The sequence below is a fragment of the Bos grunniens genome, chromosome 24, assembly GCF_055505025.1.
Source record: "Bos grunniens cultivar Pamir isolate PY7600 chromosome 24, Bosgru_T2T1.0, whole genome shotgun sequence".
NCBI classification, from domain to species: domain Eukaryota; kingdom Metazoa; phylum Chordata; class Mammalia; order Artiodactyla; family Bovidae; genus Bos; species Bos grunniens.
In genome coordinates, this window is record NC_141188.1 from 4,066,206 (window position 1) to 4,353,449 (window position 287,244).

The window sequence follows — 287,244 nt, forward strand, 5'->3', positions numbered from 1 at the left end:
TTTTGCCATGGTTCCCTATCCCACTTAGAGCTTAGAGCAAAGTTTTTTGATTGAAGCATTTAGGTCATTATCTGTTTCTGCTCTAGGAAAGAGAATTTTTGTTTAATTCTGTTAGCTCCATGTGAATCTGTTAATAGCTGTCCTTAGGTATTTTGGTATTCTATTTATCTCAAACTTTGATAATATTTATGTTTGGTTCTCTTTTTTTTATTGTGTTGGTTTCTGTCGTACATCACAGTAAATCAGCCAAAGGTGTTAAGTGTAATCCCTCCCTCTTGAACCCCACTCCCAGCTCCCAGCCCATCCCCTCCCTTCAGGTTGTCCCAGAGCAGCGGTTGAGCTCCCTGCATCATACAGCAAATTCCCGCTGGCTGCCTAATTTTACACATGGTCATGTACACGTCAGTGTTGCCCTCTCAATTCATCCCACCGTCTCCTCCCCACACTGAGCCCACACGTCTGTTCTCTACGCCTGCGTCTCCACCACTGCCCTCAGATAGGTTCATCTAGACTGGAATGTGTATTTGCAGACGCTCTCTGCGTGTAGCAAAGGTGAAAGTCACTCATGAAGAGTGTCACAAAACCAAGGAAATAACACATCTTCTGGTTTTTTATGATGTTTTCAGTTTCTGTGCCATAGGGTAACTGAGAGAAGCAGAAAAAGGTAAAAGACGTCGCTCACAGGGTGACCCTGCATAGACATGGAGGGAAAACTCACAACTCACACTGCTTCCCCAAGAACAGAGTGAACAAGCCATCCTGTGCTACAGCACTGAAAATCTGTCTCTTGGTCTACAGACACTCTGGGTAATTCTTTGAGGATTACATTAGCAATGTCTGACATTTCCATATGGGGGAATAGTGAATAATTTTATGAAATGATACTCTCTTTGACAGAAAATGCATCTCGAACATTTTAATACAATATGAATGGAAATCACACAGCAACCCCACAGTCTGTTTCCATCAGTAAGAGCGAGGGCATTCATGTCGAAGACTGGAAATGTACTCCAATACAGATGCCTAGGGGCTCAGCACATTTTGTACATTTAAATTTTAAAAAGGCATAGGTGTAGGTTCAACATGAATCACCAGAACTACAGTGCAGCTTATGGATTCTGTGCATCTCAGAAGGGAGTCCTTGAAGCCGACGACTTTAACAGGAGTGTGTGTGGTCCAAGCTGCAGACTCTCCGTTCATCTGCAGAGCATTCAGGGGTGCACGGCGCATCTTCAGCGTCTCCTGTAAGACGAGCGTGGTGTCGGGCACGCGTCCATCACACCTCCCTCCGTCCCCACCATCTTCATTCCTCTCTTGTTCAGTCCACATAGTGGCCAGGTCCCACTCAGCTGCAATGGTGTGTCTGTCAGTGGTGACAATACGGAGGGTCAAACACGATTTCATTATGTTACGCTGCCTATCAAAAGGCACATGCACACTCAGAAAACGTGATGCTACTCCTTCAAGACTACTGTGACACCGACTTCACACTGAGACGTTTTCAAAGATTAAAAGATGGGTGCATGGGAAGTGGAAAATTTTCTTTGTGGTGTGCCAACCCAAATACCCAATGCACAGACAGGGAACGAAATTCCCTCTCCCAAAGGCTCAAGCTCTCCTCATATTTCAAGAATATAGAAATTCATTTGACACAAGTAACTCTCTGAGGGTTTTTCCCTGTTTGTAGATTTGCAGTACTCCCTATTTTCAAGGCTGATGGACATGTACCTGGAGTGTGGCTGCCGTGTCCAGGGCCATCGTCGTCTGTATTCATGTCATTCTGGTTTACTGCTACCTGTACAGGTTATTAAATATTTTGAATAACAACATGCCTATCTCAGACACTTGTTTAAATCAAATGAAATCATTGAAACTATTATTTATTGAATGAGACATGGTTCAATAATTTGGAGGACCTGCAGATTAAGTCCTTCATTTGTATCATCACGTGGTATTAACTCACCTAAAGATAAAGAAATGGGCCCAGGCCCCTGACCTCACAAGGGGCACGTGGGTCAGAGCCTGAGCTTCTTTCACTCCAGCTCTCACCCCTCGCTCACAGTCTCGGAGTCCTCACCCATTTCACAGGAGGGCTTGTGCATTACTTCCACTTTGAATGTCAGGTCTACCTCCTCCACAGCCAGACCTTGCTGACATCAAAACTGAGAAAAAGAAGCCTTTCTACACAAGCGTTCAGGCACGGGCTGTTGTGAAAACGGTTTATTTCCACATTTAGAATGAGTGAAGCTTATCATGAAGCCACTGACAGGCTACAGACAAAACTAGAAAGGGGTGTCCCCTGTGACTGCGTTCACAGACATGGGCGCGTCCAGAGGGCTCTCACCCTGGAACGAGACGTGGGCTCCGCAAGCTGGACCATTTCCCTAGGTCAGAGACGAGGATGGGAGGAAGTTTGGCAAAGGTGATGTACACCACAGGACCCAAAGGACTGAAGATGGTTAGCCGGGCAAGGGAAGGCCTGAGGAACATCATGATGGCAAGTTCAAGAAAGGAGATCTAACTTATTTTACAAGCTCTCGGGTGGGAGCTGGGGAGCAGGATGTGGACACCCATGGAAGTCACCTTGAGGTTGGTTTTAGATTAATGTACGTTCACAATTTGAAAAAGAAAGACTTTTAAGTTGAAGCTTGTTTTCTGTGGCCTGGAGAATTCTGTCGCTGCACTTGATTAAGTCCAGGCCGGGGAGTGCTTGGCGGGACTGCAGAGCACAGTGAAGCCTTTGATCTGTGTTTGTGTTACATGGGCTCCCGATCTTGAGATCCCAGGAATCTAAACCTGAGCAAAGAAGGATGCTAATCTTTTCAACCTGATTCCCTTGTGCTCAAGACCTGCCATCTGCTGAAGGGTCCACATCACTTCCTTGAGTTACGGGTGGCCGTTTGGAAAAACTGTTAGCCATCAGCTGCTTTACAATGGGAAGAAAAGAAGCTGTTCATTCATCCAACAGAGAATTAGCAAGCATCTACTCTGTGCCAGGCACTGTTCTAGCCTCCTGGATTACCTCTGTGAACAAAACAGAGAATCATCCCTCCTCTCATGGGTCTTAACGTCCTAACAGGATGGTGAAGACAATAGTCAGTAGACTAGAGAAAAAGTAAGCTGTATCATGTTCCAAGAGCTGGGAGAAAGGAATGGAGGAGGAACCAGTGTGTGGAGGAGGTGTGACAGGGAGGCTGACGGCTGGGGAGGAGGGGGAGGCCGTGGGTCCCCTTGCAGGTGAGTCTGTGGACAGCAGAGCTTGCCCGCTTCCCTTGTTCTGGTGCCAGTCGCTGTCACTAGCCTTACGAGCAGCGGCCCAAATACAGAGCAAAACTGAGCAGTTGGAGCTTCAGTTTTGTCACTCTTGGGTTTTCTTCCCAGGTATTTGCTGTAAGTCAGCATGAGCTCAAGTAGAGAGCAGGCAAAGAGAAGAAAGAATTGCAGGTAAATCACAGATGGAGAGACTCACTGTGTCCACTGAGCTGCTGCTCTGCAGTGTCCTGAGAAGTCCAGCCTGGAGACTAGCCCCACAAGAGGATGAAGAGATGTGTCAGAGCGGAACTCTGGCCCAGCAAACTAGCCCCACACGTTTGGAAGCAGTTTAGCAGCACGCACCGGTGCTATAAAAAACATTCATTTCTTTCGGTCTCTTCATCTTAACTTTTAAACGTTTGCACTGTGTCATAAGAGATAGGAATGCCAGACCACCTTACCTGCGTCCTGAGAAATCTGTATGCAGGTCCAGACGCAACAGTTAGAGCCAGACATGGAACAATAGACTGGTTCCAAATGGGAAAGGAGTACGTCAAGGCTCTATATTGCCACCCTGCTTATTTAACTTATATGCAGAGTACATCATGCGAAAGCTGAGCTGGATGAAGCGCAAGCTGGAATCGAGATTGCCTGGAGAAATATCAATAACCTCAGATATGCAGATGACACCACCCTTATGGCAGAAAGCGAAGAGGAATGAAAGAGCCTCTTGATGAAAGTGGAAGAGGAGAGTGAAAAAGCTGGCTTAAAACTCAACATTCAAAAAACTAAGATCATGGCATTCGGTCCCATCTGTTCATGGCAAATAGATGGGGAAACAATGGAAACAGTGAGAGACTATTTTTTTGGGCTCCAAAGCCACTGCAGACAGTGACTGCAGCCATGAAATTAAAAGAGACTGGCTCCTTGGAAGAAAAGCTATGACCAACCTAGACATGGTATTAAAAAGCAGAGACATTACTTTGCTGACAAAGGTCCATATAGTCAAAGCTATGGTTTTTCCAGTAGTCATGTATGGATATGAGACTTGGACTGTAAAGAAAGCTGAGCACCAAAGAACTGATGCTTTTGAACTGTGATGTTGGAGAAGACTCTTGAGAGTCCCTTGGACTTCAAGGAGATCCAACCAGTCCATCCTAAAGAAAATCAGTCCTGAATATTCATTGGAAGGACTGATGCTGAAGCTGAAACTCCAGTACTTTGGCCACCTGATATGAAAACCTGACTCGCTAAAAAAGACCCTGATGCTGGGAAAGACTAAAGGCAGGAGGAGAAGGGGACAACAGAGGATGAGATGGTTGGATGGCATCATCGACTCAATGGACATAAATTTGAACAAGCTCTGGGAGTTGGTGATGACAGGAAGGCCTGGTGTGCTGCAGTCCATGGGGTCGCAAATTGTCGGACCCGACTGTGAGTAAACTGATACCATTAAAAGGGCTTCCCATGTGGCTCAGCAGTAAAGAATCTGCCCGCCAAGCAGGAGACCTGGATTCAATCCCTGGGTCAAGAAGATCCCCTGGAGAAGGAAATGTAACCTACTCCAGTATTCTTGCCTGAAAGTGCTTGTGAAGTGAAAGTTGCTCAGTCGTGTCCGACTCTTAGCGACCCCACGAACTGTATAGTCCACAGAATTCTCCAGGCCAGAATACTGGAGTGGGTAGCTTTTCCCTTCTCCAGGGAATCCCTTCCCAACCCAAGGATTGAACCCAGGTCTCCTGCATTGCAGGCGGATTCTTTACCAGCTGAGCCACAAGGAAAGCCCAAGAATACTGGAGTTTTTCTGGCCTGGAGAATCCCGTGAACAGAGGAGCCTGGCAGGCTACAGTCCATGGGGTCACACAGAGATAGACCTGACTTGGAGACTAAACACCAACAACAATGATGTATCATTATAAGAGGTATGAAAGTGAAAGAGTGAAAGAGGGAGTCACTCAGCTGTCACGTTAGGATAGCTGTTGTTAGTTTTCCTCCCCAAAATGTGGTGTCATATAGCGGGATATGTCCACTTACTCACCTGTTCCTCAAAAAGTTGAATTAAACTTTTACCTTTGTCACTCTGATAGGTGAAAATTCACACCCAGCTCTCCTACTGTGTGTTTCTTTGATTGTCCTTAAACCTCACTGTCTGTCCGTTTCTAGGGACTAGTCATCGGTGTGTTTTGTATCTCTGTCTTGAGTTGCCTTGTTTTTCTTGACCTTTATATATTACAGAGATTAAAACTTTATCTGGATAAATTCCACATTTTTTTCCCATTTGTTTTTTATGATATCTTTGGCCAAATTAATTATTTTTTCCTTTATATTTTCATGATCTTCATCTTGGTTAATGAACAACAATAAAACCTTCTCTACCCCTCAAATTAAGGTAATCACTTCTAGTTTGAGCTTCCCTGGTGGCTCAGACAGTAAAGAATCTATCTGCAATGTGGGAGATCCAAGTTTGACCCCTGGATCAGGAAAATCTCCTGAAGAAGGAAACGGCAACTCACTCCAGTATTCTTGCCTGGGAAATGCTATGGACAGAGGAGCCTGGTGGGCTAGAGTCTATAGGGTCACAAAAGAGTCAGACATGACTTAGTGACTAAACAACAACAATCAAGGATTACCCCTCTGATTGGAAATATAATCTTTATTGTGCACTTTTAAGCCTAAAGCTCGGCATGGGTTTATTTCTGTACCGTCCATTTTCTTGCCCGCAGCACCCGTCTCTCTGCACGCTGGAACTGTCTCGGCTGACCTGCTGGAGACGGGCCGCCCATGGCCTGCGTCTCTTGTGCTTACTCTTGTCTAAGCTGCAGGACATTCTTGCTTTCCAATTGACTGGATTTTTCAACACAAAAATGAGACTGTGATTGAACTTGCAGTTAGAGGTTAATTTTGGGAACACGGACTGCTCTGTGTACTGAATTTTCTCATGTGAGCACAAGCTATAGCTCTTCATGTTTTTGAGGCGTGTATTTTCCAGCATAATAATTTGGTTTAATGCATATACACTTTTCATTCTGTTCAATATCAGCTTGATAGAGTCCTCAATGCTCTTGTGAATCGTTATACATAAAAATATGATAGAATTTTACGTTCGTATGTATGTAAAGAGATAAATTTATGGCCATTTCTCTAACCATTATTATACTTTGGCTAAAGTATACTTTCCTAAGTCCACAGCCATAGAATCTATTCAAAAGGACAATATTAACTTTTAATCTTCAGTATTTTCACATTATTTTTTTCTTGTAATGATAACTGAACCCCTCAGATCATGGTAATACGACTAGGGCTTGTTGTCTCTCTCTTGTATCTTCAATCACTTTCTAGAAATATTTCTAATTTTAATGAATAAAAGGTCTTCATAAGAAATGGCTGTGAAATTTTAATTGTCATTTTAATATCTATCTAAAGGATCATAACATTTATCTCCTTTAATATATAAATGTAGTGAAATAGTATTGCTTTCTGAGAATAAAACCTACTTGGTTATGGCGCATTACTTTTTAATACACTGCAGATTTCTTTGGCTCCTATTTTAAATTAAAATTTTTGCATTAATTTTCATAAGAGATATTGATCTACAGTGTTCCCTCTGTTTTTTGTTTGTTCACTTTGATCTCTTTATGAAATGTTTTCATATAGCATGTACTCCTAAAATGAATCGTCCTGCTCTGAGATTATTTAAAGAATTGAGAAACTACCTGTTTCTTGGGTTTATTGGAATTTTCCTTTAAAACTACTAGATTGATCTTTCTGATACATTTTTCATTTTGTTATGGCTTTTGGTAATTTTTTCTATTACCATTTCTATTATTTCTAGAAATAAAAAATACACATCACAAAGCTGTTTGTTGAAGCAGTATCTCTCTCAGATGAAAAATTGGAAGCAACCTGAATATCCAACAATGGGGAATTGCTAAATAAATTACCCGGGTTGTTCTTGAGATGACCAGGTAGCCCTCATTTAGCCCTCGTTTCCCTGTCAGTAAGCAAGCTACATACTGACACGGAGGACTCAGGACACAGAGGTGAACATGTGTCATGATTTTCACACTGTAAACAAGGCATGTGTGAAGAAGCGCGTCCATGACGTGATCTCATGGGATTATAGATTTGCCTACTTTATTCTCATTTTCCAAGCTTCCTATACAACTGTGTGGGGATGTGAGAGCTGGCGGCCTAGTTCTTACTCTGGCTGCAGGCTTGTTGTTCAGTCGCTCAGTCGTGTCCTGCTCCTTGCAACGCCGTGGACTGCGGTACACCGGGCTTCCTCGTCCTTCACCATCTCCTGGAGCTGCTCAGACTCACACCCACTGAATGGATGCTGCCACCCAGCTGTCTTGTCCTCCATCGTCCCCTTCTCCTCCCACCTTCAGCCTTTCCCAGCATCAGGGTCTTTTCCAATGAGTCGGCTCTTTGCATCAGGGGGCCAAAGTATTGGAGCTTCAGCATCAGTCCTTCCAGTGAGTATTTGGGGTTGATGTCCTTTGGATTGACTGGTTTGATCTCCTGGCCGTACAAAGGACTCTCAAGAGTCTTCTCCAGCACCACAGTTAAAAAGCATTACTTCCTCAGCACTTGTGAGCGTGGTCAAATCCCACACCTCTCTGCACCTTGGGTTCTCATGTGTCGCAAGGATCAGACATCCTACTCCATGCATGTAAGCACACAGAAGTTTCTGGCACATAGCAAGTACAGTGTTAGGTATTTGCTGGTTTTATTCAAAATATTGAAGGACAGAACAAAGTTATTGTCTTTCTCAAATGCATCCCCCTGCTCCAATAATTGCATCTTGAGATTCCTTAACAAAAAGAAGAAGAAAATTGCTAAAAGATAAGATCAAGGTAGGAGACATGAGCTGACAAGATTTCATTGAAGAAGTAGGATGACCTCTTTTTCAAAGAAATGTTCTTCTCTAACTAAACCAGAAAACATTTGCACCAGAGCCCTGACACCTGAAAGGTGTAGAAGGAGATGACAAGAGGGTGATCTCTGGTGGCAGACGAGAGGAAATGGGTCTCCGAATAGCCTGCATCTTTCCTTTCTGTAAATGTCACCATCTCGATGGGGAAAAAGTGCTCCATTCTGGAGTGTGTGTGTGCTCAGCCGGGTCCGACTTTGCAACCCCAGGAACTGCAGCCCACCACGTTCCTCTGTCCCTGGGATTCCCCAGGCGAGAATACTGGAGCAGGTTGCCATTCCCTTCTCCAGGCAATCTTCCTGACTCAGGGATCGAACCCACATCTCCTGCATTGACAGGTGGTTTCTTTACCACTGAGCCACCTGGGAAGTCCTCTGTTCCTGAAGCAGAGAGCAAATAGGTGGACAATGAGTTCAAAAAGTTTTATGGCAATTTCAATCATTAAATCAGAGGACAGAGCTCCAAAGCGTTTTCATTTGGCAACTGTCTGGAATATTTCAGGGCTACTGAGTCAGATGGGAGGCGAGTGCAGTCTCTGGCTGAGTTGGTGATGTCTGTCTGGACACAGCTCAGTGTTTCTGGCCCACGTGTCTCCAGCTGCCAGGATTTCTCAGGGACAACGGAGGTTCTGCTGTGACTGCCTCTGTGTCCCTTCCCCGGGGGTCGGGGGTGGGGGTGGGGGCAGAGAGCTCTTTTTATGAATGCACAAGTCTCCACCTCTGGGTCTGAAGGTAGTTTGTTCTTATCTGGGCTGGGAATTAACACCAGCCGGGGGCCCAGACGCCACCCTCTGAGCCCCCAGGGCTGCATCTGTGAGAGGCAGGAATGGCTTTATCTCGAAGGTTTCCTGTTTACCTAAATGTTTTCACGGAAAAGGCAAACCTCCGTGAGAACACCCTAATGATACCCGTTTTTCTACTTCGGTCTGTCCAACCGTCCTCGCAACTTGCATTAAGTTAATCCTCAAGACAGCTCAGAGAACAAAGGGCTGTTCCCGTTTACAGACGAAGAAAGGAGTGTCTGGAAAAGCTGGACGGATAAGGGACATGGAAGCAAGACTGAAAGCAGGATCTCTAACTTCTACCATCTCTGGACCCAAGACGCTTCGCTGAGCACAGATGGTGAATCAAGCTATAATAAAAGTAGGAGCATATTCAGGACCTCCCCTGGAATTTGGGAGACAGACAGGGTTCATTGCAGTGGCTACAGGCATCATCAGAGGGGCCACAGAGGAGGGCGTGGCCAGCAGGGACTTGGGAAAGGCTGAAGGTCCAAAAGGCGTGGTCCCTGCGTCCGTTGGCCTGGCAGAGAGTTTCCCTTCTCAAAATCAGATGCGCTGTGCTGGTCTCTCTGTCTGAAGCTCGGATTGTTTTAGGGAAGAGGTTGATGGATGAGAATCACAGCTCAGGAAGGAAACAGCCCTGGCAGCTGGGACCCCAGACATCATTTGTGGTGGAGTCCTGAAGTTGAAGGCCAACAAACCCAGAGTGGGAAGCTTAGGAAACTGGCCCAGCCGGCACCAAACGTGCCACTGCTAGGGCCCTGGGGAGCTCATGCCAACCCATGGGGCTGCCCCTACACCCCGCAAAGGAGCAGCAGTGGTCATATTCCTCTGGGACACAATTCCCGCCTTTGGGAAACGAGGCATCGGAACTCAATTCTCTATAAAGTTCCTCCAAGTTCTGAGTTCTGAGTCAGGGGTGGAAAGCAAGCCCCGAGAAAGCCCGGCCAGGTCCTCAGGGAGGTGGGTCTGGCCCGGGGGCCTCGGGGTCTTTGTAGAGCAATGGGGATCCACCGACAGTGGTGAGCAGGGCAAGGAAAGCAGGGTCACTATGTCCACAAGGCTGACCCCATGGCGGGCAACAGCGGGAGGGACCGAGGCAGGCACAGTGGCCCTTGGAATAGCCGGTGGGGGGAGAGCAGATGACAAGGTCCTGGAAGGGAGAGAGGGGGCAGCGCAAGGACCCCAGCGCCACTGGGCTTCCTCAGAGGGCAGGGAGCCCGCCTGCCCAGCTCCCAGTGCACAAGGAGGGTGCCCGCCGCAGCGGAGAGTTTCTTGGAGAAGTGGTTTAAAAATAGGTCTGCCGGTAGCTTCCCCTGTGACTCTGCTCTTGATCTTCGTGGGGGAAGGTGGAAAAGCAACGCTGGTTATGAGCAGAGGCCTGAGGAGCTGCAGACCTCAGAAATACCTTAAGCTTGAGTTTCCTGAGCACTTAACCCACACCACACAGCCTGCCCAATGTGGTTTTCTTCAATTTTTTACAGTGAGATAAACTGGCATGACACAAAATTAACCATTTCAAGGCGAACAATTCAGTGGGCTTCGGTCCATTCATGCTGCTGTGCAACGATCACACGATCTGTTTCTGGGACTTCCTGGTCACCATGCAGAGCACCCTCGACCCGCTAAGCAGTCCCTCCACCTGTCACCATCCCCCACCCCTCAGAGCCTTAAACTGGCCTTCCATCCTCTTTTGAGTATCAGAAACCTGCACTCATACGGTTTCTTGTCTTTTGCCACTGGCTTCTTTCATTTAGAGCACTTTCAAAAAAGCCCATTCATGGCATAACAGGCGTCAGAACTTTAGTCCTTTTTATGGCTGAGTAATATTCCATTGCGAAGCTGCAACACATTCTATGCATCCATCGTTTAATGATGGACTCTAGGGTCGTCTTCCCCTTTTGCCCGCTGAGAAGACTCTCACTGTGACTATTTGTACAATGTGTTGAGAATTTCACATGCATTACTGTTTTCAGAAGTTCCCCGGGCAGCCCCATCTTCCCAGGGAGGTCAAGTGCACAGGCCACAGGAATCTGACTGTGCAGCCTGCTCTGAGCCTCTATCCTGCCATCAAGCAGACTTGCCCACAACACCAACTGCAGGATGAGAAGGTTCCCGGCCTCAGGATGCGGAAGTCTTGATGTGTGGGGCTCCTTGCAGGTCAGGACCTAGGCACACCCTGACCACCAGAAGGCAAATGCCCCTTAGTCCAGCACCTGCTGACCTGGACAAGATCCTACCTTCTACAGGGAAGTGGGAGCCACTGGGCCTTGTGGAGGCAGGTAGGGCAGACAGGTCTCCCGGAAGATTCGATCAGGTCGTGGCTGCCGCCTGGGTGGAATTAAATTTAAAATAAAACTTAAAGACAAAGAACGAAGGGGAAATAAATCAAAGGTATGCTAATAGAGCAATTAGAGTTTTGGGGGGCAGCACAGGAGGGAAAGGGGAGTCTGGAAGCCAGGACTCCCTGGAGGCAGGAGCCAGGGTGTTAGGGTCTAAGGATTTCTCCCTGTGTTTACTGCTCATGATTTCAGCACTTTGCCTGGACTGAGAGAGTCGAGGCCGTGCCTCCTCTAGAAAGCTGCTGTGGAGCCTGCTGTGGGATCCTGACTGCTGGCGGCGGTGGAGAAGGAAGGGCTGGGTGAGCAGCTGAAGCTTGCCAGAAGCACGGCTATTTTTAAGTCTGGTGGTTGTGAGTCCTCCTAAGGAGCTCAACAGATCCTTTGTAACAGCTTTAGAAAGGAACGAATCGGCCTCCAGAAGCAGAGGGAAGAGATTCACAACAGGGCTTGCACACTGGCAGACACCTTGCAGGCTCCAGTCTTGGGGCACCGTGTCCTCGCTGCAGTGCGCTAGCTAACTCCACCTAAAGGAAGGCTCTTATTTTACCAGAGCTTGACCTTCCCTCGGCTCCAGTTAGGGGTGACCATTCATGTCACCGTTAGCATTCCCTCTCCGCCCCCAACACAGCCCCTTCAGAGGCCAAAATCTCAAGAGAGCACTTCTTATTCTATCAACATACATGTGTTTGTGTGTATAATCTTTAAGGCGTCCCAGGTGGCTTAGTGGTAAAGAATCCTTCTGCCAGTGCAGGAGACGTGGGTTTGATCCCTAGGCTGCGAAGATCCCCTGGAGGAGGAAATGGCAGCCAATGCGAATATTCTTGCCGGGAAATCCCACTGGACAAAGTAGCCTGGTGAGTTCCATGGGATCCATTGAGTCCATGGAATCTCAAGTGTCAGACATGACTTAGAGACTAAACAACATCATATCAGATCAGATCAGTCGCTCAGTCGTGTCCGACTCTTTGCGACCCCATGAATCGCAGCATGCCAGGCCTCCCTGTCTATCACCAACTCCCGGAGTTCACTCAGACTCACGTCCATCGAGTCAGTGATGCCATCCAGCCATCTCATCCTCTGTCGTCCCCTTCTCCTCCTGCCCCCAATCCCTCCCAGCATCAGAGTCTTTTCCAATGAGTCAACTCTTCGCATGAGGTGGCCAAAGTACTGGAGTTTCAGCTTTAGCATCATTCCTTCCAAAGAAATCCCAGGGCTGATCTCCTTCAGAATGGACTGGTTGGATCTCCTTGCAGTCCAAGGGATTCTCAAGAGTCTTCTCCAACACCACAGTTCAAAAGCATCAATTCTTCAGCGCTCAGCCTTCTTCACAGTCCAACTCTCACATCCATACATCAGCAATATATAATCTTTATTTTCGCCCCAGTGAAAAGTAAAATATATAATCTTTATTTTTGCCCCAGTAGTAAAGACTAAAATTTGTTCTCAACAATAATTATTAAATATCAGGTTGCATTTATGAAGATAGCTTTCATTCATCTAGTATATGCAATGTATGATAATTATAAAAATTACACTATTGAAGTAGTTTATATCCTAATATAACATATAAATTTTACACATATAGGTATGTATTTTAATATTTTCCAACCTATTATTTGGAAAAAAATTCTGTGAAAGACAGCACTTCTTACCGGTTTATTATTTGCATTTTAGAATTGCTCTGAGGCCCTGATGAAGTTATTTCAAATAGCCTTAGCCCACACTGAGTCCTTTTTTTCTCCAAATCCCTTAAAGGATGAATAATCTGTGCCACATAGTTTGGCACATAATTACTGTTCTCTTACTCTGGCCCCTGATTGTCTCGAGTGTGTTTTGTGTGTGTGTGTGTGTGTTTCCCCTCCCCCATCTCCCGATTGAAACTAGAATATTACATGCCCTTCGAGAGAGAGAAAAACTGTACCTTATAATTTCCCTGCACTTTCCGCTTCTCCACACACTACACCCTAACACAGTGCTGGCCGCAGGTTAAGACATAAATTTTGATTATTAGGTAGCGAGAAACCAATATGGTTTCAGGATTTGAAAAAAAAAAGCGTGGTGAGATTCAGGGATAGATCATAGAGGATTCTTTGTTTCCTGTATGCAGTGAAGGGCCGGAGGGAAGCTGAAGGAGGGAGAAAGCACACGTGTGACAAAACAGATGATTTTAGGAAGGACGCCCACCTCTCCGGTAATAGTGTCAAGCAATTGCTGTGACCTTCACAGAGTTCATGGGGGCAATCCGTCACATGCCTTGTGATCATTTTAAAAGATTTAACTGCATAAAAACTTGGAGATGGGGACCATTTTTAGAGAAGGGTAAGGAAATGGTTCCAAATTCTGTCGCTGGCTCTATGTATTTAATACGTTCATGATTTGTGGTCTCAGATTTTCTGCGTGTCCTGGGCGTGGGTGGTGGGAGCCTGGCTTGTTAATGTCCGTAAAATGGGATGAGGCCAGGAGGACCCAGAGACTCCCAGCCCCACAGTTCCTTTTCCCAGGCCAAAGCAGTTTCAAACCAGAGTGACAGCAAGCCTGGGGACGGTCACCGGTCCCTGATGCCTCTGCTGCTTCCGCAGGCTGTTTTCAAGCCCAAGACTCCTTCTTGGTCTTAAGCCTCCCAGATACCTCTGAGGGACCCACAGCTTCCCACAAGCCCCAGTTCCTAGGGGCAGCTCCTTATCTTGATGGGGAAGGATTTGTGTGTGAGAACGCTTCTGAGGACAAAGAGGAGCTCTTTGAGTAAATCCAAAGTGTTCCCAGATAGGGTTCTGTTTTGATCCTTATCTGTGTAACCCTATCTCATGGGGGAGGACTTACTCCTCCAGGTTCCATTAGCACTCAGCGACCATCCAGGCGTAAACCCCTTGGTGAGACAAGAACTACTCCAGAAACCATCAAAGTCTCCCAGACCTGGTTCCAAAGTTTGGTTGGATTTTAAAATTGGCCAGTTTAACATTTTGACACAATTTTTGCAGATAAAAACAATTCGGTTAGATTTGGGAGTTTTTTCAGTTTGGGGTTTCAGGGTATTTTGTTTCATTTTGATAGTTCCCTAAAAGCAGCCTGACATTTGGGGGAAATGAACTAGTTCTGGGTTTTTCAGAGACTTTTCTTGGGCAGGGAAATGTATTAGCGGTGGTGGTATTCTTTCAGTCTCTACATGCGCAAGATGCTTCTGTTGCACATAGTTAAGTAAAAGAAGACAATAAAAGTGTTTATTTTAGGCTCTAAAGTGACAGTCACCGTTTCATTGCATAATCCTATGCTTCCTTGAAAAGTCCCACAAAATGAGGTGATTATGAGAAAGTTCAAGTTGTTGTTGGCACATCCAACCACGGCGTGACTTTTGTTTTTCTTTTGGGACAAGGGAACAGGTAACGGCCTTGTAATGAAAATGCCCTTTTGACCTTGAATTGTGGAGAGTCCAGTTAACCGACCAAGTTTTTTGAGAGCTGTTTTAGAATTTGTGATGGTTAATTTTGTCCAGGCTATTGTGTTCAGGTATTTGGCCAGACACCAGACTAAATGTTCCTGTGAAGGTGTTTTTCTAGGTGTGCATGCGCACGTGTTAAGTCACTTCAGTTGTGTCCGACTCTGTGAGACCCCATGGACTGTAGCCCACCAGGCTCCTCTGTCCATGGGATTCTCCAGGCAAGAAGACTAGAGGGTATTGTCATGCCCTCCTCCAGGGGATCTTTTTCTAGGTGTGATTAACATTGAACCACTAGACTTTGAATAAAGCGGATCATCCTCTGTGCTGTGGGTGGACCTATCTAACCAGTTGGGCTTAAGTGCACAGTTCTCCCAAAGAAAGAATTCTCAACACAGAAACCCTTCCTGAGCCTGCAGCCTGCTGCCCTGAATTCAACCTGAGGACTGCAATATCCGCTGGTCTCCAGCCTGCCAGCCTGTACAGATTCCAAAGACCTCAGCCCCCACCATCTTATGAGCCAATTCCTTAATCTCTGTCCTTGTCTCTGTAATGTGTCTCTGGAGAACCCTGACCAATACAACTATCATATTGTCAGACGCTCTTAAACAAGAGCATTTTGGTTACATTAAGCAAAGAATCCTTCTCTTTCCCAAGTAGCTTGAGCGTGTGCTCAGTCTCTCAGTTGTGTCTGACTCTTTGAGACCCCAAGAGTGTATTGATTCTGTCCTATCTGTGGCTTCCCTGGTGGCTCAGTGGTAAAAGATCCGCCTGCCAATGCAGAAGACTCAGGTTCCATCCCTGGGTTGGAAATATCCCCTGGATGAGGAAATGGTAACCCACTCCAGTATTCTTGCCTGGAGAACCCCATGAACAGAGGAGCCTGGTGGGCTACGGTCCATGGGATCACAAAAGAGTTAGACACGACTTAGCAGTTAAAAAACAAAATACAAAACTTAAAGTTATAATTATGATCATGCAGTAATCCTTAGCCTCAGCAACACACGCTTCTAGTGCTGTTGCTCTGGCACCGTTTTTCCAGCAGGGCTGTATACTCACACATCAGCTGTCTTTCAACTCCCCCCCCATCTCACAAAAAGACATTTTGCACAGCGACGGCAGGGCGGCCCCACTTTCTCCAAAGGCCTCTTTCATCGCTGGGTGTGTAAACGCAGGTCCTTTCACGCTGCTGTGTCCTACACCTTCTCCGTGACTTTTCTGCGATAGATGGTTGTGACCAGAGGTGTGTCCACGGCAGTGGCAGCATCTGGAGCTGCTCCCTGACTCACCTCCATTGACTTACGAAATTGAAAATGGCCTGTTCTACGTCATCCACACACACCTGCCGCCCAACCCTCAGGCAGAAGAGGCACCTGTTCTCCTCAAGTTGGGTTCAGTCCTGCCCCTGCCATCAGGCCCTCTCTGAAGCCCCGCCCCCTGCCAGTAGCAGGTCCTCTTGAAGCCTCGCCCCCTGCCCCTTTAGGACCTCTTGAAGCCCTGCCCCTTGCCAGTATCAGGACCTCTTGAAGCCCTGCCCCTGCCTCCATCAGGACCGCATTCTGGTCCAGATCGCTCAGGGATTCAGCAGACGCCTCGGTTGCAACTACATTTCCGTTCAGGTCCTCCCCTCACGCAGGGCTCTCCTCCAAACACGCAAAGCTCTGCTCAGCAGCACTTCTTGGAGGAAGTGCATTTATCTCAGGTGATATAATACTCACTGTACCCTTTTCCCTCCCATTTGATCCCCCAGCCGTTCTGTGCCCCAGGTAAAGCCATCACTCCTGTCAGGAAGCTGTGCTGGCTTACAGGCGGGCTGAGCGTCCTGCAGTCGACTCTCACCCCAGCTCCTGACTTGTGCTATGGACTGGATTGTGTCCCCCAAGGTTATATACGGAAATCCTACCCCCGGTTTGATGGAGTTTGAATTCGGGGCCTTTGGGGAGCGATGAGATCATGGGGGTGGGACCTGAGGTGAGATTAGTGCCCTTATGAGAGGAGGAGGCCAGAGTTTGTTCTCTTTGCCACGTGCAGACACAGTGAGAAGGTAGCCTCTGTGAACCAGGAAAGGGGCTCTCGCGAGACACCCACACTGCCAGCATCTCATCTCGGACATCCAGCCCCTAGAACGGGAGAGGCAAACGTCTGTGGATAAGCCCCCAGGCTGTGGCACTCTACGATGCAGCCCGGGGTGACTCAGACAGCTTTCATTCTAATGCACAAAGCCAGAGGCAGGGCCTGGACCCAGATGGTGATGGGGAGGACCACGCACAGAATTGGGCCACTAAGCAGATACAGAAATTCTCCCCATGCCCACCTTGCAAAAGGATTTATTAGCGCCATCAAGACTCTCTTGCCTTGACACTTTTTCACCAATCAAGTCATCATGAAACATGATCTTTACTGACAAATTCGAAGTGACTTCCATATGAGTCCCTCAACGCTAATTTTGTTAGAAGTTGCCATCACCTGCCACCTGACCTGGCTTAGCCCTGCCAAGCCTGCGGAAGAGAGAGGAGCATACGTAACCCGCAGCTGGAGGCCGTCTGCTCAGACCCCCAGCATCCAATCTCACTGGGAGAACAGAGTGTATGAAAGTGAAACAGTCAGGAGGGAGCCCAGGAGGGCCTGTGTCACCTATAATCCCCCCTGCTCCCCCATGAGCCCCGTTAGTCCAAACTCCCTCCGTATTATAAAATGTCAGTCATCTATTCCCCAATAAGCTCTGAAACCAAAACAAACAGGAATCTCTCAGCGTGCAGATCTTAACACTCCCTTCAATTTCCTTATTAACTAACTTGCCACCAAAACTAAAATGCTGTGTCACTTGTGAAGACCAGTGCAGCCTGGTCCCTATAGGACCGGCTGGTGGGATCGAGGGTGCCGTCCTGAGTCCACGGGAGAAAGTGGTCAGGATGCAGACATCCACTCTCCACTGCGCAGCCACTGGCCTTTTGTGATGGCAGCAATAGGGAGCTCATACAGAAGTGGCTCCCTCCTACCCCGGGAGCCTGTGGATCAGCAGCCCTGGGTGGGGACCGGCTGTCCCCAGCCACCTCCAGTTCGTGGTACCCAAGACCCACGTGAACACAGGCCACAACAGAGATGTGCAGTAGCATCATGCAGGCAAGGAGACAGGTCAGGCCAGAGAGCAGGAAGAGAGAGGTCTCCTCCGGAGACAAAGGGGAGGAGAGTCACTCCTGAGTGGGCCCACGGACAGGGAAAGGACGCAGGTCCATGTCCAGGAGAGACAGCCGGCTAGAGACAGCCCGACTCTTCGATGGGCTTTGCTGGCCCCTCGTTGACTACAGTGAATTTAGCTTCAGACAGGGTCTCCCTCTTTCGTCCTGGCACAGTGGGACTTTGTGTCACACCAGCTCCAAGCTGTACCGAGAACCTCCCCTTCCCAGACTAATTTCTCAGACCAGTGGCCACCCCAGCTACTCCCGAAGTCCTCAAGGAGAACACACACCCTCCGCCCGCTGCTTCTCTGCTGGTATTTAGAAACCCTCTCTGTCACACACCATCCTCCCTGTCCTCCCTGAGGCACGTGAGTGCACACAGACCCCTCGCTTGGTTAGAGACTGTTCCCACCTAGAGGGTATTGATGGGTATTTCTCCCTGGTGCCTTCATACAGACACATGTTCTTCAAGGCACCCGGAGAGAGCAGTCCAGGCAGCCCTTAGTCTGGCCTGCTGCCCGCTTGGGTGGCTCTGACATAAATTAGAGCTACATTTGAGTGATTTCTTCTAGGTAAAGTGTCTACCTGCAATGCAGGAGACCTGGGTTCGAACCCTGGGTCGGGAAGATCCCCTGGAGAAGGAAATGGCAACCCACTCCAGTATTCTTGCCTGGAGAATCCAATGGACAGAGGAGCCTGGTGGGCTGCAGTCCATGGGGTTGCAAAGAGTCGGACATGACTGAACAACTTCACTTTCACTTTCCTTCCAAACGGCTTCATTTATACAAACATCAACATTTCACTATGCTTGCTCACTCCCAGGGAGCTTTGCCCTCTGAATTCTGCCCAAATCTGTGGAATGTTCCTGGGTAATATACATATGCCTTGCTTGGCCAGGCTTTGTTTGTTTTTCAGGACTTTGGAAGGAATCCTTATATGCTGTTGTTGTTATTTAGTCACTAAGTCCTGTCTGACTCTTTGTCATCCCATGAACTGTAGCCCACCAGGCTTCTCCGTTCATGGGACTTCCCAGGCAAGAATACTAGAGTGGGTTGCCATTTCCTTCTCTAAGGAATCTACCCGACACAGGAAATGAACCCAAGCCACCTGTGTTGCCTGCATTGGCAGGCGGGTTCTTTACAACTGTGTCACTTGGGGGCCCATATAGGACCCATTTTTAACCACACATACCTGAATGCACAGTGAAGGCCAGCATCTGGAATGGCCTCCAATGATCAGGTCGTATCATAAGATAGAAACTATGGAACATTAACTTTCTTCCTGTGTGAAAAATGTTTTAAAATAATGGAACCAATATGAGAGCACATTGAGAAAATCTTTACTACTCTGAGAAGCTAAGAAGAGCTCAGTCATTTTGGGTTTATTTCATTTTTTTTCCTGCTTGAGTTGCACTTTTTCCAATTTTAGAACGTCATTACCTTTGCAAAACCGGATTTTACTTTACAAGCATTCTCATACATTTCCCTTTTTCTAGATACTCATGTCATGTTGGGGCTTTCCTGGTGATTCAGTGGTAAAGAATCTGCCTGAAGGAAGGAACCACGGGAGATGTAGGTTCAGTCCCTGGGTCTGGAAGATCCCCTGGAGGAGGGCATGGCAACCCATTCCAGTATTGATGCCTGGGAAATCCCATGGACAGAGGAGCCTGGCGGGCTACAGTCCATGGGGTCGCAAAGAGTTGGATATGATTGAGCAACTGAGCATGCATTCAATGTCACATTGAGCCAAAGGAAAACAAGGAGCCATGAATCAGTGTGTTAATGAGCAAAGCCACTCCCCACTGCAGAGGAAGCACTGTCATTCCTCGTTGTCCTCAGGTGCCATCGCAAAATGGGTAAGACCCTACAGTCTTTTGACAGCTCCACCCACCTGAGTGCTGCATGCACAGATGAAAGTCATCATCAGATTGCTCCAGCAGCTAAGGAGTGAAAGGAAATCGTAGCCAGAGCTGTGACATCCCCAAGGAGATAGCTCACCAGCCTGGTGGCACTGCAGGAAAGTGGGCTGGGACTTGCAAATAACCTGGGCAGATCCACCTTCCGATTGGCCGAGCAGCCTCCCCGCCCACTACCTGAAACCTGAGTTCCTGGCACAAATATCTGCAAGTCAAACTCCCAGGAAAAGCCATCTCAGAAATGCTGCTTGCACACAAGCAATTTCCCTCAAGAAAGGGATCTCGCAGAAAGTACAGGGAGATAAATGGATCTTTTGGAACACACACACATTGACTATGAACACGATTTCTTTAATCAAATGATAAAATATTAAATAAATCCTCTTTGGCACAAAAACACTAGAAGTCTGTGTATTCTGCAAACACAATGAATCAGCAGGTTGTCTTCCCAAGCCCTCAAGGTTAGTGAAATTGACCTATCACTCGAGCTAAAGTGTATCTCTGGCTTCCTGATGCTGCCAAAGCTTTAGAGAGTGTAGAAGGCAACATGCCAGCTCTGGGAAGCCTGACGCCTTCCTGACATCTAGCATCTCAATTTGAGAGCAAGAGGAGAAGGCTGTGCACAGGTGCAGCCCTGAGAAGTAGGAGATAACAAGATTGCAGACTGGGCATCGGCTGGGCGCCGACGCCAGGCGGATCCTGTTGGGAGGTTGTTCTTGAATGATCTGATCCACTCCCCACAGGAACTCTTGACAAATACACAACACGCTCAGAAGGGCTCAGGAATGTGCCCAAGATGACAGAACTAGGAAGCAGCACAGGTGGGATTCTAACCAAGCTTCTTGCATGTCAACTATGAACAAAACAGTCTCCTTTACAGGCGCCATGACCCCGGTGCTGCACATGCTCACGGGAAGCTCAGCGGCGCTCACGGACTTGAATGAAGCCACCGGCGTCAGTAATGCGGTTGCACGGTCATTATCCAAACGCAACTGTCTGCAGTAAAAGGTTGTTTAGTCACTAAATCATATCCAGCTCATTTGTGACCCCACAGACTGTAGCCCATGTAGCTCTTTTGTGATCCCATGGGCTCCTCTGTCCTTGGGATTCTCCAGGCAAGAATACTGGAGTGGGCTGCCATTTCCTTTCTCCAGGGGATCTTCCTGACCCAGGGATTGGACTGGCGTCTCTTGTATTGGCAGGCAGATTCTTTACTTCTGAGCCACCTGAGAAGCCTTCTTTAAAACATTAAGTAACTACATATCCAGGACACATTTCTTTTTCATTATTCATGAAATAAACTCCCATTATTGTTTTCATCGCTGGGAAAGAATGAAGGACAACAGATAAAAATGCTTTCTCATATTATCCTTCCTGAATATTGCATAGCCAGTGACCACTTAAATGAGGGGCTGCCTGTCCAGAGTGGTCACTATTTTGTGACACTGTTTCCCCACAGGATGCAATTTACAGAGCGTCCTACAGTATGTTTCCACACTGATTGTGATAAGAATCCTTCCAAGTTGTACATAGCAGGTACGAGTCGGTTTTCTCATTTTGCAAACGAGGAGGCTTGGGTTTGGACGAGTTAAATGATTCACTGAGATCAGGCAGCAGGAATCTGAACCTAGAGGACTGTACCTGAAATTCCGCCACCACTAAAGAAAGTTAAACCTTGAGGAGGTGGCACCAACGTCTTCCCAGTTCTATAAATTCTAAAAATCCGTTCAGAAATTCACGTTTTCTAAGGATTTTTGGAAAATATTCTGAGGAAAGTTTTCATCTGGTGCTCTTGTTCCACAAACGAATTATCTTCACAAAGTCATTTTCACCTAAAAGGGAAACATACAATTGATGGATTTGGGGCATGAAACCCTGGCCACAAGGGCAGAGGTCACAGAAGGAACGTCCCTCCCAGTGGGCAGCACAGTCTTTGAGGTCTCCTGTCCTTCCTGTCGTCCCCGTGTGGGCTCCTCACTCAGCTGTAACTAACCTTTTACTGCAAATAGTTGCGATCGGATAATGACTGTGCCTCCGCATTACTGACGCCGGTGGCTTCATTCAAGTCCGTGAGCGCCGCTGGGCTTCCCGTGCGCATGTGCAGCACCGGGGTCATGGCGCCTGCTCGCCCATAGCCTGGTCTAGGCGCCTGGAGACGCTGGAGCACACCTGTGCTGTTGCTGGACGACACTGCCCACCTCTCCCCATGGAACATGGTCTGAACCACACTGCCGCACCCAGCCTGGTTCGGGGGGGAGGGGGAGACACTGTGTCCAGGTGGCAGGTGGGAGCTGGAGTCCAAACAGGACAAGAGGACCCGGGGTGTCCAGCAGGAGAATGGCCAGGCCACTGTGGGTCTGCTCAGGCAGCCAGGACCAACCCCAAGGACTGGGTGGCCGAGAGGCAGGCGTTCATCTCTCTCGATTCTGGAGACTGAAAGCCCGATATCAAGCTGCAGACTGAAGGGACCCCTGACTGGTCCCTCTGCTGCAACCACCACCTTCTGACTGTGTCCTTGGTGAGCGCATGTGCAGTATCGCCTCCTCCTCTTAGAAGGACACCAGTCTGACCAGATTAGGGTCCCACCCCATGACCTCATTTCACCTTAATTACCTCCCTAAAGGCCCCACCTCCAAGTATAGCCACACTAGGGTTTGCACTGAAGCTCAGATGAAAGTAAGGAGTATTTTCACTTTACTATCAAGTTTTCCTATCCATGGACATAAGGAGTCTTTCAATTTATTAGATATTCTTTAATTTTTTTGACAATGTTTTATAGTTTTCAGTGTATAAGTCTTACATTTTGGTTGTTAAATTTGTCCCTAAGTATTTCTTGTTGATACTACTACAAGTGAAATTGTTTATTTTTGTTGTTGCTGTTTTTAATAAAAGAAAGTCTGAACTATTTACTTAATATAATCATGTGAAAAATTTTAAGGAATTGTGGTCATTAATTAGTTAATCACTGAGGTGAAGAAGAGACCCTGCCCAGTAGGAGTTGTGCCAGTAACTGAAGAGGAAAATGCAGTTAACTCAACCCTCATGTCTGCGGTCAGATACTACGTATCTACACACATCTTCCACTTCAAGTGTGTCTGATAAAGCAAATGGTGAAGATATTTTTTGTGTGCATTTCATTCACTGTAGGAGAGTGGAATCAATGGTACATCTGCTGAAGCAGGTGGGGAAGGGAGATGCTGGTTGGGGAGGATCTGAGGGCCTGGCTGTAGAACAGAGGACATAGGCTTTGTGCCCTGAGATCACGCATCTTCCTGAGGATTGAACTTAAACACGTTAGAGGTGCTTCCTGGGTGGCTCAATGGTAGAGAATCCACCAGCCAGCCAGGAGACTAGGGTTTGATCCCCGGGTCAGGAGGAGCCCCTGGAGCAGGAAATAGCAACCCACCCAGTCTTCTTGCATGGAAAATCCCATGGACAGAGGAGCCTGGAGGGTTATGGTCCATGGGGTCACAAAAGAGTCAGATACAACTTAGTGACTAAACAACAAAAACACGTTATGGACAGGATTTGGTTTGCTCTCACACACAGTTCTCTCAAATGTAAGGATGAACCACGTGTTACAGTAAAAGTTTCTGAAAAGCTACTATTTAATGTCTCAGGAGCTCCCAGCCTGTGAGTCGGCCGCCTCTGACGAACCTCAGGGGACTGCTCTCGTGGCCACCGCATCACCATCCACTCCCAAGAGGCTTGGTGGCAGCGCCAGGCTCCCCAGCTGGTACCCACTATCACAAACTAGCCCGTTCGCCCTCTGTACACACACGCCTTCTCTGGATGTAGCTTTACATGAATTTACAATTTATACGCCGCTGTCTCCCTCTGCCTGTTTACAGCGTAGTAGTGAAATTTTTGTTCGCCAGCCATTGAAATCTCATGTGTATAATTAATAGGGGTGGTAAAGGTTTAAACCCATCTCTATCGGTATCTCTGAGAGGATGGGATGACTAGACAATGCATCGCCGATTCCAGTTTCCCAGGCAATTGAGGGACCCTCGCTCCTGAAGCAACGTCACTCCTTCTTAAGAGAGGTCGGCACTGAGCGGAGGAAATAGCTCCGGAGATGTTTGGAGAGGCACAGGAGGCATATTCTGTCACACAGAGAGGTCTGGTCTCGGTGAATTCCTGGAGGAGACGTAGGCTCCATTCTTGAAAGAGCCCAAACGACAAGATAACGCAGGAAGGAAAAACAAAAAAACAATGCAGACAGCCGGGTTAGGGCAACTAGGCTCCATAAACCCAATGCAGGATGCCGCAAGCACTAAAAATACACTGCAGCTACTCTTAATAATTTAAATCACCTTCCTTCTCACGCTTTTAATGAAAGCATGTTGAATTTTGCTGAGGTGTGTTTTCTAAGGTTTAGAACTCTGGCCAATCTGTACATGGCAAGATTAATTGCGTAGTTTTACGAGGCATACTTGAGACTCAAGTGCAGAGAGACAGAGAAAATAAAATTCCCTTCCACCGTATCTCCCGATTTCTGCGGCAGCCTCGTAATCACTTCCAGGAAACCTTTTTCCTCCCAGCCTTCCTTTCGCTCTGTTGTGAGAAGAGGGTGGTGCCCTGAAGATGACAGCCTCATAAAACAGGGGGAAAAAGGAAAAGCGGGGGGAAGGGAGGTATCAGATTCACGGCTGAGTCTGTACTGAGAAAAATGAACAACTCGGAGCAACTCAACTGGCGGCCGCACCAGCCCTGCCTCTCCTCCGAGGTCGACGCATCTCTGCACCTTCTTCCTGTTCTTTCACTGAGACAGGAGGAAGGCATGACGGATGGATGCAAGGTGCATGTTGACGAACCGCTTGCTCTTTCAGCAGCAAGAGCATAGCGTTGGAAGGGAAGCCGGTGAATACAATAAGGAGGGGCCCCGAGTGGTTTCCAGCGGAAGCAGGTCTCCAGTCCCTGGTTCTGGACGCAATCTAAGACAAAAGGAAACATGCCTGTTTCTGCCGCGACGCTGCCTGCTTCTTTGGCAATCTTTACGTTTGAGACGTGGTCGTCAAAAGCAGCAAAGAGAATCACTTGTGAAAATTACTTGTTCTGTTTCCCTGGGCTGTTTTTTGTTTCCCCCGAGGGAACCCCTGACCTCACCCTGCACCCCTTCTGGGGCGTTTGATTAGGATCATGGGAGATTTGGGAGGATCTTTCCTGCTGTGCTGTGATGTGGGCAGTGGGCAGCTCCCACACCCCTGCACATGGAGAGAGAGGTCATGAGGTTAGGACAAGCCCCAGGCCTCAGGAAGGATCTCAGGGCTGCAGGATGGGGACTGGAGCAGCGCTGGGCCCCCTCCCCCGAGGTGGGACAGATGACAAACACGGTGGGCTCGCACCCTCAAGGGGCCCTGAGACATCGCTCCAGACTGCAGTGCCTCCCAGTTCTCCTGCTAAATCCTGTTCGACAGAATAAAGTTATAAAACGCTTGGATACCAGGTCCTGAAATGGAAACAGAGCCTGAGATTCCAGACCTTCTGCCCAAACTCTGCAAGAAGGGATGGGTGTATCTTACCCGTGTCCAGAGAGGACCCCTATTACTCCGTGGGTCAGGGCCCAGACCCACTGGGAAGGCACGCTGACTCCTGGATGTCGTGGGGTTGGACCCTCAGAAGATGGGTTGAGCCAACAGACAGTAACTGTGTCCTGAGTGGCTCCCGTATTCAGATGGGGGCTGGGTCCACAAGCACACCTGAGGCCTGCCCTGGTGGGGGTTGGGGAGGTTTCCAGAGTGTGTTAGGACCACACCCCTGTGTCAAAGGTTCATACCGTGTCTCCAGAGGAAAACAAGCACGTGGTCCCTTCCCTTCCAGATCCAGGTCTCTCTTTAACTCAGGGGTCGTCACAACACCATTTGTTTTTCTCTTAAAATGGTTTTCTCGAGTCACATTCAACTATTCAAAAACATTGCCTCATACTGATCACGTCCCTGAATATGTAAGTAACTGATTCTCAGGGACTCCCCTCCACGCACACAGCCTCCGATGCCCAAAGCTGCTTCAGTTATTTAAACTTGCAGGAACTTCAGCTCGGATGTGGGTGGAAGCTGTGAGGTAGGTATATTGTCCCCCTTTGGCCCACAGGCAAGTGGGGAGCCAGGGGAGGAGGCTGGCGGCCCTACATGCTACCATTGGCGGAGGGGGGGTTGCAAAGCTGTGCTGGTCACATTCTGCTGCTTTACAACATTTACTGAGGGTCTGTTCACCAGGTGCTGCCAGGAAGTTTATGGATAACTATTTTTTTTTTAGTTAAAAAAAATTGTATTGAAGTATAATTGACATGGGCTTCCCTGGAGGCTCAGACAGTAAAGAATCTGCCTGTAATGCAGGAGACCTGGGTTTGATCCCTGGTTGGGAAGATCCCCTGGAGAAGGGAATGACAACCCACTCCAGTATTCTCGCCTGGAGAATCCCATGGACAGAGGAGCCTGGTGGGCTACAGTCCATGGAGTCACAAAGAGTCGGACATGAGTGAGCGACTAACACTTTCACTTTTTTTCATAATTGATGTGTGTTATGTTAGATTCAGGCATACAACACAATATCTGTGTATACTGTGAAATGATCATTATAGTAAGTCTAGTTAACATCTGTCACTGAACATAGTTAACAGAATTTTTTCTTGTGATGAGAACTTTTAAGATTTATTTTAACAGGTTTCGAATATACAACACAGTATTATTTATTAACTATGGCCACCGTGCTACATATTATATCCCCACAACTTATGTATTTTGTAACTAGAAATATCTACCTTTTGACCTATTTCACCCATGTCTTTGAAAGAGTAATTGGATAAACACATGCACACACATGATGAATTCCCTTGGCTTTGGTATGGGGAGAGTGTCTGGGTCTTTTATCCTTCTAAGGCCCAGGTCAGGCTTCCTGAAAGAGCTGGGAGTGGGAGGGTGGTGTTAGGGTCCTCCACCCTTCTGAGGGAAGTCTTCCTGAAAGAGCTAGGAGGAGTTAAGAGCGTGACGTGTGTACTTTGTACGCTGGTGGGTGAGGAGGATTAGACCCTGCGTTACTAAGACAGTCCTGGAACAGTGGTGCTGATGGTAATAAACACTGGAGGAGCAGAGAAGCAAAAGGCCAGCAAAACCAGAAAAAAAAAAAATGATTTGGGCTGTGTAAGAGAAAAAACCATCTATTAGTTGCTTCGTTTACCTTTATTGCCCGCTTATCAGACAAACTGTTAACAATTAAGAGTATCAATAAAAGGTGTACCTGATTGGCTTACTGTGTCTTTAAAAAAATTCTAATCAGTTTTTTTGAAAAAGTATTTTTGAATTTATTAAAGACTAAATGAAGTTCACGTAGGCACATCACTTACAGCTTCTGAAATATGTAGCAAGCTCATCTGCTCGGACCTGAGAGCTGGAAGTGGGGTTGGGGGGAACGTGACTCAAGCCCAGATGGTGTCATCAGTTTCCTTGATGGCGAGTATTACATGGGTTTGTGAAAAAAATTATAATGAAAAATGCCATTTCCCCAGCAATACATTCTCAGCCTGAAAAATTCAAATACTGAAGAAATGTTTTAAGTCATAAGTCTGTTGACTCATATGAGAAGTTCCGAGTTCAGAGGTCTATCACCTGGTCTTCACACCTGCACCTGCTCTGGCCTCAGAGACGCCTGCTGCTCTCTCTGCTCTTCTGTACCTGCAGCCTTTCCGCTGCACCCGGGGTTCTCCAGGGGGGATCCATGGATCTCCAAGCATGACTAAGAGCTCCGCCATCCCCAGGGAACTTGCTGGAAAACAAATCCTCAAGCAGCCCCAGATCTGCTGATCCCTGAGCGGGGCGGCGATCGTGTTTCCATGAGATTCACCATGGTTTACACGTGTGCTGAAGTGTGTAAACCAGCTAGGGACCCACACTGAGGTATGCATGCAAACACAGACAGCAAAACCGCAGGAATCTGCAGCCGTGGGGGGTGTCTTTCCTGACTCTCCATCTTGAGTTTTGAGGAGGAAAAGCGACAAACAGTGAGGTGAAGAAAAGGATACTAAACAAATCTCAATTCAGTTCAGTTCAGTCGCTCAGTCGTGTCCAACTCTGCGACCCCATGAATCACAGCACGCCAGGCCTCCCTGTCCATCACCAACTCCCGGAGTTCACCCAGACTCACGTCCATCGAGTCAGTGATGCCATCCAGCCATCTCATCCTCTGTCGTCCCTTTCTCCTCCTGCCCCCAATCCCTCCCAGCATCAGAGTCTTTTCCAATGAGTCAACTCTTCGCATGAGGTGGCCAAAGTACTGGAGTTTCAGCTTCAGCATCATTCCTTCCAAAGAAATCCCAAGGTTGATGTCCTTCAGAATGTACTGGTTGGATCTCCTTACAGTCCAAGGGACTCTCAAGAGTCTTCTCCAACACCACAGTTCAAAGGCATCAATTTTTCGGCACTCAGCCTTCTTCACAGTCCAACTCTCACATCCATACATGACCACAGGAAAAACCATAGCCTTGACTAGACGGACCTTTGTTGGCAAAGTAATGTCTCTGCTTTTCAATATGCTATCTAGGTTGGTCATAACTTTCCTTCCAAGGAGTAAGCGTCTTTTAATCTCATGGCTACAATCACCATCTGCAGTGATTTTGGAGCCCCAAAAATAAAGTCTGACACTGTTTCCACTGTTTCCCCATCTATTTCCCATGAAGTGATGGGACCAGATGCCATGATCTTAGTTTTCTGAATGTGGAGCTTTAAGCCAACTTTTTCACTCTCCTCTTTCACTTTAAGACTCCTTAAAATTTAAAATCACCCTGAGTTGTTTATTACATGCAAAAATATATACCTAATATATAAATATATATAAATTAAAATAAAATGCATTTATATTATAAAATATATTATCATATTTTATATTAATATAATATATATTATTGTTTTTGTTGTTTAGTCACTCAGTCATGTCTGATTCTTTGCGACCCCATGGACTGTCGCCTGCCAGGCTCCTCTGTCCATGGGATTCTCCAGGCAAGACTACTGGAATGTGTTGCCATTTCCTTCTCCAGGGGATCTTCCCAACCCAGGGATCAAACCCAGATCTCCTGAGTGTCTCCTGCATTGCAAGCAGATTCCTTTACCACTGAGCCACATACAGGTGTAAAAATATAAAAGAATGGCTTTATGCCCGTACTGCTTAGCTTAAGAGCGAGAACACACCTGTCCAGATGCCTTAGCTGTGTCCTCAGCTGCACCTTCCAGCCCCAAGCCCGAAAGGTAATATTCCCTCAAGGTGGCAGTGAGATCAGTCTAAAGGCAAATCAACCAAAGACAAGGAGACACACAACAGGAAGGAAGCTGTGAGAAGAGTCAGGGACACCTGGCCCTCCTGGAACACTGGGGGCTCTGGGACTTGGAAACAGGGGCAGAACGGGGACAGACGTACCTGGGGGGGCCTTGGTCCCCTTTCGCTGAGTGGAGGGGGTTCGGGGACAGCCAGGACCACAAATCCTGGGGCAGGAGGTACCGACAGGCTGGCATGGGGAGTCAGGGATTTGCTAGCAAGGTCTTCGGGAAGCTGGGGTGCGATTCTGACTCAGTTGACTTTGCAGCGCCGGCAGCCACGTGTGAAATAGAATAAAAGCAGCACCTCCGATGCTCCACCGTTGATAAACCTGAGCTCCGTCCCCACTCTCCGCAGTAGGCATTATTTCTCTCTGACTCTCTTGGGACTTGCTCCAAACTCAGAGAAAACAAAGACATCCAGGCTTCCCTGGTGGCTCAGTGGTAAAGAGTCCGCCGGCCAATGCAGCAGACACAGGTTCGATCCCTGGTCCAGGAAGATCCCATGTGCTCTGGAACAACGAAGCCACTGTGCCACGCTACTGAGACTATGCTCGAGAAGCCAGCGACCACAACTGTGAAGCCCCTGCGCCCTGGAGCCTGTGCTCTGCAATGAGAAGCCCGCGCACCAGATGTAGAGTAGTCCCCACTCCCCGCAATTAGAAAAAAGCCTGTGTGGCAGCAAAGACCCAGCACAACCAAAAATAAATAAATACATTAAATAAATGGAGAAAAACAAACCAAAGACGCTCGTACCAATGAAGGTTACTTAGACTACATTCTGGGAGAAATGTCAATTGTTTACTTCTAAGCCACTTACCATGAGATTCAGAAATGCCCATCTTCCAGGAGTTTCCCAGAATCCAGTAGGTCTGCATGTGTGGAAGACATCATCTTTTTACAGGGTTTTCAAGTAAAACTTTTCCCTCTGCCAACAGGGACTCTGACGTCACTCTCCCAGTGTTCAGAGTGCAAAGATACGGAAACGGTAAGAAGTCAAACTGTCTGTTCTTATCAGTGTGCTGAAAATGTCAGCTCTATTTATTTTGGGAACAGTTTTCTTCACTCCCTATCAACTCCTACCTTACTTGCTACATTATTTTCTAATTCCTAGAAAATGCATCAGATGAAAGGGAGAAATTGTGGCTAAATTTTGCCCCACAGAGGAGTAACCTATTTATTTGGTATACTCTTCATCTGCACACACACACACACACATTTTAAATGCATCTGCTTTAAATACTCCTTTGCACATTATTATAATCATCTTGATTTTTCAAATATTCGTGTGATATAAAGACAATGCTAAAAGATGGCTATTTGTTGATGTTGCATAAAAGTTCACACAGAGGCAGAACCAAAGTGAGTATTGTTTGTTGTTTAGTCACTCAGTCGTGTCCGACTCTCTGCAATCCCATGGACTGTAGCCTTCCCGGTTCCTCTGTCCATGAGATTTCCCAGGCAAGAATACTGGAGTGGGTTGCCATTTCCTTCCCCAGGGGATCTTCCCAATCCAGAAATTGAACTGGGGTCTCCTGAGCATCTCTTGCATTTCAGGCAAATTCTCTTACCACTGAGCCACTGGGGAAGCCCGTATAAACATGTTTCATTATTGGCAAGTTAGGGCTGGAGAAGGGAAAGTGAATAGACAATATTTCAGATTTTGGCTGGTTGACTGAAGGTTGAAAATAGCCCTACTTAGCACATTTCAGGATTCAGTGAAATGACACTACATATGTGTGTATATATCTAAACAGCACCATAGGTGGCTGGAGAAGGAAATGGCAACCTAGTCCAGTATTCTTGCTGGAGAATCCCATGGACAGAGGAACCTGGCAGGTCACAGTCCATGGGGTTGCAAAGAGTTGAAAGAACAACAGCCGTAGCTGGCACATAAGAAGCTCGGCTGGTTTTAAACTCTGGCATTATACTGATGAGGAAGAGAACTCACGGGACGGGGAGGACAGTGGTCTTGGGGCAGAAGAGGAGAGAGAGAGCGGGACAGAGAGAAACCCACTGATGGAGCTTTACCCCCTGCCGCCCTTTGGCTGTCAGCCCTGCCTCCCTCCCCTCAGCTGCCCAGCCAGGGAAACCAATCCTTTCTGGCTATCCTGTCCCACAGCAGCCTTCCTCTCACTGTGTGTTGGGAAACGGATCCACTTGCGTTAATACCTGTAGTCACCAGGATGGGAGGGACCTGCCTCAACGGCTCCGTGCCCACTCTCTGCTCTCCCACACAGCAGGGCTCTACCTCTGACCCACTCCTGCTCCCTCACCTCCCGACAGCATCACCTTCTGCGGGACCAGTGTCTCCCCTCCTGGGTGGCCGGCTCTGTGAGAGAGGGACACTCTTCTTATTTACTGTGTCCCTGCTCCTGAAAGTGCTGGTTCACCTGGTAAAGACACCAAGTCCTTGGTGAGTCCCCGGATTTTGTGTGTTGCTGTTGAAAGCGATAGAGTCACTATTCTGGACGGGTCCTTCTACAATGCCATTTAAGCCACATTGACTGTACCCTTGGACTGCAAAGAGATCCAACCAGTCAATCCTAAAGGAAATCAGTCCTGAATATTCATTGAAAGGACTGATGTTGAAGCTGAAACTCCAGTACTTCAGCTACCTGATGAGAAGAGCTGACTCATTTGAAAAGACCCTGATGCTGGGAAAGATTGAAGGCAGGAGGAGAAGGGGACAACAGAGGATGAGATGGTTGGATGGCATCACTGACTCAATGGACATGAGTTTGAGTAAACTCTGGGAGTTGGTGATGGACAGGGAGGCCTGGCGTGCTGCAGTCCATGGGGTCGCAAAGAGTCAGACACGACTGAGCAACTGAACTGAACTGACTGTACCTCAGCAGGGACCTTTCACGGGAAAGCCAGAGATCAAACCAAAATCCATGGCTGAGGTGACACCACAGATATCACTCGAGAAACCATCCTTTGGGGTACCTCGTATGAAATTTTAATTTGCTTTTGTGTGGCTTTACAAAGGCTTCCCAGGTGGCTCAGATGGTAAAGAATCTGCCCGCAGTGCAGGAGACCAGGGTCCAATCCCTGGTTGAGAAGATCCCCAGTAGAAGGGCATGGCAACCCACTCCAGTGTTCTTGCCTGGAGAATCCCATGGACAGAGGAGCCTGGCGGACTACAGTCCACGGAGTCACAAAGAGTAGGACACGACTGAGTGACTAATACTTTCACAAAGTCGAAAATGCTCATTTAGATATCTGTACTGTCCTGGGAGATAATCTGAGTCTTTAGTATACATATGAATTCAGTCAAATAGTATCCCACAAATTACCTAAGACTAGAGCATCATTCTTCATCCCAGCGGAAGATCTTAGTGCTGTAGCCACAATGGTTGACCATAGAGAGCATGTGGGTCTGGGATGGGATGGGAAGGAACAGATTCCGCAAGCTACCGTGTGCTGTACAAACAGCACATGGTCACAGGTGGGAGAGAAGGAGTGGACTCTGAAAAGGCTGATCCTGAGCCAGTGGACACAGGAAGGGGGATGAGGCACTGGGGAGGGAGTGTGAGGGGGTGGGCAGCCCCCTTCCCCAAGTCAGGTGTGGAGGGCTCTGAGACCACCTGACTTTTGTCTTTGCAGAGCTTTGTGTTTTGAAGACAACCAGCAGTTAAGGAGCTCACTGGTTCTATGGTAAGGAATTTTGACCAGCGCTAGTCATTGAAAATACCTAAGGGCATCATGGAGGCAGAGAAGATTGGCATCTGGAGCTCTGGAATGTCCCCTGGGGGCGGGCAGGCCCCCCTATCCTCACAAGGAAGCAGCTGCACTGGGGCCTGATGCCAAGGATTGGAGCTTCATGGGGAGGAGCTCGCGTGGGTTTTGTGAGCAGGGGACACTCCGGTGGTGACAGAATTATCCGCAGGGTGGACTTCAGTGTGACATGCGGTGGTTGCCATGGAAACCTCTTCTGACACCCGTGTTTCCAGAAAAGTGGGAAAGGACCAGGAGCATCTGGCAGACTTCTTGCTGGGTCTGTCCCCTTCTGCTCGAATTCTGGGCCACTACCTGAACCTGAGAGAGGTACCATTCTTCTGAACGCCCTGCCTGCCTCCCCAGCGCTTCCTCTGCCGTGGTGGTCGCTGTCTCGAGTTACCCCTCACTGCGGGCGGGCGGGCGCGTGCGTCTTGAGAAACGTCCTCTGCCTACGTCGCTCTGGTGGGAGGGGCCGGGCCTGCCCCAGATTCTTGGCCCGGGCAGATGGAGCCCAGGTCACGACGAAGGAGCCGCCCAAGCTCTGTCCCTGAGCACACGACTTCCCAAGCTTCTGTCCATCCTTCTCCACCCCACCTCCTAATTCATCAGGGACCAGAGAATCCAGGATGTGTTCTCAGGGTGATGCTGGCCTTCGTCACACAGACACAAGGTGGAAACAACCCGAGTCTCCATCAGCTGGTAAATGAACGCATAACATGTGGCCCATACATACCATGGCATGTTGTTTGGTAATAAACAGGAATGAAGTACTGATACATGATACAGCATGAATGGACTTACATATATTATGTTAGCGAAAGAGGCCAGACACAAAAGACCACATGTATGACTGCATTTATATGACATGTCTGCAACAGGAAATCCACGGAGACAGAAAGTAGATCGGTGGTTTCCAGGGACAGAGGGGCCGAGAGGGTGCAGACGAGTTGATAATGGGTTTAAAGGGGGGTTCTTTGCCGGGGGGGCAATGAAAATATTCAGAAAGCAGACAGAGGAGATGGCTGTACAACCCACGAGCACAGTAAAGGCCACTGAACTGTTCCCTTTAAAGTGCTTCATTTTATGTTATGTGAATTTTACTTCAATTTAAAAAAACCCTTAGATTTAAGGCTCAGAGAGATTTAGGGGTTGGAGGCTAAGGGTTTAGGATTCAAAAGGGATTGATTAAGGGACTTAGAATTCTAAATATATTTCCTGTGTCATTAGGTTACCAGTTGGCCTCTCTGGACTGCCTTGGAATCCAACCACAGTGAATAAATAACATTGTTCCATGAGAAACAGCATTCTGAGGTTCAAATAGCTGACTTGCAAACAAACTGTGGGGATAAAAATCCTTTCCTTTTTAATTGTCGAGGACTGTCTGTAATTTAGTCTGGAATATAGTCAATCTGTGGCTCTGATCCTGAATTCATCAATAAAAAGACATCATCGTGGGAATCTTTGGGGAGGTGAAATTCAATTTAATCCATTTTTCCTATTTGTTAGGTCCTCTGGTAATTGGTTTGATGGGAAAGAAGTTTGAAGTTATTGGTTAAATAGAGGTTTTTGGATTATCTGTGAATTTCAATTATCCATGCTTCACCTGGCCCCAATTAGCACTAATAATTGAGTTAACTGAATAGAAGTCATTCCCCATCATATCAGTTTTACTAGAGGCTTATTTCTTGTTTCATTAATGGAGACCCCCAGGCACAAAGTCCCTTTTTCCAATGGGCACCCACACCGCCAGCCCACAATTTGTCCAATTCACGTTGTTTAACTGGCACAAAGTTAACTGTATAGTTAATAGTATGAAGCAAATGTCCTTAAGAACAAAACACAGGTTGCTAGGAAGTGTAACCAGAAATTTCTCAAGTGCTCTGGGTCATCCTGGCATTTACAGCCAGAAGGTATTACAAAGCAGGTCTGAAGCAGAGTTAGAAATCTTAGCCAATGTTTTTGACAGAGCTGTATCTTCAGTTTTCATTGAGATGGTTACAGTCTTAATTTACCCTCCGTTTAAATTTTTTAAAATATGGCAGCCTTTCAGGCAGCCAGTTCTTTTGAGCCCATTTTCAGACGTGCTGTTTATGTTTACTCCCCACAATCCACATGACTTTCAAGGTTTCAGTTTCTCTCCTCGGACACATTTATATTATATTAAACACAATAAATATCTCCCATTCCAACAGCCCCCTCTTGACCTCCTTTGATCTCTGAATCCCAACGCCCCTAAACTCGACATATACATCAGCCCAGCCCCTCCCGCCAGGCGGGAGCTGAGGGCAGGGTTTCAGGGCTGTGGGCCCTCCCAGTCCTCTCCAGCATCGTGTTTTTCCATTGCCATGGAGATGCAGCTCAGTGGAGGAGCGAGCAGCAAGCGAAGGAAAAGTCCTAGCTGGGTAGAATTACTAACCAAACATACGGTCTCGGTGACAGGGTGCTGGGGAGGGGTGCTAGGGAGGGGCGCCGGGGTTTTCCTTTCCTCCCTGCAATCAGATTACAGGTAAAAGTGCAAACACTGGAGAGGGGAGGACGCAGCTGTGCTTTTAAAGGCACAGCGGACACTTACCCTGCAGAGACACTGCAGTGGGTGGTGACAACGTGGAGGGTGTAAATCTCCTTTAGTGAAGATATTGATGTCCTAGAGCCCACATCAGGATCTTCTTGGTGTATAAAGAGGTAGAGCCCAGCAGCGGGGACCCCGGGAGAAGCCTGTTCGCACAGACGATCCATCTTGTCCTGTGTGGATGAGTAACAACTGTGTTCTCAGCAACACTGCAAGGCAGCCACTCGCTCGGGGAATTTTGTTTCAGGAGTTTGCAAATTAATTAATAAATGGTTTTTTAGCATGGTTTCTAAAATAAGAAAATTGCCTATAAAGCCACCTGAGAATCAGATGAACAGGCTTCTGAATTTTGCTTTTCTTATTAGTATTCGTTCTTTGTATTTGCAATCCTTTTTAATGATATATTGTATTTTGGTGGAAGCATCACTGATCAGTCTTCAAGGGATATGAAAAAAAATGGAAAGATAAAAATCTCTGATAAAGAGGTAAACAGGCATTTTCATTTAAAGGCATCTGTGATTTTTTTTTTTTTAGGTTAGCCATCTGCAAAGATTTTCTAAATACAAAAAATACATAGTAACATCTAAAGGTTAATTAATCATTTATTTTGTTACTTTGGTAAATATAAACTGGTCACAGCCTGACATAGGAACTGTGATGTTAGTTGAGAAATCATCTTTCTCGCCCAACTTTGGTGACATGTCTGGGCACTTTTCTTGCAAAATGGACTTGAATTCTGCATGCCTCGTCACTTCTATATCATGTGTGTGCATATTGCTGTGTGCTTGTCAATTTTTCATTTCTTTCTGATTTAAGGTGAAAACCCTTAGCTGTCTCCAGCAACCTCAAGTCAACAGGACCCGGAGGCTGAGGTTCTAGTGCCCCATGACAGACCACCCAATGCTTTTTAAAAATGGTATTCATTGGCCTATTAGTCTTGACAGTCACTGAGTATCCTTTGGTATTTATTCAATATAATTCTGGATATTGGATTTTTTTAAAGACAGCAATTTTTCTCATGCCCAAAGATTGCTTTTAAACCCATTTTCCAGTTATATTTTGGAGAACTAAAGTGACTTTAACATCCCGTCCCTTAGAGCTTATTTTCCGGTAACAGTGATCAGCTGTGCTGTGCTAAGTCGCTTCAGTCGTATCTGACTCTCTTCGACCCCATGGAGCCCGCCAGGCTCCTCTGTCCATGAAATTCTCCAAGCAAGAATACTGGAGTGGGTTGCCATTTCCGACTCCAAAAAGACATGCTAAAATCCACTTAATATTCCTCTTCTAAATTTAACATAGTTCATTTTTTCAGGCAAGTCCACTTCAATGTGAAGACCAAGTTTGTCCTGGTAAGATGCTCATCCCACAGGTCAAAATTGGTTCTTTCAAGTCAGCCCTTTGAAAATATATGCTTCCTTGGAATCATTTCAGGAATTTTGATGGTGCAAAAAACTGACATGCCTGGAGATCTACCTATAAAAAAGAAAGCCTCATTAGAAAGTTCTTTGCCTGGTCTTGATGACATATCGTAATATTAGAGCAGGTGTCATCAGTTGGGGTAGGGGAGAAGAGAGATGCAGAAACGGTGGTCCAAATTACTAACATTTGCCAAATATTCATCTCCACAGTTTAAACATCTGTTTTCTAGCAACAAGGAAGGCCCCATCTCTACTGTTGGTGGTTTTTTTTTGTAAGATGTGCACTGCAGAAATTAGAATATAGATTCAGAAAGTGGGCATGCCAGCTTCCTTGCCAGCTTCTACCACGATGGCCCTTATGAAATCATTGCTTCACTGTCAATCATTGCAATTTCTCGGGGATCTCCAGTATGTTCAGAAGGATTTCTAGTAAGCATTTTATGAACGATGTGGCCTCCAGGATTCGGCCTATCACACCAGTGTTCCCAGGCATAAGATTCCAGGAATCTGCTTGCCTTCAAAACAAATGGGAAAAACCCTCCGGACTATTGGCCGGGAGCTCTCATCTGAGCCAAGATGAACCCAGTTTCCTCCTGGCTCAGGAGCAGCTCTGTGAAGGGAAAGGTCTCCAATTCACGCCACGGGCCGTGGGCCTGACGTGCTCCAAAGGCCGCTCCTCTGCACCTGGAGCCCCCCGAACCTCTGCTTCTCCCACTCCCCACAGGACTCCCCCAACCCACGAATCAGCGCTCAGAGGACTCTGGCTGAATGTTTCCTACAAGAAGAGGTGTCTGTGTTCAAACATGTTCACATGTTTGTCTCCGGGTTAATAACCTGGTGTCACCTGGTGACAGCTTCCATGAAAGCTGTGTCTCTTAGAGCCTGGAAAAGAGACTCTGAGAGGTCAGCTTATAAGTAGCTGCTGCTGCGTCTCTTCAGTCGTGTCCAACTCTGTGTGACCCCATAGACGGCAGCCCACCGGCTCCCCCGTCCCTGGGATTCTCCAGGCAAGAACATTGGAGTGGGTTGCCATTTCCTTCTCCAATGCATGAAAGTGAAAAGTGAAAGTGAAGTCGCTCAGTCGCGTTCAACTCTAGCAACCCCATGGACTGCAGCCTACCAGGCTCTTCAGTCCATGGGATTTTCCAGGCAAAAGTACTGGAGTGGGGTGCCATTGCCTTCTCCGTTATAAATAGCTAACATTTCTCAAAGGCTGTTAACAATATATGGCTTTGCTGCACGCTCTAGGGCCAGTGAGGCCACAACTGCTGAGCCCTGGAAGCCTGCGCGCCCTAGAACCGGCCAGTCACAGCTACTGAGCCCCCGAGCTGCAGCTACCAAAGCCCGTGTGCCTGGAGCCCGTGCTCTGAAAGGAGAGAAGCCCTACCACAGTTAGAAGCCCGCACACCACAACTGGAAGGGAGCCCCCCACCTCCGCAACTGAGAAAGCCCGCATGCAGCAACAAAGACCCAGCACAGCCATAAACGGAGAAATAGAGCAGTGTGCACATGTAAAAAATATTTTCAATAATAAAAAGAAAGCAATATATGAGTTCAGATTCTTAGAAATCATTGGCATTGTTATTGAAATAACAGAAGAAATGCCCTGGGAGCCATTAGAAGCAGTTTGTTATGACCACAGTTCCTGGTGGCTTAAGTGTACTTTTCCTGTGAGCCTGCACATGGTGGTGTAAAGAATGACCACAACGCCGTGCTGGCTGCGAGTGTGGGGCGTGTGCAGGATGCCGTGTGTGTTCCATGTGCTGCCGTCCTGGCAGGGCCAGAGGTGTGTGCACCCTGCCCCACGGCGTGCAGTTCCGGGGAGGTCCCCGCGAGAGCTCTTGTTCCCAGGACAGAGGTGCCAATAAAACCCGTGATACCCTCTGAGACAGTAAGCAAGGAAAAATTAAGCTTTTGGAACTAACTGTGTACATTATAGCAGAAAAATTAGTCAAAGACGTCTAAAACCTGTCAAAAGGGCAGGAAGGAGGTGTTTCGAACACAGCAAATCTTTTTTATTTTTTTTCAAGGAAGGAAGGGACATTACTGTGCAGGAGAAACATCAGCTGTGCCACTTATTGCATTGCAAGAACCTCTAGCAAAAGAAATGTCCCCTCTTGTGGCCAAGACAATAGGCACACAGCTCTTTTTAGCCTTAGAGTTTAAAATGCTATTTCCAGTTACAAAAGTATATGGCAGTTTTTAACCGTGTCATCTGGTGTGTGTAAGGAGCCTCTTAATAGGTTGCCATGAGTGAAAACTATTATAGAATTGTGAAAGATCTGCTGACAAAGAATGTTAGGGAGCATTTGATGAAAGCTGGCAACCACTCTGAAGTTTGCAGGAAAAATCATCTTTCCCAGTGTTACTCAGAACAGAGAGAAGATGATCTTTGCTTCCTGGGACGTGGCCGCCTTGGAGCCGAGCCCCCAGTGCTCCCATTTAGAGGCTGGGGCCTGACAGCAGAGAGGGGTCCAGACTGCGTGGTGAGTCTCAGCTTTTGTACTTCTTAGGCTGAGATGCGGGCCTTGCAGTTCTTAAAGTTAATCATTAACTTCTCTGAAGTCTTAATGGCGTTTCAGCGGAACTACAAGTCCGCCACTTTTCCAGGTAGCCACCCTTGTAATCTCTGATTTTACTCCAAAATCTGGTTGGCAACGTCCTCCTAATGTTACCCGCACCCCACCCACCACCCCGGCCCAAAGGGAAAGACTCAACCTGTCCTTCGGACTTTAGCAGAGAATTTGAGTTAAATAAGATGGGTAAAAGAATCACTGAATACTCTTACACTGAATACTCAATTTGGGAGTTAACAGCTGATCTTTAATCCTCTATTTTCACTCTGCAAATGTCAGGAGTTATTATTTTCTGAGGAGTCTGACAGTTTTAGGGATAAAGTCGACTGTTATGTTGCAAAGCCTGTGAATAGACACAAGAATCGTCTGTGTATCAAACCTAAAGGCCATTAAATAATACTTACAGGATACATTTGTTATCTCATTAAGACTAAGGATAGGAATCCTAGAACAAATTGTAATCAAAGTGGATTCATAACTAGAGGGGAGTGTTTATTAAAATCCAGTTGTAAATGTAATACCTCTACATCTGTATTCAGGTTCACATCGTTCAGGGTTAGCAGGGTTTGTCTGCAGCTTCATGTTATGTAAGTGAAATAAAGATAAGATTTCAAGTGGCCAAAGGACCATTGATTTGTTTTGTTTTTCTTTTCCCCCAATGTTTGAGAAAACCCAGAAACAGAGATTCAGCTAAGATGCCTAGGACACGGCTATCCAAACAGCGTTTTCAAGTGATTCTAGCATAAAATCAATACGACTAGCAACAGCTTACCTAATTCTGAGAAATCAGCAAATCAAATAAATAAAAAAGCAGTCTTTGTACCAAATTGTAGTTTCTAACAAGGCTACCTACTGCGGGTTACGTGCCCGCTCATTAAGCTTTTAAAGCTGGGCTTCGCTAATGCCACTTGAAGGGGGGTGGGCCGCTCTCAAGCCAAATACGGGACAATGCTCTCCTTAAGCTTATTAAGTTTACGTTCCATACAAATGGCTGCTTGCAAAGATTTGTTCATAGACGTGCACAGGGCTTTCAAAATAACAGTCTTCCTACCCGGTAACACAAAAAAGAAAGAAAGGGCAGGGGAGCCAGTGGCAAGAAATTAGATTGTTGCTTTTGTTTTGAAATAGGACATTTGGATCTCTTCCTCAAATCTTAAAATGACTTTTAAAAGGTAGTAGGTCTTAAATAAACTTGTTGACAAACTAATTCTTGGCTGACTGCAAACGGTCAGCCTGTACCCAGGACAGCAAAACGTAGCCAATTCTCTCCCACCCCTAGATGCTGGATTTTACGTTCTTTTCAATCTCATCAGAATTTTGTGATCTTTCTAAGATAAACTTGAAAGAAAACAGGTTGTTTGTTCAAGCTTAAGTTACATTCATAGTGTTAAAGTCGGGGACACACAGTTATTCATCACTTGAGTTGGCTGCAGAGATAAAGCATCCTGGGAGGAGGCTGCAGCATTTCAGCAGCAGAAAATGAACCTCATCTCATGACCCCGTGGAAGGAGGGGGTGGGGAGCAGAGCGCTAACTCAGAAACCGAGGGAAACTCGTAAAACCTCCCTTTCCAATTCCCTCCACTTCCTCTTCTGGGTCCAGGGTTTCACTTGGGACAATGAGAAGAACTGCTTTTATATCTTATACATTAAGAGCACCGTTTACATTTTGTGTGTTAACAAAATCAGTGCACCCCTCCCATGCCCTCTTACTACATTTCATCCGGTTTATCTTACAAAGACAAGAGTGGGGAAGCTAAATTCTGTTCTCCCAACCACAATTATTTCTTCCTCCTCCACGGAAGAAAACGTATAGATTTTGAAAATCAGAATGTAATTCAAGATGCTGCCAAGGCCATTTAAATGGAAAAATGAACTAGTAAACAGAAGAAGACTCAGATGGGGACTCTTCTGATTCTGGCCCTAAAAGAGGAAGAAGACTTTCTCAACACTCCTCTCTCGAGTTGAGGGTTCTGAGCACCAGAGGAAACGCTCCCACACGGCCGTTTTGGCCGGCAAGCCGCCAGTGGTGGGTGGATGTAAGGGGATCTCCTTGTGCACCCAGAGATCCTGATCAGCGTGGAAACCCAGCAGGGCCGGGGCAGAAACAATGCACAGTGTATTTCGTGTTGCCCATTTATTCCACCTCTCTCTCTCACTGTTGAAGACAAGATTTAAGTGTTTTCAAAGAAACACAAATAAAGCAGAAGCTAAATAATTAAAGTCTGCTGCTACAGGCCCAAGCGGCAATTATTACCCAGAGAATATTTATGCAGGACTGTCAAAACTTCTTTTGAAATACTGAAAATGTTGTTCCCAGGGATAAATGGAGTACATTTTAGCACTTTTCAAGAAACTAAATATATATCAGCTCCCCAAACCCTGGGCTCGATCTGCTTATCTGAAACTCAACACTGCTGTTGTTGTAAGGTTTTGTATAACTCACTTCCTGTCTTTATACTTACACAACAGGATATTTAAATAACAAAGACAATGAAGAAGCCAGGCAAAACTATAGCCCTCCTGACATCACGTGTGCATTTCTTCCTTCCCTAATCCCATCTCTATGTGTTCCGAGTTGCAGAAATAATTAGCACACACAAGGACGTCTTTAGACCAGTGATTGCCTGGAACTGCACACAGTGATAGGCCAGGAACCAGTGTTTATCTGGCCTCTTCAAGCTGCAAGGGGCTATTTTCCTCCTAGAGGAAAAGCCACTTGTGGATGCATTGCTTCTGAGGCCCACTGTGACCTCCAGATCAGTTTTCCCATCCGAATGAACAAACATATGGAGGCACATGTGGGTGATGTTTGATGTCCTCCCGTCCCAAATCCACCAAGACTCTTGCCATAGTTAACAGTTTTTAGATCTTCAACTATATTTTCATTCACTTCTTTAATACATGGCTTTCCACACCCCCCCCAAATTAGTTGGTCTTTAATTAGGGAAACTGGTTATTTGGACATGTCTTTTTCCTCTTTTGTATCTAAGGTTAAAATATATGACTTTTGTTTCAAGCTCAACAAGATGTAATGTCATTTCAAACGTACACACTAAAAATACTTCAATTAAAAAAAATCTTTTTCATTAAAGGGTTCTCTCTGCCTCATGGAGATCATAGTTTCCTGGTTTGGAAATTTAAACTAAAAGCAGTCATCACCATTTGACTACTTCCTTCACTGGAATATGACTGAATGTATATCATAAATTATTTTACCGCAGCTTTCGTCTTGTCATTAGCACAGACCTATTGCATATAATCAGGTTTTGCATATGAAAGTGCAGGATGAAGTATTTTTCTACTTATTCCCTTTTATTGGGAAAGATGTACTAAGAGCCCCTCTCTCTCTTTGTGTAAATTAAGTTAGCACATGCACAGACATTGTGAGAATCAAAGCTATGCGCCAAGGACTACAATCAATCTGAAAACGAAGAACACATTTAAACAAAGAAAGCTTAACTCTCTATAGAAAATTCCAACTTTAAAAAGACCCAGGGGTTGGAAAAATCACAAATGTCTTGCATCTGTATTTGTAGATTCCACAGACTTGTATTTCAATCAAGTTATCACATTTTAATACATGCAATTCAACACTTAAAATATTTTTTCAAGGGATTAAAAATTAAAATTAAATTATTAATAAAATAATAATGGATTAAATATTTAATAAAATTAAATATTCTTGTGTTCTGGAAGAACTGAGAAACGTACCAGGGTAAAACGCTAATATAACCCATTATACAAGACAAACACTGATTCACATGTTGTCACATATTAAAAAAAATAACAAATAGAATATGTTTTGCCTTCATAATTATGTTTATATTTACATATGCCCTTTTAAATCTGAATCACAGAATTATAATGTGGGTGAATTTATTTAGTTCTGGCTTCTCATTTTTCAGATGAGTTAAGGCCCAGAGAAGTTAAGTGACTTGCCAAAGGTCACACAGCTTCAGGGCAAGAGGGCATTCCTTCCATCTCTCTCCTTCAGGTGCCAGGCTGTCTCTCTTCAAAACTGTGACATGGATCCTTCTCTAAATGACCAGAAGATCAAGCAAGTAGGGCACACTTGAGAAAAAATTATTTGTAATATAATATAATACCTAGGAAGATACATTGTCTTTCAGGCCATTAAATCCCTTTTTGTGCATAACAGACCAAGACCATTGATAATGACCCTGACATTTTTTAAATAGCAACCTTATTGAGATATAATTCACATGTCGCGTAACTCACCTATCTAAGCTGTGCATTGCGTGTGCATGCAGCATTTAAATGTACATTCGGTACATTTTGTCATGTACACAGTGGAGTGCAACCGTCACATCTGTCTGAAACCCAAACCTGTTCACCACCCCACACCCGACAGCATCCCCTCCCCTTTTCTCCCAAGGCCCCCACCCCTGGAAATCCCTCTTCCACTTTCTATGGATTTGCCTATCTTAGACGTTTTGTGAGAGTGGAATCGTACACTGTGTGGCTTTTGGTGCCTGGCCTCCCCCAAGCATCATATGCTGCTCAGAGAAACAGCCAGGCTATGGTGTGAATGTCAGCTTCATTCCCTTTTCATGACTGGATAGTGTTTCATTGTGTTTTTATACCACATACTGTTTATGCATTCATCGATGGAACGCCTTTGACTGTTTCCCCTTTTTGGCTGTTATGAGTAATGACTCTTAGAATATCCACGTGGGATGACTGGGTCGTAGTAACTCTGTGTTTAACCTTTGGAGGGACTGCCTGGCTGTTTTCCAAAGTGACTGCACCGTTTTACATTCCCACCAGCAGTGAGGATTCAACGCATCCTTGTTCACACTTGTTATTATCTGTCTTTTCATTTTAGCTCTTGTGGTGGGTAAGACATGGTATCTTGTTGTGGTTTCGATTGGCATTTCCCTAATGTCTACTGAGGTTGTGCATTTTTTCTTGTGTTTCTTGGCCATTTGCACACTTTCTTTGGATAAATATCTAGTCATATTCCTTGCCCATTTTTAAATAGGGTTATTGGTCTTTGAATTACTGAGTTGTCAGCTTTCCTTACATATACCATACACAGGTCCCTTATCAGTATGAAATATGATTTACAAATATTTTCTCTCATTCTGTGAGTTCTTTTCACTTTTTTGATAGTGTCTGTTGTCATTGTGGTTGGATCTAATTTGTCTGTTTTTGCTTTTGCCTGTAGTGTTATATCTAAGAAGACGGCCCATCCTCAAGTTCATGATGTTTTAATATGTATTTTCTTCTGAGAGTTTTATAGTTTCAGCAGTTACACTTACGTCTATGATCCATTTTGAGTTAATTTTGGGGTATACTTAACGAAGGAGTCTACCTTCAATCTTTAGAATGTTCATAATCCAGTTGTCTCACCACCATTTGTTGAAAACATCCTAACGTTTTTAGTATGAAGCAGGGAAGCATGGTTTTTGGATGATTCCAATAAAATGTTTTTTTCTGTTTGTTTTTTTTTTGGCTGTGCCACTCAGCTTCCGGGATCTTAGTTCCCCTTCTTGGGATTGAACTCAGGCCCCAGCAGTGAGAGCACAGAGCCCTGACAACTGGATGGCCAGAGAATTCCCTCCAACAAAATGGTAAAGGAAGAGAAAACTGCAGTGCTCACACATGACTCATATCCCTTGTAATAAATCTGGGGATATTGTAAAAAAAATGTAAAAAAACTTTAATCAGTCTTCTTGGGGAAGGAAATGGCAATCCATTCCCGTGTTCTTGCCTGGAAAATCCCATGGACAGAGGAGTCTGGTGAGCTAAGTCCGTGGGGTCACAAAGAGTCAGATAAATTGGTCCTATTCTTAGCGTTCCTGGAGCCTGTGCCTCTGCTGTTCATGACCTTCCATAGGCATCTGGTAGAATCCCACAGGGTGGACCCAGCCTCACTTCCGTGTTTGATATCTTCCTTTTCCACATGTGTCCTTCCAAGAAAGGGTCTCATTCTTTCTAGTTCTCAGCCCAAGGCCTCAGAAAGGGATCATGGCTCATCAAGACATGGCTGGACACTCTCTTGGTATTTGCACTTCAGTGAATGATCTGGGGGGGAAAAGAACACGCAGAAGGACTAAGTGAACACTTGTCAGTGGTTGAACTTGAAGCATCATGGTAGACACTTGGGGGAGAGAACTTGCCTAAGACCTCCCAGAAGGAGGTGTAGGTTGGTCCTGAGCTGAAGGCGAAACATGATCAGCAATTTTTTATACAGAAAAAAAAGGCAGGGTTTGGGTGGGTATGTGTATATTTTTTAAATGGTCAAGCTAACCTGGAGAGTTTTTACTTCAAATTGGTTTTCACTATTAGTCTGCACCCTGGACTTGATCATTCCCCCAGTGCTTGTGGGCAGCCAAAAAAGGACCTTGTTCTCTTGTTTCACAGGGAGACTTTTCCCTGAACCGTCTGGTGGGAGAGATTTCTCCAGGTGGTTGAATGACCATCTGTGGATGTTTATGTCTTTGAAGCCAGGGAGCGCCGAACATTAAGTATTCCACAGAACATCGTGGTGCATCCGTAGAGATGGATTCTGTGTGTATGTCATGACATGGATGATGTCATGATATGCGGTTGAAGTTAAACAGCAAGTGTGGAACTATATGTGCTGCAACATCTCTTTTTTTGTAAAATACATATTCATCTTCCTGACCAAGGGATCGAATCTGGGTCTCTCGCACTACAGACAGATTCTTTACCATTTAAGCCACCAGGGAAGACCATATATATAGTGAGAGACATATTTGCCTGTTTGTGGTTAATAGGGTTAATCCTAGGCATTGGCATTTGGATAAAGGAGGGGGTGGGGAGCTACTCTTTTTACTGTCTATACCTACGTATGTTTGACTATTTTATTTCAAATGAGCATCTCTTATTTCTGTAATTTAAAAATTTTAAGTGAGCCAACTCCATAAAACCATTTATTCTTATGCATTTAAAATAGATCTGATTTTATTTCCAAATTCTCTTGTAATCACTTATTTATTGAAGGTTGCTACTTATTCTTTAAGCCAAATTTGGTAACTTATGTTCCTTAAAATTTTTGGAAAAATTTTTTCTTTTGAATTGTTAAATTTATTGATATAAACACATTTATTCTTCTATAATTAAAATTATTTTCATATTTTTTATTCCTAATACTTTGCCAGCAAAGATCTGTCTAGTCAAGGCTATAGTTTTTCCAGTGGTCATGTATGGATGTGAAAGTTGGACTGTGAAGAAAGCTGAGCATCAAAGAATTGATGCTTTTGAACTGTGATATTGGAGAAGACTCTTGAGAGTCTCTTAGACTGCAAGGAGATCCAACCAGTCCATCCTAAAGATCAGTCCTGGGTGTTCATTGGAAGGACTGATGTTAAAGCTGAAACTCCAATACTTTGGCCACCTCATGTGAAGAGTTGACTCATTGGAAAAGACTCTGATGCTGGGAGGGAGAGAAGGGCATGACAGAGGATGAGATGGCTGGATGGCATCACCAACTCGATGGACATGAATTTGGGTGAACTCCGGGAGTTGGTGATGGACAGGGAGGCCTGGCGTGCTGCAGTTCATGGGGTCGCAAAGAGTCGGACATGACTGAGCGACTGAACTGAACTGAACTGAATGGTTGATTATGCGTATTTTCTCTGTTTCTTGATTAGACCTGCCAGTGTTCATCTGTTAATTTTTTTAGTTTTTCTGTTGAACTCAATTACTGATTACTATTATTTTTGTCTACCTCATTAAGTTGTTTGACTTTTACTCTTTTTCTTCTACTTTTTTAAGATTGATTTTATTTCATTTTTTTAGACAGCTTCCTGAGTTGAAATCTTATTTCATGTAGTTTATAATAAATGTATTCCTGTTTAACACTTTGATATGCAGAGCTGTTATTTCTTTTTTTTCTAAGTAGTTAGTAGTTTTCAACTGGTTTTTCTTTTAAAAATGTTTAAATTTATATTATATAAGATATTCAAAATTTTTGTTCAATTTTTAATTACTTTTTTATATTAGGTGGTTGGCTATCTGTGTATTGTTAAAGTTGTCTGCATATGGCTCAGAAAAATGCCTGTATGATTTCTGCACTTTGGAATTTATCTGTAGTTTTCCCTGGCTTTTTTTTTTTTCTTTAAAATGACTGTTTCCTAACTATTTGAAGAGAGGGTGTCTTCTCCCTTCATTAGCTACAACATTCCATATTAGCTCAACCTTATGAATTGGGTCATTTTCAACTATGTTTGTTTCTTCACCCTGTGATTTCTGTTAGATGTGTGTTAAGTCCTTTAATATAACTGATGATTTGTCTATTTTCTTGATATTTTTTAGTGCTTGCTTTATAGTGTTCAGATCAGATCAGATCAGTCACTCAGTCGTGTCCGACTCTCTGTGACCCCATGAATCGCAGCATGCCAGGCCTCCCTGTCCATCACCAACTCCCGGAGTTCACTCAGACTCACGTCCATCGAATCAGTGATGCCATCCAGCCATCTCATCCTCTGTCATCCCCTTCTCCTCCTGCCCCCAATCCCTCCCAGCATCAGGGTCTTTTCCAATGAATCAACTCTTCGCATGAGGTGGCCAAAGTACTGGAGTTTCAGTTTTAGCATCATTCCTTCCAAAGAAATCCCAGGGCTGATGTCCTTCAGAATGGACTGGTTGGATCTCCTTGCAGTCCAAGAGAGTCTCAAGAGTCTTCTCCAACACCACAGTTCAAAAGCATCAATTCTTTGGCATTCAGCCTTCTTCACAGTCCAACTCTCACATCCATACATGACAACAGGAAAAACCACAGCCTTGACTAGACGGACCTTTGTTGGCAAAGTAACGTCTCTGCTTTTCAATATGCTATCTAGGTTGGTCATAACTTTCCTTCCAAGGAGTAAGCGTCTTTTAATTTCATGGCTGCAGTCACCATCTGTAGTGATTTTGGAGCCCAGAAAAATAAAGTCTGACACTGTTTCCACTGTTTCCCCATCTATTTCCCATGAAGTGGTGGGACCGGATGCCATGATCTTCATTTTCTGAATGTTGAGCTTTAAGCCAACTTTTTCACTCTCCTCTTTCACATTCATCAAGAGGCTTTTGAGTTCCTCTTCACTTTCTGCCATAAGGGTGGTGTCATCTGCATATCTGAGGTGATTGATATTTCTCCCAGCAATCTTGATTCCAGCTTGTGTTTCTTCCAGTCCAGCGTTTCTCATGATGTACTCTGCATATAAGTTAAATAAGCAGGGTGACAATATACAGCCTTGACGAACTCCTTTTCCTATTTGGAACCAGTCTGTTGTTCCAAGTCCAGTTCTAACTGTTGCTTCCTGACCTGCATACAAATTTCTCAAGAGGCAGATCAGGTGGTCTGGTATTCCCATCTCTTTCAGAATTTTCCACAGTTTATTGTGATCCACACAGTCAAAGGCTTTGGCATAGTCAATAAAGCAGAAATAGATGGTCTTCTGGAACTCTCTTGCTTTTTCCATGATCCAGCGGATGTTGGCAATTTGATCTCTGGTTCCTCTGCCTTTTCTAAAACCAGCTTGAACAGCAGGAAGTTCACGGTTCACATACTGCTGAAGCCTGGCTTGGAGAATTTTGAGCATTACTTTACTAGCGTGTGAGATGAGTACAATTGGGTGGTAGTTTGAGCATCTTTGGCATTGCCTTTCTTTGGGATTGGAACGAAAACTGACCTTTTCCAGTCCTGTGGCCACTGCAGAGTTTTCCAAATTTGCTGGCATATTGAGTGCAGCACTTTCACAGCATCATCTTTCAGGATTTGGAAGAGCTCAACTGGAATTCCACCACCTCCACTAGCTTTCTTCGTAGTGATGCTTTCTAAGGCCCACTTGACTTCACATTCCAGGATGGCTGGCTCTAGGTCAGTGATCACACCATCTTTATAATGTTAGGTATCTAAATATCCATGACTCTAATCTTCTTGTAACTTTTACCAGTTTGAACTATCCCTTTTATTCCTTCTCATCATAAATTCTATTTCATCTGCTGTTTCTATTATTACATTTAATTCATTCTTATTAATACTTGCTGGATGTCCATTCTTTCATACTTCTTGTTTTGTTTTGTAGTTGTCTCTCATGAATAGCATATAACTAGATCTTAGACTCTCACTTCTCATTTATTTTCAATCTTAATATAAACCCTTTTTACTCTGTGTATTTTCTGTTTATCATGATTTCTCCAAATTTCTGTTAGTTTTGAGCAAATTTTCCTCCTTTTGATTCCTTTTCAAGTTGTTACTCCTAAAGTTTGAACATATATATGAATGCTTCTTTTTTCTGTCCAACACAAACAAAAATCTCAACATGTTTTTTCCTTTCTTTTTTAGCCATGCTGCATGGCTTTCAAGAGCTTAGTTCCTCAATCAGCGACTGAACCTGAGCCCCAGCAGTGAAAGCACCACGTTCTAACCACTGGACTGCCAGGGGACTCCCAGCAAGTTTTTAAAAATCTGTTTCCCCTGGTCTTGACATTTAGGGAGATTATTCTTCCAGATAGGTTTTTAAATATTTTTTACAACTTAATGTAGTAACATGTTTTATTTCTGGTTTAAATAGGCATCCTTGCTTCTCTCCCTTGTCTTCTTTTAAACTTTTTTTTTTTTAATTTCCTTTAGTCTGTGGTTCAGAAGAAGAATCCAGGCCCTGAGGTTGGCCAAAGCTTGGTGAGAGGAAAACATACAGCTCCAGTGCTACATTTTTGGGGGATTTTCATTAGGGAGGCAGCAGGGACATCCACAGAATGAGGCACAAGGTCTAGAGTAAGCGTCAGGATGGGTCTCCGGCCTGAAGGACAGGAGGACAAACGCTGGGGCAGGTGGCCCAGCAGCCACGACGTGCAGGGCCTCGGGACAGGCCTTTGGAGAAGAGGTCCCAGGGCGCGCTGGGCGCAGGGTGGCTGGCGGAGCCTGTGCTGGTGCCCGCACGCCAGCACCGCGCTGACCGTGTTCCCCGGCCGCGTCCGCCCCAGTGGCCGCGTCCGCCCCAGTGGCCGCGCACCGGGAGCCCACGGCGGTGTTCCAGAAGCCTGGTGCCTTGTACGTCCTCAGCCTCCGGAGCCCTGTCGTCACTTCTTCTGACACCTCTGCGTCCCGTCAGACACACTCATCAGGACCACAGAGATAGAGAGACCTCGGCCTGGACCCCAGCGCCCTTCCACGTAGGATCTCACCGCCAGCCTCTCCCAGGTCTTTGAATCGGAGGGCGCGGCGCGGTCTGACCCCTTCGGCCCTTCTTTCTTCCCCAGGCAGCCTCTTCCGCCCCTAGACAGCTCTCCGCAGGCCTTTCTCCTTTCCGGTGTCCTTTCTGGACCCCCATCTTCTGCCCAACCTCGGGATTTTGATTTTCAAGTTTGGTGAGCACTTAGCTCTTATTGGATTTCTCTGACACTGAATCTTCCTTCTCATGGGATCAGTCATCTTCAGGAACATATCTGATCGTGTCCTTCTGTGGTTGAAAGTGCTTTGGTGGCCGCCCAGTGCCTGGAAGTCCACCTTCCTTCTGCAGTCCCCATGACCCGGGCCTTTACAGCGTGTGTGTGGTTTTACTGGTAGTGGGTGTATTTAAAGTCAGCTGTTTTTGTGTTCCGTTAGTCTCTTAAATTTTGTTGAATATCATTCTTTTTTTTTTTTTTTCTTTTCTTTTTTGAAGAGTGTTCAGGTTATTATCATGCGTGGCATTGACACTGGTGGAGAGAGTTGACTCCTACCAGGAATTATTCCAAATTTGCAGCTCATCACTGACTGCCATATTTTGCAAGAAAATCTTGTCTAGAGAAAGAATCAGCACTCTTTATTAAAATTTCTCTGTGTCCAGTTTAGAAACTATAGAGAATAAGACAAGGACATGTGTGCCCGGTTACTCATGTCATGTCTGACTTTTTGCAACCCCATGGACTGTAGTCCACCAGGCTCCTCTGTCCAAGGGTTTTGTTTTTTTTTTTAAGGCAAGAATACTGGAGTGGGTTGCCATTTCCTTTTCCAGGGGATCTTCCCGACCCAGGAATCAAACCCATCTCCTGCATTGGTGGCAGGATTCAGTCACCTGGGGAGCCCAGAACAAGGACATTATTCTGCCCTAAACAGGAGTTGGTGATGGACAGGGAGGCCTGGCATGCTGCGATTCATGGGGTCGCAAAGAATCGGACACGACTGAGCGACTGAACTGAACTGAACTGAAACTTTCCTAACAGGGCAGAGCAACACAACTGGAGGAAAATCTTTCCTGTGTACGTGGGACAAATGGATTTTAAGAGCTCTACTCTCAGACACATGATTCTTAAACACATTATATGAATTCAAAACAATTCTGCTCCTAAATGACTGCACCACAAAGAAACATAACCACTTTGCTATAAGTTTTCAACTTTTAAAGGAGTTGATACTTGTGAGTCATTTCACTTTGCACTGTGAGCAGAATTAAACTAAATGGAATAATCTTTAAAAAATGTAGCATGTGTAATTATTGTAATTCCATAGACAAACTCTCTACTTCTACTTTAGAAGGAATATGATGGTCTTCTGTTCTGATCACAGCTGGCGTGGGGACCACAGACTCAAAACAGCAACACGCCTCGGTTGCTGGAAGATTAGACATCCCACAATAAACACTCATTTTTTTTCACTTGTAAAAAATCATCTATAATTCATGGTTCCTACCTTCTTGTCTATGGCATTCTCTGCTTGTTAACTTTTGAGTTCGAAGGTAGGTATCTCCACACACAAAAGAGAGCAGTCATGGGGTTTTTATGACTGCATTTGAACATGGACAAGACTAATACATATGAAATTCCCATCACAGTTTGGAAATAAGTGTTTCTGCAGTGTTTATTGAGCAAAGTTTTGTTTTTTACTTGGTTTCTATATTTTTTCTCCGAGTATTAGATGACCAAACTTTTTACAGTCCTTTGTGTAGATGGTCAGTGTTTATTCCCTGTTGGTTAGTCAAGACTAAAACAGTACTGAAATGAGTAAGTCATGTGTTCACACCATCAGCTTACCTGCAATTTTGCACAGCAAGGAAGGGTGATGTTAGACGGCACAATGATGTGTCGTGGCGCAGAGAGACATTGATTCCATTATAGCTTCTTCCAGCGCGAATTTTCGGAATCCTTTGGTGGTGTTGGGATTGAAAGAAAATTTCATCAAATGTTCATTTGGAGGTAACTGTAAGCACATCTTTGCATTCAAAAATAAGATAAAAATATAAGATGAAATTTAACAGTTATCTATATAATACTTTACAGATACAGGTTTTTTTTTCCATTAGACTTTTTTTGTATTGTTCTAAAGAAATGTCTTTTACCATGAGAAATATTGCTAAAACCATGTTTTAGTGATGTGTCCTAACGAACAGAAGGCCTAGGCTGGAAGTTTACGATCAGTTTGCCTAAAAGTTTTTTCTGTGCTTCAATCTAGAAAGCCCTAGCATAAACAACTAGATAAGCTCAGTTGCAAAAATAAACTCAAAAAAGTGTAGGGGAGGGGTTGAAAAGTAGAATATTGTTTTCTGCCCAGTAAATATGGGATAACTTATTTTTTTAAAAAAAGGCATGACATATAGAAAACCCTTTCATTTTTAAGGACTGCTTTATTTCTACCCCCACCCCACTTTACTGAAGTATGATAAAGTCGAGCAAAAAAGAGAAAGCCACAAGCCGCTGTCTTGGCCCACTTTGGCTGCACAACGGGGAGACCCCGCTGAATGGCGGCCCCTCCTCTCTGAATTTCCTCGCTTTTGTAAATTTGTCAGTCTGTCCATGAACCTTGTTTGAACAGAGTTTGGTACTTAATGGATGATTGTATTGTATTGTATTGTAACTCACAGTGTAACACATCTTTTCTGTATTTATTTTAAATAAAGGCTTTCTAGAAACCAAAGGGCTTAAGCTGTAGGAAGTAAAGAAGAAAGTGTGTGTCGTGTTACTCAAATGCCCCAGAAGTTTCTGCCAACCCAGGACCGTGGGGAGGCCTGGCTGGCGGCAGGAGGCAGGGCTGGGTAGTTCGGAGTTAGCCAGGGAGAAGCCAGTGCTGACAAGTTCTGCAGCCAGAGGGTCTGTGGCCCCAGGGAATCTGATCTCTGCCCAGGGACGTGGGCAAAGAGCCTGGCGGGGGTGGAGCTTACATTTCCCAACAAGTAGAAAACCTCTAGATCAGGTATTCAATGGAGACATTTCTTATTGCAGTTTAGGGTTTAAATCCAATATTTGACTAAGCTCGACTATACCAGTGGAATTTTATGAAGATAAACAAGTGTTTGAAAATCAATGAGGGTGGGGTTACTAGATGCAAAACCACACATACAGAATGGATAACTAACAAGATCCTACTGCACAGCACAGGGAGCTATACCCAATATTCCCGGATAAAATATAATGGAAAACCCTATGAAAAAGAATATATAAACACACATATATATGTGTGCATGCTCAGTCGCTTAGTCATGTCCGATTCTTTGCAGTCCCATGGACTGCAGCCTGCCAGGCTCCCCGTCCATGGGATTTTCCAGGCAAGACTACTGGAGTGGGTTGCCCTTTCTTTCTCTAGGGGATTTTCCTATTTCAGGGATCAAACCCAAGTCTTCTGCATTTCCTGCGTTGGCAGGTGGATTCTTTATCACTGAGACATATAAAACTGAATCACTTCGCTGTACAGCAGAAATTAACACAACATTGCAAATCAACTGTACTTCAACAACAATAACAAAAAAAATAAAATGACTTGGACAGTTGAAAGAAAAAAACGAAAATCAATGAGGAAAAATCAAATGGTTCTAGAAATGATCTCCTTTCCAAGAGTACTAATACAGTTTAGGATAACATTTCTGATGTCTTCAGCTATTTTAAAACAATGTATTAAAGGAATGTATACTTTTATAATATTGATTACATCAGCAGCTATATGATGAGGAAGAACATGCATATTTATTCAGAAAAGAACTTACATTTCCCCGCATGAACACACTATTAAACAATTTCAAGTGATCGCACATTTTTCTTATTCCTAATAACTTGAAGTGGAATTCCCACTTTGTATATCAGGTAATTCATGTAAATTCTTCCTAAATTATAGGTTGATAGTCTCACCTCCAAAATACAGTGAGGAACACTACGGATTTTTTTTTCCCAACTATTTTTGGGAATGCAGTCCATTACAGACTGAAATCTCTTCTTTTTGAGAGAGTGTAGGAGAAATTTCACTTAGATACGAGTATTAGGATATAATGTTTTTTTTTGGTGGAAAAAATGGACTTCTCATTTTTTAGATCGTGCAAATCTTGTGAAGAACAGTATCCCCTCTTTGTGTTGGGGCTAGGAAGCTGCACCTTAGAATCCTCTGTGAAGTCACTGAGGCTGTGTGCTCTGGTTGGTGAGTGGGTTAGTGATGCTTTCCCTGGGCTCGTCAGCCCTCCCAGCTGGGTGGGGTCGCCAACTCTGAACTCGAGCATCCGTGAAATGGGACGATAGTGGCGCCTACCTCGTGGGGCTCTTGTGAGGATTAAAAGACATAAAATGTAAGTTCCTATATAGTAAATATTCTTTTTAAATAAGCACCTAATCTAGTACTTGGCTTAGAGTAGGGAATGTGGAATGAACGAGGGAAGGCAGGCACTGCTGTGCTAAACCAGAATTTAAAAATTAACTTCTGTCATCATGTGCTTTCAATGATGACAGCCTACCTGAAATATTTTTTAAATGGTTCATTGTATAAGCTGTCTCAGCGATCTGACACGACTCCCCCAAGTCACCATCTGACCCAATCACCAAGATGCTGCTGTGAAGAGCAAAAGCTTTTTGGTGGCTCAGTGAGTACAGGTTAGTGGTTCAATAAGAGATTCAACCACTGATCTCTCTCAAAAATGTCATCCTGGCCCCCAGGTTAAAATGAATGCCACGGGTTCTCTATCTACTGGGGGGCATACCAAAACACTTCCATGCGCCCTAGAACTGAATATCGGCTCACAGCCGGGCCCCAAGGCCCCCGAGACACACAGGAGCCCTGGTTCCAACCCCACAAAGACAGACCCTCTTAACCAGTGGTTTTCCTTCAAGCCAGAAGCCTGGCTGCCTTCATGAACTCATTTCGGGTGCCTGGTATATCAACTTCACTGTTTGTTTTTATTGGTTTTAATTTTTAATTTTCTTATTTTTAATATGCTTCCTCCATTTTAAGGGGGACATAGCCTGGTTATGAGTCATCAGTCAACCATGAAAATACTAGCCAGCAAGTAGTTAACTTCAATTTAGCCTCAAGTTTGCTTTGTGTAGTTTCCGCTGCATGGGTTTGCGTTTGGTAAGAAGATGCAGCTTCTTTTCGTATTTCTCTTGAAACTTCTAAGGAGGCAAAGACAAGCCAAGACAGATAAGAGAAGATACATTTTCGAGAATGGTTTTTGTTGAGATTATAGTCACTTGGTTAATCAGTTTACTTGGCAAAGTTCTTACCCACCTGTATATATAAACACTACATTTTTTAAAAAGAAGGAAGAATTGCACCTCGTTGCATGCTACGGCATGGATGGACCTTGAGGATGCTATGCTCAATGAAATAAGCCTGACACAGAAGGACAGATAGTGTGAGATCCCACTGACAGGAGGTTCCCTAGAGGAGTCGAATTCATAGACACCGAAAATTCATAGACACCCTGGCCCCAGGCTCCAGGGAGGGGGGTGGGGAGTGGGACAGAGTTTCAGTTTTAAAAGATACAGAATGTTCTGGAGGTGGATGGTGCTGTGATGATGGTTGTTCAACACTGCGAATGTACTTAATGCCTTTGAATCGAATGCCTAAAAATAGACATAGCAAAATGTTATATCTATTTTATGTAATAAAAAGCCACTAAAAAAAATTGTACCCAGCTCTCCTCATCAACAAAATGTCTTGACTTGTTAATTATGACATTGATTCATCCATATCCTGACAACTCCTTCTTTTCTTACTGTGCTGATTCTAATACCATCGACCACGTAAACGCCGAACTCTGTTTTCCTTCAAACTGTACTCTGTGAGGTGCCCGATGAGACCTCAGGCAAAGGTTTCTGAGCATTTGTTCCCACCGTGGTCTCTTTACAAGTGCATTTGACAACCCAGCAAAGAGATGTTGCAGCTTCCCATATTTTATTTTCAGTTCTCTTAGAAAAGTTTGCATCAATGTGCACATGGAATCAGTGATGCATGGGGAAACATAATGAGATCTGGGGGCAGAGAAAGTCAATGGTTTTGCTGCTGTAAGAACATCTGCTGTTAATAACAACCTATCTGTTAAGTTATTAACATACTGTGGGGATTATAAGAAGAGGTGCCGAGGAAAATACTCCCTCCCTTCTCTAACACAGGAAATTTTTCCCAAGAAGGGGTCCTCCCTGAACTTGTCTTTCCTTCAGTGAAGACTGTTCTGTGGCCTACTTCCTCTCTTTCCAAGAAGACATGCTGTCACAAACCACATCTGGGGAATTCTGTATCAGCTCTGCTGCAGCCAGCTGTTGCCGAGACCCTTTGATTAAAGTTGAAATGAGGAGCCGTTCTGAGGGCCCCCCATCTGCTGGGAATTCCTGATGGAATCATCCCAAACTGCAGACTGTGAGACAGCGTGCCTGTGAATCCTTGCGACTGAGAGTGTATTTGCCATGATGCTTTGGCCTCCACTGTGGATCTACACGAACACTGTGACTGAAAGTTATTAATGACATCTGTGTCGTTAACCAAAATAGGTGCCCAAAGGAAAAGAGAACCCATGTTGCAATAAGAATAGGATTAGGGGGTCATCGTGGAGTTTTCCTCTGAGCAGGAAACCAGGACAGATTGTTTAAATAGCTGATTCCCTGGGAAGGCTAGGGTTTCTGGCGTGGGGGAAGATAAGGAAGGCTTTCTCTGTACACGCATCTGGGTCCATTTTGCACAGATCTGGAAGAGATGACTGGCTGATTATCAAACTATTGAGAAATTCAGGTAGGCACCTTAGAAAGGTGACTTCAGGCTCGGATACCACGGAGAGATGAAGAAATCGTCACGAAAGTCTTTCAAACAACATGCAGGTTTCCACCATGACCAACTAAGCCCAGACAGACTGACCCCAGATTCTTAAAGTTACACAAAAGATGGTCCCAGAGGAAGCAGCTCAGTGACAAGCTGGGAGAACCTGGGCAAGGATCACGTTAGAGATAATGGTGTGTGTGTGTCTGTGTGTGTTTAGGAGAAATGTATAGTGTCTATTTCACTACTACAGTATTCATCACCTTCCAGAGAATTAAAATTTAAGAAACAATTGAAATCATTTTCAACACCAAGATGAAAAATACTCTGTTGGTTAGGCTCAGATTCCAGCAGGCTGAAACCATTTTGTAAGGACTATTTAGAATATAATCACAACTTCGCCTCCCATCAGGGCACGGGATCACCATATGCTGAATTCCATACTGAACCACTCATGCTGACGGGCTGTTTTCTCTTCCTCCATAATCTAAACACAGAGTTGTAATCTCTGAGTCCCCAGGTTCTACGAAAGGGAAAGATTTCAGGAAAAAACAGCAAGTTAGGATTGCACTAATGTGTTCCATTTATACATGAAATTGTTACCTACTCCAAATAGTATAAAAGCAGGCAGCATATGTACTGTTCTTAAAACAGCCTTTATTGAGGACTACTAGTTGACAATTTATATCAAATATATCTCTAATCTACTCTGAAATCTGTAAAGTTAAGTTAGTTCAGAGAGCTAAAGGTTACTCTTGGTCTTAGGTACACAATGTCACTCTCCTTTCTCAGATATAATTTAGAAAATCCCAAGAAATTCATGCAGAGACTTAACATTAAATATTCATTAATAAGTAGTGCACTTAAATTTTTGAGCATGCATATTTAATAAATATTTTTAGTGTGTCTTAGATTTCATACTATAGTTTAGACAGTTTCACTTCCAGCTTTCAGACAGACAAGGCCTTTTAGAAGATTCTCTTTTTTTGTATCTGTTTGTTTTTCACTTTTAACTATTTAGTGGAGTCTCTTAGGAACCTTTCCGATCTAAATGTCCAACAATCACACACCATTGCCTGACTTAGGCAGACAAGCAATTAAACATTGTTTCATTAAAATGCCATTTTCCTTAGTTTGAAGGAACAGAGCCCCAAATCCTGTACAAATAATTCAGTGGACAATAACAAGAGAAGATAAGTATTTTTCTCCATCTATTTCACTAACCAGAATTCTTGTTTGTTATAAAATTATAAATAACCAATATATATCCAAACATTAGTCCATTCGACTTGCTGATTTGTTTCCACCCAAATAGTCTAATTTACTTAGACACTCCAAAATGAATTTGGAGAATTTCAGGGAGTTACAGAAACAGTGTTCTTAACCTTTGGTGGGGACTTTAAATGTTTGAAGATATTAAACAGTTGACATTTTGACAACGCTAAGTATGTTACAGAAGTGGTATGAGAACTCAGATATTTTGTTTTTATGCCATTTTTTAAATCGTGTGTTGACAAACGAACAGTGCTGTAAACACGCTGGGCTCGGGAATGGCGCTCTCAACAGTAACAAAACCATAACAAAACCGTCCTGGCCCTCAAGCTGCCATTTTCCAGGATGTACCTCCTGCCTCTCAAGTTACATTCTCAGATTCTGCATGCATTGTAAAGAAGCGGGTAGAAAGGAAACCTCTTAAAAGTACAGTATCAATATTATTGCAGAATCCGCGTGGCCCTGAGTGAAATCATACGTTGGTGATAAGCGGGTGAGAGAAAGAAGGCAAGTCAGGAGAATCACAATTTTATGAGGAGGAGTGCGGAAGTTTTGCTCACTGACTGTTGGTCTAACTTGTCAATTTTCCACACATGGAAGTTATTATTGCAATACTGTTGTCTTAAACAGACCCAAGGATTTTCACCATGGACTCACATCCATTTCAAAATATGACCAGAAAATATTAAAGCTTCCAGTATGCAAATTTTAATCTCTTTGTGTATGTGTGACAGTATATCTCTATATGACATTAATATCCATGTCATCAGTTGCAATGCGTGACACTTTTATTTGTGCATGTTTACTCTGCATGATAAAGAATGGTGGGCACTTCAATACTTTTCTGTGAATCGGACTTAAATCTGATCAAGAATACATCGCACTTAGGCATTCAGGCTGAAAGCAGAAAGAATTGTCAACGACCTTCTCCAAGCCCGCTCTCGGAGTTAGTGCAAATCATTAATCATATTTTATAAACAGGGATCCTTCTCTCGAAGCTTCTCAGCCCTCTTGCTGCCTCCCTGTCTCTCCCCTCCGCTCCAGCCCCTTCCTGCGTGGAAACACACGCACAGGCACACACATCATACATGCATGCAGGCTGCACTCACATTGCACACATGCAGAATGGCCCCTGGCTGAACGTCCAGCTTTGCAGGCACAAGCCCCTCCCTTGGCGCTCGTCCGGAGTAGTTTCTGTTGCAAATGCCCTAAGTTGGAGAGGGCCCCGAGCTGCAGCAGCCGGTTACGTTAGCGAACGTTAGGCACCGAGAGAAATGCCACGGCGGAAGGTAACGCCTGGACTGAGGCGCGGCCTCCCCTGAGAGCGCAGTCCGGGTCCTGGATGGAACCCATGTCCACCGCGGATCGTCACGAGGTCAGCGGAACACTGCCCAAAGCCCGGTGGGCGAGGGCTGCCTCACCCCGCGCCCAGATCTACGTCACCGCGGGCTCCGGGTGGGGGGCTCCGGCTCCCAGAGCCTCCCCCAGCCTCCTCCCCGCCTTCCCCTCCATCTGCCCGCTCCCGCCCCTTCTCCTTCTGTACCACCCCCTTCCCCCACCCCATGGAAGCTTTCTGGGGTCAAACTGGAATTTCTATTCCCAGACTTAACTTAGTGCAACTAACTATGGCCCACGGAGAGTAGTTGAGATGAGAAAATGGAGTTTGAAATACAAAAATCACACTGGAACTTTTCAAGGATTTAAGAAAAAAAAGTGATATTTTAAAACTGATACCCAGTAGAACGCTAGTTCTGAAGTCTTCCCAGTGGGACCCCATCTTGATCTGCTGTTAATCTGCAGATACTCTGCGCCTGGACTCCCCTAAGCGCCTTTAGCAGGAAGTTAGGTGAAACGCACACCCCGAGCGGTTGGTAAAGCACGCGCGGCTGGGACCACCGGAAGGATATCCGAGTATAAATCTGGATTCGAGGCTTAGCGCTCAGGTGCCCGAGTCGGCTGGAAATGCATCCCCAGCACGCCTGCACGTATGGATGCGTGCTCGTGTGTGTATCCGTGTGTGCGCGTCAACAGCTTCCCCTAACTGGATCTGCGGCAGCGCTGGCCCTCGGGAAGCAGGGGCGACAACTAGCCACTGGAATCGTGATTCAGTGCTATTAGGGGAAGAATTATCTGTGTCTGAGTCATCGCGAGCCTCCAGACTTTCCCCGCAGTGTGGCAGAACTTTGTGCTGATGAGACAATAGTGGAGCGTGTGCGTTTCCTACAGGGCAGACCATTCCGGTGCTGGGGGAAGCCTCGGGCCTGCGCCCAGCTGCTGGGGCCCGGCCCCCTCCCCGCGCCGCGTAGCCCCCGGAGCCCGGCCGGCGCCGGGGTCCCCGCGGGGCGGGCGCGTCCCGGGCGCGCGCGAGCGGCGCGGGGAGGGGGCCGGGCGCGTGGCGGGCCCCGCGCGCCCTCGCGCGTCCCCCGCGCCCGGGCGCAGCTGGCGCGGTCGGTCTAGTGCAGCGCTCGGCTCCGCGCCTCGGGCGCTCGGCTTCACCTTCAGAGGCGCGGGGCGTGCGCGTCCTTCTCCCCTGGCCTCCGCCTACCCTGCAAGGTAGGGGCTGCGATGGGGGCGCGGCGGGGCCGGCGGGGGCGGGGGGCGCGGGGACCAGGCCTCGACGTGTGGGGGACCCGGCGTGCGCCGCGGGTGTGGGGGCGCCGGGGAGGGGCTCCGGGGCGCGGGGAGGGCTGCTCGCTTCCTCGGTGGGTAGTTGCTCCGCTCCGCAATTCCGGGAGAGGGAAGATGCAACTTCAGGCGGCCGGGCGAGCGCCGGAGAGGTGGCTTTTACCGCAGTGGAGGGGCGGGGTGGGGGCCGGAGGGGAGCGCGGAGGAGGCGCTGGCTTTGTACACTTCGTCAAAGGCGACGCGGGAGGAGGGGAGCTCGGATGCGCTCTCCATCCATTAGAAGACAAAGAGCAAATTGCCTTACTTTAAAGTAAAACGCTCCGGCTAATGAAGGTGGGTGATGGGGTTGCGGAGCCGGAGGAGCCGCTTCAGTTATTAAGGGTTCGGCGGATGGGGTCGTTGCCTGTGGGCACCGAGCTCGGCTGCCTCGGGGACAGGTTTGCAGGAGGGGCGTCGCTTTGCCTCCCCCTCCCCTGGCTCCGTGCCCGTCAGCTGGGAGCGCAGAAGTGACCCTAATGTTAAAAGAAGTGAGAGCTCTGAAGGGAAGTTGGGGCAGGGGTGGGGGTGGGGGCGAGGGTTCTTGCAATGACTCTGAGGAGCGGTGTGGAGGGGGTCTGGCAAGCGGGGGCTCCTCGGAGATACACCCAGCCTGCCAAGGGTGGGAGCAGGGGTGGGGATGGTACTGATCGCTATTTACACCCGGGCATACACTAGGAAAGAATACTTGGGGTGTGTGTATTTGGGGAGGGGAAGGTCGAAAAAGCGCCTGGTCTGCCATTTCCAGGGAGAGCTAACCTACTGAAGAGTTACGATCATTATTTAGATTAAACCGCCTCGTCAAGTTTTAAAGAATAAGTTTGAATGAATAAGTTTGTATGAATAAGTTTGGTAAAAGCCAGCCGAGCTGGGTATTTAAAACAGTGGTTCGTGGAGGAGGTTTGGTGTGCGGTGACAATCAGCGGTGGTGGGCTGGGGGGCCGGTGGACCCCTGCTATCAGGGACCAGGGAGACTGAGCCTTTTACCCGAAAAATGTGGGTCTGTTCGTCAGCCCCGGTTATTATCGGCGTTAATAAGCTCCCCGCTGCAGACCCGGATCTGACCAGGAGCTTCTGGGTTCTGTGTCTGTATCCTACTCATTCCGCTGGGCTTATTGATAAAGAAGTAATTGGTCTCCGGGTGTGCAGAGATCAACTTGCTCAGCCCTCTTTTTAAAATATATTCATCCTGTGCCTTATTTAATCCAGATGCACAAAAAGCCATTTGCTGCTGCATTGTTGGTTTACATTTTTTGAAAAGGCGACTGGTGTAACCTGTGGAATTTGAAATGCAAATAAAAGCTCGTGGGAGTTGAGGCAGAACAAATCAGCATTTATAAAGTGAAAAAGATTTAATGTCTCTGAAATCATTGCGGAGAAAAAAAAAAAGAAAACTGGAGAGGGGGAGTGCTTTTTCAGGGAGTGAATTGTGACGTCAGGTCTTTTTGGAAAAGATGTTATTTTTAAGGTCTGAAACCCGGGTATGTAAAGTGCTTACAGGAAAAACAGATTACAAGATTAACATCTGTTAACATGATCGTTTATCTCCAGCCAAAAATAGGTCAGTTCTTTCTTAAGGAAACACTATGACTGGCGCATGCTTAAATAATAAAATTAAAATAATGAATTCATAAATTAGAACCGGCGATGGTGATACTCTGACCTGTGAAGAACATTTTTTAATTTCGAGATCAGTGAAAGGTCAAAGTCCCTTTTGGGTGTTGAGGACAACTTCACCCCGCGTCCACTACCCGCCCCCCAACCCATGACCCCTCCTTCTCACAGCTAGCTTCCTCTCCGCCCCCACCCCGATTGCTAATTTTCCCTTTCATCCATTGTGGAAGTATAAAATATATTTAAATGGATATTGTCTGACGCCCCCGTAGTTAAAGAAGGCAAACTCTCGGCGCAGATGGCTAACTTTCAGAGCTCTGCTGTTGTTTTACCAATAAATGAAACGGTAGGGAGGGGGGGGATAAAAAGGAAACAGCCTTGCAAAGTCTCCCTGCCCCCTGGGTGTGAGTGACGGCTTTCCTGGCCAATCCGCAGCGGCTTTCTCCATCCCGGAGGTAATTTGGGGTGTGAGTGTGTACGCGCGCGCGCGTGCATGCGCCCATGTGTCTGCACACTGTTAAGTCCGACCATCCCCGCGCATCCGCAGGCTCCGAATTTGCACAGTTGTGAGCTGTAGACGTGGACACGCTTTTTTCCGAGTCTGTGCAGCTAGGTAGGCACGCAGCAGTCTCCTCTGAGTGTCCTCCTGTAAAGAATGAGCATCAGAGGTGCTTTCGGATTCAAGGCGAAACCTGCAGAAGGGGAAGCCAAGGAGTGATGTGATTGTGCTTCTCAGAGATTATCGAAATGTGTGGTTTCTCCCGTCTCGTTCCCACGCGACAGACGCGCCGCGCTTCTTGGGGTTAGAGTGTTGGAGCCCACTCGCCCGGCGCTAAGCGTAGCGAAATCGGGAATTGTTGAAACTGGTGTTCACTGTGAAAGTGAAGGGCAGCCTGTACCTTCCAACTTCAGATTTTTTTTTTCCTCTCTGGCAGTTGATACTCCGTCCGTGGCAGAGCCTAGAATGTGACCAGTTCACGGTCAGGGAAAGTTCAGCTGCCCACCCGACTTACGAACACGGAGCGCTGGCGGCGCGCGCGCGCACAATGCGCACATTCACGCGCGGAGAGCGTCCCGGACCGCTCCGCGTTTCCTGCGGTTTAGCCCGGCACCCACTTTCCTCGGAATACGAGTGGTGGTGGCGTGTGGAAGTGTGCGGGCCGGACTGGCCGCGCAGCATCTGCTCAGTATTGGAGCCGCGGCGCCGCTTCGCCCCGGGGCGGACGGCGGTGCTGCAGGAAACGGGTTAAGGCCCCACTCGTGCCCCCTCCTTCCTGGAGACCTTCCCTGGGAGGGACCTGCGCCCCGGCCTCGTCCACGCGCGGTGTATCCGGCTGCGGGGCCGCGCAGCGGTCACCCGGACGGTCCATGGGCGATCCCGGGCGACAAGATCCTAACTGGGCGACGAGGTGGTGTCCAGCCCCGCACCCACCGCCCAGGCCGTTCCCGACCCCTAATCCGAGTAAGACTCGGTCCTCCCCTCCGCCCCCCATCTCTGTGAGCTCGCGGATGGAGGAATGGGTAGCAGGGGGAGGTGTCGCTAGATTAAATCATTCCTGTTTCTGCTCCTCCTGGGGTGCGGCGCGGGGCCCGGGGCGCCGGGGGGCGCGGGGGCCGGGTTGGGGCGGGGGCGCTTACCTGCCCGCCCCGGGGGCGGGGGCGGCGGCCGCGCGCGGCCTGGCTCACTGGGGGAGGGCCGGGGGCGGGGCGGGCGGGGCGGGGAGGGGGGAGGGCCCGGCCTGCGCCCCCGCCCCCCGGCGCCCGCCCCCCGCCCCCGTCATGTGGAGCGGACGTCACACGCCTGCACTGTAACCCAAGAAGTGAAAGAGACGGGGACCCACGGCCCAACTTCGCACCGTAACAAAGGCGGGGGTCCGTGCGGGCCGGAGGGGGTCTAGCTGGGGAGGGATCGGGCTCGCCGGAGCGAGTGGGGGATGGAGCTGGGGGTGGGGCCGCCCTGGGGGGAGATGTTGGAGGGGGGGGCTTGGCAGGGGAGTGAGGGCCTGGTCTGGGAGTGGGGTCCTGGCTGGGGCCGGGGGAGCGGGGACCCGGGCAGGGGTCCACGGGGAACGGGGCAGTGAGGGCCGGGGCGGGGGTCCATGCGGAACGGGGCAGTGGGGGCCGGGGCGGGGGTCCGCGCGGAACGGGGAAGTAGGGGCCGGGGCGGGGGTCTGCGGGTGATGGGGCGGTGGGGGCCCGGGCTGGGGTCTGCGCGAGTCCCTGGCCGGGCGGGGGTGTGCGCGGCGGCGCGGACCGCGCTCCAGGGGCCCCGGCGCCGCCAAGGCCAGGTAATTGGTTTCTATTTTAAACTTCACTTTGTCCTGGCGGAGGTGGGGCGGTGGGAAAGGCGTGGCCCCCGGACGATTACATAAGGGTACGTACCTGATCTGGTCCGGGCGGGGGGCCGCGCGCGGCTTTGGGCGCGAGGGGCTGGTGGGCACCCGGCCCGGGCGTCCCGGTGCGGGGCTGCAGGGCGTGGAGTTGCTGCGCCCTGCCCGTGGGCCCTGGTAGGTGTCGGCCGTGGGGGCCCCGCTGCACCCCACGCTGGGACTGAAAGCCCCAGGGGCTGGGGGCTGGGCCTGCCGGCGGGGTCCACCGCGTAACAAAGGGCAGGGCTGCGGGACCCTGGGCCGCGCGCGGCGCTTACCTAACGGCAAGTCACAGAAGTCTCAATTAAGCGTGCAACAGAAAGGCATTTCCCCCGTGAACCTGCCCTTATTCTCCAGTCTTGATTAAAGATGATTTAAACATTGAGGTGCTCCAACCCGGTGGCTGTGTGAGACATACCATTAAAGGACTGACTGGAGGAGAATCTAGGGTGGTTATTCTCCCAACAGGATCTTCTCCGGATTATTTTTCCTGCCTCCCTATTAATACGATTGGAGTATTTTGGTTGAGGAATGTAAGTGCTACTTTAGGGAACTCGGCATGCCTGCTATTCGGTAGAATCTTTCTGCTGCTGCGCAAAATAGAGCTGATTTTATCATTTGTTTGTTCCTTCATTTTCTCTGGCATTCTTTGATTGTGGCGTCAAAATAGCTGTGTATTTATTTTTACACAGACCGGCCGGAATAAAGTGCCCCGCAAGCCACTGCTGCGCAGCTTTCCCTGTGTGTGGAGTGGGAGGGGCGGAGCTGGCCCCGGTCTGAGGGCTCCGGTCCGGGAGAGGGACAGACAGTTCCTTGAGAGCAACTCCCAGCTCCCTTGAATGGGCCCTGGGAGACCCTGAGTTCCGAGCCAGACTCCAGTATTTTGGTAATGGAATTCGAAGTTTGATGTGTTAAGATACAAATATATCATGTCTGGTATTTTTCTTAGTTCATTAGTAGGGCTTTGTTTTAACTTGCCAATTTGAATATAATGAAACGCTTAAACCACAGTAACATTAAAAAAAAAAAAAATCCCAAGGAATGTGCCCTCAAACTCACAGAGATGAATGGGGGAAGTCTCTAAAATGAAACAGAACAGTCAAGGAGCCTATTTGGTAGGTAAAGGAGAGGAGTGCTGCTTCGTTTTATTTCTAAAAGCTGTTGTTTGTCAGAGCAGTCTGTCCCAATGGCTTAATATACTGAAACTTACTCGATCAAGAACTTTTAACGTTTGGATGTGTAATTGATATTAGTCACTGATGACCCAAGAGTAGTTTTCATCACCAGTCTTAATCCCATTGTTAATTTGTAAAGGACCTTTAAAGTTGACTAATTTAGAGATTAAAGTTTTCTAGGGCTCTGAAGTCCCATATGTCTAACTTTGTAACATGTCCCACAGACCAACCCAGGGTAAATTAAATGGGTGATGTTTGTGAAAACAGGTCGATGCTGAAATCGCCTTGTCTCCACTTCCATGAATTAAACTTTAAATTCACTTACCTTACCTGCTCCTACTTGAAGATATCTGAGTCTTACAGGTGGCGCATTTGGTGTGGAGATTAAGTTTAGTAACAATTATGGAAAAAAGAAAAGGAGACTTCTTTAAAGAATAGCTCGGAGTGGGGTAAGCTCTAACAGATGGTTTTCAGCCTTACTAAATAGGGAAAAATGATAATGTGACCTAGGAATTTAAGGAGAGTTTAGTCATGGATAGTTCTTGAAAAACCAGTACTTGGTTTATTGGGTCATTGTGGATTTTTATTTATTCATTTTCTAGGATATGTATTGGTCTTATTCATAAGTTACCAGATCGGCTCTTTTATAAAGAATTTTGTGAGAATGCCTGTAAGTCTGGCCAGAGATTGTGTTTAGAGTTTCAGCTGCATTATACCCTAATGGCATAGAAATAGGAAACTGAAATAGAAGCCGATTCCGTTCAGTGGGAAGGAGCTTGTCCAGCCGTGTCTGCTTTCGTTTGTTAATATGTTTGTTGTCAACATTCAGGATACTACACTCTTTTGGTTTTTATTCCATTTTCAACATTGGTGTTAGTTATATCGTTAAAAGTGGTATTTTGCTTATAATGTCATTAGATTTCTAACTGAATAAAGCAACTCTGTTGTGCAGGAAACATAACTTTTTCACTGGTGTTTGATGGCCACATTTAGCTGGAGACAGCTAAATTTTCTCAGTAACAGGCATAGATTTTGGCAGAAGGATAGAACTAATGAAGAAAGCAGAAGAAAGTGAAAAGATTTTGATCAGATATCTGCAGTCATCAATATTTGAACGTAGAAGTAGCGTTCCTTCTTCAAAAGGGAATACTCTAGGTGCTATAAATGTTTCTACATCTTAGCTCTTGGATGGAGTTATTCTGACACAATTCTTTAAAAAATGCATCCCTTTGCTTTCCTAAGCCCTCCCCCTCAGAAGTTCTAGAGGATGTGGGAAACTTTTCTTTAACTCTCTTCTTGCTGAGTGCTGTTGGGAGATACTAGTGGCTCCCTGTGCCGCCCTGGCCGTCTGCGCTGTGCTCCTCTCGGTGTACTCACAGCAGAGCTAGCACCCAGCACGTGGACCTGGCTTGGCTTGCTTAGCACTGGGCACCTTTGATCTTCTTCTCCAGAATTCTGAATGTCTAAATAGGAAAAACTCATTACATCACCGTCGTTAGCTCCCAGATCCTCACTCTCTTGGTAGGAAACCACATCTCACTTGGCTTTGCGTCTTTCAAGTGAATAGCAGCGTCAGGATGTGGCTTCCTTCTGCAGTCTGATCGGAAAATGCAGAGACCGGCTAGCAGGATGGAGCTTTGGGATGGCAGATGTGAATGTGGGGTCTGGGTGTGCGTCCCTGGGCACCTGGAGTTTGGGTACCAGCAATTTTTTGACTGGTCGCTGGGTTTGGCGCTCACTGGCGGTGTGAGTCACTCGTGAGACTGTGGCCCTTTTCTCCTTCCGGTTTCCTCCTTGGGGATGTCACCCCTGACCTTTTCCAGCTGATGACCAGCAGTATGTTGGCAGCGGTCTGTTTGGGATTAAATGAGCCTTGGGACCATGAGAGTGACAGCATTTTTCAGATTCAAGCCTTGGTGTCTCTTCTGTCTGCCTCCAGAAACAAGTAAATTTGGGGAGGGGGGAGGGGGGAATTTTCTCTTTGATGGAGGGGTGACCTTTGCCCTGAGTGAGATTCACTCCCCACCAGAGTGAGTGTGGGGGCACTGATTTATAGGAGGGCATCCTCTTTATTTTTGGACTCCAGCTATGAATAACTTGCAGTTTACAGAAATGCTGGCAAATTGTCACAAGCCTGTATTAAGAGAGGAATCCTATCAAATGTTTATTTATGAAGAATTTCTTAATAAAACTAACCTTATGGGAAGAATAAGGAAAAAGTTTCATTATAAATTTGAAATGTCTTACCCAGTTCTTTAGAAAGCATCTTTATTTTAAAATTAATTTTCTTCAGGAGAGAGCTGTTTTAGGGTCTCCACTTAAATAGCTATGGGAGGAGTACGCATGCAGGCCCCATAAATGCATTACTTGTAAGTGAGAGTTACACTGTCTGCCAAGGTGTACCAAGTGTGTTTCAGACAGACTGGTCAGAATGAGCAGTTGCAACTGTCTGTTTGGTGTATTCTTTATCCCTCGCATCTGGCTACATGTGATTTGGGCAGCTGCAGATTCTGTTTCCAGAGCTAATGCTGGTTGTCATGTTTATGTCCAGAATGAACTGTTTTCCAGCAGCATATATCGGAATCGTAACAAAGTGTAATTTTTGTGGCTCTCGACATCCCTTAAAAGTAGTTTTCCAAAAAAGAGCTGGTGTTTAGTCTTCGATTCAAATGGCACTGAGAATCACAAAGCAGCAATAATTAGAAATGCAACTCTTTTTGGAACCCAAACATGTAAATACGTGTAAAATGATGAGTCAAGCACCACTGCAGAGTGTCGAAAAAAGCAATTCAAAAAGCAGCTCCATTGGGTGTAGGTAGATTTTCCTGTGTATTTCAAATATGTGTTCATTCTGGTAGGTTTTCTTTTTCTTTCTGTTCTGTTGTGGTTGATGATGTTTTGCAGTCAGGAATTTAATCCAGTTGTTACGTTCTGAAAACCGACTTTAAGAAATAGGTATTACATGTGACCTGAAGTTCAGACACTTCCTCAATGGAGGGTTGAAAGGAGGAGACCTAACGTGTTTCCTTCAGGAGGAAAGTAAGCTAGCGCTCTCTTCCTCCAGAACCAGGTAGGCTGCCTCTCACCATTGCTGGCACCGGAGACTGCTGTTGTCAGCTCAGCCCTCGTGCAGCTGTCTTGCTCTTTTCTTGCTCACTCAGGAGATGGGGAGCGTAGGCTAACGTGGTGTTAGCTTTCACGACATAGTTGAAGGGAGACTGAAAAATTGAGGTTCTCTGGTAAAACTCTAGTTTTTTCTTAGGCACTCGGAATTAAAAAAGAAACCCTCTCCCAGCATTATTTGATCTTCACTCGAAAAACCCTCCCTCTCCAACTCTTCCCATGTGAAAGGAAAGGATATTTGTTTAGGAATTTTTGTCCTTTGTCTCAGAGAAGGGCAACATGTGCCTGTGTTTGCCATATGGCACTGTTTAACCTGTGTTGCTCGGACTGACTGGGGCTGCGTGAGGCGCTGATTCCTTCCAACATTCCAGAATGTTCTTTGAAAGTTGGGACAGTGAAGGATGCATCCAGAGTTGTGCTGAGAGGCTGTCCCCGGCTTCCTCAGCGTCTTGTTCGGTTGGTATTTGAGGCTGTGAGCAAGTGTCGCTTTTCTTTTTCTTCCCTGAAATAATGTTTGTGGGAAAAGAGTTTGACATTAAATGTTGGCTGATTGTGTGGATTCAGGAAGACACACAGCCCCGTGTGAGTAGTTAAAACTTCTGCTGGTTGTAAATGGGCTGAAAGTTGGGCTGGTGAGACAGGATTTCCACTGTGTAGTTCCTAATTATTTTGGTGACTTTAACCTAGAGCTAAAAAATATGTGTTATTTTCCTTCTTAAAAAATTAGCTTTTTATTATTATTTTTCTTAATGGATGGATGAACCCTTGAACAGATGGGTGATCCTAATTTATAGTTTAAACTTTTGTGGCTGCTTTTGTTCTGGGATTATCTAAAGGCAAATCTGTGATGTTTTCACTGAAGAATTTGTTTTATTTACACATGTTATTTGGAATGTTTAGATAGACATGTATGTGATCACAAGCTTCTCTGTTACATGCTGCATCTCTGGAATGGATGGATGTGGGCATGGATGAAGAGTCTGCCTCCAATTTTTTGGGGGGGATGTTTTTATTAAGATATAATTGACATTTAACATTGTATGAGTTTAAGGTATACGATATTTTGGTTTGATATTTCTTTAATTGAAGGATGGTTTACAATACATATAGGTATCAGGCGTATAACATAGTAATTGGATATTTTTATGGCTTGTACTCCACATAAAGTTATTATAAAACACTGACTGCAGCCCCTGTGCTGTGCATTGTTCTTATGTCTTGTTTGTCTTCTGCGTATGCAGAGGCACCTTTCACCTCTTGGTCCTCTTCACCTATCTTGCCCGTCCCCCACTCCGCTTGCCCAGAAACTACTAGGCTGTTGACTGTAACTGTGAGTCGGTTTCTGTTCTTATTTATTTACTTTCGGAGAAGGCAATGGCACCCCACTCCAGTACTCTTGCTTGGAAACTCCCATGGATGGAGGAGCCTGTTAGGCTGCAATCCATGGGGTCGCTAAGAGTCGGACACGACTGAGCAACTTCACTTTCACTTTTCACTTTCATGCATTGGAGAAGGAAATGGCAACCCACTCCAGTGTTCTTGCCTGAAGAATCCCAGGGACGGGGGAGCCTGGTGGGCTGCCGTCTATGGGGTCGCACAGAGTCGGACACGACTGAAGTGACTTAGCATAGCATTATTTACTGTTAGTTGGGGGGTGGTTACTTCACAATGTTGTGTTGGTTTCTGCCATACATCAGCAGGAATCAGCCATTGGTCTACACGTGGCCCCCTTCTTTTGACTCTCCCTCCCACCCTCCACCCCATCCCACCCCTCCGGGCCATCACTGAGCCGCGGGGTTGAGCTCCCTGTGCTATACAGCGCCTTCCCACTAATTGTTTCACATGTGTAATGTGTGTTTCAGTGCTACTCTTCTTGTTTTTAAGGTCCCGTATGGCTGCAGAGCTGCCCATCAAAGCTCCTGGGTCTCTAGACAGTTTCTTGCTGAGTCAGCCTCCTCAGCTTTAATCATGCTGTTCCCCGTTTTAAGGAAAGAAGTGAACACATTACCTTCATCCATGTGTGTGTTGCCTGTAAAGTGCACGTGGGCACGTGAGGATGGGAGGGTAGTGCTGGGCACCACTCAGGGAGTCAGACGGATGAGAATCACGCAGGTGGGCACATGAGGATGGGGGTTGGGGCGGGCCGGGTACCGCTCAGGGAGTCTGAGAGATGTGAACTGTGCAGGTGGGCACCTGAGGATGGAAGGCAGGGCCAGGTACTGCTCAGGGAGTCTGAGTGATGTGAACGAAGGCCACTTTGCCTGACACATAATTCCTATTGACACCATCAGTGACCCAGGGAGATTTCTGTGCCAGTTTGAGAAAATATCATCATTCACATTGGTAATCATAGTCCCAGCAGATTTAGACTCATCACTCCAAGGCTTTCTGTGTCTTTAGCGTGACCATTAGCATAATGGTGATAATTTGTTCCTTTGACTCACACTGAGCATAATTGAAATCAGTGTTATTGTGATGAGCATAGCACAGCCCAGGTGCTCAAGTGGCTTCTTTAGCTCAGAAACGGCTTTTTACGCTTTAAAACAAGAGGCGAGGATAATGATCTCATTCCAAAAAACAAAAAACAGAACTCTAAGTAAATAACTGAATTCCTAATGTAAAAATACTTGCCATAGCAACGTAAACTTGGGACAATTCTGTAGAGTCATGGGATTAGTGGTTTAGTGGTAGGATTAAAATTGGCCTCAGTAAATTACCCTGGTGACAGAAAAGCAGAGTCTGTTAATGGTTTTACAGGAAGATTGGCTTATCAGTTATTTTCTAGGTTGACGAAAGATTATGGGCTGCTTAAAATTTGAACTTGACAAAGGAAGGTTAATTTTCCTAACAGCTATTATACACTTGAAAGTATCTGTAGGGACTGGTTAAAAAAAGAAGATACCGCAGTTAGAATTTGGGATTTATTTTGTGCATGTGGGTGTCAGTTGATGGACGGTCCAGTGTTTGTTTAGCTATGAATGTTCAGGGCTGTTGAGAGTGTGTATTTCAGCCAGCGGTTAAATGAGGTCTTCCCAGTGTCCATGGAAATAGTAGACTATTTTGGAAAGTGCATGAGCTCTTTGGGGCCACAAAGGCACCATTTAGACGAGCACTGAGCTGCACGTCGTGGCCCAGGCAGGCTACGGTGGCCCACTGCTGCCCAGGGTGCTTGTTAGGTCTGCGGGGTTTTCAGTTGATTCTATAGAATGACCGTGAAAGGAGACACTTACTTCCCTGGTTATTTACCTTTCTTTGTGCATTGATGTTATTTCTGTTTGGGCTTGTTTAAAAGGGTTCATATTGAGAGTTATACCTATGTCACTGGCTGGCGGCTTAGGGATGCTTTGGGGGTGAATTGGACTTTTTACAGGTACTGAAACACAGAAGGATTTGGTGACTCAGCCACGGTGACGGAGTTGACCTCACACCCAGGGCTCCTGAGTTGCAATCTCGTGCCCCCTCTGATGTCCCCCGATGCCCTGTGGTGAGCACACGGAAGGAAGTGAGGTTGCAGCTTGTTGAGAAGGCTCAGGGCTGATCGGACCTCTGAACTCTGCGAGTGTAGACCCAGCAGGCAGGTTCTTTACCGCTAGCGCCACCTGGGAAGTAAGGTGTAAATGAAAGTCAAGAACAAGGAAGTGAAATAATAGGTCCTGATGAGAGGAAAGTAGGATTTCGCATCCAGCTCATCGTGTTCCCTCCAGCGGATTTACTTGAACTGAAATGTAGAATCTGAGTCTTCTGGCCACTAAAAGTGAGTGAAATAGGGCTCTTGATATGTCGACTAGATGACGAGGGCAGAACTCACACCAGCTCTCCTGTGAAGGAGGAGGGTTTTGTCCTGTAAGTTTGTATGTTGGGCTTTTTCGCACAGGCCTTGTGTTTTCACATAGCCGACCTTCAGCGGTGCTCTTGGAGAGAGTCTGTGGTGGCTTGCAAAGGGGGTTCCTTGGAGCTCCCCTGGAGCAAGGATGTCAGAATACAGCATCCCGAGTTGAGAGCTGTTTTTTGAGTCCCCATGACAACATGATCCCAGGTATTGAGCACTACAGTTTATCGTTGTGAGTTGAGTTTTTATCTTTAAGGGCCTAACACAGACTTGAATCGAATTGAGTGACCACCTGAATAACCAGCCCCCCACCCCAAGCAAATAGCTCATAAATGTTCTATCAAGGCTCATTCCTTTTTATGAACATTGGTTCCACGCCTGTCACGTTCTGTGTGTTGTTTGGTATTCGTCACAGTCAGGAGAGAGGAGCTCATTCTAGCCCCTTGCCCCCAGGAGACCCTCGTGGTTAAGGAACTTGGGTCGTTTGAGCAGACCAGATTCTGGGTAGTCACCTGGAGTCTGACCCTCCTCATGCTTGTTGAAACCTAACTTTGAGTCTTGGTCTGAGCCCCCTGGAGTTGTGTCTCTCTGTGGAGATCACGTCGTGGAAGACCAGTGTCCCTCCTCTGGGCCTCTGTTCAAAGTGGCCTGGGTGACTGATGCGTCACCAGGGGGACTGGGAGCCAGGGTCAGGGTGCCCTCAGCGGGGACCGGCCCCCGAGCAGGCGGGCCTTGTGCAGTGTGTGGTTGTGTCTTATGTGAAGATGAGCAGAAGGAGGAATTTACAGGGTGGTCTGGGGATTTGAAGTGAGGAGACCCCTGCGTCAGCGTCCAGTCGTCCAGCCAGCCAGGAGTCCCAGCCCCTGTTCTTCAGGTCGGCTTGCAGAGCCTGCACCAAAGCCCAGGAGGGCCCGATCTTGGGAAGCCAGGTCCTTGTTGGGCAGGGGTCAGCAGCCTTTGTCTGTGAAGGGCCGGATAGTAAACATTTGGGGCTTTGTGGGCCAGAATTTCTCTGCAGGGGCTCATTCTGTCTGCCTTGTAGCAGTCAGAGAAGCAGTCACAGACAGCGTATCGGTGAGTAAACAAGCTCTGTGGATACTGAAACTTGATTTCATGTCATTTCACATGTCATAAAATGCTATTCTCTCTTTGATTTTTACCCCAGCCACCGTCCTCAGCTCATACACAAGCTGCACAAAAACAGGTGGCTGGCAAGCTGACTGGCCCCAGTGGGCTGACCATCCTGCTAGGCCGTGCTGCCTGGTAGTAGAACATTTTCAGTTTTGATTTTCTAGTTACCCCATGCAAAAAGGGTAAAGAAATGGGTAAAATTAATGATATGGTTTATTTAACCTGGTAGATCCAAAATGTTCCTTGAACACGTAATGACGTAAAAGTTACTACTGAGATGTTCTTGGCTCTCTGTCTCGCTCTGAGCCGTGGAAATCCCCGAGGATCTTACACTCGGAGCTCAGCCCGACGTGGCCTTGCCCGATTTGGACCCTGTGGGGCTGGAACAGCTGTGGGGCTGGAGATGCTGTCGGGGGTGGGAGCCGGAGCTGAGATTCATCAGGGACTTGCACTCCCCCCGTTCAGCTGTTGGTAGACAAGGATTCTAAGGGGCGGTGCAGGACACTTTGGAAATATCTCAGATATTTCCAGAATCAGAGCAGCATAATTAAGGGATAAAAGTTCCCTTCTACCATTCTCAAGGTCTGTGCAGGAGCAGTGTGTGTGGGGTGCTGGGAAGGGCAGCTGAAGGAGGCACTGGGGTGTCCAGCAGCCCGAGGCTGACCCCGCCGTGTGTCTGTCCTCTGGAGAGTCCCTGGTAAATTGGCCCAGCACCCTCGGAAGCAGGAGCCGGCCTGTCCAGATATTCCTCCGGATTCCTGCAGCTGGGCCCCTGCCTCTGATGCAGCATCCGGTAACTCAGGTGTGTTAATCCCGGATTGCAGGCGTGTGGGAAGGAGTTGTAGTGCAACATGCAGCCTCTGGCTTCCTGTCTCATATCCAGTCGTGTTGACTTCTGGCTGGTTGTGAAGCCCGTGTGCCTTAACTTGTTCATCTGTGAAATGGGGTCAGACGCTGGCCTCCCCCGAGGGCCCGAAGAGCACAGTGTGCAGTGCACCAAAAAGAAAGGGAGCCCGAGAGCAGACTAAACTGCAGATGAAGGCCACTCAGGAATTTCAGAACACAGAAGGAAAGTTGTGATGGTTCTGGTTTATTCTGTCTCATCTAGTGGTAATTTTATATGTAGCATGTAAAAATATAAACTTTACATCCAGCATAAAAGGCATTTAATTCTTCCTACTTTTTGCACATTAAAGAAAAAGTCTGTTTATTTTACAAGCAGGTGAGACCTGTGGTCTAATTCAGTTAGATAGATGTTCTTTATATTCAGCATACGTGTGTGCTCAGGTGCTCAGTTGCATCTGACTCTTGTGACCCCATGGACTGTAGCCCATTAGACTCCTCTGTCCCTGGGATTCTCCAGGCAAGAATACTGGAGTGGGTAACCGTGCCCTCCTCCAGGGGATCTTCCAGACCCAGGGATGGAACCTGGATCTCCTGCAGGTGGATTCTTGATCACTGAACCACCAGGAAAGCCCTCCCTGGGAAGCCTATTAAGGCTTAAATCTTAATTCTCCTCATTTTTGTTTTATTAACCTCACAATACAGAAAGCGACTGTATAAAACATGGAAACTGTCTAGTTTGCCTGGGGGCTTAAGGTAAGCCTGGAGTGTAAACCCCAGGCAGAGTTCACTGATAATTTTGTGTGTCGTTGTTGTAATGATGATCAGACACCAACAAAACGCTCTCTGTGCGGAGGAGCAGAGTGTTTTTCTGAGATTATGGTTTTGCAGAGCCTCCCCTCACATTCTTCACGGATGACCTAGTGCCCATCTCGTTTCTGCTCCCAGGTCCTGAGATGTGAAATACGGGGGTTGGATGAGAACGCAGTATGCTTTGAGCTCTGTATCAAAGCTCGTGGAAATGCCAGGGTGGGGGCTTTTCACTCAGGAGGGCGGTGTGGATGCAAAGGGAAAACCTCTTTCCCTCACAATGGACCTGGAACCAGTGTCCTTCATCAGTCTTCTTAAAGTAGGTCATTTCAGTGTAACCCTATTAATAATAATAACAATGAAGATTCCTTTTCCCCAGATGGGCAGCAACAGTTCAGAAAAGCTGCTTCTCAGAGGGAAGAGTCAAGTCAGTAATAAGAGCAAATGGACCTCCTTTAAGAGGGTGATGCTTCTTTTAAGGAGAAGAGGGTTAAATGTAGTGTCATGATTCCGTTCCTTCGTATCCGCAGTGTTTTTGAGGATGGTTTGTGTCTTATTCTTGCGCTGTAAGGCATCACAGTGAGAGACACGGAGGTCCTGCCCTCGTGGGCTTTACAGTGGGCCATGTCGTGAGTGTGGCCGAGTGTGATGGGGGTGTTTGGCTACCAGCTGGAAGGGGATTTACGGGTTTAAAATTGCAAGAGAATCACATTGTGTCAGTATATTTATTACCTGCCACAGTCAGGCACAAAACCCTGCCATTCCAGGAGTCGGCGCAGAGCGAGTCTGTGTCCCCACGAATCTTGAGACTGCTGCTCCTGCTGGCTGTTAAGCTGTCACGTTTTTGAGGTGAGACCTGGTTAAACTGCTTCCTGATTGTGGGGCTGGTCCTGCTCTTGGCCTCCAGGCTATGGTCTACCTGCTGCTCCTGCCTGAGAGTCCAGGTTCCGGTCAGCACATTTTGCGTTTAGACTTTAGTATTTAGACTGAAGGTCACGTTGCATTTCTCACCCTATCAATCACCGAAATGCTTCTTTGGAAAGATAAATGGTGTTGAAACAGACTAGAATTCTGTTGATTCTCTCGCCTATGGATTCACAGTATCAGTGTTCAGGAAACTTACCGGACCTAAAAGAAAAAAAAAGATCGGCTGGCATTCCTGTGGGATAACAAAGTCCAGATCAACGCTGTTCAGCTCTGAGAAAAAGCACTGTTTCTCTTTTTCTGTTTCAGTGGCCTAGCTAAACCTTGCTTTAGATGTGTGCAGGTTGAGGCAAAGGGATATTTCCACTTAAAGGAGAAATGAGAACTGTCGGTGTCAGGATCACCACTTTTTACTGTGTGGACCTGACATTCTTAGCAGAGTTTTGCCAATTTACATGCTCAACGTGTTGGATTTCATCAGTTAGTTCAGTTCAGTTGCTCAGTCGTGTTCAGCTCTTTGCGACCCCATGGACTGCAGCACGCCAGGCTTCCCTGTCCATCACCAACTCCCAGAGTTTACTCAAACTGATGTCCATAGAGTCGGTGGTGCCATCCAACCATATCATCCTCCATTGTCCCCTTCTCCTCCTGCATTCAGTCTTCCCCAGCATCAGGGTCTTTTCCAATGAGTCAGTTCTTCGCAGTTGGATTTCATAAGTGGGTCCTTTGCTAAGAAAAGATTGAAGGCCCCGGAGATGGTCACCCTGAATTGGCTGCACATCTGGGGGCTCAAAGAGCTTAGGCGGTTTCTACCTGTCATGTGAAATTTATGGGTATTCATTTGCCTGAGGATCTGCTAGTCAGATGGGACTTCAGGATGACAATAAATTCAAGTGTTCTGATTAAAACATCCCTTTCTTAGACAAACCATGGCTGGTCTTGGAGGTTAGTGGGAAGCAGACACAGGATTGCAGGCTTACATTTAATCACATGGGGCAGAATTTCTTTCCTCTCCACTTGCACGCTTAATTCACCGTAAGATGTCTGAAGTTGAAGCTATGAATATGAGCTCTGTCCTATTTTTAATTTTGAGGATTCGTGGGAGCTGAGCACAAATGATGTCCTTTCCCATTCTCCCAAAACTTTGTCTTCTTTGGTAGCATCCCATTTTCTGGCAGAGAGTTGATCTGAATGTCATTATTCTGGAAATTAATATGAAGCTTCACATTTTAATAATTGAGCCAGAATTAAACGTGGACATCTGGGGCCCGAACCGTATGCTGTGTTTCTCTTGTGTAAGGGGTAAAGACCGACACAGTACTTCACTTTGAAGACATAGAGGTTTTCAAAAACAAGTTACATATAAGTTCACAAAATGGTACGAAGAACGAAGACACGGCACTTTTCCTTTAGGTCTGCTTCTGCTCCTTCATTCAGTCATGTCCGACTCTTTGCGACCCCTTGGACTGTAGCCTGTCCTTGGGATTTTCCAGGCAGGAATACTGGAGTGGTTCCCACTTCCTTCTCCAGGGGATCTTCCCAACCCAATCAAACCCAAGTCTCCTGCGTCTGCTGCATTGTAGGTGGATTCTTTACCACTGAGCCACTGAGGAAGCCCTTGGTGGGGGTGGAGTTCAGCGTAAATAACTTGTTAAAAGCAAGAGAGTTCCAGAAGACCATCTATTTCTGCTTTATTGACTGTGCCAAAGCCTTTGACTGTGTGGATCACAATAAACTGGAAAATTCTGAAAGAGATGGGAATATAAGACCACCTGACCCGGCTCTTGAGAAATCTGTATGCAGGTCAGGAAGCAACAGTTAGAGCTGGACATGGAACAACAGACTGGTTACAAATAGCAAAAGGAGTACATCAAGGCTGTATATTGTCACCCTGCTTATTTAACTTCTATGCAGAGTACATCATGAGAAACGCTGGGCTGGAAGAAGCACAAGCTGGAATCAAGGTTGCCTGGAGAAATATCAATAACCTCAGATATGCAGATGACACCACCCTTATGGCAGAAAGTGAAGAGGAACTAAAGAGCCTCTTGATGAAATTGAAAGAAGAGAGTGAAAAAGTTGGCTTAAAGCTCAACATTCAGAAAATGAAGATCATGGCATCTGGTCCCATCACTTCATGGCAAATAGATGGGGAAACAGTGGAAACAGTGGCTGACTTTATTTTTTGGGGCTCCAAATTCATTGCAGATGGTGACTGAAGCCATGAAATTAAAAGATGCTTACTCCTTGGAAGAAAAGTTATGACCAACCTAGATAGCATATTAAAAAGCAGAGACATTACTCTGCCAACAAAAGTCTGTCTAGTCCAGGCTATGGTTTTTCCAGTGGTCATGAATGGATGTGAAAGTTGAACTGTGAAGAAAGCTGAGCACCGAAGAATTGATGCTTTTGAACTGTGGTGTTGGAGAAGACTCTTGAGAGTCCCTTGGACTGCAAGGAGATCCAATCAGTCCATCCTAAAGGAGATCAGTCCTGGGTGTTCTTTGGAAGGACTGATGCTGAAGCTGAAAATCCAATATTTTGGCCAGCTGATGTGAAGGGCTGACTCATGTGAAAAGACCCTGATGCTGGGAAAGATTGAAGGCAGAAGGAGAAGGGAGCAACAGAGGATGAGGTGATTGGATGGCATCACCGACTCCACGGACATGAGTTTGGGTAAACTCTGGGAGTTGGTGATGGACAGGGAAGCCTGGCATGCTGTGATTCACGGGGTTGCAAAGAGTCTGACATGACTGAGTGACTGAACTGATAACTGATGACTTGTTAATTGATTTTCAATCACGTATTTGAACAATTGAATTATAGACAAATACTTAGGGTAGCATTCTCCTTGCTGAAATTAAACTATTTCTTTTCGAATAATTGTACAAAATGCATAGCTGGTAGACTGCAAAGACTCTTACTATCTTTGCCATCGAGATATTTGCAATCCAAAGTAAAAGTTGCATTTTGAGAAAAAAGGCCGTGTGTGACATTTCACAATGTTTTTGTAATTTTTACTTTATGCAGGCTGCTGTGTACTGACTGCCTTCTCGATATCAATCACTGTATTAGGCATTGAAGTCCATCAGCTTCATGAATGTACTTGGATTTTTAATATACATACATGTTGTTCAGTTGCTAAATCCGGTCTGACTCTTTGTGACTCCATGGACTGCAGCATACCAGGCTTTCCTGTCCTCCACTATCTCCCAGAGTTTGCACAAACTCATGTCCCTTGAGTTAGTGATGCTATCCAACCACCTCATCCTTTGTCACCACCTTCTCGTCCTGTCCTCAGTCTTTCCCAGTATCAGGTTTTTTTTCCCCAAAATTAAAATGGGAGTTTTCTGTCAACTTATTTTCTCAATTTTTTTGAGTGGTTATGGGATCTTAGTTCCCCAACCAGGGGTCGAACCCTCACCCCCTGTATTGGAAGGGCAGAGTACTAACCACTGGACCACCAGATAAGTCCTACAACGTACTCTTCTTAAGGGATGAGCAGAGTGTAGCGGCTGGCACACCCCATCCTGGTTTTCAAGTGCCCAGTACCCCGTGTGGTCTGTTCTGAGCCACAGGGAGGGGACCTGGTGGGAGCAGCCAGTGGGCAGGGCCTGGAGCCAGCAGCTGGATGTTGCCCTGGGAAGCTGCACTGCGTGTGTCCCCGTAATGGACGCTTGTGTCGCTGAGGGTTTCCTAGTGTGCAGAGAGCCTCTCTGACACACGTGGTTTTGTGCATGTGTTGGAATGTTTCTTTGGGATTAGGTCCCCAAGATGGAGTTTTTGGCCGGAAGGGGCGTTTTCATTGAGTGATATTGTCGAGTTTCCATCAGGATATCAAACTGTCATTTCACACCCTCAGCAGCAGTCAGGGACGTGAGGCTTTGTCTTTGTCAGCTCTTGATGTTATCAGTCTTTCAGTCTTGGGCAATCTGATAGGGAAAATACGCACCAGATTTTAAAACTTTAAAGCCACATTGAGCATTTCTTAGTGTCTGTTGACTATTATTTCTCTTGTGAACCACCTGTTCACTTAACTCGGTCAGTTTTTCACTGAGTTATTTATGATTTGTTGCTTTGTAAGAACATTTTCTTTATTAGGACAGTAGCTCTGTGCTCTGTTGTCTCAGATAACTTTTGGTTTCAGTTTAGTTCAGTTCAGTCCGACCCTTTGTGACCCCATGAATTACAGCATGCCAGGCCTCCGTGTCCATCACCAACTCCCGGAGTTCATCCAAACTCATGTCCATCGAGCTGGTGATGCCTTCCAGCCATCTCATCCTCTGTCGTCCCCTTCTCCTCCTGCCCCCAATCCCTCCCAGCATCAGAGTCTTTTCCAATGAGTCAACTCTTCGCATGAGGTGGCCAAAGTATTGGATTTTCAGCTTTAGCATCAGTCCTTCCATAGAACACCCAGGACTGATCTCCTTTAGGATGGACTGGTTGGATCTCCTTGCAGTCCAAGGGACCCTCAAGAGTCTTCTCCAATACCACAGTTCAAAAGCATCAATTCTTTGGCGCTCAGCTTTCTTCACAGTCCAACTCTCACATCCATACATGACCACTGGGAAAACCATAGCCTTGACTAGACGACCTTTGTTGGCAAAGTAATGTCTCTGCTTTTGAATATGCTATCTAGGTTGGTCATAACTTTCCTTCCAAGGAGTAAGCGTCTTTTAATTTCATAGCTGCAGTCACCATCTGCAGTGATTTTGGAGCCCAAAAAAATAAAGTCAGCCACTGTTTCTACTGTTTCCCCATCTATTTGCCATGAAGTGATGGGACCAGATGCCATGATCTTCGTTTTCTGAATGCTGAGCTTTAAGCCAACTTTTTCGCTCTCCTCTTTCACTTTCATCAAGAGGCTTTTTAGTTCTTCTTCACTTTCTGCCATAAGGGTGGTGTCATCTGCATATCTGAGGTTATTGATATTTCTCCAGGCAATCTTGATTCCAGCTTGTGCTTCTTCCAGCCCAGCATTTCTCATGATGTACCCTGCGATATTAAGAAGAGGTGGCAAGAATACACGGAAGAACTGTACAAAAAAGAGCTTCACGACCAAGATAATCATGATGGTGTGATCACTCACCTAGAGCCAGACATTCTGGAATGTGAAGTCAAGTGGGCCTTAGAAAGCATCAGTACGAACAAAGCTAGTAGAGGTGATGGAATTCCAGTTGAGCTATTTCAAATCCTGGAACATGATGCTGTGAAAGTGCTGCACTCAATATGTCAGCATATTTGGAAAACTCAGCAGTGGCCATAGGACTGGAAAAGGTCAGTTTTCATTCCAATCCCAAAGAAAGGCAATGCCAAAGAATGCTCAAACTACCGCACAATTGCGCTCATCTCACACGCTAGTAAAGTAATGCTCAAAATTCTCCAAGCCAGGCTTCAGCAGTATGTGAACTGTGAACTTCCAGATGTTGAAGCTGGTTTTAGAAAAGGCAGAGGAACCAGAGATCAAATTGACAACATCCACTGGATCATGGAAAAAGCAAGAGAGTTCCAGAAAAACATCTATTTCTGCTTTATTGACTATGCCAAAGCCTTTGACTGTGTGGATCACAATAAACTGTGGAAAATTCTGAAAGAGATGGGAATACCAGACCACCTGACCTGCCTCTTGAGAAACCTATATGCAGGTCAGGAAGCAATAGTTAGAACTGGACATGGAACAACAGACTGGTTCCAAATAGGAAAAGGAGTACGTCAAGGCTGTATATTGTCACCCTGCTTATTTAACTTATATGCAGAGTACATCATGAGAAACTTTTTATCTCTTTTCTCTTCTTCACTTTGTGTAAGGTCTTTTTGCTCCAGAAACATTCAAATAGCCTCCATCTAAGTTGTTTCTCAAAATCTGTATGACCATAACTGATTTTTTTTTTTTTTTTGCATTTGAGCAAGTGAATGTGTGTGTGACAGGCCTTTTGATTTCTTACCTGATTATTGTTCTGTTGCTTCTTCTATTGATTCCTGAATAGATTTTGGATGTTTATTTAGGGCTTACCTGGTGGCTCAGGTGGTAAAGAATATTTTAATAGAAAATTAGTAATTTCTTTCAATATTATCACATTTGTTAATGTAGAGCTTTGAAGAACATTATATTCTTTTAATTCTCCTTACTTTGGTGGTCCATGGATTTAATTTCCCCCAGCTCCTACTTTATTTTTTGTTTTTGATTAGGCCAGCTTGTCAGTTTTCTCATTCATTGGGCTTATCAAAGAGCCAATTATTGACTTTATCAATTTTGCTGGGTTTTTTTCTCATTTGTAGTTACCTTTTAAAATTCAAGTTTAAGGCTTTTAAGGCTTTTTTGGTTACTTCTTGACTTGAATACTTCACGTACATGTTTTCTCTATTTTTAATCCCACAGCTGGTTACCCTTTCAGCTTTCTGTGTGCCCCATACATTTTGACACAGAGGGGTTCAGGAGAGGTTTGCAGTTGCCCCATGATCTTCTCCTGCCCCAGGAGTTGTTACGGAAAGTTCAAAATTTTCCAAATGGCTGATCTTTTGTTACTGTTGTTTTTGCTTTCACTTGGTAGTTTTTGCTGTCACATTATTATATCTGAAGCTTGGGAGACCTGCGCTGTTTCTGATTTATGGAACCGTTAGAGCCCATCTTTGTGGTCAGCATGTAGCTGCCTTATGTTCTATCCTTAGTTTAGCAAACTGGCGAGTACGGGGTCTGATGTTACATACTCGATAATCCCTACTGTTTCATTCACGTCTACTATTGTTTTTGCCTTTTTAATCTCTAGGTTTAAGAGAGATTTGTTAATTCTCCCAGATCCATTTTGTCTCCTGTGATCTATCCATGTATTCACTGGGGTGTTTGCTTTATGTATTTGGTTCTGTGTTATATGATTTTAACATGTAGGACAGCCTCATCATCCCTGATGGTTTCTTTTTTTACCCTTAATCATTATAATATGACTTTTGTGCAATTGAATACCTTTTTCAAACCATGAATTAAACTTTTAGTGATATTTCTATTTTCATTCTTGTTTGTTTGCATTTTTCTGTTTTATTTTATCTATATGTTATCCAGCTTTTCTGAATTTCTTCATTTGGGGTGTCTTTTGTACAGGGCAAAGAGTTGGATTTAGTTGTTAAGCCCTTCATTGAGTCTTTTTAAATAAATAAGTTGATCCATTTATATTTTTTGCTGAAACAGATTAGATGTTCTTTCCTACTTAGAAAAACTTTTATCTGATTTTATGCTTTTTTTTATTTATTGGTAAAAGAATCATGTTTCTCTTCTTTAATCCTTGAAATCAGAAGATAGAAGGTTCTGTGTTTTCAGTTCTGTCAGTGGTTATATTTATAACTTTTGCTTAAACCCCTGTTTCTCAATTTATCGACTTCAGTAACAACATAATTTGACTTCCTCTTCAGGGAGGATGAAGAAATGAGAGCGCCTCTGTTCCCTTCCTCCCTTTCTTCATTTCTTCCCCTCTTCCCACGTGCTATTGTAATTCCTTTTCTGCATGTGGTTTTAGTCTACAATTGTAAATTTATTATTCTTATGTTGTATATAATGTCTTGTAAAAAATGTAACAATTGCATGTTTATATATACCTCACAAATACTTAGACTTGATTCTATCTACACATTTCTTTGCCTATTGGATTCAATGATCATTGTCAGATTTGTTTCATTTTTATTGTTTTGCGTGTGAGTTCTCTGAGTCACGTGTTTGACTGGATTCTTTTTCCCAGTAGATTGTAAAGGAGGTTGTGGTGAGGACTGGGGCCCTTGTGGAAGTTGGTTCTCTGAGGAGAGGGTGCTGGGTCAGGACGGAGCTGTGGGCAGCGGTCAGAGCCTCAGAGAGCCTGGAGGGCATGTGGGTGCATGTGTGTGCGTTTGTGTGTGTGTGTGTACACATACATACGTGTGTGAGGACAGCAGGTGGCGTCTGAGAGGTCTTTAAGGGCTGTGAGTGATCTTGAGGACGCTGGGCTCTCACCAGTTATGAGGTGATGGGTTCTGGGTGACCCCTCAGTGTCTGCAGCAGAGTGCTCACCAGAGCAGGGGACTGAGAGGAGTCCATTTTCAGAAGATGATGCTGGGCAGTGCTCAGGGAGGGTGGTACTCCGGGCAGACCAGTGACCATAAGACTGGAGAAAAGGGGGACCTGAGAGAGGTGTTGGAGGGTGCGATCCTGGAGACGTGGTGATGGTTTGGGCAGGTGGTAGATGGAGGGAGGCCCAGTGTAGACGTGGTGCGTATGGGGCCCGGGCACCACTGGGCCAGGATCACTGTCCAATTACCCCACACAGCTGTGTGAGGCCATAACATGTTCGGGAAGAGGCCTGACCGCTCTTGCGAGAATGCTCGGACAGCAGCGGCTTGGGCCTGCCGGGTCCCAGAAACACTTGGTGTTCCCCCTTCTTCCTCAGAAACGGACAGGTTACAGAGCACCCACTCCGCACACCGGCACAGTTAGGGCCGGAGAAGTGCAGAGGCCACGCTTCTCGTACAGAGAGCACGCCTCCTGGTGCAGAGACCACACCTCCCAGTGCAGACGCCATGCCTCTATCTTAGAGAGACCACGAGTTCTGTTGCAGAGGCTATGCCCCCTGCCGCAGAGGCCACGCCTCCTGGTGCAGAGGCCACACCTCCTGGTACAGAGACCACACCCCCAATGCAGAGGTCTTGCCTCTTACAAAGACCACGAGTCCTGCCGCAGAGGCCATGCCTCCTGGTGCAGAGACCACACCCCCAATGCAGAGGCCACGCTTCCTGGTGCAGAGACCACACCTCCCAGCACAGGGGCCACGCCTCCCAGTAATGTCCCCATTTTCCAGTGCAGGGGCCTTGCCTCTCTTACAGAGACCACGCCTCCTGGTGCAGAGGCCACACCTCCCAGGAACCCCTGAGAGCACTGGCTCCCACCTCTTGCCAGGTGTCGGCTGGAGGATACAGTCTGGCCTTCTCTCCTTTAGTGCCAGGACACTGGTGGTAGAGGATGCCTGCCTTCTAAGTGCAGGAGGTTGAGGGTTTGATGAATGTCGTAACTTCTGAACTGCTGATACATTGTGCATACTGGTAAAATTATTCTTTGAAAATTCTTAATAGCAGTAATGTTTTTATCTGTTTCTAATTTCTTCTGGCCCATAGGTTGGTGAGAGAGACTGAAGTTCATGTCTTTGATGTGGGTAGAATAAGGCATTTGAAAGTTGTCTTTTAATTAATCAGCTTAGAAAAATACTTTTTAAGAAAATTACTTAAGAAGGAGAAAGGAATATAAAAGGAATTTAAAAGATCAGATTTATGGAACTTTATGGAAGCATTGTCAAGGGTAGGGTAAGCTATGCAGTATGTAGGATTTATATAAAATCACAGATAAGAAGTTCCTAATGTGAATTAGGTCAGAACTTCAGGGCTTTTGGCTTGAGGATGGTTGTAAAATATTTGTTACAAAAAATGAAGTGGATTAAAATTCTCAGAATAAACCAGAGAGCACAGAATAGGATTCGTATGGAATTTCGAGTCAGGAAGAAGTGGGACATTCCAAAGCTGATTTATAAAAGGGCTCCTTGGATCAGAACACCACACGGTGTCAGTTAAATGCTGCCTCTAAAATAACTTGAACTTGGAATTTCTCAAGCTGTTAGTGCGAAAAGAGTCACTGTGTGGAGGCATGTTTGTGTTGGATAGAAATATATCCTTAATGGAACTCTTCTTTCTGTATTCGAATTCAAATTGTATTCTGAAAACTCTTGACTTGCTCCAGAGTTAAGTTAAAATTATTGGGGGGGGGGTGGAAAGGGACACTTTTCTGTCAGTTTTCGGCCCACAGAGTTCAGCAGAGCGCATGAAGTGTAACAGGGAATTTAGAGACAGGCTGTTCCAAATTTGGCATGAAAATTGGCTGCCTCATCTAGAGGAAAACTTTTCTAAACAGTTGGTGGGTTCTAGCGATGACCTCTGACATCGCAAGGTCTAATCCTCACTTGGCATAATACTGTTCCCAGCGCAACAGATTTTATGTAATTTTAAGAGTTGATTCTATAAATATTGTTCATTTATGTTTTGTGTTAAGACTCTTAAGGGAGTACAGTATTAAAACATTTTAAATGATTTTAAACATTTAAAATAGACACTTTTGCATTTTTTATTGTGGTAAAATATATATAATGTGTATGTGTGTGTAGTGTTTACTATTTTAACGATTTTTAAATGTACTCAGTGCTTACATTGGTTTTTAAATTAATGAATATTACTTGAAAGGAACATAAGGCAAATATGTGTGTTTTTCTAAGTACAGTGTGACTTAACCTTTCAGAAGCCAGGATTTGGGAAGAAAAGATGATAAAAAGAGAAAATGAACTCTCTGTTTAATCCCAGAATGAAGATTATATTTTTTAAAATATTAAAGTTTTGTGGTCAGGAGACGAAAATTACCCAAATCCCTTTTATCTAAAAAGTGAATCTCCTCCCTTGGCCCAACCCAATAATTTTATTTAGTTTCTTCTTACATTGAAAGAAAGCACTTTTCCCCTAAATGCAGTAGTGGAAACTGTTACTAGATTTTTGGTTCTTTCAATGTCGAAGGGAAAATATGTAAGCTAAAATCATGAGTACTTTCTTGTAACTGTCTAACTCTGTACAATACAGACATTCATAGATCCGTTCTCAAACTTATTTTTAAAAAGCCCTCTAAATATAAAGCTATAATGAGTGTAACTTTCTTAGCAATAGAAAAACAGGACACCAAATCCTTAATAATAATAAGTTTGGGTGTAATTTTGGGCTGGTGACCTCACCGTGCGGCACGGTTTACTAATTTTACATTTTGCCGGGAGAAGGCAAAACCTCTCTTAGCAGGCGAGGGAACTGTGCACACAGCCTGACTTGACTACATCAGCTATTTATGTTCAAGCAGACAGAGCTAAACCGGTGCAAAGACTGTAGCTTCAAGAAAAACTCTTCAAGAACGAACTTTAAATGCTTCTCAAACCGACAGGGGAGGTTGGAGGCTTGAGACCTGGAAGTTCTCTTTCAGCGTTCCTCCTTAGTCGTGTTACACTGAGACGGCCCAGGTCCCTCGTGGCTGGGGAGGCATAGAGAATGGGAAGGGGCCCTGGGACAGGCTGTACACCCTGCCTAGGCCCTCCTTCGAGGAGTAAACCGGATCGTTAACAGGTGAGGATGGATCAGCCTTTCCATTTATTCCCCCCAAGTGAGAGTTTATGTCACACAAATAACTAGTTTGGGTGGATCTCTTATTAAGTGGACGTGGATCTGCTCCTCATCACACACAGGGGACACTGCCAGCCTTAATCCTGGTGTCTCTAATTTCAGGTAAATGAATACACTTCTGCAAAAGTGGGGAGCAGAGGTTGATGGGCCGTTTCTTGCCCTTTCCAGTCCAGGAGTGCGTGTCTCACTTTCATGTTGTCTCAGGTGCCCTGGGAGGCCCCCTCCAGGTGCCCGTCTGTGTATCTGGAAGGGGTGCTGGGCAACCTGCGTGCAGATGGGTGCAGACAGGGCTCTGGCCCCGGAAATCCAGGGTCCCTCAGGGTGTCCCCTCATTCTCCAAGTACAAGTCTGGATCAGGCTGTGGGTGGGCTGTCCGTGCAGGACTGAGGGAGCAAGAAGTGACCAGGTGGTGGTCAGAAGCACTCAAACTGCCCCACATTGACTCCTACGTTGAATGGAGCTGCCTTGAGGGGCTGTGATGCTCGTGGCTGCCCTATCCACGGAAATGCATTTGTCCGGTAACAGAAAAAATCAGGAATTGAATGTACTGACAGTTTGAACGTGTCTACGGATGTAGGAAGTTACTAAACTTCTGCTTTGAAAATGAGGCTGCCTATGCGGATTGCCAAAGGCTTTTGAGGCTCAGACTGTAAGTTGATGTGACATGTCGTGTCTTTCTCAAGATCACGGTCAGCACTGGGACCAGAGCCTGGCTTTGCATCCCCTGACCAGCACTTGCTTCTGAGCCAGTTGTCACCTGCAGCCGGTGGGGAAAATGGTCACCCCTGCTCCCAGTTCTCAGTGGGCGGAGGGGAGGTGGGCTGGCAGGAGATCTGGTGGGAGGCAGTTGTTCTCTGAGGCAGAGAAATGGGACCTCCGGCCCTGGGTTCATGCTCCTCTGGCCCTGGGCTCCAGGTGATGCTCCCTGAGACCCAAGGGTGCCTCTGATGGACTCTGCGTCCTGGACACCAAGGCCCCAGGTCAAGCCTCTGGGGAGCCCTGTCCCGGCCTCTCTTTTAGTCTCTCCTTTGGAAATCTCGTCCTCAGCCCCTGCCCTGTCGGCCCCATCCTTGTTGCTGCTGGCCCTTGGGCAGGCGCTGCAGGTCCCTGGCCACGGGACATAGCTTTCTGTGTTCTTGGGAGCGTGACTGAGGTCACCCTCACGGTGAGGACTTCCGTTGCCTTGGCCTTCTCTGTCCACTTGTCCCTCCGGGTCCTCCTGCCCCCTGGGGCCTGCTTCCCAGCCAGGCTCGCCTCGCCAGCTCTGTTCCCCAGATGTGGGCTGTGAACCTGGAAAGTCCCCTCTGCCTTCCAGGTCTGCCTCAACATCTCCTCCGCATCTGCTGGAGCCCTCCTCCGCCCATGTCCCCTAGAGCCGACCACGTGCCCAGGGCGCCCCCCTGCCCTCCACAGGTACAGACACCCGGGTCTGATTTGACCCACCAGGCAGGGCTCTCTTCCGGATCCTCCCCCCACGTCCCAGGGCCCATGGGGTGAAGTGTGTGCGAAGAGAAGGGCCTGTGTGCGCATGTGGTCATCGTGGTGTGGGAGCCTAGATGGTCTGGGCTGCATGGGGTGACACGGGGGCACGGAGGCACAAATGCAGGAGGAGCCTGGGGGAAGCGTGTCCCAGGGTGACGTCATGGCCCCGAGTCGCATGGGGAGGCAGCCACACGGTCATGTGCTGTGCCTGTCTTCGGCTGGACCCCAACCCTGATTAATGTAATTAATATCCCACATCAAGAAACTGCGGGAGCTCGAATTAATATTTGCTCCCAAGGGACCTCAGCAATTTCCAGCAGTGCTCAAACGAGTCACTGGGGACCAGGAAAGTCAGAAGAGCAGTGGTTGGAAACCTGGGTGTTTTTAATCCAAAGAGCCTCTGTGTTCCTGCAGCTTGGATCGGGGTGCGGTGGGCACGGGAGCGTGGGCGGGACCGGGGTCTCTGCGGGCCTCCCTGCGTGCTCCAGCACATCACGTGCCTCTGGATCTAGAAGCTTCTCTCTGCCTGGTCCTCCCTTGGCCTTCGCCTTTCCGCCCCTGTTTCTCTCCTCCCTTTCATCTGCTGCGTTCTGCCGTCTTTATTTCCAAGGTGGTCTCTTAAATATCCGAGCGTGGAGCTCCAGCCTCTGTTTCTCCCTCACCAGAGCAAGGCACTTGGCCTCCCTGCCCGGCCACCTCCATGCTGTGTGACCTCAGCCAGGTGCTGGCCCTCTCTGTGTCCCACTTGCCTTATTCATAAAGTGGCCAGGATGACCGTAATTCCTTCGCAGGGGAGATGGGTTGATGGGTGGAATATGCTCATACCTGGCACCTGGAAAGCACTCAAAACATGTTAGCTGTTCTCTCCCGACAACTCAGTGACAGCTTCCCGGCGTGGGGGAGCAGGTGCCCTCAGGAAGATCTGGGAAAGAGGCGGCAAGGACCCTGGCTCTGCAGAGGCGGGTCCATCGTGTGCTTGGCAGGACCACACCAGTGGTGCTCACATCCCCTTTGTTGGGAGGAACCTGTGTCTTCCAGCTTAGCCTGGAGATGAGAACATGTCACCTGAGCGAGTGAAGAAAGGGAAATTACCATGAACTCCGATTTCCGGGGATCTCTGCCCGCTCTTGTCATTTATCAAAGAGTGTGTTTAGTTTATGATGGAGAAGCTAGACTTCCATGCACTGCTTGTGGCTCATGCAGCAGAAATACTTCATTTTAGACTTTAAAAGATGTTTGTAAGAGCTGTTCTTGTAGCTCGCTGTAAGATATGTCCGGCAGGACTTTCCGGGGGGGGTGGAGCGGGTGGGATCACTAGCACACCTCGGTTGGAACTCCGCTCCAGTTCTCTGCTTTGTTAGCGCGGATGGCCAGGGCTGGGCAGCCTGGAGGTGCTGCCCTGAGATCCACGGTCCAGGATGAGCCACTCGGGGTGCAGTGTTCCTGGTGGGGCTCAGGAAGCTGCACGGCAGGTCTTTGCTGGCTATGCGCTGACAGCCGGCATTGACGGACAGTCAAGATTTTGAAACCAAAGAAGATGTGTGAGTCGCTCAGTTGCGTCCGACTTTTTACGACCCCATGAACTGTAGTCCGCCAGCCGCCTCTGTCCATGGGATTTCCCAGGCAAGAATTCTGGAGTGGGTTGGCATTTCATTCTGCAGGGAATATTATTGACCCAGAGATCGAACCTGGGTTTCCCACATTTACTGTCTGAGCCACCAGGGAAGCCCATGAAACAAAAGGCCCTGCAGAGTGTGGTGCAAGCGGAGAGGTTGAGGACTCTCAGTTTTACTGTCTGGGAAAACCTTGTGGGAAGGATATTTGCATATGAGTAGGATTTTTTTTGCCCACATCTGTGCAGCTTGTTGCTTCTGGGACAGTATTTTTGGGCAGAGGGCTTTTGAGAGGCACAGCACTTTGTTTCTTTCTTGTTGAAAAGCAATAGCAAACATTTCTTAAAAAGGTAATTACTTTAATACGGACTTCTGGTCATTTCAGCCTCTGAGAGGCTGGGAGTGTCTTCCCCTGAGCACCAGCGTCACCTCCACCCTCTGGGAAAGTCAGATTTGGTTCCGCGAGCATTCCTTCCTGTTTAATCCGTTGGACTTCTCTTTCGCAGTTGCGGATTGAGGACAGGCTAATAAGACCTGGTGTTACTTTGACCTTGGCATGGGACCGCTCTTCCCAGCTTAACTGGAAATGTGTTCAAAGGAGTCTGACGGTAAATAGAAAAGTAACTGAGTACACACACCTCGTGGTGAAGCCCTGTGGTCACCTCTGTTTTTGTTAGGACCGAAGGATCAGAGGGTGAATTCCAGCACAACTCTGCAGGAATCTCTCCCTGAGAGATAGCTGGGTAAGCAGCTCTGCAGAGAGAGCGTGGTGCGAGCGGAGAGGTTGAGGACTCTCAGTTTTACTGTCTAGGAAAGCCTTGTGGGAAGGATGTTAGTTTGCATATGAGTAAGATTTTTTTCTGCCTACATTTGTGCAGCTTGCTGCTCCTGGGACAGTATTTTTGGGCGGAGGGCTTTTAAGAGGCACAGACCTGCCCTCTCCCTGCTGGGAGGAGCCATCTCAGTGCCGAAAGCAATGATGTGATCAACTAGTTACAAACTCTGGGATGTCCCTATTTCCATCTTTGGTTTTATGGGTGGTCTTTACTGAGCAGGGCTGCACATCTTTCTCTGCACCCTGTGTGTAGCGGGGGCATGTGTGTGGACTCAGGCCTTTGTGGCTTTGGGGTTTTCACGAACAGACATTCTAGACGATCAAGTACGTTGCAGTTAAGGAGACTGTGGTGGTGACTCTTCTTCTTTCCCCAGTAATTGTGTAGGTTGTCCTGTGTGTAAAGTCATGAGATGGTTTGCTGTGAAGGAGATTCTGACTTTGAAGAACGGAAACTGCAGGGGATGTTGCTCGTCTGGGAGGATCGCAAGCAGTGCCTGGCGTGGCAATGGGCGTGCGTGTGACTGCATGGCTCCGTGTGGCCATGGCAGGCCCCCAACTGCCAGGGAAGCCTGGACAGCCCTGCCATGATGGAAATGCTCAGAAAAACATTTAGAAGCCCAAAGGAAAATACTAACTTTGATTTTAATCTGAAAGATATTATGATGCAAAATAAGGCAATAAGGGCAAGCTCATATGTGGCTCAAAACAGTAAGGGATTTACTTGCAATATGGGAGACTGGGTTTGATCCCTGGGTCTGGAAGATCCCCTGGAGAAGGGAATAGCTACCCACTCTAGTATGCTTGCCTGGAAAATCCCATGGACAGAGGAGCCTGGTGGACCACAGTCCATGGGGTCTCAAAGAGTCAGACACAACTGAGCGGCTAACACTATACAGTTTCTTTGTGGATTTGGGGAAATTGCCGGGTTTTCAGTGTCAAAGGAGGAAGCAGAAGCATTTCTTTAAGCAGTCGTCCGCCCCAGGGACTGAGGCCAGCATCCTGACTCGCAGGTACTGATGTCCGTGTGAGCCAGCCACTTGCCCAGGTGTGAGCGCCACCTGGTGGCTCGGCTGGCCCAGGTGGGCCCGCAGCAAACATCTCCAGGCTGCCGAATCCCCAGACCTGGGATGTGGGCTCACGCCCGGCCTCTGACCTCTCTCCTGTGCAGTGGCCTTGGTTTCTACGTGCTTCCACCTTGTTGCTGTTGTTTAGTCTCTCAGTTGCGTCTGACTCTTTGCTTCGACCTTGAGTTTTACGCTGTTACCGAATCTTGGATTTGGGTTGGAAAGAAGAAGGGACCTGAGTTCGCTGAGAGCCTACGAGGTCCTGGGCACTGGCCCAAGGACCTTGTGGACACTTCTATTTTACATTTGTGAGACAAGATTCCCTGGTGGCTCAAAGAATCTGCCTGCAGTGCAGGAGACCCAGGTTTGATCCCTGAGTTGGGAAGATCTTCTGGAGAAAGGAATGGCTACCTACTCTAGTGTTCTTGCCTGGAAAAGAGGATCCTGGTGGGCTACAGTTCATGGGGTCACAAACAGTCAGACAGGACTGAGTGACCAACGCCAAAGATGAATTTCTCACAACTGCAGAAGCTGTGGGTGACAGATGACTCTCTCTTCTAAAGGCCACGTTACACAGGGCTTCTCAAAGGCGTGGGTCCAGGCACGTGAGATGCTGACCCCTCTGGCCCCCCCCGCCCCGCCCCAGGCCTCCTTCACTTGCCCGCATGTGGGATGGATGGTCCTGTTTTCCAGGGGCCGCTGTCCTGAGAGTTGGGGGAGCAGCCATGGTTCCCAGAGGAGTGTCCCGCCGCCCCCCTGCAGCGGGGGCCTTGGTGGCGGTGACCAGTGTCCAGTTCTGTGTCAGAAACATCACTGAGGAGTCTGGTGGTGAAAGTCTGTTCTGCCCTCCTCGTGGCTTCCAGAAAGACAAGGCGCAAGGCAATGATACATGGTGAACGGAGGCAATCATGTACCATGGATTCTGTGGTGTGGGAATCACAGCTCTTGTTTTAATGCAGCTTCTGTCCGGGGACGGGCCCCTTGTTCGGGGGAGCAGTGGTGCCCAAAAGGCCACTGAGGAACAGGTCAGTATCTGTGACCTGGCACCAGGCGTCTCTGGGCTCCGATGCTGGGACTCACCAGCTCGCATTGGGCTACTTGGGGTTCGGAAGGAGCTGGAGCTCTGGGCTCGTCATTGGGTTTGCTCACTTCTCTCGCCAACAAGTCCCCGGCGATGGTTCAGACTCGGATTTGGATCCTCGTCGGTGAAGTGGTACAGCTGCTGGTCACGGGCTCAGGAGGGTGGACGGGTTCCGCTGGACCGAGGCTGGTTCGGAGCGAGAGTGGAGGAAGCACCTGCCACTCAGGCAAGGAGGGGTGGGGAGACACAGCATCTTCCTCTGGGAGTGGGGAGCCCTGTGAAGGCATCTCAAGTTGAGGGGAGCTGCTTGCTCCTTGAGCTGGACAGGAACTGTTAGTCACCCTCGCGCCCAGTCTGCTCGGGAGGTCAGGGCGGCTTCTGATCGTTAGTTGTGTTTATCACGTAATGTGACAGAAGCTCATTTAGACGGTTGAGTTGGGAACGCGTAGATTGCATTTTGTTTCGAATTGCGTGGGCAGGACACGCAGGTCCCGCTGTTTTCTTTCCCAGGCCTGTGTAACTTTTCCTGGATCAGGGTGTCCATCACCTGGACGCAGCCCCCGACAGCCTGGTAGCCGCTGGCCTGGCTTTGGATTGTCTGCCACCAGTGCCCACGTGGCCCTTCACCTGTTCTGGGCAGCTTACAGCACCTGGCTGAACAGAGGAAAACCCCGTCGAGAAAGGGCGTCTGGGGTCTGATGTGTAGTAGAGAGTGGAGGTGGGGAGTGAAGAGAGGTAGGGGCACCCCAGCGCCCTTCAGTGTGGACCCGGTTCTGAGCCGGAACCAGACGGACGTGGTCGCTGATTAGGGATCTTGGCCTATGGGTTTCTGGAAAATGTTTGCAGCACCTGCTTTGCCCCTTGCTGCCTCTCTGTTCACCGCAGGCCTGTCCTGAGCTCAGAAGCACAGCTCTTCCCAAATATTCAGGCTCGACTGCCAGTGGAGAGACTCCATTTCAAGTGCGATACCATTTCTCTCCAGGGACCAATGGGGTGGGGCTGGGAGCTCTGAAATTTAAAAAAAAAAAAAAAAAAAAGGAAAAACTTGATTGTATTTTATATTTACTGTTTCCAAAAGCTGATGCTGGGTAAGATGCTTCAACTTAGGAAAAACACTTCCGTCCTCATTTCTGCAAGTTCGTCTATGACCTTGTGCAGAATTTTCTTAACTTGAGTAGCTGAATCACACAATAACGTTATTGTGGGGGTTGGAAGTGGATTTTTGTTTGTTTATTCTTTTATCCTTGCAGGGAAAGTATAGACAGTCTTTTATCTGCAGAATTCAGAACTTGCAGAGAGGTGTCATTAACTGTGCTTGAAAGTATATTTTTAGACAGGAAGGAGGATACGTCCTACAGCCATGTGACATCATGTTCTTGTCAAGAATTGTGCTTTGTAAACATTCTCTGCTAGATCACTCTCCTTAAGAGGCTGGAATATCCAGCTGCTTGGGTTAGTGATAAACCAGGTCATGTTACAGTAGTTGTTGGCAGTCGTGGATCTGAAAAACTTAAACTGGTTATGGTATATGTGCTTTATATAGGAAAGCATTTGGGGAAAGATTTGTCCTTTTGTTGGAGAAGGAAATGGCGACCCACTGCAGTATTCTTGCCTGGAGAATTCCATGGACAGAGGAGCCTGGTGGGCTACAGCCTATGAGCTCGCAGAGTCGGGCACAGCTGGGCAACTATCACTTACTCACTTGTCCTTTTATAATTTTGACCCTCTTACAGTATCGATTGGTGTCGGTACAGTGGTAAACAGAATCTTAAATAACTTCTTGTATGAGATGCCTTTCTGCTGTCCTGCCAAAATGGACTCAATTCAGCGTACCCTTACAGAAAATGCTTGTAAGCTGTTGCTTAGAATTTAGTACAATTGCTTCTTGAAGTATTTATCTGCTGTGTGCTCCTCACAAGGCATTTCTGGGGCTGAGTTCTGTGCTCACAGAACTACCCCGGAAGGTAATGTTTAACAGGGTGGTTTATGGCTTACTGCACGCAATTATCTCCCTCTGTATTCTTGGGCTCAATTCTTTCTTTTACTCGATGGTGGGGACTTCCAGGTGCTTTCACAGAAGCACAGAAGAATGAGATAATATTTGAGAAGTATGAATGGCGATCTGTTTTCTTATACTGGGAGAGAAATGCTGCTTTTAAGTAAAAGGCTAGAAAGCAGGTCAGTGTGTGTGTGTTGGGGGCAGATATTGCCCTTGCTGTTGATTTACATGAAATAGAATGCAGCTTATTTCTAGAAGCAAATTTCAGTTAAAATGTATTTATTATACAATGAGTTAATAGGTGTTTCAAAAAGGTGTGTCATTAGACCAGGAAGTGTTCCACAGTAAGAAAGTATAATGTGTCTGCCTATGACTGTTTTGTTTTCACCACTGATTAATTTCTAAAAAAAAAAACTAAAATTGGACACCAAATTGGTGGCAGTTTCTACACGTTTGAGGTTTGCCTGAGTAAAGACCTCTAAACAGGATTTTCCCTGCCGTTTGTCTAAGGCCTTCTGGTGATCCATGTTTGTTTTAAAAAAGAAACTGATGAGTCCTCATTTTCTCGGTATCCATGAGTTTCCAGTGTTTCTGAGTTAGTGGAAATGGTGCCTTTCATCGTCTCAGTGCAGGATGGAAAAAGAGTGAAAGTAAAAAACTTGTGCTTTTGTGGCTGCCGAACTGAATAGCGAGTGATTTTCCTGTATTTTTTTAATAAAGCCCTTGGGCGACGACAGATTTTGGGGAGCCGCCCAGCTTGGGGGAGATACAGTTCTGAGCTCCTGGAAACCCGGCTCTTATTGGAAATGTTGACAAGATCATTAACTACTCAGCCGTGCGGGGCCCTCCAGGAAGCTGGGTTTACCGCCAGATCGCCAGCTCTTTGTGGTGGACTTGGGGCTCCGGCAGGACCCCTATCTGCAGGAGACTGCAGAGCAGCCTCTGGCTCCAGAGACTTTTCTCCCCCACACCTCCCCTCCTTTTCCAGTTTTGTGAAGTTTCCTTTTTAAAGGATAAATAGATTGCTAAGGCCACTATTTAATATGAGACTTGGGAACTAGTAAATAAAAAGCTTTGCTGGATTCATTTTGGAGAGTAGCAGAAAAAGCAAGTAAAAGGACCCCTGTTTCCTTTTGAGATTAAAAAAAAAAAAAAATCCACCATCTTTATTTTCATGTGGATGCCTCGTTCTCAGGCTTCACTGTTTTGGGTTTTCCAGAATATGTTACTAATGGCCAGGAAAGAATATTCACAAGTCCTTCCCTGTTTATTCTGGGCCTTTTCTGAATGTAATCAATAATTATATTGTGTATGCATCTGCTTTTGTTGTTCCCCTGTAAGGTCAGAGCTGACTGCGAGTTTTTGTATTTTAGTAAAAGGACATGTGGGCAGCTTATATGTTCACATTAATTTATATTTCCTTTAGCAAGGGTCTCGGTAGGCTGTCTTTACTGTTAAGGGATGTTCTTGTCTCTGGAGGCAAAGATGGCATCTCTGTCTGCTCAACCAGTAATGTACTGGGTTTTTGACACATTGTGGTAAACAGTCTCATCAAAGATACCCTACTTCTGGAATGACGCTGAGGTCTTCTCTGCATTTCCGCGTGAATGGGTGGAAGATTCAGAGGCTATGGCCTGAGGTACAAGAATAGAAATGAGTCTTGTTTTTAAGTGGCCGCAGAGTTTAGTAAATAAACCCTTATCACAGATGGTTACATGTGGAGATTCGCGTTGACATTCACATTGGTTTATTTAGGCCTGCCAAATAATCTAAAGGAAAGCTTTGTTTAGGAAGATGGACTTTTATCACCATCGTGTCTGTGGCCCGGTCAGGTCACCTCGTGTTCCGAACAAAGCATTTTTCAGGTTTACCTTTAAAACGAGTGCTTTTGGCAGAAAAGTCCGAGCACGTTGCTCTCTGGCTGCCGGGTGCAGGGGAGTGTCCCCCAGGCGCTGGGACGTCAGTGTCCTCCTCCGCTGGGGGAGGCCAGCGGGCTTCCCAGTGAATGCCCCGATTCTCGGGGTCGCCGCCTCCGCTTCGCCTTGTGTGAGTGGAGCTCGCTCATAATAGATCATTGACCGGCCTGAGCCAGGCGGCCCGAGGCCCTCGCGCCGGGCGGTGAATGCGCCGCTTCACTGGCGGCCCGGACCCGGGCTGGGGGCGATAAGCCGGGATTGTTCATCGGGCTCAGACCGGCGCGTGGGGAGAGGGCCCCTCGTCGTCGTGACGGAGCCCTCCGCGGTGGCTCAGAGAAGGGCCTTCTGTCTCCGCGGTAGACGAGCCCGTGCGAGGTGTCAATGGTGTGTGTTCACTCCCGGCTCGAATGCCCCAGGCTCGCTGGGAAGGCCCTCGCCTTGTCCGCTGGAGGGCAGGTGGGCGTCTCTGAGACCCACGGGCCCAGCCCCAGGAGAGGGTGCCCACTGTCGCCCCGGAGGCCGCTCTGGGAGTTGTGTGACCTGCCTTCCGGAGCCAGAATACCGTCAGTATCCTGAGCGGCCTGCCTGTCTGCCCCGAGCTGTCTCCTTCGTGAGGGCATCTGACCCTCAGCACCGACTCCTCAGTTTCCACTTTTTCCACCAGCGCCTCCCCAGTGGCCCCCCCGCCGTGAGCCCAGCCCTGTCCTTCCGCCTCTCGGAAGCCCCCCACCCCCAAGTGGGGGTCACCCCCGGAGAGGAAGGGAGGGGAGACCACAGGGCGCCTGCAGCCCAGCTGGTTCTTAGCGTCACAACGTGGTTAACCCGGACTGAAGGGACTTGGTTTGCAGCAGCTGGAGCCGCAGCTTTGCCTCTGTCCAGATAGCAGCCCAGACCCAGGACAGGAAGTGCCCTTCTTCCTGCAGCTCCAGGTCTGGAGTCTGGTTTGAGTCCCTTTAAAGAAACGCTCATCTTTTCCCCACCCCCACCCCCAAACTTGAAACTTTTTATTTCGCTTGGGGTTATAGCCTATTAGAAGCTTCCAAGATGGCGCTAGTGGTAAATAACCTGCTTGGCAGTGTAGGAGACTTAAGATTTGAGTTCCATCCCTGGGTCGGGAGGATCCCCTGGAGGAGGGCATGCAAACCCACTCCAGTATTCTTGCCTGGAGAATCCACATGGTCATAGGAACCTGGTGGGCTACAGTCCATAAGACTGCAGAGAGTCAAACACAACAAGCGATTTAGCATGCATGCGTGGGTAGCCAATTAACAACCTTGTGGTAGTTTCAAGTGAACAGTGAAGGGACTCAGCCGCACATATACATGTACCCATTCTCCCCCCAACCCCCTCCCACCCAGGCTGGCACAGAACATCGAACAGAGTTCCGTGTTGCATGGGTCTCTGATTCCTTTCTCAGGATGGGACCTGGATAGAACAGATTTTGATGGTTTTGGGAGAAATGAATACAAAGCTTTGTGTTGGTGAACTTCACAGAGCAGAAAATGGCGACATTTCCTGTTGAGTCAGGGCTGAGCTTACTGTGTGAGAATATAGGACATTCTACCTTCTCCCCTGATAGTGCTGCACTGAACCGGTCAGAAGGTGACTGTTGAGGGAAGAGAAACCGCAGCAGCCTTGCCAGATTTTTGCCCTGGGACGTGATGGGAGGGTCTTCCTGAGCGCCCATGTCCTCGTGCCTGACTTTGCCCTGTTGGCACAGAGGCTGCACCCCACGGAAGTTTGGGGGCGTCCCTTGAGCGTCAGCAAGCAGCCTCCTAAAGTAAATGCTGCCTTCAATTGGAAAGTTTCATATTATTCACATGATTTTTTTTTCCTTTGAGTTTTGAATACTAGAATTTAACAAAAGGTAATTTTCCCAAAGTGCATTGCTTAGAGACCCCTGCGCTTCCTGGGGCCTGGAGAGGGAGAGGGGAGACAGGTGAGGGGGAGGGCCCACCCGCCCCACCCAGCTGCCCCAGAGCAACTCTGTTTCCCATTGTGTTACTTAACCAGAGTTGCAAGGAGTTACTATTTTTTTTAGCTTCTTTCGTGAAAACTATCCAAAACCCCTAAAAATGGACAGAGTAAGGGAAGAGCCTCTATAGCCCACCGTCCAGCCCAAGCACTTGTTAATGGTTTGACGTATTTGCCTGCTCCTCTCTTTTGTAACCCACCCCCAAAGTATTTGATTATATACCCTGCAAAGCTAGAAATGTTCTCCTGTATTACTGACCTAACAGAACAGTAATTCTCAAATATAGTCTAATATCCCATACTGTATGGGGCCTGGATGGAGCTAGAGCAGGTTGGATCCTGTGCACTGTGGACGATTATAGCTGTTGGGGGAACACTGTGTAATTGTATTTAATAACCTCTGCAACAAACCCTCCAGGGTCCAGTGAATACACAGGGGTTGCTGTTTAGCCATTTCCAACCTAGCTTCCTAAACTTTCATTTCCCCCTTTTGAACCAAACAGTGTCACTGTCAGGGACTCAGTATCTTTGTGTGCTGCACTGCCATTTCATTAATTTATTTAATGATTATTAATAACAACACCTACTATATGTTGACCATGTATAATGTGCTAAACATTGCACCTTGCCTGCATTTATCCTCACAAAAATAATGCAGTTCACATCACTATCATTTACACTTTAAAAAATGAAAAAATGGACCAGGGACTTAAAAGGCTGAGACACTTGCTCCCAGTCACACGGCTGATCCCAGGGAGTGGCAGAACTGGGTTTGGATCTTGGGTAGCCCAACCTCAGAGCTCATGGTCTAGACTACCTGTCATGGTGCTGTGATGCCCGCTGCCTACTTGTCTCCGCTCTGGCATCAGGATTCAGTGGTACTTGGCGAACTGGCCTTCTCACTGTAGGATGCCTAACCCACGAGTGACCCATTAAAGAAGCTGTTACAGAACCATGTCCAGACAGGCACTGGAATTGGTCCAGGGCTGGCGAGGGGGGAGAAGCAACGTGGGTCTGACCTGGTCACAGGGCAAAAAGGGGTCAGGATGGTGCGGAGAGACCACACCTGAGAAGGTGGGCAGTGCGTAGGACCCGCACGCCTGAGGGCCCAGAGGCGGGAGTGAGCAGATGTGCAGCGGGGTGTGGGGCAGGCACAATCACTGGCTGAGAGCCCAGGGACCCCAGTGATGGGGGTTCAGGCCTTTAGGAGCCCACTGCGGGGAGTCTGGGCCTCATCTTCCTGGTGTGAAAAGCCTGCGACGAGCTGAAGTCTGAGAGAGGCCCCCAGCTGGGAGGCCCACGTGGGTGTGAGAGAAAGGCAGGCGTGTAGGTTTAGGTGTGAAACAGAGGTCCAGCCCACAGGATGTTGGGGTCACTCCTGGCTGGGGGTGAGGGGCGAGGAGCTCGTTCTGAAGGCCCGTTGAGCCCACAGCCCCCTGCTCCCAGGCTGCCTGGGCTTCCTGGGCAGGTCATCGCTGCCCACCCTGCCCCGTGGCTGCCGTGTGGCTCCGTGTTCCTTTCCGACATCTGGGACCTGCAAAGGCAAGCCTGTTGCTTGGTTACCCGTGTGTGTAGGTCCCCAACGTGGCCTGGCACCCAGTCGGCCGTCAGGGACTGTGATGAAACCCTCGCTAAGTTGCCCGACGACCGCGCAGTGGGGCTTCCACCGGGGGAGCGGTTCCTGGACGGGGGTGGGATGCAGACCGTGGTCGCGTGTTGGTTCCTACAGGTCTGACAGCTCCGTGGTCACAGGGCATTTCCTCCTGGTGTGTGTCCCAGGTCCCTGCCCGCAGGGCTTGTTCAGAAAGGCCTTGCTGTAGGCAGGGGAGTGGGGGCGCTCGCTGGGTCCCGGAGCCTGTTCTCAGGGTCGCCGGGGGCCCTGCAGGAAGTGACTTCTCCGCGTGGTGTCTGGTCCAAGACTCAGTTCCCAGGGTCCTCACTTACAGGAGTGATTTATTCGCTGAAACATTTACCCACAGATTAAACGTATCCCAGCTCCAGTGTCAGCAGTCTTGAGAAAGTCGACGTATTTCATTTGTGCTGTGCAGGTGTGAGAAGAGAGTCTCTCTAAGGCATGGCAGTGCCTCACATATATTCATTTCGACCTGCTGCTTTGCTGTTTGTGCCTTCACAGGATCATTTCTTAAAGTTTAGCGACGTGTTTTATTTCCAAGATGTTGATATTTTGCCCTCTCTTAAACCCCCCCCCATCCCTATGATATGCATTTTTAAGTTATGAATACAGAGTTATATTTTCTTTAATAAATATTTTACTTTTTATTATTGTAGTTATCAAATAATATCGTTATCGTTGTTTTGTCCCTAAGTCGTGTCCAACTCTTTTACGACCCCACGAACTGTAGCCCGCCAGCCCCTCTATCTATGGGATTTCCCCCCTAGAATACTGGATTGGGTTGCCAGTTCCTGCTCTAGGGGATCTTCCTGACCCAGAGATTGAATCTGAGTCTCCTGCATGGCAGGTGGATTCTTTACCACTGAGTCACTTGGGAAGCCCATAAAATAATATAGGTATATATAAATACAAATACTTATATAAATATAAAATTGCCTAACCTTTTCAAAAAGAAACTTACGTAAGGCATTTTTAAAAAAGCAGCTTCAAACTGTTTGTTACATTCCTTTGAGAAACACACACACACACATACACGGAATGATGCGCTGGAAATCTATTTTAAAACCCTAATCAGCAAGCCATTTTCATGCCTAAACAATTAAATTACAGGCTTGTCTGGCAAGTTCCCAATTACAGCCTTGGAAAAACTTTGTAATACAACAACAAAAGTGGTTCTTTATGGGCAAAATGTGACTCCGATGGGGCTGTGCTTCATGTGTGTATGTACATGGGTCGTGTGTCAGCTAAACACATGTAACATGCATTTTCTCTGCCCTCTTCCTAACGTTTGTGTTGTTAGAAGTACGGAAGGTCTGAGTAAAAAGCTCACATTTATTGACGCGCTTTATAAGGCTAGTTATCTCAGGTTAATGTGTTGTAGGAAAAGTTGAAGCACCAAGTCGCACATGGCGTGCGTTTGCCTGAGAGAGTGCAATTGCGGCTGTTTAGTACCTGGATGTATTTGCTAAAAACTTCTCTCAAAGGGCAGTGTTTGGAGGAGGACCGCTCACTACCAGAGACCCCAACCAGGGTTGAGAAACCATCTGAGACCCTCAGGCTCATGGAGGCTGGGGATGGTTCAGTCGCTCAGTGGTGTCTGACTCTTTGTGATCCCATAGACTACAGCCTGCCAGGCTCCTCTGTCCGTGGGATTCTCCAGGCAAGAATACTGGAGTGGTGTGCCATTTCCTCCTCCAGGGGGATCTTCCCAGTGCAGGGATCAAACCTGAGTCTCTTCCATCTCCTGCATTGGCAGGCAGATTCTTTACCATAGTGCCACCTGGGAAGCCCAGTGCTATGGAATATGGGGCTTGTAAGGTCCTCCTGAATCTTCTAAATGGGACTGCCGCCCATTTGCATTTTTACATTGGAAGTCCTGATGACACCATTCTTTTCTTTTGTGGAAAAGAAGTGATGACCCGTCTTAAGCAGCGATTTTTGCTTGCAGCTAAAAAGAACGATCGTGAAGATTATTGATTGGGCCACTGACTAAGGAAAGCCAGTTGTGGGAAATTCCATTTTGACTCTTTCTTTAAACGTTTGCAGGAAACTTTGTGAGTCAACCGTGGGCTTCAGGAAAGGGGTCACTTAGTGGTGGAGCCAGTTTTGTTAACGTTATGATTTCCTTAACGATAATGGTGTTCTGAGCTTAAGTGGTCATTACCCTTATGGTGTTTTTCCATTTTCCCCCTCCAAATATTTTTAAGTTCTTTAAAAAGACATCCCAGGTCATTCTCAGAGGGACAGCAGGGCTTAGTGTTGAATGATGGGGGTGGGCAGAGAAGTGGAAAACAAAAGAGAAAGAAGAGCTTATTGTGCTGGTTGACGGGCACCATGGACACCTTGCCTAAGACTTTTCCTGTAAATTGCAGGACCCTGCTGCCTTTCGCATGAAGCTTTTAAGCTAGTTTTTCAGGAAGCCCAGATAAGAAATGAAAAGTATATTCTCTAGCATTGGGTTTCTAGAGTGGAAGCATCTAGTCTTTGGCTGGGAGGTCGAAACTAAACATCAAGGCTGTAATAAGGAAACAAAATGTGAATTTCTCTGGCAGCAAAGGTGGCAGCATTGCTTCCCCCCGCCCCCATGGAAAGGAGGACAGTCCAGCCGCATCCTTGGGATCCAGGTGAGCCTGGATGCTGGCTGGGACCACCTGAGCCGCCTCTCCTGCCTCTGCTAGAGTGGATGGGGCTGCGCTTACAGTCGGTCCTCTTTGCTCTGTGGCCAGCTGGGAGGCTCCTGGTAGTAGAAGCGAGGCCCCAGTGGGCAGGTGTCTCACTGTCTGTGACTGTTGGCTTGGCCTGTGCCCGGGGGTCTGAGTGGCCCTCGGAAGCTGTGCTTTGCAGGGGGCTTCCTCATGTCCTTTCCCGATTCTCAGCACCTGACAGGTGAGGGCATGCCCAGATGGGAAGGACATCTCCTGAAATTCACGTCCTGGAAACAGGAGTCAGCTCTACGGTCAGCTCTGCCCACACCTGAACAGCAAAGTTGGGGTCTCTGTGCAGAATCCCCAGAGCAGCCTCTTGGCTCTGAGAGCATTTCACTTTCTGTGGTCCCAATCTGCAGGGAGGAGCAGAGAGGAAAGGAACACTGGCTACAGAAGGACTGTTTGGAGATTGGAACAATTCTTACCCGTAGAAATTTTCATTTAATTTCCAGGTGCATTCATAGGTTGCCTTTTATGATCCCTAATCAGCTGAGTTTTTCTTGTTCCATGAGTCTTGTCTTTGTGCCTGGGTTTCAGATGTTTAGTTCTCATGAATTGGAGGTTCTGATATTTAACATCCTTTATGGACCAACTTGGGGCTTCCCAGGTGGTGCTAGCGGTAAAAAATTTGCCTGCCAATGCAGAAGATGTAAGAGACATGGGCTCCATCCTTGGGTGGGGAAGATCCCCTGGAGGAGGGCATAGCAACCCACTGCAGTATTCTTGTCTGGAGAGTCGCATGGACAGAGGAGCCTGGCAGGGTACAGTCCAGGGAGTCGCAAAGAGTCCGACACTACTGAAGCGGCTTAGCACCCACGCACGCACGCAGGGACTGATATCTATGACGATAAATGACTAGCACGCAGTCAACTACAGTGATTTATTTTAACGATTTAGCACAGTTATTACCAGTCATTAATTGTTTAGTGACTGATCTTTTAAAGGAAACAGCTGCTCGTTGGTCGGTTTAAACTTTGCTGGATGCTTCTTTTCTTTAAATAGGCCGGGAATGGGATTCAGAACAAGCAGTGTGTAGACGTTATATATCCGCGGACGTTATGGGGCCGCTGTTCCCGCGGGGAAGCCTGGTTCCTAAGGCCTTTGTGTCTTTTCTGTTCCAGGTGCTCGCCGCCAGCGCCATGCTCTCCAGGTAGGACACGCCCGCCTGCAGGGCAGGCGCACCTCTGCAGCGGGGCAGCGGGAAGCATCTTCTCGCCTGAACATGGAGAGATAAGGCGTCCTTCGGCAGGCAGGCCCGCGTGACCAGGAGCTGTGCCCGCCGCGGCCGTCAAGATGGAGCGCTCCCGGGAGGCCGAGGCGGAGCTGAGAGGGGGCCGCAGCCCGTCCAGGGCCAGCCGGAGCCCCGAGGCGGACGGGGACAGGGCGCTGAGCCACAGCTGCTGTATCTGCGGCAAGACCTTCCCCTTCCAGAGCTCGCTGTCCCAGCACATGCGCAAGCACACGGGCGAGAAGCCCTACAAGTGCCCCTACTGCGACCACCGCGCCGCGCAGAAGGGCAACCTCAAGATCCACATCCGCGGGCACCGCGCGGGCACGCTGACCCAGGGCCGCGAGCCTGAGGCGGCTGAGACGCGCGTGTCCGAGGGGCTCGGCGGTTGCACCAGCCCCACCAAGAGCACGTCGGCCTGTAACCGCATCCTGAACGGCGCCACGCAGGCGGACACCGGCAAGATCCTGCTGCGCAGCACGCGGAAGGAGGCGGAGGGCGTGGCGGCGGGGCAGTGCGCCTTCTGCAAGAGCAGATTCGAGCGCAAGAAGGACCTGGCGCAGCACGTGCAGCAGGCGCACAAGCCCTTCACGTGCCGCCTGTGCAGCTACGCCACCCTGCGCGAGGAGGCCCTGCTCAGCCACGTGGAGAAGGATCACATCGCGGCGCAGGGGCCGCGCGGAGACGCTTTCGCCGAGAACGGCAAGCCGGAGCTGCCGCCCGGCGAGTTCCCCTGCGAGGTGTGCGGCCAGGCCTTCAGCCAGACCTGGTTCCTGAAGGCGCACATGAAGAAGCACAGGGGCTCCTTTGACCATGGCTGCCACATCTGTGGCCGGAGATTCAAGGAGCCGTGGTTCCTGAAAAACCACATGAAGGCGCATGGCCCGAAGGCGGGGAGCAAAAACAGGCCCCGGAGCGAGCTGGAGCCCGTGGCCACCATCAACGACGTGGTGCAGGAAGAGGTGATTGTGGCCGGCCTGAGCCTCTATGAAGTCTGCACCAAGTGTGGGAACCTGTTTACGAACCTGGACAGCTTGAACGCGCACAACGCCATCCACCGCCGGGTGGAGGCCGGCCAACCACGGGCCGCCGTCGGGGAGGGCTCAGCGCCCGGCCCCGCCGATTCCCAGCAGTTCTTCCTTCAGTGCCTGAACCTGCGCCCGGCGGCCGGCACGCCCACCCGCGGGCAGACTGGGCGGCGCGTGGCTGAGCTGGACCCGGTCAACAGCTACCAGGCCTGGCAGCTGGCCACCCGGGGCAAGGTGGCCGAGCCGGCCGAGTACCTCAAGTACGCGGCGTGGGACGAGGCGCTGGCCGGGGACGTGGCCTTCGACAAGGAGCGACGCGAGTTCATCCTGGTGAGCCAGGAGAAGCGCAAGCGCGAGCCTGAACCGGGTGCGCAGGGCCCCCCGCGCAAGAGGGCAGGCGCACCCGGGGACCCCGCGCCTGGGCCCCCGGATCCCCGGCCCGCCGCACGCCCCAGCCGCCGTGCTGCCGTCCCTGCCGGCCACGGCAAGTCGTCCGAGTGCTTCGAGTGCGGCAAGATCTTCCGCACGTACCACCAGATGGTGCTGCATTCGCGAGTGCACCGCCGCGCGCGCCGCGACCGAGAGCGCGACGGCCCCGGGGACCGTGCGCCGCGTGCCCGCTGCGGCTCCCTCAGCGAGGGCGACTCGGCCTCTCAGCCCAGCAGCCCTGGGTCGGGTTGCGCCGCCGCGGACTCCCCGGGCTCGGGCCTCGCTGATGAGGCTGCCGATGAGAGCGGAGAGGAGGCCCCGGCCCATCCCACAGCAGGTGAGTGCGTGCGCCCCGGTGGCCCAGGTCCCAGTAGCCCTGTGTCCGGGTTTCCCTTGCCCGGGTATCTCACGTCCAGGTGGTTTGGGCTCAGGTAGCCCTGTAGCTGGGTCGCCCCATACCCAAGTGGCTCGCGTCCAGGAAACCTTTGCCCGGGTTCTCACGCTCAGGTGATCCAGGCTCACTCAGGTTATCTTGGACGTGGATGGCCCTGTGCCTAGGTACCGTTGAGCTGGGGAATTCCAGATCCAGTAGACTGCTGCTGCGTGGCGCAGGCATCATTAATGCCCAGGCAGTTAAGGCTCAGGTAGCCTTGCCCCCAGGCGGCCCAGTATCCTTGGTGCTCAGGTAGCCTCATCCTTCGGTGACCCTACCCCCAGGTAACCCTGCGCTTGCTGCCTTTTCCCAGGTATTCCAGGCTCGGCTAGTCCTGACTCAGGTGCCCCTGCACTCAGAGAGTCTGTACCCAGTGTGTACTTGAAGCGTGGGCTGGTGGGTGCAGACCCAGGCCCCTGGCATCTCCACTTGAGGCTCCTGTTTGCTGACTACCTATAGTGTTTGCATAAATCAACCCTGGCTGTTGAGGTCATGGTCTCTTTGGAGCATCAGGTATTGCTGAGTGAAGACGGAGTGATGGAGCCCCTCCGAGGTGTGCCCTTCTCTTCGCACCATCAGCTGGGGCACACACGCTTTCCTCTGCTTCTCTCCTTGCACCAGACAGCTGAGTGAAAGAGGACCTTCATATTGTGTGCAGTTATAATTAATCTCCTCGGATTCCAGTAACCCTGTGGGTTTAGAGATGGCTAATTGGAACCAGATTACTTTCCAAGTTGCAGCTATGTAAATATTTAAAGATGCTTGGCCAAATTTATTCCCACCATGTTCCTATTTTTTAATAAATTTTATACATTTTGGTATTTTCTTCATTAATTTTTGTCTTGGGTCATTCCTTTAAATGGAGGTGATGTTTTAGTTACAAGCTTGTAACTTTCTCCCCATAGCCAGGAATGTTTTCCTTTCTCCCTGAAAATTGGTTTGACTGGATGTTACTTTTAGGGAAAGATTGGCAATGATGGAAATCCCAGTGCTTCAGCGTGGTGTTTTGTATTCTGTAGTGACGAAAACCGCCCCTGTGCACCTCTTTAAAACAACACACGAGTGTATGTCATTTTCCCCGTACTGAAAATAGTTCTCTTGAACAGAGTTTAATTATTACAGGTCTGGACAATGTATTGTATGAGCGTCTGGTACACTCAAGTATATGCAGAGTTAGTAGAAGTGTAGTCAAAAGTTTCTCTGATCCTGCAGGGCAGTCTATACTGAATCTGCACACGTGTACATGTCCATAAATGAAAAATAGCACATTATGCATCAGCTCGTATTTTGCATTTCATTTCTTAGTCATTCACCCGTGGGAGGAAGCAAGATAATATCCCTTTCTCTGAAACTGTACTTTGCATTCTGGGAGATTGTCTGGATTCTAACAGCAGTTGGTCATATATGACCTGGGGAACCCAATTGTGACCCCGGGTGGCATGTTTGAGGACTAATTTTTGTTTTTCCTTTTTAAAAATGTTGACAACTGTAGATTTTACTGGTCACATACCAGTAACACTATGTCTACTTTTTGAAGCACATTTGGATAAAATGCTAAGCTGGTAATAATTTTTTATAACTTTGAAGACAAATATTTTTAATATTTGGAAAAGCTGTCCTTCACCTCATCTATTATGATAGATGTGAGATGCCCAGTAAAAAGCAAATTCAGCAGTGCCTTTAAAGTCAAGATGTGGGAAAGATCAAATTACATTCACTGTAAATTGAAATTTACTGTTTTTTTCCCTCAGGTTCATTAAATTTTAGAGATTATTATTTATTTCTTAATGAGATTATATGTGTTTTCTCTATATGTAATCTACTTTTTGAGAAATTTGGTGCCTCTGATGCTTCCATAGCAAGATTATATATAGTAGTGAATTTTGCAAGTTGACAACAGAATATTATAGCTTGTTGAGAGACTAGAAAATTTTATGTTACGACAATGGTGTAAAATGTTGAACATTGTAGGTCTGCACAGGTCATTTTTTGTAGCCCCAAAGGACAGTGTCTTTCCTCCTAAAGATACCAATTTTATATCGTAGCAGGCCTTTAATATTCTTCTTGTTCAGTTGCTCAGTCGTGTCTGACTCTTTGCAGCCCCATGGACTGCAGCACACCAGGCTTCCCTGTCCTTCATTATTTCTTACGTCGGTGATGCCATCCCACCATCGCATCCTCTGTCACCCTCTTCTACTCCTGCCCTCAATCTTTCCCAGCATCAGATAGCTTTTGCCAGTGAGTTAGTTCTTCACATCAGGTGGCCGAAGTATTGGAGTTTGAGCTTCAGCATCATTCCTTCCAATGAATATTCAGGGTTGATTTCCTATAGGATTGATTTCCTTGCTGTCCAAGGGACTCTAAAGTGTCTTCTCCAGCACCATGGTTCAAAAGCATCAGTTCTTTGACACTCAGCCTTCTTTATGGTTGAACTCTCACATCTGTACATGACTACTGGAAAAACCGTAGCTTTGACTATATGGACCTTTGTTGAGAAAGTTATGTTTCTGCTTTTTAATACTGCCTAAGTTTGTCACAGCTTTTCTTCCAAGGAGCAGGTGTCTTTAGCTGGCGTTAGATCTCAGATGCCCCTTATGGAGAGAGGAGTATTATATGGATTATGACTCACAAAACAGTTTCATTGGCAGGGATTGGCGAGAACTTGGAAACAACCATTAATACTTGGAAAAAGCAAATGGGTGCTTTGAATCCTCTATTTTGATCTGCAGTCAACCTTTCTTTTGTTTAAAAAAATGCATTCAACTTTGGAAAATATTTGCCTTTCTTATCACTGAAAGATGACTTAGATCTTCAAACATTGAAATGACTTTAAATTCTCATAGAACCTGGGTGGGATGACTGGTTAAAATTATGAGAGGAAACACATAGGAATTGAGTCATAGAAAGATCAGACTGGTTCTCATGAACGTGAGTTCACCTGTGGTGGCAGAGTTGACATCAGAATTCAGATTTTTTTGACCTTTCCAGTAAATTCCCATCATGCCATAATTTCCTCCAAAGATTTTTGACATCCAGGAGTGGGTTTGAACGCTGCTTCTGAATCTGGAGACAGTTCGCATGATCAGATTAACTGAAAGAAACTTCTTTTTTTTTGTGAAACATTCTTTGTTGAGTGTTGCCGCCTCCTACTTTGGAAAGCGCTGATTGTCACATTACCTGTATTTCCACATAAGACTGAGTCACTGCAGCCCTCATTAAGGACTTAAAATAGTCTAAGAGCAAAGTTGTGAATAAAACTCAATAATTTAAAATGTGTTAGTGAGCTGGATTTAAGTCTCCATTGAGAAAGTGACTTGGCACCGATGGAAAGTACACTTCTGGAGTTCACAAAAATTAGTCCTTTTAATTCGGGAAGAGGAGCCTTGAAAGGGCATAAAACTGAAATTAGAAAAATTAATATTTTCAACCACAGAGTTAGAGTGCTCACAAGTCATCCCTGTGGACGGGTGAACAGACCAAAGAGGAATTCTGCTCAGAAAGCATTGGAATGGGTGACTTCCATGACAGTCCAGTGGTTAAGACCCGGCATTCCACTCCCACATGCCTCGTGGTGCAGCTTGGAAAAAGAATTGAAATCACGAGAGTGCTGGGATGACTTAGGAGTGATGGAAGCCCTCTGGGTGTGTCTTGAAGGACTCTCTTCATGAGTTCACTGTCCTCTAAGACATGGCGCCCGGGGCAAGCCTGGCCTCATGCTGGGGGCCCTGACTTGATGCAAAACCCATTCCCACTGGGTATATCCATACCGTTTCTGCTAACACTTAGGTGATTGATTACCCCCGGTATTTTTGTTGTTGTTGTTGAAGTACAATGGCTTTACAATATTAGTTTCAAGTGTATGACATAGTGATTCAATATTTTTATAGATATATTGCAGTTAAATTTATTACAAAGTAATGAGTGTTTCCCTGTATTGGATAATATATCCTTGGTTTTGACTATCTTCTGTTATTCTAACTTCTTCTATCACATCAAATCCATAATCCGCTGAGCCCAACCTCTCTCTGTATCTTTGGATGATGGCTGTAACGTAATTGATAGTAAAACCCCAAGTTTCGAAACTGCAGATAATGAAATTGCAAATATTTGACTGTTTCTAACTGACAAATCATGACTCAATTTTCATAGAATGGAAAGTTCTGTGAAGAAGTGCCACAGTATTATATGTAGTTGGAAGAATTAAGGAGAGAGTTTTCAGGATTAAAAAGTACAGTCAAGGGAAGAAAAGACCATCAGAAAGAGGAAGTTATTTGTTTCAGAAAGCCTCCATTTTTCTGATATTTCTTCATTTGCTTCCTCCAGTCTAACACTTTGGGACGTTCCAGCTCATCTTTTTCCTGTTGTAACTGCAAGAAGAGCCACAGTGTTCTGGTTGTAAAATGTTGGTGGAGCACGTGCTCTGGGCCTGACCGCTTGTCCACATTAGTGTATGGGTGGGTGAGGCCGGCCAAGCCGTGGTCACCCAGCTTCCAGAAGGGTTAACTGGCTAGTCTCCTCTTTTTTTTTTTTTTCCATAGAGCATGGGCAGTCATTAGAGCAGTTTAGGGAGGAAACATTGCTACGTGTCCTCCCATTGTGCCGGGATTTGGGGGGACTCTAGAGGACAGCAGTCCCAGTGTGGAGTGTAGGGTGAGCCCAGGGGGAGGTGTTTACTGGCAGCTGGGCCTGCTGGCGGGAGGCTTTTGTTGTTACTTAGCACTTCCTTTGGACAGAGCAGGAGGGGCTCTGGGCATGGATGCTCCCCACTGTCCTTCTGTCCGGATCCATGTCGCGGTGTGTTCTGAGCCAGGGAGCTGGGCCCCGCTTGCAGACCTGCCTGGTTCCCATCTCTGGTGCTCAGTGACCGGGAAGGACTTCTGTCCTAACGCAAGGCTTCATCAGTGCCTCCCCCACTCAAGAAGCTAAAAATGATACCACAAGAAAGGGGCTGGGGGCAAGGAGGAGAGACCATAAATACAGTGGGAGGATGGGAAACAGGATATGTGTAACTGGCTTGGGTGGCTCAGCGGGTGAAGAATCTGCCTGCGATGAAGAGACCCCGGTTCAATCCCTGGGTTGGGAAGATCCCCTGGAGAAGGAAATGGCAACCCATTCCAGTGTTCTTGCCTGGAGAATCCCATGGATAGAGGAGCCTGGCAGGTTATCGTCCCTGGGGTCATGAGAGTCGGACACGACTGAGTGACTAAACCACCAGCACCAACTCTGGGGTGGCAGGCGCATCCAGGCACAGTCGTGTGCCTGAGACGAACCCCCACCCCCCGGGGCCCTGGGCTGGGGCAGGAGTGAACCTGGGACCCCGGGCGGTGTCAGTTCTGCGTGGTCCTGGGACCCCGTTAAACGGGAGCCCGTGGGATGGGTCCGAGTGAGACCAGGAGGTCGGCTCCCCTCGGCCACAGTTCCCGCTGGCACGCCGGGCCGTTTCCCATCCCTGGCGGCCTCGGCACCTTGGGCGATGAGAACCTGATAACTGCATGTGCGGGTCGGTCGCCCGCTGCGGCAGTGCCCGGCCGCGATGCTTGCCCTGGGCCGGGCCCCAGGGCTGGGGTGCTCCCTGCCCCATGCCTGCGAGCGCTGGAGCACAACCCCAGGGTGGGGACCCGACGGGAGGAGACTCGGGACAGCAGAGGGGGGAAGGGAGGGCAGGTTGATCCCAGACCACAGAGGAGGGGCTGCGAATGCAGGCAGATGCCTCTGAGCTAGACGCGAGGACGACCACCCCCCTTCGTCTTTCCTACTGGACGAAACACCAAGGTATTTAATTAGGTGGGAGTAAAGCGAGAGTTGTAAACCCTCCTATCAAATCCTTATTCAGTAGAAAGATGTACTGAAGTTCTTTAAGAAAAATATCCAGATGCACTTGACAGCCAACCGCAGAATGCCCTGTGGTTTAGTCAGCGTCTTAGCAACCAGGAGCAACGCATGGAGACACTGGTAATTATTCACTGGCCCTGCAGTCCCCTGGTAGGCCTCGGAATTATCACAGCAAGAGTGAGTTACGATGGGAATAGAGCCTCAGAAGTGTGTTTTATTCTATTCTGATTCTTCAAACACTGATCATCTGTGCATGGCGTGTGTGCTCATATTTGCTTGATCACCATGCTGTGTCCTCTGACCTTCCAGAATGAATGAATTACGCTGTGAGACATATCAGACTCTGAGATGATGCTCTGAGCTTTTCTCTTGACGCTGGGGCACCCACGTGGGATGCATGGTCCTCGGGCTGTGAAGCGGATGCCGTGCAAACACTGTGGTTTCTTAGCAGGATCCAAATGCTTCTTTGTTGTCTGTCTCTGTCTCCATTTCTCTCTTTCACACAAGATGTGCTGTGCTCTGCTAGATCGCTTTAGTCGTGTCCAGCTCTGTGCAACCCTGTGGACTGTAGCCCACCAGGCTCTTCTGTGTATGGGATTTTCCAGGCAGGAATACTGGCGTGGGTTGCCATTGCCCTCTCCAGGGGATCTTCCTCACCCAAGATCAAATCCCTGTTTCTTATGTCTCCTGCATTGAAAGGTGGATTCTTTGTCACTAGCACCACCTGGGAAGCCCTTCACACAAGACAGAATCATAGAATTTAGAGCTGGAGGGAACTGGGGAATAGTGGTCTGTCCCCTGTTTTAACAGAGAGGAAACCAAGGCACAGGGGGATCCTCGTGGCTTGCCCAGCGTCTTCAGGACTCCAGGCTGCGGTTCTCCTTCTGCATGAAGTAGCCGTGTGTCTTCACCCTTCAGCCGCTGGGGGTCCGGCTTCCTGGGCTGTATGCAGGGGCCGGGACCCGCCCCCCGCGGGGTTGTTCCTGCCATATTCCTTGCGGTGCCCGGCTCCGCCTGGCGTCCTGTCCACATGACTCTTGTTGGTGCCAGAGTTAGAACCAGAACCGACATCCACAGGGTCCGACTCCCAGCCTGGGAGAGGGTGTCTGTCTTGGCTTGTCCCTTGAGGGGCAGAAGCCTGTGGTCCTAGATACACAGTCCTAGAAAAACGCACTGAAGTTCAGGCCCCGCCCGGGGTTCCAGATCCACAGTCTCCACGGCCACCGGCCCCGAAGGCAGCCAAGATGGAGTGGAGGCAGCCCTGCTGAGCTCTTCAGTCCTCTCTGGCCCTCGTCGGGGTGGGCACCGGCTCCATCCTGTCTCCAGGAGGCTGCTTGTGGGCAACATCGAGTGGGTGTTCTCTGGAAGAGAAATTAATGATGTTCCTGGATGCCAATAAAAAATGCATGCCCTGTGTCCATAGAGGCTTACTTGATGCGACCCCTGTTCAGTCTCTCCTGTCTCTGCGTTTCCTAAATTCCGTCATCCCCCGTTGTCCTGCTGGCTGTCGGCTTCCCCTGTGCGCTGTGGTGCTGCTGGCTTTGATTTTCAGCTCCTCCCCTGTGGTCCTCACGTCACAAAGAGGAGCCTGGTCTCCAGTTCAGACAGGAGCTTGTGACTTGACGTGAAGTGTGAGCCCCCTCTTTGTAGATGTTACCCCTCTGTGTGCATACGTACATGCTCGGTCACTTTGATCACGTCTGACTCTGTGTGACCCCGTGGACTGCAGCCTGCCAGGCTCCTCTGTCCACGGGATTTCCCAGGCAAGAATACTGGAGTGGGTTGCCATACCCACCTCCAGGGGATCTTCCCGACCCAGGGATTGAACCGATGTCTCGTGCATCTCCTGCATTGCAGGCGGATTCTTTACCACTGAGCCACTGGGGAAGCCCGTTGCCCCTCTGTAGTAGAAACAGGTGAGTTTGGGTCTGTCACCCCAGACCCCTGAGACGTGGCCTTCTGTGGGAAGAGTTGGATTGAACTGATTTTGCTTCTGAGCCATCAGTTGCTGGTCGGCAGGGGGTGTCCCGGGCAGCTCTGCAGGAGGACGACCCTGGGCTGCGGAAGCGGGGTCACACCTGGTGGGCTGGGGTGTCCCAGCTGTCCTAGGCACATGTCACTCCACCGACACCTGTCTTTCTGGGGGAATCGTCAGGGTGCAGATGCTGAGAGGCTGCGAGGACCCGGTGCCTTTGCCCCTGGCCCTGGGGTCTTTGCTGCTGAGAAGAGCAGTCCTTTTCTGCTTCCACCGTGGCCGAGTCCACTGGGAGCCCGAGGTTCACGGTCCTCGCCTGTGACCTCAGAAGCAGACCCACCTGGAGCCCGGGCGACCCCTCCTTTCAGGATGCACTGTCCTTCCGAGGTCGTACCGAGGGTGCTATTTGATTCGTATCACCTTTGATCTGTGTGTTCATCGTGGGCAGTGAATCATTTATATCTGAGATTCTCTTCAGTCAAGTATTTAGGTTTTGTTTGATAAGTATGTTTGTTGTGTACATGTCTCTGGCACAGGTTCTTAAATTTCCATCCATAACTTCGGTTCAGTTTTTTTTCCCTTAATTTCGTAATTTTCTGTGCACAGATCCTAATCCAAGACTGGTTTTTGTGCAACCTTTGCAGGCTCCTGATATGATCCAGTATTTGCATGCACACTTTGCATACTTTGCATATTGAAACAGATGTAGTTTCAGATCTGTATTTTACTAGAATTGAAAAAGCTTGGGATAGTCTTCTCTGGATTGAAGGTTAGAAGGTCAGACTTTCTTTACTGGAATTTTACCTGGACCTGTGTGTGTGGTCACTGTACTTATGTCCACTCAAAGGATGCCTCCTCTTCTGCTTTGTTTATGAAGGCAGCTGTTGATCTGAGAGCAGTGTCTTCACAGATGAGCAAGACATTCAGGCTAACTGCTAGCTGCCAAGTATGTTCTCCTAACAATGTACCAGATTTGAGTATTACTCACGCTCTTTTTGCGAACTCCAGACTTTCAGCCCTGTGGATAAACTGAGTTCCAGTTTTACTCTGACTACACTTTTCATTTTTCAGTCTAATTGGTTACTGAAATATACCATCAAAAAGGGTAGCCCAGTGGGACCCTCTGATGACAGGTTGACTGTGCTGGAGAAGATGGTGTGTGTGTGGCTGGCCCTAACGTCCGAAGCCTGCTGGGAACCGCAGCTTCCTCCCCAGAATCCTGCAGGCAGGTTGTCCTGCAGACGAACGGGCAGTTCACTGATGGGCTGGACTGCTGGAGAATGCCATTTTGGATGTGGGAATGATGGTCATGTTTCCAGTCTGACTTTTGGATGCTATAATTGCTTCCATTCAAGGCTTGTCTGTGATGTTCTTGGCTTTTAAAAAACAGATTTCTGCAGCATTCGTGAGATATGATTTACACAGGTTATTCTGGCGTTGGACTTGAAATGCACAGCAGTGGGGGTGGATCAAACGTTTTCATCTTCAAGAAATAGAATTTGGGGCTGTTTTTTTAAACAATGGTGAAATTTGGTAGAGTAGGGCCATGAGGTTAAAAAACGGGCATTAAACCTTTAAAAGCTCTTTTTCTTGTAAAGCTCCTTGGCTGATAGAGAAGCGTTGTTACTGGCCGCACTGTGCAGTTCAGGGTGTCACCGGAGGTGGCCGACAGAGCTCCTGAATTCCAGCTTCGAGGAAAGGGGTTGCACAGTCCTTGACTTGGGAATTTTGTAAACTCTGAACACAAAGTTCTGGACAGGTGGTGTGTAACACCAAGGAGAGAAAGAGTCTCTGCAGTTTCCATGGTGACAGCCTACTCACCACTTAGAAACAAATTCTTGCTACTGATCACAAAAGGGCCCTGGGCTTGCACATTAGTGGGGAAGAGAGAAAGCTACCCCCAGAGCTGCCTCCCGAGCTGGAAAGCACCGGGTGGATGCAGGGTTCCTGGATCCGTTTTAAATATCCAGACTTCTTTCCCATTCTGGATCAGAGTTCGTTGGGTTTTTCTTCCTTGACTTCAAGATCCTTTTCTCTGAGTTTGAAGGTCTGGTGTGTTGAGGGGGCCTGTTTTAGAAGCTTGTAGGTTTTGGAGCAGCAGCACACGAGGACACCCCCCAGAGCAGGTGCGGGGAAGGCAGGGGAGGGCTGGTCTTCCCTCTGTCCAAGGGTCCAGCATCAGCCTCGCCTACTCCGCTGCCCACCGGTCATTGTCTCCCCCAATCCTGCTCAGCCCCTTTGCCCTCCCTCTGGCCCCTTTTCTATCCGAGGACAAAGGGAGGGGATAGGACACCAGGTCACACTCAGCGCCCAGCGTGCACGGCGAGGCCTGGTGTTGGGGCGCGGGGGTCTCGGGTGATGGTCCGTCCAGCCGCAGAGCCTCCTGTGCCTGTTGTCTCTCTTTGACCCGAGGCCAGGGACCAGCTGCGGCCAGTGCGCCCGGAACAGATCACTGCGACCCTGCCCTTGTCATTCCCACAAGCCTGCTCTGGGGAACCCCCGGCCCCTCCGCCCGGGCTGCAGGGGAATGTGCCACTTCTCAGCTCCCTCTGATGCCTTCAGTGCGGGGCAGGGCCGTCCAGGGAAAGGTTTGCTGTTCAGTGGCTCAGTCGTGTCTAACTTTTTGCGGCCCCATGGACTGCAGCACATCAGGCTTCCACGCCCTTCTTCATCTCTTGGAGTCCCTAAAATTCATGTCCATCGAGTCGGTGATGCCATCCAACCATCTCATCCTCTGCTGTCCCCTTCTCCTTTTGCCTTCAATCTTTCCCAGCATCAGGGTCTTTTCCAGTGAGTCGCCTTTTCACATCAGGTGGCCGAAGTACTGGAGCTTCAGTTTCAGCATCAGTCCGTCCAGTGAATATTCAGGGGTGATTTCCTTTAAGGGCAAGGTTAGGGTCCCTTTCACTTTTCACTTTCATGCATTGGAGAAGAAAATGGCAACCCACTCCAGTGTTCTTGCCTGGAGAATCCCAGGGATGGAGGAGCCTGGTGGGCTGCCTTCTATGGGGTCACGCAGAGTTGGACATGACTGAAGCGACTTAGCAGCAGCAGCAGGGTCCCCCAAAGCTGGTCTTTTGCGTTAGAACTACTCACCCCCAGCTCCTCTGCCCCCAGATGAGGCGGGGAGGGGCCGAGGCCCCCTGAAGCCAGCCCCACTGCCTCACCTGCACAGGAGGGACTCTTGGAGCCACCGAGGCTCTGAGAGGCCCGTCCTGTAGAGACTGGTCATTGGTGAAATGCCGCCCTGTGGTTTGGGTCCCCTGAAGGTAATACTGGCTTCTGCTCTGTCTCCCATGAGTACGTTCCCTCTTCTCACTGAACAAACGATACCGCATATAGATGAAAAGTAATTTTCTTCATGACGTGTGATGCTGGTGTTTACATCACTATAGACACTTCTTTTTTTTTTTTTTTGGACTGAGCGTCTGACTCATACAGTGCTTCCTTTGAAGTCATTCATGTAAATAATATATTTGTTTAGCTGAAAACATGTTAGAGGTTCAGTGCATAAAAAATACAGGATGCCTGGTAAGTTTCACGTAAACATCGAATAGCCTTTTTTAGTGTAAGTGTGTCCCATGTAACATTTGAGACATAGGCTAAAAGTGACTTGCCTTTGGTCTGCAGTTCAGATTACCTGGCTCCCCTGTGTGTTCCCTGGTGTGTGTCTCTGGGTGAATCTTCTGGCAGGTGGTTATTTCAGGACACCTAGGAAATGCCTGGTCTTGTTTCCTGGCCTGCTTGTTGACTGAGTGAGACCTGTTCAGCAGCTCTGTTCGCTATTGGATGGAGATGCTGATGACCTCATGCTATGAATGTTGGGATGATAATTAGCTGAGGAATAAAAGGGGACGGCTCTCTGGTGGAGATTCCTTGCTCTCTAGTTTACAGGTATCGATACTTTGAACACATGCATTACCTGCATTGAGGGTCAGAACAGTGCTGGTGGAGAAAGAGATTCAGGAGAAAATGAAAATTGCATTTATTCTGTTTGGTGGATGAAAAAAATCTTAGCATTTTCTAACACAGAAAATGTTCCATGCGCTTCCTGGAGTCAGGACCGTGTGACATATTTGAGTGTCCTATATAGCGTGCGGCCGCTGTGACTGTGACACTTTCTGAAATCCGTCCTAGAGAATAATGCTGCCCCAGTGGTGGCTGCTCTAGCATGGATGTCAGTCATCAGAGGAAAGTTACGTTTCGTTTTGGAATTTGGTAGGTGGAGTTTGTTGCTGTCTCATAGGTCCGTGCTCTTCCACAGTGGGGTGTCAGTATTCCATGATGTGTTAGTATTGGGGTCACAGCTTTGCCCTAACTCCGTGGGACCCTGGTAGACGCCCCCAAGGATCTGGTAGCTTGGTTAGTAAAAGGCCCCATCTAGCCTGAACTGCTGAAACTTACCCTACATGCAAGGGCCCATCTCCTTAATTCAAAATAAAAAGAGCCCAGGAATCCTGCAGACCATACTCTAAGAAAGCTGTGGGGCATGTACGCAACGGAACAGTACTCAGCCATTAAAAAGAGCGCATCTGAATCAGTTCAATCAGGTGGGTGAAACTGGAGCCTATTATACAGAGTGAAGTGAGTCAGAAAGAAAAGCACCAGTATAATATCTTAACACACATATATGGAATTTAGAAAGATGGTAACGATCACCCTGTATGCAAGACAGCAAAAGAGACACAGATGTAAAAAAACAGACTTTTGGACTCAGCGGGAGAAGGCGAGGGTGGGATGATTTGAGAGAATGGCACTGAAACATGTATATTATCATATGTGAAATAGATTGCCAGTCCAGGTTTGATGCATGAGGCAGGGCGCTCAGGGCCAGTGCACTGGGATGACCCTGAGGGATGGGATAGGGAGGGAGGTGGGAGGGGGGTTCGGGATGGGGGACATGTGTACACCCGTGGCGGATTCATGTCAGTGTATGGCAAAACCACTACAATATTGTAAAGTAATTAGTTTCCAATTTAAAAAAAAAAGAGCCCCAGGAGTCCTCCAGACCATACTGTAGACCTAGGCTGCCCAGATGCAGGGACAGGGTCCTGTAATCTCAGTCTGTGATCTGCAGCCTGTCATTTGCACAAAAATAGTCAATAATGACCCAAGACTCACAACCATCCCCCAAAGCAGCGTAAGAAATTTGGTTTATTTACTGGGTGTATTTCTTCTGATTCTGAATTGATTTTGCCTATGTGTGATCTACCCTCGTTCAGTTTTGGTTAAAAAAAAATATTCTCTAAAGATGGGTGGAGAAAATCAGGCAGATCACTGTTTTCTTGGGACTCCCGCATCGCTGGTTTGAACCCTTGGAGAATTTCTGATGCCCCCGCCGTAGCGTCCACAGTGCAGATGGACAAGCTCTAGAAGCAGTGGGTGCCTTCCTTCCCTCTGACCTCTGACCTCTTCCCTCTGACCTCGAACTGTGCAGAGAGCTCCCGAGTTCATTTTGCAAGACTGATCTGTAATTGAAATAGAGGGTTCTGGAATCTGGTGTCGCCTTGAAGTGAGGCCTTTGTGAGTCAGTGAAGGTCCTGACTCCACCTGAGTGGGGTTCGGAGGTGAGCGCTGTCTCCTGCCATTGAGGTCTTGTCCCGTCTCGTTGCTCACTTGACGTTGGAGGCGAGGTCCCGCCAGGCACACCAGGCAAGCGCCTGTGGGAATGCACAGCGAGGCCTGGGCTGCGTGGACCTCTCCCCAAGGAGCTGCAGAGCTACAGGCTGGACCTCTACAACTTCTCTTTCCCACCTGTAAAGGGGAGGGGGGCGTTGTCTTCCTCCTGAGGACCCTTCCCTTGGAAAGACATAGTGAAGGGAGGGGCTGCCTGCTGCCCGACAGACTCCCGCAACCTCTGAGCTCACAAGTGGAAGCCTCCAGACGCACTCAGCACAGGGTTTCCATGCCGACACCAGGCGGCAAGGTGATGCAACTTTTAGTGGTAGGATTACAAGTGGTTCTGAGAGGACCTGCTGGCTTCTTTCATTAGCTAAAACTCAACCAGCCAATCACAAACATAGGTTTTCTTTGTGTATCTTAAAGATTTGTGCAGAGGAGAATTAATGCTAGACAGTTTTATTTTTCCATTTTGTCCTTTTTTATAATCTGAAATTCCTTCTCTCCTTCACTGCCTGTCATTTAAACTGTTTCTCTTGTCCTTTCATTGGCGGAACTGGGAAAACACCCCTTTCCTGTCTCCCCAGGATCACCCTGCTCATCCTCCTTGACCTCCCTGATGGGGTCCGTGTGCAGAAGTGTGTATGGTCCATGATTCCTTTCCATTTAGTGCGTGGCTATCTCCTGTCCTCCCTTCCCCGTAAACACAGAGGCTCTTCTCCTATAGCCTTAGGACTGCCTCATACTTAGTTCTTTTAGTTGGAGACCATACTCGATTACCATTGCAGTGACTGCATTTATGATCCCTTGGTTTCCAGAATGTTCGTCCCCAGCCTCATGGTCTCAGGGACAGCCTGCTTATGTCTGATCCCCACCGTCCACCTGTGTCCACTGTGGGGCCCTGGGAGCTGAGCTGGGGAGAGAAGTGAGTGTCAGCCACTCAGTCGTGTGCAACTCTCTGCCACCCCATGGACTGTAGCCCGCCAGGCTGCTCTGTCCATGGGAATCTCCAGGCAGGAGTACTGGAGTGGGTGGCCATTTCCTCCTCCAGGGGATCTTCCTGACCTGGGGGCTGGACCTGGGTCTCCTGCATTGCAGGCAGGTTCTTCACCGTCTGAGCTGTGTGGCAGGGTGGCGGGGAGACATGTGCTTCACCCTCGGCTCTTGCTGGGGGAGTCCTGAGCCCTGCGCCTGGACCTGCAGCCTTGCAGGGGGCACACATGCGGGGGCTGGGACAGCGCTGCCCACGCTTCTCTCCGCGACCTGTCACCTCAGCCTTGCCTTAGGGCAGATCCTCCACGTCTGCAGCCAGCAGCTCTGACTTATGAGTTCCGGTCAGCCACCAAAGACCAGGTCGGCCTTATTCGCATGTACAGCAACTCGGCTAAATTTGGCTGGTTTTTACGATAAATTGCTTGAGTGGCCATAATTTTATTTAAAATGGAAATAATGATCATTGGTTGTCTGGTGCCTTAATCAATATTAATATTAAATAAAAGAAGCTCTGCCTCAAAATGGCCAGAGTTACACAGTTTGACCCACGTGCGAAACAGAAAGACCCATGATGGCTTGAGCGCCAGTCCCACCTGAAGACTCAGCTCTACAGAAACGTCTTCAGAAACTCCTTTTCCCTTTGAAATACAGAGTCTGTGGCACAGTGTTTCTACTTTTTTTTTTAACTGTAAGTAAAATCAGAGAACTGTGAAGTGTCTGACTCTGTGACCCCATGTGCTGCAGCACGCCAGGCTTCCCTGTCCTTCACTGTCTCCTGGAGCTTGCTCAAACTCATGTCCACTGAGTCAGTGATGCCGTCCAACCATCTCATCCTCTGTCGCCCCTTCTCCTGCCTTCAACCTTTCCCAGCATCAGAGTCTTTTGCAATGAGTTGGCTCTTCGCATCAGGTGGCTGAAGTATTGGGACTTCAGCTTCAGGGTTGATTTCCTTTAGAATTGGCTGGGTTGATCTCCTTGCCGTCCAGGGGACTCTCCAAGCAGCTATGCATTTTTTTTTTAAAGAAATAATAAAACTTTCAGTGCAGTATTTTCTCTAATTGAAAGCTACCAAGTTAATATCATTAATTACATCCAAAAAGGGATTAAAAATCCCTCTAAGGTTTATTACTTTTTGACTTTAAATTGCAGGAAAGTGTCAGTTGTAAATTCTGAGACAACAGGTTTTTAACCAAGGATTCCTTAATAGGATAGGGTGTGTGTGTGTGCTCAGTTGTGCCTGATACTTTGCGACCCCATGGACTGTAACCCGCCAGGCTCCTCTGTCCATGGAATCCTCCAGGCGTGAATACTGGAGTGGGTTGTGATTTCCTTCTCTAGGGGATCTTCCTGACCCAGGGATCGAACCCACGACTCTTGCATTTCCTGCATTGGCAGGTGGATTCTTTACCACTGCGCTACCAAAGCTGTCTGTGGATTATGCATTTATTTAAATACTTTAACAAAGTGTGTGTTAGGTAAATTTATGCATTGCTCACTCATCTCCTTGGTAAAGACAGAAAGCCCTGAATGTTTCCACGCTAGGTGAAGGCAGAAAAGTGTTCAGATTTTGAAGGTTCAGAATTCCTGGAGTTGTCCCCGATAGCTCTGATATCCACGTTTTCACGGGTTAATACAATTTTGAAAGAGCAGAGAGGATCATGGAGTAAAACATTTAAGGCTGAAGCCGTGCGTGCAGGTCTCTGCCTTTGCCGGGGACAGGGCGAGCCTGTCCTTTGAAGCTGGGAGGCAGGGACCAGATGAACCTCTGGGTAAGTTGCAGAGTGGAAGCACTCGGAGTTCAAAGGCATCGCACGGAGACCCTTTGCCAAGTTTCATTTCAGAACTTTACAGCAGTCCTCAAATGGTCGCAAGCTGAGAAGCACTGTGAAAATCTGTTTATTTCTCAGTACCCCAGGCTGCCCTGACCCTGTGTTCTCCAGGTTATTTATAGAGGTCTTTGGGGCCACGCTGGCCAAAGATGAGAGCGGCTGGACCTCCCTGCCTCATCCTTCTCTCCTCTGTGCTTGCTGATTAACAGCGGCTGAAACTGGAGGTTGATCTGGAGGAGGGAGAATGGAGAAGCGGAGTTCTTGTTCCTGTCTCTAGGATCAGGTTGGGATGGAGGCAGTGTTTAAGATGGAATTGTGTATCTTCAAACATATTTTTTTGCCAATGATGAAGACTCTCCCAAGTTTTCCTCCCTACGAATCTGGCAGCCATGGTCTCCACTGTGGAGGTTCAGTGTCCAGTTGTACGTGCGTGCTGAGTCACGTCCAACCTCTGCTACTCCTCTGTCCATGGGATTCTCCAGACAAGAATATTGGGTTGCAGGCTGCTCCAGGGGATCTTCGTGACCCAGGAACGGAACCCGCGTCTCTTGTGTCTCCTGCACTGGCAGGCAGATTCTTCACCACTGGCGCCACCTGGAGAGCCCTGCTGCTGGGCTCAGGGAGCTCCCCGGCTCCACTGGAAGAGGGAGGGCCGCGCGGCTTGTGTGGTGTGTGGCCCCCAGGGGACCCTTCTCCCTGCGGAGCTGGCCGCCTCCAGCGGGGCTTTCGTCAAAGGGCTCAGCGCTGCGTGGTTTTCATCCCTGGGTTTTGCTTGTCTTTCCCGGGAGCCTGGCCTTGCCTCTCAGACGCAGTGGTTCAGCGAGTGGTGTGGGAAGTCGATCTTTCTGTCTGTACGTCTAGTGTGGGAGGATCGTGGCAGGCGCAGCTCACTCTGCTCGGGTCAGTTAGTGACGGGCCTCCAGGATGGAGAAGGCTGCTAACAGCGTGTTGACTCCTTTGCCAACATGTATCATTTCATTTGAATAAAGGATTCAAAGCCAGGCTCACTCAGTTTAGTGGGAACAGCAATGGCAGGTGCCCGTTTGTATCATCCTTCTCCTGACCCGTCATTAACAAAATTAAGACCGTCATTTAGGAACAAAGCTAGAATTTTCTGGCTTATTTTACCTCTCCCATGGTTAAATGATTCTAAGCCAGTTTGGCAAGGTGAAGAATGCTTTAACAAGCTTCAGTGCTAATGGAGTGGCCTTTTGTGGGTTGATGATAGTCTTAAGAAAACCTAAAAAAAAAGGAAGCTTGGACTGACAGTTCTGAATAGGTTGGAATCTGTAATGCACTGTGGCTCAGATGTCAAGCTTTGAGAGTCACCAGCCCCAGGAAGGCTGTCGGGCGTCTGCCTCGCCCCCCCAGCTGCAGTGGGTACCCTGCCCAAAGCCGTGCCTCTCATCAGCTGACTCCTGAAGCCTCACATTAAACACAAGGGATGCGGACTTTTAAAAGAAACTCCCTGAATGAGGAAGATCATAGCTGGTGTGCCAGCTTTACATAAGATTATTTTTTTCAATGAAATCTTACTAAGTGCGTGCTCATGTGCTATTCATGAAAAAAAGGAAAGTGCCCTGTTTCAGAAGAAATAAGGTTTTTTCCCAGAGTGGGATTTTGAGCCGTCAGTGAGTAATGCTGAAAGCCAAACAGTAATAAATGACGTGGTTTACTCACGTACTTAGTAGTGTACACATGTACACTGTATATGTAAGCCTACATGTACATATGTACATGCATATATAAGCCTTTCCGGCTCTGGCAGAAGTACTGTTGTAAACTTCATTTGTTCAGAGTGAGGGCAAAGGATCAGGTGGCTTTGGTGGCATCAGTTTCTCCAAAGCATCTTTTTGTTTCAAATGTTTAATTTAAAAAAAAAAAGATTACATAAAATTCCTTAAGCTACTTGGTAGTTATACAAGCTGTTTAAATAGTGTATCAATTTGAGAAAATATTTGCAGAACCTTTTAAATAAACAGATGTTCACTCAGATACCTAAAAACTGTGTTGGAACATTTTCATTCATGGGTTTTGTAAAGATGTTTACTTCTTCACTAGTGTTACATCATTCTTTAAAGACTTGTTTCGGTTTTAGTTTTATCCAGTGACACTTAACCCATGCCAGAAATGGGTTAGATTAAGAAAACATTTTCTGTCTTAGCATAAAGTCGGTGTCTGTGGGGTGATGCCATGGGGGGTGTAGGGGCTGGATTAGTTGAGAGAGTAAAATCGGCTCTTAGTTTTAAGACGGAGCAAGCCATGCAGGAGCACCTCACAGCCCCACAGCCTGGCCTGCTGGGCCAGCCCTGGCTGCCTTGCTCCAGACCCACCCAGGCATCTGATATGGGGAAAGTGAGAGTGCTAGTCGCTTAGTCCTGTCTGACTCTTTGCGACCCCTTGCGACCCCATGGACTGTAGCCCATCAGGCTCCTCTGTCCGTGGGATCCTCCAGGCAAGAATACTGGAGTGGGCTGCGATTCCCTTTTCCAGGGGATTGTCCCGACCCAGGGACCGAACCTGGGTCTCCTGAATTGCAGGTGGATTCCTCCCCGTTTGAGCCGCCACGGGGACCTGGGCATCAGTGGGGCTGTGGGGCTGTGTGGGAGGCACCTTCCTTCAGCCTCCACAGGGAGGCTGGTGGAGCTTGGCTGATGCAGGGTCCTGGGCGCTGATGTCAAAAGGCCTCTCGGAGCCTGGCCCTACGGGGTGTTTTTGGTGTCATATTGGGTGTAATTCACTTTGGTATGTGAATGATGTTATCCCTACCAGAAAAATGATTTCTCCTCAGGAGATATTCAGATGCCTGCCTTTTTTCCCCTCAAAATACTGTTAACTTCAAAATTATCTTCTTAGCTGATGTAGGAAGTGGAAACCCACTGCAGAATTCTTGCCTGGGAAATCCCATGTACTGAGGAGCCTGGCGGGCTACAGTCCATGGCGTCGCAAAGAGGTGGACACGACTGAGCCACTGGGCTTATATCTTCTTAGAGTTTTTTTCTTTTTAATTTCACTGGACAAATTAGTTGTGCCAGTGGTAACATTTTCTGTAGTCTTTTGAGGGCAGGGTTAAGAAATAGAATTTTATTAATTTTGGTTATGCATTTTAATTAATTTTGATAATGAAATTTTTTGTCATTAAATTTGGTCATCAGAGTTCTGCTCCAGTATCCTTGATCTACAAAAATAGAATCTTTATACAGTGCACACCCGTGCGGAGGAGACGAAGTGAGCAGGACTGTTACGGAAACGGAAAGTTTTACCTGAATTGTTCTGGGCTGCCATCTCTCCCGCACACTTAGGGCTCCACGTCTTTGAGTAAGCCACGCTGTCTGTCTTAGGATTGTCGGTGGATTCAGGTGGGACCCGATGCTGGTGATGAAAAAGAGGCTGTTACTAACACCTGGGAATTCGGACATCTCTTGTGTCGACAAAAAAGTTTCAGCGAAAGCTCAGAAATCCTCATCTGTGCCGATAAGTCAGCAGAACCTCGAAGGGGTGGCCTGGAAAGGGGAGGCCTTGGTGAGACGGGAAAGCACCTTTAACCAGCTGTGCTGTTTAAGAAGAATCAGACTCACTAGGGCCTCTGGAGCGGAAGCAGGCAGGAGCTACCGGGGGGTGCTGGTCAGGGGCTGCTTCCTCGCAGTGACCGTGACCTTGATGGGCAGTGGCTGGGATGCCCTCCTGAAGGAGAGGCTGGTCAGAGGCCACGGGCCTTCCTGCACCTGGGGCCCTTGCTCCGTGGCAGGAGCCGGCCTGCTGCTGATGCAGGCATGCCGCTCCCTTGGCCGACTCGCACTGGACGAGCTGTTCGAGCCCGGTGCTGCTGGCCGGTCAGCGGGGACCAGGTCCCCGCGTGGCCATTGCTGGATGCGGGCGGGATTCCGAGCCGCGGGTGAGACGGCCTCTGTCCGCTGGTAGCCCGGTGACGAGGCTGCAGTCACGACACGTGCTTCTCGTGCGCCGCTTGGGTGACTTAGACTGACGCGGGGCCCGTCGTGGAAACACAGAGGCTTTATGCCTGAGGTTGTCTGCAGCGGGTGGATGCTGCTTCACTGTGGTTTCAAATCAGCCGTGAGCAGCACTGCCGCTAGGACACGACGGCCTTGACAGTGTGGAAGGCGAAGGGCATGAGAGGCTGTCCCCGCTGCCCCCACGGCTGCCTCTGGTCTGCCCGGCGTCCTCTGCCCCCCGCCTGCCCTCACCTCCAGACCTGTCCGTGTCGTGCTTCTGAGCCTTTGTTGTTCAGTCACCAGGTCGTGTTAGGCTCTTTGTGACCCCACAGCCAGCCCTCCCTGTCCATTGCTGACTCCCGGAGTTTGCCAAAACTCACGTCCATCGAGTCGGTGATGCCATCCAACCATCTCATCCTCTGTTGTCCCCTTCTCCTCCTGCCTTCAATTTTTCCCAGCATCAGGGTCTTTTCAAGAGTCAGTTCTTCCCATCAGGTGGCCAAAATATTGGAGCTTCAGCCTCAGCATCAGTCCTTCCAGTGAGTATTCAGGACTGATTTCCTTTAGGACTGACTGCTTGGACCTCCTTGCTGAGCCTCCCCTGTCCTGCAGACAGGGCTCCAGGTGGAGCCAGAGTCCAGTCTGAGCCTAAGCTGGGCCCTGACACCTTTCAGCCTGTGCTTGTGACGCCAGCTGCATCCATCGCTCCACAGCCGCGCCGGCCTAGTTGCTGGGGACACATCACGACCTCTGGTCCCCGGATCTTCTGTGTGGGCGTCCGGGGCGGGGGTGCAGTGTGTGGGGTTCCTTTGACTGTGGTGCCTTTGCAGACCCTGCGCCGGGGGCCGTGTCCCCTGTCACTTGCTGGGCGTGCCGTTGCCCTGGCCCTGGGAAACCGTTCACCAGGCGCGTCCCGGGAAACCGTGTGCACGGATCCTGTTCACGCCTGAGCTGTGGGCTGGAAATGTCTTCAGGGAACAGGGGGCGGGTGTACATTGCAGAGTTTGCTGCAGGGCCGCGAGGGTGTGGCATTATCGCCCACGGCTGAACAGACTCTGTGTTCTCCGTGGGACGACAGTGCACACGCATGCACGCATGGGCATGCATATGTATGTGCACACACATGTATGTGCACACACACACTTGGACACAGTGGTGATCCTAGGATCTTTGAGGCTGGAGGGGGTGGTAGGGCAGTGACCGAGGTCCCCTGAGCTGGCAGTGAGGCCATACTGGGAGCGTCCCCGTGTCCAGCTGGCAAGGAAGGAGATGAGGGAAATGTCCACCATGGGCCTTACTTTGCTCCTGCCATTTGCTGAGCTGTGTCTCAGGCAAGTTCCCAGGGATCTGTCTGTGCCCCTGTGCTTTGCAGAAGCTCCAGAGAGGGGCAAAAGGCCTGTGTGCTCAGCCTGGCCAGCTGCCCTTGGCAGAGCAGAGAGGTGATTTTAGCCTCAGGCCTGGTGCCCTGAATGTATTCTGGGACCTCACGGGCGAGCAGGCTGCGTGGGACTCGCAGGGGCCTTAACCTCGTGCAGGGACCCGCGTGGACGCACAGCCGTGGAGCAGTGGTTCCAAAGACACGTGACTGTGCTGGGTGGCCGTGTGGTTTTCCCCAGATTCTGTAAATAGTAGCATGTCACTTTTTGCAGCTACGTGTTTTAGGTTTGGTGTGTATGTTTCCTGGAAACCCTGAAGTCTCTTGACGTCTGTGAGTAGAATAGGAAGCAGGGACCCTGGGTTCCCACCTGTGTAGCTCGCAGTGGGGTTGGTCTCGGCCACGCTGAGGTAGTCAGGGTGTGGATTGATATGCTCAGCTTCTAAAAATAGCCTCAACACACACACACACACACACACACATTCTCCTTTCAAAGAATGGTGTATTCACTGGGCTTCGAATTCTGGACTTTGTAATTGGTTGTGGGAAAGGGAGAGAGTTCTCAGGACTTGAGGTCACGTGGCAGCTACCCCAGCAGCTGCCCCAGTGGTCCCCCAGCCCAGACACACAGCCGTTCTCTTGTGGGAGGCTGTGCCTGCGTGAGTCTGTGTGTGCAGGGCTGTGTGTGCACGGTGTCCGCGTGTGTGGCTGGGCGTGCATCTGCGCACGCATGGCTGTGACTGTGTGTGGCTGCATGCTCAGACAGGGAGGGAGCGGGCCGGGTGGTTGCCCGGCATATACGCAGGCTTCGGGAGCGCTGTGTCTTTGAATGAGCCTTGCTCTGGCTTCAGCTCCGCCCCCAGGACCAGTGCGTCTCTGCAGTGCCGTGTAAACCGTAAGCTGCCGCACCTGGAGCGAAGCGGAGGCTATCAGTGACGGATGGTGGAAGCCCGGCAGCCTGGCAAAGGGTTTTCACGTCAGAGCGAAGACGTGGCATCAGGGGCTGCGGTTGTGAAAACTAGGTCTAGGTCCCAGACTCTGGACGTTGGATCAGTGGTGACTTTGCAGGTCACTTCCTGTTTCATGTCTTAGCGTTGTTCGGGCCTAACTCAGCGTTCTGGGGAGGATCCAGGGCCCTGTTCCCCAAGGGGCCTCGGGGGTGGGGTCCTGCCCTCATGTGGGTGCCGGGGGAGAACACAAGTCAGAGGTCACAGGGCAGGTGGAGTGGAGGACGCGGGGGAGCTTCTGGGCCCCGGTGCGTGGCTGGGCTGCTGCCTTCATCACGGAGCTCTGTGAGGGCCACGTGTGTGTGCCGCTCACCACGTGAACCCGGCCAAAGCACTGCGGCCACGCCTGGGTTTTGTTAAAGAAAGAATGTATTGGTTAGTATTGACCTGTCTGGGGCTGAATGAAAGTGTGACCAGTTGTGTTTGTTGCCCCCTGCCCACCTCCCCCTGATGCTTCTCCTTGCCCGTAGGTGAGTTATTTCGGGCTGGGCGGCTTGATCCCAAAGCTGCAGGTCCCGTTGGATAGCCCTGGAGGGGACGCTAGGTCAATGGAGGTGGAGTTGGCCCGAGGGCCCTTTCTTTTGAGTTCAGCTCTAGAATGTTGGAACACCCTTACTTAGCTTTAAACGTTTTTAATTCATAGACTCACGGCTCCTGCTTAGCCAGCGAGCTCCTGGAAAACAATCACCGAAATATGATATTGCAACTCCTTCTTAAAATAGAAATATGACTAAAGGATTGAGAAAATAAACATTAGTAAGTGGGACTTTCCTGAGATTGTTCTGTGCGGCATTGGTCCACTGGGGCTGTCATTCTTTGTCTAGATTTTTAAGTAACTGGATAAGTTGAAGGGGAGCTTATACAAGTCAAGGGGAAAACCAAAGATATGTATGCAAGAAAGGGGAATACAGTTATTTCCTCTATTAAAAAAGGGGAGAAAATGAAAGCTAAGATATGGAGAAGTACATGAAGAATAAATGTATATATACCTTGACTTTGCATTTTAATTACAAATAATTTAACTATAACCCATTATATTGCAGCCTGCTTGAGAGTCCAGAAAGAGTTTAGTGATGTGACTTGGAAAGATTTGCTACAATTACTAAGTAAAATATACAGTAATTCTTTCCACTCAGTGTGTCTGGTGGGCTGAAACATTTGAGATTTATTATTTATAAAGTAGCTTGAACTCCTCATGTGAGCAATACAGAAAGTCTGTGTTTTGTATGCACACATGCGTAACCATCAAAGGCTCCAGGACCCCAGTGCCCAGCTTCTGGTTGGGATGAGACGACTCGGCAGACGAGCCGGCGCTGCTTAGGTAGCGTCCCCGTGGCTCCTTCTCTGGGGCCAAGGCTCTGAATTCGCAGGTAACCCCGTGCGAGGCCAGGACCACTCTTGTACACACTGGCTGGAGCCCTAAGAGAAAAGATGAGGAATAAGCCAGGAAGGGGTGTTTCCTGCACACAGTCAGCCTCATGAAATAATAAAATTTTCACTTTGTGGGTGTGTAGGTGACAAGTCCTGCCAAGTGCTGCTCGGAAACTGTGTCCGCGGACCATTCAGCCCCCGCCCCCCATTCTGAGTGCATGTACAACGGCACTCCAGGAGTGAAAAGAATTTTGATTTTGATGTAGACAACGGTTCTGTGGGTGAAGAAGTCAGGCCCCACAGTGCCTTGTTGGGTCAGATCTCTCCCCTTTGAGGTGCCGCTTTTCTGTGCGTTTCTGTCCCAAAACTGGACATTTGACAGTGCTGCCTTACAGTCTGAGCCCCACAGTCCAATGCGGTAGATCCATCATTTTAGCTAAGTTCATTTTAGCCAGATCATTCAAGGGCATCACTGGTTTAAAGCTGTGCACATTTTCTTCTCTGAAAATACTGGTGAACTTGCTTTAAGACCTTTGCATGAACTCCTTTTATCCATTTCAGGTACGTTCTGTACTAAGAGGTGAAAACTGCGTGATTGTACTGATGCACACTCTAAGCGAGTTCTCCGCGTCCCTGCTTAGCCCGCCGGACCTGAATATTCTGTTTAAAGGTCGATGCCGCCTTGGCCCCTTCTGAAAGCCAGGCCGCGCGCGGACCGCGGGGAGCGCGCGCCCTCTGCCGGCCAGGCCCCCGCACGGCGCCGGAAGCCGCGCCCCTCCCCCGCGGCCGGCGCTGGGCCCCGCGGGCTTTGTTCTGCAGGTCGGCGTGTGTCCGGCGTTGCATCTGAAGGCGGTGCTGAGAAATAGCCCCGGTTTCCTGAAGAGGGTCATTATAGTTCGTTCGTAAATGCATAGAATGCGGGTCTTAACTATTCTGGGATAGTTACGCAGCATAAGAACTTTCCAGCCACGTAACTGCTAGTGTGTATCCACAGCCCTTGTTATATGTTGGAGATTTGCAGGTCCCTTCTCTTCTGCAGTCTTGATCCGACCTGGCTCTCTTAAAACCCAAAGGGTGGCACAACAAACACAGGTGGTTTGAGTGGAGTGGGTTCCTTGTAGAGGTTGAGGGGCAGTTCCGGACGCCCTGTCCTTAAGGAAGCTTTGCGGAACAAGCTTCACATGCGAGGCTCCCCTGGGCTCCTTCCTCTCCCTCAGCGGCAGTTTAAAATCTAAAGTGATAGAAACACCTTCTTTCACCAGTTCCTTCAACTTTAACATGCTTCCTTATGGTAATCGATTTACTTTGTGTTTGCCTTTGTAAAGTGGAAATATTCAGTATTCTTAAGAGCGTGGTTTGTAAAGTTTTGTTTTGTGGTTTTCTTTTTACTTTTACACTTGATTAAACTTTGTCAAATGGACAACTTATAGTTTCCTGTTAGGATTTGGGGTTGAAGGAAGGTGTATAAAAGCTACAGTAGCCATGAAAGTATTAATGGACTTGAATTCTGTTCACTTCAGCATAGATTTGATTTTTTCAAAAATACACCAGTGACCTGAGTGACATATTTTTATGGCTGTGTCAATGAGGAAGCAGTAAGTTCTTCATTTCTAGAATGTGACTGTTTTATGGCAGGACACACTGCTGTCCATTAACTGGAAGCTTGGGTGGATACACGAGATATTTGATCAACCTCTAAAATGTTGACTCTGTAATCTCTGAACAGGAATGTTCTTAAGAAAGTTATTTTCCAGATTGCAAGTGTTAACTTTTCTTTTGGCACCTGGTTACTCAGTTTAGTCAGAAGTCCTGTATTTAATCTGTAACTTTTTTTCTTCAGAAATCAAAATCTGGCTTCCAGAGTGCTAAGATATTTATTGAATACATGTTTTTCCATAAACGCAAATAAGTTACAGTTTTGCGAGTTATTTATGTGAATAGATTAATTACTGAAAATGAAAACTTGAACACTGCATTCAGTCAGCAGAAAAAGGAGCAGGAACAATTTAGGGAATAAAATATTCGTGTATAAAATATTTAAGCGTGATTATTCAGTTGTTGGTGTTCTAGTTGTCTGGTTTCCTTATCGCCGAGACCTTATTATTATTATTATTATCGTTGTTCACGTTGCATGTGTAATGAGTGAGAAACCTTTGAGAAAGAATGCTTGTCTTAAAGAGACACTTTTCTGGCTGTAGGACCGAGTCGTTCTGGAGAGATACCGGGCCATCAGAAGTGGTTCCTGCACTGTTCGCTGTGGAAACAAAGCTTGTGCTTTTACAAAGGGCAGTGAGGCTGAGCTGAGACTTTGGCTTTATTGCTGGTGTCGTCTCCGGGCCTGGAAGCCTGGCGATTCCTTGTTTGCTGTGGCCCCTCCTCCCAGCGGCCTCGCAAGTAGGCCAGTTGGTCACGTGCTCTCCTGGGTGCCCTCTGTGATGGCAGACACGCCGCGTGTCTTCGCCCCTCGCTGATTTTCCCTTTATTCTCCCAGAAGGAGAACTTCCCCATTGAACCAGCCCGGGGCAGGATTTTCAGCATCTCCTTTGCTTCACTTGCACAGAAAGCTTATTAAATCGTGTTTGAGAATTGAGAAGCCCCATGGCTGTTGTAGCTGAAACTTTTTAAGTCATTTTTGCGTTGTATCCAAGATGTGCTGTGATGATAATTCGCCCCATTACTTTTTCATTGAGAATCAGTGTTTCTGAGACACTGAAATATCTTTTCAGGGACTCTTTCCCGCCCCCTCCCCCCCACACCTGTGTGGTTTTCTCTTTGTTAATTTCTTGCATTTCAGATGGGTAACTCTCAAGTTTCAGTTAAACCGTGATGTGATGCAAAATGGCTCTCATTTCTCTTACAACATCTTACCTTTTATTCTGCCCTGTGTTTATATTTGTCCCCTTTTAAGGCAGGGTAATGGCACCCCACTCCAGTACTCTTGCCTGGAAAATCCCATGGATGGAGGGGAGGAAAATCCCATGGGCTGCAGTCCATGGGGTGGTTAGGAGTCGGACACGACTGAGCGACTTCACTTTCACTTTTCACTTTCATGCACTGGAGAAGGAAATGGCGACCCACTCCAGTGTTCTTGCCTGGAGAATCCCAGGGACGGGGGAGCCTGGTGGGCTGCTGTCTATGGGGTTGCACAGAGTCGGACGCGACTGAAGTGACTTAGCAGCAGCAGCAAGGCAGGGTAAACCATTATTAAAGAAGGCTCTTTTGAGAAATATTTAAAAACCGATGTTCTTGCTGTCACAACAAGTTTTTGGTAACTGGTAATAGTTGCAAAAGTTACTGGGAACTCACAAATATTAAAAAATTAAAATAACTGCTGAAATCTCACAATTAGTTTTTACAAAGATGAGTGTATGTGTTTTTTATTTCTCCTGGTGAGGAGCTCAGGTCCCATAGCTGTGGCTCCAGAGCGCAGGCTCGTGGTTGAGGTGTCCCGGCTTAGCTGCTCTGAGGCACCTGGGATCTTGCCAGACCAGGGATCGATCCAGTGTCCCTTGCATTGCAAGGTGGACTCCTAACCTGCAGACCACCAGGGAAGCCCTCAAAATTACTTGAAACACAAGAGTTCTTCATTGTGGGAATTCTCGGGCTCACAGTAGTTGGGATCTTTTATCTTTGTGGGGAGGGTTACTGTATGTCCCAGACACAGCTCAAATCACTAGAATAATTTGTATTCAGGCTCTTTTCTGTCTCAAGAACCTCCTCACTGTCCCCACCCCCCATACACTGGTTTGGTGGGTCTTTTTTTTCCCCCCATGAAGAGGAACAGCTTGGAAGGGGCATCCTCACAGCCTTTGGGTTGGGGAGACCCCGCTACCTGAGCATGCAGTTTGCTGTCCTCCCTGAGCGCCAGCTGCCATTTAGGGGCGTCACTGCAGGTTTGGGGCTTCCCAGGTGGCTCAGTGGTAAAGAATCCGGCGGCAGTGCAGGAAACACAAGAGACTCAGGCGCCATCCTTGGGTCGGGAAGATCCCCTAGGGTAGGAAATGGCAACCCACCGCAGTATTTATTCTTGCCTGGAGGATCCCATGAACAGAGGAGCCTGGTAGGGTCACAAAGAGTCGAACATGACTGAGCAATTGAGTGCACGCGCACTCACACACACACACAAACACACACACACATACTGCAGATATTACATCTGGGTTTTAAGGAAGGGAGTGGGGCTGCTAGGTGAATCTCCCACTCAGATTGTTCCAGGATCACCTCCCGGGCAGTAGGGGCCGCAGGGGGGTCTCTTCCTGACCCTCTGCTGCTCTGTCCTTTCGAGTTTTACTGCATCACCATGTGCGTGCACCCCCGCTTTTGGAGAGAAAGTCTGTATTCTGGACTTGCAGACCTGAAGTCTTTCGGGGTCCGGTATGGAGAATTCTAGAAACTTGCTGCGCATGCGAGGCTCAGCTCTTCCCCTTACGAGCCCCTGACCCAAGGATGGTTCAGCGTTTGGAACAGTCAAGCTGAGTTACCCCAGAGCACCTGCCTCTTCCCCCAGCAGCCACTGGACAGGGTCACTCCCATCTCCTGGGCCCCTCCCTGACCGAGGGTGCAGCAGGTGGGCGAGGGCTCCACCACCCACCACGAGGCCTTCCAAAGCCGCGTCGCCTGCGTGAGCCTGCAGGCAGGCCCCGGGGGGTGGGAGCGGGGTCCCCACTCAAGGAGGGGCACTATTTCTCTGGGGCATTCCCCCCAACCCCCACCCTGGGAAGCAGATTGGGGGAGGTGAGGGGAGGGATGGTGAGACATAGGCTTACAGGACAGTCACGGGGCCCGTTCTGGGCCAGACCAGTGGTCCATAGTTTCTGAAGCAGTTGCAGCTCCCTGGGGGTGCAGGGGGGGAGAACACTCTTTCCTGGCCCTGCCTCTGCGTGACCACGGGCTGAAAGTTGCAGAAAGCCCTATCTGTCATAAAGAATTAAGTCCTTATTTCTGTGTTTTGATACAGCTGGTCCCTGTCTGTTAACTAGTAGTGGGGTAGTTACATGTCACTAGATAGGCAGCTATGTTATCTTCCTTTGCATTCTACTGAGTCACTTAATTGAGAAATAAATATTAAATAATGCTGGTTTGCCCTCGAGTTTGGTCTGCCCTTAAGAGAGAGCTGCTGATCCATCCGGGCACTGGATTGCACTGTTCCTGAGCTCCACTGGCCTCCCCGCTGCGGGGTGCAGGGCAGTTTGGGTGAGCTCCATGGTTTCCGGTCCTGATGAGAAACACTAACATCACACTTTGCGTTTCAATCCTGCAGGAGCAAAGCCACACCGTTGCTGCTTCCCAGAAGACGTCTCCTTGACCGTGCTCTCCAATGGAGACCAAAGCCACACACTTGGAAACAGCCCATCAGGAAGAGCGGCCGGGGAGCCCGGCACGGGGATCGCGGCCTGCGTGTCCATACTTGAAAGCAGCAGCAGGGACGCTCCCAGGAGACCCGAGCCGCCTCGGTGTTCTGTGGACTTGAAGACGCCAGCGTGTGGCCCCCAGCAGGAGGGCCCGGGCCCCAGGGACGCGGCTGACCTCCCTCCACGCCCGGCCCAGGCGGCGGGTCTGCAGCCGCCCTCTGAGAGCCAGGCCGCCTACCCCCGGGAGAGGCCGCCGGATTTGCACACCAAGGAGCACCCCACAGCGGGGAAGCGGGCGCCGGCCCCAGACCTGGTCCCATTGGACCTGAGCGAACGGTCCTCGCGGGACGACCCCGGCCGCCGGGAGCCGGCCTCCTCGCTGCAGGCGGCGCTGGCCGTGCACCCGTGTCCATACTGCGGCCATAAGACCTACTATCCCGAGGTGCTCTGGATGCACAAGCGTGTCTGGCACCGGGTCAGCGGCCAGGCCGTGGCCCCGCAGTGGACTCAGCCCAACGGCTACAAGAGCATCAGGAGCAACCTGGTGTTCCTGGCCCGGAGCGGACGCACGGGCCCCCCACCTGCCCTCGGGGGCAAGGAGTGCCAGCCTCTGCCCATCGCCCGGTTCACCCGCACCCAGGTGCCGGGCGGGGCGCCAGGCCCCAAAGGCAGCCCCTCGCCCCTGGGGGTGCCCACGAAAGCCGCTGGCCTGCCCAGGAGCAAGGAGGGCCACCCTGGGGCGCCCTGTACACTCTGGACGGCCGGCCCCGACGGGACCCGGCAGACCCGGCCTGGCCCCAGCCCGGAGCAGCCTCCGCCCAAGCCCAAACAGGAGGCCAGCCCCAGGCCCGGGGCCACGGGAGGCAGTGGGGGCTTCAGCAGAAGCGCCACCCCAGCGCCCACTGTCATCACCCGGGCAGGCCCCCAGGCCCCTGCCAGCGGCAGGCAGGGGGCAGGCCTCGGGCCCCCAAATAAGCACAGTGCCCCGGACCCCCCCAAAGCCAAATTCAGCCCTCAGCCTCAGGGTCAGCCGCACGGGAAAGGCGACGGGGCCACCCCTCTACCTCCCCGGGAGCCCCCCTCCAAGGCCGGCTCCAGAGGGCCCGCAGTCCCTCAGGGCCCACCTGCCCCACACCCTGTCAAGCAGGAGCCGGCGTCCGAGGGCCCCGAGAAGCGCCTGGACCTCCTCAGCATCTTCAAGACGTACATCCCGAAGGACCTGGCTTCCCTCTACCAGAGCTGGGGCGCCAGCAGCCCTGTGCTCGAGCGCAGAGGTGAGAGCTGCGGCCCGGCCTGCCTGCCCCCAGGACCTCAGGGGGAGCCTCCCGCCCCCCGGGACCTCAGGGAGTCCCCCACCCCCCCAGACCTCAGGGAACCCCCATCTGCCTGCCCCTGGGACCTCAGGGAGCCCCCGTATGCCTGCCCTTGGGACCTCAGGGAGCCCCCACCCTCCCAGGACCTCAGGGAGCCACCTGCCTGCCCGCTCCTGGGACCTCAGGGAGTCCCCGATACCCCAGGACCTCAGGGGGAGCCCCATGCCGCCCGGGATCTCAGGGAACCCTCGCCTGCCTGCCCCCGGGATCTCAGGGAGCCCCACCCCCCAGGATCTCAGGGTGAACCCTCCGCCTGCCTTCCCGCCCGGGGACCTCAGGGAGTCCCCCGCCTGCCTGACGACCTCAGGGGAGCCCCCCCACCTGCCCAACTCCCGGGGACCTCAGGAAGCCCCCCAACCCCCGGGGACCTCAGGGAGCCCCCGCCTGCCTGACCTCAGGGAGCCCCCACCTGCCTGCCCCCCGGGAGCCCCCACCCCCCCCAGAGGACCTCAGGGAGCCTCCAATGCCCCTGGGGACCTCAGGGGAGACCCCGCCCCCCCCCCCACTGACAACCCCAGGGGGAGCCCCCAACCTGCCTGGGGACCTCAGGGGGAGCCGCCCACCCCCCCAAGGCCCTCAGGGGGAGCCCCCCCGCCTGCCCACCCGCCTGGGGCACTTAGGGAACCTCCTCTGTAGAAGGCCGTGGGCTGCCTGCCTGCTGGGTCTGGGTCCTTAGGCAGCTGGCCTGGCTGCTGTGCCCTCCCGCCCTGCCTACGGGGATGGGTGCTTGCTTTCCTGCCCCTGCCTGCCTGCCGGGGGCTGGGGCATTTGGCGTTGGGCCCCCTGCTCCTGTGACACCCCTGCACTCCAGTCACGTCTCCTCAATGCCGAGCAGGCGGCCTCCAGGGCGCGTCCCCACTCAGCCATTTTTAAAAAGCGTCAGTAGACATCCACTGCCTCCCGTGTCTGCAAAGACAGGATGTTCACTTGAAGTGACTGTTTACGCTTTGCCTTTATATGTTTGTAATTTTAATAGGGCACGTCAGTGTGCAGGGTGTGTTAAGTGGAGCCTCTGGAGAGCAGGAATGTGCCTTACAGGGTTTGGGGAGTTGACGTGCGCTAAAATTCCGGAAAAAATTATGCCTCATACCATTGTCTTCGTATCTCCCCAATGTCTCAGAATTCATGCCTGTTGGGGTTGTTAAGTTGCTCAGTCGTGTACGACTCTTTGAGACTCCACACCAGGCTTCCCTGTCCTTCACCATCTCCCAGAGCTTGCTCAGACTCGTGTGCACTGAGTTGGTGATGCCATCCATCCCCTATTACTGATAATGATTAGCAATTGCAGCAAGTTTGCCAGCTCCACAGAACACATGCGTGGGATCCCATGCTCTTGTTCTTGATTATAAATTGAAAGGACTTTCCTGGCAGTCCAGTGGTTAGTACTCTGCACTTCCATTGCAGGGGGCAAGGGTTCAATCCTTGGCTGGGGAATTAAGATCCTGCATGTCCCAGGGTGTGGCCAGAAAAGAGGGAAAGTTTAAACAATAAAACTTTGGGGCTTCCCAGGTGGCACTAGTGGTAAAGAACATGCTTGCCAATGCAGGAGACAGAAGAGATGTGGGTTCGATCCCTGGGTTGGGAAGATCCCCTGGAGGAGGAAAAGGCAACCCACTCCAGTATCCTTGCCTGGAAAATCCCATGGACAGAAGAGCCTGGTGGGCTACCGTCCATGGGGTCGCAGAGGCAGACATGCACGCACCAGCTTCACGTTCTCAGCAGTGTGTCCGAGAAGTGCAGGTTATTCGCTCTGAGACGGAGTAAAGGTGTGTAGGTTGGCCCTTTGCATCTCACGCCAACCTCAGTTCTTTCTTAGATCGGGTTCTTGTGGCCCCTGAAGCAGAGAGGACTCAGATGCAGATGACAGTGAGTTTTGTGGGCGCTGTGTCCCTGGTCACCTTCTCCCATCCGTCCAGGGCTTCCTGGAGTCTGTCCCCCCGACCCTGCATTTGCACGGGTGTTGAAGTGACTTCCACTTGAACTTCATGTGCTGCGTCTCACGGCCCGCAGGACTGTGCTCTAAACCTACCAGTCGGCCCCTGGTGAGCGGCAAAGACTCCCGCTTCCTGAGGCTCTTTGTGCTGCTTCTGGGTCTGCTTTGTTGCCTCTTCCCCCCAGAAGGAGACGCGAATTCTAAGTTAAGGTTTAGAGAACTTCAGATGACAGAATTTGAAGTCCCAGTAGCCTGAAATGTTTTCCTTAAGATTTTAAAAATAAACCGTTCTAAGGCTTTTCCCCCTTAAACAGAGGTTCCATGTTGATCTTTTAAAGTGAAAAATGCTAAGTCGTCGTGAAGCCTCTTTGCTCTTCTTGGATGTTTCACTCTTCTCATGGATGCACTGAAATATGTCAGGCGTGAGTGTGCAGATTCGTGGTGTTTTCGTTCACCCTGGTTTGGGTTTCTTAGGTGCTTGCGTGCTAAGCCGCTTCAGTCGTGTCTGACTCTCTGTGACCCTTTGGACTGGAGCCGGCCAGGCTGCTCTGTGGGATTCTCCAGGCAAGGATACTGGTGGGAGCTGCGATTGCTTCTCCATGGGATCTCCCCGACCCAGGGATTGAAACCAGGTCTCCCGCATTGCGGGCAGATTGTTTACAGTCTGAGGGTTTATGATGCTTTTAAAGTGTTGCGGCTGCAGGGAAACAGCAGGTGTGCCAAAGTCGCATGTAGAGCAGTGAACAGGACAGTGGCGTTCCCTGTGACGGAGACACTATCTACTGTTGCAGCTTGGGAACCAAGTGCATCCGCCTCCCAACAGTTACATCATCGACACGCTGCTGAATTGGCAGTAACTAAACTGTTGCAGTTTTGGTGTCCACCCATTTTTCTTTTTCCTTGAGTACATATGTGTTTGACTTTGGCATCAGGAATCTAGAACCTTGGCTAATTCATCTCCATTCCAGATAATCTTGTAGTTCAGTTCAGCATGGACTGCAGCACGCCAGGAAGGTCCATCACCAACTCTCAGAGCTTGCTCAAACTCACGTCCATCGAGTCAATGATGCCATCCAGCCATCTCATCCTCTGTCGTCCCGTTCTCTTTCCACCTTCAATCTTTCCCAGCATCAGGGTCTTTTCCAGTGAGTCAGCTCTTCGCATCAGGTGGCCAGAGTATTGGAGTTTCAGCTTCAGCATCAGTCCTTCAGTGAATATTCAGGACTGATTTCCTTTAGGGTTCCTTGGAAGATAATCTTTGTAACTGTCCTATTCCAGGAGTCCCAGGACTTTGGGGTATCACGCTGTCCTCTGACTCGGTTTTTGTGTATTTCCCTGTGGGATTTGTGTATTCACCCTGTGGGGTGAAGATCGCAGCCCCCCACCCTGGGATTGCTATGAGCATCACCTTGCAGGGGGGGCGATGGAAACGTGCAGAAGGGAATTTTATAAAAGGAGAGCAGTTCATCTGTGGTGGACATGAGATCGGTCCTTGTGAAGCTGGAGGTGTGATTCTGTCATTCTCTAGGGACGAATTGCCTTGAGGTAGAATGTTGCACTCAGGCGATGCCTCTAAGGCATCGAGGTTTTCTGAGGTTGAGAGAGAGGATTCTCAGAGAGCTTTTCCCCACCTGTGTTTTGACCAAATGATGTTTGTGTAGAAATGAATGGTCTGGAAGTTCTGCCGAAAGAGAAAGGACATCACGTGGGAACGATCACCGTCACTTCCCTTAGGGCTTGAAGCCTAATCGTTTAAGGATGAAAAGAGCCACATTTTCTGTTATCATTCTGCAATGTAGATCCCCGGTCTGGAAGCAGGTATGAGGGTAGCGTGAATGGTTTGTGGATAGAATAAGTCGTAAAATAATACATTATCTGCATGTCCAGACTTTGTATCCAGCTTGCAGTAGATGATGACATGGATTTTAGAATAAAAACACTGAAAATAAAAGAATAGGGTAATTCCAGATAGGATAATATATACGGTTTTTCTTGTTGGGACTTTAAAAAAAAACCTCTTTTATGCCCCAGACACGTTGCTCGGGTGATGATGGAAGAGGTGGGCTTCCTTTGTACGCATCTTGGTAGAGTCTCTGCGGGGTCCTTCTCCTTGCAGGGGCCAGGGCACCTCACAGCGTAATGAGCTTGAATGAGTGTTGGCAGGGCTTTGGGGGTGAGTCTGCAGGTGCCCCAGGCCTCTCCCTTTCCTTTCTGAGCCCACTTTATACACAGCTTTACTTTTGAGGTCAGGGTTTCAGAGCCGCTTGCTCACCAGGTAGCCTTCAATTCAAATGAAGTGTGTAACCTTTCTTACTAGCTCAGAATTTTGGAGTAGCTTGGGCATAATATTATTGACCATAAAGGGCAAGGATCTTTTCTTTAAAAAGTAGGGAGAAAATGATGTGATAAAATGCATGGAAGAATCTGTGTGTGAGTGTGTGTGTGTGTGTGTGTGTGTCTGCCTGTGTGCGCGGGTATGTGTGTGTATACTTAACACGAGGAAATCAGAATGGGGGTCAGTGGGTACACGAGCTCAGGGGTGGGTACAAAACCTTACTATCCTGCTTTTTCTGCTGCTGGTTTGGATGGGAATTACTTAGAAGAAAAGCATCGCATTGGTTTAGTTTCTCGTGTTGTCAGGATTAGCTGCAGAGGCCACTTGAAGGGAGTTCATCATCACTGGGTGACCCGGAGGTGTACTGAAGACCTACATTCAGATGCAGCCCGATCACTCTTTGGGAAAATCTGGGCACCTACAGCCGTTGTCCCTGAGGGTCTTCACAGCGCCCAGGGGATGGTGCTCATAGTGAATGGCAGGGAGGAACAGAGCACTGGTGAAGCTGAGACTTTCTTGGGCCAGAATCGGAGGAGGGAGCGACTGTTCTAAACAGCCAAGCTGTTGGCAGAAGGGGTCTTAATGCTGCCATGCTTGGAAGGACTGGGGAGTCCAGCACCCTTAGGAGCCCTCTCTTGAGCCCATCAGTCGGTCATCCAGGGATGTCCTCCTCAGCTTTCCATCCCACCCCAGCTTGATCAGAAAGCCAGGGACGAGGCGGGTGTGCCCAGCACAGGAGCCCGTGGCTCCTGGGGTCGCCTGCCCTGCTGACACTTGGCCATGTCTGACTGGGAACTGGAGACCCCGTCTTGTCAGTAAGGGATCTTTCATTGATGACGGGACGGGTGGGTTTAAACATGAGCTATCATTCTCCTAACGTCCCTGAAGGAGTCTGTGGGAAGCTGAGAACTTTGTGGGCAGATTCTTCTGTTTCTCGGAGACTCACATTCACGACTTGTCCCACGAGAAATCTGCCAGGATCTGCTCTGCAATTCACACATTTCCTTGACTGTTATCTCATAAACAGTATCTGTAATGTGGGCTTCCCAGGTGGTGCTAGTGGTAAAGAACCCGCTTGCCAATGCAGGGGACAGAAGAGACGGGGGTTCGATCCCTGGGTTGGGAAGATCCCTTGGAGAAGGAAATGGCAACCCCCTCCAGTATTCTTGCCTGGAGAATCCTGTGGACAGAGGACAAGTAGCATTAATTTTATATTATTTTTATATGCTGTGTCTTCTGATAAAGGATGAGAAGCCTGATTTGGTTTCAGATACTTTGGCAAAGATCCTCGGTCATCCTTGCACTCGCCTTTTGCATTCAAGTGTCAGGCTCAGGGTGCAGAAATGCTCAGCTCAGGGAACATCATTTTAAAAAATTTTGTTGTCATAGGCATAACTTTTTCTAGGTAGTAGTATTGATTTTAGTCTTCCTATTGAATTGAGATGCCATTGACCCATTGGTTGGGAAGGTCAGGCTCCAGGAAGTGGTCTGGGAGCTAATATTACATGAAAAATTAGCCCTTGTTTCAGAGTGTGTGTGTGCTAAGTTGCTCAGTCATGTCCAATTCTGCGACCCCATGGACTGTAGCCTGCCAGGCTCCTCCTCTGTGCAAGGGATTCTCCAGGCAAGAATACTGGAGTGGGTGGCCATTTCCTCCTCCAGGGGATCTTCCCAACCCAGGGATTCAACCCACATCTTCTGCATTGCAAGTGGATCCTTTATCCACTGAGCCACTGGGGAAGCCCCTTCCCTCAAACAGAAAAGGCAGGAAAACGAGAAAGTGTTTTCTGCCTCCTTTCCTAACAAAAGCCCTGCGTCTTTGAGGGACAGGAGGGACGGAGGTTGGTGCTCAAGCCCAGCCTCCTTGCAGGTGTCCCGTCTGCGCTCTGCCTGCTGCACAGGGCATGGAGGAAAGGGGCGGGGGGGTGCACAGCTCTCAGGTGTGTGGCATCGCTGCGGGGTCCGGGACGGCCCTGCTTTCTGGCTCGTCAGCTGTCTGGCCGCGTCACCCCGTTGGCAGATGCGGGGCGCCCACTGCCCAGGCCCCGCCCACCCGAGGACGCATCACGGGAGCGGCATTTACCTCGCTGTATCCTGTGCGCCCTCTCGGTCCTGGCGGAGGGCCTGGGGGTGCCTCCCGTCAGGGCTCAGAGGGACTAATGATGCTTGCCTCTCGCCCCCTCTCTCCCCCCTCCCCGCACCTGCACTGCCCCCCAGGGACGCTCCGGACGCAGGCCCACCAGGGAGACTTCATCTGCGTGGAGTGTGGGAAGAGCTTCCACCAGCCCAGCCACCTGCGGGCGCACATGCGGGCTCACACAGGTACACCCACGGACCCTGGGGCCTGGGACGCAGCCTCTAGTTCCCGGGGTCCGGCCCTGGTCGGGGAGGGGACGGGGTCACGCTCTAGACTTTCCATTCAGCCCCTGCGCCTGAAACGGCTTTGCCCCTGCATCCAAATGCCCTGTGGTTTGATCGGAGATCAGCCTGTTTTGCAAACACTGCATTTTAATTGCATGCTGCCACCAGGATGCGCTGAAACCCGAGCTGTCCATGGGCATGATGCACGCTGGCTCTTTGCTCGCTGGCACAGGGTGGTGCTGAGTGGCACATTCTCTTGGCCTGTGAGCAGAGAGCTGGCTTGCGATGGTGGCGTGTGTGTGTGTGGTGAGGACACAGTATGGCGGGGGCGGGGCGGGGGTCAGGCCCGGGTGCCCCCTCCAATGCAGAGGGTGTATCCATATCCGGAGGGTCTGATGCGCAGTGACAGGCCCCCGCGCGGGGGTGGGGGGGCCTCTGCACGCCCCCGCTAATTAATGCTGTCCCTGGTGGGTACTGCCTGGTGAAGCCTGAATTAAAAAGGGCACTGGCCGCAGGCAGCGTTTTCAGTCTCTTAGCATAAGTGTTATGGTAAATTGCTATTTCCCTGCCACAGGCTGGGCTGGCGTCTTTTTAGCCTGTGAGTGTTCGGTCTGTGCGGGGCGCGCGTCCCGGGCGATGGGAAGCTCGAGTCGGCCTGCTGACGCGGGTCCTTGTCCCCACAGTGCTGTTCGAGTTTAATGGTCTCCGAGGTGCTGACGCCCACACCACCTCCGCAGACACCCCCAAACAAGTAGGTCTCCCCGCTCCCAGGGGCTGTGGGTTTTCACGTGGTAGCTGGGAAAGGGTGTCACCGTGGTCCTCAGGGTACCATGCGGTGTCATACCAGGTGTGCAAATAGCTCTTCGCTGCTCTGAATCGGAACCCAGCCCTGCTGTGTGGTCCAGGGGTGGCTGATAGTCCCAGAAGCTCCCGGGGCCGTGAATGACACAGCTGGGGTCCATGCAGCCGCGTCTGGTCCTGTTGGGGGTGATGAAAAGCTCTAAGAGTCAGACTTTTCCACTTGGGATGTTTTGCCTGGAAGTTATGACTGGAGACCAAGTTATGCTTACCCTCCCGTTTTGAGAATCGTTTTTTTTTGATTTGTATCAGTGTGATTGGTTCACACTGTGGTGTTGGTTTCCGCTGCGCTGCGAAGTGAATCACTATGTATACCCCCTCGTTTTGGACTTCCTTCACGTGGGGCGCCACGGAGCACTGAGTTACGTGGCGGTTTCCGGGCTGTGTGGCGGTTTCTCACCAGTTCCCGTTTTACACAGAGTGTCAGTGGTGTGTGCGTGCCCGTCCCAGGCTCCCGACGCATCCCACCTGCCTTGGTATTGTGTGTCCGTTTTCTACATCTGTGACTCTGTTTCTGCTTTGCACAGAAGTTCATCTGTGCGGTTTCTCGAGAGTCCAGACACAGGCGCTTCTCTCCGCTGTCTGTCTCTCTTTGGCTTCCTTCCCTGTGTGTGACTGGCTCTGGGTCCATCCTCTCGGTCTCTGCAGATGTTTTTACTTCAGAGTCACGTTTTTGAATCACTCCGTAAGAAGCCTGCTGCTGAGTCTGGTCTCCCGTGGCCTCGTCCTTGTCCTGATTTGATTCTTTGTTAAGCACGCCACTGACTTGGCCAGAATGCATAATACACGCGTGTGCGTGTGCATAGGCCTTGAGTTACCGTAGATGTGTGGCCTTCGTGTGTAAACCGTTCAGTCCACAGAGTGTGGCGGCCTCCTGGGCGCGGGTGACGGCGGGGTCCAGCGTGCAGCTCTGAGGTCGGGAGGCCCACGCGTTCCTCAGTGGCCTCCTGTGGCTCTGGACCAAGACCCCGTGGTTCCAGGCTCTTCTTCCTTGAGTCCCTTTACGGGATGTCAGCCCACCCTCTGTTCTCCCACAAGCATTCTCTGCAACACCATCTTGCCTTCTCATTGGTTGCCCGAGAAGATTCTGTAGCCACAACCTCCCCTTTATTAGTGAAGAAGGGTTTCCTTGCCGCCAAGGTGCACATGCAGGATCCCGTCTGGGCAGTCAGGTCCACTTAGCACGCCCTCCTGTTCCCGTGTGGGATTCCTGGTCGTGGACAATGGTGAGGGAAGCAGAGGTAGCAGAGGAACCCAGTCTGTTTCTCAGGAAGAGAACACTGTGTGGTAACCCTCCCCAGAGCCTGCAACTCATTCATGACTGAACTGCCTTAGGATGGGCCGGACCTCATCAGAGCCTTTGGTTTCGTTTTTTATCCAGTTTTCAGAGTCCCTGTTTGCTGTTGAAAGGTTTCTCTTCATATATCACAGACAGAATACCTTGCCCTTTGTTACAGTTTTTAGTAAGTGCCTTCTCTCTTAATAAAATGCATAGTTTTAGAATGAAAAGCTGTTATTTCAGGATGCTGTCACAATTTATGAAAAAAAAAATCTTGCTGAATGCTGAATTGAAAGATCTGTGGACATATGTGACCTCAGCTCAAACTGGACCATGCTGTCCTTTTTAACAGAAGTGAAACCCCCTTTCGACAGGAGTCACTGTGATGTTTGCGGGTTGTGTTAGCAGCGAGGCCGTGCCACATTGGAGAATTGCACACTGACAGAGTGAGTGGCGTCAGTGCAGAGTGGCCCCTGCAGACACAGGCGACCCGTTCCGTCCCCCAAGGTGTGGCTTTTCCAGGTGCGCGCTGGGCGGGGCTGGCGGGGGATCACTGGCCGGCTCTCTGAACAGCACCGTGAGGCTCTTCAGGGACACACATCAGCTTATGAGCTGCATGTGAATTCCAGCTAAGTCTCTGCAAGAGGTTTCTCTTGTAGGAGAAAGAGATCAACAAAGCAAATCACTGAGACTGTATTTTAAATTCATTCTGTGTTAATTATGGATTTCCCGGGTGGCTCAGTCATCAAGAACCGGCCTGCCAATGCAGGAGACTTGGGTTTGATCCCTGGGTCAGGAAGATCCCCTAGAGTTGAGGAAATGGCACCCCACTTTAGTATTCTTGCCTGGGAAATCCCATGGACAGAGGAGCCTGGCGGGCTACAGTCCACGGGGTCACAGAGTTGGACCTGACTAAGTACACACACACAAGACGGCATATTCAAGATCATGGCCTCTGAAAGTACTTTTTGTCCTTCATTACATTCAGAGTATCTTTTGTTGGTTAATTGCTGGACGTTCTGGTTCTTGAAGGAAATGCTGTTTTCTTTAGTGTACTTTGGGATTTTAGAATTCTCATAGAGATGTGTCTGCCAGGGTAACTGCAAAACGTAGCAGTAGTAGATATCGGTTTAAATCTTAATGTTCTTTCTTATGGTGAAGTTCTCATTGTTTACAAAAATCACAATTGCTATCTGAGATTTAAGATACAATACAGATTCATAGAGTGATTCTGTAGTTATTTATGTCTAGAAGGGGACTCATTATATTGATCAGTCATGTTCTTTTTCATGTTGAGCTTGCTTTGCCAACATTAACTAATTAATATTTAAATCATATTCTTTTCCTGTGGGCTTTAGAAACTGTGGATCAAGGGATTTTTTTAAAAAATCATACAACACTGTGTATTCGTGTGGAAGTTATTTGATGTAGCACTTAAAATGGATGGACTTTTATAGATGTACATAATGGATGCTAAGTTATATAACTGAAACAGTATTTGGGAATGCAGTTTTATAATCATCATTTGTCCACTCATTAACAGTATTAATTGAGCACCTCCTGTGTGCCAGGCTCTGTCTTATTGGTGGAGAATAATCAGGATTTAGAGGTGAAGGTAAACATCTTTCTTGCTTTTATGGTTTGTGAGGTCCAGTGGGTGGTGGTATCAGGGCTGCGATACAGGAAATCTGTCCTGAGTGCACTGGGGACCCTGAGCGGGGATGACGTCAGTGCTGAGTCCACGGTGAGTCGGGTTGGTCTGGGTCAGGGATGGACTGCAGAGATTCTGGACAGTGGAGTGAGCCCTGCTCTGGAGGGGCTTCGAGCGATCCCAGTAAGACCCAGGGCTGGGAGGAACAGATGGGTGTGGGGATGGATATTCGGGGGGTGGAGGAACTCTGGGATTGGATGTGGGGGGGAGCAGGGAAGGGATGGACCAGACCCGGGTTCTGGCGTCAGGCTCCAGCTCCTGAGAGGAGCCTGTCCTGGTGCTTGGAATGTGGCTGGAGGAGCTGGACAAAATCTGTTCCCATTGACCTTCAAGTTGGTGATGCCTCTTGGCAGGTGAATATGTGGGTTTGAAGCGGAGGAGAACAGTCTGGGTGGAGGACATATGAATATTTCATAGCTTGCAATGTTGAAGAGCTGCCAAGATCAGCCAGTTCGACTCCAAGCGACTCAATAATATGAGTTATTAAGATGCTGGCTTACCGAGTAGGAGGCTGTAACCCAGGTCTCCCCTCAGGCAGGCGACCTTCACCTGCGTGTCCTCATCTGTAACGTGAGGACGGCAGCAACACATCTGTGCTCATGGAGAAAATTCTCGAGGACGGTGCGCCGAGCCTGGCCGAGGCAGCACGCCCAGCATGTTAGCGGCTGTCAGTTTCCTAGGAGTGAACTGTTGTCCTGAACAGCTGGGGAGACGAGGGGTCCGTGTGTGAGTGGCACACATGTGTATGAACATGTGGACACTTGTATTGATGCCGTGGATGAGGGGTCCATGTATGAGTGGTGTACGCGTGTGTGAACATGTGCACACTTGTACCGACGCTGTGGACGAGGGGTCCGTGTGTGAGTGGCGCATGCGTGTGTGAACATGTAGACACTTGTATCGATGCCATGGACGAGGGGTCCATGTGTGAGTGGCGCACGTGTGTGTGAACATGTGGACACTTGTACCGAGGCCGTGTGGACGCGCCCCTCGGGGACAGCTGTGCTCAGGGACCCAGTGTCTCAGCTGCTTCCTCTCCTGTGGTCTTCCTGCCTCGTCTGGACCTGGTGGTGTCCTTGGAAGTGCTCTGGTTTTGTCTTGTTTTAGTTGCCCCTTAAAGCGAGAATAGGAAAACTCTGAGTTTGAGGAAAGTGTCATCGGCATAATGTGGTTCCTGGTGGACCCCACGCTGCTGGGCGGCCGCCGTATCTGTACCACAGGCATACAGCAGCTGCACTTACTTTGCAGAGATAATATTTGAGTTTTCCATATGAGTTGATCCCAATGTCATAATATCTAGATGCAGGAATGGATTTATTCAGTTAATTTAGTTACTTGAGGAGGAATGAAAGAGTTTCCTCTTTTTATTTTTTTGAACCAGGTCATACATGCAGTTTAGTTTTTCTTCTGTTCCATTATGGTTTATTACAGGATGTTGAATATAGTTAGCTCCATGTGCTATAGGACCCTGTTTATGCACCCCATATGTAATACATAATAGTTGCACCTCAGTTCGGTTCAGTTCAGTTGCTCAGTCGTGTTCGATTCTTTGTGATCCCATGAATTGCAGCACTCCAGGCCTCCCTGCCCATCACCAGCTCCCGGAGTTTACTTAAACTCATGTCCATCGAGTCGGTGATGCCATCCAGCCATCTCATCTTCTGTCATCCCCTTCTCCTCCTGCCCCCAATCCCTCCCAGCATCAGAGTCTTTTCCAGTGAGTCAACTCTTTGCATGAGGTGGCCAAAGTACTGGAGTTTCAGCTTCAGCATCAGTCCCTCCAATGAACACCCAGGGCTGATCTCCTTCAGAATGGACTGGTTGGATCTCCTTACAGTCCAAGGGACTCTCAAGAGTCTTCTCCAACACCACAGTTCAAAAGCATCAATTCTTTGGTCCTCAGCCTTCTTCACAGTCCAGCTCTCACATCCATACATGACCACTGGAAAAACCATAGCCTCGACTAGACGGACCTTTGTTGGCAAAGTAGTTTCTCTGCTTTCGAATACGCTATCTAGGTTGGTCGTTACTTTCCTTCCAAGGAGTAAGCGTCTTTTATTTTCATGGCCACAGTCACCATCTGCAGTGATTTTGGAGCCCCCAAAAATAAAATCTGATACTGTTTCCACTGTTTACCCATCTATTTCCCATGAAGTGACCGGACCAGATGCCATGATCTTAGTTTTCTGAATGTTGAGCTTTAGGCCAACTTTTTCACTCTCCTCTTTCACCTTCATCAAGAGGCTCTTTACTTCTTCACTTTCTGCCTTAAGGGTGGTGTCATCTGCATATCTGAGGTTATTGATATTTCTCCCGGCAATCTTGATTCCAGCTTGTGCTTCTTCCAGCCCAGCGTTTCTCATGATGTACTCTGCATAGAAGTTAAATAAGCAGGGTGACAATATACAGCCTTGACGTACTCCTTTTCCTATTTGGAACCAGTCTGTTGTTGCATGTCCAGTTCTAACTGTTGTTTTTTGATCTGCATATAGGTTTCTCAAGGGGCAGGTCAGGTGATCTGGTATTCCCATCTCTTTCAGAATTTTCCACAGTTTATTGTGATCCACACAGTCAAAGGCTTTGGCATAGTCAATAAAGCAGAAATAGATGTTTTTCTGGAACTCTCTTGCTTTTTCCATGATCCAGCAGATGTTGGCAATTTGATCTCTGGTTCTTCTGCCTTTTCTAAAACCAGCTTGAACATCTGGAAGTTCACGGTTCACATATTGCTGAAGCCTGGCTTGGAGAATTTTGAGCATTCCTTTACTAGCGTGTGAGATGAGTGCAGTTGTGCGGTAGTTTGAGCATTCTTTGGCATTGCCTTTCTTTGGGATTGGAATGAAAACTGACCTTTTCCAGTCCTGTGGCCACTGCTGAGTTTTCCAAATTTGCTGGCATATTGAGTGCAGCACTTTGACAGGATCATCTTTCAGGATTTGAAATAGCTCAACTGGAATTCCATCACCTCCACTAGCTTTGTTCGTAGTGATGCTTTCTAAGGCCCACTTGACTTCACATTCCAGAATGTCTGGCTCTAGGTGAGTGATCACACCATCGTGATTATCTTGGTCGTGAAGCTCTTTTTTGTACAGTTCTTCTGTGTATTCTTGCCACCTCTTCTTAATATCTTCTGTTTCTGTTAGGTCCATACCATTTCTGCTAACCCCAAATTCCCAATCCATCTCTCCCCTTTCCCCCTCCCTGAAAGAGCTTCCTTCTGATGTGTCTTTGGTTCCTTTCATGGGTGGGGTGGGGAGGATTACTGACTCATTAGGGGTTAAAGGTCTGGGTTAGGAGAGAGTAGGGTGTCGTTGAATAGTTGGTTCCTGGGCATAGTATCGATTCTGTAGGCATCCAGTTCCTTTGCATTTCTTGTAAAAGGGCTTGAGCCCCGGCACTGAGGAGCCCGCTTCATGAGTGAGCTTCTCTAGCCATGGGGATGGGTTCTCCGGCCCTGGGGGAGTAAAAGCACCCGCTGCTTGTGCTCGTATTAGGAAGATGATTCTGATCATAAGAGAAGCTAGTATTCCAAGCAAAACTCTATATAAGAGGAGGGATTCATGCATGTCATCATTTTCAAAATGCTCTGCCATAGCTTTAACAAAATTGAGTGTTTAATTTCTAGTCATCATCAAAATTAATCATTAGAAAGAATACTTTTGAACATAATATGCTAAAATATTGGTATCATTGTGCTATACATGTTAGAGAAAAAAGTAGGCTTTTTTTTTTAAATGTTGTGGAGAAATTGTGTTTTCCCACTATATCGTTTGTGAAATGTTAGAAATTAAGTAATGTCTAAAACCAAGAAAAATTAACCCACTCCCCTTCCATTCCCCTGGTTTCGGGATTTCAGAGACCAGACTGCCTTTTGCTGAAATATGAAATCTGGTGTTTTGATTTGTTTGGATTACTTGCCAGAATTTATAGTCTATGATTAATAGTTTATTTCTTACTATTCTAAATGCTATTTTGAAATAGTTAAGCTGGAGAAATAATTCCATTAATCAAAATGAAGAGAAATGAAAAAATAAATGGCAGCATAATTTGTCACATTTTTAGCTGAGGAGGTTCTAATGCAAATGGTGGAGAAATGGTGTGGCTGGTAGATTTGAATCTCTGTATCTGTTTCCAGTGGCACAGAGGTAAAAAGCCCGCCTGCCAGTGCAGGGGACACAAAGAGACGTGGGGAAGCTCCCCTGGAGCAGAGAATGGTAACCCACTCCAGCATTCTACCTGGGGAATCCCATGGACAGAGGGGCCTGATGGGTTACAGTCCATGGGGTTGCACAGAGTCGGACACGACTGAGCATGCACCCCACGTGTGTCCAGTGGGCTTCCCAGGTGGCCCAGTGGGCAGAGAACCTGCTTGCAATGCAGGAGATGCAGGAGTCTTGGATTTGATCCCCGGTCAGGGATCTCTTGGGAGAAGGGTGTGGCAACCCACTCCAGTATCCTTGCCTGGAGAATCCCATGGACAGAGGAGCCTGACAGGCGACGGTCCGTAAGGTCACACAGAGTCAGACACGACTGAAGCGACCGAGCAGGCTCACATGTCTGTTTTCAGCATCCCTTTTAGATTCGCTGTATCATGGATCACATTTCCAAATTCAGAGGATTTCTCTCAGCAATTTCTTACTCATGTAAATCCAACTCACGTAAGCTCTTGAAACACAGCATGCATTTTTCCATTAAATATAACATAATGCCCAAAGTCATGAATGCAACTAGTGATTTATCTGAAATGACCTGTGACAGCGTGAGCTGCAGTGTACCGATGGCTTCTCGGGGAAGGTCCTTCTTAGCAAGACGTTCCGTGTACATCGTGGAGCATTTAGCATCACCATGCATGTCTAAGGCAGGCCTCGTGTGCAGACTGACCTCCTTCTGGGGCCCAGAAGACTCATGCATGTCCTGGGGATTCCAGCACTTGGGTGTGTCTGTCACTGACCTCATACATGAGCATGTATGCATTCCTCTACCTTGTAAGACAAAAGGGGTGAAAAAGTAGGTCTCATCAAATTCCAGAAGTCAGTATTCATCCCTAGAACGTTGAAATGCCTTAAAGAAAGATATGTTTCTTTCAGTCTTACTGAAGAACCTACAAGTCACACAGCTGCCGTAGAGAAAAGTCAAATTTTCTAAGAGCAGGCTTCTTATTTTCTGAGGACTCTTTGTGGGAGAATAAGAACAATCTGTTTGTACTCAGATATCACGAGTCCACTTAATTTACTTGTTTCTGTGACTGCTTTCTCCCACGGCTGCCTTTTCCCCTGCGTCTGATTGCTCAGATGCAGTGCATTCATTTCTTAACAAACCCTGTGGGAGTGCCACAGTGAGCAGTAAGGTGATGGGCCCAGTGAGTGAGGAAACGAAAACGCCTCTCTCAAGAGTGATGTGCTGTTGGAACACATCCCTTCATTTGTGAACAGCAGGCATGTCTGCCTCGAGATTGGTGGACTGAATTGAACACCCTGGTTATTTGGGTTGGACTCTGCAGTCCCCCCAAAATAAGTAGTGTAAAAACTTTGCGCGCCTGCAGTGTGCAGCGTTTGACACACGGCCACCCTCCTGTTTCCTCTCTAACAGCCGGTACAAGTTTGTGAATTCTGGCCCGGAGGATGGGAAATCCAGGGGCTGCCTGGGGTGAAGTGTGTGTTGTGTTTACAAAGTGTAGATGCACACACACACACTGCGCACTCATGTTCATACACATTCTTCACACATTTATGGAATCCTCGGCAAGTCTGTTTGCTAAGTACAGTTACTTCCTAGAAATACTCAAGGCCAGTCACCTAACAGCCAACAAGAAATCCCGTTTTCCTGTTGTGAACACAAAGGCCATTCCCTTCCTCTAATGAATGCCATCGGAGATGGATCTCTACCCATGTGATGTCACTGTGCAAAAATACAAAATATCCTTCTCAGCTTACTGCAGGCTTCCCTTATAGCTCAGCTGGTAAAGAATCCGCCTGCAATGCAGGAGACCCCGGTTTGATCCCTGGGTTGGGAAGATCCCTGGAGAAGGGAAAGGCTACCCACTCCAGTATTCTGGCCTGGAGAATTCCATGGACCATACCCCTGGGGTCACAAAGAATTGAACATGACTGAGCGACTTCTACTTTGAACTTGCTGCAGGAAATTCACCGTCTACTTAAGGAAGTTTAATCACCTCTCTCATTCTGTTACTGTTTGCTACATTTCAAATAACCCCCTGTTCCTACCACTGTGCCCAGCCCCCAGCCCCGCACAAAATGTTGTTGGTATCTTTCTGACTTCCACTAGATGTCGACGGGAAATCTGAATGCAGAGCTTTCCACAGGGGTTTTCTGAAACTGTTAACTAAAGAGAAGCATTTAATTCATTATGTCACCCGGACCTTCCTCCTGAACTTATTTCTGGGCTTGCTGCAGGCATAGCCGGAAAATTTCACATGAGTGCTGCGTTTTATGTGTGCATGCTAACTTCAAGCTGTTGGTTTCATTTCACGGAGAATTCAGTTGAAGGTTAACGCAGTTAAGTGAGATTAATCTCGCCCTGTTGTGTTGTCCTCAGATTGCAAGCTCCATCGTTCAGGCAGTAATGCTTCAGACGTCGCCTGAGAGCCTGTCTGAAAGCTGGGGCCCGCCTTCCCTCTCCCTTGCATCTCCCTTCCATCTTATAGGTCCCATGACTTTAGAACACCCCTTCCGTTTTTCCGACACGGTCGTTACTTTTGGTGATGAGTGGAATTCTCTCAGGCCCCGACAGATCTGTGGGAGTGCTGTTGTGTTTGTTGATATGGCCTCCAAATTCAACCCTGTTCTGGAATTGTCATTCACATGTGAACCTACTTTGTACTACAGAACACTGCTTTAAAAAAATCATTGTTGTTCACTTGCTAAGTCGTATCTGGCTCTTTGCGACCCCGTGGACTCCAGCAGTCCCGCTTCCCTGTCCTTCACCATCTCCCAGAGTTTGCTCAATAAAAAATCATTATTTACTAAAATCCTTACTTGATTCAGATTTCCTCTGTTTTCCCTTAATGTCCTTGATCCTTTTCCAGGGTCCCCTCTAGGATACGACATTTCCTTGTATTTTCTTTTTTTTTTTTTTTAATTTTTGGCTGCATCATATGGCTTGTGGGATCTTAGTTCCCTAACCAGGGATCACACCCAGGCCCCGGCACTGGAAGCCCCGAGTCTTAACCACTGGACTGCCAGGGAAGGCCCCAGAGCATTGCTTTTTTGAATCTTCTTCTGGTCCCACCTTGCCATCTTTTCAACCTTTTCTCCAGAGCTGGTTCAGACCCTAGGGTTTGCTGTTCTGGTGTGCGGACCGGACATGCCCAGTGCCTCTCTGTGGATCCCTGAGAGTTGCCCAGGCTGCCTTGGAAGGCATTACAAGCTCCTCCTGCTCACGTGTCATGTTTGGTTCAGTCGCTCAGGCAAGTCCGACTCTGCGACCCCATGAACCACAGCACGCCAAGGCCTCTCTGTCCCATCACCAACTCCCGGGGTCCACCCAAACCCATGCCCATTGAGTCAGTGATGCCATCTAGCTATCTCATCCTCTGTTGTCCCCTTCTCCTCCTGCCCTCAATCTTTCCCAGCATCAGGGTTGTTTCAGATGAGTCAGCTCTCTGCATCAGGTGGCCAAAGTACTGGAGTTTCAGCTTCAACATCAGTCCCTCCGGTGAACACCCAGGACTGATCTCCTTTAGGATGGACTGGTTGGATCTCCTTGCAGTCCAAGGGACCCTCAAGAGTCTTCTCCAACACCACAGTTCAAAAGCATCAATTCTTCAGTGCTCAGCTTTCTTTATAGTCCAACTCTCATGCCCATACATGACTACTCCTTGACTAGATGAACCTTTGTTGGCAAAGTAATGTCTCTGCTTTTTAATATGCTGTCTAGGTTGGTCATAACTTTCTTTCCAAGGAGTAAGCGTCTTTTAATTTCATGGCTGCAGTCACCATCTGCAGTGATTTTGTAGCCCAGAAAAATAAAGTCAGCCACTGTTTCCCCATCTATTTGCCATGAAGTGATGGGACCAGATGCCATGAATTTAGTTTTCTGAATGTTGAGCTTTAAGCCAACTTTTTCACTCTTCTCTTTCACTTTCATCAAGAGGCTCTTTAGTTCTTCACTTACTGCCATAAGGGTGGTGTCCTCTGCATATCTGAGGTTACTGATATTTCTCCTGGCAGTCTTGATTCCAGCTTGTGCTTCTTCTAGCCCAGCGTTTCTCATGATGTACTCTGCATAGAAGTTAAGTAAGCGTGCGTCATGAGTTACAGCTAAAGCCAGCCGTGTCTGCCGGCCGACGAGGCGGCTCTGTGAAGGTCACTGTTTGCGCTTTGGGTGACACTAAGAAAATAGAAAGACAGGTGCTCCTAGAAACCGCAAGGCAGTAATGAGTTTTTCTCTTGTCTCTTTTTTCCTCCAGGGGAGAGACCATTCTAACGCAGATGCTGTCCAAACAGTGCCTCTCAGAAAGGGAACCTAGAGATACACTTGGTCAGTTCTGGTGCCGTGACCTCGTCCGCAGCCCCCTCCTGGACGTCCCAACAGCCACCCTGGGTGCCCCATGGAAGACCCCCCCAGCCGGACACCGCCTCGCATCCTGCAGCCGCCCGCCGGAGCGGAAGCTGAAGGGGGGCTTCTTGTCACGTGTCTAAACATCGGTGAAGATGCTCTTCTTAGAATTACATGTAGATATTCTATACGCATCCACGTGCTCACCAACCATAGTCCGTGTTTTTTTACAGTAAGCGAGGTGTTGGCAGGCACGGTAGGAACACAGAGCATCTGTATCATTCAAGACATGTTCGAGACACTGGAAAGATGCTCGTGTGTCGGACAGACTGGAGCAGCCACGCAGGATTTTGGAGGACCGCGGGGGTGACGTCGGGACTGACGGCGGGGGGCCAGGAGGGCGGGGTGCTGATGGATGCCCCGGCCTGTCCGCGTCTTAGTGCGTATTTAAAATAGTAAATAAGAGGCAGGACGGGCGTTCAGGTGCTGTGGAAGCAGGCTGGAAGGGGCGGCGGGGGGCCCGGGTGACAAGGTCCTCCGTTTTCAGGGGTCCCACCACCTGTCCCAGCTGAGTTCCCCTCCCATCTGTGCCCAGTGAACCCGAAAGAGGTGACGCGGCCATGGGAAGGCTTTGACTGTGTTTCGGGAAAGAGCACTAGTTGAACACTAAGAAAAGCAGGCTTCTTTGTTTATTCTCAGGACCTTCTGGTAACAGGGCTACATTCTGCAAACTGCTTACAACGGAAGACTGCCCGTCTTAACAAATGATCTAGCCACTGAACCCCCCCACCCCCGACCTGGACCCTTTGAGTCAAGCGGGAGAACCCCTGGAGCAGGTGGGGGGCCAGGTCATCCCTGGGCCCTGGCACTCTGGGGTCCTCCTGCACCCCTGCCTTCCCGTCCATCTGTCCCAGCAAGTAGGCATCTTTTCTTCTCGGGCCTGGGGGACTCGTTCCCAGACCGGGGAAGCCCCCAGGCCCGTAGGTGGGGGCGGCTTTACATACCTCTTCCTCAGTCACACAGAGGCAAGTTTTAGCGGGGGGTTAAGGCCCGTAAGAAAGGATCTTACGCCTTGCAGTGTATGCAGTTAAAATTGTACTCCGCAGAGATAAATGTTTTCTTTTCCCATCGCCATGACACTGTGTGTGATGGCGGGGTTTCTGAGACGTTCAGGTTTTTGCACATAGTGATCTTATGCATTATCACAAGTTACTGCTGCCTTGAATGAAAATGTTCTGTGAAAGTTTTTGCAAAAGCTTTACTAGGTTTTTTTTTTTTTAATTGTGAAATTTTGTAAAGGCAGGAAACGGATTAAAACGAGCATGCTAAATATATTTTTCAAAAAAGCAATAATTTTACGTGTACAGAAATTATCCTAACCTTTAATACTGGTGAGAGCGACAGTTTACTTAATTCAGTAATGGATTAGTGCAGTTTTTGTAGAAATGGGCTTCGGATACAAAGAATTGTTTAAACACACACACATACAAACCCTGAAGTGTGGTTTTCCTGTTCTAATGATTTGTTGAATTATATTATTATTATTATTATTGTTATTGTTGTTGTTCTTAGTTAATGTTTGGTTCTGGATTCTACTTGTTACTGAATTTAAATTACTTGACGGTTCAGGTTACTTTGCAGCATTTGCAAACGATGCAATGTAACTGGCTAGCTTATATCTATAAATATATATACATGTATGTACACACACATATATATGCATATATGTGTATGTATATATATATAACTTTTTTACTTATTTTTTCCTGATATTCTTACACGAGATATGTTGCAGAATGACCTGTCGTGTTGGTGTCATTAGGGATGTCCGTGCAGATATGATCAGCGGCTGTAATTGACTGTCCTGTCAAGTTACTTTGAACAAAGCCACAAAGACACATTCCTTTGTTCACGCTGGGAATCAGAATGCCTTTCTGTCGACTTACGTTTGATCACGTCTGTAGTCTCCCCGCAGTGATCATTTCTGCATTTTCTGGCTTTTATTTTCTTGGCTGACAGTGAAGGGTGACAGTTCAGGGCCTGCTGTTTCTCTGTGTTTCAGTTATTAAAGGAGCTCTGTACACAACGTGGCACGGAGGAGTTGCCTATGCGTGCACCTTCGGAGCCACAGACGGCATCCTGGGAGTCCCTCTGTGGGCAGCCTGCTGGAAGGGGTGCGTCCTGGGGCCCTGTTGGCCCGGACACACGGCCCGAGCCAGTTGGAATACGTGTTTCTGCCCGGAGCACAGAAATAAAGTTTTCACTTCATTCAGCAGACGGCGGGTGGGGGTCCCTCCGAGGACGCTGCCTCCGAGACAAGCCGTCTGGGGCCTGACGGTGGCTCCTTTCTTCCACTGATCATCAGTATTGTATGGGTTTGCTCATGCGTTGATGTCAGTTCGACCCTAGTATTTAATATGATTTGTGTTTTACTTATTTATTTAGCCAATGTGGTTTGATTCGCTTTTTCTCGAATGAGGATTTCCGCGTGGTCTCTCCTGTACGTCAGCTTCCGACTGTTACAGACTCTCTACTACCTCTCCTGATCCGCTGTCTCCTTGCTTCTCGACAGGCTCTTGCAGTGTTGGCGTCAGATGTAATTTAGACAATAAAGGGTTTGGTTCTGCACCGCAGCTTCTCCGTGTGTCTCCCCCCCACCCCACCTGCGCTCCCGGCCTGCTGGGCTCACTCCTGCTCCTTCTTGCTCACGCCTCTTCCTCCTCGTCCAACTCAAGTAACACAAATGATGAGCTTATAGAGGTCTTTCAGGTGATTCACTCTTATTCCTTAACTTGAAGAATGAGCATTTCGATTCTGTGGACACTCAGCCGTTCAGCACCTTCTCCGGGCGTCCGTCCGTCCTGTCTCTCCTCTCCCTCGGCTCCTGGGAGGCCTGGGGCCGTGTCAGACGGATGCGTTTCCCCTGGGCTGTGACACAGTCCAGATCCTCAGGCCAAGGGGATGGTGCCTCCTGGGCTTTTGAGAAGTTAAGTACCCAGGGCTTTAAGAGCTGCCTCCCCATGGCTACTTACTTATCTTTTAAACCAAGAAAGACACTCCCTTTCACAAAGATGCTCCGGGAAGCGGCCCCAGGAGTGACAGAGGCCACTTTGGTGACGTGAGGGAGTTTTGTGCTCAGGATGTCAAGAGCGCTCCGTCCCAGGTTGTACACAGACGCCCCCAGGACGTGTGCGCTCCCTGAGCTATCACCCAGCTGCATCCTCTGGGATGTAGTCATGCACGCGCAGGTGGCAGGTGAGGAGGCCTCTGCTGCCGCCTTGGGCCGCTGGTGCAGGCTGAGGCACCTTCTCTCCACCAGGAGTCAGAGTGTAGCCCGCAGGGTGGTGAGTCTAGTTAGAGCGAGGTCGCAGCTGCACAGAACCCTCCTGGCTTTTCACGGGGAGACTCTCCACCCACATTCCATCTTTAAAGCAGGCAGCGCCCCGCTCCCCCCGCCCCACTCCGGGAGGTCTGAACAGTGCACAGAAAACAGCTGGGTCTCCCCAAGTTTGCTTTTCCACTTTCCAAACGTCTCCAGGCCTGAAGTAGCATGTGCTGTTCCACTGCTTCTCACCTGGGTGAGCTCAAATCGCAGGACATTTTATACATGGAGCAGAAAGGAAGAGAGGAAAACAACAGGCGGGGACTTCAGGCGATGGTTCAGGTGCCCCGTAAGCGTGTCTTTGTGGAATGACCGAGGGAAAATGTTCATTCTTCAACTTTGCTAATTATGCTTTGAGGCAGTAAAATGCAAAAGACCACAGAATTTGTATTTCTTTTTTTAAAATACAATTTATAACATTATATTTTGTACTCTTTATATTAGAATTTGTAACTAGATTGATGTATTTAACTCTATTTCTGAAAAAAATAATTCAATGTTCCAGTTGTGTGACAAAAATATTTAGATAAGACATATTCATTTTATTGGAAATTGAAATCAATAAAAACATCTTGGAGTTCTTGAGTTCTTGAAAAGACCTTTTTCCCCTATTTCAGGAGGTGCCTTGAATCGTTTGACAGCCCATCAGGGTCTAGCATTTGAAGATTTTTGTTGGCAAACCCAGGTATTAGTGCTCTTAATTTATATGTGCAGAAGAGTTTGGGGGATGATCCCACAAGATGGTTCATCTAAAAACGTGCTAAGATGTCCAGAGGACTCTTTTTTCAAGTTTTTTGGGGACTCTGGGGCGCGCACACTGTTTCTCTTTTCTAAAGGTGACTGTGTTTCTCATTCGCCCGCAGCACCTCTCATTCTGCAACACCAAATACAGCTTTCTTTGACTTGCAGTACATTTTCTGCTCAGATGGCAGAAACAGGACTTGGGGCCCTCGGATGCAGTAACAGAATTTCAATGTGGAAAGATAAACCTGAGTTTTGAAGTGAAAAAGATTTCTGTCTGAGCTGGCAGGGAAAGGCAGGGAGGGTGGGAACCTGAACATGGCCTTCACGTTGTGTCTGTCAGGGAAGAAAGTCGAGGCTGGACAGTGAAGGGGGCATCCGGTGGGGGTCACGGACGGCCCCCTTGTGCCCCTGTGTTCTCGGGTGGAAATGAGTTTGAGGGGCTTTCAGAGAGTCTTTAGGTTTTTGCAGACATCAGACCTGGACCTTGTGTGGGATCTCAGTTTATCGTGACTCATTTAATTGAGAATCCTGTGCTCCCCCAGGTGGCTGGGTCTGGTGAGAAGGGTGCTGATTGTCCATGCAGAAGCAGCCCGGTTCCCTCTCGGTATATGAAACAGGCAGAAATAAGCCCAGGTATCTGTGTGTCATCAGGTATGCTGAGTTCCCTCCAGGGAACACGGGTGTGTGATTTCCATGGGTCCAAACCACATATGCACATCTGGAGTGTCCTACAGGTGACTGTGCTCTTTCCTCCAGGAAGACAGCTGTCCTTTCTCTCTGTCCATCCACTGGTCACCAAAGAGCCACATGGGTGTCCTGCTACAAGCCCGTGGACATCCTCCTTGGTGGGAATGAGGTGGCTGATGGTGTCTGCACGTTGACTGCGTCTGTGATGTGCCTTGCGCGCTGCTCAAGGCAAACGTGGCTGAGCTGCACACACACAAGACAAATCCCTGCGCCAACCCCCCAGTGATGGGACCTTTCCTCCCCCTCACTGACTTGCCATTTGAAAACAAGAGTGGTGCATTCCTGGTCTGCTACACATGTTCTCAATCTTGTGTTTTCAAAACGCGAGGTATTCTTCCTAGTGGCGCAAACAATATAGAATCTGCCTGCAATGCAGGAGACGTGGGTTCGATCCCTGGGTCGGGAACATCCCCTGGAGGAGGGCATGGCAACCCACAGCAGTATTCTTGCCTGGAGAATCCCATGGACAGAGGAGCCTAGTGGATTATACAGTCCATGGGGTCACACACAGTTGGGACACGACTGAGCAATAAACACTTCCACTTTTCATTCTTCAAGAGATCAGCAGAAATACTGAAAAGGGAGTGTGAAACGCCCTGGTGTCTGCCTGCCTGTGTGCCAGGTCCTTGTGCTGTCTGACTTCCTCTCTGCCAACCGGTGCTCCAGACCTGGCAGGCTGCAAGGGCGGGGAGTCCTGCCGGAATCTGGAGTCTGGGAGCACGTGGCTGTCACACAGCCCTCCGGCCAGTTTCTTTTACAGGAAGACGAAAGATACAGTGAAAGGAAGATTGCACTCAGAATGTTCTTTCTCTCCCTCCCTCTTCTCTCTCTGTCTCTCATTTCAACTAAAGAGGACATCATGGGAGAGCCAAGCCCCGTCTCCCAAAGGGATGTCAGATCTGCCACGAGTAGGGCGTCCCAGGGAGCCCCTAGCTTGGCTGCTGACAGTTCCAACCTCGTCAGGGCAAGAGGGTGCTCTCCTTTTCTCGTCCTGGGGTTCATCAACAGGAGCACCGTGGTCAGGTCGCAAGCAGCCCCATTCCCACTTGACTCTGTGCCTCTCCAGTCTCCTTATTTTCTGTTCAGTTCTGGGAATGCCATTTAGAGAGTTGTGAAGGCAAACTAGGTGCATTTCCAGGACGGGGTCATGGAGACCCAAAGAGGGGGTTTCTTTCAGGGAAGAAAGGTGTATGTCACATGAGACAGGAGAGCGGTTGTGAGGTCATTGGAGGTCTGCCCTGAGAAACAGCGAGTTCTGGATGTCTCGCATTGCAGACCTGGGACAGGCAGGTGGAAGGTTCAGGCTGACTTGGGCTCAGTAGACAGGATGACCTGAGGGTCTGGCCATTTAACAGTAGGGCAACCTGCCCCTTGAACCGACAGATCTGACCCTGGAGCGGTCAAGCAGAAGCTTGGAGTGAGGGGAGCAGGACCAGGGTCCCTGCATGGAGAGGGCAGGTGGAACCAGATCTCCTCTGACTTCAGGCTCCTCTGAAACTGTAGAAGTTGTGCAGAAAGTTTTTAACATTATAAATTCATTCAACAAATTCTGAGAGCCAGCCAGTCTAAGTGAAGCCCTCACCACCAGCATAGAAAGAAGAGCAAAATGGCAGCTGCTCTTGGCGATCTCACAGTCGAGGAGAAGGCAGATGTCAGCACGAATTCTGAGCCAGAAGGGTACAGGCTCTGGGGGTGTGGATGTAAGCGGGATGGGGTGCGTGGGGAGAGAGGTTGAGGAGCTGGTGAAATCAACCAAATGCCACGTGTCCCCGGGACCGGGAGGCACGCGCCTGAAATTTTGGAAACAAACTTGTAAAATGACTGGGGTAATGACTTGGAATTAAAAACGAAATTTGCATCTGATATCAAACCTTGGTTGACTGGGATCATCTGTGAGAAGATCTTGACATGAGGGAGAGAAGTGACGTGAGGTTCAGTGAGGCAGAGCCTAAGGAGATGCATTCTGAGAAATGCCCCTCGGAACGTTCAGAACATATTTTGACTTGTCAGATCTGACAGAGGAAAGGGACGGGGATCATTGTCAATTATCCCTTGATGACATTAACTCAAAGTGAGGCTTCAGGCAGAGATCCATGACACGTACCAGGGGGAAGACACTGACAAAACCCGGCATCAGCAGAACAGCCTGCGTCTGTGTAGACTCCGGGCATCTCTCCTTAGCTCCCGTGTGTGTCTGTCGTCCTTCAAGTTCAAGGACCGGAGACAAGCCAGAGGTAGACAATCCAGGTGTCAAGGGGAAGCTTGAATATGAGACGGAAAAGGTGAGACCTTTTAGGCTGAGAAAGACAAAGGCCAGGAAGGACATGGGCCAGGCAGTTCTGCACAGGTGAATCGTCCCAGTCTAGGGCTAAGTGAGGCCCCTTTCCGTCTCGAGGTAAAGCCAGAACAATGGCAACAACACCCTGTGTAAGAGGACTGTCGTGTGCCTGGAACCGAGGTAGAAGTTTTCATCTATTTTTTAGCTCATTCAAGCCTCAGTGCTCTTCAGAGCAGGCATTATTAGCCCCACTTAACAAGTTAAAAAAAAAAGTAGAAGATCAGAGGTGATGCAGTCAAAGTGACACGGCCAGTGACTTGCAGCTGCACCGCTCTGTTTTGCCTTGACGCCCTGCGTGCAGCCTGTAGGGATATGAGCTTCCTATGACATGTTTCATCTTTCCAAAGCACAGAAACCGCCCCCGTCCGTGGGTCACGGCAGCTGTCCGCCAGGTTAGGAGTACAGATACATGGCCCGTGTTCAAGAGACAGATGGGGGAATGTCACCAATCAGAACAGGTTTCGGATTTCTGGGGTCGTATTTCAGAGGGATCAAAGGTTCCCTTGGTTGCCTTTCTGTACGTGAAGAACAGACACATAGAGGGGTAAGGACGCGATTTCTGAATGTGAGTTCAAGTGTGTCCTGTCAGAACCATCAGCCGAGCTCGCCCAGACCCAGCCTTCCCTTCTCTCCTTGCTCCTCCTTTCACACTTTAGACGTCTGCTTCCTCAAAACCATCCCCAAGTGTGGATGAAACCCATCCTTAGTCCTCTGCTTCCTCTCCATCTATCATGTCTTGTCTTTTAATGTCAATCTTCCTAAAAAAATAGTCCACAGTCACTTCTCCCCATTGCAGCTTTGAATACCACCATCACCTTTGCTGAACTGTCTCATGTTATCAAGGGGGGCTTCTCAGATGGCGCTAGTGGTAAATAATACACCTGCAGTGCAGGAGACCCAGGTTCGATCCCTGGGTCAGGAAGATCCCCTGGAGGAGGGCATGGCAACCCTCTCCAGTATTCTTGCCTGGAGAATCTCAAGGATGGAAGAACCTGGCAGGCTACAGTCCATAGGGTCGAAAAGAGTCAGATACGATTGAATCGATTTAGTATGCACGCACGCAAAGTATCCAGGACCTTACAGTTGTAATTGTTTTTTCCTTCTGTTCTACACGTATTCTAACTTTTTAAAATAGAAAAATCAGACACACACACACACACTCATTCATATTCATCATCCAGATCCAACAATGACAACATTTTGCCAGCTTGTGTTGGTATCTTTTACTTTGTTGTCATGGTTGTTTTGACTTGGAATCATTTAAGTAATTCCCAGACGTCATGACATTTCAACTGTAAATACTTCAGTGTGCATCTCCAAGGGATGTATTTTTAAAAACCACGCTAGCAGGAATGTTGCATTCCTTATATTCCTTGATCCTTCGGTGGAATTTCTTCCAAAACCTTGCTCCTCGTTGCTTTTCCATCACCCAGAGTCTGAGTCTTGGACCCTAGTCTTAATCTCAGGAGTGAGGTGGTGGATGTCTGGTTGCTGTCTATGGGGGGTGGGCGGGGTGGATGTTGGGCGAGCACGTAGGAAGGAGGAGTGGAGACTTCCAGGGTCTGTGCTTGTGCCCTGGGATGGTCTGAGTGCCTGCCCCATATGGCAGGTGGGTCAGGATGCCCCGGAGGTACCCCCACAGCTGGAAGCGATTAGGCCATGAATTCAGAGTGGGGTGTGGGGGTGTGGAGGGAACCTTCATAAAGTGAAGTGAAGTCGCTCAGTCATGTCCGACTCTTTGCGACCCCATGGACTGTGGCCCTCCAGGCTTCTCCGTCCATGGGATTCTCCAGGCAAGGGTACTGGAGTGGGTTGCCATTTCCTTCTGAAGCTTCATAGCTTCCTGCTAATTTCCCCAATAGGACTGGCTCCAGTCTCACGGCTGTCTGTGTAGCCTGAGGTCAAGTCATGCCCGGGATTTACTAAAACGCTGGTGGCTCATCGCAGACAGTGATTCTTGATGCCTGCTCACAATGCTGTGTTTGGCCACCTTCAAGCCTGACTCACCTAGTACCAGGGAGATCACAGGTCTCAGCATGGCAGGCCCCCTCCCATCCCCTGGATCCTTTCTGGAAGTCCTGTTAGGGTTCCACATAACCCAGGCGCAGGCTAACATATTAATAAATCATGTAGCATTTGAACCAGGATCACTGCCCTTGGATTTGGAATAACTCCTATGGAAACAAAAGAACCATTCAAGGAAATATCTGAAAAGTTCACACCTGTCATGAATACACATTAAGGTTTTAGTTAGGCATCTGCCTGGAAAACGTGAGGGTTTCCCCCAGAGACTATGTCGGCTAAAATTCTATTTAACCAGAAGGAGGTTGGTGGGGGGGGAGTCCAGAGGGGTCATGTGACCCCCACCCCTTCACACCCACAGGTACTTGGACTTTATAATCTTTCATAGAGAGTGTGCATTGTGCGGGCATCTCTCTGACGCCTATACCCTGCTGTCTTCACTTTCGCTCTTTCTCTTTCTTCTGAATTCACTTGAATGTTCCCCCATTGTCTGTGGGTTCCTTTAGGAAATACAGAACACTGTGTTCCTGTATTTTTCAGTCAAAGCTCCCCATGAATCTGATCCCTGCAAAGCTGGGAGCAAAACAGATTTTCCCACTAGAGTATCAAGCATGACCTCGAATATTGGCACGGTCTTCCCTGCTGGGCCCCTGGAAACTTCACGTGCATTTAACTGGGGCTCCTTCCCCTTTGCATAGTTTAGTTTGCTGTCTTTTAAAAGGTTTCCCCCTCCCCGCTCCACAGGTGCCAGGTTTGGCCCCAGGGCAGAATCCCCAGGGCTCCTTCCGCAGACAGGGGGCGGGGGTGGGGGACCTGCCCTGGAACCCACGGCCCCTCCTTCCTGATCAGCATCCCAGCCCGGAGGCCCAAGCTTGTCCTCCCGAAGTTGCCCGCTCCTACCACTAGATGGCAGATGGGGGTCACACTTGAATGTAAAGTAACCATTACAAACTCACACATTTTATTCGTCATTTCTGTCATCATACAGGTATTGAGCATCTACAGCATGCCAGACAGTGGGCTTGCTGCCTGGCGAGGGGGATGCTGAGGTGAAGATGTGTGAAGGCACGGAGGGAATCCCGTCCTTGAGTGAGGGCCATGAGTGAGATGGGGTTCCTCCCTCTGTCCCCAGCGTAACTCACGCCTGCCGGGCTCCCGCCGGATCCAGGTGCCCTGGAGGCAGGGCTGCCTTGGGGGCCGAGTGCCCAGCTGTCAAGTGCTGTTATCTTCTCCTGGGGGCACACCTGGTGGTCAAAATGACACATGCACAAATCTAAGAATTGACGCTTTCTAACTGTGAGGTTGGAGAAGACTCCTGAGAGTCCCTGGACTGCAAGGAGATCCAACCAGTCCATCCTAAAGGAGATCAGTCCTGAGTGTTCATTAGGACTGATGCTGAAGCTTCAATACTTTGGCCACCTGATGTGAAGAGCCAGTTCATTGGAAAAGACCCTGATGCTGGGAAATACTGACGGCAGGAGGAGGAGGGAGCTACAGAGACAAGATGGTTGGATGGCATCACTAACTCAATGGACATGAGTCTGAGCAAACTCCAGGAGATGGTGAAGGACAGGGAAGCCTGGTGTTCTGTGGTCCATGGGGTCGCAAAGAGTCAGATGTGACTGAGTGACTGAACAACACCACCAACAAATCTCAGAAGCAGACGAGTCCTGAAGAAGAGGGCATCGGGAGGCCAGCCGGGCTCCTGAGGACACATTCCCTCTGCCAGAAAGATGAGCATCACATCCATGCTGAGGGCAGAAGGACAAAGAGCTGGAGGGAAACCCTCCGAGTGCACAGCCCGGGAGACCACCCCCCTCCCCCCAGCTGCGGGGAAGCAGGGCCAGAGGGGCTCAGCCCTTGAAGGCGGATGCAGCCGTGGGCAGACACGAGCTCACTCACGTTCGTGGGAGGCCACTCTGCCGGCTGTTGGCCGGATGGGTTATCAGGCCTGTGGGAAGCATTTTGGTGGTGGAAAGAAAGACAGACCTCAGGCCCTGGGAGCAGATGGTGGGGCAGGGACTGGGGTCCCAGGGCCCAGGGTGGAGGAAGGACACCCAGGCTCCGGGGCGGACGCGCCCTAGCTCCGGAGCCTTCCTGCCTCCCGGGGCCTGGCCGGGGCAGGGCCAGGCCTGAGGCCTCCACGGGGCCCGGGTCTCAGGGCACGTGGATGGTGCTCTTTGCGAAAACGCTGGGACTGAGACCTCGAGTCCTTGGAGGTTCAGGGAACCGGGCAGCACTGCTCGCTGCGTGGTCTGCGCCCAGCGGAGAGATGGGAGGGGGAAGGGTGAGCCGCCCCCGTCACGCAGCGTCTCCGGGCCTGTTGGCTCTGGAGGACGCCAGCACGGCCCACGCGCGAGCCTTCTCTGGGGTGGGGAGAGATCGCCGGCCCCGCCGGGAGGAGGTCGCGGCAGGGGGGCCCCGCGGGGGAGCCTTAGCGGGGCCAGGCCGGCAGGTGGCCAGGATGGCCCGGCTTCAGGGCCGCCTGCCTCTGGGGCAGAGGGCTCAGGGGGAGACGACGGGGAACCCAGGCCCTCTGATGGGGGACTAGAACTTTTTGCACACAGAGAACTGAATGTATTCGTCCGCTCAGGCTGCCTCTCAGAACCCGCACCGTGGGCAGCTTGGACAGCGAGGTTCACTGTCTACAGTCTGGAGGATGGGCGTCCAGGACCAGGAATTTCTCAGGAGGTCTCTCTCCTTGGCTTGGAGACGGCCATCTCCTCGCCGTGTCCCCACGCCGCGGGGCGGGGTGGGGGGTTCTTTCTTGCTGTCTCCTTCCCTGTTTAGAAGAGCACCAATCCTGTTGAGTCAAGGCCCCCCAGGAGCTCATGGTGTGTTTCCTCAGTCACATCCCTGAAGCCCCATCTCCAGTCACACTGGGGGTTTGGTGTCTACCAGTGGACGCAGGGGGAGCAATCCAGCCTTAGCAATGAAATCTCCCCGGGGCGGAGGGGAGGGAGGGAAGGAGGGAAGGAGGGATGCTGGAGGAGAAGGGCATGGCCATTCAGAGAGCAGCCTGGGGACAAGGCAAGGAGAGGCAGAGACGGCCCCCTTCGCCACACCCAGGTTCTGCCCTTCGAGGACCCGCTGTGCCAAAAGCCAGACCACGTTTCTCTTCATGGCGCTTGTCACTGTGTGTCTTGTGTATGTATATACCTGTGTTTGTTGTTTATTTGTCTCCCACCCTGGAGTGTATTTACCTTTCAGGGGTATGCAGATTTATTAGAGTAGGTTTGTTCTTTCTCTTCCTGAATGATCTTCTGAATGATCATCTTTTCTGGAGTCAGGGATTCTGTCCAGGGCAGAGTGAGCTTCTGATGATGTCATCGTCACCACCATTATCACCATGACGACCATCATCATTACCACGATCATCACACCATCAGCATCACCATCTCTTCTCTATTCCATCATCATCATCACCACATCCCCTTTACCATCATTATCACCACCACAGTCATATCATCATCCCCACGATCCCCATCATCCTCACCATTACTGTATCCTCATGTGTAAAAGACAATGTCCTGAAGTAAAGTAAAACAGCTAGAAAGATGGACGTAGGATTTAGGGAGGAAGCAAGATTAAAAATAAAAATTTGTGTGTGATTAGGCATTCATGGCAAAAGGCAGGAAAATATGCGCACTCTTTAAAGAAAAAGTAAAAATGAAAAAGAGGTCAAAGTAGTATTAGCTGACGACACCTCTGGAGAAATGAAGGAGGAGGAAGTGCAGCCAGGTAGGGTTCAGACACAGAGCTGCCAGGGGCAGGAGCGTCCATGCCTGAGCGAGAAGAAGCCCCACACCGACCATGATGAGGCCCCTGTGCTTTGGAAGAGGCCGGCCTTTGTGGGTGGGGAGGCGGGGGTTCTGGGGAGGACGCAGTTGGAGGGTGGGTGTGCGCCTGTCACAGAGCTAGACCAGGCAGAACGCTTGCCACTCAGATGCCTTTGCCCCTCAGCAGAGGGACAAGTCTGGCCCTTGGCTAGACACCTGCTGGGTTTGTAATGAACCAAATTAAGGAGCCTCTTCTGACATGTTTGCTGGGAAAACTAGAATTTAAACTTGCACTATTAATAGAAAACATTTAGAAGCCACTTAAATCGGCTGCATAATTATTAAATAGTCTCTTGGAAGAAAGTTGTCTTTGGAGATTCTCAGATGATTTCTTTTATCCTATCACTTCAGGAAACCAGGAGGAAGCATCCGTTACAATGTAAAACTTCAGGGAGAAGAAGAGTGAACTTAATTGTGGGAACTATTGTGATGCGCTTATAATGTCACTGGAGTACTTTCTCATTAAAATAATTTGCAAGGCAATAGGTAAATGACTATGATGTAAAACGTCTGACATCAATCAGGCTGATTATTTTCAGATAAATTCCAGATTCTGTAACCATGAACTTATATATTACAAAACACTTCTCAAGGGCAGGCCATGTTTATGTGTCTAAGACCTTACACTGTGACTGGTACTTTGATGAAGGATGGGAGGGACAAGAGGAGTTAAAAAGAATTCATGGCAGTGTTTCCAAGATGTTTGAATTTCCTCTGGAATGTCCTGTCCTGGATCAATTCTGTCTAAAGACGTGGAAAGAAGTTCCCGATGAGGACACTGTTGGTGACCTTATAGGGATTGTGAAAATTGAGGATGTGCCAAGAAATGGACAAACGTCACTCTAGTTTTTAAAAATAATAAGATGGTAGATTCATACCATCCATACTGGTTTGCTTGAGCAGTCTTCTGGAGACAGTGTTAAGGAGATGGTCTGAGAGTACCTGGACTAGGAAGCAATTCTCAGAAAACCATCACTGGCCTGTCCACACTGTCCCCTCCTGGCCTGGGGCTGACATGTCACTGTATTCTGCGAATGTCTATGGAATAAACACAAATTATTAAAGAATTATGCTGAGTCTCACCGCATCTCCTCTTTTGAAAGCTTTTAAAATAGTAAATGAAAAAATTAAAAGAGAAAGATATATCTGGACGGCCTCAGGGGTCTGACTAGCTGGTCTTGGAGAAAAGTGAAAATGATGGGGGGCAGGCATACAAATGAAAAGACCCCTCATTAGTGATTTACTTGTTTGCTCACAGGATATTTAAAGAACACCTATGCAGATCTGTTTATGATGACGATCGGATATTTTTAAAGCAAGGGGCCTGATTTGCGTTTGGGGGAAGGGAGTCTGGGAACTGTTATGCCAGCCGTGAAGGATGCGCCAGGGTACCTAGGAGGTGGAGGAGGGGTTGCAAAAGAGAAACCTGGCTCAGCGGGGAAACCAAAGGCTGTGGGAGCGCGTGGGGTCAGGATGTGCTGCGGCCAGAGCGGCGGCATCTGTGGTTACGTCAGTGTCAGGACTTCCTGTGCTAATTTTAAGTGAAGACATGCCGCACGGATGGTTTTCCAAAGCAGACGATAACGCGATCTGAACTGTATTTCTGAAACCTCAACGTGGTTGTTGGGCGAGGAGTGGACGGAACGCGAAGGCTCGTCTGTAAGAGGGGAGAGAAGGATGGCGCAGCCCGGCGGTGCTGGTGAGCAAGGCCGAGGCGGACGGTGCTGGGAGGCAGGATGCCGGCCAGTTTTGCGGGATGAGACCGGTGGAGGGAGAGGGATGCTGCGCCGGGATTTCCTGGTGCGCTGTGTTCAGTCATGTCTGACTCTTCACAACCGCATGGACTGTGGTCTGCCGGGCTCCTGTGTCCACGGGGTTTCCGGGGCAAAGGAGAAGCCCGAGGGGCCCTTTTCTGAGGTGGGGGGTCAGTGAAGGGGAGCCGAGGGTCGGGCGTGAGCTGGCCCGCAGTGGAGCTGAGCGCACACCTTCACTTGTGGGGGCTGCCCCGGGCTCTGACGTCTTCTGCATCCAACCTAGAGACTCCTGAAGGTGGAGAAGACTAGGAAGTCATTGGCAGCTGACAGACGCTGATGGGGATGAGAAGGAGCCCCTGGCAAACAGTGCAGGGACAAAGCAGCTTGCTTCCTGCCCTTCGCTGGCTGCTGTCGAGGCAGACTCCCAGAGTCTTCTCAGCAGCTCTGCATCCCACAAACACGGCCTGCTGCTCTCAGGTGGAGAAAGAGAGAAAGAAAAGCAGGAGAAGGACAGGAAGCTCAGACTGCTCTTCCTCCTCACAGCGGCGCTCCGCCCGCTGCAGGAAGGACCCGCTGCATCGGCTTGATGAGGCAGGTTCCTGTCCACGTCTTCCTTCAGCAGGCTGGGGTGGTGGGGCTTCCAGAAGAGGCACGTTAATGCAGGCAGACGGTTCGGACAGTGAAGCCTCGGAAACTCCCCGTCTTCTGACGTCCCGGTCTGTGAGTTCCTCTGGACACGCTGAGGCGCAGTGGGCAGCATCCGGCACTTGCCGGCTCCGCTCTCACACTGAGGCGTGGATGTCAGCGCAATGTTGTCAGCTCTGTCTCGTGGTTGGCACCCTGGAGCAGGTGGCGGGTGCCCTGTGCCCCTTGTGATGAGCTGCAGCTGGATCCGGCTGGTCCCTGCTTGGGTCCTGGGTCCTCTCCTGGTCCATCTCCCCGGGTCCTCTCCTTCAAGCTCCGGCTCTTTCTTCTTTACCACCCGCATCTGCATTAAACCTGGAAGGTGCTATTTTCCCCGGGGCTTATGTTAGACCTCTGGGCTCTGCTGGTTTCCTAGGGGATGTGTGAGCAAGCGAGATTCGGTACCCAGGCTGATGCACTGTCTGCCTCCTCACCCAGGAAGGGCCACGGTGTTAAGGGGTTGTATCGTTCACCTTCCGTGTCCCTCTTCTTGTGTAAATGTTTCCCAAGCCTCCTTCACCTACAGCCAGAAACAGCAGAGCCTGGAAAGCAAGGTGGACTGAAAGCTTAGATGATGTCTGGGCTTCTTGAGAGAGCGTGCATCCTTGTAAGTTGCTCACTTGAACTGAGTCTCAAATAACTGAAAAGTGAGAGTGGAGCTAAAGTGATAGTTACGGTTCCTCTGTGCTTTGCTCTAAAATGACGTGTACCCCTCCACGTGGTTGGAAGTTGCTTGGTCCCTTTTCCCACGTGAAAAAAATCTGGTGCCACATTTGCAGCTGGAAACCTCGCGGGCCTCAGGCTCAGCATGAAGCTGGGCTGGTTCTTCCAGGGACGTGTGTGTGTCCTTGGCTGGCTCTCAGGAGAACATGCTCAGATGGTTCAGAGCGGCACCAGGAAGCCGCGGGCCATGGGGTTCAGAGCAAGAGCTCAGCTCTGGCAAGTCTGTAAGAGGTGACGCTGGCTCCCGGCGAGGCTGACCCAGGAAGCAAAGCGGTGTCATCGTCATGTTCATTTTCACTGTGCCTCTTCCGGAAAATGGCACTTTTGCAGGTTTGTCTCAGCAGCAACATCAAAACCATGCATGTGATTTGGGGGAAAAAAAGAGAAGTGGGCGTTTCCAATAATCTGGTCTGGAGAAAGCCAAACAAGATCCAGCCTGCTTGCGTTGGATTTGACTTCTCTGAAGAAATGAGGTTAGTGGAAGGAATGATTTTTACATGGGAGTTGTCATGCGAACGGCGTGGGTACCGACAAGGAGCAGAAGATACGTGAGGCCACGGCGGTCTCTGTGCAGGGATGCAGTCCTGGGCCCGTGTGGCTTCTGAGCCTCGCCTCTGCCTTGTCTCCCGCCCTCAGGCTTCCCAGGACAGGGCCAGCTTTCCCATCTGGAGGGGCTACTGCCTCCACACAACTGCCCACCTCGTTGTGTGATGTGTTCCTTGCTGTCCCTTGGTGGATAATGCTGTTGGCATCACATATCCAAACGTCTCCCTTGTCTTGCCAGGCAAGGTCTCAGCATAGATCTGTGTGTGTGTGTCCGTTTCCACACCTCACATCTGTGTTTGTTTTAAAAGACATGTCGCCTGTCTGATGAATGACTGCTGTCTGGGCAGCCTTGCCTGATTTTGGATTTCGTAACACTAGTCTTTTAAATGAAATGGTAGGAAAAATGTATCAGTGGCTCGAGTATTATGTGTGCTGCATCTCTAGCTAACGATGAACTAGTAAAGCTTGGAATATGTCTCTGAAAGCCAAGCATCTTCTGCTGTCTCCAGGGCTGGCTGTGCAGGGTTTGCTTCTATTATGTTCAGTAACAGAGAAGGAGACTGTGACCAGCGCCTGGTCTCACAGTTAGGTAACAAATGGATGGGGCTGACCATAGGCTGAAGGACGGAAGCCTGTCTGTCTGTGGCAACAGCAGCTGTTTCTTCTGCTGTGTGTTTTGGGATTTTTTAAATTTTTCTTTATTTTTAAAGCATTTGCTGTTGTTGGATTTCTTCCTGATCTTCACTTTACTTCTTTTTAAAATTCCCAATAGTTCCCCTTTAATATTAGACTAAGCATGTTAATTTTTTTTTTTTTAAATTAGAGACGACTGGTTCTAAAAAAGAAAAGTAGGTGTCTGAAATCCCAAGTGAAGAGAGAACCACCACAGTGAGCATTTTAGTCAATATTACTGCAAAGAGGTTTTATATGTGATATGATGGCTGATATAATAGTATTTGTATGCTTATGCTTAGTCGCTCAGCTGTGTCCAGCTCTTTGTGACCCCACAGACTGTAGCCCACCAGGCTTCTCTGTCCATGGGGATTCTCCAGGCAAGAATACTGGAGTAGGTGGTCATTCCCTCCTCCAGGGGATCTTCTCAACCCAGGGACTGAACCAGGATCTCCTGCATTGCAGGTGGATTCTTTACCAGCTAAGCTACCAGGGAAGCCCAATATAATAGGATAGATAGCCTATATTCTCCAAAAGGAGATATCTTGCATATGTTCTATAACCCGTCTACTTATTTCTATGTGAGCCTCTTCCATGCTAATGCATTTTCATCTCCAGTGTCCTTCTGAGGGGTAGCGGTCTCTTTTCCAGATGTATTGCTTCCTTAACCAGTTCTGTCTTGTTGGGCCTATGGGTTATTTTCTATTAAAAAAAAATAATATAAGCAGAATTCTGATGAGCCTTCTTGGCTCAGCCATCTCTGGGCGCTGTTGCAGTCTCTCTCGGTTACACACCTTAATCTGATAACGCTATTGACATCTTGTCCATGACCCTCCAGACGTGGGAACTCTATCAGTTCCCCTCTGCTCTGCCTTCTCTGACCCCCAGCCACCACTTTAAAGATTTTCATTCATTTCATTTTAAAGTAGGCCCTTTCTTTTAAATTTTATTTCTATTAACTACCTGTGCCTGCGGGCTAAATCTTTTCAGTCCTGTCCAACTCTGTGCAACCCTATGGACTAGAGCCTGTCTGGCTCCTCTGTCCAAAGGATTCTACAGACTAGAATACTGGAGTGGGTTGCCATGCACTCCTCCAGGAGATCTTCCGGACCCAGGGGTGGAACCTGCATCTCTTATGTCTCCCGCATTGGCAGGTGGGTCCTTTACCATTAGCACCACCTGGGAAGCCCATTGCCTACCTGGTTCCTGTCTATTTGCCATTCCAGTTTCAGGCCAACCCTCTCATCTCTGGTTAAACTCAACAAGATGGCAGTTCAAATGCTAAACCAGGCTCTGCCTTTCGGTGTGAACCTGACAAGTATCTCCTTTCCCTTCCCTGTGCTGCCCCAGGGCCTTGCCATGTCTCCTGAGCCACGGCAGAGTGCCCCCAGGTCTGAGCTGAGCCGTGAGTTGTGGTTAGGCTTGTGGGACAACCCCGGGGTCCCCGATTAGAAAGGAGAGCATTGTCCTGGCTGCCTGTGTTCACCTTTCATCTCTGCTCAACGTTTCAGTCAATCCCTGAATGTTCCCACTGCTCTTCTCCAGGTAGTAGCTGCTGGTGGGGAGGGAGTTAAAGGGTTTGCCTCTACCCCATAATTTGTTTAGCTCTTTGTGCAATAGATTTAATTTAAAAAAAAGGTTTATTTGTTTTGACAAGTCCACGTGCCACCCTCGTGCTGTGCCATGAACATGTCATAATACAAAATAGTCCCTGTAATTAGCTCAGTGGTACTATGACTTAGAAAATGGCTGTTGGATCATTTTTGACAATTTGAAATGCAACCAAAGTGCTCCAAACAAACACCCTCGTGTTTGAGGCGGATGCTTCTCTGGCTTCCGTAGGAGTGGGGGCAAAAGAGACCTCCAGTCTCCAGTTCTCACGAGCAGCAGTGGGCAGAGCATGCCCGGCAGAACTTAGGTGGGAAAGCCCACAGAAAGAGCAGTCAGGTTGAACACTGGCGCGCCCCTCCCGGCCCAGCCTTCTGATGCCTTCCTGTGTCTGTCATGAGTCAGAGGATGGATCCTGCCACATGGAACCTCCATGGAAGACAACTCTGACATTCCACATCCTCCCTCTTGGCCCAGGCCTGGATTCAGATCTAAAATACACAGAGACCTGGGTTCAATCCCTGGGTGGGGAAGTTCCCCTGGAGGAAGACATGGCAACCCACTCCAGTATTCTTGCTTGGGAAATCCCATGGACAGAGGAGCCTGGTGGGCTACAGTTTATGGGGTCTCAAAAGAATTGGGCATGACTGAGCATACATGTTTTTGCTTTACATGCTCACTGGTATTTCTGGTAATTTCTTCCTGAATAGTAATTGTTTTTCATATTTCTTGGCATTTCTGGTGCCATATTCTAGCTTTGGCTGGAATTTTTTTTTTTTTTTATTAAAAAATTTTAAATCATGGGATAAAATACAGCCAGCAGCCACTCTCCTTCTCTTCTTTCCCGGACATTTCTCCAGGTGTTTTGGAGGGTGTGTGTGTGATCATCTGCTTTGTAAACATAAATCACACACAGCATGACAACAGCACCCTGAACCCTACATTTGCTTTAAAACATCACCGACTCATCTGATTGAGACCATTAGGAGGCTGGCTGTATGCCTTTGTGATGGTTAAGTAAAAATAGAGACTGTGTTATTGTCTGTGTTTGGTAAACTGTCTTACTCACTTAACATGCTTTATAAATAATAACATTAATAATAGTGCAGCTGAATCACTAAATGTCTTCACAGTTTTTTTCCTCTCGCCAAGTTCGAAACCAGCCTTTCATTCTCGCCTCGTCCCACTCACCCTGGCTTTTCATGGCATTTTAATGAGTTATTTTCGTCTAAAGCATATTGTTGTGTTCTTCATATACACGTCTTATTTATATCTGCTTCTTAAGAATGATTTTATTATTTGCACTTTGGCAATTCGGAGGTATTAATATTCCCACTGTGAGTCTCAGAGAGGTTAATTAACTTATCAGATGTCACCCTGTGAAGAAGTAGCAGAACCAGGGCTGGAACTTGTGTCTGTCTGGCTCTGAAGATGACTCTTCTCTTCTCTCTGGGGCTTTGCTGCTCTAATGCTCTGGGACCTCAGACTCAAGAGCTTGAGGTCTGCTGTGTCTTGTCTGGTGCGACAGAGCTCCTGGGTGGGGGACACAGGGCATGTCTGGGACAACGTGCACTCTGCTTTCTTGGAAAGTGTAGTCATTGTTAAATGCAGCCGCGGGACCCCTGTCCACTTTGCTGGTATGAGCCCCTATCACAAGCTGCATGCCTGGCATTGCATGGTGTCGGGCACCCGCATGTGAGAAAGGAGGCCTCGGTCCCTTGTTAGCGCGCTGATCACACTCAGACGGGGCAGATGTGTGTGTGTGTCTGTCTGGCTTTCTGACTCTGGAAGCCCAGCGTCCAGATGGACCGGCGGGGGCTGCACTGACAGACGCTGTGACAGGTGGACGGATGGGAGGTCAGGCGTCCTGAGAGTCCACTGACCTATCTGGGAGGGCCTCCCAAGAAGGGACACTGGTCCCCGGGCCGAGATGTGAGGGGCCAGTGAGACAGGAAAGGGGTTGTGTTAGGGGTCCACCTCTTCCCACTAGATCTACAGCCTTAAACCCAGGTCCGCCTTGTAGAACCTACACGCCAGTGAGTTAGGGCTGAGCCTGTGCTAAAGCCAGTGCACAAAAGTCAATTTGTTTACTCATATCACTGCTAAATTGGGGTATTTGAAAGCTTTACCTAGTTCAGTTTTGAGTAGATCTATGTAACAAAGAAGCTAATCTAATAGTTTTAGTCTTTCTCTTTTGACCACACCATATGGCGTGCGGGATCTTAGTCCCCCGATCTGGGGACTGAACCCCAGCCCTCTGTAGTGAAAGTGAGGAGTCCTAACCACTGAACCCCCTTCTTAGAACATATCGTAAAATTTTCAGGCAAAGTTCTGACTTCTATTACCTTTTGTTCATTGTGTGGTAGTTTGATTTGGTTTCTTTAACAAAGAACAACTGCAAACACACTTTTCTTCAATTTCAAATATGTCTTGATGTTTTGGTCTAAACTCTGGGGTTAATCCAGGAATCCTTGAGTTGGACCCTTGTTGACGGTCTTTCTTCCATATTGGCAACAGAGAAGAGTTCTATACCAACAAGATTTTAGAAGGAAGAACACATAGATGCGTGCATGCTAAGTCGCTCAGTCTTGTCTGACTCTTTGTGACCCCATGGACTGTAGCGCACCAGACTCCTGTGTCCATGGAAGTCTCCAGGCAAGAATACTGGAGTGGGTTGCCATTCTCTTCTCCAGGGGATCTTCTGACCTAGGGATGGAACCAGGCCGATTCTTTACCATCTGAGCCACCTTGAAGGCCACACCTTCAGGCTTGGGTTAAATCTTAAGCGCATGTGAAATGACGGGTCAGAAAACCCAGCTTCATTCCCTGCTTTTTCTCCTGGCATCGTCACCTTCGTAATTTCCTCTTCCTCTCTCTTTGCTCAAAAAAGAATAGGAGGCAAAAAGGTTGTCGGTCTCTTGCCTAGTTCAGGCTCATCGAGCAGAATAAAGCCTTTAGGATGAGACCTTAATGCTCCCGCCCCAGGGGAGCAGTGAGTCAGGGGCAGATAGGTGAAAGGGAGGTGAGGAGGAGAGCCTGCTGTGCCTTAGTCCACGGAGGAGCAGCCCAGAGCCCCCCTGTAAACCTGAGGACCTGAGTGCAGACACATCCAAAATGCTTGGTTCAATCCTGAAACTATAGAAAGAGCTGAAAGTAGGCCACATGTGGATATCAACAGCATAAAAACAGTGCTGCTTCTGGTCTCAGGGTCTACCATCAGACCCCGCTGTGCGTGCCATCTTTGGTCTGAACGGCCAGGGTTTCCTGAAATCTCGGTTGGGGAGCGCAAGCCCTGATTACCCCCTTCTCTTCTCTCTGGCCTCCATGGCTCTCCCCGGATCAGGTCTGCCACATGCCTGCCTTGCTCCCTGAGCAAGTGTCCATCTGTAGGGATGTTCTTCTGCTGGCTGATCTGCCCTGGACTGTAATTTCAGACATCTAAGCAGCATTGCTTGAATAGACTTACAGAAGTTCAGCCTCCCAGAGTCTGCAGGGTCATCCATCAGCTTTTCTCATACTAGCCGTATACACCCTGCCTCCACGACTCCTGAGAGTGAATTCCAAGACAGGAATGAGATTTGGGGGAGACTGCTGCCAGAGAATCAAACTGAAGACACAGCCGTGACACCAGCAACACATGACTTTAAGTTATTTATGGGGATAAAATACCATTTGTGGCTTTTATCCAATGCCACGGAAATGACATGATTCAGGTCACAGAAATGAGGCCAGGATAACACTTGAACGCAAGAAGACAATCAAGGAGGAATCGTTTATTTTTCACTCAGTGGAAGGCAGGCCTTTCTCTTATTTTCATTGTAGTTTTTTTCTTTTGTATTTAATATACAAGAATTTGACAAAGTACTACAGTATAATCATCTAATAATATCCATTTTACCCCATAAAATTATTATATCCAGTCTTAAAATGTTAAATATGTCACTATTATAAGAGAGTAACATAAAGCTCAGTTTATAATATTAGAACTCGTAACACGACACAAGGCTATCAATCACATTCCCTGGTAATATTACACTTTCCCCATTTTTCTTTAACTTTGCATTTTGAGTGTAACAAATTGGGATTAAAGCAGCAGGCTCTTGTTCGTCATCTCTTGGCAGTGAGTGGCAGAGAAGTTGTAAGTAGAGTGATGACAAAACAAATCACGCAAACCCCTTATATTTAATAATGTTTCAAACGGATTCCTGAGATTTAAGATCTGGGGTAGTCGTCAGCGCTGGATCGGTGTGCAGGGTCCGGTAATTGCAGGACCCCTTTTGAATAAATGCAGACCATTAGAGAAAGGCTTGAATTAGATTGTGTAGCTTGGAAGAAATTGAGATATTCCTTTTGGAAGGTTTCAGTTTCCTCTCTGTGTTTTTTTATGAACTCTCTGAATATTTTACTTTAAAGACAGAGTAGACTGCCAAACATGGAGTTATTTTTTAAATAAGCAGGTGAATACAGCTTAACACAAGTGACTGCTTCTCTGTACCTCTCCCTGGAACATTTAAATGGCAAAAATATTTTCCTGTGAGTCTTTGAAAATGTCCAGTGTGTTCACTCTTATTTTTTTTTTTTAAGCATCAGAGCTGTAAATCTTAAATTTTACTAATAAATAAAGGAATGTCTTTTTTTTTAATGTAGTTTTTAATTGGAAGAAAATTGCTTTTCAGTGTTATGTTGGTTTCTGCCATACAATAGCACAAATCAGCCATAATTGTGCATATATTACCTCCTTCTTGAGCCTCTCTTCCCTCCTCTGCCACCCCACCCTTCTAGGTCATCACAGTGCCAGGCTGGGCTCCCTGTGTTATATAGCAACTTCTCATCAGCCACAGGGTGATGTCTTTTAAAAGTTGTTAAGAATGGTTCTGAACTGAAGACTTTTAAATAATTACATTTGCAAACTGTTCGGTTGGTTGGGCTTCCTCGTTGTTATCATACACACATCAATTACTTTGTGATGAGTGATGTGGCTGAATCTAGGTCACTTCGTCAAAAATTTCCACCCAAGTTGTAAACCCAGCTATATCAACCCCTGCAAGCTGTACTCTGAGCAGCACTTAGCCTGTCAAGAAAGAGGTCTCTCCATGGAGGGTTGGGTAAAGTTATTGTACATGCAATAGAATTTGATCCGATTAGTCACATGGTGAAACAAGCTTGAGGTCTCCAAACAAAGAGGACTCTGTGCGTGCTGTAATTTTCACGTTGAATGTTCTCCTCTGCACACGTCTTGAACATATCCATTTAACCTTCAGTGTGCCTTTGAAGTTTTCATTAGAAGTTTGCAGTTCTCTGAGAAATTTTACGGCCAAGAAATAGAGGCTCTGGCTACCGTGCCAGAGGAGCCCATGGTTTCTCTTTCATTATAGCAAGAGTCTCTGCTTTGGCCGAGGAGAAACCTCGTGCACCCACAGCAAATTTAGAATTGGTTGCTTACTTGGTGAGCCTTACAGGGGCGCTTTGCATCACGCTCACATCAGTGCCCATGGCAAGACAGAGTCCTTGGCTGTGTTTCCAGAGAGGGCGGCACCTCAGGCTGCCAGCCACGAGCCACGAGAGAGCAAGTTTTGCTCTCTCACTGAACACTAGGTATGAGCCCCACTGTTGCAAATGCAGAAACTACCATCAATCACGTGTTGTTAATGCCTTTTGTGTCTGTAAAGGAAATGCTTTAGAAGGGGTTAATTTTCCTTTGGGGATTGGAGAAGCAGGGGCTTCATGGGGTAGGGGGAGCGTGGCACTGGGGGTCTGCAAAATGATGAGGGAGGGGAGGGAAGTAAGGAAGCAGAGGTGACCTGCTAGGTATCCGGGATTCAGGTAAAGAGCAGTGTCTGCCAACTTATCCCCTGACTTAGGTCCTGTGCCGGAGACACTGGGGACATTGGAAAAGCAACTCTTCCTGTGCACAGTCTCGTTAGCCCTCTGCAGGTTCATAGAGCAGGTCCTGTGATGCCACCCCGCTGATGAGTAAACTGTGGCTTCAGGGCTGGAGTGGGTGGCCCAAGTCCCCAGGGAGTGGAGTGGCTAGAACCACCCCCCCACCCCACCCCCTGCCACCCAGGGCTGCCTGACCCCAGAGAGCAGTCTGTGCTCAGTTGCTCAGTTGTGCCTGACTCTTTGTGACCTCATGGACAGTAGCCCAAGAATACTGGAGTGGGTTGCCATTTCCTTCTCCAGGGAGAGGGGTCTAGGATGGAATCTATTTACTGAGACAGTCTATAAAGTGCAACATCCAGATATAATATTTAGGCCCTGGGGTGTTAAGGGCTTCTGGGGTGACTCAGTGGTAAAGAATCCACCTACCACTGCAGGAGACTTGGGTTTGATCCCTGGGTTAGGAAGATACCCTGGAGAAGGAAACGGCAATCCACTCCAGTATTCTTGCCTGCAAAATCCCATAGAAGCATCTGGCGGGCTACAGTCCATGGGGTCGCGAAGGATTGAACACAACTGAACCCTGAGAAGGAACACAGGAGCTCTGATGGCGTGACTTCCTCCCTACAGTCCTGCCCAAGTGTTTGGTCACTGATGACCTCCATTTATAAGAAGATTGCCTGGCACTAGGCGATCTGTGTGCGGCCCCAGAGGAAAACCAACCTAAACTGGCCACAACTGGAGCCCACCGTCTGCTCCAGATAACTAGTCCAGTCATCTAGCCCTGGCAGAACCACTGCCTGGGCTAGAATTCAATTTGGGTCTAAAAGTGATATTCGTGACTCTCATTGTGCATTTTATGGGCTCTGAGCATAAAGCAGAGATATTTCATGAATTCTCACAGGTCTGCTCCACATTTTCGCTGCACAAGAGCCCACAGAAGAGGAGTAGAGAGCAATCAGGGCACAGACTCTATTTATATGATGGTTTGAACTTCAGCGCCTTGGTGATCTTCCCTCCGGGTAGGAGTGTTTTCTAGAGATTGAGGAAGAAGATAAATGTTGAGGAACAGGGAGCATTTGGGTAGAAGAGGGTAACTGTTTGTTGTCACTGTGGTTACACCGGCTGAGCAGATATCTGGGCACATGTGGAACCAGAAGGAGGCTGCTCTTTGCTGAATGTCCAGCTCAGTCACCACGTACAGACAGTCATGTGTATTTGTGCTTAATTTTAAAAATCGGCTCGAGACGCGTCTGTGTGGCAGGGTGGTTCCTGTGCAGGCATTTTTGCCCAGGACTCGGGGCTTGATCTTTGATGCGGAATATTTTGGAGGGGAGACAAAGTGTCAGTCTAGAACCAAAGTCTGTGCCCACGAAGCTTCCTCCAACACCTGTGACCAAGAGCCACACAGGGCCAGTACTCCTTCAGCCTAACGTGTTAAGTGTTATTGTGGCTTTGTTTTCTTAAGCAAAGCATTTGTATGTGTTTCAGAAACTGTCAGGGATCAGTCAAGCAGATATTCCCGTGGAAAAGAGAAACACGCATTTCTAAAGCTCAAGCAAACGTAGCCATCTCTGCTGTAAGGAGAAAGCGTGTGTGTGCCTGCCTTATAATAGGACCAGGAGGACTACACAACCCATAATACAGCTGCATGTGGCCGGTCTGTCTCTGAAAGTGGCAATCATCGTCTTTTTATTGCATGTTGTCATTCGGACACCATTTATGACCCCCTTCATGCCTGGGGTAGCGTTCACCTCTTTTGGATCAGATCTTTTTCAGAACAAGGGCTTCTTCAATGAGGCGGTCGTCTCCTTGTGTCCTGTCCATCACAACTGAGAGGCAAGGCATGAAGTGGATACGGAGACAGGAAATACACACTTATAATGACCTCGTGGTCAACAACACTAGCTTGGGGTCACACCCAAGTGCAAATCTCTTTCTCGCCATTGCCAACCTAGCCACAATTTTAGATGAGTTAACTTCCCTCTCTGAACCTAAGGGTCCCCGGTTGAGAAGAAAATTCCCAGCCCTGAGGAGGTAATAACAGTGAATCTTAAGTAATATAGTGGGAATAACTCAGGTGACACCAATATTAACATGTAGTGAGGGTGATGGATAAGACTCTTGAGAGTCCCTTGGACAGCAAGGAGATCCAACCAGTCCATCCTAAAGGAAATCAGTTCTGAATATTCATTGAGAGGACTGATGCTGAAGCTGAAACTCCAATGCTTTGGCCACCTGATGCAAAAACTGACTTATTTGAAAAGATTGAAGGCAGGAGAAGGGGGCAACAGAGGAAGAGATGGTTGGATGGTATCATCGACTCAATGGACATGAGTTTGGGTAAACTCTCGGAGTTGGTGATGGACAGGGAAGCCTGGTGTGCTGCAGTCCATGGGGTCACAAAGAGTTGGACATGACTGAGCGACTGAACTGAACTAAACTGAAGGGCTTCCCAGGTCGCTCAGTGGTAAAGAATCCGCCTATCAATGCAGGAAACATAAAGCTACATGCATTTGATCCCTGGGTCGGGAAGATCCCCTGGAGAAGGAAATGGCAAACCACCCCAGAATTCTTGCCTGGAAAATCCCATGGACAGAGAAGCCTGGTGGGCTACAGCCCATGGGTTGCAAAGAGTCTGACGTGACTGAGCACACACGCAAGCACGTTAATAAATGATCGTTTAGCTTTGCAAACCAGCTTCCTGACAGATACGCTGAAGTCAAAATAAAAAAGTCTGAATGCTTCTTATGCTAAAGTGAAGATTCCTTGCCAAGACAGTTTGTATTATTTCAACCATATTCGTTTCTCTAACCAAGCTAAAAAACTAGCATAGTTTCTAGAAGCTAGGGAGAAAGGATTACTTTTTAAAAATATGTTTTCTAGCTAATAAAGTGCAAAGATGATATTCTTTGTTTTTATAGGTTGAAGTATAATATAATACGTTGTCTACTATCTCAAATGTTTTGAAAAGGTAGCTGTATTAGATATAAATAATTTGTTTACAAGGTTCTGGGTGGATGATCAATCAGGAAGTTGAGAAAAGGGTTTGAGAAAAGAGAAATAGGGTTGGAGAATGGGGAGTAAGAAGGAAAATCAGATGAATGACTAGAAGCAGGCTGTGAGTAAAGGTCTGAAGTCGGCGGGAGGGGGAGGATGTCAGGCCTCTTGTGTCTGGAAGGAGGTGTGAACTGGGCTGAGTGATGTGAACGCCCACAAGACGCACACACGCTTGTTCTTTTCAAGGTGTCCTGGTTCTTGCCCTGCACACACATTAGCACTGCCATCTTGACATGCGGGAGACGAATTCCCACTTTCCTCATCCAGGGCAGAGTGGACAGCTTAAAAACATAAAATTTAAAAATACGCCTATTTCTGTATTGAACCAAACATATTTTAAACAGTGCTCAAAAACTTCAGGTGGGAATTCAGATGTGTGAGAGGAAGCCCTTCTTGGAATGTGAAGTCCCACTAGGCGTCCACATGTGCAAACATCCCAGGAGAGACAACAATAACGTACCTGTCTTTGTAAAACCTCAGCACAGCTTGAGGAGCAAATTAAGGGGGATTTGTAAACTGTGTTTCTGAAGAAGTCCAGGAGATTCCTCGGTTTCACTGGTAGAGGAATTCCAACAAAACGGCTGCAGTCTTTATCTTGGGTAACTTCTGCCACAGTTTAGGGACATCTTTTCTGGGTTAGATTTTATTTGTTTTAAAAAATCGCTCAGCAAAGTAACCTGGAGTTGATAGACCTGTTGGGCCGCCGTTTCAGTACTGAAGTTCGGCAGCCTTCAGCGGTCCACCCACCAGCCACAGCAGCGTGCCCGAGGGAGGCTCCGCTCAGACCTCTCACCTGGGGGAGCTATGCGATTTGGCAATTTTTTTTTTTTTTTAAACAAACACTGATCATGCCATGTAAGCAGGAGTTGCTTCCTGATTATCAAACAGCCCAGAGTCCTTACTGGCGATCTCTCTTTCTAGATGACGATGCAATAATTCAATGATGTTCTTAAAACTTCCAGTAAATTTCCACCAGTTCAAATCCTATTGAGGCCATTAAATCATGGCTGATTCGGACATAAATATTTCTCTCATACGGTAACATATAAATGGGATCAGATGGTCAAGGTAGTTCGGGTAAGTGGCAACTATTAATTTTATTGAAAGGACCTCCCTCGATTGATGTTACTGGTTTGAAAGGCTCGCCCATCTCTAAGGGGTTAACTGGCATCCCATTAACGGAAACACTATAGCAAGACAAAGTAATAGGGTTTAATGCGCCCTGCTTTGAATTCAGAGTTCACGCAGAGTCTAGACTAAAGGCCAAACAAATTTACAACACTTCATGCATTTCTATGGAGGGAAATTTTTACTGAAGGATATGTAAATATTGCACTAATCAGAGGTTCTGGAATTCCAAATGCCATAAAAGGTTATGACCCGAAGCCCTGTTAATATATGAGTGAAGGCGTCGGCTACATCCTTTTGAATGACAGCTAACACAGGGTGTTTTGCATGAAAAATAACCTCTAATAAATGACCTCTGCTTTTTTCTTTTCAAATCTGTGACAGTAATGAACAGGAAAGGGAGAGCCTCCTGTGAAGGCAGTGTTATTTACACCTAAACACAGGGAAGTCTTGCTTGAGTCTTGGCCTCCATTCAGGGAGACGGAGGAGCAGAGAACTGATCACAGAGGGCGATTTATTCTCTTTCCTTTGGGGGGCTTCCCAAGGAGCTCCGCGGAAGGGGGAAAGAAGTGCAAATGCGTGCCAAGTTGTTAAAATGAGTGTTTCATTTCCTAAAGCGTCTGTTCTCTTGGAGGGTGTGGATGCTGCGTCAGGGTGCTGATAAAACCATTCTGGCTCTGAGAGCCCTGACCTTTACCCCGGCAGATCTGTGTCTCTTGCAGGGGGTGGGGGTGTTTCAGCAGCTCAGAAAGTTCGGTCATTTTCCCAGATTTCAGCTGGATCCCCAAAAGCAATCTATCTCCTTAAATGATCCTCTTTCCCCATGGGACAGGATTTTCCCATATTTTATCTTTTAAATCTGGCAAAGGATCCATTCTATTTTTTTTTTTTTGGCTGAAAGCATTTGACCGGAGTTTTGACTAGCCTCCGCAGACATGAAGCTGTGTCAGGCCAGTGGCCATGATTACGTTCAGAGGTTTTTGAGGAAACATCTCATGGAGTTTGGCCAAAATTTTTCGTTTTGTTGCTGTTGTTCAGTTGGTCAGTCGTGTCCAACGCTTTGTGACCCTGTGGACTGCAGCACGCCAGGCCTCCCTGTCCATCACCAGCTCCAGAAGCTTGCTCAAACTCATGTCATTGAGTCGGTGATGCCATTCCACCATCTCATGCTCTGTCGTCCCCTTCTCCTCTTGCCCTCAATTCTTTACGGAATTTAAACCAGGCCACTTACCAGTTGCTCTAACTTTGGATTTGATCTCACGATTTCTTTCCAGGTGTCAGGTGTGTGCTATTTTGGTGTTTTCAGATGCTCGCATGGCCCTGGGGTTTCATTTTAGCGGAAACTCTTCCCCTCTCTGCTGCTTGTCTGTGAGTTTCCTCCACTCGCCCTCCTTCTGAGGCTGCCATTGTCTGCGCACTCTTCACCCACACAGAGCTCGTGCTGTGAGCTCCCCCAGGGAAAAGTTACCTCTTGAAGTTCAATGGCCTTCTTTCATGTATTTACAGAACCACTGCGTCTGATTTTCCTCTCCTGAAACCTGCCCTCCGGGCACAGGGGCCATGACTCTGCCTATTGGAGCTGGCGGTGCCCAGCCTGACAGTCTTTGGGGAGAGACGCCGGGGCTTTGCATTCGGGTTTGAACCCTGACCTGAGATTGGGGGTGTGGGAAGATTCTCTGGGAGGAACCTCCAAACCACAGCACTCACTTTGGTGGAGAGGCCCCTCCTGGCCTTTTAGGCCAGAATCATTCCTTCCAGGCCTGGGCCTCTGTACCCCAACACCAAATTAACTCTCAAAAACAGAGTTCCGGGTGAAGTAGAAAGAATAGCCTTATTGCTTTGCCAGGCCGAGGGCCTCAGCAGGCTGAGTGTGTCCTCACTCAGGTAGTGAGGAGCTTTATAGTCAAAGAGGCTCAAAGAGGAGGATGATGCTATCCGCTCACATACCTTCCTCTGACCGGTGGGTGGTGAGGCAGGCGGGAGTCTGCATCTTCAACCTTCTGGTTCCAGCAGGTCTGGGCTCCACGTGCTTGTGGGCGGCCCACAGTTAACTTCTCCCGCTTGGTGGGGCTTTCAGTGTCTGCAAAGCAGCTCAAAGATCCTGTGCTGTGTATCCCCTGAGGGGGATCAGGACCTGCCCCGAGGCTGCGCTGCTGTTTCTCTCGCTGCTCCTCCCTTGTCTCTGGGCCCTCCCTTCCCTGGTTAGCATCTGTCTGAACCTCCCGGTGGGACTCGGGAAGGTCCTGGAGGCTGAATGAAGCCCACTTCCTTAATGAAAAAATGGGGGCACTCAGAGAGGCTTCTGTTCCCCCACAGGGTCCTGCTGGGTTTCAACCTGTAGCCCAAGTGGAATCACCTTCTAAAGAGACTGCACCCATAACTACAGGACAATTACGTACAGGTGAGGAGGCAGAGGGAATACACTTCTTTGGTCAGACTAGGGGTGAGTCCCAGAGGTAAAGAAACTGCCTGCCAATGCAGGAGACTTCTGTTCAATCCCTGGGTCAGGAAGATCCCTTGGAGGAGGGCATGGCGACCCACTGCAGTATTCTTCCCTGGAGAATCCCATGGACAAAGGAGTCTGGGGGGGCTACGGTCTACAGGGTTGCAGAGAGTCGGACATGACTGAAGTGACTTAGCACAGACGGAGTCTCTTTATGTTGTTGCTTCATTTTTCAAGGACAGCCCTCCTCTGTTACACACTTGGATGAAAACTTGACTGCCACGTTGGCCTCAATCGTTCACAACCATGCTAAAGGGGAAGCAAACGCACCTTGAGATCTCAGTGCTCCTCATCTGGAACCCTGCTTAGATTCAGTGAGCATTTTAGAGGGACTGGAGCCTGGCTGCCTCAGACCAGGCACCGTGAAGGGGCGAGAAATGAACCTCTTGTTCCTGTAAAGCTAGATTCCTGATGCTCCAGGTGGAGAAAAATAGCCATCGCCAACCTCATGCTAAGAAAAGGCTTAGGCCTTGATTTACCCTCAGTCTTGTGTAGTGAATTAATCTTTGTGTTTTATTTGTTCTTTTTTTTGTACTTATTAATACTTGAATTTATTGGTGGAACAGCATGATAATACATAATATTCCAAACATGTATAAGTGAGACTGCACAAAATTTCCATCTGAGACTCTGTGTCTTGAGAAAATAAATTATAATCATGTTCTAGCTCTGCACATGCAGACCGCTTCTGTGGACTCTGCACAGCACAATGTTCACCCCAGCCTGAAGTTTAATCATCTGAGGTTTTTGTTTTGGAATATTGCAAGAAAACTTTCCTATTAGCTTGAACGGAGCTTCATTTTGATAGTAAATGTGCTACAAAACCAGTATAATACAATCTCAGGACAAATAATTTGGAATTATGCACATGGATCTTCCTCAGTATTTGCAGAATCCATGAATTTATCAAATGTATGGGCTTGGTAAATTCTTTTTGCATGAGAAATTTAGATAATTCTGTCCAAACAATCCATTTCTCTTCCCGTGTTCACATGTATTTTATGGAATTCCTTCTGTTTCTCCTTAACTCGAACATTCATATAGTTTATTTTCTTACAAGTAGCTGGAGACAATAGGTTTGTATTGAAGGGAAGATATTTGTATCTTCCCTTCAGTTCTTTCTTCCTTATAATTGTATCTACTTCCTTTTGTGCTAAAGGTCTCGATCGTGTGAAAACAGGCTGAGTGGGTCAATTGGAAAGAAACTTTATCTTGGTTGTTATGATTTTTTTCTCTAAGTTATCCTTCAGAAGCAGAGGCAAATTATAATTTTATTAGAGAGTCAGTAATAATACTTTAAGTCAAGTAGTGTGAGAATCAAGTTTGTTCCTTTTTTTCCCCAAGATTTTTTATAACTGCTTGGCTTTTTTGCATTTCCTTATACATTTTGGAAGCAGTCTGTGAATTTCTATTAAAATACATCTTGTTTGGGGTTATGTAACTCTTCAGTTGGCTTTTTGACTATAGCACTTTGCATCATTTATTAGTGGCTATTCTAGAGATTACGGGGCTTCCCAGGTGGTGCTAATGGTAAAGAACCTGCCTGTCAGTGCAGGAGACATAAGAGACACGGGTTCAGTCTCTGGGTCGGGAAGATCCCCTGGAGAATGGCGAGGCAACCCACTCCCGTATTCTTGCCTGGAGAATCCCATGGACAGAGGAGCCTGGTGGGCTACAGTCCATAGTGTCACATAGAGTCAGACATGACTGAAGCGACTTAACATGCATGCTCGCTAAAGGTTACAATGCATCTTTATTAACATTTTGCTTAGAGTTAGTATTATACTATTTTACATAATAAATAAGAAATGTACAACAGTATAGTTTTCTTCCCCCATCCTTTATGCTGTTGTTATTATATATTACAACTACATATGACATTATCCCGATATACTTGCTGTAATATTAGCTTTAAACAGTCATGTCTCAAATGAGCTAAAATAAAATTATAACTCTTTATAGTGGCATATAATATAATTTCTAGTGCAGTTTTTCCTTCTTCTAGATCCATCTGGTGTTGCTTATCTTCAGCCTGCATTTCTTGTTATGCAGGGATACAGAATGAGAGTAAATGCTTCTAAGTTCGGTTTTGAAAACTCCTTTTGCTTCATAAGGCAGTCTCCTATACTGTTTTATACTGAATAAAAGTTTCCGGGGAAAGTGCCCAGGAAACATGTTTTCTACCTAATTTACATGATTCTGTTTGGGAATCAAATAAAAAAAAATATGAAGTTAAACATGAGAGAAGCTTAGCGCCAGGTCATTAGGCTTTTCTGGTCTTGAACAAACATTCACTTGAGTGATTATAGAAAATAAGACCACACACACAAACACAGTTTCTCTAGGAAAGGTCGAGGTAACCAAGTGGAAAACGTCTCATTTTAGAAATAATGTTGAAATTTTCAGATTCAGATAGAGTAGGCTACACTACTATCAACAAGTGGTCTTCCTTGGGACACAGCTCATTGGTGCATTTGCCTGTCAATCAAAGGGTATTGTGCCACCCGCCTCCAGGGTTAGACAGAGAGCCAACAACAAGTTATGCGACCTTCTCATCCCCAATTTCTCTGTGAAATGGGATAAAACTGATGAATGTATAAGATTATTGTGAGAATTACAGATGACAAGTAAAGCACGAAGGCTGTAAGAAGCCTTGGGAATGATATATACATATATATCTTTTCTCTATATAAAGACTAGGAAGTGAGTTAACTTTTCTTCTGTATCTTGACCCCAGATAGAAGAGATGTTTTTGTGTAAATAACCTCTCACAGGTGTAATTATTTACATATCTGGCTCTGCTATGGCGGGTGTACACAGAAATAGTGATTTGTAGTTAAAGCAAATCTACCCTTCATTAATAAGGGCTTCCCAGGTGGCTCAGTGGGAAAGAATCTGCCTGCCAATGCAGGAAATGTGGGTTTGATCCCTGGGTCAGGAAGATCCCCCAGAGAAGGGAAGGAAATGGCAACCCACTCCAGGATTCTTGCCTGGAGAATCCCATGGACAGAGGAGCCTGGCGGGCTACAGTCCATGGGGTCACAGAGTCGGACATGACAGAGCACAGCACAGCCTTTTCATTCATACAAGCCCAGTTTTCTAAAGTTCCTCTCTCAGGGGCTAAGAAAATAGTTTTCACTCTCCCTGCTTCCAAGACACTTGATCATGGACTAATGGTAAGAAAACTTTATGAATGACAATTGTTTTGAGAGTCATGAAAGATAATTTATTTTGTGAGCTAGCTGGGATCATCACAATGTTTTCCTGTAATAAAAGATCTTGAGAAATGAAACAAATATATGACAACCATTAAAGAAGGAGACTCAGGAAAATAATTGTGGAAATACTGAGTGTTAAGAAGATTGGGAAGTTATCCATACCCCTCTCGGAGTTTTGACGACTCTGCCCGTCTTGTCCGTCTGGGACTGTTGGTCCCGTGGTTGTAGTTTAGCCCTCCTTGGACAGAGCGACAGGAGGGACTGGATGGACAGCCTGACACGTTCCGGGAGCGTGCGTCTCATTCCACGTCACGTGGCTTCCCATGGAGCGCCGCAAAGAGGCAGCAGACCCGAGAGGCGGCACTGAGCTCCCAGTCTGGCATCCTTGCTGCCTGCTGCCCCTTCACCTCCTCTGCTTGTCTCCTGCATCTCTGGTGGTCTTTCTGGAACAAGCCCCCAAAGCGGTGCTAATGTTTGCTTTTGATAATCAGCCTGAGAAGTCTTTCCACCCCTCCCAGTGGCCCCCAGGCTTCAGGGAGGGGCCTAGAGTGGGCACGCAGGCCAGTTCCCGCACTGGAGCTGGTTGATGTGGGCTCTGTTTCCCCGACGACACCAGCCTGGGAGTCAGATGAGTCTGGACAGGCAGCAAACAGTGGGCTCTGTCCCCGTCCCCTCCTGAGGCTCCGGACTTCTTCCGGAGGTCTGGAGGGTGGGTGAAGTGGGCTGGCTCTGCTCCAGGGTCTCCGCTCCTGACCACACAGTGGTTTTGGTATCAGGCAGATGCAGGTTCACCCACGTCTTAGCAGGTATTTGCACTCCGTCGTTTTTATAGTGGGATAGTACTGAGTGGATGCACCGTTCATTCATAGACGGACACTTGCACTGTTTCACTTTGGCCGTTTTGCATCATTGCTGTGAACATATGGCAAAATGAATTTGTTGTCCCTGTTTTCAATTCTTTTAGAAAACGCAGAAGTTTCAACAGGTATTTTTAAAGAGTTTTGATTAGTTGTCAACATTAAAAAGATTATTTGTAATTCTATTTCTATATTTTCTTAAAATATCTCCTGATTCCAGCCAGAATCTGGAGGGAATGTGTTCATTTCTTCTTTCCTGCTGCCGTTCACAGGTGGGCCCGGTGAGGAAGTCTCTCCTGTGACTTAAACAAAGGTATTTTAGCTCAACACTTAGGCCTGGGAGGCAGAGCTCCTGGAGACAGGCCACCGTGTTTGCCCTAAGCTGTAGGCAACACCCCTTTAGTGATGAACTGCCCCAGAAGCAATAGGACACAAAAGTTAAGACGAAACAGATCCAGTATGGAGGCAGAGTTGGTCTTCCCTTTTACACATGAATGTTTCTAGTGGCTTTATTTGTGATAACCCCAAAGTGGGAACATCCCAGGTGTTTGTCAGTGGCTGAATAGTTACACGAACTGTGGTCTACCCACACCGTGGGACACTATTCAGGAATAAAATGGAATTTTGTTGCTCCAACGATCTGGATGAATCTCCAGGGAATTATGTTGAATCAAAAGAGCCAATCCCCAAAGTTACATACTGTTTGATTTCATTTACAGGAATTCTTTTTTTTTTTTTAAACTGAAAAATAGTTGATTTACAATGTTGTGTTAATTTCTACCCTATAACAAAGTGATTCAGTTATATATATTCTTATATATATATTTTTAAAAATATTGTCAACTGAAAAAAGTGCACAATGTAAGCATTGAGAGTTAATTTTTATTTGGGGCAAAGTGAGGACTGCAGCCAGGAGACAGCACCTCAGATAGCTCTGAGAAACTGCTCCAAAGAGGCAGGGGGAAGGCCAGTATATGTGATTTTGCTGAAGGTGGAGTGCATGCAAGCAAGCACATATTTTTGCAGAAGAGTTCTGCAAAAAAGTCACCTTGGCAGATTTTAGTGCTTTTCTAGATATGAGAAGATGCAAGAATTGGGCTCATACAATCATCTTCTAAACATATCTAGCTATCTGAAGACCTGTTTTGCAGTTTTTCCCAGAGCACCGAATGCTTCATTCCGGATCTCCATCCTGAACTCCTTTCAGGGGCTGTTGAAGGTCAGCAGCTGCAGTGGCTCCTAATTCAATCCTTGTGGAGGTAGATGGCAAGTGCCAATTTGGAAGTGACAGTATCTTTTTCCATGATGGTTTTTCATAGGATGCTGAATCCAGTTCCTGTGTTATACAGAAGGACCTTGTTGTTAGTCCATTCTATGTGTAATAGTTTGTATAAAGTCTTGACGTGATAAAATTATAGGAACAGAAAACAAATCAGGGTTTGCCAGGAGTAAAGGAGGGTGGGGAGCTGGAGCCAAGCGGCTGTGGCTGAAGGGGCAGCAGCGTCGGGGGCGGTGGGGGCACGTCCTGGGTCTCGACTGAAGCCAGGTCAGGGTCCTGGTTGTGCTTATTGTGCCAGCGGTTGGTAAGGTGTCACCACTGGGAAACTGAGTAAAGGGCACAGGGCATCTCTCTATCATTTATTACAACTGCATGAAAACCAACATTGTCTCACAATAACAATCTTAACTAAACGCAGTCACCATATTGGTATACGAATGTGTGTGATTAGCCACAGAAGGCCCGAGGCTCCTTCTGCTTCTGACACACGGCGCTTTAGCACAGGGCGCGTGGTCTCTGTTCTGCCCTGAGTTCATTGCCCTCCTGGGACTGTCCTTTCTTACTGCTGATGGGCATTCTTCGTCCCCAGTCATCATGGCAGGCCCTCAAATGAACACTTCTATCACCAGGAAGCGGGTGTGAAGAGCCCCCTGTGCTGCTCTGAACTGTTGAGACTGTTGTTCGCACTGTTTCCTCTACAGAGTATGATCTGGCCCTCGGGATGGAAGGACCAGGTAAGGCTGCCCGGCCGCCAGGGAGCAGTCCTACAGCTCATCTCTTACCAAGGGTCACCTGCGGGTCGGGTGAGGTCACGGATGAATGCAGCAGGGGAAATTCTCAGCTGTTTCCGCAGATGGACCCCAGTGGGGTCGGCACGTCTCCACCACAAAGTGTGGGACCAGGGAGACGGAATTCTTCAAGGTGCTGACCAGGATTTTTGCACAAGATCGAGAACCTTCCAGAGACTTTGCTTAGTCACTGTTCCAGTGAGCTGATTACAGGAAATTAAAGGCAATTGGCCTTCTGTATACAACATATGGATTCAGCACAATTTAGCTGGTGGTGGTTTTGGAAATATAGTATTAACCATAAAATTTAAAAACACAGTTTTTAAATCAATTTTTTTTTGTTTATGGAACAATGTGGATTTGTTATGCCCCTTGACCATCTATTGATTTATTTCACAAGCATTTATTCAATACTTATGCTCTTTTCACCTGCTGTTATCAGGCAAGAGTTTGTATTTATGCATCCACAGTTTTATGGAAGACTTAACTTTTGGCCAATAGTCATTCCAATATTTTGAAACAAGAAAAAAAATCTCAAAAAATGTCCTTTTTCTTCTATTCTATACTTTCATGATATTTAGCACTAATGGAAATGACCTTTAGGTTCTGCAGGAGTGCATGTTATAAGAAAAAAGGGAAAAGATTCCTTTGCTCAGAGCTGCGTTCCCTACACAGAGGGTTTAGGTATCTTCAAGTTTTTATTTCAGTCATAAAGGAAATCAACCCTGAATATTCATTGAAAGGACTGACGTTGAAGCCGAAGCTCCAATACTGTGGCCACCTGTTGCGAAGAACTGACTCATTGGAAAAGACCCGACCCTGATGCTGGGAAAGATTGAGGGTGGGAGAAGGGCCTGACAGAGGATGAGATGGTTGGATGGCATCATTGACTCAATGGACCTGAGTCTGAGCATGCTCCAGGAGAGGGTGAAGGACACGGACGCCTGGTGTGCTGCAGTCCTTGGGGCCTCAAAGAGTCGGACACGACTTAGCGACTGAACAACAATAAAGTTCCCTATGGTGAGTCCATGTTTGCTGAGCCAATAGTTTCATTTTCAAATACGGTGTCTTGTACATGGCAAGTCTCAGAAAAGTCTCGTTTACTTTCCTGGTTATTTTCATTACATTTGTTATGCTTTTCTGCTGATGTGGAACCAGTTAGATCTAGCTTAGACTGAGATGTTTGTGCTAAAAAGGGAATGCTCAGTATGAATTGTTTTGCCCACCATTCCATCTTCTTTCTTTTTTATGTAAATTTATATTCTGTGCAACAATTTTCTTAGATTTTAATGTTTCATTAGTTGAATCCACTCTCTCAAAATTTTCATCTGCGAATTTTGCTCCTTCTTGGACCAAAACTTACTGAAGTTCAAGTGCCACCATCTCTCCCCCTCCCATGGAACTTGTCATGTAGAAAGGATGCTAATGAGACATGACTAAGGAAGAGTGCACAGGTGTATTATATGGGCTCAGATTGGCAGCTCTCTGATACAGGCACACACACATACACACGGACACACACACACACATGGACACACACACGCACGCAGAGCCAGGCTTGATGAGAGACTTCCATTTGGTTGAACTTGGCAATGATTTTGAAATGTTGACAACTGTCAAATTAAGATCACCCAAGCCATTTCACAGGCTTGGATTTGGATGCAGGTCTCAGAACAGAAGGAGAGAGCTACTGGCTCTGGCCCAAGTGACTTCACCATTTATCATCGGGTTAGCTGTGCCTTAAGGAAATGGAGCCACACCAGGGTAGGGGGGTCAGCCTCTACCTCCAGCAGTCATTTCTTTTCACGTTTACCTTGATTCGAAGGAAGGAAATAGATTAGTCTTTTGTTTTAAAATGTGCAGAGATGGAGCCTGGTCAGGTTCCTTTAGCCTCTGTTTTTCACCCCCGTCCCTTCCTCACCAACCTGGGAGCAGCAGCGTGTCTTCAGTGGGTGCTGGAGGGGGCCTGGGGCTGGGGCAGGTTCGCTCTCCAGGCCTCTCAATGCGCATTTCTGTATTCAGTCATGTGATAGACTCTGTTGCTATGCATCCTGGTGATGCCCAGTTTTCACTGTCCATCCCAGTTAAAATCTTCACGTGTCTCTTGTCTTCCTCTCAATTTTAAGCCTGGTAAGTGCGATGGCTGGGTCCCTTGTATCTTGGTCGATATTTTCGCCTCCAGTACAGTATCTGCCCAGAGCAGGGGCTGAACGAGCGATACCAACACACTGAGAAGAATAGACGATTTGGGTGCATGAGGATGAAACATGATTTTTCTCGAGTGGTCATCTTGGTTGGAACTGACAGCAGAACAGAGAAATTCAAATTATTCACTGAAAATAGTTTCTTTATAAGATTTGATTAGTTATCTATCAGCAGATTATCCAGCTGACATTTGAACTGAATCCTTTTAGCTAGAAAAATGAGTATTCTGTTTCCAGGATGGATTCCGGCTGGCACAGTCATCCCAGACTTCAGATCCAAGGCCTGGGACGTTCTCTGCACACGCAGTAGGTGCTGGAGAGAGTGCTGTCTGGGACCGAGCCAGGCAAGTGTTTGTCAAAGCCCTTCATCCAAGCACGTGGTTTGAGCTTATCAGCAAATTCATATTCAGGGAGCTGAAGAAATTAAACCACCAACTTTCAGTGCTGTGCTGTGCTGAGCTGTGTCCAACTCTTTGTGACTCTCTGAGCTGTAGCCTGCCAGCCTTCTCTGTACATGGGATTTTTCAGGCAAGAATACTGGAGAGGGTTGCCATTTCCTCCTCTAGGAGATCTTCCCAACCCAGGAATCGAACATGCATCCCTCATCTCCTGCGTTGCAGGAAGATTCTTACCGGCTGAGCCATTGGAAAAGCCCCAACGTCAGGATCTATTGTAAATATGCAAACCCACTCAGGTCAAAGCTGTCAAACTGGTCTGACCACCCTCCTTATGCTCCTCCCAAATGCCCAGGTCTCTGAGTTCCTGGGAGAAAAGAAGCAGCAAATCCATTCTGGATTGCATGTCTGTTAAGACCACAGGATGGCAGCTGCGGAAACTGAATGGTAAATTAAACAACAGTTACGACAATGCCCAGAATGGCGAAATCGGGGCACTCAAGATGACGCGCTGCAATACTTCTCTTTGGAAATAATGAACTCCAACGCAGTGTGCTTAGTGGGTCAGATGTGAAAGATAGTATGTGCCGGAAGTGAAGTGAATTTATTTGTATTCACTATCTTGGTGGGTTTGGAACATGAAGTGTGGTTTCTTTCAAAGAAACACATTGTATGATTTGCTTTAATTAAATAATGCTCTGTTTTTCTGAGCATCAGTCGCTCAAAAACTATCCAGAGCCAGACTCACTGCCTTACAAAAAAATCTGAAAATCATTGACGTAAAATGTGAGTAATGAATTTAACCAAAATGTACAACTATTGACCGGACAGCAAACAAATCATTCCCCCAGTTCTAGGGCTTTTCGGGAGCAGATCTGGCAGATCCAGGGATGACGAAACTCAGCCAGAGGAAGAGGGAAAGTTTGGGTGGGTACAGGAGCGGGGTCCTGGCAGCTGTTACCAAGCCCAGCTGTCCCCCTCGCTCCTGTCTGAGTGATGACACGGAGGAGGCGAGGGGAGGGCTGTGGCCGGCTCTGGCCACAAGGTGTCGCTACACTGCTCCGTGTCCACTGGCGTCAGTGCGTGTGTCCTGCTCACAGGATCTTCAGTGCCTTTAATTCCTGTGTACACAGCTCCGCTGCATCGTTACTGGAGGTGAGGTGCAGGGTGCAGGCAGAGGCGGGGGCCTCTCCTCCTGTCTGCATCCATGTGGATCACAGCATCATTCAGGGACTCCCAATACCCTGGAAATGCAGCAGGTGCTGTACAGACGGAGTGTGAACAGGAGTCAGCGGTCAGTCAGTGTGACCTGCACCAAGTCGGAGCAAATACACATGCTGACCCTGAACCGGCTCGTCCGGTTACAGGAGGGTGTGTTTTCAATAAGTGCAGCGCCTATATTTTCATTCTACGGATTTTTAAATTAAGTAAGCGTGCGGAGAATCTGTGATTGATTAGAGATCATGACACATGGGCTCGGAAGAACTGAGGTGTGCGTCCTGGTTCCGTCCAGTCTCTTTCAGCTCCCTGCCCCTGGCTGAGTCATTCATCATCAGTTCCTTTGTTTTAGAGGCCGAGATGGCAGGACCAGGCAGGGCAGGAGGGAGGTCTGCAGCCCCAGCCTCTGTGTTATTCAAGGGGCAGTTGTCACGTGTGTGGGGAGGCTTTGGTCCCACAAGTAGGATTCATTACCTTCCATCACGTTTTGGGGAATAAGATCTATGCAAGTGTGTGCATGCATGCTAAGTCACTTCAGTTGTGTCCAACTCTTTGCAGCCCCATGGACTGTAGCCCAGCAGGCTCTTCTGTCCCAGTGTCTTCCCTGGTGACCTTCAAATGTCAGGGCTGGGTGGGTGGCTAGAGGGTCAACAAGGGCTGGATGTTTCGTCCCATCAGAGGGTTGCAAATTGGGTCTCATCATTGCACGTGAACTGGATCTCAGTGCAAATGTGACAAGACTCAGTGTGAGGGTTCTGAGTGCCAGAGCCTTCCTCCTCTCGGGATGCTGCCCAGCTGGCTGCACGGGCCGGTCCGTCTTCCTGGACCCTTGCTCTTGACCTCCGCCCCGCCCCACTCGTCCGCGTGTCTGGCCCCAGGGATGAGAGACATGGGATTCAATTGTCCTCTCGCTCCAGGAGGACAGCTGTTCCAGCCCAGTTTTCCTGAAAAGCGCAGAAGGGCAATTTTGCAGCCTCAGAGCTGTGTGGCTTGTGGGGCCCTAGTGTGATACTCGTGGTCAGAGCCGGCCAGTTGCCCCATCTCAGTGCAGGTGAGGCACCTCCCAGTGGGGCCTTGGCCGCCAGATCCCCGTCTCCTCCTAACCTCCTTGTCTGCACTGAGACCCTGCTCCCTGAAGGGGAGGACCTTCTTTTGCACTTACAGCCCCAGTCCATCTTTTAGACTGGCCACCTTGACAGGCCAGATAAACTTCTGAAAAACATGGCCATGGCTTATCTGTCTCCCTGGGAGAGGCCACAGTCAGGCGGCAGGTGGGCGGGAAGCCAGGCGGAAGGTCAGGCCCAGAGACCGCCTTCTAGAGGAGGAGGCGAGGGAGTGGCTGGAAGAGGAGCTATTAAAACAGGCATCAGAAAGTGGGGCTTCCCAGGGGCTCAGGGGCAAAAAATCCACCTGCCAAGCAGGAGAGGATGGCTCGATCTCTGGGTCGGGAAGATCCTTTGGAGAAGGAAATGGCAACCCACTCCGGTATCCTTGCCTGGGAAATCCCCATGGACAGATGGCAGATCCTGAGGGCAGATGATAAACTTGAATCATTTTGCCAAACACACAGAAAACGTACGTCAGCTTCATAGGATGCTTTAAGAAATGATTTCAAAATCCTGTTCTTGACTACTGCGGACTCCTCAGACCTATGGGTGAACATGACTGAGCTCTCCAGGCCACGAGCAAAATTATAAAGAAAACGATGCTAATGGTGATGACACGGATACCTTCAAGTGTCATGAATGACTTGAATGGGCCTTGAACTGCTTAAATGTTCTAAGACTTGTATGTATTTCATTTCCTTTAGTTCACGTGTAGCTTTAGTTCACTTGTGTTTTAAATATCAGCTAGTGTGATTTTAATGTGATCTAATCAATCTAAATCAATTTAATTAACTGAATTAAATTAAGCTTTGAAAGTGAAAAAGAAAGTGAAGTTGCTCAGTCATGTCCGACTCTTTGCGACTCCATGAACTGTAGCCTACCAGGCTCCTCTGTCCATGGGATTCTCCAGCAAGAATACTGGAGTGGGTTGCCATTTCCTTCTCCAGGGGATCTTTCCCGGCCTAGGATCAAACCCAGGTCTCCTGTGTTGCAGGCAGACGCTTTACCCTCTGAGCCACCAGGGAACCAGTCAAAAATTAAGCTTTAATTTTTATTAAAAAGTTAAATTTTAACTGAATTCACCCGCAGCTTTTGGTAGGTGGTATCCGTGCCCCCATTTCATAGACGGGGAGCTGGGGGTCCTGAGTAGCTCACCCACGGCCAGGCGGCTCCTGCCTCTGTGGTTGCCTGCTCCCCGCGGGCAGAGCCCCACGTCCTCAGGGTGGGGACAGCTGGATGAGGGTAGGGCTCTGGGGGCCGGCAGACCTGCCTTTGAACTGAATGTGCGGTTTGCGGAGATTTGCTGATGATTCTCCACCTTCACTTCCTCCTTTGTAAGAGCCCCCCTTGCGGCCAGCATGAAAAGGGGTCAAATCTGTTAGAGCCGCCAGTTAAAATAAATTAATTAATTAAAAAAAAATCTGTTAGAGGCTCTGGCTGGTGTTCCGTAGTAACATCTTAGAACTCTAGTTGCTTGAAGTCTTGCTCAAGCCTAAGAGTCTTATTATTTAGCTGATACCAGTGAACGAGTCTATGGAACAGAAACACTCACAGACGTAGAGAACCGACTTGTGGTTGCCCAAGGAGGACGTGGGGATGAATTAGGGGCTGGCAGACACAAAATGCTACATACAGCACAGACAATGGCGAGGTCCTACTGTAGAGCACGGGGAACTGTACTAAATATCCTGTGACATACTAGCAGAAAATAAATGTGAAACCATGCATACATATAAATGAGTCACTGTGTTTTATACCTGAAACTTAACACCACAACACTGTAAATCAACTGTACTTCCTAAAAAAAAGAAAGAAAATAAGTGGGTATGGAAATCTCATAATAGTGTTCCCTCCCCCTCCCCTTCCTCCCCCTCTCTCTCCTCCCCCCTCCACCCCTCCTCCCTCTCTCCCTCTCCTCCCTCCCCCTCTTCCCACTCTGCCTCTCTTCCCCCTCCTCCCCTTGCCCCCTCCTCCTCCCTCTCTCCCCCTCCTCCCTCCACCCTCTTCTCCCTACCTCTTGCCCCCTCTTCTCTCCCCCTCTTCTCTCTCTCCCCCCTCATCCCTCCTCCCCTTGCCCCCTCTTCTCTCTCTTCCCCCTCCCTCCCTCTCTCCCCCCCTCCCTCCACCCTCTTCTCCTTACCTCTTGCCCCCTCTTCTCTCCCTCTCTTCTCTCTCTCCCCCCTCATCCCTCCTCCCCTTGCCCCCTCTTCTCTCTCTCCCCCCTCCCTCCCTCTCTCCCCCCTCCCACCCTCTCTCCCTCCTCCTCCTCCTCCCTACCTCTCTCCCCCTCCCCTCTCCCCCTCCTCTCTCTCTCCCCCCTCCTCCCTCCTCCCGTTGTCCCCTCCTCCTCTCTCCCCCCCCTTCCTCTCTGCCCTCTCCTCCTCTCTGTCCCCCCTCCCTTCCTCTCTGCCCCTTCCCCCTCCCTCTCTCCCCCTCCCCCTCTCTCCCCCTTCCTCCTCTCCCCCTTCCTCTTCTCTCCCCCTTCCCCCTCTCTCCCCCTCCCCCCTCTCCACAAAGCTCTAAGGGCTGCCCTGCTATAAGGAGCCTGCAGTGGGGTGTCCTCCCAGCTGGGACGGAGGCCTGGAGACCCGGCTGTAAGCCTGCTCTCCCGCCGGTCTCCCTCTGCTGTGAGGCGCCCGTGGGCAGCTGTGCCTCCGGCTCCCCAGGTGCTGTGTGCCTTGGCAGCACCCTTGGCCCACCTCTGGCTGGTCCCCTGGATTTCACGGATTTGTGAGTTAAATACAACCCGGAGGCAGTACAACAAGCTCCTTTTTTTCTGGAAAAATCGCTTCCTCTCCTCCCCACGACCCAGTCATCATCCTTTCAGGGTCCTAATGGGACTTCAGACAGAGATCAAAGTCTCCCAGATAAGTGCTCTTTTACACAATGTTCCTGACACTCCATTTTGTAAACAGTTTTTTTTTTTTTTTTCTTTTTTTTGGTTAAAAGAACATGTAAACGTGCCGAGTGAGATGGATGGACTGTCACTTTTTCCCTCTCATCTTCTCCTCTTTGACTTCAGTAACCAAGGACATAGCATCTCAGAGCTTCCCTGACTCGGCCAAACTTGGCCTGTCTTTTGCATACACAGGAAAAAAAAATACGCCAAAAACTGCCGAATCACGCCCCACGGGGACACCTCAAACTTCTACCTCCCTTGGCATTTGATGGCAGTTTGTTTTTTCTCTAAGTTATTTGTGAAAACTGCTCAGCGCCCTTCCTAACAAACAAGGCAACAACCAACCTCCTAGTCACCGGAATCTTTCTGCAAAAGCAATACATAGCAAACAAAAACACAAAACAAATGGGAATTCAAGTCTTTGCCGATTTCTGTTTTGTTTTCTCCACAAATCTGGGATAATCAGCAGCACAGATTTAACACCGAGGGGCACCGTTGAAAACCATGGGGACTGATCTTCTTTCTCCCCCCCTTTTTTAGTAATTGCAAACAGATTTTGATTATGCTGGTGACTCAGGTTTTACTTCCTTGCGTTGTGCCAAACTTGCTCAGAACACGAGGATCACTGCGTGCCTGTTGGTGGAGCAGCAGCTGTTTTAGGTCACCACCCAGGGGCAGACTTTCGGGGCTTTGGTTATTTTCCTTTAATCTGTAAAATAGCAGGCACCCTCCTGGGGTGTTTGGGGCTTGTCTGGGGCTCAAGGGCCCTTGCTGGTTTCCACCTTTGCTCCAGGGGGCCCTCACCTGGAGCTGGGGTGGTGGTGCTGGAATCAGCAGGGTTTCTGGAAGGTGGTGGGGGAACCCGTCCCCCAGGGCCCCTGGATGCCCTGCGTGTCCTGGTTCTGGCCTGGCTGGCAGGCGGGGACCTCACAGTCTGGGTCTTGGGCTGGGACATTGCTCCCAGAACTGAAAGGCTGAGGAGGGGGCTCCCTGTGGGGAGGGGAGGGAATGTAGGGGCTTCTGGAGGGGGCCCAGGCGGCCTCCTCAGGGCTCCCTGTGCACCCCCCCCACCCTGACACCGTCACTTCTTTGCCCCCTGAAGTTGCAGGGGGGACGTGGCAGCTGGAAGTCTTGCTTCCCTGTCCCTAGTTTCACCATCAGCCTTGTCCACTGGTTTCCTTGGGCCGCTTGGTCCAGTCTTGGTCACTGAGATGCAGGCAGGCTTACTTTTAGCCTGGTGCTTGTGACTTTCCTGGCAATGGAAAAGGCAATGGCAGCCCACTCCAGTACTCTTGCCTGGAAAATCCCATGGATGGAGGAGCCTGGTGGGCTACAGTCCATGGGGTCGCAAAGAGTCGGACACGACTGAGCGACTTCACTTTCTTTCTTTTCTTTGTGATTTTCCTAGCTCTTGGCTCAAATCTCCCATGTGTTGACCGAAGAGAGGGAGGCCCTGAGTCCTTCGTGGGGTCTTTGCGGCCTTCTTGAGGGGCTCTGTGCAAGTCCGTGTGAATTCCACAACCCTAGAACGTGCCCTCCATCTGTGTAGGCTGGGATTCTTTCACTCTATGTTAAAGGCCTGGTTCCGCGGCTTTGCATGAAAATTTTTCATTAAAAAAAAAAAAAATCACAAGAGCCAAGTTGCCGAGTGAGCAAAGAAGGTTGGGGCAGTGGCCTCTTGGTGCTGGGACTCCCCGCAAACCCTCCCGGGGCCCCCAAGAAAAATGAGCTGCTGGTCCAGGCTCGGTCCTTAATGAACGGTGGTAGATCACATCACAAAGACGAGACACGCATAATTTGGCAGCACTGACAGCAGCCTCCCCTCCAAAGCGCGGGGCTTTCATGTCTGAACTAATGTGAAGCCTGGAAGCTTCTCTGACCTTAAGGTGTGAGGAGGCGGCGGGCGGGAGGAGGGGACCAACTCTGGCCACGCTGTCTCTGGAGTCCTGCCACTGGAGGGGCCCACCCCCGCACCCCGGGGTGGGGGCGCCGGCCCACGGGACCCCTCCAGTAGGACTGGTGGGGACAGACAGCCGTGAATCAGGCTTTCCTGACGACATCAGGCATGGATGGGCAAGTAAGTTATCAGCCGCCTGCGAAACTAATTGTGATACTGATACACTCGTTTTTTTGGCCACGTCTTTCAAACACCACTTGTGATGGGAAACAGCTGTTAGATCCGGGGGGGGGGGGGGGCGGAATAAAAGGAAAGAAAGAAAAGACGAGAGCTTCGAATTCAAAATCATAATAATGTCTGTCTTCCCCGCTCCCTGGCACAAAGGCTCTCGGATCCCCTATTCTGCTGGAGACAATGACTCCCGGCGGGGGGTCAGCCCGGATGAGCGGGGATTGCAGGAAAGTTCATCTGTCGAGGCACCGAGACAGAGAGAAGAAAAGATCCCTGCTCCTGAATGTGGGGGGGGCATGTTTAAAATAGGTTAGAGATTCAGGTTAAAAGCGGAGAGAGAAGTCACAGGGAATTCGTGAGTGGAGACGTTATGAATTGTACCCTTTGGCTGCCGGCTTCCTTTAGGAGCTCAAGATAGGAGGAGGAGAGATTAGGCATCTTCGTTTAAGGAAGCCACGAGGCAGGTGATGAGTCTGTTTGGGACAGAACAGTGGTGGGGGCGGGAGTGCTGCCCGTGATTCAGTGACTTCTGCTCTGGCCACAGGGCTGGGGGTGGGGGTGTCTGCCTGCTCCCCCACCGAACCTCCCCTTGCCCCTTCTGCATTTTCTACCCTCCTCTCTTAGAATCCAGGCCTGTTGTTAACACCTCGAGAGAAGAGAGGGACTCAGACCCTCCCCCGGGTCTGTAACCCAGGGGAGAGTAACCCTCCCCACCACCGGCGATTCCTGGACCCCTGTTTGTTCTCCAGAAACGTTCAAAGACAGCATCTTGGAGGACACGGTTTCAGTTTATAAGGCTTGCGTCATTACGTATGTGTACGCGTGCGCACGCTCAGGGCTCACTCGAGTCCGAGTCTTCGCGATTCCATGGACTGTAGCCCACCAGGCTCCTCTGCTCATGGGATTTTCCACGCGAGGATTCTGGACTGAGTGGCCGTTTCCTCCTCCAGGGGCTCTTCCTGACCCACGGGTGGCACCCGCGTCTCCTGCATTGGCAGGTGCATTCTTCACCGCTGAGCCACTGGGTCAGGAGTGATGCTGCCTCTCCCGGAAAAACAGGAGGTCATCTGCCTATTCCAGAGAAACAGAAGTCATCCTCCCACGGATGCTTGCTTACAGGCAACTTCCTGGGCACCTGGGTGTGGGGCTGTATCTGAGATTCCCACCTTCACAGAGCCCTGGGGCTGAGTGTCTCCACTCTTGCTGCTGCTGCTGCTAAGTCGCTTCAGTCGTGTCCACTCTTGGGGGTCCTTAAACGTCCCATCGGCCTCAGAAAGGGTCCAGACGTTTTGTCTTGAGCAGGGCAGGCTGTTTTAAGGGTCCCCCCCTCCGCAAGCCCCCTTTTAATCCCAGCAAGGCAATACATGCCTGTGACGGGGCCATCCCCTTGTGGTGCCTGGTCAGTGAGCAGGTTCCCACGTTCGTGCCCACTTGCTAGGGTAGGGCCCTGCCCTGGGGGACCCCTCCCTCCATTGCTGTGGGGGCAGGGCTGATGGAACCCTTGGGTTGCCTGGGTCCCTGCAGCAGCAGATGTGGATGTGAGTGCTGTGCGATACGTGGTAGGCTCTGCCCACCTTGCTCCAGCTGGCCCCTATGAGATGCACGGAGAATTCAAGAACCAGGGCTGGTCTCCTTTCTTTCTGACCGGCGGTGTGTGCTCCTGGTGCCCTGAGAGGCTGTCTGAGCCTCGAGGGGGTCTCTGCCCTCTCTGAGGAGAGACCAGCCTAGTCCCAAACAGGAGGAACCGGTGCAGGAGACACTTATCTCTCTCTGCTCTGGACGAGGCGGATCCAGGCGTGCCTGGACAGCCGTCATACAAGAGAACAGTCAAGATTCTTATCCTAAGATCCCGAATGTCTCCCTCTTTAAAAATTTTTTTTAAACAAGAAGTCCCCGCTGACTGCACCCATCGTTCACGAGAGGACTTCTGAACGTAAAACCCAAAGCGCAGACCTGAGAGCTGGCTGGGGCTCGCCCCGGCTTCCTGCGCACAGGTGTGGAGCGGGGGTCCCGGGATGCCCCTCGTCTGCGGTGCTAAGGGCGCCCCTCCCACGTGGGGGGTTGCTGGCACTGCCAGGTGAGTTGGCCCCTTTCTGTGTAGCCTTGAGCCCGAGTGCTTCCTGAGAAACCTCACCAGGGGCCCTTTCCTCTCCCTCGGGACGGGGCTTCCCTGCGGCTCTTCTCCACCAGGTTTCAGCCTCCAGCAGTCTCAGCCTTTGGGCCTGGGATACAATGACTCCTGAAATCAAGAGAAAAAAGCTGGATCTGACCGGAACCGCTCTGAAAGAGTGCGGTCTCTCTGGTTTCTAAAGACGCGCTCTGTGTCTGACATTAAACTGCGGTGTGTTTTGGGCTGGAGACCAGGAGGGAGTCCGTTGTGCCCCAAGCAGCAATGGACATCTACTTTTTATTACATGCGTTGTTGCTCCTGAAATTAGTGTGGTGTTAGAAATATGATTTATTGATGGTGCAAACACGCGTGTGCTGAGGGCGGCGGGTGTGCACGGCGGGGAACCCTCGGGGTACAGACTTCCCTGGAAATGTGTGCCATGCGCCTGCCTCCAGGGTCTCCTTTATTTCTGGGTCTGTAACTTTTTTATTCAGCTGTTGGGAAAGGAACCCAAATCCTAACTTTGCCAAACACCCCAGTGCTTTTTGGTGACAGAGGGTGTCAGTTTCCTTGTGTTTGAGCCAGACCCGAATTCAAATAAGAAGCAAGGAAAGAAACGGGATCTGAAAAACGTGTTAATGCTGCTGGAGCTCCACTTTATTTCACATAATTAATTTCCCGTTTCTACCCTCTTACTTCGAAGTGATGGAGTGGTGAAATTTTGCCTCTGTTGGTAAACAGGTGAGTAAATATCTCGTCCCGGGAGCTTGGAGAGCCGTGTTCCACCGGGCAGGGGGTGGGGGGTGGTGGTGGGCGGTGCTCTGCAGGCACCGGAGCTGAGACCTTCATCCTGCAGGGTCAGCTGTGACCTCGGCCCGGCCTGCCGCCTGGCCAACCAGATCTGTAAAACCAGAGGGTATTTTCTCTCCCAGGGCGATATTTACCCAGGGATTCCCTTGGCAAGAGGTAGGATCACCAGCCTGTGAGGTCGCCACGCTGGGGTGTGTGTGTGTGCAAATGTTTTTTTTTTTTTTTTTTTAAGGCAGCAACTTGGCCTGCTGTCTTACAAAAATAGCTTTGTTAGAAAGAAAACACTGCATTTGGAAGCAGAACTTCCTGTTCAAATCAGAGCAAGGGGCAAAGGGACCACTGGGCAGAATGAGCCGCGGGTATATGTGTGTGTGTGTGTGTGTGCTGTGTGTGTGTGCCCTGAATAAGTCAATGGGAGATGCAGTCGGCTGGCCGTCCCCCGTCCGGGTCTGGGGATGGTTTGGGAGAGTCAGTGCATTCTCGCAGCTGCTGGTCCATCTTGGCTGGTCCCTGCTGGGCAGCAGCCCTGCATTAACCCTCTCCTGCCCTGGCTACCGGCTGCACGGGCCCCCAGTGGACACCACAAAGGGGTGGGGCTCCCCCACAAGGCCACAGTCGTGTGCCATCAGCACGTTGAGGGGGCTGCCACTGAGGCAGGGCCACTCCTTACCGTAGCCTGCGGAGAGGTTCTGGGGACAGGGCCAGCTCTGGACGCATTCAAGGGAGCACTCTCCCAGAGGACGGCGGGCTAGGGGGTGGGGGCTGCGCCTCGGCTCCAGGAAGCGCTTCCCATGCTCTCCCTCGGCCTCAGGGAGGGGGTTTCGTGCTCTCCTCTTGAGCACATACTCAAGCAGCACAGCGCTTAGCACATATCTGCAACATGAAAATAAACAATTTCCTTACAGCATCACCCCAGACATTCCTTATGCATCTGCCGGCCTTGATGCTCCGTCCATCCCTCTGACTTGAGAGGACTCGAGATCCGCCCCCAGCCCGTACACACACACCATGCCTCTCTGTTCTTCTGTCATCTCCCCTTGAAGCTCAGGGTAGTAAGCATCAGTGATAACAGTGACAGGTAGAAACAACGCAGTGTGAACATGAGTGTTCACTCTTTCCTAGGCCAGAGAAGAAACTTCACAGCATTTAATCTCACCTTTCTGTTCTGCTTTTTTCCTCTATCATGGGAAGGAAGAGTGCTCTCTTTAGCAGGTCTCTTTGCTGACTCTATGTTTTGAAACCATCATTCCATAAGCATCGTCTCTCTACCTTCAAAAATGTACCAACCATTTGCTCTAGGCCAGAAGGGAAGGATGTATATCAGACCTGAACCTCGTGGGGGTAATACCAACCTATGCATTTGTTTGTGGCTTGATTCTAGAATACTTCCTGTCTCTGAAGATGAGGAGTCCACACGGATTTGCATCCTGGCAAAATCAAGGAAGTTGAATAACACAGAACTTACTCATCACCTTAAAGGTGCTGATTTGCGCTGTGGGGTGTGAGGATGGATTTTTTGTTGTTGTTCAGTCGCTAAGTCATGTCCAACTCTTTGTGACCCCATGGAATGCAGCACGCCAGGCTTTGCTGTTGTTCTTCACCGTCTCCCAGAGTTTGCTCAAGCTCATGTCCATTGAGTCGGCGATGCCATCCAACCGCTTCATCTTCTGCCGCCCCCTGCTCCTTAGCCCAGACCTATTAGCAGCCCGGGAGCACAGCAAAGCCCTGTGCTACAGTGTTTCCTTGTAGTTTAACTGAACGTACAAGTAGCTAAGGGTTTTTCCTGGCAAAATATTCCCATGTGCATTTTTTATTAATGTAAGAACAGGACAGGCTGGTGGAGAAACACAAAATAAGCACACAGACAATAAAATAAAGATCTCATTTGGGATCCAGAAAGCTCCAAGGAGAGAAATCTCATGGCATCGTAGCCCGCCTCCTGACAAAGCTGGCAAACTCACGTGGTCTTTGCGGTGCTTTCTCACGCAAAGCAAAAGTTGTTTTCCATGCTTTCTTTCCTTTTCTTTTTTAACCGTTGAAATCAAAAGACCATTTCTTCATTCACTTTAAAAAATTCCAACCTCTTTATAAATGCAGGGAGATGGAATTCCGGAGGCCGAGAAAGAAACAGCAGTAGAAATGTCCAATTTTATACTGTGGCTTTTTGCATAAGAACAAGGGCAGTCTGAGAACGGCTTCTATTTCCAAGGCGTTTCTTACACATGCGTTTGGTACACGTGAGTGGCGACTGGACTGACAGGCCAGGCCCTGATGGCTCTGAAGGGTCAATAAAACACACTCCCTGAAGGATTTACACAACAGATAGTAATGGCTTCTTTGGAACTGTTATGGTCTATTGGGTCAATAATAATCCACTTTCCAAAGAGTGCCAAAATATGAATTTATACAGCTGAACTGTAATGGCTTCTGATCTACCAGGTACATTGTAGAGCTCTTTGAATTTATGCACATGCCATGGCACAGGGGGATGTGTCCGAATGTATGGTTGTGTAAAACAGGCACCCCCTGCAGCTTTTTTAAAGTTGCTGATAAAAATGATACACTCCCACTTGGAAAATGCAGATATTTGTTCACATTCAGAAGTGTAATGCCACCTTTCACCTTTCATCTTATTGGCAAAATTCCGATAAATACTCTAGATTACTTGCATCAATGTAAGCTAATTTTTTTTACCTGAAATAAAATTACTTCCAATTCAAACTACATTTAATAAAATACCTTTGAACATCCCTGCTGGTCCAGAGGTTGAGATTTCGCCTCCCAGTGCAGGAGGTGTGGGTTCAGTCCCTGGTTGGGGAGAGAAGGTCCCACGTGGCCAAAAACAACAAAACATAAAACAGAAGTGATATTGTAACACACTCCATAAAGACTTTAATAAAAAATAAAATACCTTGCTTATACAATTTTCCAGTAGGTTGATGCATAATATTTAATTTACATGCGATGTTTATAGATAAACATCTGTTATCTGTGTTTATAATGTCTGCATGAAAACAGACATTCCTGAATATCTGAATATCCCAGATATTCAGCTCTGTAGCTGCACTGAACAAAAATGCCTGATTCTTTCCAGCAGGTGGAGGCAGACAGCAAGAAGCTCTAAAGAAACAACCCCAATATATATATTTTTTCTCCCAGAAAGCACTGACATTTAGGAGGAAGCAAAATATCTGCAAAAGAGGGAAATTAAATGAATAGTTTTCTATAGGAATGGCGGTGCAACATAGTTTTACTGAATAAAGAATCCAGAGAAAAGCTATCTCAGAGCCATTTCTTGCTAGAAACATTCTTCTTTCTTTGCTTTCTGTTCCAGTTGGGACATTTTTCCGGAAGAGGAGCCCGGTGAAATATTTAATAAATAAAATCCATTAAGAAGACCATGTTGACGAGATCTTCTCAAATTTCCTCCAGGTAAGTGCAGTGATAAAGGTTCCACCAGCAGCTGGGGTGGGCGTGTGAGTGGCCAGGCACACGCTTGCCCACACGTGCACACATAGTGGAAAACTCTAGACACACCATTATTTGGTTTTATTCACTGCAGGGGTGTGTGTAGTCTTGTCCTTTGGCTGCAACAGCGATTTCTCTGGTTTTTCTGTGAGTGTTTGGGTGTATGTTCCTGCCTAAGTAGTTAAAAAAAAAAGAATTTTAAGCACTAACTAAAAAATGTTCTGCCTGAAAATTTGGTTTTCCTTGGGATAGATTTCTTTCAAAGACTACTCTCTGCTCCACTTAGGGTATATAAACATGTACTGCCCATAATGGACAGATGTCATGGCTGGAGAGCATATATGTACAAGAATGTTCTAGAATGAATGTAGGTACATGCAACACTGCATCACTTTGCTATAACACAGCACTGTAAGTCAACTGTACTCCAACACAAAATAGAAATTAGAAAAGAACGTTCTAGCTGGAAGAACTTGGATGTTCTGGGGTCTGGAATACGGTGGCACAGCGCAGTAAACTGCAGGTCTAACGTGACATAGCTCGAAGCCGAGAGCAGGATGACAACCTAGGAAAGCCCTGGTCCCCACCTGCGGCCCTCTCCTCGGCGTCTGCTTCCTCGAATGCCTCCCATTTACAATATTGACGGGTGTATCGGGAGGGAGGGATCTCCATTAGTCTATCTGGAATTGTCATCCAACAGAAGATTAAATGCTGCCTGACTCCTTCTCGTGATTTTCCGTCTTCACATCACGAAGGTTTCAATCAAATCTCGGCAAAGCGCATTTAGCTTACAGAACCCCAAGCACTTATCTTTTCAAACCAGGGAATTTCGACCTTGTTTACCTCATACGGTTCCAGGATATCTCCATGCAAACCTGTCCACGCGCAGGGTGTGAGCTGGTTTCCAAATCCGGCCTCTCTCTGCCTCTCTCTCTCATGTTTGCTACACAGCTGGGCTCTTGTCTGAACAAATGACCCAGGAAGGATCTCAGTAACGAACAAATGCCAATTATCCAAGGACCTATCCCAGGGTGGCGACCTTGCCTGGTCAGTCCTCAAGATGCCAGGGCCGTAGCTGCGGACAGAATCATTCCGCTTCCTCCTTCACGGTCTTGGGGAGGCCCTGAGCGCCCCCCGACTTCTGGCTCTCGAGGCGGCGGGAACAGAGAGGGGTGGCCGCTGTGCACGTTTCCAGTCTCATCATCAGACCCCGTGAGGAGGCTGTGCCCTGGGAGGATCTAAGAAATAGAGGACACCTCCATTTCTAAAGAACTCAGCCCAGATGAGTTGACACGGGGCCGGCATTATCTGTCACTGAGTTGACCTGACACTTGGAAGTTCCGCCGAACAGATTGATGAGTTTGGGATAAACAGCAGCCAGAGAAGACGAATGTGTACTCTCTGCAGAGTGCCAGGAAGGAAGTGGTCCACCGCTGGGCCAGATGGGGACATGCGTCCAGCGACATCCAGGTGGACTAGCAGGGTGAGGACCGGCCACAGTTCATCTCACTTTTACTGTTTTGTTCACGCAGCCCAGCCCTTGCCCTGGGTGGAGGTTTTGTATGTAGCCAGGGGGTTCCTGCTGGGCTGGGGCGGGCTGTGCAGCAGAGGAACTGAGCCTCCTGAATGAAGCACTTAGGCAAGTCCAGGAGCACCCGCCCTGGCGGCTCCATTTCCAGCTTCTTGCTGCATCTCTCTCGACACGCACTTTTCTCATCTGATGTTTTATGAGCACGCACGCGGAGAAGCTCACGTCGCTGAAAAGCCAAACGTCATCCCCTGCCAACTCTTTGGATTTAAAAGCCTAGATTATTGCTCAGACACATGAAAATGGAAACCCCAGTCCAGGCGAGAAGCCTAACGGCCATCACCCTGCAGGGGATTGGAACTCGGGTGAGGTTTCAGCTGCTTCTGTGGCCTGTTGTTCGTCTACTGCTGCTCGCCTGCCTCGGAAGCTGGCTCCATTACTTCTGTTGGGGTTGGGATCCTGGTGTCATGGCCCGCTCAAAGCCTGTGGCCGAGGGGTGGGGGAAGAGGTTGGATCTTTGACTCTCTGGTGGGCTTACTTCTGGAAAACACCCTCTGTTGTTCAGTTGGTCAGTCATGTCTGACTGTTGGCGACCCCATGGACTGCAGCACACTTGTCCATGGACTGCAGGCTTCCCCGTCCTTCATCATCTCCCAGAGCTTGCTCAAACTCATGTCCATCGAGTCAGTGATGCCATCCAATCATCTTGTCCTCTGTTGCCCCCTTCTCCTCCTGCCCTCCATCTTTCCCAGCATCAGGGTCTTTGCCAATGAGTTGGCTCTTTGCATCAGGTGGCCAAAATATCAGAGCTTCAGCTTCAGCATTGGTCCTTCCAATGAATATTCAGGGTTGATTCCCTTTAGGATTGTCTGGTTTGACCTCTCTGCTGTCCATGTGACTCTCAGGGGTCTTCTCCAGCACCACACTTTGCTCTGACTTTTAACAAAAGGGGATCGAGCATGAGAAGAGGGCTGACTGATGACTGCAGCCTTGAGGAGCTTGCAGTGAGGCCCTTGCACTTTGCTGGGTGCTCATCAGGGACCCTGTCTTCCCTTTTGTGCAGGCGAGGCCCGAGACTCAGGGAGTCCCGCCCACCCTAGGGGCCCTGGTGGACTGGGCCAGACGGGGACGTTTATGGACAAAGTGGCTCCAGGTGTCACCTGGGTGGACATGAGATCAGTTGTGGATCAACCTTCCCGCTGCATGTCCGGCACAGTGCAGGTTAGAGGGGTCTGCGGGTGCTTCCCGACACCCCAAACCCACGACCCACTTGAACAACCTCACTGGAGTTAGGTAGAATGGCCCAGGGTGAGGTGAAAGTGAAAGTGTTAGTCACTCAGTCATGTCCAACTCTTTGTGACCCCACAGACTATAGCCTGCCAGGCTCTTCTGTCCATGGGATTTTCTGGGCAAAAATACTGGAGTGGGTTGCCATTCCCTCCTCCAGGGGATCTTCCTGACCCAGGGATTGAATCCGGGTCTCCTGAATTGCAGGCAGATTCTTTACTGTTTGAGCCACCAGGGTACTCAGTGGCTTAAAAACTTTGTTTTTAATGTCTAACACGTCAGGAAAGTCTAGCACCTAAAGAGAAAACAGTTATCCTTCCTTCAGTCCTTTGCTCTTTATGGCAAACTTTCAGAGAAGGCTAAATTCATGTATAATTGCAACAAAAATATCATTAATCCTGTCAAGTTTATACCCATTAGAACTACCAAAGGTGTGAGGAATTAACAGCTCAGTAGAACAAATAGCCCTGAAAGGGGTTAGAAGCAAAATGAGTTAGAATTTCCCAGGTGGATTCTCCTAGTGAATGTTCATACCTTAAACTCCAGAAAAAGCCTCTAATTGGGTTTGGAGAAGACACTAAAAAATGATCTTTGGCGAATGAATTCACCTCCTGCTCCTAGATTCTACATGGACTTTCTTATACTTCAACTGCAGATGCATGCACCCATATGAACTTGTTTCCAAAATAGAAAATATCTCAGCATATCCTTATAAATTATAAATATCTTCTCCACTGCATAAACACCATCACTACTGGCAGAGGGCGGTGGTAAATGAAGCTCTGTGCATCACCTCGCGTGGCAAAGGGGATGCAGAAATCAATATTTGTTGAATTGATTCAGATACTTATTGATTTACTAATTTTTTTTACCTGCATTGTACATAGCTAGGGAGGTCATTTTGAAAGGGGGAAGGAAATGTTTTGTTTTGGAAAGCTGCTGTGAAATTTAACAAGGCTTTCTATGTGCTAATCATTGGAGATCTGAAAAATCATAACACGTGGTTCCTGCCATGGAGGATTTTACAGGCCAAATTTGAGAGTGGGAAGTTTATACAGACATCAATAAATGGAATTAAGTATAATAGTTAATGTTTTGGGTGAAAATGGATGCATAAAAGGTTAATAATTATAGTTTCATCTGGAAAACTTAATAGAAAAAAGGGCATTTGGCTAAGATCTTATAGGATGAATACAAGTATTCAAGGTGGACGGGAAGAACATGGAAAGTAACAAGGCATTTTAGACAGAGAAACACAATTTCAAGTAAGTTACAACTGCATTTTTGCACTGAAAACTAAAAAACTGCCTCTACCATTTGACCCTGATGAAAACACTCTTCATTATGTTTGCTTTGCATTTTTCTTTATCAGTTAACCATAGACTTTCCTGGCCACCACACACAGCTGGCATTACAGTTTAAGACTTCGCTTACAAAGTCTTTCCACACCATCCAGTTCTGCAGTAACATGATTTGACCAAAAAAACACGATCCAGGGTGGGCCTTTCTAAACATTCAGTTAACTACACGTGGTAAACATACAAATGATTTAGTGCAGCTATTTCTTGGATCACAAAATGACACTGGCTTAAAAAAAGTAAAGCGCAGACTGTAGGATTTAGAAACTTGTTTCAGGAACAATTAGAAAATAGCACGTGCAGAGTCACTAAGAGTGGTATTTCCACAATGTTCTTTGTGCTATGATGGTTTGGAAGTCAAAAGACTGAAATTTTATCCTTCCTCACCCGCCACCATTAATTAGGTTTGGTGCTTTCAACACCCCACACACCACCTGCTAACCTCAGTTTTCAGCCTGTAAATTTAAGCCAATAATAAACAAATCATGCTGGAGTTTTTGTGCTATACATGGTATGAGGAACATGAAAGCATTTCACAAAAAAAATCATGATTAACGTTAATGATTAATAACATTTTGATTTAATGTTAATCATTATTAGTAATGTTTAATCATTAATAGTGTTGATGATTTATAACATTAATAACAGTAATAATTATTCTAATATGATCAGGGATGTCAATCGAGAAATATTTCTTACTTTTAAAATGCTGAAACATGGAAACATTTCTGTTCTATGAAAGTCCTCGATTTGATTTATTTTATAAAAGTTAGCTGTTTACCCAAGTCTGAATCCAGCTATGCATGGTACATGTTGTAAACAGATCGTAAAACCACATAGGTGTATGTTTGTTGCTAAGTCGTGTTCAACTCTTTGCGACTCCAAGGACTGTAGCCCCCCAGGCTCCTCTGCCCATGGGATTTTCCAGGCAAGAATTCTGGAATGAGTTGCCGCTTCCTTCTCCAAAATAGATGTGCTGCTGCTGCGAAGTCGCTTCAGTCGTGTCCGACTCTGTGGGACCCCAAGGACTGCAGCCCACCAGGCTCCTCTGTCCCTGAGATTCTCCAGGCAAGAATACTGGAGTGGGTTGCCATTTCCTCCTCCAAAATAGGTGTATATCAGACTTAAATTTGCAGGCTGTTCTATCTTGAATTTCTCTCTCCAAAGAGGCACATGAGGATGATATATTTAGATATGAAAAACAGCCCACACTTTTCGGAGTGTTTGGTGTCACAAAGCCAATTCCCTGCACAGTTGACTGGGATGCAATGATTTCACGAGAATGTCAGAGTAGGTGTACTGAAACGACATTATGGTGTCAGAATGAGATGTAATGACGTTAATTTGTCTGTGGAAAGTCCCAGCCTCTGCCAAGACAAAAGAGCACCCTGTACTCAGTCAGCCCAGTGAGCCTGGTGCCCAGACACCCCCAGTAGAGAGCCCAGCTCGCCAGGCCATGTGACATTCCACAGGGAACAGGATTCCTCTCGCTCCTCCTGCCTGGGGGCCGAGCATAGAGAAGGCGACAGTGCTGGAGGGACTGGAGAGTTGCAGGAAAGACCGTGATCCTCCTCCCGCCCCTTGTGCTCAGTTGCCCAGTGTTGTCTGACTCTGCGACCCCATGGATTGCAGCCCGCCAGGCTCCTCTGTGCATGGGATTCTCCAGGCAAGAACACTGGAGTTGCCATTTCCTCTTTCAGGGGCCTGACCCAGGGGTCGAACCCCTGTCTCTTGAGGCTCCTGCATCGGCAGGTGGATTCTTTACCCCTGAGCCACCTGGGAAGCGTCCCTTGTGCTCAGGATAATACAGAGCACAGGAAACCCCCGAGCAGGGAGGATCCTGGGAGCTGGGGATCCCCCCCGAGCAGTCAATATAGATTAGCGTTTAGAAGTCCGACGCTCCTACCTCTTGTAAATCGATGTGTTTTTCTGGTGTGAAATGTTCTCAGGTGTTAGAATGTGCTCAACACCCAAGTGACATCTGGAGTCTGAGTCGCAGAATGGAGGGGAGCATTAATTCCAGGTGGGATGTTAATTTAGCCTCAATAAAACACTCCAGTAAAACTAACATTTGAACAGGACCCAGAATCCAAGAAGGAGCCAAGGATATGAAAGGAAAAGAACGATTCTAAGTGCTTTGAAATCTACACAATTTGTTCTTTTAAAAAGTGTGTTTTTTTCCTACTAGTAGATTTTTCCCACTTCATCATTTCATACGGCTAGTCCAGAGTCAAGCTGCGGTCTTAGAGAGCGTCAAGTCTTCACTCCTCAGTCAAGAAATAAGGCCCTCCCTCCCAGGACCTCTTAGGTATTTCTGCTCCCCGTCTTAGGAGCATGACCATATGCTGCCATGGGACAGTGATCCCACTGGGTGAGGAGGTCGCAGGTTTAAGAACTGTTTTGGGGTTTCACAGGGACTGGCGGTGTGACCTTGAGACAGCACTGCTCCGACCTTGGCCTTCTCATCTCTAGACCTGGGGCGGACTGCAGTGTTGGTCTAGATGACCCCCGAGGCGCCTCCCATGGTGTTTCTCTGCTTTGTGGCCCCTTTTATAAGGTTGGACACACACTTGGTAGCATTCAAATAGTGGGTGTGTAATTAGTGAATTTCTCATAGACAGCAGAGCCAGATTATTAATGCAAATAAAGTTTGTTAATGCAAAAAAAAAAGCATGGACTTGGTTTGTGGTCTTTAGGATATGTGCAAAACCCACCTCTCGGTGTTGGGCTTCTGTCTCGGGGGTGATGGATACAAAGTCGGCTTCAGGCTGCCTCTTCTCAGGCTCTGTGGGAGAGGTCGCAGGGGCTGCACATGTAGGACCCTCAGCGCGAATCTTTCTGTCCAGTGCTCTAGGTATCTAATTTCCCAGTTTACCCTTACAGCGATTTTTGGGGGGAAAGATATATTTTTCATTCACATATTGAGAGGTATCTATTCTATCAGCCTGAGTACTTATCCCTTTCCTCAGATTTGAGTATTAAATGTGCTCCCTGAAATTTGGGTCCAGTGGCTTTGTTTCCTGTTGGTCTTGTTCTGTGTCTCTTCCCCTGCAGGTGGGGAATAGGCGATGTGGTGGAGAAATGCCTTCGCATCTTTTTAAGTGCAATATTAACTCATGTCAGGTATAACAAGTAACAGTGCAATGAAATGAACTCAGAAACAGCAAAGCCATTAAGAAAATATACCGTTAGGAAGAGGGCTAGTGTTTCCTATGGAAGAGATTCACCAGGTATGCACTTGTACACGTTCAAGGAAATGATTTAAAAGTTTATAGCCCTTATAATTGTGCTCATTTTAAGAAGCAGAGACTTTTGGAGCCAGAAACATTTTCCTGATTCACTTTATTGGTAACAACGTCTAGTATTTTTTTTTTTTTTCTTTGTGATGGAGTCTCAGTTCATATGTAACACGTGGACCTGTGTATACTGTGTGAAGAGGAACTAAGAGGCAGCCATCATGTAATGTCAGTTCTGTTGAAGTCATGCTTCTTTTTCTGTTTTCAGAATGTATGAAAGCTAAAGCTTGAGGTTTTGTTCAAAACTGTAAAAGCACATATCAAATATTTCCTTTTCATAATATCATAGTGGAGGGTGTTGTGTCTTTTTCCGCAATTTAACATAAGTAGAAATTGTCAGTCTGAAATTGACAGGGATTTGTTACCGTCAACAATGAGTTGCTCACATGTGGATCCTCCACCAACACAGGCAGTGCCTGTCAGGTGTCACAACAGTAGGAAAACTTATTAAACTCCAAGGAGAAATAAAATCATTTGGAGCTCGGTGGGTAAGATGGGGAAGGCATCGGGTGTGCAGCGGGAAGAACACCCACTGCCGCAGAGCTCTGCTCCCGCTGCCGGCAGGCCCTGGGCGGGGTCCAGGCACAGGGATCTTAGGGCTGGCCCCCCACCCAGTGCTGAGCATGCGGTTTCCTCCTGGGCTTTATGACCACGTGGTTATGGTCATTGCGAGAATCTCCTTTTCAGGAAGAAAGAAACCAGGATGTAGGACTGAGCCCAGGGCAGGCTCCATGCGTGGCTTCTATTTCAACTCTGAAATGTGCTGTTTCAGGCTCTCACAATGTCCACATTGGACATCTGTCCAACTGCGTCTACCTTGGGCCACAGCCCTGAGCACCTGTACTGGTATGGGGTTTCTCAAAGGGTATTTCCCTTTCTTATTACCTAGCATACATGCTAAATCGCTTCAGTCATACCTGACTCTTTGTGACCCTATGGACCCCCCCAGGCTCCTTTGTCCCTGGGATTCTCTAGGCAGGAATATTGGAGTGGGTTGCCATTTCCTTCTTCAAACCAACATTAAAAAAACTAGGATCATAGCATCTGGTCCCATCACTTCATGGCAAATAGAAGGGGAAAATTTGGAAGCAATGATAGACTTTATTTTTTGGGGCTCCAAAATCGCTTCGGACAGTGACTGCAGCCACAAAATTAAAAGATGCTTGTTCCTTGGAAGGAAAGCTGTGGCAAATCTAGACAGCATATTAAAAAGCAGAGACATCACTTTGTTGACAAAGGTCCTTATAGTCAAAGATATAGTTTTTTTTGGTAGTCATGTATGGATGTGAGAGTTGAAATGTAAAGATGTCTGAGTGCCGAAGAATTGATGCTTTTGAACTGTGGTGTTGGAGAAGACTCTTGAGAGTCCCTTGGACTGCAAGGAGATCTAACCAGTCAGTCCTAAAGGAAATCAACTCTGAATATTCATTGGAAGGGCTGAAGCTGAAGCTCCAATACTTTGGCCACCTGATACAAAGAGCAGACTCATTGAAAAAGACCCTGATGCTGGGAAAGATTGAAGGCAGGGGGAGAAGGGGATGACAGAGGATAAGATGGTTGGATGTCATCACCGACTTAATGGACATGAGTTTGAGCAAGCTCCGGGAGATAGTGATAGACAGGGAAGCCTGGCGTGCTGCAGTTCATGGGATTGCAAAGAGTTGGACATGACTGAGTGACTGAACAATAACAACAGCAACAAATATAAATGAAAGAAAGAGAAACATTTAGTCCCTCGGTGGCACTAGCCCCAATCGAAAATGCACCATGTTCACAGGTGGCTGTCGGCTACCATGTTGGATAGCTCAGTTCTAGAATATTCCTTTCCCACAGACTGTTCTCCTGGTCAGAGCTGCTCAAGACAGAGAGAAACTTAAGTGAGCAGCAAAAGAATTATGAACTTAACAATATAGTAAGTTCCATGACAAAATCTAACAAGGGGCTGAGACAGAACACATCAGAGGGGCTGACTTACTCAGAGTGGGAAGGAGATGGTGTGTAAGCTGAGAACCCAAAGAGGAGAAAGAGCTGGCCATGGGGAGACATTCCAGGGGGAGAAGAGGAGATGCCCAAAGAGCTGGCCATGGACAGAGCTGGGGACTTTTAGGGCAAGGCCTCAGTGAGGAGGAAAGGGCTGTATGGAGAAGCTGGGGAGACTTGTGCAGTGGATAGAGGTGGCCCCTCAAAAGTCACATTCAAGTCCTAACCACTGGTCCCTATGAACGTGACCTTCATCTTGAAGGAGGGTCTTTGCAGATGTCATCAAGCTAAGAAGGGATCTCACAGGAGCCAGGTGAGGTCCCTTGCTGGTGCCACCTGGCTGGGAGTGGCAGGGTGCCTGGTCACCACTCTCTGCATGGCCTTCACTTGGTGACCTTGTTGCTGCTGTTCATCTCTGGTACGCCCTGGTACACTCTGCACTCTGGTATGCCCTGGTACACTCTCTGCACTCTGGTACACTCTCTGAACTCTGGTATGCCCTGGTACTGCTTTGCACTCTGGTACGCCCTGGTACACTCTCTGCACTCTGGTACACTCTTTGCACTCTGGTACACTCTCTGCACTCTGGTATACCCTGGTATACTCTCTGTACTCTGGTATGTCCTGGTACACTCTCTGCACTCTGGTACACTCTGGTACACTCTCTGCACTCCGGTACACCCTGGTACACTCTCTGTACTCTGGTACACCCTGGTACACTCTCTGTACTCTAGTACACCCTGGTACGCTCTCTGAACTCTGGTATGCCCTGATACTGCTCTGCACTCTGGTACACTCTCTGCACTCTGGTATGCCCTGGTACACTCTCTGCACTCTGGTACACTCTCTGCACTCTGCTACACCCTGGTATTCTTTCTGCACTCTGTTACACCCTGGTACACTCTCTGCACTCTGGTACACTCTGGTACACTTTCTGCACTCAGGTACACCCTGGTACACTTTCTGCACTCTGCTATACCATGGTATTCTCTCTGCACTCTGGTACACCCTGGTACACTCTCTGCATTGTGGTACACTCTCTGCACTCTGGTATACTCTGGTACACTCTCTGCACTCTGGTACACCGTGGTACACTCTCTGCACTCTGGTACACTCTGGTACACTCTCTGCACTCTGCTATACCATGGTATTCTCTCTGCACTCTGGTACACCCTGGTATACTCTCTGCACTCTGGTATACTCTCTGCACTCTGCTATACCCTGGTATTCTCTCTGCACTGTGGTATGCTCTGGTACACTCTCTGCACTCTGGTACGCCCTGGTACCACTCTACACTCTGGTGTACTCTCTGCACTCTGGTACACCCTGGTACGCTCTCTGTACTCTGGTATGCCCTGGTATACTCTCTGTACTCTGGTATGCCCTGGTATACTCTCTGCACTCTGGTACGCCCTGGTACACTCTCTGCAGTCTGGTACACTCTGGTACACTCTCTGCACCCTGGTACCCTCTGGTGGGGAAGGGTGGCTGAAGTCCAGCCTCCCACTCCCACCATGGGACCTTTGAGGACACTGCAGGGGAGGCTGGGGTGCCCTGTGATAACCCAGCGAGGGTGGAATCTAGACTCCCCATAAGCTGGCAGGGGCAGGTGGACACAGCTATTTTCTGTGGTGTTTGGCTGGAGTAGAATGAGTTTTGCCAAAAGTGTTCATTTTTACCGAGCTGCCCTTTTGTCTGGGACTTCCCCGGTGGTCCAGTGGCTAAGCCTTCACACTTCCAATGCAGAAGGCCAGGGTTCAGTCCCTGGTCAGGGAACTAGATCCCACATGCTGCAACGAAGACCCGAGGCAGTCAAACAAATTAAAAATAAATAAACATTAAAAAAAGTGTCCTCCTGTTCCTGGCACGAGCGAGGGAGGCACGCTTAAACGCCCCTTGGTCTGGTGAGAGCAGGCCTTTCGGCCCCTTTGTCCTCTGAGCTGATGGGCATTTCGGGGTCCCTGGCTCTCTCGTCTCGTCCGCAGCTTGGTAACTACGGGACAGACGCACACGCGGGTTTTGAAGGTGCTGCCACTGTGTGTCTCTGGGCTCCCAGGCCCCTCTGGCCTGCTTTCTTCTAACGTTTGGGGTCCCCTTGTGCTTGGTTTAGCGATAATGAGCAGGCATTTCAGGTGTCCTTAGCAGGAGGGGCAGTCAATATGAGGTCTGCTCCATTTTTTTCTGGGAGTCTAAGTGTCTAGAATAATTTTTTTTAAGAGTGGAGCACACTATTCCGTGACCTCTTCCTTTGCCAGGGCGTCTGGACCAGCTCAACGCCGTCCCCGCACGCAGCACAGAGGCGATTTCCCACCTGTCTTCCTCCCTGCCTCTGTCTCCTCCCTCCCTTCCCTTCTCCCTTGTTTCCTTCTGCCTTCCTTCTCTTCATTACTTCTTCCTTGTCTTTCAACTTCCTTAATTCCTCCTGCTTTTTGTTTTTCCAAAGAGAATTTAATAATAACAGCAGATACTAATGAAGTTGTTTAAAATTTTTCTTGGAAGTTAGAACGTGTTTTCCTATATCCTGTGAAAAGTTCATATCCCCAGGGATTTCATCTGTTTGGAAGAATCTGGATCTACCCTCTGCAGAGCCTTCACTACAAGAGAGGCAAGGTCTGAGGAAATGATCACCTTGTAAATCAAGAAGTCTTTTGCTGTTGGAGGATGATTGATTGCCATGGACTCTATTTCTGTGTTGACGATCGTAGCAGGTTTCGTGTTCAGCGTTTCCTTTTGTCATCACCCCGCTCACATCACCCTTCACTAAAGCAGACACTCTACCCCTACCCCCATCTCTTGTTTTCCTTCCTGCGAGTAACTGAGCGACTTGGAGACATAGAATTCTGACTTGCTTCATCCCAGGGAGGAGATGAGCTGAGTGCGATATGAAGATTCTGTGGCACTGAGTTTGTCCCTGGTAACAGAAGTGAGGTTAGACAAGTTGGATTTTGATGAGGGGCCCTTGGGTTTCTCTCCTTTCACCCAGCTTTATGGCCCATCTGTCCATTCTTTGACTTTCCCAGTCACTTTCTGATTACTTTCTTGGGTTTTAATTCAAGCTTACATCAGTATACTCTCTCTGCCAAATTTTGTACACTATTGATGGTGTTTTACCTAACAGGTAGGGACACGTCTGTATTCGTTTTGGACTTAAATTCCTTCCTCACCGCGGTCACATCACCTCGTAGCCATGAACCGGGGACAAACTGTCCTCTGCTTGTGTGAGAGACCATCCTGCAGACACTGCTAAAGTCGTGGACTGAAGGACGATCCCGTAGGGACTGTTGTACACTGTGAACCTCATCCAGACTAGGAGTGGAATCAGTTATCACCTACGTCCCAATTTAAGGGGAAAAATATAGAGATAGTGCTCCAATCTTACAGTAAAAAAGGATAAAGAGCTTCATGCAAGAGCTTGTCCTCAAGGAAACTGCACTCTGCTGAGAACAGAACCCAAGCACACATGCGGGATTATTTTTTGTGTTAAAATGTTGTCTCTCAGAATTTTCACAGCAATCATTCAGAGATCCAGCCACCCACCAGGTCTGAGCATCACAGATCACAGAAGGGAGAGGACCAAGAGTTTCTGGCCCAGTAATGTTTGTTTTCTAGTACAGATGTGAGAGCTGGACCACAAAGAAGGCTCCGTACTGAAGAATTGATGCTTCCAAATCGTTGTGCTGGAGAAGACTCTTGAGAGTCTCTTGGACTGCAAGGAGATCAAGCCAGTCAGCCCTAAAGGAAATCCTGAATATTCACTGGAAAGACTGGTGCTGAAGTAGAAGCTCCAGTACTTTGGCCACCTGATGTGAAGAACCGACTCACTGGATAAGACTGATGCTGGAAAAGATTCAGGGCAAGAGGACAGAGGGGAGACAGAGGATGAGATGGTCGGAGGGCATCACTGATTCAGTGGACATGAGTTTGAACAATTCTGGGAGACAGTGAAGGACAGGGCAGCTTGGCATGCTGCAGTCCATGGGATCGCAGAGAGCTGGACACGACTCAGCGGCTGAAAACAACGTTTGTCAAAAGAAAGGAAAGCATCTAGGTTTCAGGTTGCTTTCATAGCAAGACACGAGATGCCTGATTTTTCATAAATCTAGAAAAGGAGAAGAAATTTAGATCTGGTTAACAGTCAGGCAGAAGGCTTCGGTTCCTATCGGTGGGGTTTCAGGAGTTCACGGTGTGGAGCTGTGTTCAGGGGTCTGGGCCCCCAGACGGGAAGACAATGGACGTGAAGCAGCAGGAGTGGCGGGTGGGGGAGGGGTTGAGGGTGGGCAGGGAGCTTCTGCAGAGGCAGGGGGATGCCTCAGGGACACGGGGCCGGCTCCGCAGGGGAGTGGTCCTCCTGGACGCCAGCCCTCAGGAAAGGAGAGTCCAGGGAAGGCAGAGACAGCGCACATCCTGGAAATAGCAGGGCCTTGGGAGGACAGACAGTGACACTGCCCCCTTCTGTTTGATGTCGATGCTGTTGATGAGGTGTCTGAAAGTCACCGATTGTGCAGACTCACGGGGTGGGAACCCGGCCAACGCCCGAGCTGCGAATCCAGGCAAAGTCTCAAGAAAACGCTTTGCGGCTTCTCCTCATACCCCCTCAATTTTCCTCTTTAAATTCAAGAACATTTTATTTAAAATGAAATTCCTGGTAAAGTCGTGCATGGGCTTTTATTTAAAGATGGAGCATCTCAGAGAATAAAAGAAGGAAGAGAGGAAATTAAAAAAGCAATGAGGAAGGAGGCCTGGTGGCCTGGCCTCTCACCAAGTGACCCTCCGATGGACCACATGGGACTCAGCACGCTGTGCGCCGAGCAGGAAGCCAGCGATTTACGGCGCCTTGTTCGGGCTTTTGATAAGTATCTCTGTAAAGTGATGTGAGAAAAACAACCCCAGCTCCACCATCCTTGCAGAATTCCTGTAAATTATTTTACGATGAGAGAGGCCATCAGGACTAGAGAGAAACAACCTCCAGGTTCAGGATATTTATGTGTGTTTCATTTAAAAAATCTGGGCCACAATGTCCCAATGATCATTAAGCAACCTGTCTGGGTGTCCTTCAAAAGCCAGAGGATCTGTTCCCCAGGGAGGATGAAACAGTTATTCACAAGGCGGGGTCGAGAGCCATAGGTCTGCATCCCACTCATGAAATGTGAGGAGCCCTCGGGATCACTGGGTTTATTCGGAAACTCTCTTGGAAAAATAGAAGTGGATAGTTTTTCCATTCCCCTTACCCGAAGCCAAAGGGTAATAGTGGTAAAAAGCGCTGGTTCATTTAGTCAGGTGACAGGCGTTGGCTGAAATCTGTTGTCTCGAAGGAAGGAGAGCTTCCTGTTAATTTAGGGCAGTGGTTCCCAACAGGTGGCCCATTCGGCAAGTGCTGTGGACACTTTAGGCTTCCCCGATGGCTCAGCGGGTAAAGCATCTGCCTGCCAATACAGGACACGTGAGTTTGATCCCTGGGTCAGGAAGATCCCCTGGAGGAGGGCATGGCAACCCTCTCCAGTCTTCTTGCCTGGAGAATTCCATGGACAGAGGAGCCTGGCGGGCTGTAGTCCATGGGGTTGCAAAGAGTCAGACATGACTCATCAGGCACAGGGTGGCCACGTGGACACTTTGGATTGCCGCCGCTGGGAGGCGCTACGCTATCGGTGGCAGATGCCTGCGATGCAGACAAACCTACACGCACAAGGCAGCCCTCCCACGAGGAGTCATCCAGCGCGAAATGTCAGCAGTGCCGAGCTTGAGGAGTCCTGACTGAGGGGCTCCTTGGTGAGCCATTGATCTTACTGTCGAGGACTTAATCTTGCAGGACCACTGAGAACATTCTGTCTTCAGAATATCTATGCTGGCTCTTCTGAAAGGCCCTTGGTTCGCACTACTGGGTAAGGAGATCACATATGACTTGTTTTAGCATACAGTTACTTTCATTCTATGGCCAAAGGCTTTTCACCCAGAAAGCTTCATCAAAACTTTATACTGTTTTTCTTGGCAGGGCTTCAGGAAATCCATTGCCATTGTGGCAAAGCGGAGTCCTCTTTTTATCTCAAGCGCAATGGGTAAGGAGGGTTTTGCAGGTGGCTCAGTGGTAAAGAATCCACCTTCAATGCAGGAGATTCAGGAGACACAGTTTTGATCCTTAGGTTGGGAAGATCCCCTGGAGGAGGGCATGGCAACCCACTCCAGTATTCTTGCTTGGAGAATCCCATGGATAGAGGAGCCTGGGAGGCTGCAGTCCATGGAGTCTCAAAGAGTTGGGACATGACTGAGTGACGGAGCACGCATGCACACAGTGGGTAAATGGACCATCTGTTGTGACAGTACATCATTGCTGGGAGGGTGATTTTGTTCCATTTTAAAGAACTAAGGCTTCAGACTTTCCTAGGATCACTATAAAGACACCATCATCTATAAAGAACTGCCAGAAAATAAACCAAAATGAAGACCCTCAAGAAAGGGGTCCTTCTCTGGGATAACTGGCGCTTACCTTCAGGCTCCGATGTGCCTTGTCTGAAAGGTGTTTATCCCACAGACATCCCAGGAGGCAGATGGCTCCTTCCCTTTTAGCAGCAGCTTTTAGAAAGGACTTACTTCTGGCTACTTCTGGGAAGTAGTGTTGGGCGTTTCTCTTTAAGCTGTTTCTGCTAAAGCAGGATTGAGGTCAAGAGAGGCAGAAGTTGCCTGTTCTTACTCAGCTTTTATGGACAAAGAGCGCTGAGCTTCAGGCTTGTCAATCTGCACATGAGACTCTGCTCAGTAGAAGGTCTGGGTGGATGATTCATGGATTGCTGTGCATTTGATCTTCCCAGATAAGTAGAACCAGCCCAGCTGACTGGCTGTGGTGCTGTGGAACTTCCCGGCATGGTGTCTTCTGAGACTAATGTAATTCTTTTAAGATTGATATTTCCACGAGGACACATTGAACACTGCCTGTTTGAGTCACTTTAAACTCAAGGAACAACCACCACCCTTGAACACTGGTCTCTCTCTCCCTCCTTTTTTCTTTCAAGTACATGATGTGTTGATATGGGTTGCTATTGACAAATGATACAGACGTCACTGCTGCTGCTGCTGCAGCTGCTAGGTCGCTTCAGTAGTGTCCGACTCTCTCTGACCCCATAGATGGCAGCCCACCAGGGTCCCCCGTCCCCAGGATTCTCCAGTCAAGAACACTGGAGTGGGTTGCCATTTCCTTCTCCAATGCATGAAAGTGAAAAGTGAAAGTGAAGTCGCTCAGTCGTGTCTGACTCTTTGCGATCCCATGGACTGCAGCCTACCAGGCTCCTCCATCCATGGGATTTTCCAGGCAAGAGTACTGGAGTGGGGTGCCATTGCCTTCAACAGACGTCACTAGAGAAGGTAAAATACGAATAGTGTGAAGAATTTAAAGGAGGCCCCCAAACCTGAAGTTCCGCCAAGTCTCCAGGCGTGATTTGCCCCATAAGTGGATTAAGCTGCCCAGGGGATCCTCTGCTCACAGAACGTCCCCCACAAAGCAGGTGCGTCAGTGACCACTTCACCTTCTCTGAAGTCAGCTTCTTGGTTTCCAGCTCACAGCTCACCCGAGAGCTCATTGCTGGACACACCCGCACTCTTGACATTTCCCTGAGGGTTCCAGTATTTCTAACTCCAACTGTGCAGCCACAGATGGAGCATCGTGGAAGGTGCTTGGGTGCTGACCAAGGAGCCCAGCCTGGGGTGTTCCCAGGATCCGGTTGGATCACCAGTTGGTGACATCAGTGTGTCTGTGAAGTACTCGAGGAGGGTCCATGGTTGTGTCTCAAGGGAAATGAAGAGGCAGCTGATGTTGCTGGTCCTGAGAAGGAGAGATCACCATAGACATAGGGAGGCTTCCTGCAAGTGGTGGAGGTGGGCCGGTGTTTGAAGGAAGTAATAATGCTGTTGCTGCTAAGTCGCGTCAGTCGTGTCTGACTCTGCGACCCCATAGACGGCAGCCCACCAGGCTCCCCCGTCCCTGGGATTCTCCAGGCAAGAACACTGGAGTGGGTTGCCATTTCCTTCTCCAGTGCATGAAAGTGAAAAGTGAAAGTGAAGTCGCTCAGTTGTGTCCGACTCTTGGCGACCCCATGAACTGCGGCCTACCAGGCTCCTCTGTCCATGGACTTTTCCAGGCGAGAGTACTGGAGTGGGTTGCCATTGAGATAATAATAATAACAGCAATGATAAAGCTATCCTTTGCTGAGATCTTACTATGACTCAGACACTATACTAAATGCTTTCTATGAATATTTTTTTAAGTCTTGTCAATTTCAAAGTGGTATTATTATGATGCCCATTTTGCAGATGAGGAAACTGAGGCAGGAGAACATCCAGATGGGAATTTTCACGAGCTGAGTCGTGGCAGGGAGACCTTCAGCTTTGGAATGGATGGGGGGTCTTAGACAGTATCCAGTCTTGATGATCCTCAGGTGCATGGAGGAGCCACCACTTGCCTCAAGCCACGGGCTGTCCTAGAGAGCCACTCGGAGATTCTTGTTAGCTTTCTCCGTGTCCGCTCTGTGACCTGCGGGAGAGAGACAGCACGTGGACCAGCCTGGTTGGAGCAGAGCATTTATAAAGAGACCTGGGAGGTCTCTTGTGCTAAAATCCTTATTTACATAAAGCAAGCAATCACATATCATGAGATCAGGAAGCGAAGAGAGGAGAGCGACCTAGGAGCTGAAAGCAGAGCAGATCACAGAGGGGGTTGGGGAGGGCAGATGAGCTGTTACTGGATCCAGGTTTGAGACAATCAGTCAGTCGGCACTGGGAGCAGAAGCAGAGGAGATACATGAAACTGGCAAGAAGACCGGAATGACAGCTGACTGTTGGGGTGACCAGAGGGAGAGGAGTCTTCTCTTCCTGCCAGCTCAGCCTGGACCATGAGTAGCGTAAGAGAAAATGGACAGGCAGCAGTGACCCGAAGGACAACAATGAGCACGAAAAGAAAATTACAACAGCCAAGGGAGTCCACCCACAGGTCTGGCTTTGTGAATCTACCCGAATAATGTTCTGAATAAAGCACTGGTGAGGACCAGTGCTTAAATGTTGGCTTAAAGCTCAACATTCAGAAAACTAAGATTATGGCATCTGGTCCCATCACTTCATGGCAAATAGATAGAGAAACAGTGGAAACTGTGGCCGACTTTGTTTTTCTGGGCTCCAAAATCACTGCAGATGGTGACTGCAGCCATGAAATTAAAAGATGCTTACTCCTTGGAACAAAAGGTATGACCAACCTAGATAGCATATTCAAAAGCAGACACATTACTTTACCAACAAAGGTCTGTCTAGTCAAGGCTATGGTTTTTCCAGTAGTCATGTATGGATGTGAGTTGGACTATAAAGAAAACCGAGTGCCGAAGAATTGATGCTTTTGAACTGTGGTGCTGGAGAAGATTCTTGAGAGTCCCTTGGACTGCAAGGAGATCCAACCAGTCCATCCTAAAGGAGATCAGTCCTGGTTGTTCATTGGAAGGACTGATATTGAAGCTGAAACTCCAGTACTTTGGCCACCTGATGTGAAGAGCTGACTCATTTGAAAAGACCCTGATGCTGGGAAAATTGAAGGCAGGAGGAGAAGGGGATGACAGAGGATGAGATGGTTGAATGGCATCACCGACTTGATGGATATGGGTTTGGGTGGACTCCGGGAGTTGGTGATGGACAGGGAGGCCTGGCGTGCTGCGGTTCATGGGGTCACAATGAGTTGGGCACGACCGAGCAACTGAATTGAACTGAACTAAACTGAGGACTTGCAGCTCCAAGCTGGTTTTTGGTCCTTGTTCTACTGGAAATTTCCATCATCTCTGCTGTCTCCCCAGTGCTCTTGGGATTCCTCAGGCACCATTTCCAAAGGGGAAGCAGGAGGTTGTCAGTGTGTGGATTAAGAGATCAGGCTTGCTTAGAACTCTCAATCTCTACCTTGGAGGTGGCCTCACCATCCATCACCCAAGAGGCACAGCCGAGGAAGGTGCTTTTTCTCAGCTGGAATGGGACGGCGAGGGGAGCTTAGAAGAGAGAACGTGCTGCCTTTTCTGACTCCAAGAATTCTTGGCTTAGACAGGAGAGCTTTGGGAAGCCTTCCTGCCCCAGAGAGCTCTCTGTGACAATGTTTAATGCTGCAGTGAAGTCCTAGAGGCAACTGTTAATAAAACCATTTGTGAAGGGAAAAATGAACGCTGAAGAGGGTTAAATCAGGACTCCGAGGGGGAGCTCCTGCTCCGACGCAGGTGTGACCTCTGCCCTCCGCGTCTGCAACTCCTGTTCTAGTCACCAGACCACAGCGCACCCAGAAGGCTGGTGAGTGGACGCGGGTCCGGAGGGTCAAGTGTGCGGAACAGGGCGCTCCGGTCTGAGAGCGTCGGCCTCGTCAGCCAAGGAACACTTGGATCTGTGGGTTGTTCTGCCAAGAAACAAAAAGGGGAAACTCACTGGGGAGGCGGGTTGCCTCCAGCAGCTTTGATGCCGTTGACTGTGATTTGTACGGGGGACAACTCTGGGTTCCCAAGCTCTTGGGCAAGAAATAGAATAGCCTTTGGTTTTTAGTAACTGATTAAGTTTCCAAGTCAGGTGCCCTTTCTCTGAGAGAGGCAGAAACTTAGTAAGAGTCACCTGGCCCCTTGAATACCACCCCCGAGACTCTCCAGCATCACCCAGACCTGGGGGAAAGCCTGTGGTCCTCCCTGACCTCTGTGTGGAGCCACCTGCCCGTCCGGGAGCAGCTGTGCTGGCTGTGGTCTCGTCTGGGGCTCACCTTGATGCTCTCCGCCTCTCTGTATCCCTGCTGTGACTTCCTCAGCTCTTTTGGGCACTGGCATCTTCCTTCATTGCTTCTGCCATGAACTAGAAGTTGGGAATCTCTGTGGTGCTCCGGGGACCGCCAACCCAGACTGCTCTTCCTGACGACCTACCCAGGCATCCTGAAGCTCCGGATCTTACAAATGTCCTCCAGGTTCTCCAGCCTCCCAGAACCTACCTGAAATCAGCTTTTCTCGTCCACCTTTCCTTTCTTTCCCCACAGGCTGACAAGTTTTCATCTAGTCTAAAGGTGTTGCCGTGAGCGATGGGGGAGAGACACCCACCCCTTTTCCACATCATCTCTGGTCTTGGCTTGCTTATTTCTTCCTCTTGGGGGGCTACATTTTTGGAGCACACGAGCCAGAAGAGATTCACAGATTCTTTCCTTCTTCCTTTGCAGAATTCTTCTCCTGAGGCAACAGACACAGAAGCGCAGAGGGACTTGAGTAGGGAAAGTACAAAGGAGAGAATGGAATTATGAGGTCCTGAATCCTCAAGCCCTTCTGTGACGCCCCTCCCTGCTCTTGCCCCCTTGCTGCCAGAGGCCGGACATGTGCCCGCTTCCTGCCCAGTTTGTAACACCGGCCTCCGGTCAGGCCTATTGGTTATTATTGCCCCACTGTTTCTGATGATAGGCATGGCCTGGGTGTGCGTGAGCCCCGCCAAGGCCTGCACTCCATCCCAGAAGGACGAGAAGGATCTCCAAGGGCAGCCACCTGAGGATCGGGGTGTCCACAAGCAGCCTCAGAATCCCTGTCGCTGGGAAGTTTGGGGAAGCCTTGGGCCAGCTTCCAAGAGGCCTGAGTCCTTCAGGACCTGAGTCCCCAGATTCCCGGGTGGAAAGGGGAGACCGCGGACCCTCTCTGGGGGTCTCTGCCTTGGAGGTGGCTGAGCTGGGGTTCAGACATTCTTGCTGAGGGCCTAGAACTCATGAAGTTCCTCTTAGGATATGAGGCCGTGGTCCTCCAGATCTGGTGCAGACACAGATGTTGGCTCAGCTTGACTAGCAGGAAAATTGGATGACTTTCTGTCTCACTGTGCATCTTCTGGGGCTTCCCGGGTGGTGCTAGTGGTAAAGAACCCGCCTGCCAATGCAGGGGATGTAAGAGACACAGGTTCAGTCCCTGGGCTGGGAAGATCCCCTAGAGAAGGGTATAGCAACCCACTCCAGTATTCTTGCCTGGGAAATCCCATGGACAGAGGAGCCTGGCAGGCTACAGTCCATAGGGTCACAAAGAGTCGGGACATGACTGAAGCAACTTAGCACGCAGGCATCTTCTGAGTGACTTGGCCACCGTAGTAGGCTCAGGACAGGCGAGAGCTTCTTAAAGGACAATGGGGACCATGAGACTGGGCTGTCCTGGAGCCCCCGTTCACCCCACCAGGAGAGGCCTAACAGAAATGTAGCTGAGGGCCAGGTAACGCTCCCATGGTGGTTCCTGCAGTGGTGCTGCTTCGGGCCTGCCCTGGCTCGCGGGTGCTCGTGGTGTGCCCTGCAGAGCCGTGCGGCCAGAGGCTGGATGTTCAGGAGCCGCAGAAACGGAGAAAGACCCCTTCTTTGGGCCGCATGTGTCGCTCGCCTGTTCTCCGGGGAGGCTTCCCTCATTCTCCATCTGTCCATTTGTAAAACGCCCACCTACCTCTGCGGTAATCGAGAGGAGTCATTCACGAAATGATTTTAAAGCGCTTTTCCAGGAGAGCCTGCTGTGGAATTGCTTCATAATAGTGAAAGTTTTCACTTGAGTGGGTATTGAAAACAAAGGATTGACCTTCCCGAAAAGGAAAACAGTCCTAATTCACGACAAATAGAAACAAATATGTTGTTCGTTTGCGGCTGTCAGGTCACTCGCTCGCGGAGGGTTTCATCCTGACGCTATGAAATAGCTGCTAATTCATCTCGTCTGGTGTTCAGGTTTGAACAAGCTTGGAGGAACCCCTCCCAGACCTCTCAGGCTGGCATCCTGCATTCTGAACTGTGGACTTGGATTAGAACGGGCAGAGCTGCCAGGAGCCTGTAACTAACCCTGGGTCACCAGCTCTTTTGTTATTGCCTTTCCGTCCTAAAGCCCTCTTTCCGTGGATGATTATGGGGTTATTCCACACGTTGGATACTTGTACTTAAGCGTCATAGTGAAGCCGGCGTCTTCTGGGTTGGAATGAATCACTATACTCATCTCTGGACAGAGAAGAAGTCCGATCATTTCTTACCTTTAAGTATTACTGCCTAGTGAGGGCCTCTGAACTATAAACTGTGCAGGTATCATCACCCCCATTTTATGGATGACAGAACTGAGGCTAGGATGTCAAGTAACTAGATAGATGACCCAGGATTATAGATACAGGAGTACAAGGTAAGCCTGAATCTGAGCCCAAGTGCCGTTTTCCCCTAGATTATGCTGCCTTAAAACATTGATTTCTCTAGGTATTTGGCCAAGTGTTTTTCTGCTCAACAAATTAAATTAAACTTAGTCCCCAGGAGAGGGACCACAGGGAAGAACAAGTGGTCTCGCCTGGCATTTGGGGTTTAAATCTTACATCAGAAAGACTACACTTTCTTATTTGTCAGTGTAAACATGGTAAATAAAAGCGCCCTACTGGCAATGAACATCAGTAAGTAACTGGCATTGACGTTTTATAATTATGAAAATTTAGAAATGTGCGGATGATAATGGCAGCACTGATAATATCGATGTGCCCTGGTCTGCAGGCACGCACTTTAATGCTTATGTGTCCCCCGTACATAATAATAAATTAAGTGGGCAGGCATCACGTCCGAGGCATTTTTCTCATTTATATGATTAGTAAACCAGTTGTCCATTACGTGGATAAAGTACTAGTTCAGAATTATGGTATTGCAGAGTTTTCTCTGCAACCACTTGCAAAGACCTCTTGAGTAAATTTCCAGTCTTTATCTCTGGATGACTTTCTTTTTTCATAAAATACCAACACACTGCTTGTATATTGCCAAAAGAAATCGACTCAGCTCTTAGATTTTTAAAAAAGATTTGCACGTAGATTGTGCATCTGTTATAATTGCTGATGTTAATTGTCCACATCTAACTCTACATCTGTCCTGGCTGCTTGAGGCAAGTGTCACCTTAACCAACACACCTTCACCAGCAACCTTTCTGTCTCTGCTATAATCAGAAATGTATTTCTTAGTCCACACATGGGGTCCCTGGACTGTCAGCCTAGGGTTTCTGAACCGGGATTCCAAGGAGAGTTGTCTTGTATTTTTTAGTGATTAGTTTTTTTCAGGATACAGATCACTATGCTCCTTCTCCTTTCATGGGTGGTGGACATCCTGGCTCTTGGGGTGCCCATGGTAAAGCAGGCTTCTAAATGGGGTCCATGCATTTCATCTGAGGCCAGAGTTAATTTCTATGCAGGCTACCCCCGGCTTAACAGAGCTGGGGCCCATATACAAGTCAAATCTGCTATTTTACCTCGGGCAATGATTTATTTCCCTCTTAAATTGGCTGGACCAGTTAGTTTTTTATTTTTATTAAGTCACACTATTCTTAAATGAAACTATTGATTTAAAGTCAGCTTAGTGAGGATTTAATTTGTTTTCAGGGGATTAGAGCAGGTAGCATGGGATAATTTTACAATAAAGTGGAACAGAAGCATTCCTTCACAGTAGCCACCCCTTTCTTTCCCGGCCAGGCTGCACAGACGTTACAAATTTTCAAGTAAATTGTGGGAATACATTCATAAATCAGTCCTAATTCCTTGGCTTGCTGAAGTGAGATTCAAAGGAATATTTTCTCATGACCTTGTCCCACTGTCCTTCTAGTGATAGTCCAAGCATTGGTTCTAAAATACTCATGTACGTGCACACACACACACACGCACTTCTCCTTAGGGTCAGTGTGTTATCATCTTTCACCATTCTTCCTCACTTTGTGCTGCATCCTTCTTTTTCACACGATGCTTTCTTTCCTTTGCACGTGGAGGGTGTGGTGGGAGAACGCCGTGGCAGGGGCACCTGTCTGCCCTGTGTGCTGACCCCCGTCTCCCTGGCCTCCAGACCCCATGCCCCTCTGCCCCATTGCATCAGCCTCCCCAGGGCAAGGGAGCCAGTTAGGGGGACAGCAGCCCCTCTCATGACGGCCTTATACACCAACTGAGCGAGCCTCTCCACACCCAGCTGGGGAAGGTTTTCTGTAGTTTGCTCTAAGAAGTACAGCCTTGTCACTGCCAGTCTGTTATCTCTGAACTTGGCTGTCACTATCCATTTCAAAAAGAGTCTTTTCTTTCTATGGAAATCAAACAGACTCAGAACTATTTTCAGATTAATGGCCCTTGGTAGAGAGATTGCAAAACCATCTTGGTCAATCATTCTGAACATTCCCAGTCCTCCCCGACCCCCTTCCACGGTGGGAGCTGGGGCCATGTCTCGCCGAGCGTGAGATGACTGAGTCCATCTGACGAATCCTCCACGGCCACACAGCTGGCCCAGGCTGGCCCTCACGTGTGCCCATTGGCCTTGGGGCAGCCCTTTCCTGTGCCCAAGCCCTGAATCCCTGAGGAGCTAGTTTCATGCCACCTACAGTGAATCAGGGAGTCTAGTGGGCTTTTCTCTGGAACCACAGGTGTCCACTGAGAAGGGCACACCTGTTCAAGGAAACGGGTTGGGGGTCCCCTGCTAAACAGCCTTCAGTGTTGGGATGAAAGGACATAGGGGCTCCAGGCCAGAGACACCAGGAGTGTCTCGGGGTTGCTTTTCTGTGGCATCCTACTGGAATGCAAAGAGCAGAGAAGATCTCGAGTCCTAGGGCAGAGGAGAGACCAGAGACGCCATTATGACCAGGCCTGGAGAACGCACAGCAAAGCATGTGGCCCAGTCCTAGGTGAGATGGCGAGAGCGGAGGAAGCTTCAGAAAATAGCCAGAGGCCTGGGGCCCAGCGGCCGCTGTGGCTGCAGGAACCGGAGCTGAGCTAGGATTCGTGCAGGTGCTGAAAAAGCAGAATTGCTAATGGAATAAAAGAAAAGCTCCATTTACTTTCTGAGTCGTCAGAGGAAAGCGTCTACTTACAGGTGTCACGAAAAGCATAAAGATACGGAAAGGAAACACGAAGAGCAGCGTTGCAGGAGCAACTGCAGGAATGGAGGCAGAGCTCTGACGCCAAAGGACCAAAAGCTTTCAGCCAACAGTTTCTAGAAAATTCCAGTAATGAAGGCGGTGGTCAAGGCAGTGAAGGCAGGGGAAGCCCAGGAAATAGAAGACTCCAAAGAAAACGTCTCACCCTGAGATGGCGATCTGCCTGTGTTTCAGAAATGACCTCCACACGTTAAGAATCTTATAATCTGCCCCCTGCAAAGTGAAAAGAAAAGAGCGATTAGAGAAGCAAAAAGAAGTACTTATTCTATGCATTGAGTTGTATATGCACATAACTTAATTGCTCATTCAGTTCAGTTCACTTCAGCCGTTCAGTCACGTCTGAATCTTTGCAACCCCATGGACCGCAGCACACCAGGGCTCCCTGTCCATCACCAACTCCCAGAGTTTACTCACACTCATGTCCATCGAGTCGGTGATGCCATCCAGCCATCTCATCCTCTGTCGTTCCCTTCTCCTCCTGCCTTCAATCTTTCCCAGCATCAGAGTCTTTTCCAATGAGTCCGTTCTTCACATCAGGTGGCCGAAGTATCAGAGTTTCAGCTTCAGCATCAGTCCTTCTAATGAATATTCAGGACTGATTTCCTTTAGGATTGACTGGTTGGATCTCCTTGCAGTCCAAGGGATCTTAATTATTAATTAATTAATCAATTGTTAAATAATAGTTAAAATATTAATTGCTCATTAAATATGCTTATTAGTCATTTAGAGTTTTAAAAAATTCTTTATATCCAGTTTCTTCCTTTTCAAACTTCATTAATTCAGGAACTGAAAAAGCAGAAAAACTGTCATCTATGGTCACTTTACTGTTTCGCCAAATTCCAAACACTTGGAATAATAATCAGGTTAGGATTAGTCTCATCTTAGGCCCTAAAGCACCAGTTATGCCATTGGCATTCCACCAGGCCATGTTCCTCATGTGGGTCTTTGAATTTCACAAGTTTGTTAAAAAGAAGGGAAAACGTTACACTGAGGTGTTCTTGTGATCAATTAGGATCCTCTAATTGGTGAATGAGTCTTTCTAATTAATTTACATACTAACAACCTCCCAACAACCATAACTCGTAATATCAACCTTGGTAAAGTGAACTTTATCAAAATTGAAAACGTCTGCTCTTCAGAAGACACTGTTAACACAAGCCACACACTAGAAGAGAATTTGCTCAACACACATATCTGATAAAGTGCTGGGATCTAGATGAGGCTCAATAATGAGAAACATCCCAGTAAAAAGCCTGGGCAGAAGATTGGAAAGAGCCTGAGTCAAACAAGATATACAGATGGCAAATTAGCACGTGAAAAGATGTTCAGCATCTTCAGTCACCAGAGAAACACAAATCAGAACCGTGATGAACGAGTTGTGCACACCCACTACAAAGGCTGCAGACCACATCCAGCGCTGGCGAGGATACAGAGCAACTCCAGGTCTCAGAAGTTACTGGTGGGGCTGCAATGTGGTGCAGCTACTTTGGAAAACAATTGACCAGGTTCTTCTGAAAGGAGATATCCACTATGTATTACCCACCATCTAACTCATTGCCAGGTTTTTAACTAAGAGAATGAAAACATACTTTCATAGAAAAGCCTGCCTGTGTTGACTCTGAGAGGACAGAGTACTCCGGAACTGCAGGTGTGCAGGATTTAGGGAAAGGTGTGCTACTTTATTCAATGGCAACCCACTCCAGTGCTCTTGCCTGGAAAGTCCCATGGATGGAGGAGCCTGGTAGGCTGCAGTCCATGGGGTCCTCAAGAATCGGACACGACTTCACTTTCACTTTTCACTTTCATTCACTGGAGAAGGAAATGGCAACCCACTCCAGTACTCTTGCCTGGAGAATCCCAGCGATGGCGGAGCCTGGTGGGCTGCAGCCTATGGGGTCGCACAGAGTCGGACACGACTGAAGCGACTTAGCAGCAGAGACAATCCAAATATCCATCACCTCTTAAATAAATAGACCATGGGACACTTGAGCAATACTACCCAAAAGCAAAAAAAAAAAAAAAAATTGAACTACTGATTCACAATGCACATGGAGGAGGACTCTCATGTGTGGGTTATTCAGAGTGGAAGAAGCCAAACTTAAAGGGTAATGCTCTGATTCCATTTTATCGGAATGTTTGGAAAAGGCAGAAGCATGGAGACAGGAAAGGAGTCAGTGGTGACTACGGACTGGGACAGGAGTTGTCTGTCCATGATGTTAGGGACATGACTGGCTACAAGCGGGATGAAGGGCATTGGAAATGTTCCATATCTTGATTCTGGTGATGGATACATGAGTGCATGTGTTTATCAAACTTGATAATTGTGAAATATATCTCAATAAATCTGACTTAGAACAAGATACAAAAGGAAACAATGGAACCTTTTAACTTACCTTGGAAATTTTGTTTACTCCACTACTTTTGTGTGTTTTAGAAAGTGGGCTGATTTTCCAGATAGAACTCTAATGAGAAGAATCACGCGCCCCTGTCCTCATAACAGCACTATTCACAATAGCCAAGACATGGAAACAACCGAAATGTCCATCAGCAGATGAATGGATAAAGAAGAAGATATGGTATGCATACCCAGTGGGATATTACTCAGCCATAAAAAATGGAATAATGACATTTGTGGCAACATGCATTGAACCTACAGATTATCATATTAAATGAAGTAAATCAGACAGAAAGACAAACACCGTATGATACCATTTGTATGTGGAATCTAAAACACGACAGAAACGAACTTACCTACAGCTACAAAACAGAAACAGACTCCCAGACATAGAGAGCAGACTTGTGTTTGCCAAGGGAGGTGGGGCGGGGAGAGACGGATTGGGAATTCGGGATTAGCAGATGCAAACTAGTATATGTAGAATGGATAAACAATAAGATCCTGATGTATTGCACAGGGAATTATACTCAATATCCCGTTATAAACCATAATGGGAGAATATAAAAAAGAATGCATGTATATGTATGACTGAGTCACTTTGCTCAGAAAGTAACACAACATTGTAAATCAACTATATTCCAATTAAAAAAAGAAATGGGCTGATTTTGTGATAAGTTTATGAAGTTTCCCCCCAAATACATCTCCTCTCTGGAGCATGGCTCTCATTACCAACAAACAATAGTCAACTCACCAAATGACTTCCATTAGACAGCTCTCCCTGCTGCAAATCTCAGGGGATACTTTCACCATTCCTTTGCAGTTTAAAAGAATGATGTCAATGAAATGGCTTGGACAATACAGAAGCCTTAAGTAACTGGGGATTTTATAAAACTCACATTCTGTAAGGCCAGAAGCAATGCAATTTGGGAGTTTATTGTTTTTTTCTCCCACTTTTTTATCACTAAGTTTTTGAGATTTAACACAACTTTATTCTGTGATTACTTCTGCTGCTGCTGCTAAATCGCTTCAGTCATGTCTGACTCTGTGTGACCCCATAGACGGCAGCCCATCAGGCTCCCTCGTCCCTGGGACTCTCCAGGCAAGAACACTGGGGTGGGTTGCCATTTCCTTTTCCAATGCATGAAAGTGAAAAGTGAAAGTGAAGTCACTCAGTCATGTCCGACTCTTAGCGACCCCATGGACTGCAGCCCACCAGGCTCCTCCGTCCATGGGATTCTCCAGGCAAGAGTACTGGAGTGGGTTGCCATTCCCTTCTCTGGTGATTACTTCTAGAATTTGCTTTTTTACAACTGAGCGACTTCACTTTCACTTTTCACCTTCATGCATTGGAGAGGGAAATGGCAACCCACTCCAGTGTTCTTGCCTGGAGAATCCCAGGGACGGGGGAGCCTGGTGGGCTGCCATCTCTGGGGTCGCACAGAGTCGGACACTGAAGCGACTTAGCAGCAGCAGCAGCAGGTAAACTACTTAAAATTTTTATAAAAGAAATGAACCTTAGGATAGTGTTTTGCAGTTTACAGAGTGCTTTATATATAATGTCTGTTGGATTTTCTCCAACTCCTCTTATAGTTGGCCCGGCATCTTCCTATTCTAATATTTTTAAAAACCTGTATGCTTTTCTTTGGGCTTCCCCGGTGGCTCAGAATCCGCCTGCCAACGCAGGAGACGTGGGTTTGATCCCTGAGCTGGGAAGATCCCCTGGAGGAGAAAATGGCAACCCACTCCAGTGTTCTTGCCTAGGAAATCCCATGGACAGAGGAGCCTGGTGGGCTATAGTCCATGGGGTCTCAAAAGAGTCAACATGACTCAGTGAGTAAATAACAACAACATGCTTTTCCTTATTACTAATTAGTTATTTTTTGACTGTGCGGGGTCTTTACTGCTGCATGTGGGCTTTTCTCCAGTTGTGGGGCTCAGGCCTCTAGTGGCGGTGCTTCTCTTATTGCGGAGTGCGGGATCTAGAGGGGAGGGCATCAGTACTTGTTGCGCATGGTCTCAGCAGACGTGGCTCCCGGGCTCTAGGGCACAGGCTCACTAGCTGTGGCACACAGGCTCTGTGGCTCCGAGACATGTGGGAGCTTCCTGGACCAAGGGTTGAATCTGTGTTCCCTGCATAGGGGAATTCTTAACCACTGGACCACCAGCGAAGTCCCTTTCTATTCTGATATTATAGAAGAGGAAGCATCAGTTAAGACTTCCCCAAGTTAAGGAGAGGCCAGGCAGATGCTCAAATCGGCCTTCCCATATCAAACCCCACATGCTCATGCCCACGCTGAGTTGCTCAGCTGGGCACCTGTCACAACCAGAGAACAGCCCCCGTCTGTCACAGCTAGAGAATAGCCGCCTATCACAGCTAGAGAACAGGCCTGCTACCCCGTGGACTCTTGCCCCTCAGGCTCTTCTGTCCATGGGATTCTCCAGTCAAGAATCCTGGAGCGGGTTGCCATGCCCTCCTCCAGGGGATCTTCCCAGCTGAGGGATCAAACCAGGTCTCCTGCGTTGCAGGCGGTTCTTTACTGTCTGAGCCACCAGGAAAGCTCCACATGCTTGCTCCGTATTTTCTCTAGTCAAGATTTGTATTGTTATTGTACAGGCTCTGAGGGGGATAAAGAAGGATCCTTACCCAAGATGACTTTGCATGGAAATTACAGTTCAGAGGCAGCTTCATCTGATGTAGGCAAAGTGAAGGTCCAGCCCATGTGAATGTAAGGGTTAGCTGGGGTTTCTAGGTCTGGGTGCGGGTGTGATGACGGATGGGTAATGAAATGAGTGAACAAAAGTAGAACCTGTGTGTGTCTGGTTCCTGGAGAGGTCGTGACACCACAAAGTGTTCATTGTTGTCATCGTGCGGAGCGCCAAACACTATGACTGCCACCAGGAGAAGAAAGAAATCAGATCACCCACGGCACTTTGTCCAGCTCGCTCAGCAGAAGGGCTTTATAATACAGAGTGGCTATTATGCCCCTTTCGGTTTCACTGCGTTGCCTTATAAATAGAATGTGCTTCTCTATAAATAGCATCAAGGCCATACATCATTTAGGCCTTTTGAAGTCAGGCTCAGAGAGAGCGGCAGGGGGCAGGACAGCACCCTCCCTGCTGTCTGGGTGTCACCCTGCGCCAGGCACCTGCAGAGACTCACCTGGGCTGGCCGCCGTGGCTGTCCCCAAGCCAGGAAGTGGATGGAAACTCGAAAACCCCAATGTGGGTGAGCGATCGGAATGACTGCCGAGCTCCCGTGTGGGTCACTGGATCTCCTACGTCTTCCAGATCACTTCTCAGCTGGTCTACAGTCTCTCTCCCCCAGCCCGCTGCCATCCCACCTTCTCTAAGTGAAGATTAAGCAACAAAAGATGCTCTCTGTAAACCAAAGCAGGAAGTACAGCGGCCTGCTCCTGGCTTGATGTACCCGTGTGTAACTGTAGGATTTAATTTTGCTTTGCATCAATCAAACCACAATAAAAGCCATAAAAACCCTACTAAGAAGCATTCTAACTTAAGACCCCATGCTAAACACCGAGGGACCTGGCTCATTGTCTTTCTCCCATGCCCTGTGACAGGAACTAGATAGCAAGAGAAAGAAAGAAAAATCGAGCCACTCTTTTTTTCATAGAAAGGGAGGACACCTACCATAAATTAGGGGCAGTGGGAGTGAAGGCAAGGCCAGAGGCGTACACCATCTCGCTGCGTGAGCAGCTCCCCTCCTGGGCCCTGCCAGCTGCCGCTGCTGCCGCTGCCTTCGTGTGTTCAGGTGAGGGCCATGATGGTAGACACGTGCAGACACACAAAGGAACCTATTTGGACTGGCGTGTCAGCTCATCTTTATCAAATGTTGCACAGGTATATTTTGTTGCCATGCTTCATTACCCCAGAATGGCATGCCTGAAATGTTTGTCTCTTCTATAAACCCAATCGCTATCCTAGGCAGGCACATTTGACAGAGCAATAGACGGGTGTTTCTTTCACAGTCCTGGGTTTGTAGAGGCTGGACAGTTAGGGAGGGTGGCGGGGGGAGAGACGAGGGGAGAGGAGGAGGACAGTGAGAGAGACAGAGAGGCAGAGAGAGGGAGAGAAAGACAGAGAGAGGGAGAGACAGACAGGCGGAGAGAGGGAGAGAGTCAGAGAGGGGGAGAGAGAGAGAGGGAGAGACAGACAGAGAGAGACAGAGAGAGGGGGAGATTTATTTTTAAAAAATCAGATGTGTCCTGTGTGTGCCTTTTTGAAATCTATAATAAATAAAGGAAACCTAAAGAGCTGCATAATGAATCTGGATTTTGTTTTGGAAAAGATCATTTGCCCTGTGATTGGGAAAAATATCTTAGCCAGCCAGGTGGTGGATTTAAAAATATGAAGCTTTAAAAGTCATTTCTGTGAAACAAAAGGAGATAGGGCAAGTGTCAGGGACAAGTGCTGTCCCGGTAAATGAGACAAGCATCACCAGAAGTGAAATTTGGTTCCTGTTACACGTAAGACTCTTGCATCAAAACCCACCTTTTATCTTCCGGTGGCCTCCTGGAAAATCAATATTTTAATCTGTGTGGTACAGATTAAGCTCTTGGGAGTTAGAATTGGGTAGGCCTATATTTTATTTCCCTCCTTAGAGCAACTGTGACAATGACTTTCGCAAATCAGAGAGGGGAGCATGAGGGTTTGGGGACCTAGGTATGCACCGATTTCTGGCCTTTCCTCTCAGGGTGCCGACCCCAAAGGGTCTGCAAGTGGATCTGCAGCTTCCAGGAAAGCAAGCCACCCGTGGCTGCATCTCTCAGAGCTGCGTCCTGGGCCCAGGGAGCTTTTATCCCTCTGAGTTGATGTGAATACAGCATTCCTGGCAGAACTGTTATTAACCATGACCTTCGCTTGTTATCCAGAAAAGAAGAGAAAACAATAATTGATGGGCAATTTCAACATGGGGGTTCCCAGAAACAACAAAGTGAACTGTGCACTATTTTGTAATTGTTTTGTCAGCCTCAGGAATGTCAGCAGGTGTCTGGATGGAGACTCACAAAACCCTCCTCCTATCTGAGGCCTCATGACGCCTGATCTGGGGTCACCCAGCCGGATGAGTTTGGAATTCTGAATCTGAGGTTGTGCAGGGCGGAACAGTCCAAGTTATGTCCCGAACAGCACGTCGGAGTCGGAGGCTGCTTCAGAGTCAAACACATGAGTCTAGATGCCGCCAAACCAGGCGTGCTCATGCTCTGAGGGTTAAACAGGAACTATAGAGGAGTCTCGGACACGACTGAAGCGACTTAGCAGCAGCAGCATACAGGAGTCTCACGTCAGTTAAGGGTAGATCAGATTTTGTCGTGGAAGGCGCTACGAAATATTTGCGGTTTTTGCAATCTTTGGGGATTTTGCAGATGCAGGCAAGGGACCGAACATCTGTGTTTAACACAGACGCTGGCCCTGCCGTCGCTGAGGACGTGTGTTCCCTCACGGAAGTGCTGCGCTCCGCCAGGCCCTTGGAGGATGGCGGGCGCCAGGGCCCCCGCCGCATGTGTGCAGCCACGTGACCCTTCCATCAGGGGCCTGGACGCCAGGCGGAGGTGGAGCCTGGCGGAGGTGGAGCCTGGCCGCAAGCTTGGACGCTGGAAGGGCCGTGTGGCACGGCCCCGCATGCGCGGCCCATCGGCTGCTTCTCCTGCTGCCGTCAAGTTAGAGGCCCCCAGCTGCCCCAGGAGAAACGTGCCCTCCACCTCCTGTCTGGGCTCCTCTCGTTCCTGGTCCCCAAGGCCTCTCTGGCCTCCCACGTGTAAGTGACCCCCGCTGGAGGCCCCTTACCACCCAGAGTGCGTGTGGCACCGGCCATCGGCGTGTTCTGTTACACCTCCTGCTCCTCCCGGGAGGTCTCCAGTTTCTCCGTGACTGAGGCGGGCCCTCGAGCCCCGGTTGGTGTTGCCTCCGGTCTGCAGGGCCTCAGAGAGGTCACCGCATCCTCCCAGGCTTGGTCTTATGGCCCATGAGCCCCCTATGAGTTTAACGCCCTTTGGTTACTTTTCCAACCTAGGGATAAAAGGTACGTTATTATTGTCCCAGAGTTAAGAAAGGCCAGCTCTGTGTGTCTTTGTGTGTTTAATTCCCCTACAGTGGCAGAATAACAAAGTTTTTGTAACTTACGAACCATTCTGAATGGTGGCCCAGGTTTAAATTGGGCTTCCCGTTGAAACTTCTTAGCAGAATCTATGGCCCTTCAAAGAAACCATACTGGGTTTGTACAGTCCAGGAAGGCTGCCTCGCAACAAATATGTGATGGCCTCCTTTGGGGAACACAATTAGATATCATTTCACAACAAAATATTCTCTAGGAGAATTCTCTTTGTGGGCAGCATTTCAAGGTTTCTTTAGGCTAAATTAATTAAATGTTGTATGTTAGAGGCAGACGCAGGAAGGAAAGGTGCAATATATAGAAGAGATTCCCAGTGGTATATTCCGATGCTCAGAAAATGAGAGCTTTGTGGTTACTTTATTTTCAAGTTACCTGTATTTACAAGAAACAAAGTGGAAAATGAATTTGAGATTTTAGACCATTCCTGTCCAGGAGATGCCTTCATTGAGGATAACGGGGTGGGGCGGGGTGTCTGGGACCCTTGATCACACTCTCGCATCCCTGGCTGGCGTGTGGACGGCTCAGTTCTCAGTGGTCCCATCCGCTGACCTCTCATGGTCGGTGAACCCAGGTGCCTTCTTTCGGCTTCTCACAGCACCCTTTCCCTCCCAGGTCTGGCCCCATCCCAGCCCTTTCTTCCTCCTCTTGTCTCCAGGCGACTTGGCCGTGTGAACTCAGAAGGGAGACCAAGCTGGAAATAAAGGACCTGTTATTTCATGGAGCAGAGACAAGCAACACCTTGGAGGTAAGCGATGATAACTGTTACAAGCCAGGCATAGCTCGGGGCAGGTGAGCCGTGTGTTAATGAGGCCCCACCTCCCGCTTCCTGACACATGGCTGTCATTGTTCAGATGCGCAGCGTCCTGACTGATGGCTGGGTCACCCTGCCCGCAGTCGGAGCATGCTGTCTTCCTTCTTCCACTGAAGCTTCTGATCTGCTGACCCCAGGGTGACCTGGTGGAGGCGGAGCTGAAATTAACATGTCTCTTTAGTTAAATTTTTAAAGAAGGGGAAGTGGGGGCAGAAAGGAGGAGGAGAAACTTTTAGGCTAATACGTTGTTAATAAAGATTGAAAACATATGTCACTGTTCAAGTATGTCCTGTCAGTTTAGCCCAGATAAAAAAACACTGCGGCCTCTTGGAACAGGAAAGGAGGAGGCTGCTGCAGCCATGGACAGCTGAACACACTCATCCTCAGGGCCCCCGTCAGAGCTCCTCTTGGCCTTCCTTAAGTGTAACGGGTGCCGATCTTGCCACTCACTGCTTGGTTGCCAAAATCTCCTTTTAAAAGTGTGTTTAGATCCCTGCTTAGTATGGTGAGATGGTTTTCTTTGCGCTCAGGAGTGGGCGTTGTGTGTTTTTTTACTTCATGTGCCAGGAGGCTCAGAGATTTGGAAAGAGAAAAAAATAAAAGTGTTTTCATGTTGCACATCACATTCAAAATGTAGCCAGAGACCACCGGACCTAGGAAGTTTGAATAATTTCACTTTGCCTCTGGGTTTATCATCCTACTTCATGAGAAACCATGTTATTAACGAGCAAAGCAGGATGAAACTAAATCCCTTTAAATGCTTCCTGCTTGATTTCTCTTAGAAAGTAGACTCATTCCTCTTCCCAATTAGTCATTTTTTTTTCTCTTTCACACAATGGTAACTGTTTTTTTTTTTTTTAAATTTTAATGTATTTTCTGTGCAGCTAGTTTAAGAACGTAATATGTGACTGATTTGTGTACTTCCAAGGTAAGGAGAATGTTGTGATTTCTTTATGTTTTTAGACATCACGAACCTTTTAATATCACCTTTATACGGTCTTGACTTGGGAGTCTGTCTAAAATTAAGGTGTTATCTGGCCATTGTCTGTTCCGTCTCAGTATTAATAGCCGAACATGACATTTGATTTTAGTAGTTAAGAAGGTGGCAGAGCTGTCCATCAGAAAAACCTCCCTGTCTTTTTTCAGTTGGATCGATGGCAACATAAACACTCAACACTGGATCCACAGAGTACAAGCTATTAAGAAGAAGAGATGAAGCAATGTTACTATGTTGTTAATAAGCTTATTTCCCCTCAACTGTAAGAGAAAGATGGTATTCATTGTAGTCTTTACTAGGCTTACCATCATAACTTTACATTACTGATCTCTCACCAAACTGGCCCATGTATGAGGAGTTTCATAATTTCACATTCTGAGCAATTTATCACATCAGGTCCATTTGCAGATGAGAACTTCTCAAAACGAACATCACAGTGTTCAAGTCGTTTACATTTGATTTGTGATGAGATCCTCAGATCTTGCCTGAGAGTTATTCTGGATTTTCTGACACAGTTCTGAATTCAAGCAATTTAAAATTTACCCATTAAAGTGATTCACTAACCATATAATAAAAAGATGAATATTGATGTAAATTAGTGCGTAACTCAGAAAGAGTCCATTGTTAGTATTCTGAGATTTGGTTCTGAAATGGCCATGATGATTCTATAATAAATTGACAAACTGTCATCCTCAGCGGGAAGTTGTCAAGATTCCCCTTACGTTCGAGAATCATTTATGGTTGGGACTTTCAAGGAGATCAGAGTGGGTTCTCATTTGCATCGACTTTAGGAAGCAATTGGACAAATGCATATTGGGTATGCACTGTGTCCTGGGTGTGGTGCAGCCTCATCTGGGTTTAGGTGTGCAGGAAATACCCCTGAGAGAAGCACAGACTGCTGTGTGCCAGTTCAACCGAGAGGCCTGCGTCGCGCTGTTACAGCTGTTGGGTGTTCTAATGTGGTCCAAACTGTCCGGGTCTGAAAAGCTGCCTTAGGGACCTTTGTTTCCTGGTCTGTAGGCAGCCTGTCTGTAACACCAGGAAGTGGGACTGATAAACCTCGAAATCTCTGACCACGTTTTGTAATTCTGCCCTGTCCAACACGCATTTTTCTGCTGTGCATTCACAGACTATAGGGAAGAATTTGTGATTAATAAGCCACTGAAGAATGTTTTTTATTCCCTTCTGGGTTACAAATACAATCAGAGTTCTGAACATTCAAATTAGAAGTGGATGTTGCAATGGTAGTGATGCAAGTGTGTGATCTATTTGCGTTTGGGCTGGAATGGAAGCTTTTTTTTTTTCATTTCTGGGACAAGCCACTTAATCATATTTGGGTTAAAAAGCAGAGACCAGTGAGGAGAGGATGGGGCTGGGTGACAATGGAAGATAGGCCTCATCTTGGTGGCCCAGCTTTGCTCGTTCAGACTGATTCCTGATATACAGGCTCAGAGGAGGAGCCTCCAGATAGGAGAGAATGAATCTGTCAGATCCATTTTTCTTCTTTTTCTTGAGGGTGAATTTATTTTTCATGTTTTGAAAGGAGTGTGTGACCATGTTGCCACCAAGTCCTTTTTCCCCTGGAATCATATTTCCGTTTTCATTTCTAACAAAGCACCTCTTTGGGTCCCAGGATCTCATTGGTTCATCTCTCTCTGTCCGAACAATCCTTTGCATTTCACACTTTATGCCAAAGGAAGAAACGTGGTGAATGCGGCTCGTAATGATGATGGATGACATCGTGAGTCCTCGTGGCCAGCGAGTTGGCCAAATTACCTGAGCCTGCCAGCCTGCTGACTTGGGTCTGAATTATGGAGAAGATGAATTTTGGAATCTTTTTTGCTGCTAGGACAATGAATAAGCTTTGTTCCTAGACTATAGGAACACTGGAGGAAACAGTGATTGTGTAGCCTCAGAAATACAGCAAAATGGGGTCTTGGTAGACTTTGGCCGTCACCCAAGAACCCAGAAGTACAGGCACAGGAGAGGAGATGGACGGGGTGCCCTCTGGAGCACCCTCCCGTCCTCCGCCTTCCCTGCTGGCCCCTGACCTCTGCCCGAGGGAAGGTCAAGGCTGGTCTGGGAGCTACACGTGGTCACTGCAGGTCAACTGTCAGTGGCTCCTGGAGACTCCGTTTTTCCCTCCCCAGTTCTTCGCTTGCTTTGCGACGTTAGAACCTTGTCAGTCTACTGAAGTTCCCGCCTTCGCTGGACCAGCTCTTGGAGTCAATAACAGATTACAGAGAGAAGTCTGACACCCGACCTGTCACCCCGGCCTGCTCGTCTTGGGCGTCTGAGGTCCCCCTGACCTCTCCCAGGAGCTCCCTGCCCTCTGCTCTGTGCCCTGGTCTTCCCCCCGCCTCCGCCTCTCCTGGGGGCTCTTACTCCACAGTAACACCTTCCACTTTGCTTTCTATTGCTTTTGATTTCTCATCCTTCCTCTCAGTGTTTGACTTTTCTCAAACTTTTTTCTCCTGTTGAAGACTCACTTAGTGCCACGTCGCTGCCCCGTTTCCCGCCTTTAGCCACTGAGACCCTCAGCTTGCTGCCGTTCGGCCCCGCCCCACGCCCGACGTCGCCGTGACCAGCCCTGTAGTCTTTGCCCTTCAGGCCTCTGAGGGCTGCTGCTCTCGGTCGGCTTGGTTTGCTGAGTTTTACCCCGGATTCTCCCTACTTCCTGTCTCTTCTCGCCCCTCAGACCCTTTCCCGTCCTCTGTACTTCGTATGCTCTTTTCCTTCCTTCCTTCCCTCTCTCTCTTTTTTTTAATTAAGGGAAAAAAAAAAAAAACCTTTCTATTTTGTATTGGGGTATAGCCGGGTAACAAGGTTGTGGTAGTTTCAGCAAATGGTGCAGGCACTCAGCCGTACATATCCATGTATCCGTTCTCCCCAGTCTCCCCTCCCCTGCAGGCTGGCATGTAACACTGAGCAGAGTTCCCTGTGCTATACAGTGGGTCCTTGTTGGTTACCCATTTTAAATCTAGCAGTGTGTACACGACCTTTCCAAACTCCCTAACTATCCCCTCCCCCTGGCAACCATAAGTTAATTCTCTAAATCTGTGATCTCTTTCTGTTTTGCAAGACACTTCATTTGTACCATTTCTTTTTAGATCCAACATATGAGGGATGTCATAAGGCGTTTCTCCTTCTCTGTCTGACTTAACTCACTCAGTATGACACTGTCTGGGTCCATCCATGACGCTGCAAATGGCTTTGTTCCATTCTTCCCACAGGCTGAGTAATATTCCCTTGTATACATGTACCACATCTTCTTTGTCCATCCCTCTGTTGATGGACATTTGGGTTGCTTCCAAGTCTTGGCTTTTGTAAACAGTGGTGCAATGAACACTGGGGTGCATGTATCCTTTCAGATCATGTTTTTCTCTGGATATATGCCCAGGAGTGGGGTTGCAGGATCAGATAGATCAGGGGAGCTCTAGTTTTCGTTTTTTAAGGAATCTCCGTACAGTTCCCCATACTGGCTGTAAAATTTACATTCCCACCAACAGTGTAGTAGGCTTCTCTCCTTTCCACACCCTCGCTAGTATTTGCTGTGTGTGGATTTTTTTGATGATGGCCATTCTGGTTCCCACCCCGTCTTTCTTTCTCTGTTCTCCAGATATTTCTTTGCATTTAGAGTCTTATTAAGCATCTGACTCCGAAGGCTCCTAAATCTGAACTACCAGCCCCGAGTGCTTTTCTGAAAGCCAGAACTACATCCCCGAGTTGCCCACGTGACATTCTCTCCTGGACCAACTTACTGCTTCTTTACTTGACTTTACTTGTCTACCTGGTGTTTACTGAATGCTCCCGTACCAGATGCTGGGCCAGGCCCTGGAAAAACAGTAGTGAAAAATCCAGTCCCTACCCGCAGGTGGGGGCAGATAGATTCAGACACGGAAGCAAGAAATTATAATACTAAGGCTGTGATGGTGGTGGTAACTCTGTTATGGGAAGAGCTTACAGTGGAGAGGAAGGGCTGAGCTGAGACTTCTAACATACGAGGTCTTCTCCGGCTTATTGCACCCATGTTTTAAAATTTTCAATATATGAATCCTGAACGTGTTTTGTTGAGTATATAAGTAAGTATTTCATTTTCTTTAGATGGCAAATGATACTGTGTTTATAGTTTGATTTCCATAGCTCATGGTTACTGTTTCCAAATGGGATTGGCTTTTGTGTGTTAATCTTGTTTCTGCAAACTTGCTGAACTCACCTTTGAGTTTCAGGAGTGATCTTACAGATTCTTTGGGATTCTGTAGAAATAAGGTGAAAAATTACATCATCTGCAAACAAGGATAGTTTGATTTCCTCCTTTCCAATCTACTTTATTTATTTATTTATTTATTTTTGGCTGAGCTGGGTCTTCCCTGCTGCATGAGCTTCACTCTAGTTGCGGAGAGCGGAGGCCCCTTTCTGCTTGTGATGTGTGGGCGTCTCTTGCTGCAGAGCATGGGCTCTGGGGTGCACGGCTTCAGTAGCTGTGGCATGTGGGCTTAGCTGCCCCGCAGCCTGTGGGGTCTTCCTGGACCAGGGGTCTGATCTGCGTCTCCTGCCAACCAGCCGGACGTGGCCTGCTGTGACCGGCGTTCACCCCTCTGGGTGACACGTGACACCTTGCTGCCGCGTGGTCCTCTTCACTCGCTCCACGTCTAAATGCAGCTCGAGGATGTCATTTTTCTTTCAGCCATCATATATTGTTTAGAAAATTCACAAGGAAGAGGATAATTCATTATATATTCTCACACTTCTGCTCTTTCCATTACTCTTCTTTTCTAATTAGAGTCCAAAATTTCTTCTTTTTTTCATTTTCTTTAAGTTTGAAGTACTCACTTTAAGCATGCTTTAAATCCCTGGTGGCTCAGACAGTAAAGCGTCTGCTTGCAATGCGGGAGACCCGGGTTTGACCCGGGTTTGATCCCTGGGTTGGGAAGATCCCCTGGAGAAGGAAATGGCAACTTACTCCAGTACTCTTGCCTGGAAAATCCCATGGATGGAGCCTGGTAGGCTACAGTCCATGGGGTCGCCAAGAGTCGGACACGACTGAGCCACTTCACTTCACTTCATGCTCGTCAGAAGTTCTTTTCTTTTTTTCCTTTCATCTAAGAGTGTTTTTATTTCTCCATCATCCCTGAAGCACAGCTTTACTGGTTGACAGTTCTCTTCTTTTAGCCCTTGAAAAACATTGTGTCACTTCCCGGCCTCTGTGGTTTCTACTGAGAAATCTGTTGTCCCTGGAATTCATGTTCTCCTAAAGGTAATCTATCATTTTGTTCCTCTGTAGGCAGTGCACCATTTTTGCTTCTCTAAAGGTAATGTGTTGTTTTTCTCTGGATGTCTTCAAGAGTTTTTCTGTCCTTAGTTTTCAGCAGTTTATGATATGACTGTGAGGTTATTGTATTTGGGTTTTATTCAGTTTCCTGAATCTGTTTAAGGTGTTCACCAAATCTGAGAAGTTTTCATCCATTATTTTCTCAAACACTCTTTTAGCACCACGGTTTTTCTCCTCACCTTCTGAGAGGGTCTGATATGAAGGTTTGGTCTTTTGTTATTGACCCCAGGCGTCTGAGCCTTGGTTGATGTTTTTTGTAGTCTGTCTGCTCTCTGTTGTTCAGACTGGGTGAGGTTTATTGATCTATCCTTCTGTTCCCCAGTTCTGTCTTCTTTCTTCTGCATTCTGCTATTGGACACTCTGCTATTTAAAAAATCTCTGTTATCGTATTTTTCAATTCTATTATTTCCATTTGGTTCTTTTTTATGACCTCTGTTTCTTTGCTGATATTTCTCTGCTTTTTCATTTGTTTCAAGATATATTGTAATTGTTTACTGAGGCAGTTTTGTAATGGATGCTTGAAAGTGCTCAACAGATAATTCTAACACCTGATTCATCTTAGTGTTAACATCAGTTGATGGACCTGTCTCATTCAGCTTGTGATTTTCTGATTCTTGTTATTATCGGTGTTTTAAAAAATACTATCCTCAACACTTTGAGTATTACGTTAGGAGTCTGTGGGACCTTGTAAATATTTTATTTTAAAAGGCAGTCACTGTATTTAAGCTTTGCGCATAGGTCATAGCCTACTTTTATAGGTTCGAACAGCACTCTAATTTTTCAGACCCTTTCTGGGTCATTTGGTCTGTTTGGCTTATCTTGTGTTGCCAAGATTCAGAGTGGCTCCTACCTGTGCTGCCTGTGGTGGTGCCGGGAGATTCTCCAGGCCGGGCCACCTGGTGTGTCCAGGTGGAGGAGGACCGTCTCTGACCTGCAGGAGTAAAGAGCTTTCCCACGCCTGGCCACTCTGTGGTCGATGCCCTTACTCATGCCGCCCAGTGCCTCCCTGGGGCGGGTTTAGACCTGGGGGTGAATGAGAACACACCACAAAATAATGGGAGAAGGAAACGGAGGCAGTGCGGTCACTCTAGAGAAGACAGGCGAGAATGAGGATGGATAAACAAGAACCAAGCGACCAAGAGAGAGGGTGAGGTGAGCTGCCAGTGTCCCATTAACTAGGATGGTCAGCTATAAAGGATTAATCCAGGACTAGACATATTTAGGAGAAGGCAGGGGCACCTCACTCCAGTACTCTTGCCTGGGGAATCCCATGGACGGAGGAGCCTGAAAGGCTGCAGTCCATGGGGTCACTAAGAGTCGGACACGACTGAGCGACTTCACTTTCACTTTTCACTTTCATGCACTGGAGAAGGAAATGGCAACCCACTCCAGTGTTCTTGCCTGGAGGATCCCAGGGCTGGGGGAGCCTACTGGGCTGCCGTCTATGGGGTCGCACAGAGTTGGACACGACTGAAGCGACTTAGCAGTAGCAGCAGACATATTTAATGATCTTTGGAACATATTTTTGAACTTCTTGAAATTAAGAATCCTAAGTTGTGACAGGTTTGGGTGGACAAGGTCCGTGTCAGTATAAATGTAGCATCAGAGGTAGAGAGGTTGAGGACTCAAGACTGTGAATTTGGAGCCATTCACGTGACGGGTAAAACAAAGAGAAAGAGACACATGAGCTGTACAGCAGATTTGAATCATCCACAACAGGTACCTTTGATTATCGTTGACTTACTAAGTTATATACCATTAGAATATAGGAAAATGAAAAAAAATTCATGCTTGTTCAAGATTACATGTACTTACGTACTTTATGTAAAATATTCAGATATGGTCAGGATTACACGTACTTTTTGTGTCATTAAATGTATGGTAGATAATTTTTAACAATGCCAGGGTATGTATTGTCTCTCGTAAAAGCTTCAACAATCCACATTCTAACCATGACCATGGAATACACAAAGCTGCTCAAATCTCCTTTAGGTTTGACTTCCTCAAAGTAAGCTTACAGCCAATCCTTTCCAGAGCATAGCTCATTTTAGTGAATTCTGACAGTAATTCCCATCATAACACTGGGAATTCTAACATTAATTCCCCTGAAGTTCCTTTGAGTTAAGTTACAAACAATTTAAATATTGAAAAAAAGGACTTTCTTAAAAAACAAACACAAACATTGCCTTAATATAGCGAGATGTGGCCTCAAAGTTAAAATACTGTTAATATTAGTAAAGGCAAGGTGACTTACAAGGGCAAAGTGAAAGTGAAAGTTGCTTAGTCGTGTCCGGCTCTTTGCAACCCCGTGGACTATACAGTCCATGGAATTCTCCAGGCCAGAATACTGGAGTGTGTAGCCTTTCCCTTCTCCAGGGGATCTTCCCAACCCAGGGATCAAACCCAGGTCTCCTGCATTGCAGGCGGATTCTTTACCTGCTGAGCCACAAGGGAAGCCGCTTATAAGGGTAAGATTATAGGTAAGTATGTTTCTGGAGAGGCATGTATTAATATGAAATAATAGCCCTAAAATCTTCACGTACTTTGTTCCCATAATAATACTTATATGTGCTTATTCTAAGGCACAATGCAGAGATTATCTTAGGAAAAAATTACCAGTAACTCACTTGATAAATTGGAAACTTTGTTCATAGGTTTCTGTGGAGAGGATCTTGAGTTCAGTAGAGACAATCTGCTCCTTTTGTGTATGTTGGAGTCTCTCTGGAGATCTTATCGAACACAGGAGGACCACAGATAGGGAGGACCAGAGATGTGGGAGGACCACAGAGCAGGTGGTCAAGGCACGTGGTGGGAAGAGCAGTGCTTGACACTGGGGAGCACTCAGCTGGGGAGCACTCAGCTTCTCCTCCTTTCTCGTTTCCTCTTTTCCTCTCATCCTCTCCCCTTTCCTTTCCTACTTTTAAACTCTGGGCGGAAGAAGTATTTAACAATATGTCTTGATCTTGAGATGTGAGCCAGTGGTCACAAATTAATGAAGCCCTAATTTAAGAGCTCTGAATACAGTACTGTGCGCACTTCTACACTTCGGCAGGATTTGAATTAAGGATCGTTTAATCCTGGTGCAGCCACTGCTTTGATAACACGAAAAGCCCCTTAGACTTCCTTCCCTGAATGTTTCAGGGAAGAAGGTTGTGCCAGGTCCAGTGAGCACACACACGGCAAACATGCAAGCTATTATAATTTTCCTTAGACGAGAAGGATCCCACAGACTCGCCAAGTGATCTGCTTTAAAACACCGTGGTCATCCAGAAGGTTGAGTTCTGTAAGAACACACGAGGCTCACACACGAGGCTCACATGGGCTCAGGGAGGTCACATCTGAAGAAGGCAGCAGTGTGGTTATGCTATTTGGGGTGTGGGGTGGATAAAGAATTCTGGGTGAGCCCAGAGGCTGAAGGAGCACTGTCTCCGTCTGTCTGTCATATTTTTTTACTTGAAAATAAGTAGGCCACTGAATCCATTCTGTTGTGTCAAATTATTTTTTAACTAAAAAGCTACAACATTGGGATTCAACTCAAAAGAGCCTGGCAATCCCAGGGGAAGGCAGGAAATCCTCTATGAGACTCGTTTTCTGTTCAGGGCGTAGGGCCAGAAATAGTCACCCCCGAGAGCCAGTCAGAATCCTTCTTGGACTTTGTAACCATGGCTCCAATCTTGGTGGTTTTAAGAAATTGCAATTTAAGCCCCTTGGGACAAGATGGTGGGAAATTGTTAGGCTAAGCACACTAATGTCACGGGTAGAACTTTGTATTCAGACGCAGAAGGTATTTTGACTTGTTCTTGTTGAGTCACTCAGTCCTGTCCGACTCTGCAACCCCATGTACTGCAGCACACCAGGCTTCCCTGTCTTTTACTCTCTCCGTGAGTTTGCTCAAACTCATGTCCATTGAGTCAGTGATGCCATCCAACCATCTCATCCTCTGTTACCCCCTTCTTCTCCTGCCTTCAGTCTTTCCCAGCATCAGGGTCTTTTCCAGTGAGTTGGCTTTTCACATCAGGTGGCCAAAGTATTGGAGCTTCAGCTTCAGCATCAGTCCTTCCAATGAATAATATTCAGGACTGACTTCCTGTAGGATTGATTGATTGGATCTCCTTGCAGTCCAAAGGACTCTCAAGGGTCTTCTCCAACACCACAGTTCAAATTCTTTGGCACTCAGCTTTCTTTATGGTCCAACTCTCACATCTATACATGACTACTGGAACACCATAGCTTTGACTAGACAGACCTTTGTCAGCAAAGTGATGTCTCTGCTTTTTAATAGGCTGTCTAGGTTTATGACACACCTAGATATTGTCTTTTAATTTGAGCTCTGGCAATATCAGAGATTGTCAGATGCACCAAGGGGGCTGACTACAGGAATGGGGCTCACCTGTTCTTTTCTCACCTGGACACAGAGTGTCAAGGAGAAAGCTCTGTCCATCTATGCAGTGTTATTAAGTCTGTCATGTAGAACTCAAAGTGCTATCTCTTCTCAACACTTTTCTCAAGTAATAGCACTTTTTTCTGATGGTAGTAAAAGTAACATAGTTACTGTAGAAACTTTGAAGTGCACAGGAATACACGACAAAGAAATGAAAGTCATCGTACTCTAGCTTGTTAAACGAAAGGTGGTATTTCATTTTCAATATTTTCCTTCTCTGACAATGAGGCTCAATTCATTCATAAGTTGACTAGATGTTTCTTTTGTATGTATGTGTGAGAACTATGAGCATTGTTCTCTATTGTGTTTTATATTCATCTTTTTGTAATTGTTGCTTGGTTGCTAAATCGTGTCTGACTCTTTTGAGACCCCATGGCTTGTAGCACGCCAGGCTCCTCTGTCCATGAGATTTCCCAGGCAAGAATACTGGAGTGGGTACCATTTCCTTCTCCAGGGGACCCTCCCAACCCAGGAATCAAAACCATGTCTCCTGCATTGCAGGCAGATTCTTTACCACTCAGTCACCTGAGAAGCTCCTTTTTGTTATTTGTCTGTAATAATTTTAAGTATTAAGATCACTGTCTTGATTGACCACACACGTTGCCTGTGGGTGTGCACACACATACAGAGGTACTGTTTTTCCCTTAAGGGATTACCTTATTTTTAGACTTGTTAAAAGAAGGGAAGCATTAGTTTGAAAGAGCTGAGTCTGTGAAGAGAGCCTGTTACGCATGATCATGAACCACTACAAGTGTGGATGCTGGAGAGACCAAGCCTCACTCCAGATCTGGGGTGATCACCTATCTGTCTCTCTGGGATGTTGGGGGTTCTTACCCAGAGGTGACTCTCAAGGCTTCCTGAAGCTCACTGTTTCCATTGTTATCTTGAACTGTGGGTCTCTGGTCTGTACTCTCCATCAGACCCCATTTGGATGCACATTAGTCCCAGCTGTTCTCTGGAATTGGAACACACGGGCTTTGCTGTCACACAGGCTTGGGTGCAAACGGTCTTGTTTATATTTTTATATATATATATATATATATACATATACATGCTAAAAACTGAGGAATATTCACCTGACTCCTCAAGGTCACAGAGTGATGAAAACTGCCAATCTCACAGGACCAGTGTCAGGATATGTGTATATATACACACAGGTGTGCATACATGCACACATATACACACACCTCACATACACACATACGTACATAACAGCACAGACGTATACACGCAAACACACACACTTGCATATCACATATATAATACACAGACATATGCATACACATACATGAGTATGGACACATATACATGCAATACATACATACATGCACATATACATGTGTATACAGCTAGACATATACATGTATCACACATATAACACAGACACACAAAGATATAAACACACAAAATTGCATGAGTATACATACACACACAGATACATGCAATACAATATATACATGACCACACACATATACATCTAGACATACACATATATGCACAAAAATGCATACGTACATACATGTCCATACACATTTATCCACGTATATACTTACATATACAGTGTCAGTTGCTCAATAGTGTCTGACTCTGTGATCCCATGGACTGTAACCCTCCAGGCTCCTCTGTCCATGGGATTTCCCAGGCAAGAATACTGGAGTGGGTTCCCATTCCCTTCTCCAGGGGAGCTTCCTGACCCAGGGATCAAACCTGGGTCTCCTGCCTTGCAGGCAGATTCTTTACTGTCTGAGCCACAGGGAATCCCCATACTTTTACATAAATATGCAGATACACACACATACAGACATATACACAATACACAGTGTGAGAGAGAAGACACGGACGCACAGTAGGTCTGCACGTGGAGGAGCATTTAGCTTGGTTTGGGCTTCTCTGGGTCTGAACCGTAGGTTTCTTCCAGTAGCTGTTCTGCTGGACACCTTGGTACAGACCCCTGCCTTGCTTCTCTGTGAACTTGATCCCCTCGGTGACCCAGGGATTCCAGGCACCAGCTCTGAGTCTAGGCACCTCAGGATGGTCCCTTCCAGTTGGCCAGTTGCCTGCTCAGGAAGGCGAGGTCTCTTGCCGGAAAGCACATGGTGTGAAGAGCTGTGACGGCCCGGGGTCTGTGCGTTTCAGTGCCCCAGCTTTCCGTCCCACAGAGCAACTTCCCAAACCGAGGGGCGCTGAGTATGAACATTCCTCCTCCTACGGTCCCATCACACCCACCGGAAGCCGGCGTCCAGCATGTGTGAACCGTCTGCTTGGTCCTGCTCAGCACACACGTACATCCTCCTGTGAGATCACAGCCCTTTTCTCTCAGCCCTATTAGCACGTCATCTGTAGACAATTTACATTTTCAATCTGAATTTTCACTTCAGAGTCCTTCTCAAGATCTGCTTTCATTTCGGTTTCTTCCTCAGTCTCAATGCCTTCAGTACCTTCATCCTTTCCTGTGGAGCCTCACGTATCTCACTGAGATGACAGGCCACAGTGAAATGCCATCTGCCTCTGACTCATCTTGATCCCACCCTACTCCAGCCCACATTAAAAAACAATGTGTCAAAGCAGTTTTTCACATGAGGAGCCTGATACTTCCATGCATCAGTTCACGGATGAGCGTGGGCAGTGGGGAGCCAAGAGGTAGTAAATGGCAGGACTGCAGGATGGAACCAGAGCTCCTTGGCCTGGAGAAGTGACCAGAGGACTAGGGTCAGTCTGCCTCCTGAGGTTGGACACTGAGGAGCCTCTGAGTTAGCAAGAGCTGTGAGTTTTGAAGGTGCTCCAGTAACCCTCTTGTGGACTGCTTTATGGAGCATCACATGATGGCTGAGCACAGGCTGCAGGGCCTGGCGTCCTGGGTCAGGCCCGTGCTGCCAGGCAGAGCCTGCATCCCTGGGCACATGAAACTCTGGTTTCCATTTATTCACCTGTAAAGTGTTGGGTGGGGGGAGGGGAAGCTGTGAAATTAAAAGACACTTGCTCCATGGAAGGAAAGTTATGACCAACCTAGATAGCATATTCAAAAGCAGAGACATTACTTTTCAACAAAGGTCCGTCTAGTCAAGGCTATGGTTTTTCCAGTGGTCATGTGTGAATGTGAGAGTTAGACTATAAAGAAAGCTGAGTGCCAACAAATTGATGCTTTTGAATCATGGTGTTGGAGAAGACTCTTGAGAGTCCCTTGGACATCAAGGAGATCCAACCAGCCCATCCTAAAGGAGATCAGTCCTGGGTGTTCATTGGAAGGACTGATGTTGAAGCTGAAACTCCATTCCTTTGGCCACCTGATGTGAAGAACTGACTCATTTGAAAAGACCCTGATGCTGGGAAAGATGGAACGCAGGAGAAGAAGGGGACCACAGAGGATGAGATGGTTGGATGGCATCACCGACTCAATGGACATGAGTTTGAGTAAACTCCGGGAGTTGATGATGGACAGGGAAGCCTGGTGTGCTGTAGTCCGTGGGGTCGCAAAGAGTTGGACACAACTGAGAGACTAAACTGAATTGAAAGTGGGGATAAGAGCAGCTATCTTATAAGAGTCGGAGAAGAAGAAATGACTTCATCCTTGATAAGTACTTAGAACAATTTCTGCATTGTTTTTACCAAACAGTTTTTATTTGTGTTTACCAAACCCTACAAATCCTGTAGGGTTTGGTAAACACTGATAATAATAAAATTATCATCAGCAGTAACAACTGTCATTCCATTATGAAGGAGGTCCTGTAGAAGAGTTGCGGTGCGAAGGAACGGGAATGTAACGGGCTGGTGGCAGGTACGGCCCTTCTCAGCTTTACACGTACCAGACCTCGAAATGCTTTATTACTCTGTGCTGTTTTACCCGCCAGCAAGTTTATGATTGCGAGCGTAACTCTGCGTGGATTAACACAGACTGAAGGAAACGCAGTCCTTGGCCTTCAAAAACGTCCAGTTTTATGTCAGCAGTTTCAGAAACACTTTGCCCAATTGATTTAGCTCAGATGGCCTCTTTCTATATGCATGACAGGAGAAGAGGGAATATATTAAATTATTTCCCCCACACTTTATTTTTTTTTTTTTACTTCTTTCCCCCTCAGTAATCTGATACGTTGATGTGTGGGATGAAAGTGTGTTCCTGTCTCTGGGTTTCCCATGGTTCGCCCCCTCCCTCAGCTGTGCCAATTTCTTTTATAGCGACTTGGGCTGCTGCAACGCCTCTTCAGTGGTCCATTTGTTTGGCCAGGACATAGATTTGCAAGGGTTTCTAATACTGACCTCAAGACCGCAGAGGAGTAGTATCATAAAATTCTGCCCTTAATTCTTTGGCTTGACTGTAAAGGCTGTGTGTCAGCTCAGTCTAAATGTGTGAGGGATTTATTCAGAGTGGCTAGAACGTAGGCTCAGGAAGCTGAGTGGCTGCGAAGTACTTGCAGCGTTGGCCTGGAAGCCACACTCTGGCCAGCGTGGGGACCGCATCTGCCCCTTAAAGGTCCTCACTGGGACTAGCTCAGACGACAGGTTGTGCTCACTGAGCCCGGCTCTCAGCCACGTTCTCACGAGTGACCTCACGGCGTTCTTCCCTCAGCTGGGGAGGTTGTACTAGAGTATGATCTACAGCCGAGAAAAGTGAGGCTCACAAAACGACTTTCCTCAAATCAGAGAGTGAACCAGTGGCAGAAGGGGATGGGTAGGCCATTCGATCCTTCATCAATGATCTGGTGACGGTTTTTAAAGAAAAACATATGAAGGAACAGGCCAGGGTCTGGTGAGTTACAGCCTGGGCTCTTAATCATTCATGTATGTTTGTTTATACAACAGAAACCTAGAGGAAGTGATGGCCAGTGCGGTTGCTCAGACAAAATCTGGGTAAATGCACGGTGAGTTCCAAGACGAATGTTGTATTTCAAATAGTTTACACCTACCTCTTCCAGTTACAGAAAGTCACCAAATTCCAGCACCAGGGGTCAATGTGACTGAGAGTTTCTAACTTCTCTGGATTGCACTTACTTCTCCTACTTGCCAAGGAGGTGGTGGTGTGTCATTTCCAGGAAAGGTTAGCAAATATGATGTTTGGTATGAATTTATGGTCATTGGGCAACTCAGGATGCATTTTGCTTTTTTCTTGGTTAAAATTTCTTTAGTATTCATTCCTTACCTGGAAATAAAACTGGAGGATGAGGTTTCGCACTGCTCATGTAACCAGGCAGTTCTGTGGGGACTTGGCTGTGAGAAGCCTTCCAGAGTTGAGGTGGCCTGATGTCTTGGAGGCGGTGCTGGGGTTTGTGGAGACCGGCAGGGGTGCTGTTGGGACACTGAGAACAGGAGCCTCTGGTGGGAGGAAGTGGTGGGTGCAGTTTCCAACGTGAAAGACCAGGGAGCAGATTGCGACCTCTCTAGGAGGTGAAGCCAAGGAAGCAAGTGGCTGTTTCTCACCTTTGCACAATGGATCTTATTTTCCACCAAGGCCTGTCCTGTACTTATTCATTCTTTTCTGACACATAGACTGGACATGGGACCAACTCCTAGAGATGCCCGTGAGAGTCAGGCCCTCTGAGGTGCACCACTTCTTGGTCTCATTTATCTGTTTATTTAACTTTTTTTAAAAGAAGTATAGTTGATTCACAGCATTGAGTTCATTTCTGCTGGACAGCAAAGTAGTTCAGTTATACATATATATACATTCTTTTTAAAATTTTTTCTTTTCCATTATGGTTTATCAGAGGATACAGAATGCAGCTCTGTGTGATGCACAGTAGGCTCTTGCTGTGTATCCATCCTATACGTAACGGCTGACACTTGCCAACCCCAACCTCGCACTCACTTCCTCCCCCAGCCTCCTGGTGAGTCCTCCTCAACCCCACCCCCTTGGCAACCACAGTTCTATCCTCTGTGTCCGGGTCTCACTTATTTTGGTATTCAAACTCATATGATTCTGCCTTTGGATTGCTTATTATTAGACAAAATGGCTAGTCATTTTGGGGTGGGGGTGGTGGGCATGCAACTCTGCAGATTAAAAACTTTGATTGGCACAAGGCCCAGGAGAGGAGAGAGGCACTGCGCCTGGAAAGAACCTGTGTTCTTTGTGGGAAATGTTTGCTCCATTGAACCAGATGAGGACATCTGTTTACTTCAGTAAGAAGTAGCCAAGTCAGTTATGTTTAGATTTTTACTTTTGTCATTGGTTAGTTGCCTTCTTTAGAAAACCAATTGGAAAAGGAGTTGGCATTTCAAGCCCCAGATGTCAAAATGGCTTATTCTATAGGAGTTTCAATGAAAAAGAACTTTTGTTATCGTGTAAAGCTGCAAAACACAAATATCACTGAATATTTAGAATAGATTCTAAGTATTTTCACACAGAATGAGTGTAGTTATTTTTCCTAATTCTTAGTAACAAATGCCTTTTCAGCCCTTAGTCCAACTCCCATTCTAACTCTCAGCTCAAGACCTAAGGCTTTTCCTCACTCTCATTAACCCAGGGCTTTTCATAGCTCCTCTTCATGACTTCACAAGGCCTCAGCCACTCCAGCAGAGCTCTGGGCTGGACTGCAGCCTCTTTATCCTCTGCTGGGCTCTAGATAGGGGTCCTTCATAATCAATACAGGTCTGTGATAATTCAAATTGCATTCTATAATTACCAGATCAATTATATCCAGCTTGTGTGACCGCAGCTCGTGGTCTAAGAGTAAAAACCATATTCAAGGGCATAAACCCGACCTTTGAGCATTTTCAGCATTCCTAACATTTTAAACTTCACCCCAGAAATCTCAGTCATAAATTTGAACTGTTGTCTTTTGATACAGCTGTAAATCTAGGAAAATCATATGACCTTACATAGAAAATGAAATACCCATTTACAACAGGAATGTAAACTTTAAATCACTTTAGTCTTTTCCTGGTAGAGTTTAAAGTGACCTGTTCAGGACATCCTTACCAATCCATATTGGTGGATGTTCTGGAGGTCTTTATTATATACGTATCTGTCTCTGGGGAGAAGGGACTGTTGACTACCAGCTTTACTTTATTTTTTAAGCGTTTCTGTAAGTAGCATAAACCTCTGTCTCTTACTCTTCCCAATTGACTTTATCTTAACATCTTGATTTCAGGAACTTTTCCATTTTCTTCCAATTATGGACTTTGAAAAGCCAACAGTTGCATCATCTTTAGAGACACACGCCTGGAATCCGGGCTTTCTTTATTATTCTCACTATTTACTAAATCAGGCTGTTCAAACTGGACATGAAACCGCAGAGATGATGTGAAGTAACCCTGTTTGTCCTGTATCATTAATTCATGTTTTACACTGAAGTGTATAAAAACTATTAGGACACCTGATGAAGCTCTTTGAAGGATAGTGTTTGAGTCTCTTGGGAAAAGATGATATATTATTTAAAACAATAATCTAGACGTCTTTAAAAATTCAGCGCCAGTTCTGTGCAATGAAGATTTATTGAGGGCCTCCTTGGGAGAGGCAGGGAAGATGCCAAAAACGGGGGACATGTGTGAGTGAGTGTCCACCTTCAAGGATGTGTTGGTGGGACGCAAAATGCAGAAAGAGCAGGATAAGGCGACTTTCAGCTGCTGTTTCAGTGTGAGTGTCAGCATTTGACATGGATTGTCCTCGTAATCCTTACAAGAGAATGAGCCCTATGAAATGCCCTGCAGAAGAGCACAGAGCTAGAAAACAGAGGTGCTGTCCCTGTGCATCTGAAGGGAACGCAGGCTGTGGGAGAGGAGGCAGAGGTCCATGGACGACCGATGCTCTAAACCAGGCTGTGGACCACGTGTGGTGCTCTGAGGTGGATGTGGGGAGAGAGGGGAGACGCAGTCAGCAGATCAGAGCCTCGTCTCTCCACCTCTGGACACTCAGCAAAGCTGTTAAGTAGTGTTGGTTCATTTCTTTGCTGGAATTCAGGTTTATGTGATGCTGTGAACTTCAAGCCTCAGCATCTTCAATCACTTGACTCACTCAGCAAACATCACAGGTAACAATGAAATGCATGAGTACATTTGAAACACTGGACAAGATCTTGGCGACTGTGTTCTCTGCCTGGGCTCCCAGAGAGGTGGTCTCCTGGCCTGTGCTCCCCACTCGGGGCAGTGCTGGGCCCGGGGGCATGTGTGTGGAACTGGGGGGCAGTTCCTCACCTGTGCACAGGTAGTCCCCTGCAGGAGGTGGGAAGGGGCCCGCGCATCTTCGGCCCTCTTGTGAGGTGCAGTGGATTGGAGCTGGTCCCTTCAGTGGAGCGATAGTGATGGTCCCAGTGTTCCCTTTGATGCTGGGTCACACAGTATTCGGAGTGGGGACAGGAGGCAGCTGCCCATGTGACCTGCGGGCCCATCGTGCTCCTGGGGCAGCAGCCAGGCCCCCGGCTCCTCGGCCCCAAGGGGCGCCCCCCCACCTTTTCTCCGCTTTCTCAGTCGGTGTGAACTCAGCCTACAGGCTCTGTCCTGGGTCAAGCTGCATCAAGAGCCACTGGCACAGTGGACAAGCTCTCAGCCTCCTATGAACCCCTTGTTTCATAGGCCTCCCCGTGGTCTGAGCTTCTGATGAACGGGCCTCTACGTACCCCGTGCCTTGACCTGCGGTCTCCTGCCTGCAGGAAGGATGGGCTGGCTTCCACGCACCCCCAGCACCTGTGCCGAAGTCAGGCCCCGTCTGCCTTGATGGCTCTGCCTTCCTGGGACTGAAGCAGGGACGGTTTGTTGTTGCTGCTTTTTGGCTGTTGGTGCTTGTTTGTTGTTTATGTTTTGCTTTTTTTCAGGGAAGGCATCTTCATGCCCCCCCATAGTAGAAGTGAAAGTCGATCAGTCATGTGCGACTTTGCGACCCCATGGACTATACAGTCCACGGGATTCTCCAGGCCAGAATACTGGAGTGGCTAGCCTTTCCCTTCTCCAGGGGGTCTTTCCAAGCCAGAGATCGAACCCAGGTCTCCCACAATGCAGGTGCATTCTTTACCGAATGTGTGTCTGTTTTCAAGACTCAAGATGTGCCATGATGGGTTCTCAGGTCTAGATCCCTTGTTTTGAACGGGAGTTTGCTCTGAGGCCCTCTCCGCATCACATGGAGGGATGTATGGTGGGGGGACTCTGAGCTGCTGTGCTGTCCTCCGGGTTCTCTGACTGGCGGTGGGCAGTGCCTTGAAGCAAGGCCTGCACCTTCTCCGTCTTGGCTTTACAGCTGCTCCTTCCTTGTTCCTGCTCCTGAGCCGTGCCTGGGCCTCCCCTGAGCCGTGCTGAGTGAACCGCCGTGTGTGCTTGTCGCCAAAGTCACGGCAGAGAGAAGCGCGGCAGGCCCGGGCAGCACCAGGCAGCTCCGCAGCACCCGGGGCGAGCTGGCGTGTAAGCCACTCTCCGATGCCCATCAGTTCCCGTGATCCAAGCTTCCTCCCTGGCCTGACTTCAGAACTGACCTCCTTCCCCTCCCCGAGAAAACTAAATAACCATCCTCCGAGGTTCCTCTCCTGCATCTGCTGACGGTTTCTTTGAAGTGGACACACGGTCTCAGGCCAAATTGTGGGCAGATTTCAACCATTTTCTCTCGTCTTCTTAGGGTTCCACCTCTTGTTCAGAGGTGTCTGTTCTGTTGTAAAGGTTGTTTAATATGTGGGCCCATGAGGGGAGCTCTTTGAAGTGGAAACATCATATAAATCTAAGGAAAGAAATAGAAAATGCAGCTCCTATCACCCGGCCACCCCCACCCCCACCCCGTGTTGCGAAAGAAGCAAGGGCAAGGGGAGGGCCTGGCGAAGGCGGAGCTGGAGGTGTCCTGTCCTGGAGCTTTGAATGTGGAGTTCACTGACATCCATCTGCAGCACACCCGGACCCAGGACACCTGGACACCAGCACACCTGGACACCAGCACACCTGGACACCAGAACAACTAGACACCAACACACCTGGACACCCAGCACATCTGGACACCAGCAAACCTGGACACCTGGACACCCAGCACACCTGGACACCAGCACACCCAGGACACCTGGACACCCAGCACACCTAGACACCAGCACACCTAGACACCAGCACACCTGGACACCCAGCACACCTGGACACCCAGCACACCTAGACACTAGCACACCTGGACACCACACCTGGACACCTAGACACCCAGCACACCTGGACACCAGCACACCTGGACACCCAGCACACCTGGACACCAGCACACCCAGGACACCTGGACACCCAGCACACCTAGACACCAGCACACCTGGACACCCAGCACACCTGGACACCAGCACACCCAGGACACCTAGACACCAGCACACCTGGACACCCAGCACACCTGGACACCAGCACACCCAGGACACCTGGACACCCAGCACACCTAGACACCAGCACACCTGGACACCCAGCACACCTGGACACCAGCACACCCAGGACACCTGGACACCCAGCACACCTGGACACCAGCACACCTGGACACCCAGCACACCTGGACACCAGCACACCCAGGACACCTAGACACCAGCACACCTGGACACCCAGCACACCCAGGACACCAGCACACCCAGGACACCTGGACACCCAGCACACCTAGACACCAGCACACCTGGACACCCAGCACACCTGGACACCAGCACACCCAGGACACCTAGACACCAGCACACCTGGACACCCAGCACACCTGGACACCAGCACACCTAGACACCAGCACACCTGGACACCCAGCACACCTGGACACCCAGCACACCTAGACACCAGCACACCTGGACACCACACCTGGACACCTAGACACCCAGCACACCTGGACACCAGCACACCTGGACACCCAGCACACCTGGACACCAGCACACCTGGACACCCAGCACACCCGGACACCAGCACACCTGGACACCCAGCACACCTGGACACCAGCACACCTGGACACCAGCACACCCAGCACACCTGGACACCAACATACCTGGACACCCAGCACACCTGGACACCAGCACACCTGGACACCTAGACACCAGCACACCTGGACACCAGCACACCAGCACACCCAGCACACCTGGACACCAGCACACCTAGACACCAGCACACCTGGACACCAGCACACCAGCACACCCAGCACACCTGGACACCAGCACACCTGGACACCTGGACACCCAGCACACCTGGACACCAGCACACCTGGACACCAGCACACCCAGCACACCTGGACACCAGCACACCTGGACACCTGGACACCCAGCACACCTAGACACCAGCACACATGGACACCCAGCACACCTGGACACCAGCACACCTGGACACCTAGACACCAGCACAACTGCACACCAGCACACCTGGACACCAGCACACCTGGACACCTAGACACCAGCACACCTGGACACCAGCACACCTAGACACCAGCACACCTGGACACCAGCACACCTGGACATCTAGCACACCTGGACACCCAGCACACCTGGACACCAGCACACCTGGACACCCAGCACACCTGATCACCCAGCACACCTAGACAGCAGCACACCTGGACACCCAGCACACCTGGACACCAGCACACCTGGATACCAGCACAACTAGACACACAGCACACCTGGACACCAGCACACCTGGACACCCAGCACACCTGGCGATAAGGTATTTATAATTCTTGGACCATGAGTAAATATATATATATATATATATTTGTTGTTCAGTTGCTCAGTCATGTCTGACTCTTTGTGACCCCATGGACTGTAGCATGCCAGGCTTCCCTGTCCTTCACTATCTCCCAGTGGTTGCTCAAACTCATGTCCAGTGAACCAGTAATACCATCCAACCATCTCATCATCTGTCATCCCATTCTCCTGCCTTCAGTGTTTCCTAGCATCAGGGTCTTTTCCAGTGAGTTGTCTCTTTGCATCAGGTGGCCAAAGTATTGGGGCTTCAACTTCATCATTAGTCCTTCCAATGAATTTCCAGGGTTCTGCCCTAATCCTGAGACCCTGGATCTGGAAGTTGGGCATGGCTGGCCCCCCAACAAGGCCTGCTGGCTGCTAGACCAGCAGGGTGAAGTCTGGTTCTCTGAGGACATGACCCAGCAGACACAGAGATGCTGGCTGAGAGAGACACTGCTGTTGCCATGTAATGAAGTAAGTTTCTTATAAAGGGGAGCACTTGTATCCTAGGGGTCTCGTATGCACATATGGGGTGAGAATCTGAACACCTGACTGTTGGCCGGGCAGAGACCAGATGGTGGGTGTCGTGGATGACTTGTGAACTGCTGCTGTGGGCCCAGGGGACTTGAGGTCTAACTATGCTCCAATGAGGCACCACCAGGATATCAGCAGTCCTGCAAAGGCGCTTTAGAATACAAAGCAGGAAACCACTTTTACTTATGGTTTGCATGAAGCATTTTGTTTGAAATATAAAAATGTCTGAATCTAATTACTTGCAAATATAAAGGCATATGCCATTTGGACAAACAATAGATACTCCTTAGATAAGCTTAAAAGAGCATAGAGTTTTACCTTCTCTATTTTAAATCCTCAAGACACAGAGCAGGACAGTGGATCACTTGGAGTCACTCAGCATTCATGGAGGTGCAGAACACCAGGCAAACCGCATCACTTAGAATGTGATTTTTACATGCGGGACAGTCTGGAGTGCTGGATTTCTTTCGAATGGTTCTAGTTTTCTTATAACGTGTCAGCCAAGCCCAGTATGATTCTACACTCTCAGGTAAAACTAATCAGGAGAGGATTTATTAGGTTTTTGAAATGTTTGTAGGTTGCCTTGACATTTAATTCGTATTGTGTCTCATTTCCATGTACCTGCTCATTGGGGAAGCTGTGGATGTTGCGATTTTTTACGGAGATTTTGGAGGAAGACTCTTCCCCAAAAGGCATAATTATTTATCTTTATTTTCCTTTAAGGAAAATTCAACCTTCCCCCTGTACTTGAAGATTCTAGGAGCAGGTCTTGATGTAGGGCTTTGGGAGTGCCATGCCTGTTGTAATAAAAGCACCTTTGAGTTTCTGTGAGGTTGTGTTGAAAGTGGTCCTCAGCCAATGCCCTGTGTGCAGAAGACACTTTTGTGGTGTGTTCTACACAACTTTCTCTAGTCTTAGGAAAAAAAAAAAAAAAGGCAAATAGCCAAGGAAGAATGATGAGTGATTTTCCCGTGAAGAACAATACATCAAGAATATCTAAATTAATTTAACAATTACAAGGAATATTCTTGGCCACATCAATTTAAGGTATGCTGGCAAGCGGGAAATGATTTCCAATTTATATATGTCATTTCTGATATTTCTTCAGTAGCTAAGAAAAAAGAGAGAGAGAGAATTTTTGGATTTCTGCTAAATTGACCCATAATAGTTTTTTTATGGCTTTTTGTGTTTGAATAGTTGGCAAGGGTCATGTAAAGGTCAGGAGTTTTAACTCAAGACCCATCCTCATCTTCTCTAGGAAAGTAAGTAGTAAAGGAAAGAATAAAAGAAATGAATAAACAAATTTCATTGGTCAGTTCAGTGCAAAATGTCGTTTAGTGATTAATTATGATGAGAAATTTCCATTTATGATAGAACCTTTTAATGGTAGAACTGATTATTGAAGCCAGTGATCAGCTGTAGGATGGAAATAGCTGGTGTTTGGATTTGGGTGAAGAATGAGCAGATGCCCTTCAGGGGCATAAATGTGTCTCCTTCGCAACCATTTCCTTGGAAAGGTGAAAGACAGCCCCTCTGACTCCAGACTCTGAATGTCGATGGTTTAAAGTTGAAACTTCGTGCTCTGAGAGTTAATACCGTTGTCTTCGAGGGGTGAGTTTGCTCCAGCTGCTGTAACCAAGTACAGTGAGAGAAGCAGAGGGGTCAAGCTAGACTCATGAGCCAAGGCCATTCGATGGCATCTCGAGCTGAGACACGGGGACCGGTGGCCCAGGGTGTAGCGTGCATGTGAGGAGACCAAGCTCGGGGACCCAGGAATTTCAACAGGGGGAATTCCAGGAGGTGCGGGGGAGTTGGCCTGGGGGCCTGCAGAGGAGGACCCACAAGAAGAGGGGGAGCAAGTGGCACGGAGGGCCGGACGCCGAGGGAAGAAGGCCAGGGGCAAGGGGGGCGTGGCCGGGGCAGCCGCTGGTCAGGGCAGAGGCGGGCAGGGCTGGGTTCGCGGCTTCCTCGGGCTTTCGTGGTCCTCTCAGTGGTTTTGGTGGCTGGTGAGACCCAAGCCTGATTGGAATGATGGAAAGAGAGGACAAGAGAAGACACGGAGCTGGCAGGTAGAGGCAACTCCATCAGCCCTGGAGCAGAAGCACCCCCTCCCGGTGCGTGACCGCTGCTAACGGTGGCCTGTGCTCCAAGTCCTCAGGAGCAGTACTGGCTGCTCAGCGGGCAGATGGGAAGGAAGCTCGTGCCCAGTGGGGCACGAGGCCTAGGCGGGGACCTGGCCGTCTGTTTCGGGTGCTGGAGGGGAGGTGGGAGCCAGGAGAGATGTTGAGCATCGCCTTCTCTGTGGAGGACCTTGACCTCCGTGCTCAGCGTCTTTTCTGCTCCTGGGCTCCTTACCATCCAGAGCTCTGACATCGACTTCCACTTTTCACCTCTTGGACTTTTCTAGAGGAATGACACGTGATAGCCAGGAAATTAAGGAGGTAAAGAGCTGGCTGCAGAGGCCACTGGGACCTGAGGTGTGTGTGGGTTTGGAATTGCTCGTCATCAAGTTGGATGCCCTGGTGGCTCAGACGGTCAAGAATCTGCCTGCAAGGCAGAACACCTGGGTTCCATCCCTGCATCAGGAAGATCCCCTGGAGGAGGGATAGGCTGCCCACTCCAGTATTCTTGGGCTTCCCTGGTGGCTCAGACAGTAAAGAATCTGCCTGCAAGGCGAGAGACCTGAGTTCCATCCCTGAATCAGGAAGATCTCCTGGAAAAGGGCATGACTACCCACTCCAATATTCTTGCCTGAAGCCTGGCAGGTTACAGTCCATGGGACTGAGCAACAAGCACACACACATCTTGGATTTAGTTCCTGGAGGCAAAGAAAGTGAAAGTCCAGGCTTGCAGATCACCTGTCCCCCCGGGGTGCACGGGGGCCTTCACGTGCTGCTGTGGTCCTGCTGCAACTGGGACACCGGAAATGCAGACAGTTGGGGGAGGTGGGGTCAGAGAGAGCCTCATGCGGAAGGCTGTTTCACAGAATGAGCCCCACGGAGCTGCCACGGATGTCAGGGAGAGGCTTCCCCCTAGGGAGGGGTGCATTGGGAAAAAGCCTTCTGAAAGTGGTGTCAACATGCTAACAGGTGTGCACCGGGCTAAATACAGAACACGCACCCCCACAGAGCTGCCTTGCTCTCGGGACAAAGCCCTTGATCGTGAGCACCAGCAGAAGGCCCGAGGTGCGGCTGGGGACATCCAAGGGGCTTCTTAAGCGTTAGGGCCTCCTCAGCGGAGCTCTGTACTCACCTCCCACAGAGCAGGCTCGCTCGCCAATTTTTAGATTCTCAAATTCCCCATGAAAGAAGTTATTTTTGTCAGATAAGGAATTGTCAGCAGGCCTTGAAGTCAAACCCGCCATTGTCAGACGCCTTGACCTGCCCCTGCCAGGAAAAGCTACAAAAAGTCACAATTTGAGGACAGAGATTGTAGGTCTGGAGCCTACTTGTCTTAGAAGAAAGCCCTTTGGTAATGATTTTCAATTAAAAAGTTTTATTGGGTATACTCTGTCCTCCTTTGCCTAGGGAAAAACTTCCTGGGGTGTGGGTAAAATTCAAAGTAGGTGGGACCATGAAACCTGCCTCCCCCTGAAAGCAAGGTAATCTGCAATTCGTATAACTTTCTGGAACTTGGAAATTCCTGTTCTGTTAAGTAGGGTCAGCTATTTTGGAAGTGACTATTTAGCCCTAAGCCTTACATAGCAACTTATATTTTCTTTGCGGATTGTTGTGAGATTTTAGGAAACACGTCAGCTGGATTTGCTTCTATATTACAGAGGGAGCTTGTATTCTGGCCCTGGGGAATTGTTTGTGGCTGATTAAGAAATTGCTCCTCTGTCCATGGGATTTTCCAGGCAAGAATACTGAAGTGGGTTGCCATTTCCTTCTCCAGGGGATCTTCTCCATTCGGGTATTGAATCTGGGTCTCTTGCATTGCAGGCAATTCTTTACCAACGGAGGTACCAGAGAAGCACCCAAGACATCGCTTAGATGCCTGGATTCATCTGTGTGATGTCCACCATGGATGCAGACCTTGACAGACCTCTGTAGGCTCCAGCCCTGAGGCTGTGGCCCTGGTGTGTGGCCCGTGTCGGGGGTGGTGGCCTCCTCTGTCCTGTGCTCCCTGCCAGCTTATCCTGGGAGCAGATCATCAAAGCAGGGGAACGCCAGGTCAGAACACGAGGCTGACCTTCTGCCGTGACTCACTCACAGGCGTCTGGGGCTGAGCCGAGGTTCAGCCAGTTGTTGGCTGGTTCCCTTGTGCCGGCCTTGGCAGGGTGCTGGCTTTCTTTCCTCCGGGGCCCCCTCTTCCATCCTGACTCCCAGATCTCTAAACTGGCTGCGCTGCTGGCCTCTCTCTTGCCGCCTTTTCTCTGTGAGAGCGCACAGCCTGACTGCCTTGCTCCCGGGGCCTCCGTGGCCTGACGCCGCTTCCTCAGCAGGACCGTGTCCTCACCAGCCTGTCTCCGTGCTCGCTGACTCGTAGCCCTGAGCCTGATCTCAGCCCCCTCAGCTCCCCTCCTTCCTGGGCCCCTCAGGCTGCGGACCGACACCCGGGGTGACGCTCCCGGACCAGCGCCGCGTCCGGCCATGCCGTCCCCAGGGGCACTTCTGACGTCCCGGGTGGCACACTTCGCTGCCTATGATGGCCACAGGAGTAATGTCCAAGGGGCCCCGACCAGATATTACAGAAGTGGGCACCATCAGTCTAAAGGAAGCAGGATCTGCAGCCCCTCAAAACTCCCCCTAAGCAAGAATGAGGGTCCCACTTGCCAGAAAAAAATGGACACATAGATGATAGTGACCTTGGTGTTCCAGGCCCTGTTCCAAGTCTGGCATGGGTATTAACTCATTTAATGCTCATAGCAACTCTGAGGGGTACGTACGTTAGGGTCTTCTTGCTGTTCATAAGGAAAACACAGAGAAGCTGAGGAGCTCACCTGAAATTGCACAGGAGCATGGGGTAGCCCTGGGGTTTGAACCCAAGCAGTCTGGCTCCAGAGCACGTGCTTCTAAGCCTTACCCTCTTGCAAGTTTTAAAAGAGAAGTCAGACATGAAATGTATCAGAAACCAACCACACTCGGGAGATTGTCTAAAGACCCACCTTCAGATATGAAACAGCACCGCAGGACCGCGTCAAGTCCACAGGACCTGGGCGGCCGCCTTGGTCCATTAGCATCACACCTGCCGGGTCTGGCATCACAGATGCGGCAGAGGCTGACGGTGGCCTCACCTGTGCTCCCTGCTGCTGTTCTGGAATGCTCCTCGACCTCTGCTCAGCAAAACAAGAGCTTGGAGAAGCCTGAGGTCCAAGCGAGCTTGAGTGCGCTGGAAGGAGAAGGCTTCCTGGAGGGACGAGATGGAGATGCTTGTCTAACTTGAGAGGAAAAGTCTCTTGCAGGGTGGCTGAGTCAGGGAAGGGGCCAGGCTGCATCAGGGCGTACAGTCCACTGGGCCCCTCTGCAGCCGTTGTACGTGCAGAATAACCTCATGTCAGTGTTCTCAGTGATACAGGGAGGAAGGCACATTTTGCAGATGGATTCTCTGAATCGTAGTTTCCTTCAGGAATTTGTACAAGATGCCAGGGCTTCCCTCGTGGCTCAGTGGTAAAAGAATCCATCTGCAGTGCAGGAGACACAAGAGATTCAGGTTCAATCCCTAGGTCAAGAAGATCCCCTGGGAGGAAATGGCAACCCACCCTAGTATTCTTGCCTGGAGAATCCCATGGACAGAGGAGCCTGGTGGGCTGCAGTCCATGGGGTCACAAAGAGTTGGACACGACTTAGCATGCATGCATACAAAAGGCCCCACAGTGAAATGAAGAACAAAATCAAGATCCCTACACTTGAGCCCAGGGTGATGAGGACATTGATTTTACAGAAAGATGCCTCATCTGGTGGATGTGGGATGCTGAGCAGGGAGGAAAGGGCCGGTAGGGCTTGGCACCAACTCATGGAGGACTTCGAATCCAGGGGGGAGGTCAGGGTGTGAAATTACAGGTGAGGGGAGAAACTGTGTTTTTGAGGAGACAGCCATGAAACTTAGGTTTAAGGGAGATCTATGGTGTGCCAACAGTACCAACAGATTGGAAAAAGGAAGGGCTAAGATTTGGAGACTGAGCGAGGAGTGGACTATCATAATGTAGACAATGCGATTTGGGGGTGGAGAAGATTGTGGGGAGCATAGACTCGTATTCTGCATTCGTGGGTGAGCTGAGGTCCCACAAAGAGAGCAGGCGGAAGAAAGGGAGGGAGTTGGGTGTGGACAACTGCTTTCTCTCTGGGGAATTATGGCCAAACTGAGATGGGAGATTTGATCTTCCTTTAAATGAGAGTTATTGATGTAGATGGTGGATCCACCCAGGAGAGTGTAAATTTAGCCCATGTGTGTGTTTAGCGTAACCGTTAACACTGATAGGAAACAAGCGATAAAGGTGGTTTTACACTGTTGAGTAGAGTTCTCTTTGACATGCGATTCACAGAGATGGAGCTGAATGAGGTTACTCGTCCAGGGTTTTATAATTTCTTTTCAGCTGGACTTGCAGTGTCCTGGTGTGAGCAGAGCAGAGTGGCCTCTTTGGGGAGACCCCTGTGTTCTTTGGGGCTGGGCTGGGGGAGGCAGGGTTCAGGCACTGGTGGCATTTGAGGAGGTGAGGATGAGTTATAACCTTAGTCACTCACAGGTTCAAAGAAAGATGCGTTGACATTGGGAAGAGCTATGACCCAGGACCTTCCTGCATGGATTCTCAGGGTTCCCCTTGGAGTAAGAGAGCCCCGTTCGTCCCGGCTACCGATCCACCTGAGACATGGTCTGCTCACTCCTCCAGGGCCTGGTTTCCCACATGGGGTCCAGTGCCTAGAAGGGAAAACTACAGGTCCTGACAGGAATGGTCCTTCAGAAAGGTCTTCATCTCCCCAGCACCTTGAGCTCTCCTGATGCCAGCACGCCTTCTGACTTGGCCAGTGTTTTATTACTGATGAAATGCTTTTGCAGGACTTGCCTGGTAACTCAGTTGGTAAAGAATCCGCCTGCAATGCAGGAGACCCCAGTTCAATTTCTGGGTTGGGAAGATCTGCTGGAGAAGGGATAGGCTACCCACTGCAGTATTCTTGGGCTTCCCTTGTGGCTCAGCTGGTAAAGAGTCCTCCTGCAATGTGGGAGACCTGGGTTCGATCCCTGGGTTAGGAAGATCCCCTGGAAAAGGGAAAGGCTACCCACTCCAGTATTCTGTCCTGGAGAATTCCATGGCTGTATAGTCCATTCAGTCGCAAAGAGTCGGACATGACTGAGTGACTTTGACTTTCACTTTCAGATGCTTTTGCAGGTAGCACCTGGGCCTGCGGTCAAGCTTGGAACCCTGGGGGTCATGGTTTGTCCCTGAAACTAGAGCTGGTTCCTTCCAGAGTGGCAGGAGACCAGCCTTCCAAAGGAAGGAGGGGATTGAAACTGGGAACCCTGGAGAGCTTAGGAGTGGGTGATGATAGTTGGAAACTTAAAGTGGTTATTTATGGCTGTAGTCTTGAAAGGATCTGTGGTTTATAAAGTTTCTGCTCTCCCAAGCCTTGCCTTTGTTGTGGTTCAGTTGGTCAGTCATGTCCGACTCTGTGACCCCATGGACTGCAGCACACCAGGCTTCCCTGTCTTTCACCATCTCCCAGAGCTTGCTCAAACTTATGTCCATTGAACCACTGATGCTGTCCAGCCATCTTGTCCCTCCTCTGTCATCCCCTTCTCCTCCTGCCTTCAATCTTTCCCAGCCTCAGGGTCTTTTCCACTGAGTCAGATCTTCACATCAGGTGGCCAAAGTATTAGAACTTCAGCTTTACCATCAGTCCCTCTAATGAATATTCAGGGTTAATTTCCTTTAAGATTGACTGGTTTGATCTCCTTCCAGTCCAAGGGACTCTCAAGAATCTTCTCCAACAACTCAGTTCAAAAGGATCAGTTCTTTGGTGCTCAACCTTCTTCATGGTTCAACTCTCACATCCATACATGACTACTGGAAAAACTATAGCTTTGACAATATGGGCCTTTGTTGGCAAAGTAATATCTCTGCTTTTTAATACTCTGCCTAGGTTGGTCATAGCTTTTCTTGCAAAGAGCAAGCATCTTTTAATTTCATGGCTGCAGTCACCATCTGCAGTGATTTTTGAGCCCCCGAAAATAAAGTCTCTCACTGTTTCCATTGTTTCCCCATCTATTTTCCATGAAGTGATGGCACTGGATGTCATGATCTTAGTTTTCTGAATGCTGAGCCTTGCCTAGGCCACCAAGAGTATCCTGGGGTGACAAGGAGCTGTGAAGTGCAGCCCCTCTTGATCTGCCCTTGTCCCTCTGCAGAGACAGAGACTAGGCTAACCTGGAAAAGAGCTGACCCCACGCTGACCCCACATGCTGGCCTCGGGGGAGCCCACGCCCCTGTCTTAACAGCAGAGCCCCTCCATGCACTCTCCTGGAGTGGACGGTAGGCTCTCAGTGGGCCGTCCGAGCTCTCAGAGATGCTGAGGTGAAGGAAGCAGACAGATAGATCCCTTCCTCCTTCCCATGACTGGGCCAGGCCAGCGGCTGCCTCGCCACACACGTCAGGGCTCTGGAGGGCTCTCTCCCTTTACCTCTGAGCGTCTCTGTTTCAGAAGGCAGGCCTTGTGTTTGCTTCGCGTGCAGGCACACACCTGTGTACACACGTGAATGTCTCGGAACGGTGGATGTGAGCTGCTCCTTGGTGCCCAGCGAAGGGAAGGGGCTGGACAGCTCACCAACGAGAAGCACATCAAGTTTGAATGTGAAATAATTCGGCTTCAAACAACAAAAGAGAACACAATGACTTTCGGCCTAAGCATTTTCAGAGCCCTTTCTTTCCGGAGCCGCTAGGCCCGGGGTCTTTGAAGATCATAATTCGTGCCTTGGTACAGCCGAGCCCTGCCCCTTGTGATGGGCATTATGTCTGCCCAAGACCGTACATCAGATCGAGGGGCTGTTCTAAGTAGATGGCAGATGCCGAGGACACTGCTGGCTAAGTGGCACTTTGCAAGGGAAAGAACCTGGGAAATGTCCCCAAAACCACCGGGGCGGTCAGCCAGCCAGAGGGGAGGGGGGTCAAGCCTGCCTGCAGGTTGGCCACTTGCATCCCCAGCCCACCTCCGCTTTCCTGGGGTGGACTGTACACGGGGCCTCTAGAGATGGACGCACTCTGCCATGATGGCCTTTAAATGGTTTAATTAGAATTTCCCGGAATGACCCCTCCCCTCCCCCACCCACCACGGTGTCGCTAGGCCTGTCACCCCTTTCCGCCCCCACCCCACCCTCCCGCCCCTGCAGCCCCCGCCCTGCTTTGCGAGTTCCGGCCAGACAAGCCTGAGGACTCTTCCTCGGAGGCTAACACGCACCGTGAAGCCAGCAATGACTGTCCGGATCTCACTGTGAAAACTTTACCAGGGCTGTGCTGAAAAATCTCCCTGCACCCTCCCACTCCTTCTCAGAGAACGAAAAAATCCATCAAATTAACACATCAATGAGTTGATTGTAATCTCCAGGGCTCAGTGTAGCACTCTCTGGCCGCCCAGACAGGAGCCCGGCATGATTTATCAATGCAAACCTAATAGCATCAATATGAATCTAACTAAAAATCAATATTTCATTACCAAATTGTTAGTGAGAATGAAGAAAAATGGCCGGAGTCAGAGCATTCTCTAGGGTAGGAGCATCTGGAGTTCAATGTGACAAGATGACTGATGCGTGACTCGGGGCCGGGGAAGGACACCGCGAGGACAGGCCCGCGACGCCCGGGGCCAGAGAGCCGCCCTGCAAGCCGCCCTGCTTCCGCCCTCCCTTCTTAGGAGGAGGAGAGCGGGAGAAGGGAAAGCAAGGGGCGAGATGGTGGGCTCCTCCTCAGCACGACCGCACATGGAGGGGCAGGGCTGGTCGGCGTGGCCCGGGGCGCCCGCATCCTGCTCAGGGAGACCGGACCCTGCGCCGCCCCGTCCCCAGTCCCCATGGGGCTCATGGTTAGGGCTCGTCTTTCACCATGCTCAGTGGCGGCAGGGTGCTTGGTTTCTGCTGCCATAGGTCCCCAAGGCTTGTGCTCTCTGGGGATGACCACGGGGGGCTGGAGGAGAAACGGAAGCTACCCCTCCTGGGGCTGCGCTGGGGAGGTGACGGGGCCCCGTGATTCTCACCATGCTGATGGGCCATTTACTGCCTTAGCTGCTCCAGCTGTGTTATCTCTCAGAGACCCAAGGTCGTGTCTGGGAGAGGCTGATTATCCATGTGAAGTTGTGCTAGTCACTCTTTGTGACCTCATGGACTGTGGCCCGCCAGGCTGCTCTGTCCATGGGAGTCTCTAGGCAAGAATACTGGAGTGGGTGGCCATGCCCTTCTCCAGGGGATCTTTCTGACCCAGGGACTGAACCCAGGTTTCCTACATTGCAGGCAGATTCTTTATCATCTGAGCCACCAGGGAAGTCCCAGTGTGAAGTAGAAAGGAACATGAAAAAAAAAGTTTCAGTGAGTAAAACGCTGTGGCTCAGGGTTGTGTTCTAAGCGTCCAAACGCGAGAACGGTTCCTTGGACAGGAAGGTGGTGGTCCTCTCAGATGTAAGCCCCTCCTCTTCACTGACGGTGAAATTTGAGCTGAAGAAGCATCATGGAGTCCTTCCCCAATGCCTGGGATCCCAGGTCTGCTCCCGCCTGACTCAGGCTGGTGCAGTGACTTTGGTCTTACTCGTCTGCATCTCACCCTGATATGGCTTCTGTAGGACTGTCACCCATGCCCAACAGCAGAGAAGATTCTGGATGAAACCAGGCTTTCCCAGATGGCTTGGCACAGACTCAGTTTTAATAAAAAAATTATTTGAATACAAGTCAGTGTAGAACAGTGATTAACAGCTCTGGCGCTGGAGCCAGACAGACAGATATCAAGGTTCTGCCTCCTGCTTGCTGTATGGCCTCATGCATGTTTTTGCAAAAGGCAGCAAATCTTAGATTTTCCACTTGAAGTAACGACTGTACCTAATTGCAAACTCACTTGAGGATTCAATTAGACCCTTCGTATTGGACTTAGGAGGTCAAACTAGTCAATTCTAAATGAAATCAACTCTGAGTATTCACTGGAAGGACTGATGCTGAAGCTCCAATACGTTGGCCACCGGATGCAAAGAGCAACTCACTGGAAAAGACCCTGATGCTGGGAAAGATTGAGGACAGAAGGGAAGGGGATGACAGAGGATGAGATGGTTGGAAGGCATTATTGATTCAATGGACATGATTTTGAAAAAACTCCACATCGTGAAGGACAGGGAAGCCTGGTATGCTGCAGTCCGTGGAGTTGCAAAGGGTCAGACACGACTGAGCAGTTCAGTTCATTTCTCTACTTTGAGTCTAAAAAATGCCTCTGGCTTGATGTAAAAATAACCCTCCCTCCCCAGCTTAGTGATTCTGTGCTTCTTGCTTGTTCTACCACCAGTGGTTTTGTTTCCACACTGAACAGGTGTCATCGGGCTTGGGAGCAAAGCCTGGGTGGGTGGTTGTCCTGAACTGCTTCTCTGCCAAGGACGTTTCAGTAGGATTTTCAGACCTTCCTGCACAGGAGGTTTCAGACAATGGTTGTCTTCTTACCCACTTCGTGAGGAGCTCGTGACTTGCTCTTGGTCTCTGCTGCTTTTCCACGCCCCAAACAGTATCCATCCTGCCCTGCTGATGGCAGCAAGAGCCTTTTCAGGATGCTTCTCTTTCCTTTCCTGCTCTTTACCCTCTTTTCTTTTCTTTCTCCTTCCTCTTTGCATTTTAGATTCTCTCATTATCTCTCTTTCTCATGACTTTCGTGTTTTTGTTATCCTTTACTCAGCCAGTTAGATGTGGTATTATAGACGCTTATAAGAAGAAAGTGTGCAAGTTATACTTGCCGTAATTATGTAACTAAGGTCTTCTTACACAATCTTCCTTCAATTCTTCAATTGTATTGACTCTATTGTGTGTACTGGTCTTTACTGCTTCATCTGGAAAGTATTATTCCCCTCACTATGGTTGACCTCCAAGGGCCCCAGAAACACCGCATCTTCTAATGTTAAATCTCAAAGAAGTAAAAAATAACATGTTGCTGTGCTGCCTGGTGCTCACTCAAAAGTGTTCCGATGCTTGGGTCCACTTCCTCTTAATCTCTGCTCTCTCTCTTTTCTTTCTTGCACTCGTGATGTGTAATATTGTGTTACTTTGCTCAATATTCAGATCAGATCAGATCAGATCAGTCACTCAGTCGTGTCCGACTGTTTGCGACCCCATGAATCGCAGCACGCCAGGCCTCCCTGTCCATCACCAACTCCCAGAGTTCAGTCAGACTCATGTCCATCGAGTCAGTGATGCCATCCAGCCATCTCATCCTCTGTTGTCCCCTTCTCCTCCTGCCCCCAATCCCTCCCAGCATCAGAGTCTTTTCCAAAGAGTCAACTCTTCGCATGAGGTGGCCAAAGTACTGGAGTTTCAGCTTTAGCATCATTTCTTCCAAAGAAATCCCAGGGCTGATCTCCTTCAGAATGGACTGGTTGGATCTCCTTGCAGTCCAAGGGACTCTCAAGAGTCTTCTCCAACACCACAGTTCAAAAGCATCAATTCTTTGGCGCTCAGCCTTCTTCACAGTCCAACTCTCACATCCATACATGACCACTGGAAAAACCATAGCCTTGACTAGACGAACCTTTGTTGGCAAAGTAATGTCTCTGCTTTTGAATATGCTATCTAGGTTGGTCATAACTTTCCTTCCAAGGAGTAAGCGTCTTTTAATTTCATGGCTGCAGTCACCATCTGCAGTGATTTTGGAGCTCAGAAAAAGAAATAATAAACATGATCACCTCTGCTCTACAGGTGGCCTCAGTCCCACCCCAGCAGGTGGAGGAGCTGAACCCAGTGTGGGGCCAAGGTCACCTCAGGGGGCACTGTCGATGCGTTGTCCAGACATCAAACCTTGCTTCCACACCTGTGAAATGTGGGAGACTGCCTCAGAGCCCCTCCAGACAACATCCAGGGACCCTCGGGAGGGAGGTCCCTGCAACTCCAGATCCTCATGAAATAAGGAAGCACTCCAGCTCCCTTCAGTTTGAAACCTGAAGTCTTTAGCAAAGGCTTATTTAAAAAATGATGCTTGAGAACTTTACTGAAGGACTAGCAAAATGATTGTTCCAAAGGACTTTAAAAAATCATTATTGTTCTTATAAAATCAGCTTATAATACTAGAAGCCCCATGTTTTTTGTTTGCTTTTCTGCACAGCTGGAAGGTAAAACAGACATCTTCTAATTATATACCTATCATAAGAGGTTGGTAAAAGGGATTCTTTTTCCACTGATGTACTTTTTACCACTGAACAATTTTTTTTTGAGAAATTTTCTATCTCCATTTCACTGTAGAGATTGTCTCACAGGAGGTCTAGTTAACAGCTTTATTTGTGGAAAACCACAGCGCTCTTGTAAGTCAGTACTTTGTGCTTTGGGGGTTTTCAATGAATCGAATTCAGGTTTTTTTTCCCATTGCGCTACTTTATATTTAAAAGTTCTTCCACAAGTTTGGTAGAGAAAGCAAAAGGCCTGAGAAAGATTGGTCTGAGGCATTGCTGATAAAGGAGAAGTTGCTAGAAAATTCCTGCATGACTACGTCTTCCTGCTACAGGGGCTGAAAGAATAGTGGAAAGCTTGGTGTTTCTATGGTCCTTCCCCGTGACACCTCCAACGTGCCTTGTCTGTCTGCTTCTCGCTCATAAGAGCATCCCTGTAGATATTAGAGGTTAAAGAAATCACACTGACAGAGGAGAGATTCAAAGGGCACCTGCTGCAGGTGTGGGGAGGGAGCAGGCTTCTTCACCTGCAGACCAGGTGAGATGGGACCGCAGAAGGAGAGGGAGCCTGGGGGCCCCCGAGCATCACAAGCTGTGCAGGTGTTCTGCTGGGCAGGGACTCAGTCACATCGCGATAGGAGCTTCTGGAACGACTCGTAGCTGGGAGGCCACCCAAGTTGCGCCTGGACCCACGCTGACACCTGAGAGCTGGGGGCCGCTGTGGCACCAGGAGCTGGTCAGGGCATGCTGCAGTGCAGACTGGGGGTCTCGGTGCCGCGAAGGGTCTGGGTCCTAAAGGAGAGGTGAGGATGGGAACCAGGACTGTCCTCAAGCCCAGTTTTGTCAGTTTTGAAATCTCGAATCTCAGATGCCCCAAGTCACACAGCTCATTCAGAAGACGGGAAGACATGGCTCTCCCCACACCCCTCACCACAGCGTCACTTGGAAGGAACATCCCTTTGGAGAAGCCCTTTCTCACCTGGGCAGCCTCCTAGCATCCAGTGAATCTGCGTGGCCTTGCCTTTCTATCCTCAGATAACAAAATTCATAACCTTACTCTGTGGTTGACTGCAAGTAAGAAGCGAGTACAACAAAGCACAAGCCTATAAACAGGTGAGTGACTGACTGTGACGACCATGGGAGACATTCCATTTAAGGATCCAGGAACTAGTAAGGGTTCAAAGATTCTTGAGACCTTTGTTATCAGGACCCCGTGGAATCGCTTTCAGATGTGGGAATAAAAATTGTAAATGCCTTTAAGAGTGCCCTGGGGATTTTTGACATCAAGAAAATCATCCCAACTTTCAAGACTAAGTCTGTTTAAATTGATACATATGTGTTAAGCTCTGGGTTCTGGTCTAGAAATTGAAAACGACCTCAGTTATGCCTGTAAAGTTTTTACCATGACCGTTACTGTGAGCCATTCAAAGTTCTAAGATTTCAGCATCTCCTTATCTATTGAGTTTGGGTTTTAAGAGTGAAATTGGCTTTTGCAAAGGCAGTAGAGAACACAGTGCTTTCTTCATGGCCAGTTATGGGTTATGTGGCTAATGATAGATGTTCCACCTTAATTTTAAAATAATGCTTTAAGGCAAAGTCACCATGGGGACATTACCCAGAATTTTATCTTTATAAATGAGCTTGTTTACAAAACAGAAATAGAATCACAGATGTAGAAAACAAACTCATGTTTACCAAGGGAGAAAGGGGGGAGGGATAATTTGGGATTGACACATGCACACCACTATATGTAAAATAATAACAAATAAGGACCTACTGTATAGCGCTATAGCACAAGGGACTCTACTCAATACTCTAAAAGGACCTTTATGGGAAAATAATCTAGAAAAGAGTGGATACATGTTTAACTAATGCACTTTGCTGTACACCTGAAACTAACACAGCGTTGTAAATCAACTAGACTCCAATAGAAATTATTCTTTAAAAGAAAACAAAGAATTGTCTTCAACCCAATTGAAAGATGCAAATTCCGAAATTCACAATCATCCACTTATTTTTTTTCCCTTTTGTTTGTTTGACTCTCCGCTTCCAACATTCTGGAGACATGCTCTGATTTAGGAAGACTGATTTCCAAAAGAAGTCATGTGCCTTCTGCTCATACGTCTCAATTGATTTCAGAATTGCAAAAGAAGAAAATAAACACCTCCTGGGAGGTCTCAGTAAGGTTACCGAGCTTCACAGGGTATCTGTCGGCACAATCCTGAGTCAGGAGCCCAGCGTTGGCACAGGAGCATGCCCTGTGCTTGGGCTCCTGCTACCTGCCGAGAGTTTTAGCTGTAAGGCCTGCTACGTGGATTTATCTAAGGGGAGAAAAAGTTAGCTGAAGCCATAAAGATAATTAATCTTTGTTTGAAATGGTATTTTCCTTTCTGCTGCCATTTGTCACGAGGAAGCCTTAAAAAGCCCCTTTGCTGCAGCGAAAGCCAAAGGGATGCTAGCTGCTGGAAAATTCCCCCTCCTGTATCAGCCCTCTTCTCCCGACACCCGTGAATCTGTTCCCGTTTCAAAGGCCATCACCCAGAGCTTCCTTAGGTGTGACGGAAGTCCTCCGCAGCCCAAGACTAATCCCAGAGGCAGGACCAGGGCGTCAGAGCCTCGCCGGTGAGCAGAGGGAGCGAGCCACGGCCGTCTCCAGTTGTAACACGACAGTCCCCCGTGCTCCACGAGGCCGTCTGTGATGGTGAGGGGTGTGTGTCCGTCCTTGTCCCCCAGTGAGCTTTCTTTTATTTTTCCTTCTTGTATTCCGGTGAGTTCTTTATATTGAGTGAGGGCTTGGGCTTAATTAGATATTTAAATGATTCTGAGCAATGCTGTTTCTTTAACTCCTAACTGCGACAAACACATATGAAACATACTGTTGGCGGCATTTAATCAACAGCAGTCAATTTATCATCTTCACAGTTTTAGTGAGCGGTTATGAATCACTAAAATCACAGGTATTGTAACGCAGCGCTGTGGCACTATCATTAACAAATACAGCGCACACAGAGGGATGACTCGGTAATTGAGTGGGACTAATAAGAATACATCATTTACTGTGCGTGACAAACTGGGCCTCCAAACACAAGCATGGAAAATTCACGTTTTGCTTAATAAATAAATTACACAGCCAATGTATTATACATAATTCGTGTCCTCGTGGATTTGAGTGATATATAATGCATGGTCCAAGTCATTTATTTATTAAGACTAACTATATATATTGTAGGAGGGGGATTTTAAACTCCAGGGTAGGGCCTGCCTAGGGAACTGCTGGAACCACTGGCCTTGACTAGGCGGTAAATGAGGTGTGTTTGGGGGTTAGAAACCTGGGGTGCAGCGTCCTGTCTTCCAAGTTTCAGTTCTGTCTACGGCAGAGGAGGAAAGGCAATCTGAAACTTGGGCAGCAAGGGTAGATACCCAGTTTTGAGATTAGAGGAATCTAAGGATCCTGAAGACTATCTGAATCCTTAGACTATCTGAGGGCTTCCCTCGTGGCTCAGACAGTAAGGAATCTGCCTGTAATGCAGGAGACCCAGGTTTGATCCCTGGGTGGGGAAGATCCCCTGCAGAAGGGAATGGCAACCCACTCCACTATTCTTGCCTGGAGAATCCCATGGACAGAGGAGCCTGGTGGGCTACAGTTCATGGGGTCACAAAGATTCAGACACAACTGAGTGACGAAACAGCAACTGCTGTGAGTACTTGGATCTGGGTTCTTTGTCCACACCACACCTCCGCTGCAAGAACACCTCCCTCTTCTGATCCTGCTCCGCTCAGCCCCAGGCTTGGGCCCCGTGATGCCAACCCCTGGACTCAGAATCTGCAGTCACTTGCAGGCACACCCCAGGACACCATCAGGAGAAGGGGGCCAAGCGTGGAGCCGGGCACCCTCTCTGCCTCCCTGAGACCAGCTGGCAGATGTCAGGTGTTTGCCTTGCTGTCAGAGCTCTTAAGCACAATGTCTGAATTCACATGTTTTCTCCAGAAAATGAGGCCGGTTTTAGGGCGGGGACCACCTTTATTCCATCCAAGGGGGCCTGCCACATCCTTTTGAACAGGGAGTTGTGATACTGAGAGAATCTAAGGTCCTAGAGAGCCTCTCCAAGCCATTCAAGGGCATTCACGCCTACCCTTTGGGGATGAGGCTTTAAGCTGATTTTCTGACTCTTCTCTTTTCTCCTGTATTTACACTCTACAGGGCCCCCCTCTCTGTCCGTATTTGAGATTTTGTCTTTGAGGATGCATCACAGCATCCTTTTGAGAGTTCAGTTCAGTTCAGTTCAGTCTCTCAGTTGTGTCCAACTCTTTGTGACCCCATGAACTGCATGCAGCACTCCAGGCCTCCCTGTCCATCACCAACTCCTGGAGTTCACCAAACCCATGTCTATCAAGTTGGTGATGCCATCTAACCATCTCATCCTCTGTCATCCCCTTCTCCTGCCCTCAATCTTTCCCAGCATCAGGGTTTTTTCAAATGAGTCAGCTCTTTGCATCAGCTGGCCAAAGTATTGGAGCTTCAGTTTCAACATCAGTCCTTCCAATGAACACCCAGGACTGATCTCCTTTAGGATGGACTGGTTGGATCTCCTTGCAGTCCAAGGGACTCTCAAGAGTCTTCTCCAACACCACAGTTCAAAAGCATCAATTCTTCGGCACTCAGCCTTCTTCACAGTCCAACTCTCACATCCATACATGACTACTGGAAAAACCATAGCCTTGACTAGACAGACCTTTGTTGGCAAAGTAATGTCTCTGCTTTTTAATATGCTGTCTAGGTTGGTCATAACTTTCCTTCCAAGGAGTAAGCGTCT

The 287,244-nt window shown here is 48.3% G+C and overlaps 1 protein-coding gene and 4 long non-coding RNA genes across 18 annotated transcripts; 3 read left to right on the plus strand and 2 right to left on the minus strand.

The window, feature by feature from the left end:
* Positions 1–901: 901 nt before the first annotated feature.
* LOC147345842 (uncharacterized) lies at positions 902–35,622 on the minus strand. 4 transcript variants are annotated; one of them, XR_015153373.1, is made up of 4 exons: positions 35,436–35,555; positions 11,207–11,297; positions 1,729–1,795; positions 902–1,363 (listed from the first exon to the last, which is right to left on the minus strand). It is a non-coding gene; the product is annotated as an uncharacterized LOC147345842 (long non-coding RNA). The 4 variants fall into 4 exon arrangements; XR_015153371.1 differs by lacking the exon at positions 35,436–35,555 and adding an exon at positions 19,811–19,928; XR_015153374.1 differs by lacking the exon at positions 1,729–1,795 and having other exon boundaries at positions 35,436–35,622.
* A 538-nt stretch (positions 35,623–36,160) lies between these two features.
* On the plus strand, positions 36,161–38,402 carry LOC147345843 (uncharacterized). Its single transcript, XR_015153375.1, has 2 exons — positions 36,161–36,348; positions 38,099–38,402. It is a non-coding gene; the product is annotated as an uncharacterized LOC147345843 (long non-coding RNA).
* A 21,490-nt stretch (positions 38,403–59,892) lies between these two features.
* ZNF516 (zinc finger protein 516) lies at positions 59,893–161,413 on the plus strand. 9 transcript variants are annotated; one of them, XM_086372115.1, is made up of 6 exons: positions 59,893–60,036; positions 105,778–107,678; positions 136,989–138,353; positions 144,938–145,042; positions 145,765–145,832; positions 157,358–161,413. In XM_086372115.1, exons 2-6 carry the CDS (start codon positions 105,950–105,952, stop codon positions 157,415–157,417), a joined length of 3,327 nt encoding a protein of 1,108 aa, XP_086228241.1. In that variant the 5' UTR covers positions 59,893–60,036; positions 105,778–105,949; the 3' UTR covers positions 157,418–161,413. The 9 variants fall into 9 exon arrangements, with proteins under 9 accessions (XP_086228241.1, XP_086228239.1, XP_086228240.1 ...); XM_086372113.1 differs by lacking the exon at positions 59,893–60,036 and adding an exon at positions 61,028–61,214; XM_086372114.1 differs by lacking the exon at positions 59,893–60,036 and adding an exon at positions 61,472–61,619.
* Positions 63,240–64,662, minus strand: LOC147345845 (uncharacterized). 2 transcript variants are annotated; one of them, XR_015153377.1, is made up of 3 exons: positions 64,575–64,662; positions 63,836–63,895; positions 63,240–63,628 (listed from the first exon to the last, which is right to left on the minus strand). It is a non-coding gene; the product is annotated as an uncharacterized LOC147345845 (long non-coding RNA). The 2 variants fall into 2 exon arrangements; XR_015153376.1 differs by having other exon boundaries at positions 63,240–63,895; positions 64,575–64,649.
* An 82,974-nt stretch (positions 161,414–244,387) lies between the features above and the next one.
* Positions 244,388–265,799, plus strand: LOC147345846 (uncharacterized). Of its 2 annotated transcripts, none has more exons than XR_015153379.1 (3): positions 244,388–245,072; positions 246,082–246,171; positions 265,510–265,799. It is a non-coding gene; the product is annotated as an uncharacterized LOC147345846 (long non-coding RNA). The 2 variants fall into 2 exon arrangements; XR_015153378.1 differs by lacking the exon at positions 265,510–265,799 and adding an exon at positions 247,384–247,929.
* Positions 265,800–287,244: the final 21,445 nt, after the last annotated feature.

What these genes read in the sequence shown, in the direction of transcription:
- ZNF516 (XM_086372115.1), top strand. Translation starts at nt 105,950, where the DNA reads ATGGAGCGCTCCCGGGAGGCCGAGGCGGAGCTGAGAGGGGGCCGCAGC. An exon ending in CCCGGCCCATCCCACAGCAG is followed by an intron (nt 107,679 to 136,988) that starts GTGAGTGCGTGC and finishes TCAATCCTGCAG; the next exon opens with GAGCAAAGCCACACCGTTGC. An exon ending in CCCTGTGCTCGAGCGCAGAG is followed by an intron (nt 138,354 to 144,937) that starts GTGAGAGCTGCG and finishes ACTGCCCCCCAG; the next exon opens with GGACGCTCCGGACGCAGGCC.